The sequence below is a fragment of the Macaca mulatta genome, chromosome 14 (genome assembly GCF_049350105.2).
Source record: "Macaca mulatta isolate MMU2019108-1 chromosome 14, T2T-MMU8v2.0, whole genome shotgun sequence".
In the NCBI taxonomy this organism is placed as follows: Eukaryota; Metazoa; Chordata; class Mammalia; order Primates; family Cercopithecidae; genus Macaca; species Macaca mulatta.
This window is the reverse complement of record NC_133419.1, coordinates 5,742,892-5,958,303: the sequence shown is the minus strand read 5'-3', so window position 1 is coordinate 5,958,303 and position 215,412 is coordinate 5,742,892. Positions and strand designations below refer to the sequence as shown.

At 49.0% G+C, this 215,412-nt stretch overlaps 3 protein-coding genes and 2 long non-coding RNA genes across 29 annotated transcripts; 3 read left to right on the top strand and 2 right to left on the bottom strand.

Annotated features, from left to right (window-relative positions):
* Positions 1 to 14,389: 14,389 nt before the first annotated feature.
* GAL (galanin and GMAP prepropeptide) lies at positions 14,390 to 21,908 on the top strand. Of its 2 annotated transcripts, XM_028833113.2 has the most exons (6): positions 14,390 to 14,726; positions 14,917 to 14,997; positions 15,552 to 15,606; positions 18,023 to 18,109; positions 19,169 to 19,246; positions 21,646 to 21,908. In XM_028833113.2, the coding sequence occupies exons 2-6, from the start codon at positions 14,917 to 14,919 to the stop codon at positions 21,714 to 21,716; spliced, it is 372 nt and encodes a 123-aa protein (XP_028688946.1). In that variant the 5' UTR covers positions 14,390 to 14,726; the 3' UTR covers positions 21,717 to 21,908. The 2 variants fall into 2 exon arrangements, with proteins under 2 accessions (XP_028688946.1, XP_014968968.1); XM_015113482.3 differs by lacking the exon at positions 14,390 to 14,726 and having other exon boundaries at positions 14,763 to 14,997.
* A 15,052-nt stretch (positions 21,909 to 36,960) lies between these two features.
* On the bottom strand, positions 36,961 to 85,664 carry TESMIN (testis expressed metallothionein like protein). 2 transcript variants are annotated; one of them, XM_028833111.2, is made up of 10 exons: positions 85,626 to 85,664; positions 84,091 to 84,600; positions 80,277 to 80,435; positions 78,054 to 78,174; positions 72,459 to 72,535; positions 68,872 to 68,960; positions 45,473 to 45,575; positions 42,902 to 43,039; positions 40,493 to 40,668; positions 36,961 to 38,030 (listed from the first exon to the last, which is right to left on the bottom strand). In XM_028833111.2, the coding sequence occupies exons 2-10, from the start codon at positions 84,559 to 84,561 to the stop codon at positions 37,838 to 37,840; spliced, it is 1,527 nt and encodes a 508-aa protein (XP_028688944.1). In that variant the 5' UTR covers positions 84,562 to 84,600; positions 85,626 to 85,664; the 3' UTR covers positions 36,961 to 37,837. The 2 variants fall into 2 exon arrangements, with proteins under 2 accessions (XP_028688944.1, XP_077817979.1); XM_077961853.1 differs by lacking the exon at positions 40,493 to 40,668.
* A 4,046-nt stretch (positions 85,665 to 89,710) lies between these two features.
* On the bottom strand, positions 89,711 to 175,121 carry CPT1A (carnitine palmitoyltransferase 1A). 23 transcript variants are annotated; one of them, XM_077961844.1, is made up of 20 exons: positions 172,629 to 172,746; positions 170,416 to 171,258; positions 145,749 to 145,902; positions 142,857 to 142,996; positions 137,896 to 138,067; positions 134,146 to 134,247; positions 129,374 to 129,511; positions 127,014 to 127,091; positions 124,952 to 125,059; positions 123,156 to 123,243; positions 120,430 to 120,625; positions 117,337 to 117,525; positions 116,214 to 116,319; positions 113,307 to 113,423; positions 108,424 to 108,588; positions 97,726 to 97,860; positions 96,669 to 96,821; positions 95,335 to 95,448; positions 94,679 to 94,771; positions 89,711 to 89,943 (listed from the first exon to the last, which is right to left on the bottom strand). In XM_077961844.1, the coding sequence occupies exons 3-20, from the start codon at positions 145,887 to 145,889 to the stop codon at positions 89,908 to 89,910; spliced, it is 2,271 nt and encodes a 756-aa protein (XP_077817970.1). In that variant the 5' UTR covers positions 145,890 to 145,902; positions 170,416 to 171,258; positions 172,629 to 172,746; the 3' UTR covers positions 89,711 to 89,907. The 23 variants fall into 23 exon arrangements, 13 of the variants coding, with proteins under 13 accessions (XP_077817970.1, XP_077817969.1, XP_077817966.1 ...); XR_013403453.1 differs by lacking the exons at positions 89,711 to 89,943; positions 170,416 to 171,258 and adding exons at positions 89,979 to 90,631; positions 91,151 to 92,843 and having other exon boundaries at positions 113,307 to 113,452; positions 116,187 to 116,319; XR_013403444.1 differs by lacking the exons at positions 89,711 to 89,943; positions 170,416 to 171,258 and adding exons at positions 89,979 to 90,769; positions 91,010 to 92,843.
* On the top strand, positions 124,545 to 130,757 carry LOC144334069 (uncharacterized). Its single transcript, XR_013403467.1, has 2 exons — positions 124,545 to 124,730; positions 130,692 to 130,757. It is a non-coding gene; the product is annotated as an uncharacterized LOC144334069 (long non-coding RNA).
* LOC144334068 (uncharacterized) lies at positions 163,516 to 165,923 on the top strand. Its single transcript, XR_013403466.1, has 3 exons — positions 163,516 to 163,588; positions 164,312 to 165,506; positions 165,849 to 165,923. It is a non-coding gene; the product is annotated as an uncharacterized LOC144334068 (long non-coding RNA).
* Positions 175,122 to 215,412: the final 40,291 nt, after the last annotated feature.

The window sequence follows — 215,412 nt, the reverse complement described above, 5'->3', positions numbered from 1 at the left end:
TGTTGAATTTTATTGAAGGCCTTTTCTGCATCTATTGAGATAATCATGTGGTTTTTATCTTTGGTTCTGTTTATGTGATGGATTACGTTTATTGATTTGCATATGTTGAACCAGCCTTGCATCCCAGGGATGAAACCAACTTGATCGTGGTGGATATGCTTTTTGATGTGCTGCTGAATTCGGTTTGCCAGTATTTTATTGAGGATTTTCTCGTCGATGTTCATCAGGGATATTGGCCTGAAATTTACTTTTTTTGTTGTGTCTCTGCCAGGTTTTGGTATCAGGATGATGTTGGCCTCATAAAATGAGTTAGGGAGGAGTCCCTCTTTTTCTATTGTTTGGAATAGTTTCAGAAGGAATGGTACCAGCTCCTCTTTGTAACTCTGGTAGAATTCAGCTGTGAATCCGTCTGGTCCTGGGCTTTTTTAGTTGGTAGCCTATTGATTACTACCTCAATTTCAGAACTTGTTATTGGTCTATTCAGGGATTCGACTTCTTCCTGGTTTAGTCTTGGGAGGGGGTATATGTCCAGGAATTTATACATTTCTTCTAGATGTTCTAGTTTATTTGTGTAGATGTGTTTATAATATTCTCTGATGGTGGTTTGTATTTCTGTGGGATCAGTGGTGATATTCCCTTTATCATTTTTTATTGTGTCTATTTGATGGGTTTTTTAATTTTAAAAAAGAGATATTTGACCCATTTATGCCTGAAAATATCCTAGTCTGTTTCTGTTTTCATTATTGAGAAACAAATAATAATAATAAAAAAAACCCAGAGGGTAAAAAAGTGCTTTGAACCCCAAAATATAATTTTGTTTTCTAAGTGCACATAGAATAATAAAATGTGGCTGAGGTTGGGCCTGTGATTTTTTGCTTTTTTTTTTTTTTTTTTTTTTTTTCTGAGGTGGAGCCTTGCTCTGTTGCCCAGGCTGGAGTGCAGTGGCGCGATCTCAGCTCATTGCAACCTCCGTCTCCCGGGTTCAAGCGATTCTTCTGCCTCAGCCTCCCAAGTAGGTGGGATTACAAGCACGTGCCACCAAGCCTGGCTAATGTTTTGTGTTTTTAGTAGAGATGGGGTTTCACTGCGTTAGCCGGGATGGTCTCGATCTCCTGACCATCTCATGATCCCCCCGCCTCGGTCTCCCAAAGTGCTGAGATTATGGGTGTGAGCCACCACGCCTGGCCGGGAGTGTGATTTTTAATTGTCCTGAAAGCTTCGAGTTCTTCTGACCCAATGTCACTGTCCGTGAGCTCAGCCCAGCAGGGAAGCATCCTGCATGTATAACACGCGTCCGGAACAAGGAAGTGCCTCCCTGGGAACAGTCTGGCCCAGGTGTGTGGATCAAGTTTTTGGGGTGGAGAAGCTGGGCAGCTGGAGGGTTGCAAAGATGGGCAAGGGTCAGGCATTGGAGGGCCTTGAGTGCCATGATAAAACATTTGAGCTTGATCCTTAGAGAATAACGAAGCTACCAAGGTCTCCTAGCAAGAGGGAGTTATGGTGAGGGCTGCATTTTGCAAAGCTGGAGCTGGCTGCTCCAGAGTGGGGCCCGGACAAGGAAGGGCAGGCAGCACTGGATGGAGTGTACAGCAGAGAGCCAAAATTCTTTGAGATTTTGCCCACTGAGAGGTGGGGTCTGTTTCTCTACCCGCTTGCATCTGGGCTGAGCTTGTGTATTAGTCCATTTTCCTACTGCTCCTAAAGACATAACTGATACTGGGCAATTTACAAAAGAAACAGGTTTAATGGACTCACAGTTCCATGCGGCTGGGGAGGCCTCACATCACGGTGGGAGGTGAAAGGCATGTCTCATACAGTGGCAGACAAAAGAGCATGTGTGTAGGGAAATTCCCCTTTATAAAACCATCCGGTCTCCTAAGACATATTCACTGTCACGAGAATAGCATAGGAAAGACCCGCCCCCCGGGAAAGACCCGCCCCCATGATTCAATTACCTCCCACTGGGTCCCCCACAACACGTGGGAATTGTGGGAGCTGCAATTCAAGAGGAGATTTGGGTGGGGACACAGCCAAACCATGTCAGCCTCTGACTGCTTCGACCTATAGAACATGAGAGAAGTGATGTGCCAATTCCAGGCTTAGCCTTTAAGAGGCTGCCTTTTGCTTCCTCCTGCTTGGAACCCAGCCACCATAGTGGGAGGAAGCCCAAGGAGCTACACGGAGGAGAATGAAGGGCCCTGGCCACTGTCTCCAGCTGAGGCCTGAGCCTCCAGGCAGCACTCATTCACCAGCCATGAGTCTGCTTCCTTGAAAGTGGATCTTCCAGCCCTGGAGTGGCCACCCCAAGTGATTCTGCATGGAGCAGAAACGAGCTATCCCCACCCATACCACAAAATCATGCTGCTTTAGGCCACTAAGTTTTGGGGCAATTTCTTACATGGCAATAAATCCGTGAAACATTGCGCGTGTGAGGCTGGGAAGGAGAACTTTGCCAGGCTCTGTGGACCCTGGGCTGGGGCCTGGGCAGTGGCTGGGAGAAGCCTGGTGCAGGTTTGACGCTGTTCCCATGTTTTGTTTCCTGCGAAAATCACAGCAACCTCCTTCCCACCCTCGTCCCCACTGCAAACAGTGTTCAGTCTCCCTGGTGATGCAGCCCCGCTCGGTGGCCAGCTGCTGGGCAGGGGGCTGCCATCCAGACAGCTTGCAAGACAGCTGTGCTCCCGGAAACGGAGGGCCCTGGCGATGGTAATTGGCAATGTCCTTCCTTTGGGAAGTCAGCCTGATTCTTCAAATACAATAACAGGGTTTGAGAATTTAATCTTCCCCCCAGGGATACTATTTATTCTGTTGTTCGTGCATCACGGAGAAGAAAGCTCTTACCACTAAGGATCTGTCAACTTGATTTTCTCTTAATTAGTGCTTATGTCCATTTTTCTACCAGATCTATGTCTTCTTTGACAAAAATATGGAGCACAGCCGGCCTTCTCCTCAGAGCAGCGCTAGACCCCAAATACTTTTCGGTGGACATGAGACAGCCCCATGGCCTGTGTTGCTGTTGGATATCTCATCCCTGCACCTCAGTGTCTCAGTCCTGAAGGATACAGGCTCCCCACCTTCCATGGGCCCCGGCACTGAGGGTTGCACAAGAACCCAGGGCGTCAGATAAATTGGAATTTCAGACAAAACAAAGAATGTCTTAGTATGCTACATCCCAAACATCACACGGGACATACTTACACTCGAAAATCATTCACTGTCCATCTGGTATTCACATTTAACTGCGTGTTCTGTGTTTTTATTTACCTCATTGCACCTGAGTCACCTACGGGGAGATTTGGAATAAAAAAGGAGCCAACGACAAAAGCAGGAAGGGCTCAGGGAAAACTGGGGTTCGGGTGGCAGGAAGGTCCTGGGGGACGTGTGATGGAAGGTCAGGGAGGACCCTGCAGGGAGGAGGGGTTGGGCAGAGCCTGGGCAGCTGTACTGGATTTTCTTTCTCTTTTCTTTTCTTTTCTTTTTTCTTTCTCCTTCCTTCCTTCCCTCCTTCCTTTTCTTTCTTTCTCTCTCTCTCTTTCTTTCTTTTCTTCTCTTTCTTTCTTTTTCTTTCTTTCTTTTTTTGGAGTCTTGCTCTGTTGCCCAGGCTGGAGTGCAATGGCATGATCTTGCCTCACTTGCAAACCCTGCCTCCTGGATTCAAGTCATTCTCCTACCTCAGCCTCCCAAGTAGCTGGCACTACAGGCACATGCCACCATGCCTGGCTAATTTTTGTATTTTTTTTAGTAGAGACTAGGTTTTGCCATGTTGGCCACGCTGGTCTTGAACTCCTGACCTCAAGTGATCCACCCGCCTTGGCCTCCCAAAGTGCTGGGATTACAGGCGTGAGCCACCATGCCCTGCCACCAGACTCTCTTTCCTTTCCCTTTTTTTTTTTTTTTTTTTTGAGTCTTGCTGTGTTGCCCAGGCTGGAGTGCAATGGTAAGATCTCAACTCACTGCAACCTCCACCTCCCAGGTTCAAGCAATTCTCCTGCCTTAGCTTCCCCAGTAGCTGGGACTACAGGTGCCTGCCACCATGCCTGGCTAATTTTTTGTGTGTGTTTTGGTAGAGATGGGGTTTCGCCATGTTGGTCAGGCCGATCTTGAACTCCTGACCTCAGGTGATCTGCCCGCCTCGGCCTCCCAAAGTACTGAGATTACAGGCATAAGCCACCGTGCCTGGCCACCAGATTTTCAAAGAAGGCAAGAGAGCAGCCGGTAGAGATTTGATGGGAATTAGTGACCCACTGTCCTGCTTTGCCTGGGACTTTTTGATTTTCACCTGGAAAATTCTGTGTCCTAGGAAACTCCTCAGGGGTTTCTGGCTGGGGGAACGGGGATGGCTGATCACCCTAAACAGGAAGGATGTTCTAGAGAGAGGAATGTTCTACACAGAGGAAACAGCAAGTGCAGAATCGCCCAGGTGTCTTTGCCTCCTAGAAACAGCTTGACTCTGTCCTCTCTTCCCTTGCAGACGGGCGCTGGGGAGTTTGGTTGGGTTGAGTGAGTGAGGCTCTTGCCTTGGGTACAAAACGTGCAGGGTGCCAAAAAAACTCAGTGATCAGGATAAATAATATTTCAGTGCAATATTTGTAAGTCCAAATTAATGTGAAATATCTACGATGAACAAATTATCAAACATTTAAATAATGTTCCTTAAACATAGAACTACTGTATCATCCAGCAACTGACTTCCTAGGTATAGCAATTGAGAACAGATGTCCAAACAGATCCTTGAACACAAATGTTCATAGCAGCAGTCTTCATAAATGCCAAAGGGAGAAGCAACTCAAGTGTTGATCAGCTGATGCATGGAGAAAAAGTGGTCTATCCGGCCCAGCGTGGTGGCTCATGCCTGTAATCCTAGCATTTTAGGAGGCCGAAGTGGGCAGATCACCAGAGGTCGGGTGTTTGAGACCAGCCTGACCAACATGGAGAAACCCCATCTCTACTAAAAACACAAAAATTAGCCGGGCGTGGTGGCGGGTGCCTGTAATCCCAGCTACTCGGGAGGCTGAGGCAGGAGAATCGCTTGAACTCGGAAGGTGGATATTGCAGTGAGCTGAGATTGTGCCATTGCACTCCAGCCTAGGCAAGAAGAGTGAAACTCCATCTCAAAACGAAAAACAAAAAACAAAGTGGTCTATCCATATAACAGAATATTACTTAACTATGAAAAGGAATGAAATATTCAGGCTACAACATGGGTGAACCTCAAAACATGCTGAGTGAAAGAAGCCAGACCTAAAAGGCCATAGATTTCAGGATTGCATTTATACGAAATGTCCAGAACAGGCAAATAGAGCAGATTTCCCCTGATGGCCCTCAGAAGCAACCCACCCTGCTGACACCTTGATCTTGGACTTCCAGCCTCCAGAACTGTGAGATGGTGCATTTCTATTGTTCAAGCTGCCTGGTCTGTGGTACTTTGCTATGGTGGCCCAGGCTGACGACAACAGTCTCGCTCGTCAGACTGGTGAAAATGTTAAAAGTTTGCTAGCATCCAGCTGGGGGTTTGGGGAAAGAAGCACTTAGACTCCAAGAGGCTGTAAATGGGTGCAGGCTTTCCAGAAGGTAATTTGGTAGTTTTTTTTAATTTTCTTTTTTTTTTTTGAGACAGAGTCTTGCTATGTCACCCAGGCTGGAGTGCAGTGGTGCGACCTTAGCTCACTGCAACTTTCGCCTCCCGGGTTCACGCCATTCTCTTGCCTCAGCCTCCTGAGTAGCTGGGATTACAGGTGCCCGCCACCACGCCCGGCTAATTTTTGTATTTTTAGTAGAGATGAGTTTTCTCTATGTTGGCCAGGCTGGTCTCGAACTCTTGACCTCAGGTGATTCGCCCAACTCGGCCTCCCAAAGTACTGGGATTACAAGTGTGACCCACCACACCCCGCCAAATTTGGTAGTTTCTAACAAAGGTTGAAGTGTGCACACCTTGTGTCCTCTGGTCCCAGGCTAAAATGCCAGCACCTGATTCTGGAAGGCTTCTGCCTGAGGACATCTGTTATATCCCAGGACACCGGGAACCACGTGAATGACTATGGCTGGAGGGAGGTAAATTGGGAATATCATCCACAGAGTGAAGTAATGCCTGGCTCGTGGAAAGAAAACAGCAGTCCTCACCTGGAAAGACACCTGAGATGTATAAAATCAGGGGCAAGTTGTAGAAAAATAAGCACAGCAAAATTTCATTTAGCTTTTTTTTTTTTTAATTGCATGTATAACTGCAGTGAAAACTCAGACACATTTGGAAGAATACACATTTGCTGAAGTTTTTTGTTTGTTTGTTTGAGACAGAGTCTTGCTCTGTTGCCCAGGATGGAGTGCAGAGGGTGGCCCCTTTAAAGCCCTGTGCTGGCTGAGCTGTCCCAGCCTCATTTAGTTTCTACAGAGACCCTGTGGGGTACTTGAAGGCGCGGCAGTGGTGCTTAGCGCAGGCTCAAGGCCGCACAGCTGTGAGTGCTGAGGCCAGGGTTGAGCCCGGGCATCTCAGGCCTCTGCGTGATTTCCTCTGCTGGGTCTGAGGATGAGCAAAGGCTGATTCCATCCAACCTGACTCACCTGGGCTGGGGGATGGTGTGGGGAAGAAATGTCTCCAGTCAGCCCACGTCCAAAATCACCACCAGCTGGTGAGCTTCCTGGGGGTGGGGCTACTGGTCAGCACCAGGGAGCCTGGCAGGTGACCCTCCTCAGGGGGCCCCTCCTTCCAGGAGGACATGGTCAGTACCGCACAGCGAGTGGACTGATCTGGAAGAGCCTTAGCTCTTCCCAACACCTCTTCCCTCCCAGTGACGCCGAGCCACAGTGACCTGTGCGTCTGGTGCCTCCTAACTGATGGGATTCAACCACTGTCCACCAAGCCCGATGAGTTGGAGACAAATGGGGGGATGCTGTCACCCTCTGAGAGATAGGGAGCAGCAGCTCAGAATGGCGGCCGACTCCATCCGTGGGGTCAGCTGCTGAAACGCGCCTGGTTCTGGATTTACAGCGACAGGAAGCAACAGAGAGGACGACCCCAGACAAAACGGGGAGAGAAGAAGCAGACACTAACCAGAAACACTGCAAGCCCATCATGAACGTTTAGAAGCAGGCCCAGTGAGTCGCTGCTGCGAGAAGTCTGACGGTGGACGCCCTCGGATGGAGGGGTGAGCAGTGACAGGGATGTGAGGGGCGCACCTGGAGAGCTGGCCAGTCACACCTGGCAGGGGGGCTGGATTGGACTTCACCAAGAGGTTTTTAAATACTCATCACTTTTTAGTCCTTTAAAGCATTTTGGGGCTGGGCACAGTGGCTCACGCCTGTAATCCCAACACTTTGGAAGGCTGAGGTGGGTGGATCACCTGAGGTCAGGAGTTCAAGACCAGCCTGGCCAACACGGTGAAACTCCGTCTCTACTGAAAACACAAAAATTAGCCGGGCGTGGTGGCGGGCGCCTGTAATCCCAGCTACTCAGGAGGCTGAGGCAGGAGAATTGCTTGAACCAGGGAGGCAGAGGTTGCAGTGAGACGAGGTTGTGCCACTGCACTCCAATCTGGGCAATAGAGTGAGACTGTTTCTCAAAAAAAAAAAAAAGTATTCTGGGTCTCTGAGAAGCAGGTCAGAGCATTTCCTGCACAGCTCAGGCCCCCAGGTGGAAGCGCCTCTCTCAATTCCCACTGGCCCTCCTTGTGGCCCCCCAGCCACCTGTCCTCCTGCACACCCACATCCTGGTAGCCAGGCGGGTGTGCATATGGCCCTGGGTGCTGCTGATGAGCCTGACTCAGGGCCAGGAAACAGGGGCAGCTGTCCAGGGCCTGCTGCTGAGTCACCAACTTCCCGTCCGCACCCCTCCCAACTGCAGGTGTCAGCCTCTGGCGAGGCCATTAGCAGCCCCTCTTCCTCCAGGCTGAGCTGCCCAGAAAACCCCCAGCTGGATGAGTCACCCAGGGCACAGGTGGATTCGCATGATCCTGGCTGTGACCCTGCCTCTGACCAGCAAGGAGCTCCCTGAGGAAGCCCGCCTCCCGTGGGATGAGTTCACCAAGGAGCGGGAGGGGAGGCGGCATGGTGGGGGCGGGGCTGGGGGCGGGGCTGGGGGCTGGGAAGGAGAGGCTTCCCTGGCACAGAGCCCAGGGCAGTGAAGGAGTGGGCCGGGGGTGGTCTGTTGGAGAAAGAAGATGCAGGTGGTGGGTTTAGGGAGGTAAGAGTGCCACACTGCAGACAAGGATGGATCCAGCAAAAGAGCCCAGGACTTGTGAGCTGAGCAAAGCAAGACATCAAAAGCAACGTCCCCTCCACTCGCCCTGGAATTGGAGGGGAGTGTTGAGCTTTCGCGGAACTGCGTCTGGGGTGGGAGGTTGCAGGGGCTTCCCGAGAGGCCACGGTGGCTCCCAAGACGCTGGTAGAGGGTGTCCACTAACAGAAAGCTAACTGAACACCTTTCAAAGGTGCAGCTCTCCGAATTCTCCTAGTGACCCCAGGCTTGTTTCAAGCCCATCTCCCTGGGAGATGACAGCTTTCCACGAGGGACTGTGCCACCAGCGCTGCAGGCTGCGTGCCACACAGCACACGTTCCAGTGCTGGGGAGTGGGTGCGTGGGCAGTGGGGCACTCCTAGAACTATTCCCACAGCAGACGGGAAGCAGCACCTCAACCGTCTGTGCAAGTGAGATCAATACACCCTATGTATATATAGGTGGCTATAAATACACCCCCCATGATCCAGAACTAAATGCATCCCCAATCTAACCTCCCCTTAAAGAGCCCAGAAGTGCCTGTGGCCTTTCCAACCCGATGCGGTATGAGGGGAAACTGAGGAAGTGATGTGCCGAGAGACAGGTCTTAACTGGCTGTGGTTATGGCTTACTTTCACATTTTACCAAAATTTACAACCATGAAAACACAGACGTAGGACCCTGCCTGTGGCAGAACCTGTACCGGCCTACACCAACATCCCACGTCCCCCTCCTCCTTTAGCTCCAGAACCCCATTGAGCTCAACACCATCCAGAATAAAGGACCCTGTTTCCAAGCCTCCATTGTGGCCGGGCAGGACTCTGGACAGCAAGATGCATGCAGGAGGAATCTTCTGGAAGGCTGCTTTAAAGGTGGAATTCTGTTACTCAGTGTCCTCAAACCTCCAAAACTTGCTCTTCCTCCTTTTCTCCCTTCTCAGCTTGCACTTGAAACTCCAATTTTTACTACCTTAACCCCTTAGTAAAAGCACCCAATTGTTTCTGTGAATGGAACAAATCTTCATCTGTATGATGAACCCATTTAACAAGGTTCTATCGAATAATTGAATACATATACTAAAAACTCATTCATAGAATAGTATAATTCTATCCATTGATAGAACTTTCACTTTAGCCACATCCTTTGCCAGCTACTAATTTTTTTTAGGAGAGTGACTCTCGGGTCTTTTTTCATGACTGCTGTGTTATTGGAGTGGGGCTGGGTGGCGTGGAAATCAGGGAATGGAGGAGTCGAGGACACAGACATTCGCAGGGTCAAAGAAAAGCCAATTTTAGGTCATCGAGCCATTTCCTTATTTCTTGAGTAGTAATGAGGTCGTCACGGGACTGGTAGGTGGTTTATCGTTCGTCACATTATCGTGCAAACCCCTCCCTTTTATAAGCCCATCTTGCAGCATGAGCTCCTCAGCAGTGGTGGAGGTGGCGTACCCTCTCACGTGTTTTTATTTGTTCATTCATTCATCGAACATTTGTTGACCAGCGTGAAACTGACTGGAACAATTCCAACCGCATGTGATGGAAAACCCCTACAGGCCATTGGCTTAAATAAGAGAGATGCTTCTTGCCCTCTGTTGTGAAACAAACTTGGAATTGTGTAGCCCAGGGACCAGGCTCAGGGCCACTGGGACCCAGGCTCCCTCGGCCTTGCTGTGTCACCTGAAGCCATCAGCTCATGGTCCAAATTGGTTGCCCACCTCCAGCCTTCATGTCCATACTCCAGGCAGCAGGAAGAAGGAAGTTTTGGAAAAGGACCAAAAAGGGGGTGCACCTGGAGGGTGCTGGGCCTCATTCTGTGCCTGGTCAGTCCTGCTCACCAGTCAGGTTCAGCTCCCTTAATCCATGCATCTCCTTCCCATGACAATGGGTGGTTATTTGTACGATAACCATTTGTTGCATACAGTCGGCCCCCCATGTCCACGAGGGTTGGTTCCAGGAAACCCCTGGCCATGCAAATACCAAAATCTGTGGATGCTCAAGTCCTTTATATAAAATGGCATAGTATTTGCACATAACCTATGCACATCTTCCCATATGCTTTATTTTTTATTTTATTTTATTTTTGGGATGGAGTCTCACTCTGTCACCCAGACGCTGGAGTGCAGTGGTACCATCTCGGCTTACTGCAACCTCTGCCTCCCGGGTTCAGGTTTACAAGTGATTCTCCTGCCTCAGCGTCCTGAGTAGCTGGGATTACAGGCGTCTGCCACCACGTCTGGCTACGTTTTTGTATAGGTAGTAGAGACAGAGTTTTGGCATGTTGGCCAGGCTAGTCTCGAACTCCTGACCTCAAGTGATCTGCCCGCCTCGGCCTCCCAAAGTGTGATTACAGTCATGAGCCACTGCGCCCGCCCCTCCCACATGCTTTAAATCATCTCTAGATTACTTATAATACTGAGTATAATGTAAATGCTACATAAATGGTTGTTGTACTATATTGTTTAGGAAATAATGACGAGGAAAAAAGTCTGTAGTGTTCAGTACAGACAAACCCGTCCTGGGCCTACCTGCAAGGACCCAGTCCACAGTGGGTTGAACCCGCAGCCAGGGAACCCACAGATCCAGACGGCCAACTGTATTGGGTCTCTGTGAGGGTCTAACTCCGTGAGCACAGGGACCCTGCTGCTGATTTCGCCGCTGCAGCTCCACTGCCAGGGAATGCACGGTTGAGCTCCCATGCAGTGGGCATGGCCCAGGTGACCCTTGACCCTTGCTTGAGTTCTCAGCTTCAGGGCGGTTTTTCCTGGCGGTGGACAGGGCTTCTAAGGAGGATGGGCTGGCTCGAAGGCAGCGGGGGACATTAGGCTTTCGGCTTGATTTCCATTACTCTAATGGTGACCCACTTTGTCTGCCGCACACTGGGCTATCTTCAAGATGACAGGTTGACAATGACCGCCATTGGGTCGTTACTGAGCAAAGAGCCATTAACACACTGGCTGTGGTTCCAGCACAGCTTGTGCCGGGAGGCAGGTGTCTGTCATTCCAGGTGCACTGGCCTCATTTGTCCAAAGGAATCTGCCGACCTCAGGAAACCCCAGCATGCCTTCAGGCCACCGCCTTGCTTGTCTGTAGCCTTCCCGTGGTCACCGCACTTCCGGGCCAGGGCCCCAGCCAGGGTTTATACAGAGACCCACTCACCTAGACGAAGTGGGAAGCAAGACTGTGGGTGTCATCCCAAGTGGCAAAAGAACTTAGGAACCTGGAGGAAGCAGGCATGGGCATATTTATTTTGAATACATGTGTCTAATTATTCAGTGGAACTTTCTTAAATGAATTCCAAATACATGTGAAGATTTGCTTCCAGTTGCTTAATGTGTTTTTAATAAGGAGGCTCTTACCAGATAACCTACCCTGAAATTTCTTTTTCTTCCTTTCCTTTCTCTTTCCTCACTTTCCTTCCTTCTTCTCTTTTCTCCTCCTCCTCCTCTTCCTCCTCCTCCTCTTCCTCTTCTTCCTCCTCTTCCTCCTCCTCCTCCTCTTCTCCTTCTCCTTCTTCCTCTTCCTCTTCCTCTTCCTCTTCTTCTTCTTCCCTCTCTCTCTCTCCTTCCCTTCCCCTCCCCTCCCCTCCCCTCCTCTCCCCTACCCTCTCCTCCCCTCCCCTCTCCTCCCCTCTCCTCTCCTCTCCTCTCCTTTCCTTTCCTTTCCTTTCCTTCTTTCCAGAGTCTTGCTCTGTTGCCTATGCTGGAGTGCGTGCTTCATTGTGGCTCACTGTAGCCTCAACCTCCTGGGCTCAGGTGATCCTCCGACCTCGCCTCCTGAGCTGAGTAGCTGGGACTACAGGCGCGTGCCACTACGCTCGTCTGATTTTTAAAAAATATTTATTTATTTATTTTTAGTAGAGATGAGGTCTTGCTATGTTGCCCCGGCTGGTCTTGAACTCCTGGGCTCAAGTGATCTATCCACTCACCTCAGCTTCCCAAAGTGCTAGGATTATAGGTGTGAGCCACCGTGCCCAGCCTGAAGTTTCTTAGAAAGCAAAAAAGGAAGCAAAAAGAGTACCCAGGCCCAAATGAAGACAGCTGAAAGTTTAATGTACCTCAAATTTCAGCCCACAACTAAGGGATGAACTTTGAGTCTCTTTTTGAATCCATCTCAAGGGTTTAGGTTTAGAGTTTCTGCTCTTTTAAACAGACTAAGAACCTCTGTGACAAAGTAAATAGAGAAAATAAGTAGCCAAGCTCTGGCAAGATTCGGAAGGGGGCCTAACATGGAAGAAAGGAGAAGGTTGGAATTGATTAAGACCTGCTATGCACTGGGCTGGATTTGTTCTCAGCAGAAAGCAAGAAAGAGGTCTGGGATGGTAGCAGGGCTCCCACTACCACCGGGGGTCAAAGGTTGCAGTATTTCTCAGGTAGCCAAGAGGCACCCATGAGCCCAGCTCCTGCCCACTCCCTGATGTCATCTAGATACAAGGACATGGGGCATGAGAGGACGTCATCATCACTTCTCTGCAGAGTCACAGGAACCTGCCCTCTGCTCCTCCACCTCTCAGCTGTCTTTCTGCCCATGGCTGGAACAGACTGCCATGGCGACTCACTCTCTCCCACGCCCCCACCCTCGGCAGGAAACCACTTCAGGGCTCTGAAATCAGCCTGTGAGTCCTGGTTACGGCCTCCTGCGCCTGACTCTCCTCTCCCCAGGCTGCAAGAAATAGGGATGACCAGAAGTCAAACTGTGCCCTTGGGAACACCCCACCCCTCACCACTGTCATGCCGGAGTCTGTTCCTAAGACCCCTCCCCAAGCCCTGACTCCTCTTCTTCCTCCCACAAACCACAGCAGACACTCAGCCAGCAGGCTGCAGCCCTGCGCCTTCTCAGCAGCCTTCACCAGAGCCATTGAAAGCCCAGTTGTCCTTCCCCAGCCACGTGCCAAGACTAAAGTGTAGAGGACACGTAAGATGACACTGTCATGATCATTTGTCCTGTGCCCTGTGGATCCCAAGGTCCCGCCTGACATCAACCCATCTGATATTGAGCCCAGTGAGTGGGGAGATCCTAACACAGCCGCTGCTTTTGAGGACTTGGGTGGTGCCTGGCTGGTGGTAGGGGGAGGTCAGGCGAGTTTTCAGCAGATGACCCCCGTACTCTTCGGAAGCCCCGAGGTGCCACACTTGTACCTCCCCTGATGCCTGTGAACGGGGTGAAGGAACAGCCTGGGCCTGGGTTCTTTGCTGGGCTGTTTTTGGACTTGGCCCCAGCTCAGGAAGGGTTCATGGAGGAGCCAAGGAGGGCCTTGTTCCTGTGGGATTTCTTTGCCTTGGGCACAGGGACAGCCTCTTGCTGCTGCTCTGCCCACCGCCCAACCCTTGGCGGCCTCTGGAATTCTGGGCTGATCTCCCTCTGGACCCAACCAGTTGCCCAATGGCTGGACCTGCTCAAAGCTCCCTCTTGCAACTGGACCGGGGAGCCAGGGGAGGCGCTGAGGCTGAGCTTCTGAGCTGGTGCCTGTGGATGTAGGACGGTCCCGCAGCTCCCACACTGGGATGGCCAAGCAGCCAATGAGACCCACATTCCCCTTTTAGCAAAACAGGAGGGAGGTCGCTGGGCACAGGGAGCCGGGAACGCCTGTCCTCCCCACCATCGACGGCTCTCGAGGCCGGAGCCTTCGCTCCAGCCCCAGCACAAGCCAGCCAGGGCGCAGGGCCAGGTGCTGCCCGCCATTCCCCGGGTGCCCCTGGACCTCCCAGCTGGGGCTGGCTCGGACTGATGGATCATCCCTGCCGGTTACCCTCTGGGGTCTCTAGTGCCGCGGAGTTCAGCCAGCTCTTGCAGCGGTGGGGGCTGGGAGGAGAAGCTGCAGGGAGCCCCCAGGCACGGGACGTTGTGGGGGGTCGTCAGGCCTGCTCTGGGGCTAGGACCCCGGGGGGAGCAATGGGGGTTGGCGCTCTCCACCACAGCGGTGACCTGGGCCGCGGGTCTCGGGGCCCTCACGCGGGGCGATGGGGCTCTGTCTTTCGGGGTTGGGGTCTCTTCCGCCGGGTTTGGGGTTCTCTCTGCGGATCTGGGGAGTCTCTCCCGCGGGATGAGGGGGGCTGTCCGCCGCTCCCGCCTGTGATGGCCCAGAGGACCCGAGCTCCGGTCACTCCCGCCCCCCTTGGGGCTCGGGGAGGGCGCGGGAGGCAGGCGCTGAGCCGGTGACGCGGCTCCGGGCGGCTCCGGGCGCGCCGCATAAATAGCAGCGGCGGCTGTAGCGGCGGCCACCCCGGGCGGCGGACACGTGGAGGGACCCGGCCCGCGCCTCCCGCCCCTGCCGCCGGCCGCGCCATGCGGTGAGCGCCCCAGGCAGCCAGAGCACACTCGACCCGGCCCGACGCCCGGACCCGCCGCCCCGAGACCCCGACGCCCCGACCCGCCGCCGCCCCGGGACCCCGCCGCCCCGACCCGCCGCCGCCCCGGGACCCCGCCGCCCCGACCCGCCGCCGCCCCGGGACCCCGCCGCCCCGACCCGCCGCCGCCCCGAGACCCCGACGCCCCGGCCCAGGGCGCAGCCGCAGCTCAAGGTACTGGCGCCGGGCCGACCCCGCCCCGCCCGGAGGCCTCCCCTTCCGCTCTCCTCTGCCCCCGGACGATTCCGCCAGGGGCCCCGGCCCGGCCGCCGCCTCTGCTCCTCCCTGCAGCCCCCGGCACCCCATGCCTCGGGGCGCAGCCCACTCCGGGTTCCGACCCTCCTGCCCTGTCCTTCCCTTCCAGATGGCCCGAGGCAGCGCCCTCCTGCTCGCCTCCCTCCTCCTCGCCGCGGCCCTTTCTGCCTCTGCGGGGCTCTGGTCGCCGGTAAGTGCGGGGCGCGTCTCCTCCGGGCGAAGCGGGCATCAGAGCCGGCCGGGCGTGGAGGGCTTCCTGGAGGAGGCGGCCTCCGCCCTGCCCTCGGGGACAGTGGTAGAAAGGCTAGTGCGGGCGCTGTCCTGGCCACGGGCGTCGCGAGAAGGGTCCGGAGCTCCCTGGGATTCCCCCGCGCGCTTCTCCGAGTTCATCAACAGCACCGGGCTATAACCAGGCCGCCGGGAGAGTGCTGCGCTTCGGGAAAGCGAGAAGCTCCCCGTTCCGCAGGGCTTAGTTAGAACAGAGGGCGAGGAGCCACCGGCGTGGCCTCAGAGTCACTTAAAGCGGGTGCAGTGCGCTGAGAATGCGCGAGCTGCGACCCGCAAGTGAAGTATCTCCCATATGTCAAATACGGCTTACTTAGGGGTAAACCTGGAATTTCGCGAGCTATCCAAAAGCACATGCATTGTTCTAAGTCCTCTGCCGTGCCGGAAAGCCTGGGTGCACCCATTCAGCATCGGCTCCAGGCACAGCCCTGGCATCTGACCCCCTTTTCTCCCCTCAAGGCCAAGGAAAAACGAGGCTGGACCCTGAACAGCGCGGGCTACCTGCTGGGCCCACGTAAGTGACTGACAGCATGGCCTCCCCACTCCTGACCCCACCTGCCCCCTCGCTTTGAACCCTGGCTCCTGCCCCTCCGCCTGCGGCTGGGCAGACCTTCCGGCCTCCCTCTTGACCTCATTGCCCGTCTCCATTGGCCTGCACACTTGATCTGTGCACGGTTCTTTCCAGAAGCTTCTCCTACCCCGGCTCTGCCGCCCTGTCCCGGTGTGAGATTCCTACCCTGGGCTTTGCTCAAGCTCTCCTCGGTTTTCCCGCGTTGCAGTCCTTAGAGGCCCTGTTCTGGGCCTCTCCCCAGGCCCCCGGTCTCCCCAAACACTCAACTCGGCTTGTAGAGCACCCTAGGTCAGCGGACCCCAAGTCTTGCCTCCTCCTTCCCTTTCTCCAAGCTCCACACGGGAATTGCCAGATCGCCTGAAGGCAGCTCAGACAGGCTGTCCTCAAAACGAGGTTCAGGTGACCCTGACTGCCCAAGCCTGTGTCCCCTCCCTCTCCCTCTCCCTGTCCTGTTGTTGTCATCCGTGTCAGCGGTGTCCCGTGCTGCCTGAGGTGAGCCCTAGCCCTAGATAGGACTCTGCAGGCTGACACCTCCCCATGTCCGCCCCCACCAGTGCCCCAGGCCTCTACTTTCTCCACATCCTTGGTCTGTGCAGCAATGCCTTCAGACCTTCCTTCAAAGGAGGGGACAAGAGGAGGCCTTGGCTCCCTTCTGTAACTCACCTTCCCCTCCACCCCTCCCATCCACCTTAAAAGTCTCCCTGCATTGTCTTCTGCCAGAGGAAGGATGCAAACAGCCTGCAGGGCCTATCTGAGCCCCGCCAGAGCAGCAAATGAGGAGACCCTTTCCGAGGGCCTTGGAAAGCACAGCGCGGCCTCAGGCTCTTCTCCCCATGCCAAGGAAAGCTGCCTTAGTTCTCAGTCCCGGAGTCGAATACAGCTTCCTCTTCCCGCAGACACTTGTTCATCAGGGTCACTCGGAGGACCCCCAGAGTCAGGTTTTAAGAAACAGACACGGGGATGAGAGAGCTGCCTGAGGCCGCGTGCGGGGTGGACCAGGCTGTTCACCGCAGGGCCTCCTGGTCTCTCTGCACAGCCCTCTCCTCCTCTCCCTGCCGGTGGAGCGGCCTGACCTGCCTGAGGCTGATCTCCTCAACCCTTTGCAACCCTGAGCTCTGCCTCTCAGAGGGCACCTCAACTTTGTGTGCTACGGGCCCAAACAAAGGAGGAACTGGTCAACAAGAACATTTATCTGTGTTGCTTTGGAATATTGAAAATCTATGTGTCAAGAAGAGTTTGAACCCTAATTAGAAAACAAACCCATTTTCGCCATCAATTTTATGGTCCGGTTCAGCTGTAGCTAGATCTGTTGTTTGTCAAAGTACTTAACAGTGTGCCTCTGATTTCTAGGGTCAGCTAGAAAATGCAGTAAAATCAATGTTTTTTCACCAGCTGCTGCTGAACGCAGTGTGGCCGTGGCTGAAGGTTCATCAGTGAGATGGGGCGACCTACGGTTCCTCTATAAATTTAACACCAAGAACGACATCTCTGGAAATAGGAGTTAATTTTCCTTTGTCTGGCCTTGTAGATGGCACGGTCCACCCAGGCCGACCAGCCGGAAATGCGGAGGCGTCCTCATCCTCCTCCCCATCTCTCATTCCCATTTCCTTTCCTGCACAGCCCCAAATGCAGCCCTTCTCCTCACCCCACGCCCCGTGGTTTACAGCTGTCATCGTTTCTTCCCTGGACTTCTGGGATCTCTGCTTGCAATCACAGTTCCCCCATTTTCGCACCACAACACACACACACACGAACACACACAAACGAACGAACGCACACATGCCCCCACACCTCCTTTTCTCCCCCCGCCATCCTCTCTCTCTCCCTCTGTGACCCTCTCGCTCCCTCTGTCTCTCCTTCTGTCTCCCTGGCTCCAGTCCGTCTTGCACACAGCTGCCAGAGTGAAAATAAAAATCGGATTCGGTCACAACTTAAACTCTTCAGTGGCCCCCATGCTTTCAGGGACATGAGGATCCAGCCCCTGTTGTCTGCCAGGGAGGCACCCAGTTTGATGCCAGCTCAGTGCCAGCTGAGATGTCAGCTCCTCTGGACCCGGGCACAACCCCTGCAACAGGGCAGATTCCCGGCCTCTCCCGCCCTTCAGGAGACACACCTCCCTTTCTCCCACCCCTCCTGTGCAAACCCTCACATTCCCTTTGGCCTTGGTGCAAGCAGCCAAGTCTTACCTCGGCTTGGTGGAGAATCGCCCCCTCTTCTCTGGGGTCTGTCCCTGGGCTCTATTTCACAGTCAAGTTGTGTGTGTGTGTTGGCTACAGGCAGCCCTGTGTCCTTCTTTGGGTGTGGGGAGGGGGTGCATGACAGTCACACCCAGAGGCTTTCCTCTCTGATCTGCAAACAGATGCTGTTGGCAACCACAGGTCATTCAGCGACAAGAATGGCCTCACCAGCAAGCGGGAGCTGCAGCCCCAAGACGACGTGAAACCAGGTGAGAGGACTCCTATCCCGGGCTCCCGGGCGCCTCACTTCCAGCAGCTCCCAGGTGCATGCAGTGGGGGACAGCTGTGGGTGTCGGGACACCTGCCACCCATCTGTCCACAGCTGCAGCCCAAGCCTGGCCATGACTTAAGAGGATGTGGCCTCGCCACACCTGTCAGCAGCTGCAAACACAATCTGCAAACCCGAGACAGCAAGGAGTCCTTCTAGACTGGGAGGCTGCCTGGGCACCAGGGCCTCCAGAAGAGTGGGGCCGGGCGCGGTGGCTCACACCCGTAATCCCAGCACTTTGGGAGGCCGAGGCGGGTGATCACCTGAGGTCGGGAGTTCAAGATTGGCCTAGCCAACATGGCAAAACCCTGGCTCTACTAAAAATATAAAAATTAGCCGGGTGTGGTGATGGGTGCCTGTAGTCCCAGCTACTTGGGAGGCTGAGGCACGAGAATCACTTGAACATGGGAGGCGGAGGTTGCCGTGAGCTGAGATCGCAATACTGCATTCCAGCCTAGGCAACAGAGTGAAACTCCATCTCAATTAAAAAAAAAAAAAAAAAGAAGGCCGGGCGCGGTGGCTCACGCTTGTAATCCCAGCATTTTGGGAGGCCGAGGCGGGCGGATCATGAGGTCAGGAGATCAAGACTATCCTGGCTAACACGGTGAAACCCCTTCTTTACTAAAACCACAAAAAATTAGCCAGGCATGGTGGCGGGCGCCTGTAGTCCCAGCTATTCGGGAGGCTGAGGCAGGAGAATGGCATGAACCTGGGAGGCGGAGCTTGCAGTGAGCCGAGATCACGCCACTGCACTCCAGTCTGGGCAATAGAGCCAGACTCCGTCTCAAAAAAAAAAAAAAAAGAAGAGCAAGGCCTTGAACTGGATCTCTCCCCTCTCCCTCACATTGAACAAGGGCATTGGAAAGCACAGCTGGGCCTCAGGCTGCTGGGATCAGATCATTGACCTCACAGCGCCCAGCTCCTCTGTCGGGGGGGATGACCGGAGACAGAGAAGCACCCTCTGCACAAGTCGTGAATGTTGATCTTTTCTCTTTTCTAGGAAGCTTTGACAGGTCCATGCCTGAGAACAATATCATGCGCACAATCATTGAGTTTCTGTCTTTCTTGCATCTCAAAGGTATGTGAAATATCACCAACTTAACATTCATCTCTTAGCACACTGGAAACATAAAAGGCCCATCGAGAAGAGAACCCGTAGAATCCCCCTGGGAAGTAGCCGGTTATTTATCTAAATACAAAGTCCTGTTTGGCTGTGCATCAGGATGACAGAGCATGTGACACTAGAGCTAGCTCCAGAGGGCTGGGATTGTGGCAGGGGCATTCCACTGTCTGTGGACGGCCATCGGGCCAGCGCTGCTCCCAGGAAGAGGGTGGGCCTTAGGATGCAGCTCACTCTACTGGAACCATATCTATTCATACGGTAACAACTGCTGGACCTTTTAGGGCACAGGTATACTATAGGCCAGGTTCTTTGTGAGCCGTCCTAAACCTTCTTTTCTCTTTTCTTTTTTCTTTCTTTCTCTGTCTTTTCTCTTTTCTTTCTTTCTTCTCTTTCTTTTCCTTTTCCCCTTCCTTCCATCCTTCCTTCTCTTTCTTTCTCTCTTTCTCCCTCCCTCCCTCCCTCCCTCCCTCCCTTCCTTCCTTCTTTCGTCTCACTCTGTCGCCCAGGCTCGAGTGCAATGGTGCAATCTCAGCTCACTGCAGCCTCTGCCTCCTGGGCTCAAGTGATTCTCATGCCTCAGCCTCCCAAGTAGCTGGGACAACAGGTGCACACCATTATGCCTAATTTTTTAATTTTTAGTAGAGGTGGAGGTTCATCATGTTGGCCAGGCTGGTCTTGAACTCCTGGCCTCAAGTGATCTGTCTACCTCAGTCTCCCAAAGTGCTGGGATTACAGGCGTGAGCCACTGCGCCGGCCCTAAACCATATTTTCTAAGCAGGGAAATTAATAGGAGCCTATATCTTAGATTGCAGTGTTTTCCTATGCAGCCCTCCTGCCAGGCAGGCTGCCTTGAAATCTAACTGGAAAGGTTCTGATCCTGGCTTCCAGTGTCTTCTGCAAACACTGGGGATGAGGAGACCTCCCACACACTATGCTTGGCATTCATTCCACGATGGGCATCTGGCCTTGATCACACAGGTCCTACTGCAGCAGTGGAGGGAGCCGGAAAGTGGCCCCGGTGCTCTGAGGGTTAACAGGGAGGATGTGGTGGGGAGGAGGGATGGACCGCTTAGCCTCTACAGTGGAGACCTTTACCTGGTGCTCTGAGGGTTAACAGGGAGGCGGAGGTGGGGAGGAGGGATGGACCGCTTAGCCTGTCCAGTGGAGACCTTCACCTGGTGCTCTGAGGGTTAACAGGGAGGCGGAGGTGGGAAGGAGGGATGGACCGCTTAGCCCCTACAGTGGAGACCTTCACCCGGTGCTCTGAGGGTTAACAGGGAGGAGGAGGTGGGGAGGAGGGATGGACCGCTTAGCCTGTCCAGTGGAGACCGTCACCCGGTGCTCTGAGGGTTAACAGGGAGGAGGAGGTGGGGAAGAGGGATGGACCGCTTAGCCTGTCCAGTGGAGACCGTCACCCGGTGCTCTGAGGGTTAACAGGGAGGAGGAGGTGGAGAGGAGGGATGGACCGCTTAGCCTGTCCAGTGGAGACCGTCACCCGGTGCTCTGAGGGTTAACAGGGAGGAGGAGGTGGAGAGGAGGGATGGACCGCTTAGCCTGTCCAGTGGAGACCGTCACCCGGTGCTCTGAGGGTTAACAGGTAGGAGGAGGTGGAGAGGAGGGATGGACCGCTTAGCCTGTCCAGTGGAGACCGTCACCCGGTGCTCTGAGGGTTAACAGGTAGGAGGAGGTGGGGAGGAGGGATGGACCGCTTAGCCTGTCCAGTGGAGACCTTCAGTTGCGCATCACAGTTTTGTCCAGTTTGGAAAATCAAGGCTGGTCCTTGGGTTCATTTGGGATCAGGATGGTTTTCATTTGCAGTATTATGGGGCTCCTCTTTAGGTGGCAACGGGGAGAGGGAAGAGGAGTGAGGGGAGGGGAGCGGGGGAGGGAGACTGCTGGAGAAGGTCTCGGAAAAGACGGGGTTCATTAGAAATCTCAGAACCGAGTCACCAAGTTCCCTCTGTTGGAGCCCAGTGGAGCCTCTGGGAGAGAAGCTGGGGTGACTTTTCCTACAACGGGCAGATGGACTCTGCCAGATTTTTTCTCATTTGTTTTTAATTTTGTAACATGGAAACTCTTTCCTTAGGAGATACCAACTCTCATTACTCAGATAGGAATTATACCTCTTTAAAGCCTAAATTTAAAAGTCTGACAGTTTTAAATGCTTACTAACTGTGGGAGTTAAATCATTACAAAGCGAGAAATACAGTGTTGGCCCTAATTCTGGGTTTAATCTGGTAAGACTCTTTACAGAGGACGACCACACGCCGCTTCCTGTAGTATGTGTCGTGGTCGTAATTCTCTTGTGTGCGTATTAAGAAGTTGCTGCTCAAATGTGGCTCTTCCCTTTGCAGAGGCTGGGGCCTTCGACCGCCTCCCGGATCTCCCCGCCGGAGCCTCCTCAGAAGACATGGAGCGGTCCTGAGAGCCTCCTGGGCGTCTTTGTCTGTGTGTTGCAATCTAAAGTCAAACCTTAAGATGATGGATAATCTTAGGCCAATTTACACAGAGTCGGCTCTTCCTGTTCTCTTTGCCTTGATGTTGTGTTGTCACAATTTAAGAATTTTTTTTTTTTGGTAATTATTTTATTTTGAGTGACAAAATAAAGAATAGCAATTACTTGCAATTGTCTTTTTCTTCCACACCTCTGTCTCATCACCAGTGCCACCCATGGGTTCTAAAAGATAAAGCTTGATCATAATCATGGATTAGACCCGAATTTTTAAACCCACATTCTACCATCAAGAGCATCTGAGACGCCACCTCTTGTTGCATGTCCAGGGGACATAAAGTTATCTCGATATTAAGCTGAGTCAAATGTAATTATGAAGGTAAGTCTGTTTCTGAGATGAACAAAAACACAAAACAGACAAAACCCCTGCCCTCGTGGAGCTGATATTTTAGGGAGATGGGAATGAAAAAGACTACGACAACCTTAAACAGATGGGTGAGGTGCGTGGTGCTCGTGGAGGTGGTCAGGGCTGAGAAGAGAGGTTGGCTGGGTGGGAGGGCCAGGAATGAGGGCCAGGAGCCAGGTAGGAGAGGAGAGACGGGCGGGCAGGTAGAAAGGCAAGGGCAGGAGGTGTGTGCTGAGATAGTGCTGTGTGAAGGAAGGCAGGTGGGAATGCCTCCTAACATGACAGAGACTGAGTCTTTTGAGCAGAGATAAAAAGATCATCCAGAAGTTTCGAAAAGAAGGCAGGCGGCTGGGCACAGTGGCTCATGCCTGTAATCCCAGCACTTTGAGAGGCCGAGGTGGGCAGATCACTTGAGGTCAGGAGTTTGTGACCAGCTTGGCCAACACGGTGAAACCCCATCTCTACTAAAAATACAAAAATCAGCCGGGCATGGTGTGCACGCTTGTAATCCCAGCTACTTGGGAGGCGGAGGTTGGAGAATCTTTTGCTCCTGGGAGGCGGAGGTTGCAGTGAGCCGAGATCACACTCCAGCCTGGGCGACAGAGCGAGACTCCACAGTGTGGGCGGTGGGACACAGGCCTTTCTGGATTCACCGGAGCCGGCTGTGCAGTGGGAGTGGGAGGTGGCTTCCCAGTTTCCCCCCATTGGCAGTTTGCTGCCTAATACCTGTTTCAAGGGGCACAGAGCCCCAGCATCCTTCTCCCTGCTTGGTGACCCCCCTACCCAGTCAGCTGTGCCCCGGCTCAGCTCCCTGGCTCGGCTTCCCAGCTCAGGTCCCCAGCTCCACCCCGGCTCCCTCCAGCTCCTGCAGGCTCAACGCTGACACTCGGTGGCCTTGGGTCTTCAGACCACTCCCAGCCCGGAGGTAGTGATGCCACCCACCTGGTGGGCTAAACACCTGGGCCCACCCTTCACTCCCTGTTCACCATCTGCATTTATCCTCTTCCACATTTTTAAAAATCTCTTTAGTTCAACTTGGGCAGGCATCAGAACTCCTCCAGGCCCTGTCATAAGGCAGTGGCCAGGTCCCTCCCCAGGATGTTGGAGCCAGGAGGGCTGGGTGGGCTGGAGCTGGGCCCCCAGCAAGCTTCCTGCCACTGCTGCTGCTCACTAGAGGCCTGTGCCCATGTCCTCCCAAGAACTAGGGAGCTCCTGGCATGGAGGAGGCGGATGAACGGATGTGTCTGGGGACCACACCTCAGCCACTGGGCTCCAGCCCACAGTGTGCAGCCTGTCCTGTCTGGTCTTCCTGTAGCCTTTGTCCCTAAATGCAGTGGCCATGGACACCATCTCTGCCTCAGCCAGCCCCCTAATCTCCTGCACTCAGTGGTGCAGACCCCACAACTGCGGCCTGGCCTCGCTCACCTAAGGCCTTTGCACACGTCCCTCCCAAGGCTTGGGGAACTCCTAAGCATCCCATGGGATTCCACTCCAGGGTTACCTTGTCCAGAGTGCCCTTCCCGCTCCTCCGCCCCCAGCATGTGTGGTGCCACCCTAATCAGCATGCCTGTCACTCTGTTTGCAGATGTGTCTCTCCTCACTACACTGTGAGAAAGAAGTGCCTGAAGGAATTGAGATTAATGACGCTGTGCTGAGTGCTGGGCTCTCCACACTGCACGTGGCTCACGGGAGCCTTCTGAGAAGTGTTCACGAGGGGCCAAGGAGCCCAGCCTCCGTGCAGGTGTGCAGCCTCCATGCAGGGATGTGGGCCCCAGGGTCGGCAGCACAAAGCTCTCGGACTCTCCCCCTGTGGCATCATCTACCTCCTTCTCTAAACCTTGCCTTCCTTTTAGGTATAAACGGAGCGGCGCAGGTGGCAGCCGGAAGGTGAGGGAAAGGAGGTGAGGGGCCAGGAGTGGCTGTAGTGCCATTTGCTGTGATGGACAAGGCTACAGAAGTGACGTCTTTACTTCCCAGAGAGAACGTGGTTGGAGCTGGCTGCAGCCATCCTGGATCAATCTGTTGCTAACAACAGCAGTCTTTTCAAGGGAAGGTGTTCTCCAGCCACCTTGGGAAGTAAAGAATTTATGGACAGGCCTGAGAAACACCAAGATGCCTAATGGAGAGGTGGAGAGTGTTGAGGTTGTGCACCTTGGAGGAGGTGGCTGTCTCCATCATAAAAGCTGATCAACATGAAAGCCTGTCCACCTTCCACTTGCTCTATCTAACCAGGAGCAGAGCAGATGCCAGGGTGATGCTGCCTGAGGACGTCTGGCGTGGTGGAGGCAGGTGAGTGGTGGGCCAGTGTGAGGAAGAGGCTTACATTCAGGAGGTCCCTGGAGGAAGGAGGAAAGCGCTGTTTAATGGAGGAAAGAGAGGCAGGGCACGGTGGCTCACGCCTGTAATCCCATCACTTTGGGAGAACAGCCTGGGCAACATGGTGAGACCCTGTCTGTAAAAAAGAAGTAATTAAAAAAATTTTAATTATTAAAAAACAGGAGGGAAGAGAGAGTCTTATGGGGATAAGGAAATCCTAACGCCAAAGAATTTACAGCTGATCATTTTCTAACATATGGCCCAGGAAACTTTTATTTCAATGCAAAAAAAGGGATTCTTGTACAGTTTGGAGTCAGGATTGTAAGCCTGCAATAAAATTCTAAGCTCCCTAACCGACTGAATGGATCCCTCTCTTGGCCAAGGGGACCCCAAAGAAGCCTAAGAAAATTAGGTCATGACGGGAAGGGAAGGGCCAGACATGCTCAATATGCCGCTTCCCCATGGAGTTTAGACACAGCTGACCAGGGACCAGCATTCACATTACAACAGAGATCTTGAGACTGACAAATCAGCCTCTTTTCAGCAATAAGATACCAACTTCCAGCCTGATTCTGGTATAGCACCACATGACAGATAACAAGCCCTGAAGGAAATGAAAGTAATTCAGCCCCACATATATTTCTTTGACATATTCCGAAATGGCCCTGCAAAGCTGACTCTTGTGGGGGAAATTTGCATTCTGTAGAGAATCTCCTTCCTGGTCTGACACCTTTCTAAGGTCTGGTAAGAGACATTCACTTGAATGTCTATTCTCTCCGAAGTCTGCTACCTGGAGGTTTCATCTACATAACAAGAACCTTGCCTTCCACAACCACCTGCTCCCACCTCCATCTACCTTCCCTTAATTCAAGTTGACTTCAACTCTTCAGAAGGGCTTAACTCTTTCAACCAATTGCCAATTATGAAACATTTGAATCCACCCATGACCTACAAGCTCCCTACCCTACCCCACTCATTGAGATGCTCCACCTTTCTGGGTCAAACCAATGTATACCTTATATGTATTGATTTGTGTCTTTGCCTGTAACTTGTCTCCATAGAACGTATAAAACCAAGCTGTAACTCAGCCACCTTGGGCATATATTCTTAGGACCTCCTGAGGCTGTGTCACGAGCCATGGTCCTTAACTTGGCAAAATAAACCTCTAACTTGATTGAGATCTGTCTTGATACTTTTTAGTTTATAGGATTTTATCCTGTGTTATCGTGATAAAAACTAAGATGGCTCTAGAAACCAGAAAGCTTGACGGTCTCTGATATAACTTCAAAAAAAATGATCAGTGATGTCTGCTTCCAGGAGATGGAGTAGAAGTAGAATTTTCCTTTGTCCTTTTGCTAAGTACAATTAAAAACCCTGAACATCATATATAAAGCAAACATAAGAGGACTCTGAAAGCCCAAGCAAGAGGCAGACCAGCTAGGAGCTTCAGCCTGTGGTGAGTTCCTTGGGTTTTCTTTTTGCCTCACATATCCTAGACTTGGACTGAAGGAGCCAGCATCTTAGGAATGCCAATGGGCACAGACCACAAAAGCCCCAACAAAAGCTGCCCTCTCTAGATAAAGGACCAGGAAAGGGAAGCCTGGTAAGACAGAGAATTGTAGATAACGACCACTCTACTTCAGACAAACACCCCAGCAAACACTGTGGCTTCATCAGGCCAGCCAAGGTTGGGTGGGGAGCCTGGACTTCCTCTTAAGGCTGTGACAAGGTGGCCCAAACTCCAACCAGGGGAAAGTTGTAGGGTGCCAAGTAAAGAACCAGGACTTCATCCCCCTCAACCACCCCATCCCTGGCAGTAATAAGACCCCCCACTACAGTGTCAGCAGAGACCGCCTGGGAGCCTGGATTCCGTGCCCCTCCTCCCCCACAGTAACAGGCATTCTTCTCTCTGTGCATTGGGGTGGTGTCAGAGGAAGGCTAGTGGAGAATCGGCACTTTTGCCACCTCCCAGTGTGACAAGGCCACCCCCTTTTCCTGTGGTGTCAGCAGAGACCATGTGGAGGGATGCAGTAAGAAGGCGCTCCTACGCCTCCCAGCAAGGGAAGTATTAGTGGGGAGCTGGAACTCCTACTCCTGCCCAGCAACAATGAGGAGCAGCCTACCCATGCCCAGGTGTCAATGGAGACTGAGTGGGAAGCCTGGACTTCTGTCCCCACCAGGCAGGAATGAGGTGGCACCCCCAGCCTTTCCCCTGCCAGGGCGATATCAGAACAAGCCAGTGAAAAGAGAAGGTTCAAATAAGATCCGGAGTTTCATACCATAGCACCCAAAAAGTCCAGGTTTCAATCAAAGATCACTTATCATACCAAGAATCCAGAAGATCTCAAACTGACTGATAAAAGACCATCAATAGATGTCAATAGTGACATAGTGAGTATTAGAGTTATCGGACAAAGATTTCAAAGCAGCCATCATAAAAAAGAAGTGCTTCAACGAACTATTTCAAACATACTTTAAACAAATAAAAATACAAAGTTTCAGCAAAGAAACAAAAACTATAAAGAAGAACCAAATGGAACATTTAGAACTAAAAAATACAATAACCAAAATAGAAATTCCAGTGGACAGACTAAATAGCAGAATGTAGGGGGCAGAGGAAGGAACCTGTGAACTTGGTTTTGTTTGTTTGTTTGTTTTTTGTTTTGAGACAGAGTCTCACTCTGCTGCCTAGGCTGGAGTGCACCAGCACGATCTTGGCTCACAGCAGCCTTCACCACCTGGGTTCAAGTGATTCTCCTGCCTCAGCCTACTAAGTAGCTGGGATTACAGATCGCACCATTGTACTCCAGCCTGGGCGACAGAGCAACACTGTTTCAAAAAACAAACAAACAAACAAATAAAATTTATGTGTAAATACGTAAATATAATAAAACATGTTATTATATACTAAAAACTATACAACACTGATGAAAGAAACCAAAGGAGTTTTAAATAAATGTAGAGATATACCATGTTCATGTTCATGGATTGAAAGACTCAACACAGTAAAGATGTCAGTTTTCTCCAAGTTCACATACAGATTTAACACAACTCCTACCAAATCCCAGCAAGATTTTCTGAAGAAATAGGTAAGCTTATTCTAAAATTTATATGGAAAGGCAAAGAAACTAGAACAGCTAAAGCAACCTTTTGAAAAAGAAAAAGTAAGAAGAGTCTACTTGAGTTAAAAGCTATAATAATCGAGACTGTGTGGGCCGGGTGCAGTGGCTCATGCCTGTAATCCCAGCACTTTGGGAGGCCGAGGCGGGTGGATCATGAGGTCAGGAGATCCAGACCATCCTGGCTAACACGGTGAAACCCCGTCTCTACTAAAAACACAAAAAATTAGCTGGGCGTGGCGGCGGGTGCCTGTAGTCCCGGCGGGTGCCTGTAGTCCCAGCTACTCGGGAGGCTGAGGCAGGAGAATGGCGTGAACCCGGGAGGCAGAGCTTGCAGTGAGCTGAGATCGCACCACTGCACTCCAGCCTGGGTGACAGAGCGAGACTCCGTCTCAAAAAAAAAAAAAAAAAAAAAAAAGACAAGACTGTGTGTATAGATACATAGATCAACAGAACTGAACATAGAATCCAGAAATAAACTCACCCAAATCCATTTATCGGTTTTTGACAACGGCACAAGAGAAATCGATGATGAAAGGAGAGCCTTTTCAACAAACGGTGCTGAAGCAATTGAGTATCCATAGGCACAAAATAAAATCAAAGAAGAATTGTGACCTAAACCTCATGCATTGTTTTTTTAATTTTAGAGATGGGATCTCACTATGTTGCCCAGGCTGGACTCAAACTCCTAGGCTCAAGGAATCCTTCTGCCTCAGCCTCCTGAGTAGCTGGAACTACAGTCATGCAACACTGCACCTGGCTTCACACCTTATTCTTAAAATTAACTCAAAATGAATGATAGATTTAAATGCAAAATGTAAAACTATAAACTTTTAGAAAATCCTTGGATCTATGGCAAGTAAAGAGTTCTCAGACTTGACACCAAAAGCATAATCCATAAAAGTTATACATAAAGATATATTAGACTTCTCCATTAAAAACACAAAAATTAGCCAGGCGTGGTGTTGGGCACCTGTAATCCCAGCTACTCGAGAGGCTGAGAGAGGAGAATTGCTTGAATCCGGGAGGTGGAGGTTGCAGTGAGCCGAGATCGCATCGCATCACTGCACTCCAGCCTGGGCGACAGAGTGAGACTCTGTCTCAAAAAAAAAAAAAACTCTGAAAACTCGACTGTAAAGGAAAAAAAAAAAGAAAAGAAAAAAGTCAAATTAAAAATGGGCAAATGCATAAACAGATATTTCACCGAAGAGGAGATATACATGGAAAATAAGCACATGAAATTATGTTAACATCATTGGTCATCAGGGAAATGCACATTAAATCCACATTGAGGTGTTGCTAACCACTTACGGGAATGACTAAAAGAAAAAACAGTGACAGCATTAAATGCCGGCAAAAATGCAGAGAAAATGTGTTGCTCGTGTGTTGTTTGTGGAAAAGGAAAATGGTACAGTACGTTTGGAAAACATTTTGTCAGTTTCTTTAAAAACTAAATATGCAACTTGGTTAATGCGTACCAAAACTAGAAAGAATGAATAAGACCTACTATTTGATAGCACAATAAGGTGACTATAGATGATAATAACCTAATTGTACATTTAAAAATGACTTAACAAGTGGTATTGGATTGTTTGTAACTCAAAGAATGTTTGCGGGATGGATACCCCATTCCCCAGGACGTGCTGATTTCACACGTCATGCCTGTATCCAAACATCTCATGGACCCCATAAATATATATACCCACTATGTGCCCACACAAATTTCAAGACAATTGAATTTTAAAAATAAAAGTAAATATGCAACTACCATACCACCCACCAATTGCACTCCTGGGTATTTATTACAGAAAATGAAGACTTAGCTTTATACATAAGCCTGTACACAAATGTTCATAGTAACTTTATTCATAAGAGCCTCAAACTGGAAACCACTCATATGTCCTTCAATGGGTAAATGGTTAAACTGTGGTACATCCACACTGTGGACTACTACTCAGCAATAAAAAAGAATAAATTGTGTGGCTTTTTGTTTTGTTGTTGTTGTTGATTTTTTAGAGAGAGGGTCTTACTCTGTTGCCAGGCTCCTGACTTGGCCCCTGGAAGCCCTGGGATTACAGGCGTGAGCGGTCACACCCAGCCAGAAATGAGTTGTTGATACACATAGCAACTTGGATGAGTCTCCAGAGAATTACGCTGAATGGAAAAAAGGGAAAAGAAAAAAACCAAAAAACAGGTTAGGAGTGGTGGTTCATGCCTGTAATCGCAGCACTTTGAGAAGCTGAGGTGGGAGGATTTCTTGAGTTTAGGAGTTCAAGACCAGCCTGGGCAACATAGCAAGACTTTGTCTCTACAAAAAATAAAACATAAAAATAATTAGCCAGGCATGGTGGTGTGTGCCTGTAGTCTTAGCTACTTGGGAGGCTAAGGCGGGGGAGGATCCCTTCAGCCCAGGAGTTCAAGGTTACAGTGAGCTATGATCACACAACTGTACTTCAGCCTGGGCGAGAGGGCAAGACTCTGTCTTTAAAAAAAAGTTCCCAAAAGTTACATACTATATAATTCCATGTATCCAACATCCTTGAAATGACAATATTATAGAAATGGAGAACAGATTAGTGGTTACCAGGGGGTAGGGAGGGGGTGGGGATGGTGGGAAAATGTGTGTGGGTAACTTGAACTTGAGAGACCCTTAAGGTGACAGAAATGTTCTGTCTCTTGACAGTATCAATGTCACTATCTTGGTTGTCATATTGTCCTACAGATTTGTAAGATGTTATTATCATTAGGAAAACTGGATAAAGGGTACATTGCATTTCTCTGTATTATTTCTTTCTTTCTTTTTTTTTTTTTTTGAGGCGGAGTCTCGCTCTGTCGCCCAGGCTGGAGTGCACTGGCGCGATCTCGGCTTACTGCAAGCTCCGCCTCCCGGGTTCACGCCATTCTCCTGCCTCAGCCTCCCGAGTAGCTGGGACTACAGGCGCCGCCACCACGCCCGGCTAATTTTTTTGTATTTTTAGTGGAGACGGGGTTTCATTGTGTTAGCCAGGATGGTCTCGATCTCCTGACCTCGTGATCCGCCCGTCTCGGCCTCCCAAAGTGCTGGGATTACAGGCTTGAGCCACCGTGCCCGGCCCCTCTGTATTATTTCTTAAAACTGCATGTGAATCTATAGTTATTGCAAAATGAAAACTTTAATTTTTAAAGAAGCAAGTTAAAATATTTTTGGAAGCCCTGATGGGTTCACTGTTGAATTCTAGCAAACATTTAGGAAAGAAATTATTTTAAATTCTCTATAATCTCTTCCAGAAGATAGAACCAGAGGGAATGTTTCCTAACTCATTCTATGAGGCCAGCATAACTCTAAAACCCAAACCAGACAAAGACGTTAAAAGAAAACTATAGGCCAATATCTCTCATGAACATACAAGCAAAAATTCTCAACAAAACATTAGCAAATTAAATCCAACAATGTGTAGATAAAATTATACGCCATGACTAAGTGGAATTTATCACAGGTATGCAAAGCTGGTGTAACATTCAAAAATCAATTGATGTAATTCATCAAATCAACAGGCTAAAGAAGAGAGATCCCATAATTACATCAATGCACGCAGAAAAAGCATTTTACAAAATCTAACACCCATTCCTAATAAGAACTAGAAATAGAGGCGAACTTTGTCAACATGTTAAAGAACACCTACCAGAAACCTACACTAATATCATAATTAATAGTGAGAAAAAGAAGCCAAAGATGTCCTCTCTCATCACTTTTTTAAACATTGTACTGGAATGCCTAGTTAATGCAATAAGATAAGAAAAGGATATACAAAGTTTACAGATTGGGAAGGAATAAATAAAACTTTGTTTGCAGACGTCATGATCATCTATGCAGAACTTCTAAAAGTATCATCAACAACAACAAACCTCCTGGAATTAATCAGCAATTATAGCAAAGTTGCAGGATACAAGGTTAATAAACAAAAGTCAATAGCTTTCCTATATACCAGCAATGAACAAGTAAAATTTGAAATTAAAAATGCAATACCGTTTACGTTAGCACTCCCCAAAAATGTAATACTTAGGTATGCATTTACCAAAACCTATATGAGGAAAACTATGTAACTCTGATGAAAGAAATAAATATAGAGCTAAATAAATGGAGAAATATTCCATGCTTGCGGATAAGAAGACTCAATATTGTCAAACATTAGATATTCCCAATCTGATGTATAAATTCAACACAATTCCAATAACAATTGTGGCAAGTTATTTTGTGGATAGCAAAAAACTGATTCCTGGGCCAGGCACAGTGGCTCATGCCTATAATCCCAGCACTTTGTGAGGCCAAGGCAGGAGGATCGCTTGAGCCTAGGAGTTTGAGACCAACCTGGACAACATAGTGAGACCTTGTCTCTACAAATAATAAAAAAAAATTAGCCAGGCATGATGATGTACACCTGTGGTACCAGCTGCTCAAGAGGCTGACAAGAGGATCACTTGAGCCTGGGAGGTCAATGCTGCAGTGAGTCATGATCACACACCACTGCACTCCAGCCTGGGCAACATACTGAGATCTTGTCTCAAACAAACAAACAAACAAAAAACCAAAACACAACCCCTGATTCTAAAGTTTATATGGAGAGGCAAAAGACCCAGAATAACCAAAACAATATTGAAAGAAAAGAACAAAGTTGGAAGGCTGCTATAAAGCTACAGTAATCAAGATGGTGTGGTATTAGTAAAAGAATAGAAAAATAGATCAGTGGAACAGAATAGAGGGCCCAGACTCATACAAACAGAGCCAACTGATCTCTGACAAAGGAACAGAAGCAATACCATGGAGAAAAGACAGCCTTTTTGACAGATGGTGCCAGAACAACTGGACACTCACATGCAAACAAATGACTCTAGATAAAGCCTCTTATCCCTTTCACCAAAATTAACTCAAAATAGATCATAGACCTAAATGTAAACTGTAAACTATAAAATTCCTGAAAGATTGGCCAGGTGCAGTGACTCACACGTGTAATCCTAGCACATTGCGAGGCCAAGGTGGGACGATTGCTTGAGGTCATGAGTTCGAGACCAGCCTGGCCAACATGGTGAAACCCCATCTCTACTAAAAACACAAAACTTAGCCAGGCATGGTAGCAGGCGCCTGTAATCCCAGCCACTCAGGAGGCTGAGGTAGGAGGGTCACTCGAACCCGGGAGGCGGAGGTTGCAGTGAGCCGAGATTGCCCCACTGCACTCTATCCTGGGGGACAGAGAGAGACTCCATCTCAAAAATAAAATAAAATAAAATAAAATAAAATCCCTAGATGATAACATAGGAGAAAATATGGATGGTCTGCATATGGCAATGATTTTTTTAGACACTATGCCAAAGGCATGATCCACGAAAAAAAAAAATTGATGAGCTGGACTTTATTAAAAACTTTCGCTCTGCAAAATACACTGTCAGGAAAGTGAGGAGACACGCCACAGACTGGGAGAAAATATTTGCAAAGGACGTATCTAATAAAAGACTGTTATCGAAAATACACAAAGAATTCGTAAAACCCAACAATAAGAAAGGAAACAACCCAATTAAACAATGAACAAAAGACCTCAACTGACATCTCACCAAAGAAGATGTGCAGATGGAAAGCAGGCATATGGAGATATGCTCAACGTCATATGTCATTGGGGAACTGCAAATTAAAATAGCAGTGAACAAATTAGAATACCAGTACACACCTATTAGAACGGCTAAAATCCCAAACACTGACAACGCTAAGTGCTGGTGAGGAGATGGAGCCACAGGAACCCTCGTTCACTGCTGGTAGGAATACTCAATGATACGGCTACTTTGGAAGACAGCTTGGTGGTTTCATGCAAAACTAAATATATCCTTACTACATGATCCAGAAGTCGTGCGCATTGACATTGACCCAAAGGGATTAAAAACTTGTGTCCGCACAGAAACCTGCACGCAGATATTTACGGCAGCTTTATTCCAAGTTGCCCAAACTTGGAAGCAACTCAGCTGTTCTTCAGGAGGTGAAGGGATGAACAGTGGTACATCCAGGCAACGGAATATTATTCAGTGCTAAGCTTGATGAGCTATCAAGCCATGAAAAGATATGGAGGACATAAATGCATACTCCCAAGTGCAAGAAGCCAGTCTGAAGAGGCTACCTACTGTATGATCCCACTTAAGTGACATTCTGAGAAAGGTAAAACTGTGGAGAGAGTAAAAATATCAGTGACCGCCAGGAGTTGTGGGGAGGGAAGGATGAACAGGCCGAGCACAGGGGTGGCTTAGGGCAGTGAGACTGTTCTGTGGGCTGTAACCCTGGATATGTGCCATTGTACATTTGTCAGAACCCATAGCATGTGGAACACCAAGCGGGAATCCTAACCTCAGCGTGGGCTTTGGGTGTATGGTGTATCACTTTGGATGATGGTGTATCACTGTGGGTTCATCAGTTGTAACAAAGGCACGGCTCTGGTGAGGAATGTTGGTAGTGGGGAGGCTGCCGTTTTGGGGGGCATGGATTATATGGGAAATCTCTGCACTTTCTGCTCAGTTTTGCTGTGAACCCAAAACTACTCTAAAAAAATACTCTGGTAAAAAAAATAGAGACCCAGCGCGGTGGCTCACACCTGTAATCTCAGTGCTTCAGGAGGCCAGGGAGGGAAGATCATTTGAGGTTAGGAGTTTAAGGCCTGGGCAATATAGCAAGACCCTGTCTCTACAAAAAATAAAAATACAAAAACTTAGCTGAGTATGGTGGTGTGAGCCTGTAGTTCCAGCTACCTGGGAGGATAGCTTGAGGCCAGGAGTTTGAGGCTGCAGTGAGCTATGATCGCACCACAGCATTTTTAATCATTTTTAAATATATGAAGAGAACATCCATGCAATCACAGTCTTCAATTCTAGTTTCATCAGTGGCTGGGGCCGGGCAGTGCTCCCTGCTGCTCTCCAGCCTCTGCTGGCGGCCGGGGTCGGTCGCAGGATGGAGGCAGGGCTGGTGGAAGATGCCGCTCGGGGCTTCCTCCCTGCTCTGAGGCTATCGAAGGACTGCTGGAGAGAGAGCGCACAAAGCTCCGCGCGGCTTCACGGGGCCCCAGCTGTGCCCAGGTGCCTTCCTAAAGAGCGCGCCGCCTGCAGAACGGGAGGCCTCCTCCCTGCTTGTCTTCTGCCCGCTCCTGCTCTCTGGATCCTCTGGCTGCTCTCATCGTCTTATCCCGGATGAGGGTTCAACCTTTGAATTCCCTAAGACAGCGTATTAACTGACTCCGCACGGTAACTTCTTATGGTTTTAAGCCGCGCCCCCGCTGAAAAGGGACCCGTGCTGGCAGAACTTCAGGTCCTGGTGAGAGGTTTGTAAGGGGATAAGAGCATCCAAGCCGGATGGAAAATACACCAAGCCCTCTGCGGACCTTCCGCCGCCAACAGCATCTTCTCTCCTAAGGATGCTCCCCGGCTGCCGACTTTCTGTGCAATGCGCAGCCCGTGTTCACTGAGAGGAAAGAGCGATTTCAGTGCGTGTCATTCCAAACAACGATTGCTTCTCCGTGTCTATGAAAAAACAAGGTTTTTTTTTTTTTTTTTTTTTCTTTCGGATAAACAAAACAAAAAACCAAAACCAACAGATAATTTAACCTTAATCACAAAGGTGGTCCGAGTTATTTAATAGGTACGGAGTAGAAAGATACGATTAAGGCTGGGTACCGTGGCTCACGCCTGTAATCCCCGCACTTTGGGAGGCCGAGGTGGGCGGATCACCTGAGGTCAGGAGAGCCAGACCAGCCTGACCAACATGGTGAAACCCCATCTCTACTAAAAATACAAAATTAGCCGGGCGTGGTGGTGCATGCCTGTAATCCCAGCTACTCAGGAGGCTGAGGCAGGAGAATCACTTGAACCCAGGAGGCGGAGGTTGCAGTGAGCTGAGATTACGCCATCACACTTCAGCCTGGGCAACAGAGTGAGACTCCATCTTAAAAAAAAAAAAAGATATGGTTAAATTTGCACAGCTACACTCTCAAATAAGAACATGATACGTTAATTTGTATATTGCTTTAAAATAGCACTGGCTCTCCGCCAGACACATAAAAGATGTGATTTTCCAGCTTTATAGTCATTTTCTGTACAGTCTCTGGTCAGCATAGTGGCTTTATTCACGTCTGTATCTCGGCTTTCACTTCTCAGACGGGATCCCCTGCAAGTGGCACCTACTCAGCAAGTTCTTCTCTGCTGGAAGATCCTGCAGGGCTCATGCCTGCTCAGGTTGGCTCTTCCCTCACCTCCAGGCGTTAGTTCAAGTGCACCTGGCCACAGTCAGTGCATCCTTGGCCAGCGCAGGCTCCTTCTCCATAGGAGCCCGGGATTCAGGGTGAGCTCCCGTGTAATGTGGGGGGACTGTATCCCCAGCCCCCCACTGAGTTCCCTGCTCACACTTCCTCCAGGCTCTGCGGGTGGGCCACACCTGGTTCAGGATCTCCCTAGGCAGCCCTTTGCCTCAGGAGAATGCTGGAGGACACTGTTCCCTTTTCCTCTCTCCACTCGGTGCCTCAGGGCTGTGCTGAGGTGCCTGAACTCTGAAGGTGTGGCTGGTGCCAACTGAGACCTGCTGTGAATACAAGACACCCTGCATTTCAAATATTGGGTACACACAAAGGAATGTGAAATCTCATTTTCATTATGATTACACATTGAAACGATGGGATAAATAAAAGATTATTAAAACCAATTTTATCTGTTCCTTTTCAAATTTTAACATGTAGCTACTAGAAACTTTAACATTACTCATGTGGCTGGCAGATCTTGCTGCTGGCTGTGCTGCCGAGAGGGACAGCAGGATGGACGCAGCCCCCACAGAGGCAGCTCCCAAAGTCCCCATTTCCAGGTCACCTTCCAGCTCCCAGAGGTGAAGGGGGCCAGGTGGCTCCTCCAGCAGGGCACCTCCCTGCTCGCCACAATGCTGACGGGACCGAAAGCACACACAGCAAGTGGGGAGTATGGCTGGCTGAGGGTTCCCTGTGTCACAATGCATGTCTTTACCTCTGGTTTTCTGCCACAGACTCTGTATCCCAAGGGTCCAAAGGGAATTGCAGAGGGGAAGAATTCAGTCTTCCTTTTCTCCTCTGTGGCTTCCGGTGGCTGCATTTGCAACTAGACTGTTCCAGACACAGCTCCACAAAAGACCGCTTCCTCCCTGGTTGCTTGCTCACTTATGTGCCCAGTGCCTGGGCCCGGCAGCCACACTTCTGTCTCCACTGCATTTGCACTTGAGTTTCCTAAACACCCTCTAAGTGGCCAACACTATTAATGAATGCACAAACATGAAAGAATATTCTCTCAATATATTTCAGGGTGGGTACTCATCAGATGAACACATTTTCAGTTACTAAGTTAATGACAACAATTGAAGACATTGGAAATTTTTATTCATCTTTGCTTTACAACAGAACCGAAAGCGTCAACTTAAGAATTCATTTTACCTGCTGGTTTCCGCAAGCTAGTTATGTGAACCATATTTTACAAATAATAATAATATTACAACAATAATTATGGAGAAGTTAATTGGATAATAGAGCTTTTCCACAATTCAATTAGAAACACAGAAGAAACTAGATAATTTTAAGTCCGCTAACTCAAGACATGCTGGTGCGAGCCCGGCCTGTGAGGCCCCATTGCCTGTGTCTCTTGGGGGCCTTAGGAAAGACTACAGTTTGCGTGCCTCTGGGGAAATGTCTACACTACAGAAAATCTTTGGGTGTTCAGTAGTTCTCCAGAGATTTTAAGTGGTATCATAACAGCCTATCTGGAGAACTTATTTCTAAATAATTTGAAAAACAAACAAGAAACCATTAGGGTTTTTATGCAGAGCAGCCTCCAGAGCAACATTCTCCAAGAGGAAGAGTCGACCGGAGTGAGCTCTCCTCAGGGCCTACTCTGCCCTCCCCTGCCCTGCTCTGCTCTCCACAGGGCCTGCTCTTCCCTCCCCTACCCTGCTCTGCCCGCCACTGCCCTGCAGACACTCTCCCAGGACTATGGGAACCCAAGCTCTCTCCTCTGGGCCAGACAAACAGTGCTCAGGCCACGCACCTCCTCAGAAAAGGGGGCACGGGTTGGCATGTCTTCAGAGAGCTCTGAGTAAACTCCCCAGGCCCAGGGACGCAGGGGAGCCTGGTGGTTGCTGCAGAGCCGACTTCACGTTCCCCTAAACAACCTTTCTAAACTAGAGATTTCTAGACTAAGACAAAATCAACACGCATTCACACTTTATACTCTACTGTACTCTACTCCATTTTCAACCCCTTGGATTTAAACTCAGTGTGGAGAATCTGTGATAAGCACCTTCCAAATTCCTCCAGGATCATCTGCTCTGCCAGGCACTTGGAGCAGTGTTCTTTCTCGGCTTCTTCTCCCTGAGCCAGCAGGCAGGCGCATGTGGCCTCCACCACCTCCCAGGAGATGCATGAGGAAGGCCGCCTGTCAGAAACAGAGCAGTTAAAGGCCACTCAACAGCGCATGGTTTCTACCTATAGTACTATTTATATTCAGCAGAATATTGCTTGTCCACACTATTTTAAAGAACATCATCCACTAAAATCTAATGTTGTCTTCCTCATACTGGAAACTATTAGGCCAGGCACAGTGGCCTGTAATCCTAGCACCTTGGGAGGCCAAGGCAGGAGGATGGTCTGAAGCCAGGAGTTTGAAACCAGCCTGGGCAACAAAGTGAGACACTTTTTTGTTTGTTTTTGTTTTTGTTTTTTTTGTTTTTTTTTTAATACTGAGTCTTGTTCTGTCACCAGGCTAGAGTGCAATGGCACAATCTCAGCTCACTGCAACCTCCGACTGCCTGGTTCAAGTGATTCTCCTGCCTCAATCTCCCAAGAAGCTGGGATTATAGGCATGTGCCATGATGCCTGGCTAATTTTTGTATTTTTAGGAGAGATGGGGTTTTGCCATGTTGGCCAGGATGGTCTCAATCTCCTGACCTCTTGATCTGCCCTCCTCAGCCTCCCAAAGTGCTGGGATTATAGGCGTGAGCCACCACGCTCGGCCGACATCTTGTCTCTTAAAAAAAAAAAAAAAAAAAAAAGAAAGAAAAAAAAGAAAGAAAGGATTAACTGCTTTTAGAATAACAACACAGAGGACAAGTAAATCTGTCAGTTTTTGACATCCCTCTCATGGCGGGTTTGAAATTTCCTCAAAATTAGATCCACCGACAAACCCAGAGGATCCCGGGCTACAGAGTCAAGTACGTGGGCCAGGTGGGAAATTGTGGAAGCAGGACTCTTAGCTGAGGCAGGACATGGGGACAAGCCAGGCAGCTTTGCTCTGAGTCCTGTCCATGCTGGGTGTCCACCTTTCCTCCCCACAGGACCATGTGCAGCCAGAGAAGGCCAACTGTTCTGAGGACTCGCCTGTCAAGCCTTGGGGTCCTGCTGTCAGGATGGCCTTCTCCCTCAATGCCGCTTGGAGCTGTGAAAGAGGTTCTGAAGGACAAGTTGCACCGTATTACACAGGACCAGCTATTCTCCTGGCTGAGCTCAGCGGGCAACTGTGGCTCAGCTAGACAGCGACCCAGGTGGTGCTAAGTTGACAATTTTTCAGGAAAACTTTATAAAAGATTAAAAAGCTTGGATTATAAAAATAGAGCAAAATTTTGGATTAAAGTCTGTCTATAAAGACAATACACAATGACTTTGGTTGAAGAAGAAGACAGGGTTGCCCTTGGGAAAAGAAGGGCCGTTAACACTGCAAGACCAGGCTCTAGTGCACAGGCCCCTGCCGGACTCCACGGAACACACACCCTGCTACAGGCGATGACATTTGCACACATCACTTCAGACAATGCAGCCAACTTTTGGTCAATTTTTACTGATAAAGACCTCTGCAGGTCGGCTGGGTGCGGTGGCTTACGCCTGTAATCTCAGCACTTTGGGAGGCAGAGGTGGGTGAATCACCATTCAGGAGTTTGAGACCAATATGGTGAGCTCCCATCTCTACAAAAAATAGAAAAATCAGCCAGATGTGGTGGCTTGTGCCTGTAGTCCCAGCTACTCAGGAGGCTGAGATGGGAGGATCACCTGAACCTGGGGAGGCTGAGGCTGTATGAGCTGTGATCGCACCACTGCACTCCAGCCTGGCAACTGAGTGAAAACGCTGGTCTCAAAAAAAAAAAAAAAACAAAAAGCAAACAAACAAACAAAAAAACACACCCCTGCAGGTCACAGTCATGAGTATTTCTGATACTCTCTAACCAAATAAGCATGAATTTGGCTTTGCAAAATATTAATTAATGACATCTGGTACTTTATCTTGATTGACCATTACACTGAAGTTTAAAAAGAAGTTTTTTTTAAACAAATGAATGGAATCTAACAGATAGTAAAATTATGACTCAACCTTTGAGAACTACTAGGATTACAATGCGGCGTTAAAACTGATAAATGCAAAATTATCCAACTAATCCAGATCCACAGTCGCTTAGTAAGGAAAACAACTTGGACCAAGCACAGCTCTTTGCTGCCACTTCCCACAATAAAGGACAGGGAGGTACGCGCTGTCTTTGCTGCCCCGGGTCGGTGTGGCTCTGTATTAACGCAAAGGCAGTGTCAGAACTCTGCTGGCCCTGCTGGTGATCCTGGCAGCAGGGCTCTTTCATCCGGTACAAAACAGGAGTAACTCAGAGAGTGAGGATGAAAAGGCCGAGCCGAGAAGACAAAGAGGACAAAACAGGTTTCCGCAGCAGGGCCTCTAAGGAAACACAGTCGCCACCCAGGATTAGCCCATGGAGGGAGGAACGGCTTCCCTCTGCCCCCTGAACACACGCCCGCCCCTGCAGGCTCACACATTCTTTCCAGTGTATAAATTGTCCTTAATTCTCCTCTTAAATTAACCTCTGTTCCCTCTATTAGCAGAGGTTAGTTCAAAGTACCTACCTATCCTGACTGAATTTTGGAAGTCCTGAAAATTTCGTTGGTGGCAGATGGCGACTGCCTTCCAAACCTCCAGCCTGCACATAGTTTGGCATGCTCATTAGTGTCTTTCGTTCTGGGCTTTCTTCATAATTTTTGCAACCAATGCATTTGCAAATAGAAGAACACATAATTTTGGCCTGGTAATACAAAATGCTTCAATAAAATTAGGTTGTCCCACAAGTCATCAAAAACTGACAAATTCTATTTGGACCTTAAATAATTCTTTGCGTATATTTGCCCGAGAGAGAGAGAGAGAGAGAGAGAGAGAGAGAGACAGAGAGAGTGTGAATGTGTGGGTGAGAGCGTGTTGAACGTGTATGAGTGTGTGGAGTGTGTGTGTGTTGACTGTGAATGTGTGAGTGTGTTGAGTGTGAATGTGTGGGTGAGAGTGTGTGTTGAGTGTGTGTATGAGTGTGTGAGGTGTGTGTCGAGTATGCGTGTGTGTGCATATGAGTGTATGTGGGGTTTGGGTATGTATGTGTATATGTGTGAGTGAATATGAATGTGTGTGACTGAGTGTGTGCGTTTGAGAATGTGTGTGTGTGTGTGATCTGCAGTTTTCATCACACGCTGCTGTTGAGGAGATGCAGTAGTCTTGCTGCTGACGGAGCGGAGGCCGAGTGTGTGGGTTTGAGTCCCAAGCACAGAGAGGGCATTGCTCTCCCTTCTCCACCAGGGAGCCAATACGCTGCTTCGTTTGACTTGTTTTGAAGAAAGCCTGCCTTAGCTGACTATAAAACTCTAGCTTATGGTTCTCTTTCAGCATGGGAGGCTATTATGCTGTTTCTATGGGTGCAGAGAATGTACAAGAGAGTAGAATTCGAAACCTGCCCAAGAGCAGGTCTGTGGCTGGGAGCTCTCAGGGGAGACCTCTCCTGCTGCCTTGCGGTTGCATTTTGTTTCAAGCTTTTCCTGGCAATGTGATGCTCAGGGGACCGGCGTGTCCCATCTGTACCCAGCAAGCCCCTTCTTGCCCCCTCATGCCAAATCCTTGTTCATGTGGGCCCCAGGGGCTGACCAAGAGCTGGCACTGCCAATCACTATGGTTTTTGGCTTTCTCTTTCCTTCAGGCCCCTGGGGATTTCCCTTTGTTCTTTCCAGCTGAGAGATGCATCTTCAGGGGGATGTGTTCTGTTTCATCTGCACCTCTGGGTGTTTTGAAGCAGGAGGCTTTTCAGAGTTTCTAGTCTACACGAATGCCAGAGACTAAAGGACAGTGCTATTTTCCTATGAGGCTGCACATTCTGTGGGCTGTGCCCAGCATAGGCTTGGCCTTGGGGAAATGGGCTGAGCCGTAGTATCGTGGCAGCCAGTGAGGGCGTTTTGCAGGACACAGGAGCTACTGTGAGTGTGGTTGGAATTGGTTCCTCGGGCGTGATGTCACTCCGTTTCAACTGTGCATCTCTGTCATGTTTTGACTGTGTTTTCCACCTCTTTGCTGGGGACTGTGGGGTCCACCTTTCCAGGTCTTTCAGTGCATGTCTCCAGAATCAGGAGGACTATTCTCAAGCCTGACCCTCTGTGACAGACAGCCTTTGAAAAGTATAATTCACAGGAACCCCCAAAAGACCTCAAGCAAACCAAAACAGAGGTTTGTAAGGAAGGTTTGCTCAGCTGCTCCCCTGATAGGGCCTAAGGGTTCCCTTACTTTCTCTTTCTTCCTTTCCCTCAACACAAAGGAAAAGGAAAAGAGAAAGAGCAAAGAGAGGTGAAACAGCGACAGCACTGAAGGGGAAAGTGGGTCCCTCTGCTGTCATTATATCTTTGGGAAAAGAAAAAGCTTCCGTCCAGGCTGTGATCTGCAGCTTGCTTTGTTAGCCTCCCTCCATTGGCTTCGGCTGACTGTCCATTCTGGTCTCTGATGGGCCTGTGAGCCAGGGAGGAGCTACCCTTGGTCAAAGCACCAGGTGAATGGATGTCTGGGGACAAGCGCCACAGGGACCAGGAACAGACTGAGTCTTTGAGACCAAACTGTCCCCCACGGCCCCACCTAGAGCACTTGGGCTTTGTTCAGGGAGGAAGAGGCACGGCTGCCCTCTGGGAGCCTCCACCCTGCTGGAGGACCAGCGTGGATCAGTGGCCGCAGAAGGACAAAGCCACGCAGAGGGCACCCTCACTGGGTACTCAGGGCTGGGCTCAGGGGAAGCAACATGCTCCAAAACAGCCCTTGGTGGATTGGCCTGGTTCACAAAGCTCAGCTGGTATTTGGGAAATTAATTCAGATTAATGTAAGTGCCCTTCTAGAAACCCTGGAAGAAAAAAATAATTATATTTATCTTTTTAAATTACAGCGAAGTTTTTTAACCACAAAAGTCACTCAAAATATTTACCTGTGTTTTTTGTTAGTGAGTTAGGGAGCTGGGCACTAACCTCATAGCACTCGCAGTAATTCTTCAGGCAGCCCGACCTCCTGCAGTTGCACCCTTTGTTGTGCCGGGGCTTGACATCGCCCAATTGGCCTTTCCCAATTTTTGGCTGGAAAGCTTCTGGATTTCTACCAAGACATGCCTAGGGTAGAATGGGAAGCTCCATCAGAATGGATATTATCATTCAAAACTCAGCTCAATGAAGGGCATCTCATTTGAATCTGGTTGTTGTAAAAGCTGCCACAGTAAGCAGTGACTCTCTTTACATGGTTCAGAAGGTGCAGCCCCTTCTTGTTTGATTTCAATTTGTTTCCATACACAAAAAGGTATATTGTAGCTAAGGTTTCTTCATGCTTTGTTTCCTGAGTTTCCAAGTCTTACATATTTACTGTAAAAAAAAATAATAGATGGTAAAGATGCAAAGAAAATAATTATTTCCGTGTGGACACGTTTCCATCCAGCATTTCTGGGGCCCTTTTTCCTAAAATGGTTGAGACCATGGACCATACTAGCAGCTCACACTGCCTCAACACACCGTGTGCCGGGCGTCTTTCCATGGGATTTGTATATACATGCCCTCTCATGTAATCCTCAGCAACCTCGGGAAGTAAAATCATCTACTGTATGATTGTTCTATACATGGAGAAACCCAGGCACCGAGAGGTAAAAAACTGCAGGTAAGTGGCAAGATCTCGATTCAAAGTCCCCGTGCTGACTTCAGAGCAGGTCTCAACCGTTGGGCCATGCCTTTCTCAAGCAATACACACAAGTTGTTATCCAGGTCTATTTGTTGTCCCTTTTTAATCTATCTATACACACAAATACATACATATCTTTACATACAAAATGATTCAATGCTCTTTGTAAAAATTCAAACAATAGAGAGGTCACAGTGGAAGTCCGTGGCCTCCCTTCCCCCTCCTGGGGTTGACATTTGGAATCGGTGCTATCCAGTAGCACAGCCCCCAGCACAAGGCCATCGCTGCACAATGTGCTGCTAGACAGCCCCAGCCTGCGGTGCGTGGCTTTAGGCATTTTCACGGATCACTGAAGTGTGACAGGCAGTGGAGGCACATATCTGCAGCTGTGGCATGATGATCTTGTGCACGTGCGCATACCTGTGTACCTGCGCACACCTGTGTACCTGCTACCAAGGTCAAGTTAGAGGACAGGCGGCCCCACAGGCTGCCTTGTGACTCCTCCCCAGTGGTGCACCCCCGCGGGGAACGCTATTCAGACGTAGAGGGCTTTAGGTTTGCCTATGCTGGTGCCGCAGGAATCCCACAGCTTGTACTCCTGCGTCAGCTGCCTCCCTCAGATAACAACTGGGAGGTCCGTCCGCACTGCTGCGCTTAGCTGTAGCTCCTGCTTTCCATCAATGTGTGGATTCATCCATTCTACCACAGATGGATGTTTGGGCTGTTTCCAGTGTCTGGTTACTCTGAATGAAGCTGCATGAACATTCCTGTATAAGTCTCCTGGTGGACACTGGTGCTCGTTTCTATTGGCTATATTTTTAGGAAGGAAATGGCTGGATCATAGCATACACACAGGTTTAGTTTTTGTAGCTATTGTCAAACAATTTCCCGAAGTGGTTGTGCCCCTTTATATTCCTATCAGCAATGTATGAGAATACCAACCCTTTTTGGTTTTATAGTTTTAATTGTAGATAGTACTCTTTATCCCTAAACAAAATGTACTCAAGTTTACATGCATGACAATTTTCTTCTGTCCTATGGATCTGGCTATATCAAAATTGGTAAGATATTTCAAGTCCTTTATCCATAATTCAAGAGGAGAATTAAATTATTTTAGAAAACAATGCAGAGAGCAGCCACACCCTTATAATTGTGTCCTATTTGCACAGGACAGTCTCAGGTCTACAGTCGATGGCTCTCAATTTCCCTTCGTGAATGAGTGGGCACTGGAAGTGTCTCCCTGGAGTGGGTTGACAACCCTGAGCCTAACTGTCCCTCCCTTCTCCCTGATTATCTTTTGTGCCTACAGAAAGGGATAAAAGCTGCAAGCTCCTGTGTTTAGCCTTCAGCAGAGTGGTCATCAGGGCCATCGAAGTAACCTTTTGCATCCCTGTGAAAACCTAGATTCTTTTCTTCTGGAAGCTGAGGGGTAAAATTTAAATTGTTAAATTTTACAATTGAAAATGTAGGCTGCCTGAGCACTTTCACCCAGCCTTCTCACGCAGTGGACTGTCTACACGTTTGCGACTACACTGCTCCAGCTCATGCTTATCTGCTATGTGAAATGACCCCAAATGTCTAAACTCCAAGACAAAGTGGACATTCGCATGTTCTTGAATCAGGACCTTCCTAGGCTGCTGCATCTCTGAAGACTTCCCACATAATAAAGGGCAAAAGGCCTTTCTCTGCCTACCACTTTTATAACAGCTGCTTGTCATGGTTCAATACTCCCACCAGCAGGAATCAAGTCGTGTTCAATGTAAATTCTTCAAAACTGTGGATTTTTTCCAATGAGGAATCTCTGGAGATCATTTTATGAACATCTCAAACAGTTTGAAATGCTTTTAAAATCCATGCATTTAATGGACATTTATTACCTTAATGGCTTTAAACCGTTCAATTTCATGATGCAAGTTATTGCAACAATTATTACAATTGCAGTTGTTGCAAAAGTCTCCACTGGCGAAGCAGTCGCAGTACCTGTGAAGGAAAGGACAGAGTGAGTGGCAGGCACAGACAGCACAGTCAGTAGTGAAAAGAAGAGCACACACGTATAAGGAAAGAGCAGGCAATGTGCTGCAGTCAGAACACTGAATGCTTTTACAGATGGCTCAGACTCCTTTTTATATGAGAACTAGATCAACTAGGATGATGCTCACCAGTGACTAACACAGAAGGGCGTAAAACTAGTTAAAACCATTCGTTTCATAATATAGGATTTTGCAAAGCAAAACAATTTCCTGGCAAATCCATTGCCATCCATCAATCCTCCCTGGCCCCTAATTGTCCTCTGCCATTTTCCCAGGAGCACGGTAAGTTTGGTGGGCAGAAACATCAAGTAACAAAGAGCTGTCTTCCCACCAACCACCCCAATCCATCCAACATGACTGAAGGTGTGTTCACTTCTTCACGAGACCTTGACTTTGAGTGAAAACTAATGGGACCCAGAGGTGGAACCTGGCCTAGGCCTTATCTCACTTTCATTCTGTGAGGGGGAAGTGAATGGCAGAGGAAATGAACGGATGAGGCGGCTGCAGTCACACCTCTTGGCTGTAATGCGAGGGTTGTTGGGGAATCCTGAGTCTAGTGAAGCCCTTGGAGCGCACACCACCGTGCCCTGTGACTCCTGGGGCCACACAGGTGGGTGGCAGTGCTGTGGACTGGCTCTGAGGGCTTCCTGGGAGAGCCGGCGGTGCTGGCAGCCGGTCCCCCTCCCACGGTCTTCTAAGACGCCTGCTCCTGCGCTGTAAGCAGAGGTGTTCACAGGCATGCGCTTTACCCTTCCTGGGTTGGGCAGGGACGACGCTTTCCTTAATTCATGTGAAAATGTAGCATCAAGGCAAGGACTCCTACTGTGCTGCCTATGACCCGTGCCCCAGAGAGCCTGTGGGGCGTTTGTCAGCCACCCCATGGCTTCCCCCTCTGACCAGAGAAGACCCCTGTCGCTGTCTTCTGTGAGCATGGTTCATCGAAAAGAGCTTCCAACTCGTTTTCCACACAGGCTCTGCCTCCCTCTCCCCATGCGCCAGTCAGCTTTGCAAGCTGTAGAGTGGGAATCGTGGTGCTCAGCCTCCCAGTCCCAAAGCGCGGCTGAGGGAAACCCTGGGCGTGTCAAGCTTCCCACAGTGCTGCAGGAACATGGTGAGGGCTGTGCGGGGGACCAGAGGTCTGCAGAAACCTCTCTGGGGCAGAATTCCCAAACACAATTCTTTTCATAATTATTATTTTCATATTTTAAAATAATATTTTAATGTCAAGTCAACAGGAGAGTAAAGAAGATCATCAGAGGCCAAAAAGACAAGAAATTGTGAACCCAGAGAGGGAGTTCTGCAGCAGCTGAGTGCTGCCCTGGGGCATCTGCCAGTCCCGAAGGACCCGGAGCTTGGTTTCCAATGTGCTGCTCGTGCAGGAGACAGGAGACAAAGTCTGGGCTGTCAAAGGTGAGCATGAGACCAGAGACCCCTCATCAAGTGTGGATCCCTGAAAGGCGAGCTCCCCAAGGAGTGAATTATTAGACACAACTCCACTCCACAACAGAGGAGAGGAGAGACACATCCCCCGCGGGGGGAAAGGGGAACTATAAAGGTCTCTCCCGAGCCTGCAAGCCATGCAGATGGAGAGAAGGGAAAGGGGACAGTGACAGAAGTTTGGACACCAGACAGCAGAGGGGTAAGAGAACTGGTGTGGCAGACTCAAGAATGCTGAACCCGAAGTCAGCAGGAAAGAGCTGGGAAGGAGCTGTGGAAGGCTCTGGAATGGGCAGCACCAGGTTCTTCCATGGGAGAGAAAAGCCAGGTGAGATAAGTAGAGAACCAGGGGGATTCTCTGCAGGAAGGCACGAGTCCCCAGACTCCTCCTCCTTCCTAAGCAGCTGGGACCCCCTGCCACAGTGGCAGAGACTACAAGTGACTCTCTTGGAGCAAAACCACTGGGTGTGGGATATGATAATGAACAAATCCAAGAAAAGTGAATGTTGAGACCCCTAGGTTTCTTCTACTCAGCTTCTAGCATTCTAGCAGGAGACTAGAAAAGCCTCTTCTGAGGACCCTGACCAACCCAGGAGAAAATATCTAGAATCTGACATTGAGTTTTCCCAATAAAATAGCTGAGTGACCACCCTGTGGTGGAGCTACAGTGAGCAAGCCCTCAGCAGTGCACCTGCAGCCCCAGTCAGCCCACCCCTCACCTACAGCCTCCAGGGAGCCCACCCCTCACCTACAGCCCCCAGGGAGCCCACCCCTCACCTACAGCCCCCAGGGAGCCCACCCCTCACCTACAGCCCCCAGGGAGCCCACCCCTCACCTACAGCCCCCAGGGAGCCCACCCCTCACCTACAGCCCCCAGGCAGCCCATCCCTCAGCTACAGCCCCCAGGCAGCCCACCCCTCAGCTACAGCCCCCAGGCAGCCCACACCTCATTCTTTTTTTTTTTTTGAGACAGAGTTTCACTCTTGTTGCCTAGGCTGGAGTGCAATGGTACGATCTCGGCTCACTGCAAACTCCACCTCCCAGATTCAAGCGATTCTCCTGCCTCAGCCTCCCGAGTAGCTGGGATTACAGGCATGCACCACCACACCCAGCTAAATTTTTGTATCTGTTTAGTAGAGATGGGGTTTCACCATGTTGGCCAGGCAGGTCTTGAACTCCTGACCTCGTGATCCACCCACCTCAGCCTCCCAAAGTGCTGGGATTACAGGCATGAGCCACCACGCCCGGCCCACACCTCATTCTTAAGTGTGAACCAAGTGATGCCCAGGGATCCGCAGACACATTAGGAAATCTTCCAGGGTATGAAAGACAGAGGCCCAGAGAAACGGACCATGCATGGAAAAGAAAACTAGGAGAAAGGTGGTATCAACGGCCTTAGAGAGACTAAGAAAAATTATTGATCTATGAAACAGGAAAACGATTCTTATAAAAAATCTCAGGATACGAAAAAAGATGTTTTAGGAAGCAAAAAAGTAATCACAGTGATGAAAGACCTAGAAAGTATGAAAACTAGAACTAATCAGAGGAGAAAGCAACAGTGGGCCAGACTAGAAAATCCAACATTTATGCAGTAAGAGTTCCAGAAATACTGAATATTAAGAATGAAGGGGATACAATAATTCCAGAACATTTCCCAGAACTCAAGGCCATGAGTTTCTGAAGGGAAAGGACCCACCTTGGGCTCTGCACAGTAGCTAGAAAAGAGACTGGAACCAAGACAGCATGAGCACATTCTGCAGCACCGGGAATAAGAGATGATCCTCTATGTTTCTAGAAAGAATAAAACAGTTTTCATACAGAGGATCAAGAAAAACATGATGTCAAAATTCCACCAGCAACATTGGAAGCTAGAAGAAATGCAGCAAGGCCTTCAAACATCCAAAGAAAAACGATTTCCAACCTCAAGTTCTACTCCCAATCTGAATTATCATCTAACCATGAGGATAGACTAAGATATTTTTCAACACACAAGGTCTGAAAAAATTACATCCCATATACTCTTCCTCATGGAAGCTACTAGAGAAGGCACTGTGCCAAAATGAGGCTGTGAATCTCACGAGGAAGATGCGGGCTCCAGGAGTCAGGAGCCCAAACATGAGAAAGAAGCTGGTGAACCCCTCAGCATGATGGCAGAGTGGAGTCCAAGACAGGAGCTGCACACCGGCCTGGAAACGAGCCCCAGCCAGGCAGCTCGGGAAAAGCCTTCACGACAGGACAGACAGTGCCCCCATGTCTGGGCATGTTGAGAAGACCGTTACACAACCAGAGGAGAGGTGAGGGTTACGTTAGTGTTGTGTGCATAGAAGACTAAGTACTGGGTATGAACAGGAAGGGAAAGGTAAAGAAGTTCAGGAAATGATAATTCATACAGGCTCAGCAGGGACCAGAGTTTTCATTGTCATAAAATGTAAAGACTCAATGCTAATCTAACCAAGGCTATCTCACGTCTGGGTGTGGGAAATGTGTGTGTTGGGAGGGGTTGGTATGTGAGTGGGAGAGGAAATAAAGCTAAATCCACATTTCCCACGGTACAAAAACAATAGATCACACCAAACTGAAAAGCCGAGGAGTAATTCAGACCTGTTATTTATACCTATGGAAGCAAATATTAAAAGATTCAGTTAAAAGAGTTGAAAGTTCCTGGAGGGCAGAAGATAAGGAACAATAGTCAGGGTACTACTATTTTTTGTCACAAGCCTGGTACAATTATCTGGCTCTCTAAACTATGTGTGTGTGTGTGTGTGATTTGGATAAAAATAATAAACTGAGATTAAGAAAGAATAAAAGATAAAGAGATTAGTCTAGATGCAGCACAGAAAGACAGACCGCAAATATACAAGAGAAGTTAAGAGAAACCATCAAGAGTTAGAGGGGCTAATGTGTCTGTCTGATGAGCATTACGGAAGGAGAGAGGAGAGAAAATGGGGGAGAGGCATCTTTGGAGTGAGGATATCCATGAGTTTTCCAGAACTGACGATAGCTGTGGATGCTTAGATTTAGGAAACCTAATGAACTCTAAGAAAGACAAACAAAAAGAAAAACCAAAGGCAAAAAGAAAATCTCAAATGCACCAGAGAACAAAGATACGTTACCTAGACTCACAGCTGACTTCTTGTTAGATATAATGGGAAACCGCAGACTATTTTCAAAGCATTGGCAGAAAAAAACCTGACAACCTAGAATTGTATACCCAGTAAAAGTGTGTTTAGTAACCAAGGTCCAGGCTAGGCACATTTCTTTTTTTCACTGTATACTCTTTTGCTGAGTGATTTTATCAACTCTTGCTTTTGAAGATTTTAATCTTTTGAAGATTTTAAAATCTGTTTTCACCAAACCTGTTCTCTGTCTCATACTCCAGACCCTAAAATCCTTATTGTCTCCTTTCCCAAATGAAAGGGTGGGCTGTCCACATGTGCTCTTATCATTCCTCATCTCCCATTCATCCTTTAACCTATTGCATTCAGATTTCTTCCTCCTGCCCACAGACTCTCAAAGGCAATCAACCAGCTCCTTATTGGAAAACCCAGGGCTCTCTTCACCCTTCTTGAGAGCTTTGGACCCTACTGTGTTCCAGAACCACATCCCAGCTTCCAGTCAGAAATCTCTACCTTCGATTCAGCATGTCCAGCCCTCCACCCACGGTCTTCACCTGCACCCCTTGCACTGTTCCAGCTGCTCTCTCCTCCTGTGCCTGCTCTCCATCCATGGTGTTACCATCTGCCCAGTAACACAGCCCCTGTGTCAGTTCTGACAATTACCTTGCTCTCTTTCCCCATATCCAAGGGTTGCCAAATCTACTGATTCTGGCTCAGAAATATCTTTTATTAATTTTATTTTTGATAAATATAAATCATATTTATTGTGGAATTTTTAAAAATACAAATAAGTAAAAAGAAACAAATTACATCCAATCTGAATCTCATTCCCTAGAGATGATCATTTGGTGAATATATTTCAGACTTTTTCTGTAAAACTATACATACTGAAATAAGTATATGTTGTTTGGTTACAGATTATATGTTAACAAAAATAAGATATTATACAAACTGTTTCAGTGTGCTTTCATTACTTATCAATATAAGTAAGATAGATAACATCTTGCTTTTATTACTCATCAGTATGTTATGAATGTTTCCCGTGTAAATAGATTTATATACCATTTTAATTGCTGTACATACCCCATAATATAGCAGCACCTTGATTTATATAAAAATTCACTTTACACTGAACATGTAGATGTTTTATATATCGTGGAAATATAAACAATACTGTAGCAGTGGTGTTGGTCTTCTTTCTTTTCCTGGAACCATCCACCCTCCCTCTCTTGCCGCAGGGCCTTTGCACCTGTGGTTTCCTCTGCCTACAACACTCTTAGCATCCACTTTCAATCCACCTCCACCCAGTGAATTCCCCCTAATCCAAACACACCTCCTCAGGGAAGCCTTCCCTGACTGCCATGCTTGCTCAACACATCCCACCCCCTCAGCCCATTACTGCTCCTTTGCCACATATTCCACGGTTCCACTCTGACCTTTAATTACGTGATGATTCATACGAGAATAATCACTTTAGACTGTGAGTGCTGGGAGGGAAGGGACCATAACTCTCTTGCTCACTGCCGTCTTTCCTGTTCCTGAGATCATGGGCATTCAAAAATATTTATGGAATGAATGAATAAATGAGTGAAAAAAATGATACAATGCATATGTTGGAAATGTCTCGAATCTGTGTTTTTTTCCTTCATTGTTACCACCCCTGCCTGGGTTCAGGTCTGTGCTCCTACAGCAGCCTCCTAATTAACCTCGCTTTCAACTTCTTCCACTTTGCCATTAGCACTAATTTTCCAAAACATAAATCAGACAAAAGTAAGCAGAGAAAAAGCAGTAATCAGAAAACGCAAAATAAGATGGTATTGTACATTCCTAGCGGGGGTGTAAAATGGTATGGCCACTATGGAAAGATACTGTGGTTCCTCAGAAAGTTACTGTGTGATCCAGCAATTCCACTTCTGGGTATGTACGCAAAAGAAGTGAAAGCAGGGACTCGACCAGATACTTGTCCATTGCAGCATTAGGGTAAACAAAACGTGGTTCATCCGTACAATGGAATATTATGCAGTCGCAAGAAGAGAGGACATTGTGACACATGCTACAACATGGACGGCACTTTAGAAACGCTGTGCTAAGTGAACTAAGCCAGATACAAAGGGACAGAAATTGTATGAGTCCATTTATGTGACGGACTTAGAACAGTCAAAAGAAAGAAAGTAAAATGAGGGTTACCAGAGACTGGGGAAAGGGGATGATGGAGAGTCTGATGGGTACAGAATCTCTGTTTGGGATGATGAAAAAGTTCTGGAAAAATTCAGTGATGGTGGTTGCGTGACACTGTGAATATATCTCATGCCACTGAATTGTATACTTTAAAGGTTTAAAACAGTAAATTTTATGTTATGCATATTTTGCCACAATCTTAAAAGACAAGGCACAGAGCAGAATGTATGGAATGCTGCCATCTGAATGGGGAAAAGGAACCTAAATAAAAGTTAAAATTTCAAAAAACAATAAGTTGCTACAAATAAGTCCCTATGTGTCAATAATCAGACAAAGAATGCAAATAGATTAAAGAAACCTACTGAACATGGGTTATTAGATTTGCTTTTCTAAAGATTCAGCTATATTTAGCTTACAGAAGACACACCGAAAACAAAACTGCCACACAGAAAGTGCAAAACTAAAGGAACATTCTAAAGCCTAACTCACTAGTACTGCACTGGAAAAGAAAACACGATGCAGCAACATTACCGTCAGACAGGAAAGAACTGAAGGCAAAATGCGCCAAGATACAGAGGCATAGTCATTAACAACTGATGGAATAATTCACCAAGAAGATGTAACAATCATGAATTTGTATGACCTTCATGCTGTAGATTTGAAATATATAAACCAAAATAGAATTATAAGGAAAAAGGAGACAAATTCATAATCTTAAGTGAGGGATCTCAACACATCTTTATCAAAAACATAAAAATCACACAAAATTGAATAAGCAATTAGCAGATTTAAACAACAAAATAAACCAATGAATGGATAGATAACTGCCCCCAACAAATAGAGAATATACATGTTTTTCAAATTAATATAGAATATTTTCAAAATTGATTGCATTAGGTCATAAAGGAAGTGTTCATTAATTTCAAAGAATTGGTACGCAGACTACATTGTCTACAGAGTAATTAAATGAAAAAATTAGCAATTAAAATATCATTTAAAAATATATACACATACATACACATACACGTATATATAATACAAATGTGGACACAATGAAATGTACATCTAAATAACTCATGAGGTAAAGAGAACATTACAATAAAAATGAAAAGCTATTTCAAATGGATGATAGTGAAAGTACTGCCTATCAACTCTTGTAAGATGCATTAAAGTAGTCCATAGGGGTAATTTATAGCTTTAAATGAATTTCCTAAAAAAAAAAAAAAAAAAGATTTTAAAGGTTGAAAATAATAAGGTAAGCAGTTAACACAAAAAGCTAGTAAAACAAGAGAAGGAAATAATAAAGACAGCAGTAAAGAGCAGAAATTAATGTACTTCATGAACCACAACCAAGAAAATCAATAAAACCAAAAGGTGGTGCTCTGAGAAGGCTGACAAAATAGACAACCTCTCCTGGAACTGATCGAGAAAGTCTAGAAAAGGTCAAAGACCATAATTATAGATACAGAGTTCAACTTTAAATATAGAATATATGAACAGGAATATATGAATAAATTTGAAAGTTTTGAGAATTCAATACTTTTTAAGAAAAACATAAAATATCAAAATTGACTCAAGAAGAAACAAAAAAGAAAATATTAACTACAAAAGAAAGTGAATGAGTAACCTATCACCTTCACCACTCCAACTCTGATAGACACCAAACCCAGAAAGCTTTTCAGACAAGTTTTTTCAAATGTTCTATGAATAAATAAATCCTACCTTACCCAAACTTTTTTAGAGGCTAGAGAAAAAGAAGCCAGTGGGGTTGGGATGGGGAAGCCTAACTAATGCATTTTATTAGGCAATACAATATTGATACCAAAATGAAAGAATGTATGAGAAAGAAACATTACAGGTGTATCTCACTTGTGAACAAAGATTCAAAAATCCTAAAGAGCTAAATCTTGCTGTGCATACAAAAGATAATATTAGTATCTTTTGATACTAATATTGATATTATTGATATAGATAACATAATGATCAAATTGGGCTTAATCCCTGGAATGCAAAGGCAGATTAACATTGGAAAGTTTGTTGTCATAGATATATTATGAGATTAAAAGAGGAAAACAATCTGATCATTTCAACAAATACATAAAAAGGCACTCAATAAAATTCACCAGTCCTTTATTATAATTCTGATAATTATAATAATAGCAAATTCCTTAGGAAACTAGGAATAGAAGGAAGCATCCTTAACCTTAGAAGGGCACGTAACAGAGAAGGCAGTCAGTCCTGCAACAGCCACTTCCCCTTATCCGACAGTGGCAGCAACTGTAGTGGAGCATGTGGTTGGCTCACCTCAAGAGTGCATTTCCCAGCTTCCTATATAGTTGGCCTGACCACATGACTAGGCTCTGGCCAAAGGGCTATCAGTGGAAGTGATTTTGGCAATTGCTGGTCTTGCCATAAAAGGTTAAGGAATGTGCACTCGCGTTCCTGTTTTCTCTTCCCCAGTGTCTGGAAGATGAATGTAAGGGTAGGGGCTGGTGCAGCCTTCTTAGACCACAAAATACAAGCCCTCCATTGAAGATGTCAGGGCAACTAAGATAGAAATCTGAGACAATAATATTGATTAGCCACCACATTAGTCCTGAAATGGTTGTAGTTTTGAGTCTTGGTTATAGCATCTGAGTATGTATTCTGCCTAATAATGGCATCTCTCAAAAACCTACGGCAACTGTCTTATTTAGGGCAAGGCAAGGCAATTTTAGATGTATTTAGAATTTAGGAGCAATTCAACAGTGCCCCAAACCAGAACTTCCATTCATCACTATGAGGTTCTAGACAGTATAATAAGGCAAGGAAAAAGGAAAAGAGTACAAAGATGGGGAAGGTATCACAGTCCAATATCTGTGACAAGATTATTGTTTAAATAGAAAGTTGAAGGAAATCCACAGACAAATCATTACAAATAAGCAGCAAGATTCACGCCTGGAGTGGGATTGAGAACCCCAGATCAGACCCATATGTAATCAAAACCTGAGAGCTGATGGGGCTGCACTGCAGATATTGTGGACTGTGTCCGTGTTTTGCCATATATGGTGCTAGACAATTAATTGTCCATATGGAAAAAAATAAAATTGAATCCTTACCTAATGCCATTCATGAAAATCAATTCCAAGTGTTTTAAAGCTCAATGACAAAAGCAGAAATGTAAAACTTTTAGTAGAAATTCTAACATTTATCCCACCTTGATCTAGATTACAGTGAGCATCATTCCATTAAAGGAGCTGTCCTGGAGGTGCAGATTGCCTCAGTGCGGGCACACTGGCAACACTGCAACACTTTTTGGGTCATCCTGCCCTGTGGCTTGCTGAGAGGGTAACGATAATGTTCAAGGAAATACTCATGATACCCTCTGTCAAATTCACTTCCCACAGGCATATTGAATCCTGAAATTTTAGAGTCTTGTGGTTGAAAAGACCTAAAATACAGTGTTTTTTTTTTTTGAAATGGGTTCTCACTATGTTGCCCAGGCTGGTCTCGAACTCCTCGGTTCAAATAATCCTCCTGCTTCAGCTTCCCAAAGTGCTGGGACTACAGGTGTAAGCTACCATGCCCAGCTCAATGGCATATATTCTAAACTCATTCTTAATTCACTGTCCATCCTGACATATTGCTTACTATAAAACACTTAATAACATTGAATTAAATATTTAAAACCTTTTAGATGGCTATTTGAACTGGCAAAAAATTAAGGAAACCCAAGAAAGGGCAAAATTCAGAGGGCCAAAACTGAAGCCCAAAGTGACCTCTGAAGCCTCTGCTGATCCCAGCAACCAAAGGCGCTAGTTAACTGCTGCGTGGAGGAGAAAGGGGGAACTACGACAACCCTAACAATGTCAAACGCTTACAAGGACAAGTGCAATCTGCTGGGCTGTGCTCTAGGTGCTTTACGTATATTAACCCCAGTCAAAAGCACACTCGAGGTAGAAGGTCTGCTGTAGGATCTACACATGGACCAGAACTGCAGAGGGCTCCACCCTGGGAACAAATGCCCTGAAAACAAACAGCAAGGAAATGTGTGTGTGATCCTGGCTGGTGGGAGGGGAGGAGGCTCACTTCAAGTTGAAATCTGAATTCATACTGTGCAGCCTAATAAAAAAAAATTAGCCAAAAATTGTAAGTCGTCGAAGTTGGAAGTGCCACCAAGCTCCAAGTGGAAGCAAACAAACCTTCTCTGAAGAGCACATTCTCAAAACAAGCCTTGAAGAACTCCCACAGGGAAAGGCCCAGTGATTATAATTCACAGTTTAAAAAAATCACAAAATATGTGAGGTCCCAACCATAAAGGGAAAAATTCAAGAGATGAAACAAACACAGAATGAGACAGAGACTTTACTTTAGTTAGGAGCTACAGAGAAGATATTTAATATTTTTAAATATGAAATAAGACATCAAAAGTGTGAGTAAGCAACAAGAGACTACCAAAAAAATGACCATCCAGATTTGACCTTCTGCTCCATCAGAATTCTGATGGCAATAATTAATCTAGTTAATCAGAGACAAAAGGCCACATGAAGAAACAGTATCACAGACTGTACAATCTATGCCTGAAATCTTAGGGTTTGGGCTGGGTGCAGTGGCTTACACCTGTAATACCAGCACTTTGGGATGCCGAGGGGGGAGGATTCCTTGAGCTCAGGAATTTGAGATCAGCCTGGGCAACATAATGAGACCCTATTTCTAAAATAAAAAATTTTTAAAAAGCTGGCCTGTGATCTCAGGAGGTTGAGGCGGGAGGATTGCGGGAGCCCAGGAGGTCAAGGCTGCATTGAGCTATGATCATACCACCTCTCCATATCAATTCATCCAGCCTGGGTGACAGAGTGAGATCCTGTCTCAAAAATAATGAAACTGAGTCTGGATTTTCTTAAAGTCAATCAATATATGAAGGGCTAATTAAAGCTGTCCTAAAAGGCCAAGTGCATTGGCTCACGTCTGTAATTCCAGCACTTTAGGAAGGTGGGCGGATGACTTGAGGCCAGGGGTTCAAGATCAGCCTGGCCAACATGGTGAAAACCCATCTCTACTAAAAATACAAAATTAGCTGGGCATGATGGTGCATGCCTGTAATTCCAGCTACTCGGGGGGCTGAGGCATGAGAATTGCTTGAACCTGGAAGGCAAACGCTGCAGTGAGCCAAGATCACACCACTGCAGTCCAGCCTGGGCAACAGAGCCAGACTTTGTGTCAAAAACAAAAACAAAACAAAAAACAAAAAAAAGTCCTAAAAAATATCTACACTCATGGTATAAAACCAATTCTTGCTTTTCTGAGAGGAAGAAAACTCTCTCCATTCTAGTGGACCGTGCTCCTTCTCACTCTATGAAATAATTGTCCAAAAACGTATAATCTAACACTTACAGGCAAACCTCATTTTACTGTACTTTGTTCTATTGGGCTTCACAGGTAATGCTTTTTTTATAAAACAAATTGAAGGTTTGTGTCAACTCTGCATCAAGCAAGTCTATTGGTGCCATTTTCCAAGAGCATGCGCTCACTTCATGTTTCTTTATCACATTCCTGTAATTCTTGTAATGTTTCAAACCTTTTCATTATTGTTATGTCTGTTATAGTGATCTGCAATCTGTGTTCTTTGATGTCACTAATGTAATTGTTTTGGAGTACCACGAGCCACATCCATATAAGAGCACGAACTTAACCGATGAATGCTGAGTGTGTTCTCACTGCTCCACCAACTGGCGGTTCCCTGTATCTCTCCCTCTTCTCAGGCCTCCCTATTCCCTGACACACAACAGTATTGAAATTACTCTAATTAACAACTCTACAATGACCTCTAAGTGTTCAAGAGAAAAGAAGAGTCCCATGTCTCTCACTTTAAATCAAAAGATTAAGCTTAGTGAGGAAGGCATGTTGAAAGCCAAGATAGGCTGTGAATCAAAGGAAAAGCTTTTGGAGGAAATTAAAAGTGTTACTCCAGTGAACACACAAATTATAAGAAAGCAAAACATTGCTGACATGAAGAAAGCCTGAGAGGTCTGGAGAGAAGATGAAACTGGCCAAAGCCTAATCCAGAGCAAGGTACTAAAGCTTGTCAATTCTATTAAGGCTGAGAGAGGTGAGGAAGCTGCACATCAAAAGTTGGAAGCTAGCAGAGGCTGGTTCATGAGGTTTAAGGAAAGAGGCCACCTCCATAACAGAAAAGTACGAGGAGAAGCAGCAAGTGCTGATGGAGAAGCTGCAGCAAGTTCTCCAGAAGATCCAGCTGAGATCATTGATAAAGGTGGCTACACTGAACAACAGGTTTTCAGTGTAGATGAAGCAGCCTTCTATTAGAAGAAGATGCCACCTAGAACTTTTGCAGCTAGAGAAGAGAAGTCAATGTCTGGCTTCAATGCTTCAAAGGACAGGCTGGCCCTCTTACTGGGATATGATGTAGTTGGTGACCTTAAGTTGAAGCTAATGCTCATTTCCCATTCTGAAAATCCTAGGGCTCTTAAGAATGTTGCTAAAACTACTCTGCCTTGTGCTTTACAAATGGAACAACAAAGCTTGAATGACAGCACATCTGTTTACAGCATGATTTACTGAATATTTTCAGCCCACCGTGGAGACCTACTACTCAGAAAAAGATTCCTTTCAAAATATTACTGCTCATTGACCGGGTACCTGGCCCCCCAAGAACTCTGATGGAGCTGTGCAAGGAGATTAATTTTGTTCTCATGCCTTCAAACACAATATCCATCCTGTAGCCCATGGATCAAGGCGTCATTTTGACTTTCAAGTCTTATTATTTAAGAAATACATTTCGGCTGGGCGCGGTGGCTCAAGCCTGTAATCCCAGCACTTTGGGAGGCCGAGATGGGCGGATCACGAGGTCAGGAGATCGAGACCATCCTGGCTAACCCAGTGAAACCCCGTCTCTACTAAAAAAATACAAAAAACTAGCTGGGCGAGGTGGCGGGCGCCTGTAGTCCCAGCTATTCGGGAGGCTGAGGCAGGAGAATGGCGTAAACTGGGGAGGCGGAGCTTGCAGTGAGCTGAGATCCGGCCACTGCACTCTAGCCTGGGCGACAGAGCAAGACTCCGTCTCAAAAAAAAAAAAAAAAAAAAGAAAGAAATACATTTCATAAATCTATAGCTGCTATTGATAGTGATTCCTCTGATGGATCTGGGCAAAGTGAATTGAAAACCTTCTGGAAATTATTCCATTCTATGTGCCATTAAAAATATTCATGATTCATGGGAGGAAATAAAAATATCAACATTGAAAGGAGGCTAGAAGTTGATTCCAACCCTCGTGGATGACTTTGTGGGGTTCAAGACTTCAGTGGAGGAAGTCACTGCAGATGTAGAAATAGCAAGATAATTAGAATTAGAAATGGAACCTGAAGATGTGAATGAATTGTTTCATTACCAGGATAAAACTTCAATGAATGAGGAGTTGCCTCTTACAGATGAGCAAAGAAAGTGGTTTCTCAAGGTGAAGATGCTGTGAACACTGCTGAAATGACAATACAGGATCTAGAATATTCCATAAACTGAGTAGATAAAGCAGTGCAGGGCTTGAGAGGATTAACTCCAATTTTGAAAGTTTTACTGTGGGTAAAATGCTATCAAACAGCATCACGTACTACAGAGAAATCTTTCCTGAAAGGAAGAGTCAGTTGATATGCCAAACCGCATTGTCTTATTTTCAGGAACTGCCACTGCAACCCCAGCCTTCAGCCCCCCACCACCCACATCAGTCAATAGCCATGACATTAAGGCAAGACCCTCCATCAGCTAGAAGCTGACAACTCGCTGAAGACTCAGATGATTGTTAGCATTTTCTAGAAATAGTGTTTTTAAATTAGGGTATGTACTGTTTAGATAGAATGCTATTGCACACTGATTCAACTACAGCATGTTTATAGTTATATGAACATAATTTCTACATGCATTAGGGAACCAAAAACCTTGTGTGACTTGCTTTATTGTGATTTGCTCTGTTGTGGTTGTGGAGCTGAAGCTGCAGTACCTCCAACGCATGCCTGTATGTTGCTGCCTACACCAAAAAAGGCCTGTTATAAACGTTTTAATATTTTATATTTTACATTAAAGTATTAAGTTTTATATTTTACAGTTGCTTTAAAAAACTACATAGCAAATCAATGTTTAACATATACAAAAATGGTTAAGAAACACATTTGTAACAGTACTGGAAAGGTAGATGTTAATTACTTTAAAAATCTGGCCAGGCATGGTGGCTTATGACTGTAATCCCAGCACTTTGGGATGCCATGGCGGGTGGATCACCTGAAGTCAGGAGTTCGAGACCAGCCTGGCCAACATGGTGAAACCTCGCCTCTACTAAAAATATAAAACTTAGCTGGGCGTGGTGGCAGTTGTCTGTAATCTCAGCTACTCCGGAGGCTGAGGCAGTAGAATTGCTGGAACCCGGGAGGCGGAGGTTGTAGTGAGCCGAGATTGCGCCACTGCACTCCAGCCTGGGCCAACAACAGCAAGACTTCATCTCAAGAAAAAAAAAAAAATTTAAAATCCATCAATACGTTTCCAATAAAATAATCAGAAAACATTTAACTACCTCTTCAGTTTACATCAATACCATTTTAATCATGCAGATTAATTATTCGTTTAAAAATAATTCCCAATTTTTTATGGCTAATGAAACAACAACAAAAAGTTGGGATTCATTGTTTCAAGTTTCAGGGGTAAGGCACTAAGAGAGGGACTAAAAAGGGTAGTTCCAGCTCTATTTGGAGGAGGAAGATGAACGAGTAAAACCCTTGTCTACCACAGCAAGAGGCAGGAGACAATCTTTACAGGTGTGGAGGTTCCCCCAGGAAACCTGAAAGCAGAAGTTGCTAACAGTGGAAGCTTCTTGGAGGGAGACAGACTATGGGGAGAAGTGGAGCAGGATATTATCACTTTCCACTGGAGCCTTGCCTGTAGTAATCGATTTTTACCCATGCCATCACTAAAAACAAATACAAAAAATTAGCTGGGCATAAGGGCACATGCCTGTAGTTCCAGCTACTTTGAAGGCTGAGCTGGGAGGATCACCTGAGCCCAGGGGGTTGAGGCTGCAGTAAGCCACGATTGCACCTCTGCACACCAGCCTGGGTGACACAGTGAGACCCTGTCTGAAAAAAATGTTATAAAATAAAATAAGTACTGTCATGTGTTTTTCTCTCTATTGATGGCCAATTATAATAACAATCCCTCGTAGCCTGTATGCAGCAGAGACTCCCATGAGAGTGGGACTAACTCGCACTAAGAAAATTACATTCCATTGCCTTGTGCTCGTGACTTAGTTGTGGGGAGTAAAAAGGTAAAGGAAATGGAAAGTTATTGATGGCGATGATGCCACAAGTGCGAGTGAAGCAAGCAACGGAGGATCCCCTGCTTCTGTTCCTTCACCTGAGCCAAGTGTCTCCACACGAGGACAGGTGGCATGTATGGAGAGACACCAGCACAAGATCAGGGGTCTGCCACCAAGGGACCTCACTGCTTGGGTGAATTTACCTATTCCTTAGCTTTTCCAAAAGCAGAACACACACTTTATTAGTATTTCCAGAGATGACTGGTTTCTCAGTGATGGATTGATTCCAACCAAATCACAATGCATTATCAGAATGTCATGCATCAATTTATGATGGAAATAACATCCTTTTCCAGTGCCCAAAATGTTCACATTCTTTCTCCAAGGCCTCTCATTTCTCAGTATGGAGCTGCTAGGAAGCTAAGTCAATGGTCAGACAGTTGCATGTTGAGCACAGAATTCGAGGTGTGTAGTCATCGAGTAGATTGGGAGGGCTCTAAGTCTCTTGCCCACCGCACACAGCACTTCCCTGGAGAAGCCAGCTCTGTGCCCTCACAGACGGTGCCTCTGTCACCTGCCAGCACTGGACACACTCTGGGCCTCCTTTCCTCTGTTCCAGTGCTGACCGACCGCCCTTATGATGGTCCATTCTTTCTTACGTGCGTCGGTGGCCAATTAAGCTAGGAAGCTGCTTCTAGACAAGAAGCTGTTTCTTTGGCCTTCCATTCTGACGTAATTCAAGTTAAGCCTTTCTTAGAGTCATCTGGTTTCCAAGTCCTTAGGAGTTACCTCACTTTGCCCCCAGTTACAGTCTACACCCTGCTCTAGGCTTCATGGTCATTTGACATGCCTGGTCCCCCACACCCAGCCAGCAGCGAGCAGCCCCCATCCCCAGGAGCCCACCACCCTGCACAGCTCTGTCCTCTGGACACCACCACCTGGTCCTCCTCCGCATCCGACATCTCCATCCGGGCAGGCTGCTCTGGCTTGACAGCGTCACAGGGTCCAGGCTTTCTCCCTCTGTCCTTCCTCCTCCTTACCCAGAGCTGCATCTTTAGTTTCCTCATCAGTCATGTTATGGCATTTCCAACGTTCAGAGAAGTATATGGCCTCATAGACTAAACCAATGATAGCTCAAATATTTTCAGACAGTCAACCCTATACTGTCTGCAATTACTTTTTAAAAATCAATTTGTTTTTCCACTTTGGTTGTGTGAACTAAGTTTCATGGACTTCTGGATTTCTACCCACTGGTGCACCCCCACATCACTGTCCCGTCACTGTGGCTCTCAGTGACTTCAGCAGGAGCTCTGCAATGGAAAAATCACGTGGAGACTGTGGTTAGGGTCATCAGACATTGGGACTAGGAAATGTTTTCCCTTTTCAACATGTAACTTAAGGCTAGGCAGACATAAGAGCAGAAAGCGAGCAGCCCACAGCAAGAGCTAAGGGAGGGCAGACAGCACAGACACCAGATGCCAACTTTCGCAGGGCGGCCGAGGAAACTGATGCACCCAGTGCTGTCAAGCATGGCATTGAGATCCGCCTCCTACTTCAGCCACATCGTCTACTTCCAGTCCCCGACTCCACGTGACAATCGGCCCTGTCACCCTTTGACCACACCTCCTGGCTGGGGGAGAACTTTTCTGAGAAAATTTCAATGTAGAGTAAACCAATTCATAAAACTTTTTAAAAATAGGATGTGGAAATATTACAGTTAACGCTCAACAATGACATGGTTAGCACTTGTCTGAGGGGCTAGAGGATGCGAGCCAAAACCCAAGAAAAATTACGCCCCTTGAAGTGTGAGCCACTAGTATCTTGACTAAATTAGTTCGCCCAGATAATACCAAAAATCCATACCAGGTTCATGCAAAAGTGGCTGCTTCTCGCTGGTCTCGCTGTTCTGGACAACGAGCATCAGGACAAGATTGTTGAGAAGTAACTGTAACACGTGCAGTGCTAGCCATTCTGGTTTCTCTAGACTATGCTCCACTTACTGACTTCTAAGCAACCTTATTTCATATTTAATAATGAAGGATTTGTGATTACTTACAATTTCAGACACTGGGATTTGGTACAGTTACATGGCTTTTTAGACTTTGTGTCCCATGAACTAAGAGTTACTCTATAAAGATTAAAAAAGAAAATGTATTCAGATCGTTACTCCTTATATAGAGAATTAGCTAAGCATCTGGTGTTTTTCAACACATTGTGAGAATCTCAACACCAGATAGTTATAGGTATTATTGATAGATGCCTAATCATGAAGTGGGAGTTTCCAATGTGATGCAACTAGCGCTACCAAACGCAGCCACACATGCCCAGGGAGTCAGTGTGTGTGTGTAGCGGTGTCCTAAGGCTGCTCTCCCTTCCCAAGATGTCTTCCAGGAAGTCAGTGGTGCGTGCGGAGCAGGGTCCTAAGGCTGCTCTCCCTTCCCAAGATGTCTTCCAGGGAGTCAGTGTGTGTGCGGAGCGGGGTCCTAAGGCTCTTCACCCTTCCCAAGATGTCTTCCTGGAGTTCTTCTCCCCCTGACCTGTTTAAACCTCTAATTTTTTTTTTGTGCTCCTCTCCCCACCGAACAGCTCTTTCCCCCCAAAAAATCTGAATGCTAATAGGAAGTACAAATTAAAGAACAATAGATAAAGCGTCGTTCGTCTTCAGATATACCAGTGCTAAAGCAGTCCACGCTGTAATATTACTAACAATATCAAAGCATGTTAGTAATCACTTAAGTGTGCCATGTGATCACTGGGGACTTTCCTCATTTTAGGAAGGGATTATTACAACTCCTTCCTAATTACATTTTGTGATTAGCTCAGAAGTCATATTCAGGGGCATTAGAGAAGAAACAAACTCCTCCTCTAATGTGTCTCTGGGTGTTGCTGAACGTGAGGGCAGCTGCACCTTAAACCATCAGGAGAAGTTCCCAAGCATTGCTCAGAAGAGACACTCAACAAGGAGCTCAGAACATTTGCAATGGAAGTGGTTCAATAGGCTGTGGTGACAAGGAGGGGAACGTGTACAAAACACCATGTGACAAAAACCAAACTAGATGAATTCTAAACGAATACAGCATTTAATTTAGAATTCTGTGACAGGGCTGTCCCTGTACCCAGTGTGGGCATGCATCTGTATCAGTGTGCTCTTTGAAGTCATGTACACAGGTCTCATCTCTGCGACGCACTGGCCACTTCTGAGCAAGGCTGCATCTTAGTCTTGGGTTTCCTACCAGAGCTCGAACAGCACCTGGCACACAGTCCGTGCTTGCTGTCAGCCTCATGCCATCTCATGGAGCATAGGGGTTGGTAACTAATACAAACGCCCTAAAGAGAGGCAAAGTCTTTGCCCTGTCCTCTGTGCTCCGAGCGCCCGCACACTCAGCTCTCGACTGGCTGTCAGAGCTGAGGTCAGCCCCAAATCCCCCTCACTTGGCCTGCCCTCACCTCACTGCTCTGGTGTGCATGACTGACTGGTCTGCTGCCCCTGCGCTCACCACCTGTGCCTCTGTTTAGTGACCCATCCTGCTCCCCATGGGAAACAGCTCATGGCACATGAAACTGGGGCAAGCTGCTAACTTTGACTTCTTCTGGAGAAAGCTACCATTTTAGAGATAAAGACGATGTTGCTGAATTCTGTATTAATTGAGAATTCATCTAGTTTGGTTTTTCCTTTAGAGATAGGAGAGTTACAGCTTTCTGCCCTCATGGGTGCCTAGAGGTGGCAGGTCTAGCCATCCTGCCACCTGGCCTGTTCACCTGTGGGTCAGACCTGGGCCTGTTCAGAGGGGGCTCTGACAGCTACTTCACTGCTCTTGTCCTTGGCCCTCTCAGACCTGCCCTGAGCTGGGGCACAGGGTGGACCGGCCCTCCCTGTCCAGAGGAACAAAAACTGTTCCCTTGAGGAAGTGGCGTGGGGGCTTGTGGAGGCAGTCCAGTGGGGAACCACTGTAACTGTGGAGGGAGGGTGACAGGCCCACGAGTATCTACAGAGGCAGGAGGAGGCCAGCAGGCATTTACTAGAAATCACTGCGTGGCCAGGACCATGGTCTGTGCTTCAGGTGACACCAAGGATAACTATCTATTTAACACATGGTGCCTGTCCTGGAGGAATCCACCAAGTCAGCAGGGATACGAGACATAGGCAATGGAAACATTACAGCACATAAGAGAATAATCCACCAGCACACTGTGAAATACTGACTGTAAACGCCACAGAAACTCAGAATAATCAACCAGCACACTGTGCTATACCGACTGTAAACACTGCAGAAACTCAGAGGCAGCATAGTTCAGCATAGACGGAAGAAGTGAAAACCAAATGCTCTTGAAGGAGGTGGAACTTGACATCAGCTTTTAAGGCGGCAAGGTTTCTTCACTATTGCTCAACAGGACGGCCCAGTTTAAATAACAGCGTCAGCAAAGACACTCATCAGGAATGAGCACGGAGTGCGGGGCAGTGAGGGTCTCTGACTGCAGTGGACACTAAGTGGAAAATCACTTCCATGGCTCCAGATAGACTGCTCTGTCAGTGCCCATCTAAAAATTAAAGTGTTAGAAAAGATCTGGACAACTCTGCCTCAGAAAAGCCTTCTAAAAAAACTACACCACAACATGATAACCTCATCTTTAGCAAAAAAATTGCCGGAGAAGCAGACCCTTGAATATTCTCTATTATGATGTTCATTATGTTACTAAAACCAGTAGCATCAACAATGAGTCAGAATTCACATTTATTACCAGATTGATAATGGGATTATTAAAGCTACAGAGTGTCAGGACACGGATTTGTATTAAAGAGTTTTTATTAATATGATAAGCTAGTTAATAAGTTAGCCAGTTCACCCCCCAACTCTAACAAATGACCATCGGGTCAGCTCGCACGCTCAGCCTGCTGGCCTCCAGCCTGAGCTGAACTGCTTCTATGGCCTCTACTAGGTTAGATACATCTGAACCACACTGGGCTGACAGAGTCTTGGTTGGAAACTCACACAGAATGAAACAACCAGCAAAACGTTCTCTGACTGCTTCCTTACCACTAACAATAAATTGGTAGAGATTCCAGCATATCATCAGCATTGTAGATGTCGAGATAAAAATCATCAGACCCAATTAAGTGGAGAGGCATCAGATCAAGTAATTATGTGCATAAAAAATACAAATACACATCTCATGTTGTTCCTGGCACACCACTTACAATAGAGAAATCTTTTGTAACCTTCAAAATAAAGAAAAACATGTGACTGATTGAAAAAAATCTAGTATAGATAGAGGAGGAGGAAAAGGAGAGAGGAAGAAGAGCAGGGGGAGGAGAACAAAGACGAGGATGAGGGGACAAGAAGAGGAAGGAGGAGGAGGAGAATGGGGAGCAGGGGGAGATGAAAAGGGGGAAAAGGAGAAATAGTTGCCCTGAAAACTCTCTCATGACTGCTCCTCTGTGCAAATGCCCATCGGCTGCACCACATGGAAGCCTCAGAGGGCACTGTAACTGGGAGAGTACACAGTTAAAGTATGAGAAGTATCAAATGTCCTTGAATGTTCTAGACACAATACAGCTCAGAGTGAGTCAATACTATCGACCAGATGCCCCCAGATTACAAGAAAAATGAGTATCTTCAGAACTGTGCCCTTTTAGATCATCCTGTGTAATGTATCAGCAGAATCTGGAAGTTGCTGAAGTCGTTTTTGTTTGGTCCAGAAATGTTAACAGCCGTGATGAGATGACCAATTACAATGGTAGCAACTGCACCCTCACCGATCCATCACACCCAGAGAGTGAAGCAAGCAGCAGGGCCCACGGTCTTATTCCGTCAAACTCAGCAAAAGTTGTCAACAGCCTGGGCACAGAATTACAACAGCTAAAGGAGCCACTGCAGAAGCTGAAGCAGCAGTGCCAGGGAGCAACCAATGCCCTTCAGTGACCATGAGAGCTGATAGTGTTGATCGGTTCCAGTGTGTTTCCGGATTTACAGCCTTTCATTCCAGCCCCAAACCACTCTCCTCACACTTACCAAGGCCATCACGAAGCCATGCCTGATGGCAGAACTCTGCAGGAGCCTAGAAAGCACTAGAGGCCGCGGGCTATATCCTGTAAGGTGTTTGACTGCTGTCTCTCAGGCCCAGGGTATGTGTTTGTCTTAGACTGTGGGCCAAAAGAACTGCTGCAGGCAGGCCAGGCACGCCTGTAATCCCAGCACTTTGGGAGGCTGAGGCAGGCAGATCATCTGAGGTCAGGAGTTCAAGACCAGCCTGGCCAACATGGTGAAATCCAGTCTCTACTAAAAAATACAAAAATTAGCCAGGTGTGGTGGTGGGCGCCTGTGGTCCCAGCTACGCGGGAGGCTGAGGCAGGAGAATTGCTTGAACCCAGGAGGCGGATGTTGCTGTGAGTGGAGATTATGCCACTGAACTCTAGCCTGGGTGACAGAGCAAGAGTCTGTCTCAAAAAAAAAAAAAAAAACAAAAACAAAAACCCACAACCACAACAACAACAAAAAACAAGAGAAAACAAACAAACAAACACATACCTCCTGGAGGTAGGAATATGTTGATCTCCATAATCAACTACAGGGCTCAATGAACGGAGAGGGTTGCCCAAACCACTGTTAATACATAAATGTTAACCTGACAATTTCAACCAGCTGATTAGTTTAATTAGCAACAATTATAAACACAAGACAAGGCAAGAAATGGCAAGATGAGGTCCCAGATAAGCACAGCCTATGTCCACCTGGAGATGTGAAGACAGATCATGCATTAGCACCTGCCATAGAGCTCAAGCCAACTCAGCACAGAAGGCAGCGGGCAGAGGCGGCTGGAGGGCACTCTGCAGCTCCCCGTTCATGCTACGTGGCTGCCACGCCATTATTTACGTGGACGACAGCAAAAAAGAGAGGCCAGCACAGTTTGAATCAACATGGAATGAAGACAGAGCTATAAATGGCAACAAGCCTCAGAAACACTGACATAGGACAGCGGACAGGAGGACAGGGACAGATACAGACTATGGGCCAGACTTTCCAGCAGCGTTTGCAACCCCAACGAAACCAGACACAGACAGCAACACTGTTAGTGGCACTGCTGACAGTAAAAACATTTCTCAGAAGTCATGAAGGTGTGCAGTGAAGCTCATTTTATAGTTTAGAAGAAAATCATAAATGTATCCAAAAGTCTCTTAAATTCTTACATTAGAGTGACAACGTATTGCTTCTAATCCTTACCCAGCCAAAGTTATTTTTGGTGGTCCTGGAAGAGTTGATCCCGAGGGGAAAGCAGACCCATTGACTACCGATGGTAAGGCTCCCTCAAGCTGTTCAAAGTCAAAGGCAAGGATATTTGGAATTAGCAAGGATCTTTAAAGTTCCAGTCAGCCAGCCCCCAGATAAAAATGATTCTTTTTTTCTCTAAAGGTTTACATCACCATCCCTTATAATCATGTCTGGGTCTTATTACCACAAGGAATCCACTTTCACTGGGCAGACTCTAGTGCCGAGGCCTGCCTAGAAGTGTGCAAAAATGTAGGGCTGGCCTCCATGGGCTGGAGGCCGTCCATAGCTGTCACTCAGCTGGCCAGGGGTATTGTCATGGAACTCCTTTTCATTTTTATAGGCTATCAATTGTGAAATACATTTAATGACAAATTTCCGTAAACTAGAAAGTTTCTTACAGAGATCTTGACATTTGAAGTCTTGTTGGCAACCATGATTTTTCATGTATTGAAAAAAAATATTTTGTAACCAGTTTTAACTAATTCAAAAGCAATGTCATAATCTCTGCATCGTCCACATTCTTTGCTTTCCCAGGTCCCATCTTTCTTTATGTTACTCATTAGCATGGCCTGTGGAGGCTGTTCACAGGGAAAGTAACAGGCAGCAAAGCCATCACTGGCCTACTTCTCTTCTACTCAGTAGCTTGAAGAAATTAACAGTACTAGATACAATTAGGTTTTCAGATTTTGTGCATATATCACAGTTAAACCTCATATCCTTGTCCCCTCCTCTCTCCAAAAATGGAAACGTATCTTTAAATAAATTTATTTTTAAAACTTTAAAAAGTATAGTCTTAGAAAACAAAATGCATGTTGTATTTATCCTCTGCACTTCCTCCATTCTGTGCCCGATTTAAACTGTGTGTCATCACCATTCATTAGGGCTGGAAGACACTGAGAAAGCCCCCTGGGTCCCACTGCCTCATTTACAATCAGTCTTGAGTCCCCAGGCTTCTTCCCAGGAAGCCCCTTCCTGCTCTCCTCTTGCTCGTACACAGAAGGGAGTGCTCACAAGGCCCTGAGACGGGTGTCTCTTTTGCCCTCACCTGGACACCTAATTATGAGGCCCCTGTCTTCAAATGTCAGTCTGAAGAGTTTTGCATTCTTTTGGAGAAAGGATGTCATAGTTCTCAGGATTGAGGCAATTATTTGCATAAACCAGGTAAAATTACATTTTTCCCCCTTTGCTTATTTAGCCCCAAAGTAAAGCAGAGAATCTCTTATGTACTCCATAGGTTGTAAATCCAGGGCAACTTTATGCTGGAATCCACAGGTTTCTTCAGCAATGTTTGGTCCTCTTGGAGTGAAGGAAGTCAACTTGGAGGAAGGGCTTCTCAGACTCTGCTGTGTGCACAAGTCATCCAGGGTCCTTATGAAAATGCAGATCTGATCCAGGGGGTCTGAATCTCAGGTCTGGGGTGGAACCTGAGGTTCTGCACTTCTTAACAAGCTCCCAGGTGATCCCAACAGTTCTACTCCATGCACCACACTTTGGGTGGTAACGCTCCAAAGAATATATTGAACTGGGGTCTGGCAAGGAAGCAAAGGATTCTCGGGGAGCAGCAAATGCATTGCTAAAAGAATTGTCCTTGAGGTCCATGCTGGATAAGGGGCCAAAATGGGGACGATAACAAACAGTCAAGGAAAGCTGGGGGAAGGTGAAGAGACAGCAAGTTGTGGCCAAACGGATGTTTCTTATGCAAGGTCTTAGAGGTGAAAGAGCAAGTGCAGTGTGTGCCTTCTGGACTGGTGGCTGAAACAGCAGAGAAAGGAAGGCCAGCAGCTTGGAGGGGGCCAGCAGGTAGGAGGGTTCTATGAGGTTCCAACACAGACTCCACCTTGGTGCTCGCCAGATCCCGGCTTACACTCACCCCCTGCACTGATAATACTCTCTTTTCTCTTGGCCAATATATCACTTGAGAAGTATTTACTCACTAACTCAACAAATACCTAACTCAATTTACACTCACTCCCTTTGAGATCTCATCTATGCACATGGCTTTCAGTACTGTCTATATACTAGGACTCCCAATCTCAGCCCTCCTGCCTAGCCCTTCCTCACTCTAAACTCCTATACGACATCTTCTGAGGCATCCCAAATTTAATATATCCAAATGGAACTCCTGGACACCTTTGAAAAACTTGTACCATCTCATCTCTGTTGGTGGAAACTCCATCTCTCCAATCAACCAGGCTGAAAATCTTGGGGGCATCCTTGACTCCTCTCTTTCTCTCACATACTACATCCAATCCATCAGCAAATCCTGTTGGCTCAACCTTCAAAGTATCCCCAGAAGCTATTTCTTGCCACCTCCACTGCCACCACCTGATCTGAGCCATCGTCTCTCCCCGAGATTATTGCCAAAACAGGCTCACCTTTCTCCTTGACCCCTCCTCCCCGCCAGCCCCTCTTTAGAGTGGAAGCCATAATTCTTCCAATGTCTTGACTTCTTCCCTGCCCTACTTCCCTAGCTCACACTATCCCAGGCCCAGTGGCCTCCTTGCTGCGACCACAGCAGGCATGACCCTATCCAAGGCCCGCCTGGGATGTTCCACAGCTTGCTTCACATGGCTCATTGCCTCATCTCTTTAAAGGCTTTGCTCAAATGTCACCTTCACAACGGAGCCATGATCACCCTTTTTAAACCTGCAGCTAGCCTTTTTCCCCATCAAATCCCCACCCCCCCAACCCCCTTCCTCTGCTCTCCTAACATATGATGTAATTGGCTTCTTTATTAGATTTGCTAATTGTCTATCTCCTGCACTAAAATGTAAGCTGCAGGAGGGTAGAGTTGTGTGTTTTGTTTTCTGGGGTTCAATTAGCTTACAGATCAGTGACCGTCCTTATTGAAGGGTGAGTGGGTGCCCTACATGGGCCAGGCTTTGTGCTGATTCTCAGTTTACAGAGATGAACGAGACACACATGGCCTCTGCCTCCATGGAGCCTGCATTCTCATGGGTGGATGCAGATAAACCAACCAACCACAAAATGCAAGCCAGTGAGAGTGCCGCGCAGAGCAAGAGGCAGCACTGTGACCATGGCTGGAGGTCTATGCTGGGGAGTTAGGAAATGCTCTTCTGGGGAAGTGACACTCCATAGCAAGACTCGAGAAAAAGAGCGTATTTGTCCTCTTATATGTAATATATGCATATCATGGTGTGATGGTAAAAGCAAACTTTAAAAAAGTATTTCCATAACACTGAGGAGGGTGAGGAGTGTTCTGGACCAAGGAGGTGGAATATCCTGCTAGTGGGGCCACAGAGGACAAGTTAGCAAGTGTGGTGGAATGCCGGTCTGGACGCTGCAGGAAAGGGCAAGACGGCTTCATCAAGTTGGTGAAGAATAATCGTGTCCGAGACTGACTCCAGGCTACAGTGTCTGACACAGTGGGGCAGGGACTGAACACTTAGAAAGTATTTCACTGTTCACTTCTAAATGGAAAATAAATTATATTTCCTGAGTAATTCCAACCATAACAATCAAAATTTTAAGAGACAATAATGCACAATTGTATTTTTTAAATTAAAATAATGACTCACTTGTTGTGTAATGAGATTTAATTTTGTTGATGCTGGCAAAAATCTCCCTACTAAAGCAGTCATTGGTTTAGGGACATCTGTAAGGAAGACAATTAAAAATTAATTGTAGCATCTATCATTTCTCTTCCACTTACACATAAAAGAAAGTGCAAAAGTCTATTATGGATGTATCCTGTGCAAAGTTATTTCCACTTTATCTTGATCCTAGTTAACATTTTTTATTCTCTAAAACCTTTCAAGTCAGTATTTTACTTAATGCACCCATTTTTCTTTTCTTTTTTGGGAGAGATGGTCATAAAGCTATTTGATCTGAGCTTCCAGGGATAGTCTACTAGACTAAAACAATATTGTTAGTGCTCTGGTCCCCAAATTGTGTGCCAAGGTGACCTGCGGTGCCACAGCAAACTCACTAGGCAGCACTGAATTAAAACATTTTTTTGAGATAGGGTCTTGCTATGTTGCCCAGGCTGGCTTCATACTCCTGGGCTCAAGCAATCCTCCTGCCTCAGCCTCCCAAGTAGCTGGGCCTATAGATATACCCAGCTTCACTGGATATTTTATCTTTTCTTTTCTTTTTCCTTTTTTTTTTTTTTTTTTTTTTTTGCTTTTTTCAGATAGGGTCTCGCTCTGTTGCCCAGGGTGGAGTGCAGTGGCACTACCATGGTTCACTGCAGCCTTGACACCCCAGGCTCAAGTGATTCTCCTGCCTCAGCCTCCCAAGTAGCTGAGACCACAGGCCTGTGCCACCATGCCTGGCTAATGTTTTCATTTTTTGTAGAGACAGGGTCTCGCCCCATTGACCAGACTGGTTTTGAACTACTGGGCTCAAGCAATCCTCCGGCCTGGTCTCACAAAGTGCTGAGATTACAGGCGTGAGCAAGCATTCCAGGCTGGTATTTTATGTTTTAAAGAAAGCCCAGGGACATCTATTGGATACCACAGGAACTACTTTTTTTTTTTTTTTTTTTTTTGAGACAGGGTCTCACTTTGTCACCCAGGCTAGAGTGCGATCTTGGCTCACTGCAGCCTCAGCCTCAACTTTCTGGGCTCAAGCAATTCTCCCACCTCAGTCCCCCAGTCAGCTGGGACAACAGGTGCACACCACCAAGCCCAGCTCATTTTTTTTGTATTTCTTGTAGAGACAGGGTTTCGCCATGGTACCCAGGCTTGTCTTGAACTCCTGAGCTCAAGTGAGTCACCTGCCTCAGCCTCCCAAAGTGCTGGGATTACAGGTGTGAGCCACCGCAGCTGGCACTACTTTCGATTTATGTGTATTTTTTTCAAGTGGTTACTAAGTGGTTGGATATAAATACTTACTAAGCTATTTAGACTAAACTACTTAGTACTGGAACTGATAGGTATTTATTTGGTTTACAAGTGCCGTGAAAAACATTCTTGAGACACTAAGGGTGTGTAAGCCTCTGTGCTCATGAGTTCAAGCAGAAGGAGAAATGTGTCTTACTCTCCTGAAGCACCTGAACACTTTTCCTTCTCCAGGCCTAGGCATCCTTTGAGTGAGGAAACTCAGACGCAGGCAACAGGATGCACATACTTTATGGTGATGTTTAATATGTGCACAGTGTAACAAAGGAGACGCGAGTGGGGGGGTATGATTATATATATGATAATTGAACTGGAAAACACTATATAAACCCTCTCCTCCTGCAGACCTTAAGGCACTAGAATTTTGTCATGTGCCAGGAGGAAGGGGAGCAGGAAAGACCTTCTCACTGATTGTAGAGATCAGAGATGCAGCATGGACCTATAGGAGATGAGGCCAAAGCCCCAATCTCAGCTTCTTTGCTGTGAAAAACTCAATGTCTTGAGGATATTTCTTCTGTCTCTGGATAGGGAGACAATCAGGATGCAACGGGGAAATAGGGAGTCATGCTTCGTCTTTTTGCCCTGGACTTCAAAGGCCAATGAAACTACATCTGGATTTGCTATTGGTTTCAAGTTATAGGCAAGGTCAGTGAATCATCTGGCAATGAATATTCTCCTTAACTCAAGATCAAGGGTAATGTGATCATATGCAGTCCCCACAGAGAGGCCTAGTTTTTAAGAATTAGCATCTCACTTTTGTTAAACACAATCCTAAAATATGTCATTTATTCTTTCTCTAATCATGCATAAGGCATTTTAGAACAATCAAGTACTTACAGGTCATTTCTTATTATTGTGCCAGGTTAAAGAAAGTTTCTTAGATAAGAATGAATTTCTTAGAATGAATGTCAGACAAATCCTTTATTTCAGAACTCATGGTGATTAAAGCAGAATGACAGTTCTCACTGATTACACTGAAATGTTTACATTAAAATGTAGGTGTTTTATACCACACCTGAAGTCAACCCATCAGGTCAGACTGGGGAAGGCTGATGTTTCAATCTAGGCATATCGAGGCACCTACTTGTGGAATTCATAACAACGCAGTGTTGGTCCGAGTCGTCACCTGTTAGGATCACAAAGCTCTTAGCAGCTAGGTGACATGAAGCACAGCTATCCAAGAATTTGAGAGTCACTACATGGTATAAAAATTAGTCTGTAGATATATATTTTTTTCTATTCTTAGCTTACTAATATGGACTACGAGGTTTGCCAAATTTCCTATTTAATATCCTGGTTGCCAAGGTACAAAGAGGAGCTGGTACCATTCCTTCTGAAACTATTCCAATCAATAAAAAAAGAGGGAATCCTCCCTAACTCATTTTATGAGGCCAGCATCATCCTGATACCAAAGCCTGGCAGAGATACAACAAAAAAAGAGAATTTTAGACCAATATCCCTGATGAACATCGATGCAAAAATCCTCAATAAAATACTGGCAAACCGAATCTAGCAGCACATCTAAAAGCTTATCCACCATGATCAAGTTGGCTTCATCCCTGGGATGCAAGGCTGGCTCAACATATACAAATCAATAAACGCAATCCATCATATAAACAGAACGAAAGACAAAAACCACATGATTATCTCAATAGATGCAGAAAAGGTCTCCGACAAAATTCAACAGCCCTTCCTGCTAAAAACTCTCAATAAATTAGGTATTGATGGGATGTATCTCAAAATAATAAGAGCTATTTATGACACACCCACAGCCAATATCATACTGAATGGGCAAAAACTGGAAGCATTCCCTTTGAAAACTGGCACCAGACAGGGATGCCCTCTCTCACCACTCCTGTTCAATACAGTGTTGGAAGTTCTGGTCAGGGCAATCAGGCAGGAGAAAGAAATAAAGGGTATTTAACTAGGAAAAGAGGAAGTCAAATTGTCTCTTTTTGCCGATGACATGATTGTATATTTAGAAAACCCCATCGTCTCAGCCCAAAATCTCCTTAAGCTGATAAGTAACTTCAGCAAAGTCTCAGGATACAAAATCAATGTGCAAAAATCACAAGCATTTCTATACACCAATAACAGACAAACAGAGAGTCAAATCATGAGTGAACTCCCATTCACAATTGCTTCAAAGAAAATAAAATACCTGGGAATCCAACTTACAAGGGATGTGAAGGACCTCTTTAAGGAGAATTATAAACCACTGCTCAATGAAATAAAAGAGGACCCAAATAAATGTAAGAACATCCCAGGCTCATGGATAGGAAGAATCAATATCGTGAAAATGGCCATACTGCCCAAGGTAATTTATAGATTCAATGCCATCCCCATCAAGCTACCAATGACTTTCTTCACATAATTGAGGCATCACACTACCTGATTTCAAACTACACTACAAGGCTACAGTAACCAAAACAGCATGGTACTGGTACCAAAACAGAGATATAGACCAATGGAACAGAACAGAGGCCTCAGAAAAAATACCACACATCTACAACCATCTGATCTTTGACAAAGCTGACAAAAACAAGAAATGGGGAAAGGATTCCCTATTTAATAAATGGTGCTGGGAAAACTGGCTAGTCATATGTAGAAAGCTGAAACTGGATCCATTCCTTACACCTTATACAAAAATTAATTCAAGATGGATTAAAGACTTAAATGTCAGACCTAAAACCATAAAAACCCTAGAAGAAAACCTAGGCAATACCATTCAGGACATAGGAATTCACTGCTCACTGTCTAAAACACCAAAAGCAATGGCAATAAAAGCCAAAATTGAGAAACGGGATCTAATTAAGTAAAGAGCTTCTGCACAGCAAAAGAAACTACCATCAGAGTAAACAGGCAACCTACAGAATGGGAGAAAATTTTTGCAATCTACCCATCAGACAAAGGGCTAATATCCAGAATCTACAAAGAATTTAAACAAATTTACAAGAAAAAATCAAACCACCCCATCAAAAAGTGGGTGAAGGATATGAACAGACACTTCTCAAAAGAAGACATTTACGTAGCCAACACACACATGAAAAAGTGCTCACCATGGCCAGGCGCAGTGGCTCATGCCTGTAATCCCAGCACTTTAAGAGGCCGAGGTGGGTGGATCACGAGGTCAGGAGATCGAGACTATCCTGGCTAACACAGTGAAACCCCATCTCTACTAAAAATACAAAAAATTAGCTGGGTGTGGTGGCGGGCGCCTGTAGTCCCAGCCATTCGGGAGGCTGAGGCAGGAGAATGGCGTGAACCCGGGAGGCAGAGCTTGCAGTGAGCCGAGATGGCATTCCAGACTGGGAGTTGCATTCCAGACTGGGAGAGAGAGCAAGACTCTGTCTCAAAAAAAAAAAGAAAAAAGAAAAAAAAAGAAAAAGAAAAAGTGTTCATCATCACTGGCCATCAGAGAAATGCAAATCAAAACCACAATGCAATACCATCCCACACCAGTTTGAATGGCGATCATTAAAAAATCAGGAAACAACAGGTGCTGGAGAGGATGTGGAGAAATAGGAACACTTTTACACTGTTGGTGGGACTGTAAACTAGTTCAACCATTGTGGAAGACAGTGTGGCAATTCCTCAAGGATCTAGAACTAGAAATACCATTTGACCCAGCCATCCTATTACTGCGTATATACCCAAAGGATTATAAATCATGCTGCTATAAAGACACATGCATACGTATGTTTATTGTGTCACTATTCACAATAGCAAAGACTTGGAATCAACCCAAATGTCCATCAATGACAGACTGGATTAAGAAAATGTGGCACATATACACCATGGAATACTATGCAGCCATAAAAAAGGATGAGTTCATGTCCTTTGCAGGGACATGGATGAAGCTGGAAACTATCATTCTGAGCAAACTATTGCAAAGACAGAAAACCAAACACCGCATGTTCTTACTCATAGGTGGGAACTGAACAATGAGAACACTTGGACACAGGGTGGGGAACACCACACACTGGGGCCTGTCGTGGGGTGGGGGAGGAGGGAGGAATAGCATTAGGAGATATACCTAATGTAAATGACGAGTTAATGGGTGCAGCACACCAACATGACACATGTATACATATGTAACAAACCTGCATGTTGTGCACATGTACCCTAGAACTTAAAGTATAATAATAAAAAAAAACTATTGATACCCACAGAAAAAATATATCCTGGTTGCCATTTTACTTTATATACAAAGCCAAACATATTCATTTACCAACTTACATATATGACATAGTTTTTTTATTAACTTTGTACCTGACTGTAGATAATTGTTTTGATCTTGATACTGAGGAACCAAATGGAGTGCTTTTAGTTCTCTTGTTCCAGAATTGTCTATACACAGCATTTGTGTGCCCCCTTTCAATTGGCATATCACCTAAAATGAAAAAGAATGATCAAGTTTCATTTTTGAAACATAATTCCAGTAATAATGAACTTAAATAAACTTGAATCTGAAAAAATAGCCTTAATCCAGAAGTTACGTTTTAATGGAAGATAGAAAACTATAGATCTGTTTTTGATTTCTTACTCTACACTAACATGCTCTTTGGAGACACCAAAGGGCAAAAAACCAAAAAAAACAAAACAACAACAGAAAAAACAACCCCAGAAATGTTTCCTGAGATGCGTTCAGTGTGCTAACAGAAAAAAGTTTCTGTGCATATCTTTCTCCACAGGTGTCTGACTGTCAAGATTTAGTTAGGGAATCAGGTAGCCATGCCCCAGAGCTTCCTTTGCCTTGTCCTCACTTCACCACTGACATGAGCAGAAGAGGGTGCTGCTCTGCTGAGCCCCAGCCCATTCAGACCCAGTGGGCACTGAGGCCCTGGTGGCATGTCCCTGAGTCCCTGGGCATGCACTTAAAATCCTCTCTAATTTTACTCCAGCTGTTCTTTCCTCCCACACACACGTCATTATTTAACACATGGGGTTTTAAAAACACATCTATTTTATTTCCTACAAGTACAGCTTAGAAAGGTTAATCCAAGAACTGTAAAGTTCTAAGAAGTCACATCGATCTGCCTGGGCCTGAGGAGCACTGTCAGACCCCTCTTTGGATACTGACCATAAATAAATGGTCACAAGCCAGGTGGGTCTACCCAGCAAGCAAAAGCACTGAGGAAACTCATTGTGTGCCCTGCTCCAGGCCGTGGCATGTGGGGATAGAAAGGCGAGAGATGCTGCGGCTTCTGCCTGCACACAGCTTCCAATTCTGCTGGTAGAACCACAACTATACAGAGCAGCTGTGCTTTTTATACACTTAAGTTGCTTATAATATAGATAGGAGAACCCAAAGAACCATAAAGGACCAATGTTATCAAAGTAATACACATAGGACCTATTGTGGTCACTGGGTCAAAACTCCACATCATCCTGACATTTGATGAGAGGCCAGCATTCACGTTCAATTGGAGTTGTATTTGTATTTGGAGGATAAAGTTACAGCTACACACACGCGCGCACACACACACACACTCACACACACTGACACACAGGAAAGGCTCAGAGTGAACTCTACAGACCTGCCTCTACTGCACACTCCTGGGCCCTACTCACATCTGCCCTGCCCTCTGGGGAATGTGCTAACATCACTCTGCTGTCTAGGGGAGTCGGAGAGTTCTCATCCTGCTGACCTGCTTTTAGGGTCCTGGAAAAACTGCTATCAGAACCCATAGCCCCAAATAGAACCACCGACGGAGAGGCGAATGCTAGCGTGCACCACAGCTAAGAAAAACTCCTGACGGGCTCATTTTCAAGTATTTGCTTGTTAACGTCTATGCCTTAGGGCAAGGGCCTCATTTCTAGGAATAAAGACTTGCTGGGGGAAAGGCAATGATGGGTTATTTGGACTCTGGGCGCTTTGCTAAAGGAATGCTGTGGGCGACTCCCCCCATACCTAGTCCTTGCTACGTGAGATCTGGAGTCCTAGATGCACCACTTAACTATGAAGACCAATGTAAATGATGTAACATCTCTGTTTCTTACCCATAAAGTGGGGATAAAAATAATGTCTATCCTACAGAGTTGTTAGGATTAAATAAAGGTGCAAAAATATGACATAAACCACAGTTGTTACTGATTACATACCCTATACAAGTGTTACCTGTTATCATGAGAGACTGGGGCATGAAGGAAGCAGGGCGCCCCACACCAATATGTCAAACCACGAGGCTCAGCTGCAGTCCCCGACCCCAGCACTGCACTAACTGATGCGAGTTGTGCTCGCTGTTCTTAATGAATACAGCAATGTCCTCATCTTTGTTTGATTTGCTAAGATGGAGTTGAAATGAGAATCTTGGAGGTGAGATGTGAAAGGCTGTAGCTGATGTCCCTGTTTTGCTAATGAGACAATAAAACATGCTGGCACAACACATACATGAAATGAAAAATAACGAGTGAAATGATGTTGACTTAGTAATGATGGGGTCCAGCATTTAGTACAATGTTAGTCCTACACATCTTCTTTCGCATAATTACCATTGGGTTGGAATCTTTCTTAAGAGAACAGCAGGAGGCGTCCTCTAGTTCCTCGGATGATGGGAACTTGCAACAGGATTCCTGAGCAAGAAGATTCTGGAAAGTGGCTTCTTCTGGATTGTTACTTGTAATAGTACCACCTGCTTCCTTGATTTCAACCTAAAAAAAGCAATCATTATTTTAAAGACCACATGGTGGACACTGGCTCTTGCAGTTGCATAATCTAGAAAATTGAAATCTCAGTTATAAGTAAAAGTTACATTTTTTTTTTTTTTTTTTTTTTTTTTTTGAGACGGAGTCTCGCTGTGTCGCCCAGGCTGGAGTGCAGTGGCCGGATCTCAGCTCACTGCAAGCTCCGCCTCCCGGGTTCCCGCCATTCTCCTGCCTCAGCCTCCCAAGTAGCTGAGACTACAGGCGCCCGCCACCACGCCCGGCTAGTTTTTTGTATTTTTAGTAGAGACGGGGTTTCACCATGTTAGCCAGGATAGTCTCGATCTCCTGACCTCGTGATCCACCCGCCTCGGCCTCCCAAAGTGCTGGGATTACAGGCTTGAGCCACCGCGCCCGGCGTAAAAGTTACATTTTAAAGAAAAGAGCACCCTTACTTAGTGCCTCTTCCTCACTGGTGCTTCTGAAACTATGGATTTCTCCCTGGTAGGGGGGTGGGCAACAAGAAGGGGCAACAAATCATCTGACCCACCTCCCTGGGGACTGAGGACTCCAAGGACCAAAACCACCTGCCCATAAGGTGTGGAGATGTGATTTTCATGTGGTACTTTAAAAATACACCTAAGTAACTGAGAAGAGTCCCCCGCTGGTTGTCTGCCTCTCATGCTGCTTCACAGCCCCCGACTCTGAGCTGAAGGCCTGCTCTTCCTTCAAGTCACCTAAAATGCTGCCCTTTCATCACACTTTTTTTTTTTTTTTTTTTTTGAGACGAAGTTTCGCTCTGTCACCAAGGCTGGAATGCAGTGCTGCGATCTCAGCTCACTGCAACCTCCACCTCCTGGGTTCAAGCAATTCTCCTGCCTCAGCCTCCCGAGTAGCTGGGATTACAGGCTCACACCACCATGCCTGGCTAATTCTTGTATTTTCAATAGACATGGGGTTTCACTGCGGTGGCCAGGCTGGTCTTGAACTCCTGACCTCAGGTGATCCACTTGCCTCGGCCTCCCAAAGCGCTGGGATTACAGGTGTGAGCCACTGCGCCCAGCCCCATCACACATTCTTCTAGCATGTTCAGTAGTTTGAATTAGATGTTCTAGTCAATTGTTTTTTTCCTCAAAAAGCCCCAAATCCTTGGTAGCATTTTAGTATGATTTATGATATGTTTATACTAAGATTTGTAATTAGGTAGTAGCCCTTTCCTGCCTTAATAGGACAATAACGAATATGAAACGGTGGAGAGTAGGGGCTGGCTGCCAGCTTTGTTTTCAAGCTATCTTCTGTAACAATTGTCAACCCGATGACAAAATTACCAAAATCGTGGAGAAATACAGGGATCATACTGAAAATCAATAGAATTTTTAAAAGTAAGAATCCTCGTGGTTAAAAAAAATTACAATCAGGATTGTTTCAAAATTGGGATGCTGCTTTTTACAATCTGTAGGAATGTGAGAAGGACTGGGAAACCCACACTTTGCATCCTCCCTCCCCTCCCCTCCTCCTCCACCTGCACTTGCCCCAGTTGCCTGGACCAGAGGACAGTGGGGCTCCCCAAAGGCCAGAAGGCAGGCCATAGAGTTCTTCCAAAAAGATGGTGGCTCTAAGGTAACATACTAAAGACCTCAAATAGAAATCACAGAGCGGGTATCTTCCAAAATGCAGATCTTGACTCAAATTGGAGCTTGTGTAGCCCAGTAAAATCAGAGGCCCAAACAAATCATATTTCCCATGTATGGGCAACTTACTCAGCACAGCAGACTAGCATCTAGGTATAAATCTTAAAAGAGATAAAGTTTAGCTATATTTTAAGTAGCTTTATTTAGATATTGCAAATTTCATAGAAATATAGACAATTTAAAATTTTCTTCTACTTGCTGCTTTGGGAGATGAGCTATGCACATCATCCCAGTTTAGATTTAACTTATCTCCCTGTAATCACCAAATACTACTATAATGAATATATCATTTCCTCAGCCCTATGCAACTAATATCTGAACTACTTATACTAAAATTCCATTTCTGACCTTTCAAAACAAAGGTCAACATGTGGCAATGAATTTCTAGAAAAAGGAAATTAGCAATTGATCCTGAATATTTACTGAAAATAATTCTATTCTGTTTAATGATAAACATGTCAGTGCTGTACCTGGTCCATTTTATTAATGAATCAAAAAGCAGTCAATAAAAATTTAAAAAGCAAAGTCTGTCCTTTAGTTTGTCAAACCAGCAATCTCTTAAAATTGGATTACATTAAAGAAATTTTACTATCTTTAACATCAGAGAATCCTCTTTTGTGTGTTTTGTTTTTTAAGACAGGGTCTCACTCTGTCGCTCAGGCTGAAGTGCAGTGGTGCAATCTCCGCTCACTGCAGCCTCCGCCTCCCGGGTTCAGGCAATTCTCCTGCCTCAGCCTCCCGAGTAGCTGGGAGTACAGATGTGCGCCACCACGCCCGGTTAATTTTTGTACTATCTTCCTTGTTCTGATTAATGCTTTCTGACTCCACTCTGTGAGGAAATGAGGCAAGCTAGGACCTACCGGCAGGAGGCACTGGACAGGAGTCTGGCTGGGCAGCAAAATGCAGTTCCTAACATTTCAAGCCCTCTGAGAAAGGTTGTGAGGAAGACCTCTGTCCTGAGAGAAGGCTGGGGGGACTGGTGAGCCCTATGGCTCCTCTGAGGACAGAGGTCAGTGGAGGCCCCAGCCTCCGCCCATCCTTTTCCTGCACACTAAGCAGTGGCAATTACCATAACAGAAAACCAGAAGAGCAGAAATCCAAGCTCCTGCTGCTCTGGCTTATGATACAGGGTCAGGCTCCAGCCATCTCAACACTGACTCAAGCATTGTGTCCCACAGACGCTTCATCTACAACTTACTAAAATGACCTAACGGATGAGTGGTCTAGTTTTCTGAGTTGGGTCCTTTTTGAGGGGTCAAGAACACATTTTCCTGGGACCCTTTGTTTCCTTTGAAAACTCATTAGTTTTAGCAAGAACAAAGCGGAAAATTATCAGTGGTCATCTACAGCTAGACAGGGCAGTCGACTGAGAGTTGGCAAGCATTTCTTTAGGCTCTGATTTACATCACATATGCTTGAAGAGCTATTACTTCTTAGCAAAGGGAAGATCTCACATCTTGACTTCAAGGCTTGGAAAATCCAAGTATTAACTCTGAGTCCGTGCTATGGATTCCAAGACTGGTAAAGTTAAAGAAAAAAAAAAAAAAAAAAGCAAGATGCAAACACGCCAACCCTCCACCACATTGCGTTTGTTTTCACAGACAACAGTTATCAGCAGAAAGCGAGCCTCTCTCCTTAAGCCAAGGATAGCAACAGGGCCCAAGGGAACACACGTCCTAGCTTTCCCCCTCTTTTTTTGTTGCCCGCTATCTGCATGGTTAGGTCAACTTTGGACGACTGGTGCAGGGCAGAATCCCCTCCAGGGGGAAGGGCTTGGCTGGGTCAATGCATGTTGGATTAGGAAGAGGAAAAAGAGTATACGATCTGCCGAAAATCAGTGATTCCGGTGGGCTGTGTGCGGTGTCACCAGGGAAAATGCTTGGAGAGGGAAATGCTGGGGTAGACCAGCAGCCTCAGATGGGTTGGGGAAGGGATGGAAGGGGAGTTGTGCCCATTCCCCAGGTGGTTCTTACTGGGATCACCCGGACGCCCGGGTGGGCGGCTCCTTCCCGGACCCAGGCGCTCAGGGGCAGCACCGCCGGGCTGCGGTGCGGGGGCAGCAGCGAGGACAGGAAGTGCACGTTGCAGGCGGGCGGCTGCGGGGTCGGCAGGAGCGCAACGTCCTCCAGCGCGCTGAGCTCAGGGATCCCGGGGTACTCCCCGAGGAGGTCCCCGCCGTCGCTGTTGCCCGCTGCGAGCTTCGCCTTGACCTGGGCCTTGCAGTCGGCGCCCAGCGGGGGGTTGAACGCGTGTAGGAGAGGCTCCTTAGGGTCCGCCGGGCCCAGGTACGCATCTTTGAAGACGTGGAACTCGTCCTCCTCGTGCTTCACGGGGGCCTTCAGGCCAATGTTCTCCGAAACGAACGGACTCTCGGGGCTAAAGAGCTCCGTCACCATCGCATCCTCGGGGCTGGGCAGCCCACCCGGCAGAGGGCTCTCCTCCATGGCGCAGGGCGGCGGAGCGGGACGGCGGGGGCCGCGCACCTACAACACGCGGCCAGGTGAGAGGCAGCAAGGGGAGGGGGCGAGGGGAGGGGGCGGCCAAGGGAGGGGCGGCCAGGGGAGGGGACCAGGTGAGGGGCGACTAGGGGAGGGGGCGGCCTGGTGAACGGGGGCCAGGTGAGGGGGTCAGGGGAGGGGCGATTGGGGGGAGCAGATGACGAGCGGCCAGGGGAGGGGTGGCCAGGTGAGGGGTGCAGGTGAGGGGCGACCAGGTGAGGGGGTCAGGTGAGGGGTCAGGTGAGGGCGGCCAGGGAGGGGGTCAGGTGAGGGGGTCAGGTGAGGGGGTCAGGTGAGGGGCGACCAGATGACGAGCGGCCAGGTGAGGGGCGACCAGGTGAGGGGGTCAGGTGAGGGGTGCAGGTGAGGGGCGACCAGGTGAGGGGGTCAGGTGAGGGGGTCAGGTGAGGGGGTCAGGTGAGGGGCGACCAGATGACGAGCGGCCAGGTGAGGGGCGACCAGGTGAGGGGGTCAGGTGAGGGGCGACCAGATGACGAGCGGCCAGGTGAGGGGCGACCAGATGACGAGCGGCCAGGTGAGGGGCGACCAGGTGAGGGGGTCAGGTGAGGGGTCAGGTGAGGGCGGCCAGGGAGGGGGTCAGGTGAGGGTCGACCAGGTGAGGAGCGGCCAGGGGAGTCAGGTAAGGGGTGACCAGGTAAGGGGCGGCCAGGTAAGGGGCGACTAGGTGAGGGGCGGCCAGAGGAGGGGCGACGAGGGGAGGGGCGACGAGGGGAGGGGCAGCCAGGAGAGGGATGGCCGGGGTGGGGGTCAGGTGAGGGGCGGCCAGGTGAGGGCGTCAAGGTGAGGGGTGACCAGGTGAGGGGCGGCCAGGAGAGGCGCGGCCAGGGGACGAAGGGCCAGGGGAGGGAGGGCCAGGTGAGGGGCACCCTCGCCCACCGCCCTCCGCCCACCCGCAGGGGCCCGACCAGGCCCGGCAGCCCCCATCCCCGCCTGCAGAGCCGAGGCCCAGCCCGGGGGCCGCCCCGTCAGGCCTCCTGGGAGGGACGCACCTGGGGCCGCCCGGGCTGCCGCGGCGCGGAGAGAGCGGGATAAGGCGCGGGCCGGGCCTCAGGCGCAGGCGGGGCCTCAGGCGCAGGCGGGGCCTCAGGCGCAGGCGGCCGTTGGCGGTTGGAGAAGGGGGCAGGGTGAGGGGGCAGGAACCCGGGGGGAGGGGAAGAGGCGCCCGGGGAGTGGGCGGGGCCTGGGCGTGGGGCGGAGTCGAGGTGGGGGCGGTAAAGGCGGGGCCAGGGAGGATGGTGGGCGTGGTCTGGGGTGGGCGGAGAAGGAGTCGCGAGGGGCGGGGCCTGGACTGCAGCGGTTGCCGGAGCGGGTCAGGGGAGGCACTCCCAGGGCTCAGCCAATCCAGGCTCAGGTGGGGAAACTGAGGACCCCATCGACTCGGGCAGCGCTAAGTGGGACTGCCTAGCTTGACTTCTGACCTTGGGCTTCAAATATATTTTTCTGGCCAGGCGTGGTTGCTCACGCCTGTAGTCGCAGCACTTTGGGAGGCCGAGGCAGGAGGATTACTTGAGGTCAGGAGTTCAAGACCAGCCTGGGCAACATGGTGAAACCCCGTCTCTACTAAAAATACAAAAATTAGGTGGACGTGGTGGCACGCTCCTATAATCCCAGCTACTTGGAAGACTGAGGCAGAAGAATCACTTGAACCGGGGAGATGGAGGTTGCAGTGAGCCAAGATCCCACCACTGCACTCCAGCCTGTGCCACAGAGCTAGACTCCAACTCAAACAAAACAAAACAAAACAATAAAAACAATAAAATTTAAAAAAATAAAATTTTTACTACCCTCGAGCTCTCAGGACAGATCCCGGCCGGGAACGCTGCGGGTGGACAGAGGGCAGGGGCTTGCACTGCACGTTCGCAGCCTCGCTTTCACTCCCGATCCTTGGTGAGGCAGCTTACAGGTGCAACTGATGGAGTTGGTCACGAAATAGAAGTCACAAATACGGCTGGGCGTGGTGGTTCACGTCTGTAATCCCAGCACTTTGGGAGGCTGAGGCGGGTGGATCACCTGAAGTTAGGAGTTCGAGACCAGCCTGGCCAACATATATAGTCTCTACTAAAAAATACAAAAACTAGCTGGGTGTGGTGGCGCACGCCTGTAGTCCCAGCTACGCAGAAGGCTGAGGCTTGAACCTGGGAGATAGGGGTTGCAGTGAGCTGAGATTGTGCCACTGCACTCCAGTCTGGGCAACAGAGCAAGGTTCCCTCTCAAAAAAAAAAGTCACAAATACAATGAAAGTCTCAAATTTTGGGTGGGGAATGAACTATTTCATCTTTAAGGAGTCAATAGATATCACTGTTTAATCAAGAAAAGAGGTGAAAGTTTAGTTCAAGTGATGGCGGAAACTGCAAAGGGCGTAGGACTGGCAGGAGTGGGTGCTGGGGAGACAGCCTCAGGTACTGTCTACTCAGGCACTGTTTCGGTAAAAATAAAGAATGTAAAACAGCTATCTAATCTCACTTTTAAAAATTAAATACTTTTCTAAGGTTTTAAAGGGTAGTACCCAAGGCACAGCAATACCACGTACTGTTTAGCTGTACATTTAACATTCAAAAATCAAGAAAATTTTGCCCGGGCCTGGGTGTGGTGGCTCATGCCTGTAAACTCAGCACTATGGGAGGCTGAGGCGGGCAGATCACCTGAGGTCAGGAGTTTGAGACCAGCTTGGCCAACTTGGTGAAACCCCATCTCTACTAAAAGTACAAAAATTAGCTGGGCATGATGGCGCATACTTGTAATCCCAGCTACTCAGGAGGCTGAGGCAGGAGAATCGCCTGAACCCGGGAGGTGGAGGCTGAAGTGAGCTGAGATCGCACCACTGTACTCCAGCCTGGGCAACAGAGTGAGACTCTGTCTTAAAAAAAAAAAAAAAGAAAGAAAGAAAACTTTGCCTGGTTGAGAATTCTTAAATTTGGGCCACCAGGTTGAAGACATTCAAAAAGAACTTAGCCAGGACTTCCTAATATGAAAAATTATTTTTGGACATTAAATTCTCACTGTTGGAATATTCCTGCCATGTGAATGACCTAAAATATATTCCAGGCAACATACAAACTTGACAAACACACTTGAATACCACTTTTTGGTCGTGTCACTGCAACGAGGAGTGAGATTCGGCTGCACCACATCCTGTGTGCCCTGGCATTTCATCTGTAGAGCAGGATTCCACAGAAAGCAAGCTCTAGTGGCTTCTTCAGATTAAAGTTCAGATAGGTTTTTCTTAGCAAACTCTCCCACTAAAATCTTCCGATGTTACAGATCAAGCTGCGGTCCCTTTGAGCACCACACCATTCCCATCACACTTGAGTCTTGTGTATCTCTCCACCCCTCTCTCTGGGTATTTACATACAGATGTGTGTGTGTAGGTCTTACTCTCATTTTATCGCAGGAATAATCACATCATCTTGAGTAGGGTTTAAGGGAAGGACTAAGGATCCAACTTAGTCTTTCCAAATTGCAGGGATCTAGAAGGCAGCTGGTATAAATTGAAGAGCCCTGGCCAGGCCTGTAATCCCAGCACTTTGGGAGGCCAATGCAGGCAGATCACTTGAGGTCAGGAGGTCAAGACCAGCCTGACCAACATGGTGAAACCCTGTCTCTACTAAAAATACAAAATTAGCCAGGTGTGGTGGTGCACACCTGTAATCCCAGCTACTTGTGAGGCTGAGGCAGAATTGCTTGAACCCAGGAGGCGGAGGTTGCAATGAGCCAAGATTGCACCATTGTACTCCAGCCTGGGCAAAAAGAGCGAAAGTCCATCTCAAAACAAACAACAACAACGAACACTCACAAAAGCAGAAAAAAAATAATAAAAATAATAAATCGAAGAGCCCAAGAATTGTGCATAGCTTGAGTAGCCCAAGCAAGAGAGCAACCCACAAGGCTGCACCATTCATTCATTTACTAATCAGAATCAAATATCTACTGAATAGCATCATGCCAGGCATACACAGCCACCTGTGGGGGTCGCCCACGGGTTGCAACGAGCCTGGAGGCTCTGCACCTGCTACTCCTAGATGCTTGCTGCCCTGCTGCACTGGCCAGGCTGGCTCCGTCGAGTCTCTCAGGTCTCAGCTCAACCCCACTGTAAGTGGGTCACCCTCCCTGCCAGCTACCACCCCCTCCCGATGACCCTCTTACTTGCCTCAGAACACTTAAGATCCTTCAACCGGTTGGCTTGTTCTCTTTTTCCTCTGTGATATGGTTTGGCTCTGTGTCCCCACCCAAATCTCACCTTGAATTGTAATCCCTCTGTGTCAGGGGAGGGACCTGGTGGGAGGTGATTGGATTATGGAGGCGGTTTCCCCCATGCTGTTCTTGTAATAAGGAGTGAGTTCTCACAAGATCTGATGGTTTAGAAGTGTTCGGCACTTCCCCCTCACTCTCTCTCCTCTGCTGCTAGGTAAGAGGTTTCTTGCTTCCCCTTCGCCTTCTGCCGTGATTGTAAGTTTCCTGAGGCCTCCCCAGCCATGCTGAACTATGAGTCAATTGACTGTCTTTTCTTTATTGACTGTCTTTTCTTTATACTTACCCAGTCTCAAGAAGGTCTTTACAGCAATGTGAAAATGGACTAATGAGACAGCCAGAACCTGGTGGTGTCACTGCTGTCTCCCCAGTGCCTAGAACAGGTGCTGATATGGTTTGGATGTGTGTCCCCACCCAAATCTCACATGCAGTGGTAATCTCTGATGTTGGAGGTGGGGCCTGGTGGGAAGTGACTGGATCATGGCCACGTGTTTCTCATGAACGGCAACATCCCTCTTGCTACTAACCTCACCATAGAGTGTGTGAGTTCCTGTGAGATCTGGTTGTTTGCAAGTGTTGTAAGAGAGCACCTCCTATCTCTGTCTCCTTTTGCCATGTGGAATGCCTGCTCCCCCTTTGCCTTCCACCATGAGTAAAAAGCTGCCTGAGGCCTCCCCAGAAGCAGATGCCTCCATGCTTCCTGTACAGCCTGCAGAACTGAGAGCCAATTAAACCTCTTATAAATTACCCAGTCTCAGCTATTTCTTTATAGCAATGTGAGAACGGCCTAATCCAAGTGCTCAAGAAAAACAGAACAATGGAATTCTCGCATTCCTTTAACGTATTTATTGAGCATCTACTATGTATCAGGCACCGTTCTCAGCACTGAGGCAAAGGAATGGATGAATAAATGCACAGCAAGTGAAAATCAACAGGCTTTTCTTTCCAGCCCAGCACATGAACTTGGTGACGTCTGTCTGTTCCAAGGCCTTGTTTCCATATGCTCAGACTTTCTACTTTGTCTCAAGTATCTGAACTTGGTCCTTGACTTATAATCCCCTTAATTAATATAACAAAAGAGACAGAAGCAAATCTTGTAGTAGACTGGGGTTAATGTTTTAATGATAACCTACATTCACACTGCATTTCTAAGATTTACATCCAAAGAGCATATTGTATTTACATGCACCGGTCAGTCCAAGATAACAAATTCAAACCATGGCTGTGTTAAGACGATGGTTTGTTCCAAATTAAATTAAATAGATAATACTCTTACCAACCCCCTTGGACATGTACAATAACCACCCTCTTCCTCCCCTCAAGGAATATAAAATTGCATTGATAACTGCACTGATGAGCAACAATGACATTTGAAACATTTAAAACCTGAGAGAGAAACCCAAATATGTTTAAGCACTCACATGTCTACACTCAAATTCCCATGTGAACTGTACGGTAACACAGATTGCTCAGTGGTCAACAGTGCATGATCTAGCTGGCTCTGATAGGGACTGACGCCGGCTGCCAGCTTTTGACGGAAGCACTATTCTTGCCGAGGGCAGAGGGAGTTACATCCCCCAGCCTGCTTGACTCATACACCACAGACAATCAGGGACTTTTGTTGTTGTTTTGTTTTTGCTTTTTTTTTTTTTTTTTTGATGGAGTCTCACTCTGCTGCCCAGGCTGGAGTACAGTGGCGTGATCTTGGCTCACTGCAAGCTCCGCCTCCCGGGTTCACGCCATTCTCCTGTCTCAGCCTCCTGAGTAGCTGGGAATATAGGCGCCCGCCACCGCGCCCGGCTAATTTTTTGTATTTTTAGTAGAGATGGGGTTTCACTGTGTTAGCCAGGACGGTCTCGATCTCCTGACCTCGTGATCTGCCCGCCTCGGCCTCCCAAAGTGCTGGGATTACAGGCGTGAGCCACCGTGCCTGGCTGCCTTTTTTTTTTTTTTTGGTCTTTTGTTTTCATTTCTTATTGTTTTTAGGAGAAAAAAAAATCTTTGGCCCACAAAGGTGGTGTTTTTACATCACAAAGTATACATACATGAAATATGCATGTGGGCCAGGCACAGTGGTTCACGCCCGTAATCCCAGCACTTTGGGGGGCTGAGGCGGGCAGATCACCTGATGTCAGGAGTTCAAGACCAGCCTGACCAATATGATGAGACCCCATCTCTACTAAAAATACAAAAATTAGCCAGGCGTGGTGGTGGGGGCCTGTAATCCTGGCTATTCGGGAGGCTGAGACAGGAGAATTGCTTGAACCTGCGAGGTGGAGCCTGCCGTAAGCTGAGATCACACCATTGCACTCCAGCCTGGGCAACAAGAGCGAAACTCCATCTTAAAAAAAAAAAAAGCATGTGCTCTCCGGCAAGCACCTTCCATCGACTCCAACAGTTGAGCCGTCACTGTTGTACTGTCGGGGTGCAGGACTCTGAAGGAGTCAGGCCCAACTAGAACCAAGTGGTCAAATAAATAAATACACAATTTAAAACAATGGACAGCTAAGCTTGTCATGACAGCCAGTGGGAATTTCATTCCATGAGGCTTCATTTTTGCATTAAATACTCAAGATGACTCAGTGCATAATTGCTTTGTGGTCCATGAGACGCTTTCGTGAAGGCACTCCTATCTGAAGGACAGGCTGGGTGAACCTAGCACCGTCACTTGAGACACCCTGGCTGGTCACCAAAGTGGGCTGGCATACTGTCTCCATCACCCTCCTGCGAGTCTTCCCCCTCACTGGGTGGGAGGAGAAGGCCATCCCTTGGGGTCATGGAGCCACTCTCTCCTCACCACGGTGGGCTGCCCTCCCCTTCCTCACTCGCTGGTCCCCGCTCCGTGGCCAATGCCCTGCCTTCCTTGCTGTCACTCTGGGGAAGAGATCCTCCTGAGGCACGCGTCATGTTTTATTCTTGAGTGAATTATCTGACCATCACGGCCCTTGCTCCCCTTTTATGACAAGTGCCTGTTTCTTCCTTTTGTTGCTTATGATGACAACAAGGCAGTCCCGGGAGGGGAGTGTGGCACAGCTGCCCTTGGGAAGGAACTGGTCTTTCTGAGGGGGAGGAGCTGGTGGGGTGTAGCAAATGCTTATGTAGGGTTATCCATACTCGGTCAATTGTGAAGGGAACAGTACACCCACAATTCCGACCAAAGACTCCACAAAATAAATCTTTCACTCCATCTCCCTTACGTTTAGGGCCTTTCATTTTTAAGGCACTGGGTTGTGAAGACACGAAGACATACAAGCTCAGTAAAACTAAAGACGTTGCATGCTGCTTGCTTCACATGTGGAGAGGCAAACACAGGCAACTGGACCGGACGGGAACAGTTACCCACGGCGACAAAAGCAGGTCTCCAAAGCACAGCATTTTGGTTAGTGCATTCCAGATGTGTTAGCTATGACTGTGGACACCACCAGCTTGAAAAACACATTTTTCTTTTAACAAAACGAAAGTTTACCCTGCTTGGATGACGCTAAATGCCCTTAAGCACGAGGCCTTCGGTTGCCACTGAGAAAGCGCACCATTTCCATTCCAATGTGTGTGAAGCCACAACCCTACTAATTCCTTCATTAACTCAACACGATTTGCATCCCTTAATAAACACAAGCCCATCCGGAGACTTCAGGGGAGACTCTGTCAAATGTCCCCCAAGGGAAGGCAAGTCTGGAAGTAGTGGGGTTACGCTTCACAGGGGTAGAGATACTGTTCTAGGAAAACAAAAACACCCAAATTTTCTGGAAGGAAAACTTCTGAGTTTTTTTCAGAGCAATTTTTCATCCCGAACTAAGATCAGGATTAATGCCTATTTTTCATTTGGTTTGCGTCAGAAGAGCTCGTTTTCCTTCCCAGCAGCTCCAGTGGAATTACTTTTTGGAATTAGAACTGAGACCAAACAAAGTGATGATGTCAAACATTGCTTCTTTCAGGTGCTTTCCAAAGCGATGAGAATCCTTTCATGTCAAAACAAAAACCAAAAATATATTAAAATGTGGCCATCCCCATATTTCAAGCTTTTTCATTTGCAATCTGACCCAACGTTTAATTTAAATTCCTTTCTGCCAGTTCTCTAAGATCTGACCAATGTCTTAAAGCTTAACTTAGACATTCCGGAGAAATGCTGAGGGTAAAGAGATGACAGCTGATGTGTTTGTGCGGGTGTGTTGTCGATCCAAGCCTCTGCCTAATGCCAGTGCATTTATCCCACAAAAAACACAATGACCATCCTGAGTGTGGTGGCTCATGCCTGTAATCCCAACACTTTGGAAGGCGGAGGCAGGAGGATCGCTTGAGCCCAGGAGTTCAAGACCAGCCTGGGCAACATGGTGAAACCACATTTCTACAAAAAATACAAAAAAGCGGCCAGGTGTGGTGGCACTCCCCCATAGTCCCAGCTACTCAGGAGGCTGAGGTAGGAGGATCCCCTGAGCCCAACAGGCTGAAGCTGCAGTGAGCCGAGATCACACCACTGCACTCTAGCCTGGGTGGCAGAGTGAGACCCTGTCTAAAACAAACAACAAAAGAAAACCACGATGAACAAGTGAACCCCAACTTCCTCTGATAACAGCGACAGTGGCATGGGTTGCCAGGCTATGTACAACAAGGAAAGCAGAATATAAAGAAGAGCAATGTGCCATGCTAGGGAGGAGGTCCCTGGATCCATTCACAGAGGAAGCCGGGGGTCCCCTGCTCTGTACGCAGATTTCTTAGTGTGTACCCATTATTCTTAGTTCACCTTCCAAGTGCTAGAGAGTCTGAAAGTTACAGCAGCACCCCAACGTTAAGCTTCAAAACCACTGCTGGCAACAGAGGTAAACATGTTAAACCAAATTAGATATATTTCCTTTTTTTTTTTTCTGAGATGGGTCTCACTCCATCGCCCAGGCTGCAGTGCAGTGGCATGATCCTGGCTCACTACAACCTCCACCTCCCAGGTTCAAGTGATTCTCCTGCCTCAGCCTCCTGAGTAGCTGGGATTACAGGCGTGTGCCATCACACTGGCTAAGTTTTGTATTTTTAGTAGAGGCGGGGTTTCACGACATTGGCCAGGATGGTTTCAAACTCCTCACTTCAAGTGATTGGCCCGCCTCCACCTCCCAAAGTGCTGAGATTACAGGTATGAGCCACTGTGCCCGGCCGAGATACATTTCTTTAAAACTAGGTAAAGAGAATTTTGGAATTCACTTATGGCTGGGCACAGTGGCTGAAGCCTATAATCCCAACACTGGGATGCTGAGGTAAGAGGATCGTGTGATCCCAGGAGTTCGAGACTAGCCTGGGAAACATGGGGACACCCTGTCTGTACAAAAAATTTTTTAATTAAAAAAATTTAGGCCAGGAATGGTGGCTCATGCCTGTAACCCCAGCACTTTGGGAGACCAAGGCAGGTGGATCATCTGAGGTCAGGAGTTTGAGACCAGCCTGCCCAACATGGTGAAACCCCGTCTCTACTAAAGATAGAAAAAAATTAGCTGGGCGTGGTGGTGGGCACCTGTAGTCCCACCTACTCGGGAGGCTAAGGCAGGAGAATCACTTGAACCCAGGAGACAGAGGTTGCAGTGAGCCAAGATCTCGCCCCTGCACTCCAGCCTGGGCGACAGAGTAAGACTGTGTCTCCAAACAAAAAAACAACATTTAAAAAAGAAGTCCATTTATGTGAAAATGCCCAAACCAAGTAAAAGCAGGCAGTTGAATTGAATTTTTCTGTCAAATTAAAGATGTGTTCCCTTAAAAAGAATAAAGTAAAAATACCCCATCTTCGGGAGAAGGAACTTCTTTTCATACGTACCGTCTCAGGGCAAGAGAACTTGGAAGAAATGTGGAAATTGATGAGGTTCTCTCCCACAAGGATGTATGACACACCATAGCCATCGTCAGCAACCTGGAGGACAAGGGAATTTGAATTTGTTGCTGGGAAATGAGACAGCATGAAAAAAGGACTTTCTAATGTTCTAAACGCAACACTGGCCAGGCTCGGTAGCTTCTCCTTGTAATCTCAGCACTTTGGGAGGCTGAGGCAGGCAGGTCACTCGAGCCCAGGGGTTCAAGACCAGCCTGGACAACATTGCAAAACCCTGTCTCTACAAAAAAAAAAAAAACAAAAAAAAATTAGCTGGGCATAGTGGCATGCATCTGTAGTCCCAGCTACTTGGGAGGCAGAGTGGGAGGATCACCTGACATGGGGAAGGTTCAGGCTGCCGTGAGCCATGATCATGCTTACTGCATTCCAGCCTGGGTGACAGAGCGAGACCTTGTCTCAAAAAAAAATAAATAAATAAGTGCAAGACTGCCAAGGACATCCACAGCAATGATCAGCAGTAATTCCTTCACAGCGGTAGAACTGCAACGTAACAGGGGCACCCAGCACGGAGATGGGCCCATCACATCCCATTACCCATCCCATCACCGCACCCCACTGCGCCTCGCCCAGCCCGCCGCACTCACCGGTCCAAAGCCCCCTCCGCTGGACACGTACTCTGGGTTATTCTCCAGGTCAAACAGCTCCACTTGCTGCTGAGGGGTCTGGCTTGTTGATAATCTCCAAGGCTCAGATAAAACCTATTGAGTGAAACACAGAAATGTTCCAATGACACTTTTCCTAATCCCCTCCTCTACCGGCCCTCAGGAGTCGCCTTGGGAATACAAGAAAAGTCTGGCTTGGTCTTTTCATTGTTCCAGACACCACAAGTCTCTGTCTCCGAAGGCCTCACTGGCTTGGGCAGTGTATCTGCAGAGAGGAAGTGGGGTGGGCGGGACCCCTGGACTAGGGCAGGGAGTGTGGGGTTGGGGGTGGGGGGCACACCAGCCAATAGCATCTCAGACAGTGAAGGTAACAGATATATGGAGTATGATTCGGAACGGGGACAGAGGTGTCAGACTTGTACCAACTCCCATGAGCCAGCTGCCAAATTTGCAGAGAATTTTCAAGCTGGCTGTTAAATACAGCCACTATTAAAAATTAAATTTGCCAGGCGCAATGGTTCATGTCTGTAATCCCAGCACTTTGGGAGGCCAAGGTGGGTGGATTGCCTGAGCTCAGGAGTTTGAGACCAGCCTGGGCAACACGGTGAAACCCTGTCTCTACTAAAATACAAAAAAAAAAAAAAAAAATTAGCCAGGTGTGGCAACGTGTGCCTGCAATTCCAGCTACTTGGGAGGCTGAGGCAGGAGAATAGCTTGAACCCAGGAGGCAGAGGTTTCAGTGAGCTAAGATGGTGCCACTGCACTCCAGCCTGGGTGACAGAGCGAGACTCCATCTACAAAAAATAAAAAATAAATAAATAAATAAATAAATAGAAATTAAATTAAATTTGAGCTGGGCGCAGTGGTGCACATCAGCTACTCAGAAGACTAAGGAAGAAGAATTGCTTGTGTCTAGGAGTTTGAGACAACACTGGGCAACACTGTGAGACCCTGTCTCAAAAAATAATAATAATACATTTCATAAACTTACAATAAACTAAAGGATTTTAAAAACAAAGGTGGTACGCACTCACAGCTCATCACTCCCCAGTTACTTCCGTGCATCTTCCTGTGACGTAAGCTCTCGAGGTCTTCGGGTCTATTAAGTCAGGGGCTACCTGTGAGTGGTTACTGAGGAAGCGCAGTACTAAACGCGCTGCTCCCATTTTCCATTTTATGACAGCTACGCCCACAGACCCGTTTTTTTTTTTCCAAATGCCCATTCTGACGTTAAAATGAGTTAATGCAAGGCTGCAGTAATTTACTAAGTTTTGGTCTAGCCAACACAACGGATGGAAAAAGTGGAAGAGACTTACTTCCTTAAGGAAAGGGGACTCCACAGCGAGATATTTAGACACCACGTAAAGGCAGAAGAGGTGACGATCGATCCCGGAGCCGGTCATGGCGAGGCGATACATATGCTGATGCTTCTCAGACGCCACCTTGAACAATTTCAGCCTCTGTTCCACCTGAGTGACAAAAGGCGGGAAGGACATATGTTGCATGTCTCAAGTTGAGCGGTTATGAATCTAAGTTAGCCACCACACCCGGCTAATATTTTTTGTATTTTTAGTAGAGATGGGGTTTCAACATGTTGCCCAGGGTGGTTTCGAACTCCTGAGCTCAGGCAATCTGACTGCCTCAGCCTCAGCCTCCCAAAGTACTGGGATGACAGGCATGAGTCAACGTGCCTGGCCTGACAGCCTTTCCAGAATGAAGTTTGTCTCGGAAAAAAGAGCCCTGGCCTGTGTCTCCTCCAGGGGTCAGCAGAAAGCACCTGCACGGTGGGGTCAGGTGGACCCAGTGGCCTGGGTCTGACCTCGGCCATTAATGAGCCGAGTGGCCCAGCAGCTGCTGAATTCATCTAGGCCTCCGTTTCTTTATCTATGGAAATGAACTGAGGACACTTCTCAGGACCACCGCTAAGAATTTAAAGGACAGTGTACGGAAACCCCCAGGCCCCAGCCTGGCACTTGGCGCCCAGTGTGGCAATAGCTCTAATAACCAATGGAAGGTCTCCGTGTGACGGTCACAGCTGGCCTACCCTCACACCAGCTACCTGTCCAGTTCCAAAGCAGCCACCCACTATGCCTTTCCTCATTGTGGTGTCCTGGACGAATTTAAAGACTCTCCGGAAGTAGAATATGATTCGGAGAAGTATCATCTGTAACATGCCTCTCTGTACCTGTCCCTACCTTTACCTTTTAGTACCTTCCGTACGCGTGAAAGGGGCAGAGGAAAGAAGCTGAATTGAGCACCCCTGAAGAAGGCAGTACAGGAATGATGAGATCAGAGAAGCTGGAGTGGCAGCCTCCAGAGGCCTTTTAGGGAAGCATGACAAGCACGCTGTGCCCTCAGCCTATGGCACATTACCGTCTGGGCCGGGTCCACCATGGCCTGCACGAAGTCGCACGACTCAGCGGTGCAGGAGCGCACGGTCTCCGTTCTCCCCTCTCGGAAGAGCCGGGTCATGGAGGCCTCGTATGTGAGGCAAAACTTGCCCATATCCTAGGGAAAGAGAAGTACTTTAGTGCACGGCAGGGCATGCTGACATGTCTAAATCACAAAGAAGGATAGGGTAAGGTCGCCAAGGAGAAGTGAATTTTATCATCAACTCTTTTTTGAGATGGGGTCTTGCTGTTGCCCCGGGCTGGCGCACAGTAGCATGATCACAGCTCACTGCAGCCTCAACCTCCTCCAGCTCAGGTGATCCCCCAACCTCGGCCTCCTGAGTAGGTGGGACTACAGATGCATGCCGCCATGCCTGGCTAATTTTTTTATTTTTATTTTTTGTAGAGACAGGGTTTCACCAGGTTGCCCAGGATGGTCTTGAACTCCTGGCTCAAGCGATCCACCCGCCTTGGCTTCCCAAAGTGCTAGGATTACAGGTGTGAGCCACTGTGCCCAGCCTATTGTCGATTTACGCTTTCAGTCTCTGGCCGCTTTTACATGTGGGTAGTTACATGGCAGCGGACAGAGGTGTCACTGGCTTCAGGAAGGGCCTGGTGGAGGTGGGAGGTCAGTTTCTAGGTTAACCAGGTGTCTGTTTCAAGATGCAACTGATACCATGACACCCTCCCCACCCCCGAGTCCAACACACGTCCGCTGCATTCCCTTCCCGCTGAGGTGCAGCCTGCAGCTGTGTACAGGAGGAATGCTGTGCACAGCGGGGGATCGCATTTGAAATTATTTAAAGACACAACGGATTGCCTGGAGCAATTCCACCATGTCTGGAAGATGGTGAGAATGATCTGGGAGAGGCTGTGCTGGGGTGAGGGCGGGGAGTGGGTGGGGCCGGAGCCTGAAGCACAGCCACTGCCCCTGTTAGACAGGAGCCTCTGGCAGATGCAAAGGGAAGGTCTCTTCCGAAAGCTCCTGCTTTCTGGGTGAAACAGAAGAAAGGGTGCCTGCTGAGGGCTGGGCTGGGGAGGAGGTGCTGGCATTTAGGGGAGGGAGGTGTGACGTGGCATTTAGGGGTGTGGAACACGGTGCCCAGGCCCACTGGGGTCAGCGCTCATTCATGGGGAGGGGAGACAAGCCAGCTGTTGAATGCTTTTTTCCAGCTAGGCCGGCTCCTTGGGAACAGAATCACAGCAGCTGGAGAGCTGGGCTGAACCCGGGAGCCTCTGTAGGCTCCCCAGGTGAGTTCAGGGGGACCAGGGAGCCGAGGGAAGGGATGGTCCCAAAGAACCATGGAACCCATGCCCAGGGAAGAGAAAAGGGAGGGCAGGGAGGGACAAGGGGATAGGGTCAAGGAACGTGGGCATCTGGGCCTACAGTGGACAGCACAGCAGGAGGGGCTGGTGGCCCCTGAGGCTAAGCCTTGGTGGAGATGCCGGGATAGTGCAGCACGGGCGCCTGCTGGGAACAGCAGATGGTGGGTAAGGACACAGACCGAGTCCAAGGGAGCACGCGGCAGTGGGAGGAACAGCATCTGCGCGCTGCCCCAAGAGGGGGCCCAGGGCCACCAGGCCAGCTCAAAGAGGGCCAGGTTCCAAGTGAGGACAAGAGGGTGATAAGTAGCAGTTTATGGACCCGAATGATTCCTGACCAGACACATCCCTGGACATTAGGGTGCACCCTGGCACAGGCCCTGGTGGCCCCAGGGTGGCAGACCTGCCAATCTGCAGAGGACACCATGTGGCAGGCTGACACTGTCAAACGAACCCAGAAGAGGGTGCCAGAGGCAAGGCTGGGCTGAACACAGGGCCTGCTTAGCTTGGGAAGGGGGAGCCAGACAGAGCACAGGACCCACTCAGCCTGGGGAAGAGGGAGCCGGACAGAGCGCAGGACCCCCGGAGCCTGGGAAGGGGGAGCCGGACAGAGCACAGGACCCCCGCAGCCTGGGAAGGGGGAGCCGGACAGAGCACAGGACCCCCACAGCCTGGGAAGGGGGAGCCGGACAGAGCATAGGATCCCCGCAGCCTGGGAAGGGGGAACTGGACAGAGCACAGGACCCCCACAGCCTGGGAAGGGGGAGCCGGACAGAGCATAGGATCCCCGCAGCCTGGGAAGGGGGAACTGGACAGAGCATAGGATCCCCGCAGCCTGGGAAGGGGGAGCCAGACAGAGCACAGGACCCCCGCAGCCTGGGAAGGGGGAGCCGGACAGAACATAGGATCCCCGCAGCCTGGGGAAGGGGGAGCCGGACAGAGCACAGGACCCGCTCAGCCGGGGAAGTGGGAGCCGGACAGAGCACAGGACCCCCGCAGCCTGGGGCTGGGGGAGCTGGACAGAGCACAGGACCCGCTCAGCCGGGGAAGTGGGAGCCGGACAGAGCACAGGACCCCCGCAGCCTGGGGATGGGGAAGCCGGACAGAGCACAGGACCCGCTCAGCCGGGGAAGTGGGAGCCGGACAGAGCGCAGGACCCGCTCAGCCGGGGAAGGGGGAGCCGGACAGAGCACAGGACCCCCGCAGCCTGGGGCTGGGGGAGCTGGACAGAGCGCAGGACCCGCTCAGCCGGGGAAGTGGGAGCCGGACAGAGCACAGGACCCGCTCAGCCGGGGAAGGGGGAGCCGGACAGAGCATAGGATCCCCGCAGCCTGGGGAAGGGGGAGCTGGACAGAGCACGGGACCCGCTCAGCCGGGGAAGGGGGAGCCGGACAGAGCACAGGACCCGCTCAGCCGGGGAAGTGGGAGCCGGACAGAGCACGGGACCCGCTCAGCCGGGGAAGTGGGAGCCGGACAGGGCACGGGACCCGCTCAGCCGGGGAAGGGGGAGCCGGACAGAGCACGGGACCCGCTCAGCCGGGGAAGTGGGAGCCGGACAGAGCACGGGACCCGCTCAGCCGGGGAAGTGGGAGCCGGACAGGGCACGGGACCCGCTCAGCCGGGGAAGGGGGAGCCGGACAGAGCACGGGACCCGCTCAGCCGGGGAAGGGGGAGCCGGACAGAGCACGGGACCCGCTCAGCCGGGGAAGGGGGAGCCGGACAGAGCACAGGACCCGCTCAGCCGGGGAAGGGGGAGCCGGACAGAGCACAGGACCCGCTCAGCCGGGGAAGGGGGAGCCGGACAGGGCACGGGACCCGCTCAGCCGGGGAAGGCCTGGCACCTGCACACAGGCCCAGCTGAAGTCAGGCTCCTCACAGTGCAGCCAAGATCTCTGGAGGAGAGGAGGCCCCGAAAGGCAGAAGGAAGTGTCCAGGACCAGGGCCCTGTGAAATGAGTGCATCAGCAAGAAGGAAAAGGAAATGGAAGGCATCGACAAGAGCAAAGCTTTGCAGAGGGAAACGTCTAGAGACCGTGAGAGCACCTCGGACGCCAGCGCCGAGCAGCACTTCCAGTGAGGACCTGGCTAAGCCCCCAGGACCCCCCCGGCTGCCTTGGGGAGCTCTCTTCCCCAACCCACAGATGCCACCAACCCTGGTGGCATGACACGACACTCAATATTCCCTTGGGGGTCACAGGCCTGGGGCCTGCCATGAGGACACGGGGCCTCCTGCTTCCCAGGTTGATAGCAAACACGCCTTTCAGAGCACTTCCTGCGTCTCCTCACTGCAGGGCACTTCACAGGGGCTCACGATGAAGAAGTGGGGAGTGGGAGAGGGAGAGAAGCAGAAAAAAGGGAAAGCGGAAATGTGGCATTTTAGTTATTTAATAAAGGTAAACTTGAACTATATGATACAATGATTCATTTGAAGTCAACGTTCCAATATCAAACTTTAATTGCGTAAGTTATGAGAACAGTCATGCCTTGTGCCCACAGTTTAAAAGACAGTCATCTAAAAAACTTCTTGGCAAATGCATTGAGTATTAATGTGCAAGCCCCACTTGAGCTCAGACGCCATCAAAGAGCCAAACCACGTTACAACTGCAGCACCCTTGACCCACTGTGACCAGCCGCCATCAGGAGGATGGCCCTTCACTGTCACCAAAACATCTCCAGTTTCTAAGAAGCAGGATTCAAAGACAGTCTATAGATATACTGACATATACGGCATCACACACTAGCACTGCTATTACGGGGCTAATGATTCAGGTTGGTAGGGCCTGGGAATTTTTCACCTCTAGTTTCAAAAAAAAAAAAAAAAGATTCCAAAGCAGGAAGCAAATAACTGCAGACTAGAATTAAAACCACTGTCTAGTGTTAGCATTCAATCCATATTCAATATTCAATACTGATTTACTGATGCTCCCGGCACAGGTAGGCTGATCATGAATTCCTGCCCTCAGGTGATCCACCCGCCTTGGCCTCCCAAACTGCTGGCATTACAGGCGTCAACCACGGTGCCCGGCACTCCAGCCTGGGCAACAGAGTGAGACTCTGTCAAGGAGGAAAAAGAAAAGAAAAGACAAGAAAAAGGAACCTTCACACCACCACCCACTAATATGTTGCATTTATCCTTTCTAGACTTTGCATATAATGAAGCAAGAGTCGAGAAACTTCTGTAAAATGCAGAACAGGCTGTGCGGGCCACGTGTTCTCTGTGGCGACTACTCTGCTTTCCCACTGAAGTGAGACTAGCACAGCAACATGTGAAAGCCAGGCATGGCCGTGCCCAGAATGCTTCACTGATGAACACTGAGACTTCATGTAATTTTCACATGTCACAAAGTATTAGTTGCCTTTTGATTTTTTTTCAACTATTAAATATGTGAAACCATTCTTAGCTTTAAAGCCATAAAAACAAAAACAAAAACATGTAAAGGGCCAGGTTTGGCCTGTGAGCCACAGTCTACAGATCATTGTAAGAAACAACTGACTTTCACATACTGTTTTATGACTAAATATTTTTCCGTATAATATGCCACAGATGGCCGGGTGTGGTGGCTCACACCTGTAATCCCAGCACTTTGGGAGGCCAAGGATTGCTGGAGCTCGAGACCAGCCTGGGAAACAAAGTGAAACCCCATCTTTACAAAACATACAAAAATTAGCCAGGCCTGGTGGTGAATGCCTATAGTCTCAGCTACCCGGGAGACTGAGGTGGGAGGATCGCCTGCACCCAGGGAGGTCGAGGATGCAGTGAGCCATGATTGTGTCATTGCACTGCAGCCTGGGCAAGAGTGAGACCCTGCCTCAAAAAAAAAAAAAAGTGTGTATATATATATATATGCTATAGACATCACTTAATAGCTATAAAATATTCCCCTGTATGAAAATACCATATTTTAATTTAGTATCATGAAAGGAAGATTCGCTCTGCCGAAAGGAAAGGATTACACTGAGAGCTGAGCTGTGCAAGAAGCTGCTTTTCCTTTTGTTCCCAAGCAGAGAGTGACAGATAAAAGGCGAAACATCTCCACCCTGTGTTCGCTGGGTTTTGTGTAACGAATACGTAACTGACAATTCCCCTACTGCCCCTTTTCTCTTGCATCATGGGAATTCCGTAATGTGGCCATGCTCTCCCTCCTTCCCCTCCAGCCTGCTTTTCCCTCTAAATACTGAAGCCCTCAAAACCAAAACCACCTTTGGAGGAAGGCACAGGCCTGTCTCCCAGGCACGCATCACTAACCTTGGCAAAATCAACTTCTAAATGGATTGAGACCTATCTCAGACCCTTTCTGGTTTCCAGCATTAACTTTTGTGTGTGTGTGTGTGTGAGATGGAATCTCCCTCTGTCGCCCAGGCTGGAGTGCAGTGGCATGATCTCGGCTCACTGCAAGCTCTGCCTCCCAGGTTCACGCCATTCTCCTGCCTCAGCCTCCCGAGTAGCTGGGACTACAGGTGCCCGCCACTATGCCCGGCTAATTTTTTGTTTTTTTAGTAGAGAGAGGGTTTCACCGTGTTAGCCAGGATGGTCTCCATCTCCTAACCTCGTGATCTGCCCGCCTCGGCCTCCCAAAGTGCTGGGATTATAGGCATGAGCCACTGCACCCAGCCTACCAGTATTAACTTTTAAGATTTCTTCTTCTTTTTTTTTTTAGATGGAGTTTTGTTCTTATTGCTCAGGTTGGAGTGCAGTGGTGCGGTCTAGGCAGTTCACTGCAACCTCCACCTCCCTGGTTCAAGTGATTCTCCCGCCTCACCCTCTCAAGGAGCTGGGATTACAGGTGTGCGTCACCACATCCAGCTAATCTTGTATTTTTAGCAGAGATGGGATTTTACCATGTTGTTCAGGCTGGTCTCGAACTCCTAACCTCAAGTGATCCACCCACCTAGGCCTCCCAAAGTGTTGGGCTTACAGGCATGAGTCACTGCGCCTGGCCAGATTTCCTCACATTTTTACAGTAAGCTTGCTCACAAGTGTTTTTTTTGTGTACCTGCCCTTTTTCATGGATCATCTGCAGGGTCAAAGTTATTCTTCCCTGATGCATGTTTCCAGCTGTGTGGTCTGTGCTGCTCCTGGGCCTACCATGGGGCCCCTATATTTATTAAAACGATTCCCAGCTGCTGCTATGAACATCCCTGCCTCAGTCCACCCTCACCAACATGAAAAAAAGCCTTTACCAACCCCAACGGCAACCACTTAGCCAGATTTCCTAACTCCATTTACTCACCAGCTCCCCATCCCCCACTGATGTCAAATACTCCCTTCATTACACGTTATTTCCCGGGCCTGCCTTTGAACGAGGACTGCAGCATTTTATTTTTATTAAAAACATTTTTTAAAAGATAGGGCTTCACTATCATCCAGGCTATAGTGCAGTGGCATGATCAGGACTCACTGCAGCCGCCACCTCTGGGGCTCAAGTGATCCTCTCACCTTAGCCTCCTGAGTACCCTGGATCTAAAGGCATGCACCACCATGCTGGGCTAATTTTGTTTCGTATTTTTTGGACAGAGTCTCGCCATATTGCCCAGTCTGGTCTCAAACTCCCAGGCTCAAGTGATCCACCTGCCTCAGCCTCCCATAGTGCTGGGATTATAGGAGTGAGACCACTTTAATCGCTACAATCTTCTAACTCCCACACTTTTGAGTTTTAGGATTTGAAAAAGTACATGTCTACCTCCCCCTGTCCCTGTCCCACCTCTGCCTGACTGATTTTCTTTTCAAAAATGTTATGGGTGACTCTCAAATGTTAGGCTTTTCAAGCTTCAAGATCAACTGGGCAAACTCCTCTCCTGAAGCTCCTGCCTAACCTTTTACTGTGTTCATATTAAACGTGTGAACTGGGCCAGACATGGTGGCTCATGCTTGTAACCCCAGCACTTTTGGAGGCTGAGGCAGGCAGATCACTTGAGGTCAGGAGTTCGAGACCAGCCTGGCCAGCATGGTGAAACTCCGTCTCTACTAAAGATACAAAAATTAGCCAGGTGTGGTGGCAGGCACCTGTAGTTCCAGCTACTCGAGGGGCTGAGGCAGGAGAATCACTTGAACCCAGAAGGCAGAGGCTGCAGTGAGCTGAGATCATGCCGCTGCATTCCAGCCTAGGCAACAGAGTAAGGCTCCGTCTCAAAAAAAAAAAAAAAAAGTATGAACTGGGAACATCCCTCCCTCTATGGTTCTTAAGTTTTTTTAATCCAAAATCATGGCTTTTTCTCCCTCTCCCCGGGGAAGAGTTGGGGGGTGGGTGCTCCTTGGCCTTCCTCCCAGAGTCCAGTCTGCTTTATACACGTATGCCTGGAGGGTGGGGCCCCAGATTCTCCTTTCTATTACATTCTCTTATTGTATTTCCCAGTTGGCCATCATCCTTACGCAAGAAAGCTGGTGGTCTTCGTGCGCCTCTGTGCTGGGCCGGCTCACTGAGTGTACCTCTTAATCATCAGAGCCTTTCTGCTGTTCCATCTCCTGAGCAGACACCAATGTTCCTCCTGCCCGATTACCCTGTCAGCTGCTGGAGGCATCCTCATCTTTCTTGTTTTAATGGGACTGCCTCCCACACTTTTACCTTGACGCAGTAGCTAGCTATTAACACACGATGCCATTTATCCTGTTAAGGAAAGAGCCCTGTTACTAAGCCCCTTGACCAAGAGCTGTTATCAGGAATGGATGTTAAATGTGAAATGTCTTCTTAGGATCTGTGAAACTCACTATCTAGGTTCTTCTCTGACCCACCAGTATGGTTTAGTGTATGACTGGATGTACTGACCCAAAACCAGCCTCTCACTGCTGGTGGACGCCACTGTCGGTGACTCTTCTTTTCCTACGTGCTGGATTCTACTTGCTAAGATTTTATTGAGGGTCTCTGCACTTCCATTCATGAGGGAAGCTGGTCTGTGTTTCCTTTTTCTGTGTTTAGCTGCAGCACAGTGGTGAAAGCCACAGGGTCTGGAACAAACCTGCCTGGTTCTGATCTCAGTCCTGCTGCGTAGGAGCTGCAGCCCTCAGGCAAGAGGCTTCACCTCCGAGTGTGGAAGGCAGAGATGAAGAGATGCCTTCCTCGGGGCTGTCCTGATGTTTCACTCGCTCCTGCAAAGTACTTGGCACAGTGGCTGGTGCTCCTTGCACCTCATTCCCACACCTGGGCCACGTGGGTTCTGGGGAGCAGATGGGGTGGCTTCCTTTCTTTGTGGAGTCTTTGAGCCGCAAGCTCTTTGGAGCCACGAGGTGGCTGCCTGACAACCTCTCACTTTGGTCCATGGACCACAGACCTTTTCAGGCTTTCTACCTTGAGTCAGCATCACTAATTTGTACTGCTTGCAGGAGAGTCATTTCATCAAGTTTTAAAATGTACTAAAATGCAGCGTGGCATTCCCTTACTAAACTCCTCTCTGGGTCCTGCACTTACTTGCAGGGACTTCTTTTAAAAAAGAAAAAAATTTGAAAAGATAAAATACCATCCTTTCAGTATGTGAGGTATCAACTGCTTGCACGCCCTCACACTGCACATGTATGGGCAAAATCCGCTCATCAGTTCTCAAAATCCAGCTCACTGATTCTGAGATGCGATGCCTCTATTCCATGTCACCTTTTCATCACATGATCTTTAGTCAATGATCTGTCACAGACAGGAGCTTGTCACTGCACTCCAGTGCTCTGCCCAGCTGCTTTTGGCTCACACCTAGCGAGCATGTTACTTGGGAAAGCAAAGCTTCATAACTGTGACAGTCGTTGCAGAACTGTATTAGCATACATTGTAAATATGATTGTGGCCCATTCATTCCAGTTCATCCGATATTAACACTGCCTATTACTTCTCTGTAACTGTTGCTTTCTTAACTTTAGGTGGAGAGGGCACAGACTCTGGAGCCGCCAGCCAGCTTTATCCCTGCCTAGTGCTACCCTGGCCAAGCACCTGGCCTCTCCGCACCTGTTTCCTCACCTGTAAAATGGGATAACAAGAGTTTCTGGGGCATAATGGAGACTTGTAAATTTTTAAAAATGGGATAACAAGAGTGCTTCCCAGGTGGAGAGACAGTGAAGCATGATGTACGTGATGCACCAAGCAAAACTCAACAATGGCACAATCATTACCAAGGTTGGGGGGGGGCAGTGCCACACGCTGCATATGTGTACAATACTCAAGTTTTAAAACAAGGCCGGGCACGGTGGCTCATGCCTATAATCCCAGCACTTTGGGAGGCCAAGGCAGACAGATCATCTGAGGCCAGGAGCTCGAGAACAGCTGGCCAACATGGTGAAACCCATCTCTACTAAAAATACAAAAAATTAGCTGGGCATGGTGGCACACACCTGTAATCCCAGCTGCTCGGGAGGCTGAGGCAGGAGAATCGCTTGAACTCAGGAGATGGAGGTTGCAGTGAACCGAGATCACACCATTGCACTCCAGCCTGGGCAACAAGAGTGAGATTCTATCTCAAAAAAAAAAAAAAAGTTGGGAATATCTCAAGCCAATGCCACGATGACTTCTGTTGCTCCCAGAAACCAGGGGCTCCCTCTCTGGGATGGAATGCTCCCTCCAATGGACAAGAAGACCCATTTACATCCCTGCTAGGGGTGCCAGCTGCTCCTCCAACAGGAGTCGCCAGGTGCAAATCAAAATATGGCCAGTGCTCAGAAAAAACAGATGGAAATGCCATGTGTATACGGAGGATCCAGCCCATGGCACGTCCAAGTGGCTGGAGTTTCTCCTTTTATGGAAGGGGATGTCAAAGGCCAGAGATGTTAAGTAATTTGCCCACAGACATCACTTAATAGCTATATCATATTCCACTGTATGAAAATACCATAATTTAATTTAGTATCATGACAGGAAGATTTACTCTGCCAAAAGGAAAGGATTAAGCCGAAAGCTGAGTCATGCAAGAAGCTGCCTTTTATTTTGTTCCCAAGCAGACAGCGACAGATGAAAGGTAGAACACGTCCACTCTGTATCACTTGACCTGTGTAAAGTGCAGATTTACCGAGCGCCAGACGAATACAACTGACTATTCCCCTAACTGCCCACACTATTTCCACTTTAGCAAATGCTAGGATTCAGGGCTTATTTTGGGGCTTAACTCTCCCACTGTAGAGTGATGAGATCTCACTTTATACCTATCCCCCAGACTCTCCTCCTCCCGTGTCAGCTGGGAATCTACGCCTGCTGGAGGGGGATTTGCGAGCTTCGCCTGCATGCGTGGTGAAACACCCCACGCCACCCGGTCCCCAGAGACCGGGGGTGGGGGCTGTGCTTCTCCTATGCCGGGTTTCGGGCCTTCCCTCCCCACTAGGTGAACAGTCTTGGGCAGGTGTAGGAAACCACAAAGTGCTCACGAGAAAACCCTAGGCGTTCGGTTCTTACCTTGTAGTGCGCCAGCTGGAGGGCCAGCTGCACAAAGGCGTCTGGGCTCGTGCGACATTTCTTGATGATTCCTTTACCAAAGGCAACGAATGGGAAGGAATGGAAATCCACGTCGTTTGCCAGAAGATTTGCGGTGTTCAGGGAGGTCTCTATAACCTCTTGACACTAGAGAGAAAGAAGAAAAAGGTTTTACGGAACGAGGGGATAAAAGTACTGACGCACACCCAGAAGGAAATCGGAGGCTGGCTTTCAGTGCAGCTACAAACTTGGTACTGGGAAGTACACAAACGTTTTCCTGACCCAGAAGCACTAGTAAGTTAGGGGTATGGTTCCCTGACCCCGGAGGAGAAGCCGGAATGTTAGAGCAGGTAGCTGGTCTGACATGAGCAGGCCAGGAGAGAGCTTCCTTCCACACACACTGGGAATGTCAGGCGACCATCAGTGATGGTCAGGTGGTTGTGAACTGCCTCTCTAAAATAATAATTGATCACAGCTGGTGCCAGGGAAAGGCAGCCTCCCAGTACATAGAAACGGAGCTGGTGACCAGCAACTTCCGGATAAGATCTCAGGCGCCGGGCAAACAGGCTCAAGCATGCGCACTGAGAGGCAAAATGGCGGCGTCTAACTGGAGTATGATCTTCCTCTAGGAACGCTAGACATGCAAGGAAAGAACACCTCAAGTGAGCATGCGCACAATTCCAGTAAACACACTGCGCATGCTCCCTTCCCAAGCGCTGGCAGCCACAGTGCAAGCAGATAGCCCACCCCAAGGAAGGAATCAGGAGAAGTAATGCAAGACCCTGGAAGCATGCCAATGTGTAAAACCTCAAGTCAAGAGGTCAAACCTCGCACTTGATCTCCCAAGTTGGCCGCTTGGCCCTCTTCCAAATGTACTTTCCTAAGTTTTTTAATAAACTTTCTTTCCCGCTCTTGGTCTCTCCTGCCTTCTGCCCCACAGCCAAATTCCTTCTGAGAAGGCAAGAATTGAGGTTGCTGCAGACCGGTACAGTGAGACTCCACAGAGTGTTTTGAATAGTCACGCGTCATCTTATGAAGCCCACGGTCATCAGACAGAGGCGATCAAGAAACACATTTTTTACTTATTATTTATTTTTTATTTGAGACAGGGTCTCGCTCTGTCACCCAGGCTGGAGTGCAGTGGTGCCATCTCTGCTCACTGCAACCTCTGCCTCCCTGGTTCAAGCCATTCTCCCATCTCAAACTCCCGAGTAGCTGGGACCACCGGCGCCAACCACTATGCCCGGCTAATTTTTGTATTTTTAGTAGACACGGGGTTTCAACCATGATGGCCAGGCTGGTTTTGAACGCCTGACCTCAGGTGATCCACCCACCTCCGCCTCTCAAAGTGCTGGGATTACAGGCATGAGTCACTGTGCCCGACTGATAAAACACATTCTTAAAAATAAATCTTAGAAAATAAATGGACAACCATACAATGAAATATTAAGCACTAGAAATAAATGAACCATAAAAATTTAAACTCCTATTACTAAGTGAAAGAAGCCAATCTGAAAACGCTACACACGGATGATTCCAATTACAGCAGCAGCCTTTAACCATGTGGACCCATTCCAAGACTCCCCACAGATGTCTGACACTTCAGATAGTGCCACAGTGCCAAACATTATACCTACGGTATTTTCTCAAGCTCATAACCAAGACAGCCACTAAGTGGGTAGCACCTACAGCACAGACACACTTGACAAAGGGACAAAAGGATGATTCCATCCTGCATGGGACTGCACAGGACAGGAGCTTTCATCACACTACTGTCTCCGGAATTGGTGGGTTCTTGGTCTCACTGACTTCAAGAACGAATCCGCGGACCCTCGCAGTGTTACAGTTCTTAAAAATGGTGTGTCCGGGGTTTGCACCTTCTTCCCAGTGGCGCTGGCTTCACGAATGAAACTACAGATCTTCATAGTGAGTGTAACACCTCATAAACGCAACGTGGACCCAAAGACCAAGCAGCAACAAGCTTTATCACAAATGGCGAAAGACAACGCTTCCGCAGTCTGGAAAAGAACCCTAGCAACTTGCCACTGCCATCTCCGGCAGCCTGCTTTTATTGCCTTATCTGACCCCACCCACATCCTGCTGATTGGTCCATTTTACAGAGAGCTGATTGGTCTATTTTACAGAGAGCTGATTGGTCCGTTTTGACAGCGCACTGATTGGTGCGTTTACAATCTTTGAGCTAGACACAGAGCTAGACGGAAAAGTTCTCCAAGACCCCATTAGAGTACCAATTCACGTGTATTTACAAACCTTGAGCTAGACACAGAGTACTGATTGGTGTATTTACAAACCCTGAGCTAGACACAGAGTGCTGATTGGTGTATTTACGATCCTCCAGCTAGACATAAAAGTTCTCCAAGTCCCCACCAGATTAGCTAGATACAGAGTGCTGATTTGGTGCATATACAATCCTCTGGCTAGGTATAAAAGTCCTCCAAGTCCGCATCCGGCTCGGGAGGCCAGCTGGCTTCACCTAGTGGATCCTGCACAGGGGCTGCAGGCGGAGCTCCCCGCCAGTCTTGATTCGCACCTGCACTCCTCAGCCCTTGGGCTATTGATGGGACTGGGCACCACGGAGCAGGGGGCGGCGCCGCAGGGGGGCGCGGGGGAGCTCAGACATGGCAGGCTGCAGGTCTGGAGCTCTGCCCAGCGGGGAGGCGGCTTAAGGCCCAGCCAGAATTTGAGCGCAGCGCCGCCGGGCCGGTATGCTGGGGTACCCAGCGCAACCTCCACAGCTGCTGGCCCTGGTGCTAAGCCCTTTACTGCCCTGGGGCCGGCCGTCTCCAAGTGCGGGGTCCACTGAGCCCGCGCCCGCCGGCACTCACACTGGCCCGCGAGCGCCGCACACGGCCCCGGTTCCCGCCCACGCCTCTCGCTCCACACCTCCCCGCAAGCAGAGGGAGGCAGCTCCAGCCTCAGCCAGCCCAGAGAGGGACTCCCACAGTGCCGTGGCGGGCTGAAGGGCTCCTCAAGCGCAGTCAGAGTGAACACCGAAGCTAAGGAGGCTGAGAGCGAGGGCTGCTAGCACGTTGCCACCTCTCACTACTCAGAATAGCATGCAACTTGAAACTGATGAGTTGTTTACTTCTGGAATTTTCTGTTTAATATTTTCGGAACTTGGATTTGAAATCTCAGAAGGTGAAACCTCAGCTAATGGGGGGAGCTACTGTATGTGACATTCTGGAAAAGGTAAAACTATGGGGACAGTGAATATGATGCATGGTTGCCAGGGGCTAGCTAGTAGGAAGGAAGAATACATAGGCGAAGCACCAAAGATGTTTAGGGCAGTGAAACAATTCTGTATGACACTGTAATGGCAGACACAGGGCATTGTCCATGTGTCAAAACCCAGACAACGTACGACACCAACAGTAAATCCACCATGGACCTTGGTTGGTGCAGGTGTGTCAGTTGTAACAAATGCATCACTCTGTTGGGGATGTGGATAGTTGGGGACGCTGTGTAAGTGTGGGGAGAGGGGTGTATGGGAACTCAGTTTTGCTGTGAACCCAAGCTGTTCTAAAAAATAGTCTGTTAAAAGAAATTTTTAAAAACGTGGTGACTTGGTGAGATACCAGGACTCTAAGCCCAAGTGCTCCGCAGAGGTTACAGCTCTCTTTTGAACCCACACCAGCCCTGCAGCCACAGGGCAAGCAGAAGCAATGGGGTAAGACCACAGCACTAGATACAGTACTTCACTATGTGGAAAATTATTTCTAACCCAGGTGCCGTGGCTCAGGCCTGTAATCCCAACACTTTGGGAGGCCAGACGGGTAGCTTGCTTGAGCTCAGGAGTCTGAGACCAGCCTGGGCAACATGGTGAAACCCTGTCTCTACCAAAAATATAAAAATTAGCTGGGCGTTGTGGCATGCACCTGTGGTCCCAGGTACTCGGGAGGTTGAGGTGGGAAGATTGCTGGACCTGGGGAACTTGAGGCTGCAGTGAGCTGTGACCACACCACTGCACTCCAGCCTGAATAACAGACCTTGACTCTGTCTCAAATAAATTAATTAATTAATTTAAAAAGAAAATGGTGGGCTGGGTGCAGTGGCTCACGCCTGTAATCCCAGCACTTTGGGAGGCTGAGGCAGGAGGATCAGGTAAGGAGTTCAAGACCAGCCTGGCCAACATGATGAAACCCCGTCTCCATTAAAAATACAAAAATTAGCTGGGCTTGGTGGCGGGTGCCTGTAATCGTAGCTACTTGGGAGGCTGAGGCAGAAGAATCGTTTGAACCTGGGTGGCGGAGGTTGCAGTGAGCTGAGATTGCGCCACTGCACTCCAGCCTGGGTGACAGTGCGAGACTGTATGTCAAAGAAGAAAAAAAAAAATAGAAAATGATATCTTGGACTCCAGGGAATTTTTCTTTGGAGTAAGTGAACTAGGATTTGGTATTTGCAACCCTAAAATTCCTTCCCAAAAGGGCTCCCGTGAGTGGGCTGCCTCTGATTATGTTTAAGAGGTGCCAAAATGAATTAAACATTGAGAATTATAAATTAGCAATTTAGAGGCTTTCAGCTCTAACCTATATGATTTTGGCTTTTAGTTTTTGATTATGAGCATTCTGTAGATGTCTAGTTAAGTTTGACCTGGAAGTCACACTGACAATCTTAGCCAGAAGCTTCAAACAGAAGAAGAAATATTTACCGAGGCTTCCGAGCAACAGGAGCTGTGACAGCCCGGCAGACCTCACGAAACTCCCTGAGCAAACAACTTTCAGCCTCAGTGGTCTTCAACTGAGCTCATGATCAGGCAGGAACTACAGTTGGAAAATTCATCTGTAAGACTTCAAATGTGTTTCCCATCCCAGGTAAGTAACAATGGTTGGATGATGCAGACTTACTTCCCCGGGGATGTCCCACTGCAGCCTGGTGGGGTACGGAATGTTCGGATTGGTGTCGCCTTTGCAGTGCCCATCCTCTGCATAGCCCAACTGGAGGCTGTCAGTGGACATGACGTACTGTCAAAAATAGAACAAAATTATTAAAACTAACAGTGGTACATAAAACATATTAATCTCTAGCATGAACAGAGATGTTACAAAGTTTGAACCATGGCTGTTAACACTTCCAGTATTCTCAGCACCTAATGAGGTGGATCTGATCTCCATGTCAGATGTGACAAAGAGGACAGATGAGGGCTAATGGCTTGCTTAAGTTTGTGACACTCTCCTTTCACTGGCAAGTAAACTTAAGCCAATTTATTCAACAGTATTTACTGGGCACCTACTCTGGGTTGGAACCACTGTAGCACCAGTGGCATCCAAGCACTGGTGACAGTGCAGACAAGAACTGTGTTTTGTGAACAAAACAGACAGGAATTCTTGTCCTTTCCTAAAAAGTGAAATATACCTGTATGACCCAGCAATTCCACTCCTAGGTATATACTCAGTGAAATGAAATGAAAATAGATGTTCACACAAAAATTTGTACAGAATGTTCATAGCAGCATTATTCATAATAGCCGAAGAGTGGCAAGAACACAAATGCCCATCAACTGATGAAGAGATAAACTAAGTGTGGTCAATCCATACAATGGGATATTATCCAGCCCTAGAAAGGAATGAAGCCCAGGTACGTGTTACAATGTGACGAACCTTGAAAACATTATGCTGGGTGAAAAGAAGCAGGCAGGCGAGGTGCCTCACTTATGTAATCCCAGCACTTTGGGCGGCCAAGGTGGGAGGATTGCTGGAGGCCAGGGGTTCCAGACCAGCTGGGAAACATAGTGAGATCTTATCTCTACAAAAAATTTAAAAAATTAGCCAGGTGTGGTGGCACATGGCTGTAGCCCCAGTTACTGAGGAGGCTGAGGTGGGAAGATCACTTGAGCCCAGGAGGTCATGGTTTCAGTGAACCATGACTGTGCCACTGCACTCCAGCCTGGGTGACAGAGCAAGACCCTGTCTCTAAAAAAGAAAGAAAGCAAAAGAAAAGAAAAAAGAAGCCAGACATAGAAGAGCACATATTGTATGGACATCGATATAAGATGTCCAAAATAGGCACATACATACAGACAGCAGATTAGTAGTTATCGGGGACCTGTGGGAGAAAGGAACGAGGAGTTTCTTTTGGAGGTGATGCAAATATTATAAAATTAGGCTGGGCTCCATGGCTCACGACTGTAATCCCAGCGCTTTGGGAGGCCAACGCAGGCAGATCACTTTAGGTCAGGAGTTCAAGACCAACCTGGCCAAAAAGGGGAAACCCCGCCTCTACCAAAAATACAAAAATTAGGTGGGTATGGTGATGCACGCCTGTAATCCCAGCTACTCAGGAGGCTAAGTAGTGACTGTTGCACAAGCACTTTGTGAATACATTAAAAACCACTGAATTGTACACTTTCAAAGGGTAGATTTTAAGGTATGTGACTCATACCTCAACTAAAAAAATTAGGTTTTTTAAAAAGAGGAATCCCTGTGCTCAGGAAGCTTACATTCTAGTGAGGGAGGTAAAAACACCACCACAAGGTCGGGGTAACTGTCGGCTGGCGAGGGGGCAGGGCGCGTGGAAGGTGCCGCTAAATGTGAGGGTCACAATCCAGGCTGACCTGAGCCAGCGAAGGAACAGACTTGATCAAGTTCCACCTGCTCTGGGTCAGAGCTCCAGGAGAGCCTGACACAGAAACATCAGAAATAAATCAAGAGCAAGACCGGGTGCGGTGGCTCATGTTTGTAATCCCAGCACTTTGGAAGGCCAAGGCAGGCAGATTGTTTGAAGCCAGGAGTTCGAGATCAGCCTGGGCAATGTGGCAAAACTCCGTCTCTACAAAAAATGCAAAAATTAGCTGGGCGTGGTGGCGCACACCTGTGGTCCCAGCTACTCGGAAGGCTGAGTTGGGAAAATCACTTGAACCCAGGAGTTGGAGGTTGCAGTGAGCTGAGATTGCGCCACTGCTCTCCAGCCTGGGCAGCAAAGCAAGACCCTGTCTCAAAAAATAAAAAACAAAAACAGAACAAGAACAGACAGACTCAAGTTTGACTTGAGTCTGTCTTTAAGGGATTGCACTGGGCCTACACACAAGACTAGGTCAGTCCCCATCTGTGTCTGGATCACATGAGCCCCCAGCCAGGGGCCCCTGGAGTCAGGCCATCCTGTCTGCTGGACGCTAACAGCTAAACACCACTACTATGTGGCCACCCTGGTCTAAGACAAAATCCCTTTATCCTCATCTGGAGAACTTTAAAAAACAAGCCTGATCTGTAAATATCCAGTAGATTTCTCTACTTGATAAATGTACCCTGTGTGATCCAGCTGCCTATGGTCCCGACTCCAGCCTGGGTGACAGAGCAAGACTCCATCTCAAAAAAAAAAAAAAAGTCAAGATTCAAAACATTCACAGAATTTTAAAGAAATAAGAAGGTCATACATTATGATGTCTTCACAAGTTTACTACTAATTTTTTTTTTTTTTTTTGAGACGGAGTCTCGCTCTTTCGCCCAGGCTGGAGCGCAGTGGTGCAATCTCGGCTCACTGCAACCTCTGTCTCCCGGGTTCACACCATTCTCCTGCCTCAGCCTCCTGAGTAGCTGGGACTACAGGCGCCCGCCACCACGCCCAGTAATTTTTGTATTTTTAGTAGAGACGGGGTTTCACCGTGTTAGCCAGGATGGTCTCATTCTCCTGACCTCGTGATCCGCCCGCCTCGGCCTCCCAAAGTGCTGGGATTACAGGCGTGAGCCACCGCGCCTGGCCAGGTTTGGATTTTCAAAAGCAACTTCTACATTCAAGTGAAAAGTGCGAAAACTCACCTCCCAAAGGTGGGCCATGATCGGCGCGTCTGCCCAGGAGTGCTCCGCGTTGATGCCTATCTTCCCGTTTTTGAAGACAACAAACGTGAACGACTTGTCAAACCACCTATGTGAAACACACATATGTGGAACTTAAGTGTTCAACGAGGCAAAAATGAGGAGACACTGCACCTCTCTGCTTCATCCTGGATGGACTAATTTACTTTGCATTTGCCCCTCTAACAGGGAGCGGCTCCTCGGTCTCTGGAGTGAGGACGAAAGTACAGATGGGACACTGAATCCCTCATTTCTTCCCTGTCCCAGACACAAAGATGAGCGCTTATATCCTGGGAGCCTGAAGTCAGGACCTGTTATTATCACAAGGCAACCGGGAGAGGTGGGAGGCTCTTCCCGTGGGCACGAGACCCCTTCATTAGCCAATCCTTGGCCCCACCCTGCAGGGGGCTGGTCAACACTTTACAGATAAGGAAAAGAGGACTTGAGATAGCCACGTGCCAACACCCTGGCCTAACCCTGTGCCCAGCCCTGTTTGCCACTATCCCCTGCCTGAGTCCAGGGACCTGGCAGCCCTGCATCTCATGAGCATCTCCAAACAAAGGTAGTCATGCACAGAGGAGGGAATCTCAGATTTGCAGCTTAAGCTGTGTGTGTGTGACAGTTTTGGCGGAGGGAAGAAAACTGAAGGTTGGCCAGGCGCAGTGGCTCATGTCTGTAATCCCAGCACTTTAGAGAGGCTGAGGTGGGTGGATCACTTGAGATCAGGAGTTCATAACCAGCCTGGCCAACATGGTGAAATCCTGTCTCTACTAAAAATACAAAAATTAGCTGGGTGTGGCAGCACACGCCTGTAATCCCAGCTACTTGGGAGGCTGAAGGAGGAGAATCACTTGAACCCGGGAGGTGGAGGTTGCAGTGAGCTGAGATCAAGCCACTGCACTCCAGCCTGGGTGACAGAGCAAGACTCCATTTCAAAAATAAATAAATAAAATAAAACTGAAGGTTATATTTTTATGCCATCTTCTTCCTTAGCATTATAGATACTTAGGGGTGAGTGTCAGGCACATAGAGTATTTCTTCCAAGCTCACGGGCAAACTCCCATCTCTCAGAAAGTAAGGACGGTACCTGTCATAACATTGGCCATGTAGTAGAGACTTGGCGTAGCTGTCCATCGATGTATCTGGGTCTTCCGTTCTGTATCCTTGTTCAGTTTCATCTAACGTCACGAAGAACGCTGCCTTCTCCACAGCATCAAGAGACTGTTTATTTTTCCCCCGTCCAAAATAGGCCTGGCGACACCTGGCCCAGGGAACTCTGCGGTGAAGATGAAATATGATTAAAGGCAGCCGGACCTGCAGCCATGGAGCGATGTCTCCTGGCACATGATGTTTGAAATGACACAATCAAACCTTTGCAGTGTTTCAGAATTTCTCGAAGGAAAACTCCATTTTGACGATGTTCCCCATCTGAGACTGTTTGTTGGAAAGATTCTCACCTTCTCCTGGTCTCCAGACCACAGCACAGGGAGCAGTGGGTAATTTTTGTTCAATAAATGCTGGCTAAATGAACGGCCAGATTGCAGGCTGGCCCTGTGGGCAAAGCCGCCAGGAAGCAGCAGACCCAGATCACCATGCCCCATGCTCCCTGACACGCCCATGCTCCCCGACACGCCCTCCCTCCCCTCCACAGGAACCACCCTAGGTAAGTTCCGGCAGCCCAGGTCACGGTAAATGCGTAAGAGTGTGTCCCTCATGCCAGGCTCTGCTCCAAACCTTTTCTGTGTACCAACTCACTGATCTTCTCAATGCTACTGTACCCATTTTTCAGATGAGAAAACTGAAGCACGGAAAGATTAGGTCACAGCTATTTTGAGGCAGAGTTGGAACCCAGGTCATCAGCCCCCAAGTGCATGCCACAGATGCCCATGTGATCCCTCCACAAGGTCTCTGTGCCCGTCTTATTTGGAATACACAGAACTGATGTGATGCCCACTTCCTTCTTGGAAGACCCCACCAGCTGGGCTTCCTTGAATGCTCCTGGGTCCCTCTCACTCCAGCTCCTCCAGGGCCCTCTGCCACTGCCCACCCTTCCAGATCGGGGCCATCTGGCTCTCTCCCCACCGTCTTCTCTCTACGAGTGCTTGGATACGGCGGCCCACAGGGCCAATAAGCCTAGAAACACGTCAGGCCCCAGTGCACACCCTGCCAGGGGGACAAAGGTGACGGTGATGGTGGCTGGCATGTATGGAGCCCTTCTTGTGAAGGACTCCCATGGGTAAGATGCTGGTCTGGTCCTATCCAGAGGGGGCATCAGGATTGAGGCACCTACAGACCCACAGGGAGCCCAGGCCCCACAGCGCCTGCTCAGGCTCCCCACGTCTCCTCCGCTGGGGATTCCAGGCTCTCGGAGGAGCCCACCGGGCGAGCACATCTTCACCTGAGACGCATCTCCTGCTGCCGCTCCTTCCAGCCTGTCAGCACCACAGTGGACAACGAACAACGCCAGCTTCCCTGCACACATCCTCCCCCATCCCTTTCCTGCACTCGGGCCTGGCCCTCTTTCAGGACCTCACTACTTGGGCCACCGAAAAGTATCCCTGTGTCCGAGGCCCCTCCTCCCTGCCCAACCAGAAGAATCTCCTGCATTAACCTACGTATGCCCCCCGGCCCACCCCACCCTACACCACCTGAAGTGGCCCCTAGTCGCAGAATCAAGCTCCAATATGGTTCGGTGCCTGGGACCCTCCCCAGCCTGGCACCGTGGCCCAGCCATCCAGCCCACTCCACAGCTCCTGCTTGCTCTGCTGCCCCAGGGCGTGCCGCTCCACCCCCTGGACACCCACCGTCCTGGTCTGCTCCCACCCTCTGCGAGACACAGCCCACCTGCGGCCCCTGCATGCAGCACAGAGCCTCTCCTGATCTTTGCAGAAGGGGCCGCAACACCTGCCCCTCCCGCCTTACTCCCAGGGCAGTTGTCACACTGCTGGAATGCGGCAGCTCTCAGCCAGGGACAACAGTGTCCCCCAGATGCTGGGCAATGTCTGCGACACTTCTGGTGGTCACACAGGTTGCTACTGGCAGCCGGTGGGCAGAGGCCGGGGCTGCTGCTCAGCATCTGACGCTGCACAGGGCAGTGCCCCCTACAAAGAGGTACCCGGCCCTGAGTGTGCGCAGCGCTGAGGTGGAAACCCTACTATACCTCACACACCACACCCTCGAGAAAACCAAGCTTGGCTGATTCTCTTTCTGTTTTATTTTTTGAGACAAGGTCTCACTCTGTCACCCAGGCTGGAGTGCAGTGCCTCGATCATGGCTTACTGCAGCCTCGACTTCCTGGGCTCAAGCAATCCTCCTGCCTTAGCCTCCTGACTAGCTGGGACTACAGGCACGCACCACCAAGCCTGGCTAATTTTTTGTGAGATGGGGTCTCACTCCGTTGCCCAGGCTGGTCTCAAACCCCAAGGCTCAAGTGACTCTCCTGCCTTGGTATCCTAAAGCACTGGAATTATAGGCATGAGCCACTGTGCCCAGCCTGATTCTATTTCACTGAGGCAAGGAAATGTAACTAACACAGGGGCGTTGGTTTCAATTTGTCCTGTTTCCTAAATTAATAACTATGCCCACAGCACCGTAAGAAAGGCTAATTCTGGCCAGGCATGTGGCTCATGCCTGTAATCCCAGCACTTTGGGAGGCCAAGGTGGATGGATCACTTGAGATCAGGAGTTTGAGACCAGCCTGGCCAACATGGTGAAACCCTGTCTCTACTAAAAATATAAAAATCAGCCGGCCGTGGTGGTGCACTCCCAGCTACTCAGGGGGGCTGAGGCAGGAGAACCGCTTGAACCTGGGAGGCGGAGGTTGCCGGTTGCTGTAAGCTGAGATAGCACCGCTGCACTCCAGCCTAGGCAACAGAGTGAGATTCCCTCTCAAAAAAAAAAAAAAGAAAACAAGCCTAATTCTAGTCCTCATTTCTCCCCATCCTGGACTCTGGAGTGTTTCCACACACATTTGCCTGACACACACAGGAGTGGTCAGGGACTCCCCACCATGTCCCCACTGCTCTTGAGACCCACCGAGCGGGGAGACCCCAGAGCAAAACAGAGCTGAGGTGGGGAGCCCTGTACCAGTGTTCCCACAGGCCCCGACGGGGATGGGCCCCGGTGAGGAGGAGCGCCTCCACCACCCCTCAAAACAGGACGAGGGACCTGGGCCGCGCACCTGTCTCCTGCGGTGAGGGCTGCCAGCCTGGCCTCCCCAGGCTGAGGCTCCGAGGTGTTGTCCAGGATCCTCTGCATCTGCTGCTCCATCTCCCGGGGCTTCAGCAGCCGCCCGTCGTGGTAGAGCCAGACCTTGAAGTAGCGCCCTCGATGGTACACGACGATGTGCTTGCTGTCTCTCATGTGCTGGATGGTGTCTGAGCCGGCCGCAGGTTGGAGACACAAAACCAAGAGTCCCAAGTTCACCGCGTGCTGAGACGACTGTACCCTGACTCTTTAAAGGCCATGGGAGTCCCTGCTCTGCATCCCTCCAGGCAGCCTCAGGAGCCTATTCCTCAAGACGTTTTAAATGATTAAGGACAGCATGGAGTTAAAGCTCTGGATCGGATAGGCCTGACTTCTGAGCTCAGCTTGGTCACTCATTAGATTATGACCTCAAACAAATTACCTGAGGCCAGGCGCAGTGGGAGGCTGGGAGAGGTGGCTCACGCCTGTAATCCCAGCACTTTGGGTGAGGTGAGAGGATCATATGAGGTCAGGAGTTCGAGACCAGCCTGGTCAACATGGTGAAACCTCGCCTCTACTAAAAATACAAAAATTAGCCAAGTGTGGTGGCATGCGCCTGTAGTCCCAGCTACTTGGGAGGCTGAGGCAGGAGAATCGCTTGAACCCAGGAGGTGGAGGTTGCAGTGAGCCGAGATCACGCCACTGCACTCCAGCCTGGGTAACAGAGTGAGACTCCGTCTCAGGGGGAAAAAAAAGCATGCTTAGCAAAATGGAATATTATCATTAAAAAAAAAGAAATTGCCCAGCCCTCCCTAAGCCTCTCTGTAAAATGGAGATCATATGTTCTCCATGTGCGCTGTGCAAGAATTAAGAGATGATATCCATAAAGCTCATATAAAGTAGGCAGTGGATTAGTGTAGTAACTTTTTATTAATTAATGACAATAGGGCAACTTAGAAACTATTCTGAGAAACATTCTGAGAATTGTTTCTGAGAACCTGAGAAATGTTCTGAGAAAGGAAGTGGAAAATTATGAAACCAAGCCATTCCGTAAAAACTACTAAAACAGAGTAATTTAAGATCCTTAGTAAGCTTCAACATCACAGAAATGTGATGAAGTACATTCACTCCACGAATATGTATCAAGTCCTCTTAAGCACTGCTCAGTGGGGACGCACAGTGACAGCTGATCAAGGCAGATCGTCTAGTGGGTCAGGCTGGTCTTGAACTCCTGACCTCAGGTGATCCACCTACCTCGGCCTCCCAAAGTGCTGGGATTACAGCTGTGAGCCACTGCACCTGGCCAGGATGGGTTTTTAGAGAACCTCTGAAGGCAGGATCAGAGGCAAGGGGAGAATCTGCTTAGGAAAGCCCAGAGACCAGCTTTTGTGCAAGGCTACAGCAAAGGCTCCCCAACGACCACCACAGTGCATAGTACTAACTAGGGCTTGGTCTAGAATGACTGGGCTGCAACAAGACACTCAAAGCTCCGGGTCAGCTCTGGCCCTTTCCAGCCAGCTTCCCAAGCAGCCCTGAGGCCTGCCCATCATACAGGCCTGCCATGGTGGTCTTGGGCTCTAGCTCATCAAGTGTCTCTGGGTAGTTCCCCATTCACAGGCACCTGGGGAAATGGGAGAAATGGAGGCCATGGACGGCACAGCCTGGGCCCGTGCCTAGCCTGGATGGTCCCCATGGTGCCTGTTCTCCCTTTCCTGTCATTCTCAAGGATATCCTGGTTTGGATGGTGGCTTATGTGGCCACTCTGCCCAGGTCAGGCAGCTGATACAGGAGTGTCTGGAACACAAATCGACCTTCTCGAGCACGACCCAGTATGCGTTCCACCACAAACCCTGCCTGTGAGCCAGAGCAAAATGCCCCTGAGGAATTCAGACTCAGGAAAAAACACTCAGCTGGGCATGAGTCCAGGAGTTTGAGACCAGCCTGGGCAACACGGCAAAACCTCATCTCTATAAAAAATGCAAAAATTAGCCGGGCGCGGTGGCTCAAGCCTGTAATCCCAGCACTTTGGGAGGCCGAGGCGGGCGGAGATCGAGAGGTCAGGAGATCGAGACCACAGTGAAACCCCGTCTCTACTAAAAATACAAAAAATTAGCCGGGCGCGGTGGCGGGCGCCTGTAGTCCCAGCTACTTGGGAGGCTGAGGCAGGAGAATGGCGGGAACCCGGGAGGCGGAGCTTGCAGTGAGCCGAGATCGCGCCACTGCACTCCAGCCTGGGCGACAGAGCGAGACTCCGCCTCAAAAAAATTAAAAAAAAAAAAAAAAAAAAAAAAAAAAAAAAGCAAAAATTAGCCAGGCATGATGCATGTGCCTGTGGTCCCAGCTACTGGGGAGGCTAAGATGGAAGGATTCCTTGAGCTCAGGACGTGGAGGCTGAAGTGAGCCGTGATCATGTCACTGCACTCCAGTCTGGGTGGCAGAGACCGACCTCATCTCAAAATCAATCAATCAATCAATCAATCAATCACTCTATAAGACAGTCGGCAGTCTTCAACCAGAGAGAAATTAAAATCTGGAAATCAGTCAACAACAGTGTCCAGGCCTAAGAAAGACAAAGGAAATTCAGCAGAAGGAATGCTCACCAGCCTACAGTCTCAGGAAGGGTCAGCAAAAATCAATTTGGCCCCTTTGACACTTCCTGATTCTGAGCACAGGGATGGAAAGTGCCGATTCCCCAGGGATCCCCGAAGAAGCTTCACTCACCTGTCTCCTCTCCTGGGATCCGGGAAGTGTTAAACATTCGCTCCCACTGAGCGGAGCAGAGTGGAATCGTGGATCCCAAAAGACGAATCTGTAACAAAAATACATTTCAAACCAACAGAAGAATCCCACAGAAGAAAATCCCACAGAAGAAAAACAGCAAGTTGGCCGGGCGCGGTGGCTCACGCCTGTAATCCCAGCACTTTGGGAGGCTGAGGCGGGCGGATCACCTGAGGTTGGGACTTTGAGACCAGCCTGACTAAGGCAGAGATATCCCGTCTTTACTAAAAATACAAAACTTAGCAAGGCACGGTGGCGCACGCCTGTAGTCCCAGCTACTCCTGAGGCTGAGGCAGGAGAATCGCTTGAGCCCGGGAGGAGGAAGTTGCAGTGAACCGAGATCGAGCTACTGCACTCCATCCTGGGGGACAGAGTGAGACTCCATCTCAAAACAAAACAAAAAAAAGCCGGGCGCGATGGCTCACGCCTGTAATCCCAGCACTTTGGGAGGCCGAGACAGGCAGATCACGAGGTCAGGAGATCGAGACCATCCTGGCTAACACGGTGAAACCCTGTCTCTACTAAAAATACAAAAAATTAGCCGGGCCTGGTGGCAGGTGCCTGTAGTCCCAGCTACCCGGGAGGCTGAGGCAGGAGAATGGCGTGAACCTGGGAGGCGGAGTTTGCAGTGAGCCGAGATCACACCACTGTACTCCAGCCTGGGCAACACAGTGAGACTCCATCTCAAAAAAAAAAAAAAAAGAGAGAGAGAGAAAAGCAGCAAGTTAAGACCACGTGGAAATACTAAATGTGTTTTCTGTGTAAATTGCTTGGTTTGACTTCCTCTTTTCCAATGGCTCCCTGGAATGATTCGTTGGGGGACTCATTAAATCATGCCAGGGTGCAACTTCTTGCACAGTAAAATCCTAAATAACACATTCTAATCAATTATTTGTAAGTGACACTTAAAACCAAAGAAATATTTCAGGAAGAAAAGTCTTGTTTCTTACGAGCAACCCACCAGCTAGTATTAGTTCAAAAACAACAAGGGCTTCTTTGAAGGGCAGATTACAGAACTAAAGTACAACAGATGTATATTCATTTAGGAGACACAAGTAGAATTAAATCTCAAAATAATTAGGCTCGGTGAAAGAAACTAGAATTTAGAAAAAAAGAGTGCATACTGTATGATTCCACTTACATAAAGCTTTAAAAATTACAAACTAATCTAGAGTGACAGACAGTAGACCGGGGTCCAGGACCAGGTGGGAGGGAGAGATGACAAAGGGCAGAGGGGTTTTGGGTTGACTGATGTATTCACCATCCTGACTGCAGTGATGATGGTTTCTCAGATGCATCAATATACACACGTCAGAAGTTATCAAACTCTCCACTTTATTTTTTAATTTTTCTTTTTTTTTTTGAGACGGAGTTTCGCTCTTATCACCCAGGCTGGAGTGCAATGGCGTAATCTCAGCTTGCTGCAACCTCTGCTTCCCAGGTTCAAGCGATTCTCCTGCATTGGCCTCCCAAGTAGCTGGAATTACAGGCACGTGCCACCATGCCCAGCTAATTTTTGTATTTTTAGTAGAGATGGGGTTTCACTGTATTGGCCAGGCTGGTCTTCAACTGCTAACCTCAGATGATCTGCCTGCTTTGGCCTCCCAAAGTGCCAGGATTACAGGCGTGAGACACTGTGCCCGGCCACAAACTGTATACTTTAAACATGTGCAATACGTCAATTATACCTCTGTTAAGCTGTTTGAAAAGAATTTTTTTAAAGCAATTTGTGTGCCTACTGGTTTGATTTCCTCCCGGTCCAGTTTGCGCCTGTAAAGCAGGATGGCGTGGACGGTGTTGCCGGCTCTTGCTGCCTGAATGTGAGTTGGAAGGACATACAGCAGATCCTGAAAAGCGAAAAAGGTGACATGGAGAGAATTTGCATACGGAAAGATAAGCAAATTTAAATACATCACAGCACATCCTGCACGCTGTCAAAATATTTCCAGAGATGTATTCAGTTACATCTGCAATGCTACAAAATAAATGGTAGTTTGATTTTCTACATTCTGTCTTTTACTTTGTAAATGTTTTATGAGAACTTAAGTCCTCCAAAACTCTTGGGCTGTTAAAGATAACTATTCGCACCAAATACCCTCATATAACACAGAGAAAGGAAAGCAAAAATTAGTCGGGGAGCAATTAGACAATCAGGAAGTTTTTTGGATGAGACACAATGAAAGGTTGAAATAATTGTTTATATAGAGCTGTGCCTGCAGCTTTCTAAATTTTGAGACCCTGTTCCAAATGTCTACATTTTCCACAATTGGAAGAAAAGGCCAAGGAACACAGGTCTAACCTACATTTTGGAAGAGTCTATGTCCACACCATGTCCCCAGTGATGTAGAAAGTGCCTCTGTTTGTAGGAAATGAACACAGGTCTCCTGGGGGGAAGGGCATCAGATAAACAGCTCACTTCCAAATAGAGCAGGAAAAGAAGTTCTACGGACTACACTGACGGTTTTTCTTTCAGTCTGAGATTATTTCAGATGGGGGAAAAAGTTAAGATAAAAAGAAAGGAAAATTTTGAAATGAAGAAAAACAGAAAGAAAAAGCAAATGATAGGCCGGGTGTGGTGGCTCATGCCTGTATTCCCAGCACTTTGGGAGGCTGAGCCACATGGATCACCTGAGGTCAGGAGTTTGAGATGAGACTGCCCAACATGGCGAAATCCCGTTTCTACTAAAAATACAAAAATTAGCCAGGCGTTGTGGCAGGTGCCTGTAATCCCAGCTACTCGGGAGGCTGAGGCAGGAGAATCGCTGGAACCGGGGAGGGAGAGGCTGCAGTGAGATGAATTGTACCACTGTACTCCCGCCTCGGCGACAGAGCAAGACTCCATCTCAAAAAAAAAAAAAGGGAAAAAAAAAGAAAAAGTAAATGATAAAAAATAAATGAGGGAAAAAAATAAAAGGAAGTGAAGGAATGGAAGGAAAAGGAAAGAGAAGAGTTCTATTTGCCAGTTATTAAAGCAGTGGTCGAGAACCCAAATTGAGGGGCCTTCTAACCATCCATGCTTTGAAAGACAAAGCCCAGGAAACCAGAAACTACCATCGATGCACACCCCTTTGGCGCCTCAGAAAACAGTAGGGTGAAGTGTAGTGCACTGGTGGCAGCATCTTGGCCAACCCACTGTCCCTGAGCTCTAGGGGTTCTGCAGGGATCTTAAGGCTGCTGTGGCACTAACTTCCAGTGCTAAGTCATAAAAACAGCAGGACAGGCTGGGCACGGTGGCTCACACCTGTAATCCCAGCACTTAGGGAGGCTGAAGCTGGCGGATCACGTGAGGTCAGGAGTTCGAGGCCAGCCTGGCTAACATGGTGAAACCCCGTTTCTACTAAAAATACAAAAATTAGCCGGGCATGTTGGTGGGCACCTGTAATCCCAGCTACTTGGGAGGCTGAGGCAGGAGAATCACTTGAACCTGGGAGGCGGAGGCTGCAGTGAGCCAAGATCGTGCCATTGCACTCCAGCCTGGTGGACAAGAGCAAAGCTCCATCTCAAAACAAAACAAAACAAAAAAACAGCAGGACAGGTATAGCACAGTGAGGAATTCCTGTTTGCCAGAAACTTATTTTTGCAGCCCAAATCCCCCTGCAGTAGCAGAGCACCCTGGGCTACTAGGATAATACTGAAGGGTACTCACAGGGTTCTCCAGCCTGGAAGCAGGACAGAGAGGAGCATGAGCCAGTCCCCAGAGCTTTCCCAGGCCGTCCACAGGCCTGTGAAGACGCCACCTCTGTGGACAGACCCGCCGCCCCACCGTCCTCGTCAGACAGCAGCCCGGGCGGGGGCACTCACCATGGCATAGTAGTTGCTGTTCACCATGAGCGGCCCTCGTCCTCGGAGGTAGATGTACTCCTCCCACCAGTCGCTCACCTAGTGGGCGCAAACACCAGACAAACCCGCAGGCTCAGCAGGGGCCAGGCAGGCTCCCTGGCAGCAGCCCAGAGCCACGGGGAAGGGCAGGCAGTGCTTTTGGCAGACATTTTGTCATCTAACGGGGGCCATTCCAGAACAGGGAACGCAGTCCTAACCAGACGGAATGCGACACCGTGGGAAACGAAAAGTGTTCTTTTTAAGTTGAGATGAGCAGAAAGAAGGTACACCACCTTCAATCTGTAGATGGTTCAAAAGGGAATAAAAAAGCCGAAGTGGGAGGATTGCTTGAAACGAGGAGTTCGAGACCAGGCTAGATAACATAGCAAGGCTCTAGCTCTACATTAAAAATAAAAATAATAAATAAAATAAAAATTTTAAAAATGTTTAAAAGACCAGATGGAAAGTAAATCATAAATGTTTGACTGCTAACATGATCTAAAAACCAGTACTGTGGGCTGGGCATGGTGGCTCACACCTGTAATCTCAGCACTTTGGGAGGCCAAGACAGGAGGATCGCTTGATGCCAGGAGTTTGAAGCCAGCCTGGGCAACATTGCAAGGTTCCATCTCTCCAAAAAAAATGTAAGAAATTAGCCAGGTGTGGTGGCTCACGCGTGGAGTCTCAGCTACTTGGGAGGCTAAGGCAGGAGGGTCACTTGACCCCAGGGGTTCGAGGCAACAGTGAGCTATGATTGTGCCACTGTATTCCAGCCTGGGCAACAGAGCAAGACCTTTTCTCAAATAAAAGAAAACAGAAACAAAGGCCAGGCGCAGTGGCTCACGCCTGTAATCCCAGCATTTTGGGAGACTGAGGCGGGCTGATCACTTGAGGTGAGGAGTTCCGAACCTGCCTGGCCAACATGATGAAACTCCATCTCTACTAAAAATACAAAAATTAGCTGGGCATGGTGGCAGGCACCTGTAATCCCAGCTACTCAGGAGGCTGAGGCAGGAGAATCACTTGAACCTGGGAGGCGGAGTTTGCAGTGAGGGGGGATCGCACCACTGCACTCCAGCCTGGGCGACAGGGCGAGGCTCCATCTCAAAAAGAAAAGAAAACAAAACAACAACAACAAAAACCAATGTTATGCAAAATTGCTCCACAGACTGCTTCTCGTCTTCCTGCTTCCCAGGTCTCCCTGAAGAAGCCACCGCCTCAGTCTAGGCCGTGGCACTAACCCGGCGTCCCACAGGTGTGGTCCCTGTTCCCTGGCACATGCATCCTGAAGCTACCCGGGGCAGTGCCCCCCAGCCACCTCACAGCTGCTGTCCCTTCACAGCCTGCTGGACCCAGAGATGGCTTCCTTTTCAGCTTTGTGCTGAAACACACGTAACTACAGAACAGTGGCCATGCAACGGTCTCGTGTGCAGAGAGCTGTGCAGAGAGCTGACGTTTACCAGTCCAGCACACCCGTGCAGCCAGCGAACATGCCCGGCCCCCTGAGGCTCGAGAGACTCCTCCAGGCACTGCCCATCCACCCACGATGTGACTTCTGCACCACCTGCTGGTTCTGTCAGGGTCACTTGGGACACCTCCTCTTCCGTGTTAGTTGTTCCTCAAAGCTACACTCCCTCCCTTGCTTCGTCTGCCAGAGGCCTGCTCTCACCCTCCCAGCACATGGAAGCCCAGCCAGCTCCCCACATACAGGGCGCCAGCTAAGACACTTGGTTGGAGGAGATGCTCCTGGGACCACTGAGCCACACTCAATCCCAGCAAGCATCCCACACCATCCCTGCATCCACCAGCGAGCTCGGGAAGGATGCCTTGGAATAAAAATAAACTAAAGAGGAGGATAGGAGCAGGAGTCCGGGGCAGCACGGCACTGCTGCAGGAGAAACAGCTCACAAGAGGAATCCCCGGGGAAGAGGGAGAGGGAGAGGGCTCCTGTGCGCAAAACACAGCATTGCGATGATGCACCTGCACTCGGGGTAAAACTGTCACTGTAGGCTGGGTGTGGTGGCTCATGCCTGTGATCCCAGCACTTTGGGAGGCCAAGGTGGGAAGATCACTTGAGCCCAGGAGTTTGAGACCAGCCTGGTCAACATAGTGAGACCCTGTCTCTACAAAAAATCCAAAAACCAAGAAACTGTCACTGTAACTACACGTCAGTCCTAATACACACACCCCATGCTGCATGCAGGTAAACCATAGCTGGAACTTCCTAAGGTGTGATTTTGGCTAATCACAGCTGTCGTTTCAGCCCTGTTATCCCTGTCCCTCAGAATTAGCATCTTCATACAGAAAAATTTCATCAAGAAAAACTGTGTATACAGACTTACGTAATTTGTAGCCCACCAGGATTTTAACTTCAAATACCACTGTAGTCTTGGTCCAAGACTGACAGCAAAGTCTTGAGCAAGTGCCGTCATCCGTTTGAAGTCTTCTTCCTTCATAAGAGGCCTCACCGACTCTAGATACTGGGATTATCGGGGAAAAAAAAATCACCCAAGTTAAAACACATTAATCAAAGCCTATGGTTGCCTCACCTGTGCCTTAGGAAAAGTTCTAACACATTGAAGAGGTTTTAGGCTGGGCATGGTGGCTCATGCTTGTAATCCCAGCATTTTGGGAGGTCAAGGCCAGTGGATTGCTTGAGCTCAGGAGTTCAAGACCAGCCTAGGCAATATGGTGAAACCCCATCTCTACAAAAAACAAGACAAAAATTAGCTGGGCATGGTGGTGCATGTCTGTGGTCCCAGATATGTGAGGGGTTGAGGTGGGAGGATCACTTGAGCCCAGAAGGTCGAGGCTGCAGTGAGCCATGATCACGCCACTGCACCTCAGCCTGGGAAACAGGGTGAGACCCTATCTCAAAAAAAAAAAAGTTTAGACTCTTCCCCCAAGTTGGTCTTAGCAGTCCTTAGACAGGTTAACTCCCTTCAATGCTAAATGGTGTCACAGAGTAACAATAATTTAACAATTAAACTTTTTCTTCCTTTATTAGTTTTAAAAGTGTCCCAAATCCTGCATCACCAGAAAGCCACCATTAAATTTTTAGAATTTAAAATAAATTCTAGAATTGACAAGAAAAGTTAACAAGGAAATTTCAAGAATGTCTCTTATGTATTATTTGGCCCTTAATAAAAGAGCTGTTCTGACTTAAGCTTTGATGACCTGTGATGGTGACTACGAGATGGGGCAGAGTCATGCTGAGAGCTAGGTGCTGGGGCTGGGCAGGTGCTCAGGCAGCAGGATGGGAAGGAGGGGCTGGAATAGGTCTCAGAACCAGGCCAAGGCCAGGGCCTCAGGTTCAGGGTTTTCAGCCCCCACCCCACCTCATCCTTTTACATGTGCTACTTTGGTTGAACAAATGCTCAGAGATGGAAACACAGAGAGCAATTGTTTAAAAAGACACTCAAAAGCTTCTGCTACACACCTAAGCAAGCTCTTACAGAAAGTGACACTGGTCAGGTGCGGTAGCTTACACCTGTAATCCCAGCACTTTGAGAAGCTGACATGTGAAGAGTGCTTGAGCCCAAGCAATCTTGACCAGTTCAAGACCAGCCTGGGCAACAGAGTGAGACCCCGTCTCTGCAAAAAAAAAAAAAAAAAATACAAAAATTAGCTGGGCATGGCGGCACATGTCTGTGGTCCCAGCTTCTTGGAAGGCTGAGGTGGGAGGATCACTTGGGCCTAGGAGTTCAAAGCTGCAGTGAGCCATGATCACATCACTGCATTCCAGCCTGGGTGAGACGCTGTCTCCCCCAACAACAGCAACAAAAAGTAAAAACTGTTGCTAACCCCACAATTTGCCATGAAATATTTTAATCCAACAAGTTGTCTGCTGTAAAAACCAAAGTCTTGGTGAAACAGTAATCTCTCTAGGGTCCCTCCCTGTACATTGGAAAGTAAGACCCCACTCCCTTACAAGGGCCAGCTGTGGCCAGGTACGGTGGCTCATGACTGTAACCCCAGCACTTTGGGAGGCTGAATCAGGAGGACTGTTTGAGCCCAGGAGTTCAAGACCAGTCTGGGCAACATGGCAAGACCCCATCTCTACAAAAAAATATTTGCAGGCATAGTGGTGCACACCTGTGGCCCCAACTACTTGGGAGGCTAAGGCAGGAGGATCACTTGGGCCAGGAATTCAAGGCTGCAGTGAGCTAGGACAGTGTCACTGCATTCCAGCCCGGGCAAGAGAGTGAGACTCTGTCTCCCACAGAAAGGGCGTGGAACAGTTGTCAAGCATATTGAGGCTTATTCAAAGTAAAATGCCCGTGAATGAGACAGAAAATCATGCCCTGAATGAGCTGAAGTGGAACCCTGAGCTACGCAACACAGACAGAGGTCACTGAAGGTCAAGCATCTCACCCTCACCCCACCCTGCCAGTGGAACAGGGGCTGTTGTCAGCCCTGATTCGCAAGTGTGGGTACAGAAGAGGAGAGATGGGGTAGGTCAGCCACGGTGGCTTGCACCTGTAATTCCAGTACTCTCGGAGGCCGAGGTGGGCGTATCACTTGAGGTCAGGAGTTTTGAGACCAGCCTGGCCAACATAGTGAAATCCTGTCTCTACTAAAAATACAAAAATAAGCGAGGCGTGGTGGCACACACCTGTAATTCCAGCTACTCGGGTGACTGAGGCAGGAGAATTGTTTGAACCTGGGAGATGGAGGCTGCAGTGAGCTGAGATCACACCACTGCACCCTAACCTGGGTGACAGAGCAAAAACAAAAACAACAACAACAACAAAAAGAGCAGAGATGGGAAGAAACTTACCAAGGCTAACAGGGACTCAATAACCAAGGCTGGATTCAAACCCTCAGGGACTCAGTAACCAATCCTGGATTCAAACCCTTACCCCGAGAAGTTTCTGCTTATTATAGTTTTTAAAATGGGGTCCCAGGATGTGCAAAAACGAAAGCACCCATGCACTGCTGGTTAGAATGCAAAATGGTGGAGCTGCGTGAGGGTCTGGTGGTTCCTCAACGAGTTACCACGGAATTCCCACGACCCAGCAATTCCGCTCCTGGCTATGTCCCCAACGGCGGGTGAACAGGTCAATACACTGTGGTCCTTCCATACAACGGAATATTATTCAGTCACAAAAAGGGATGAAGTTCATCCACGCTACAACACAGGTGAACCTTAATGACGTGCCAGTCACAAAAGGCCACATGATTCCATTTATGTGAAATGTCCAGAACAGGCAAATCCATAGAGACAAACAGGAGATTAGTGGTTCCGAGGGGCTGGGAGAGGGAAGTAGAAGGACAGGGAGTGACTGCTTAGTGGCTATGAGCTTCTGGGTGATGAAAGGTCCTGGAATGAGACAGCAGTGAGGGCTGCGTGACATTATAAATGTACTTAGTGCCCCTGAACTGTACACTTGAAAATGGTTAAAACAGTACAATTCATGTTGTGCACATTTTACCATAATTTTTTCAAAAAGAAAGAAATGGAACTGCTCCCTCCCCTTTTGTTCAATTAAAGAAAAAAAAAAAAAAGACCAAAGCAGGTAGATCACTTGAGCCCAGGAGTTCAACGCCAGCCTGGACAAGATAGTGAAACTCCCTCTCCACAAAAAAAAAAAAAAAAAAAAAAAATAGGGCCAGGCATGGTGGCTCATGCCTGTAATCCCAGCACTTTGGGAGGCCAAGGCAGGGGGATCACAAGGTCAGGAGATCGAGACCATCCTGGCTAACATGGTGAAACCCCGTCTCTACTAAAAATGCAAAAAAATTAGCCCAGTGTGGTGGTGGGCACCTGTAGTCCCAGCTACTCAGGAGGCTGAGGCAGGAGAATGGCGTGAACCCAGGAGGCGGAGCTTGCAGTGAGCCAGGATCACACCACTGCACTCCAGCCTGGGTGACAGAGTAAGACTCTATCTCAAAAAAAAAAAAAAAATTGCCATGTGTGGTGGCATGCACTTGTAGTCCCAGCTACTCAGGAGGCTGAAGCGGGAGGATCATCTGAGCCCAGGAGGTCAAGGCTGCAGTGAGCCAAGATTGCACCACTGCACTCTAGCCTGGGCAACAGAGCAAGACCCTGTCTCAAAAAAAAAGAAAAAGAAATGAGTAGTTTTGAGGATGAAATGACAGGCTTTCTAGGTAGTGCCTTGCCCCTAGGGGCCTGGGGTGTCAAGAAGCAACTGCCTTCAGACCAGCTGGAGGCTGATGATCACCCCACCCTCAGCTGGAGGACCCTCACCAATCAGATCAAAAACATTCACCACCCAGCAACAGATGAATGGATAAATAAAATATGGTCTAGCCGTACAATGGAATACTATTCAGCCGTAAGAAAGAAGGAAATTCTGACACAGGCTGCTATGTGGATGAACCTTGAAGACATTATGCTGAGTGAGAGAAGCTAGTCACAGAAGGACAAATATGATATGATGCCACTTATATGAGGTCCCTCAGATTGGCAAATCCACAGAGACAGAAAGTAGAATAGAAGTTACTAGATGGGGGGAGGGAAGAATGGGGAGTGACTGCAATCATTTCATACAATGTTGTATTTAGCAATTATGTAAAATAGCAAAAACTGGCCGGGCGCAGTGGCTCACGCCTGTAATCCCAGAACTTTGGGAGGCCAAGGCGGGTGGATCACTTGAGGTCAGGAGTTCGAGACCAGCCTGGCCAACATGGCAAAACCCCGTCTCTACTAAAAATACAAAAATTAGCCGGGCATGGTGGCGGGTGCCTGTAATTCTAGCTACTTGGGAGGCTGGGGCAGGAGAATCACTTGAACCCAGGAGGTGGAGGTTGCAGTGAGCTGAGATTACACCATTGCATTCCAGCCTGGATGACAGAGGGAGAGTCCATCGCAAAAAAAATAAAATTAAATAAAAATAAAAATAAAATAAAGCTTTAAAAAATGCACCAAGCAGCTTCTCTATGAAACTTAAAACTTTAAAAAAATCACCTAAGATGCAGCAGTGATGCATTGGAAAAAAAAAAGAAAAAAGACTTCCTATGAGAACCCTACCAGGCACACCACTGAAGGCTACTTGAGTCAAATGACGGTGACCTAGTTCATCATAATTAAGACCTAAGCCTTAATCCACAAATGGCTGACATTTCAGTGTGAAGCCTAAGCCACACCTACCCTGTTCACAGTGTCTTTGACAGCCGGGACCGGCAGGCGAGGCAGCGATGTCTGGAAGCTGTACAACATGGGTTTTCGGCCTGAAAAGATCTTGACCATACCCTGAAGAGAGAGAATTATATTTTCAGTCTACTGCCATACCACCCTGAACGCACCCGTTCTTGTCTGATCTCAGAAGTTAAGCAGGGTCGCGCCTGGTTAGTACTTGGATGTGAGAATTACAATTTCAAAGACAAGGCTGTGTTAAAGATCCAAAGCCACTTTTCCAGTGTGCACAACATGCCAACCATTTACTGATTTTCTGTGTCGATTTATTTTTCATCTGGTCCATCTTTTACCCGCCCCATACTTTCGGGTTCTAGCAAATAAGCATATAACCCCGCCCTCCATGCCAATAAAAACCTGGGCAACATGGCAAAACCCCATCTCTACAAAAAAAAAAACAAAAAATTAGCCAGGCGTGGTGGCATGTGCTTGTTGTCCCAGCTACTTGGGAGGCTGAGGCGAAAGGATTGATTGAGCCTGGGAGGGTGATGCTGCGGTGAACCGTGATCACCCCACTGCACTCCAGCCTGGGCGACACAGTGAGACAAAACAAAAAACAAAAACAAAACAAAAACAAACAAACAAACAAACCACGTGGAATCAAAGCCAAGCCTGACGGAGGCCGTGAGATGTCGCTGCCAGCATCGTGACTAGCCAGGACCCGAACTGTGCTTCTGCACCTAGGGTGAGTCTCACCCCACCTCCTTCTGCAAGGCCCTTAGTTTAGGGATGGGCTCCAGGCTCTAGGAGCAGTGAGGAGGGTCAACGTGCCTGACCCTGAGCCAAGCTGAGGGGAAGCAGCGTCTTTCCTTCAGTCATTGCCAAGCCTCCCAGAGGGCACATTTGTGGCCCTTGGTTTTAGGCTGGATGATCAAGTCTGTATAATAACCAGTCACCTCAATGCCGACCAAAACAAAGGCAGTCCTCGGGCCCAGGTGGGGAGTCCTGGTACCGCAGGGCGTTGGGACTCAGCTGAACCTCAGCTGCGAACCCACCGGAGGGAGTGCCCTTTAGCCTGCTTTGCCAAGTGTGGGAACCACCCGAATCTCTTCTAGGTGTTAAATTCTGCTTCTCTAGAAATCAGAAACTTTATATCCAAATGGCAGAAACTGATTTGAGAGAAAAAATTGGTTTGACTGGGTGCGGTGGCTCACGCCTGTAATCCCAGTACTTTGGGAGGCCGAGGAGGCTGGATCGTTTGAGCCCAGGAACTCGAGATCACCTGGCCAACATGGCGAAACCCCGTCTCTATTAAAAATACAAAAAATTGGCCGGGTGCGGTGGCTCAAGCCTGTAATCCCAGCACTTTGGGAGGCCGAGACGGGCGGATCACGAGGTCAGGAGATCGAGACCATCCTGGCTAACACGGTGAAACCCCATCTCTACTAAAAAAAATACAAAAAACTAGCCGGGCGAGGTGGCGGGTGCCTGTAGTCCCAGCTACTCGGGAGGCTGAGGCCGGAGAATGGCGTAAACCCGGGAGGCGGAGCTTGCAGTGAGCTGAGATCCGGCCACTGCACTCCAGCCTGGGCTACAGAGCGAGACTCCGTCTCAAAAAAAAAAAAAAATACAAAAAATTATCCAGGCGTGGTGGTGTGTGCCTGTGGTCCCAGCTACTGTGGACGCTGAGGTGAGAGAATCGCTTGAGCCCGGGAGGTGGAGGTTGTAATGAGCCGAGATTGCACCACTGCACTCCAGCCTAGGTGACAGAGCAAGCTGCTGTCTCAAAAAAAAAAAAATTTTTTTGTTTGGCAAGAGTGGAGTCCCAGTATGTGGTGGGCACTGCGGTGACTCCCACACTTCTCTTACAAGGCTTCCCCAGAGGTTGGGACAGCAGCCCAGTCCAGGCAGGCACCACTGTGGGGGCTACCCAGAGGCAACCGAGCAGAAGGGCCCCGGGGCCAAGGTCGGGGCAGACAAAAAACCGAAGCAGACCCACGGCTTCATATACACCGGCAGACCCATGGAGCAGCCTCATTCGAGAAAGATTCTGCAGAAAATTTTCTCATGATTACCTGGTCCATTAGAACCATTTAGGCCACTTGGCAAGACAGGGGTGAATAAACCAGATGTTTCTTTACACATGTCCAGCCCCAAAGACCCAGGTTGGGCTTGAGGTGCTGAGCAAAGCCCAAGGCCCAGGGCCATGACTACAATGGGCAGATGGTACATGGGGCACATGCCCGCCTGCAGGGGGTCACAGGGGCCCCAGCCCCCAGACAGAGGCCTTGAAAGTCCAGAGATGATGCCCATCTTGGAGGGTTTATTTTCAGAAAAACTAAGGCCATAATTTTTTTTTTTTTTTTTTTGAGACAGGGTCTGGCTCTGTCACCTAGGCTGGACGCAACCACAGCTCACTGCAGCCTTGACCTCCTGGGCTCAAGCAATCCTCCCACCTTGGCCTCTTGAGTAGCTAGGATTACAGGCATGCACCACCACGCCTGGCTAATTTGCCTGGCTAATTTTTGTATTTTTAGTAGAGATGGGGTTTCGCCATGTTCTCCAGGCTGGTCTCAAACTCCTGAGCTCAGGTGGTTCACCAGGCTTGGCCTCCAAAAGTGCTGGGATTACAGCCATGAGTGACCATGCCCAGCTCCCACAAAAACATTTAAATTGAGCCCGGGTTTGATGGCTCATGCCTGTAATCCCAACACTTTGGGAGGTCGAGGTGGGCAGATCACTTGAGCTCAAGAGTTTGAGACCAGCCTGGCCAACGAAACCCCGTCTCTATTAAAAATACAAAAATTAGCCAGCCATGGTGGTGTGCGCCTATAGTCCCAGCTACTCAGGAGGCTGAGGTGGGAAAATCACTTGAGCCTAGGAAGTCGAGGCTGCAGTGAGCTGTGATTGTGCCACTGCACTCCAGGCTGGGCAATGGAGCAAGACCCTGTCTCAAAAAGAAAAAAAAAAAAAGCTGGGTGTGGTGGTTCACACCTGTAATCCCAGCACTTTGAGAGGCCAAGGCAGGATCACCTGATGTCAGGAGTTAAGACCAGCCTGAGCAACATGGTAAAACCCTGTCTCTACTAAAAATACAAAATTAGCCAGGCGTATTGGTGGTGCATGCCCGTAATCCCAGCACCTTGGGAGGCTGAGGCAGAAGAACTGCTTGAACCTGGGAGGCCGAGTTTGCAGTGAGCTGAAATCGCACCATTGCACTCCAGCCTGGGCAACAAGAGTGAAACTCCATCTCAAAAAAATAAAAATGAAATAAAAATAAAAAAGAAAAACATTTAAATCATGAAATTTGGACAAGTATCCACATATATGGCAAAGCCATGACCTTAAATCAAGGACCCTTGGGCTAAGGGCCAAGGCAAGCTGGGGGAACATTCCAGAAGCTAAGTCCGAGTCACGGGAGCCTGTCCGAGGGGTCAGCTAAGGTAACCATTTAATGCCTGACAACAAGTGAGTCAAGAACGCTACAAAGAACTGGATGGACAGCACTTTTATTTGATGAATGACCTGAACTACAAACCCAGCAGACCTCAATAAAACACGCTGCAGATCTCACTAACGTCACGAAAGAGAAGCACTCTTCGGCCCCCGCTTTTGTGTCATGGTGATTCAAACCTCTCCAGCCATTCAAGGTTGAGGCCCAGGTCACCAACCAAGCATCAAGGGAGAAAAGGTCCCAGAGGTGTCCTTCTTTCCAAAGCCCAAACCATCTACCCCCACTCCACTGCCAGAGGGATGCACAATTACCATCCAGATCTTGGTGGCGCGACTCATCTTGCCGTGCTCAGTGAACATCCACCCGTGGTAGGACAGCAGCACCTTCAGGGAGTAGCGCATGGTGACGATGAGGGCCACCCACAGCCCGGTGCCAAACAGCACGCCGCTGACCACGTTCTTTGTCTGGCTGGACATGCAGTCACTGCGGAGACAGACCCAGACAAGGGAGGCTGTGTGTGAGGTCGCACGGTGCCACCGAACGCCACCGGTGACGCCACAGACACCACGTGCTTCAGTGTCCAGCAGCCTGCCCCATGTAGAGCCGGGAAAGTCAGAGGGAGAGCACTTGCAGGAACCGAGCTCTTAAAACACTCACGGACTCTCTCCTCCTCACCCCAAAACCAATCACGCCGAAAGTAGCCGGCAGACCCGGGTGTCCGGGGCAGGCCTGTCTGCTCTCTTCCCACAGGTCCCTTCAGCCTGATCTGCTCTGGTGGCCTTGAAACTGACCAGGGCCAATTTGTGTCATCTGGAAAAAGACACAGCTTCCTCCAGGACCTCTGGACCAACAGCAGGGGGGATGCTGCGAGGCCGGGACCTGGCCACCGCGAGAGCCATGCCCTGCAGACTTGTGCCTCCCCGGCAGGTGAGCAAGAGATTCTGGGCCACTTTCTTCAGCTCTTTATGAATTTTTTACTCCCAAACTTACTTTTAGATGTAATCGTAATCTCAAATTATTTTGTTACAACTATTACCTCCAGTATTTATATTAAAAGAGCTTGTTTTTGACTTAGGAGTACTTAACACGAATAAAGAAACAGACTGTGTGAAACGGTCATGTAAATATTTAACTTAAATACAGGAAATGTTTTTGTTTGTGAAGGAAGGTAGTACATATTATGGTAAAGATGGGACTTTAAAAATGAGACAAAATGCGGCTTTTTTTTTTTTTTTTTTTTTGAGACAGAGTCTCGCTCTGTTGCCCAGGCTGGAGTGCAGTGGTGATCTTGGCTCACTGCAACCTCCACCTCCCAGGTTCAAGCAATTTTCCCACCTCAGCCTCCCGAATAGCTGGGATTACAGGTGTGTACCACCACATCCAACTAATTTTTGTATTTTTGTATTTTTGTAGAGATGGGGTCTTGCCATGTTGCCCAGGCTGGTCTTGAACTCCTGACCTCAGGTGATCCACCTGCCTCGGCCTCCCAAAGCGCTGGGATTATAGGTGTGTGCCACTGTGCCTGGCCAGAAATGCAGCTATTTTGTGGTTTGTTTTAGTTTTGGTAACTGCAAAATATTTTTTAAGTAAAAACTAAGCATGCTTCAAATGATTAAAACACCAATATATATAACCTAAAGGTATCCCCAATATTTGAAAAGCACTAATTTGGCCAGGTGCAGTGGCTCAAGTCTATAATCCCAGCACTTTGGGAGGCCGAGATGGGTGGATCACTTGAGTCCAGGAGTTCAAGACCAGCCTGGGCAACATGGCAAAACCCCATCAATATAAAAATAAAACGTAAAAAAGAAAATAAAATAATTCAAAATAAGAAATAAAAAAAAAAGAAAACCACTAATTGAACACTGCATAATATTTAAGTGGACAAAAACAAATTATCTTCAAGGTTACATACTCTTGCTCCAAAATGTATATCTTTCTATAACCCGTGAAGTCTAGCACTGGAGTTTAACTGTAGTCTCTTTTTTAAACCTATATGCTCTTTTCTGGTCATCTAACCTATCAGCAAACTTGGGTTTAGGGATTTCAGAAGCCATCTTTTAGATAATCTACATTTTAGATTACTGAAAGAAAAAGACCTATATACTTACTTACTTGATTTGCAAAAATAAAAATATTTTAGCATAAACAAATAAATGACACATTCAAGATTTTTAAAAATATAGACATATAGGCACTTAGATAAAAAACGTTAGCAAAAAGCTTTCTTTGAAAGGACATGCTCCTTGCAAGGCTGTTGGGGACAGACTCAGAGACAAACCCCACATAACACGTATGACTCCACTTTTTTACTCTGTTTTTTTTTTTTTTTTTTTAAGAAATAGGGTCTCACTATGTTGCTCAGGCTGGTCTTGAACTCCTGGGCTCAAGCAATCCTCCTGCCTCGGCCTCCCAAAGTGCTGGGATTACAGGCCACCGCGCCCAGCCTGACTCCAGTTTTGAAGGCAGCGGCCCAGAGAATCTGCAAGTCCCCTCCAGGACAGCAGCTCTGGAATGGCCCATGAGGCTGGAAGACGCTGGCCCTTAACCCGGCCTTTCTAAATTTAGGCCAGGGATGGCCTAGTTTACCAAAATAGGTTTAAGAGGTACAAAGAAACAAATCTTACAAAGACCCAGATTATTAAGAGCTTTAAACAGTCAACACTTCTAAATATAATCCAGTTTTAAGAGAAGGCCTACACTAGAGAGTAAATTAAAGATCTGGCCCGGGCTCAGTGGCTCACGTCTGTAATCCCAGCACTTTGGGAGGACGACGCGGGTGGATCACTTGAGATCAGGAGTTCAAGACCAGCCTGGCCAACACGGCGAAACCCCATCTCTACCAAAAATACAAAATTTGGTTGGGCGTGGTGGCGTGTGCCTGCAGTCCCAGCTACTCAAGAGGCTGAGGCAGGAGAATCACCTAAACCCGGGAGGTGGAGGCTGCAGTGAGCCGAGATCGCACCACTGCACTCCAGCCTGGGGGACAGAGTGGAAATCAATCTCAAAAAGAAAAAGAAAAGATCTTCATTAACCCCACGAGAGAATGAAAAGTATGAAGGAACAGCTCCACACACAAGGCTCAGAGGCGGCTATCCACTGCAGGCCTGCGGGCCCTGGGACCTCAAGGAAGAGAGCAGCCAGGCCTGCCCCGAGTGCCCAGGTCTGCCAACTGCTTTCTGAGTGACAGCAGTGACAGCAGTCCCCAGGCAGACAAGGAACCTGGCAGGCATCCCAGCCAGGCATGCTTCTGTTAAAATGACTGGGAACTTTGATTCTGTCTCTTGCAGACACTTACAGAGGCCTGAGCCAGCGATCCTGAGCTACCTCAAGGTTGCAGGCAACTCAGCTGGACGCTCAGTGGCTCTGGAGGGTCCAGGGCTTCCTGGAGAAGGAACAGGATGTGAAGGGGTCCTCTGCAGACCCTTCGCAAAAAGAGGCAGGAATCAGGGTACCTGCTCAAGCTGTCATCAGGAGATTCAGACCATTAATCTGCTTAATCTTTTCTTTCTAGTCAGCAGAATCAAGGCTGGGCACGGTGGTTCACACCTGTAATCCCAGCACTTCGGGAGGTCGAGGCGGGTGGATCACCTGAGGTCAATAGTTCAGATCAGCCTGGCCAACATGGTGAAACCTCATCTCTACAAAAAATACAAAAATTAGCCAGGCGTGGTCGTGGGCCCCTGTAATCCCAGCTACTCAGGAGGCTGAGGCAGGAGAATTGCTTGAACCCAGGAGGTGGAGGTTGCAGTGAGCCGAGATAGCACCATCACACCCCAGCCTGGGCAACGGAGGAAAAACTCCATCTCAAAAAAAAAAAAAAAAAAAAAATCAAATTCAGCCGTTAACTGTGAGTGAGTTTTCGTTTATGTCCCTTTTTCTGCCAGTTTATTTTCTTATTTCTTGCTGATTAAACAATATTTACATGCAAACAACCCACAAGGCATGACTATGAAGATCCAGAGCTTTGATTTTTAGCTTAGCCTTGACCTGGCATTGTGCCTTCCACCTGCAACTCCTGGCCCCCAAACAAAGCCCAATTATGAGGAGTTGGCGGCTATTATTGACCTCAGGTGATCCACCTGCCTCGGCCTCCCAAAGTCCTGGGATTACAGGTGTGAACCACCGTGCCCCAATGGCAAAAATGCCGTTGGTGTAAACAAGCAGCACAGAAATCGAATCAAACGCCTGGCACGGGCCAGCAGGGACACTTCCAAGGCACCATGGAGCTTTCAGACCAGAAAGGAAAACGTGTGTCCAAGCGCAAGGGTCACAGCTGCACGAGGAAGCCGAGTCGCCCCGCGTTCCACCGTCTCGACGTTCAAATGGCGATAAAGCAGCGGTGTTCACGTGCATTTGTCTCACGGAAGCTTCTGGGGCAGGGGGTGGGGGGACCTCAGTGCTACACTGAAGAAAGCAGATTTCAGAGCTGGCACAGAGCTGGGTTTGAATTCCAGCTTTCCGCTCCCTCTTCCTGTGACTTGGGCAGACGCCTGCGTCTGTCTGAAAACTTCCTTACTGGTAAAAGGGATCCTAATGAGAGGTTACTGCAGTGCAGGGCCTGACCTTCCTAGACAGGAGTCTGGGCCATCTCCAGAACTGGATGGAATAACAGGCATCACAGACGTGCAATAAACACGTGCCATCAACAGGCGGCAGGTGGTTGGAAAAAAAATAAAATGAACATGTGCTGAATGTTACCTGAGGTGTCTCGGGGCCTTATCTCTTGGTAGCGAGAGATAAGCCCCCGGAAAATCCAAAACCCTAGGGGTGGGAGTGACAGGGGGGTCCCCTGGAGATTTCTGAACCACCCTGACAGAAAGCTAAGTGGGGGAGGTCCCTGCAGAGGACCCCAGAGCAGTCAGTTCAAGGGTCACAGAACTCTGGGATGAACGGACTCCAAGTGCAAAGAAATCACTACATGGGGATTCAGCCCCTTGAGCAGAAATTCCGTTTCAGAGCCCTACTGGCTGGGCTACGGGCACTGTCACTATTGGCCAAACCCTCGGGCCCTGACACCTTCCAAGGGGTGCCCCAGGGCCACTACCACTCTTCTCACCCTGGTCTTCGGAGGAAAGGCCGCAGAGGACCGCAAACTCCTAGAGGGACCTTAGCACCACCCAGGAGGCGGGAAGAAAGCCGACGTGAGGACAGAATCAGGAGCTTCACATCGAATCCAGAACAGCGACAATCATCACATTTGAAGAGACATAAAAACAGCAATAAAATTGGTAACTTCCCAGACATTCGGAGATTTCACAGGATTACTTACGTTGTTTCCAGGGTCCGATTGATTTTTGCAATTATTCCTAACGAGGGGTCGATCTTGGCATACATTGTTGTCATCACACCCACCACCACGATAAGCCAACTGGAGGGGCTCGCCGGGTACACGCCAGTGATGATGCCATTCTAAAGACAGACACACGGGCCGTGAGCGGTGTCCTCCCACAACCCACAGGGCAACTTCATGGCCCCCGGCAACAGGACTGCTGGGTCGGCAGGCAGGGAGAAGAGCGTGTCGGCAGCGTGCGTGCACTAAGAAACCATACCCCACTAGCTGGGACTCTCCCCAGAGTTTACAGCCTGAGGCGTTCCAGTTTCCTCCCTTCCACTACTTCTGAGCCAAAACCCACCCTGAAAGCTTCCCCAAGAGTGGACACCCCAGGACATGAGAATCAGCCCAGGCACTAGTTTAGCTGGTGAAGGATGTCACTGAGCCACCATGATGTCCTGTCCCTAGCCTGCTACTGTCTAGAATGCCCTGAGACCCCAGCTCCAAAACTGCCCCTCTTGCCGCCCCTGTGTCAGAAGGCTGCTTAACCTTGAAGATTTCATGGGAGGCCTCACTCCATGTTGAGAATTTGCTGTAAAATACTCCAGCCAAAAAAAAAAAAAAAAGGATTTTATCAAACGAAATTGGCAAAATTGGTGAAAAAGGAAGTGAATGGTGGGGATCTATCTGTAATCAGTCCTCTTCGCTCTTGTGTATGTTTGACAACTCCAATTAAAAAACATTCTTACTAAACCATCCTAATAAGATATTGATTTGACCAAGGTAATGGATTAAAAATGACCAAAGCAGGCCAGGTGAGGTGGCTCATGCCTGTAACCCCAGCACTTTGGGAGGCTGAGGCGGGCAGATCACTTGAGGTGAGGAGTTTGAAACCAGCCTGGCCAACATGGTGAAATACTGTCTCTACTAAAAATACAAAAACTTAGCCAGGTGTGGTGGCGGGCGCCTGTAGTCCCAGCTACTCAGGAGGCTGAAGCAGAAGAATTGCTTGAGCCCGGGAAGCGCAGGTTGTAGTGAGCCAAGGTCGCGCCACTGCACTCCAGCCTGGGCAACAGAGTGAGGCTCTGTCTCAAAAAAAAAAAAAAAAAAAATGGCCGGGCGTGGTGGTGTGCACCTATGATCCCAGCTACTCGGGAGGATGAGACAGGAGGATTGCCTGAGCCCAGTGAGGCTACAGGGAGCCGTGATCACACCACTGCACTCCACTCTGGGCAACAGAGCAAGACCTTGTCTCAAAAAAAGAAAAAAAAGAAGAGGAGAGGGGAGGGGAGGGGGAGAACAACATTCCCACTGGGTTGAATATGATGGCCAAGCCTCTGCATCCGAGCTTCTATTTTCCCAGATTCCAAGGTGAAAAAGAGCAGCCCTCGGTGAGCCGAGCTAGTGCCTCAGTGACATCTCGGATGTCGCCTTGGTGGGTTATTTATCTGGGCCCAAGAATCCACAGGCTGAGCCCCAGGGACACCTGTGCAGCTGTGCTGGCTCCCAGGGGCTCGCCCACCTCCCTGCCGTCCCTGCTGCCACCCACTCTTGAGCTCGGGGCTTTCTCAGTGGCCCACTTCAGTGCCGCCCTCAGAGACGGAGCACTGGGAAGTCCACAAACTGAACTGAGCTCCTGCTGGGGCTGGCGGGGGTCGGCGGGGGCGTCCACTTTCGACTTGATGAACTTTCATCTAGTTTGCGTGTTTTCAAACGTGCACTTATTCCTTCTATGATGTTTAAAATAAATGAAAATACATGGAAAAACAAGATACTTGCTTAAAAAAGAACAGAGTTCCACTTCTTTAGATAAACAGAATTGAGAACATGTCAACTCGACTGTATTTGAACTTATGTGGAGAGTTTCTTTTTTTTTTTTTTTTTTGAGATGGAGTCTCGCTCTGTCACCCAGGCTGGAGTGCAGTGGTGCGAACTCGGTTCACTGCAAGCTCCACCTCCCGGGTTCAGGCCATTCTCCTGCCTCAGCCTCCCAAGTAACTGGGACTACAGGCGTCTGCCACCACGCCCGGCTAATTTTTTGTGGTTTTTAGTAGAGACGGGGTTTCACCGTGTTAGCCAGGATGGTCTCAATCTCCTGACCTTGTGATCCACCCACCTTGGCCTCCCAAAGTGCTGGGATTGCAGGCATGAGCCACCATGCCCGGCCCTTATGTGGAGAGTTTCTAGTATGTGAATGTTTTATCAACGAAGTAATTATTACATCTACTTGCTGAAGTTTGGGAAAAAAAAAATTTTTTTTGAGACAAAGTCTCGCTCTGTTGCCCAGGCTGGAGTGTGGTGGCTCAATCATGGTTCACTGCAGTCTCTGCCTCTCAGGTTCAAGCGATCCTCCCATCTCAGCCTCCTGAGTAGCTGGGACTACAGATGCATGCCAACGCACCTGCCTAATTTTCGTATTTTTTGTAGAGATGGGGTTTTGTCGTGTCACCCAGGCTGGTCTTAAACTCCTGAGCTCAAGCGATCCGCCTACCTCAGCTTCCCAAAGTGCAGGGATTACAGGTGTGAGCCACTGCACCTGGCCCAGAAAAAATCCTTTTTGAACAAGGTGCAAAGGATTCTGACTCAGACAGAAGATGTGAATTCTAGTCTTTACTCTGCCTTCTATTAAGTAGGTCGCTGGCCCTTTGAGCCTCGATTTCCCAGCCTGCTTTAGAGCATGCCAACTCCCTCTACCTGCCTAATGGAGCTGCTCCAAGCATCCAGTGAGCTAAAGTCCGTGTAACGGTGTCCCCAAGCCTTAAGTACCGTGGAGATAGGTAAGTGATATGCAATCGCCAGTCTGAAACACGTAGACCTCAATCGCTGCAAGAGCCCCGTTCTTAGACATTAAAAGGCATACTGTGTAGATTTCAACACATCTCAGCAAACCTTGAATCGGATGAACTTCTTCTTCCAGGAATGAAGTCCAGAGAGATAGATTTGTCTAAGAGCTTCATGGCTCAGCCGCAGGTCGATCCCATCCGGAGTGACCGTGAACTGAAAGGCTACAGCTTGGTGAGCTTCTGCCATCTTCAGGAATTACCTGGAAGGAGAAGGAGAAAATGTAACACACTTTCTGGGACCAGATACTAAAAAACCCCCATACAGAAGTGCCATTCCTTCTGAACTTAAGTTCTTCCTCCCCACTTAACAGCATCCAGGCCCATGGTACCCCAATCCTGGCCCTGGACGTCCCCCAGAACCACGCCTCCAAGCCAGCATCCAGGCCCGTGGTACCCCAACCCCAGCACTGGACGTCCCCCGGAACCACGCCTCCAAGCCAGCATCCAGGCCCGTGGTACCCCAGTCCTGGCCCTGGACATGCCCCGGAACCACGCCTCCAAGCCAGCATCCAGGCTCGTGGTACCCCAGTCCTGGCCCTGGATGTCCCCCGGAACCACGCCTCCAAGCCAGCATCCAGGCCCGTGGTACCCCAACCCCAGCCCTGGATGTCCCCCGGAACCACGCCTCCAAGCCAGCATCCAGGACACACCTGCTGACGCAAAGCCCGTGGCGCTTCAGCAACTCGCACAGCACAGACAAATCTCAATCTTACAGCCAGGCCCTTGGAGGCTGGCATTAGAAGAGGCCCAGAGTGTCCACGAAGGAGTCCACGAGGGGGCCCACGACAGCCCTAGACCCTGAACTTCGAGCACAGATCAATCCCAAATGCCTCTGCCTCTGGTGTCTATGTGGCTGCTCTTCCGAGAAACTGTTCTGGGGTTTCAGAGAGACCCACGGAGACCCCATGAGTCACATGTGCAGACGCCTCAAGAATGGGTGCTCGCGGACCGAGCGGGCCTTCTTCCTCGGAGGCAGCGGCTGAAGCAGCACCTGCCTTGGCGGCCCACGGGCTCAGCAGATCCTGGGGCGCTGTATCCCAGACGCAAGCACAGCCCCTGGGGACAGCGTCCCGTCTGGCTACAGAAAACTGCTTCGGGGTCTGCTACATTCTTCCCATCCCTTCATCCTGGCTCCGGCTGCCTTCCTCCAGGCTCCTCGGCACAGCCGCTCAGCACAGCACAGCCCCCATCCCCTCCTGGGCCCCCATCCCCTCCTGGTCCCCCAGGGCGGCGGCTCCTGCCCTTCTCACTGTGCCTCCCCCATCTCCTCCCAAGCTGCCTGCCACAAAGTACTAAATGGATAAAAGAGAAGCTAAGAGGGCCGGGCGCGGTGGCTCACGCCTGTAGTCCCAGCACTTTGGGAGGCCGAGGCGGGCGGATCACAAGGTCAGGAGATCGAGACCACGGTGAAACCCCGTCTCTACTAAAAATACAAAAAATTAGCCGGGCGCGGTGCGGGTGCCTGTAGTCCCAGCTACTCAGGAGGCTGAGGCAGGAGAATGGCGTAAACCCAGGAGGCGGAGCTTGCAGTGAGCCGAGATCGCGCCACTGCACTCCAGCCTGGGCGACAGAGCGAGACTCCGTCTCAAAAAAAAAAAAAAAAAAAAAAAAACCAAAAAAAAGAGAAGCTAAGAGGAAAAAACTATCAAGGACCATAATAAAAATCCAAAAACTCGTGTGTGTGTATGTAGATGTGTGTGTGGTATGTGTATGTGGTGTGTGTGATGTATATGTGTGTTGTGTTTGTGTGTGTGTTGTCTGTGTGGTATACGTGTATGTGTGTGTATATGTGTATGTGGTATGTGTATGTGGTGTGTGTGGTGTGTTTGTGTGTGTGGTGTCTGTGTGGTATACGTGTATATGTGTGTATGTGTGTGTGTGTGTGCGCGCGTGTGGGCATATGTATGTGTGGTATATGTATGTGTATGTGGTGTGTTTGTGGTATCTGTGTGGTATACGTGTATATGTATGTGTGGTGTGTGTGGGCATATGTGTGTGTGGTATGTGTATGTGTATGTGGGGTGTGTGTGGTGTGTGTGTGCATGTGTGGTGTGTGTGTGGTGTATGTGTGTATATGTGTGTGGTGTGTGTGGGGGTATGTGTGTGGTGTGTGTGGTTGTGTGTGGGGGTGAGTGTGTGGTGTATGTGTGGTGTGTGTGGTGTGTGTGTGGGGTGCATGGGCAGGTGTGTGGTTGTGTGTGGGTGTGTGTGTGTTGCGTGTGTGTGGTGTGTGTGGTTGTGTGTGGGGTGAGTGTGTGTGGTGTATGTGTGGTGTGTGTGGGGGGTGCGTGGGCGTGTGTGTGGTTGTGTGTGGGGGGTGGGTGTGTGGGTGGTGTGTGTGGGTGCGTGGCCTGTGTGTGGTTGTGTGTGGGGGGTGGGTGTGTGTGGGGTGGGTGTGTGTGGGTGCATGTGTGTGTGGTTGTGTGTGTATGGTGTGTGCGTGTGTGGTCGTGTGTATGGTGTGTGTGTGTGGATGGGTGTGCGTGTTCTCATCACAGGATGATTTTCGCCCACTGATGCTCAAAATCAGTGGCTATCACAGTTTCGAAGATCCCGTTACAGAAATCAGCCTGGCTCAGTCCTCCACCAGCCAAAACACGAACCATCCACTGACAGGCCCTGGAAAGGCACCCGACTTCACACATCTGTCCACATTACAGACATCTGTTGACGGCCTCCAATGTGCCTGCCGAGGAGAGGAGCTGACACCAGCAGAAAAGGCCCCTCTGCCCTCCCACGGCGTAGACCACGCTAACAAGCAATGCATGAGCAGCGCTCTGGTGCAGGAAGGGGAGGTGCCAAGGGGACCTCTCAGGAGACAGTGAAGCCAGGAGAAGGAGCGACCATGGGAAGGAAGGGCAGGAGGCTGGGGTCAAGGGCAGGTGGCTGGGGTCAAGGGCAGGTGTCTGGGGTCAAGGACAGGGTGTCTGGGGTCAAGGACAGGGTATCTGGGGTCAGTGGCAGGACAGCTAAGGTCAAGGGCAGGCCAGCTGGGATCAAGGGCAGGGTATTGGGTCAAAAGCAGGTGTCTGGGGTCAAAGGCAGGGTAGCTGGGGTCAAGGGCAGGGTGTCTGGGTTCAAGGGCAGGTGGCCAAGCTTGGAGAGGAAGGCAGAGGCAGCCGGTGGGAGGTGGCAGGGTTTTGTGCTAGTGATGGAGAAGCATCCCAGGGCCCAGAGGAAAGGGAACCTGCCACTATTTCTGTTCTAAAGACCACCCTGGCTGCTGTATGGAGCATGGATGGGGAAGCAGGACCCGTAAGAAGCTGAGGCTGTCTTCCATTAAGGTGCCCGGGCCTGGCCCAGTCTGTCAGTGACAGGGACAGTGACAGTGTGGACAATGACCCACACAAGACAGTCTGCAGAGGCACCCTGAGCTGCACGTGCTGGTGAAACGGGCTGTCAGGCTCCTGACTTGAGCCACCCACTCAGTGAAGCCAGGTACTGACATGGGACAGTCTCAGGGAGGGAAGGAGGCAGGCTGGGGCGGAAGCTGAGAATTCATGCCTGGACCTGCCACATGTGAAATGTCGCCAGGACATCCGGGTGGAGATGCCACACACTGCCGGAGTGAGGGAGGAGCTGGGCCGGACGACACACCCGAGAGGTACCAGCACAGATCCTGCAAGCTCTGCCTCAATGACTCTGAAAGAGTAATTTGGCAAAACTACATTCCACCAGCTATAACCTTAGCTTAGAGCAATTTGCAAAGCAATCGACAATATGTATGGGCCAGGAATGATGGCTCACACCTGTAATCCCAACACTTCGGGAGGCTGAGGTGGGAGGATCGCTTGAGGCCAGGAACTCAACACCAGCCTTGGCAACACGGCGAAACCCCATCTCTCTAACAAATAAAAAATTAGCCAGGTGTGGTGGCGTGGGCCTGTAGTCCCAGCTACTTGGGAAGCTGAGGTGGGAGGATCCCTTGAGCTCAGGAGGTAGAGTCTGCAGTGAGCCATGATCACACCATTGTACTCCAGCCGGGACAACAGAGTGAGACCCTATCTCAACAACAACAACAACAACAAAACAACAGTATTTACATATTATTTAGTAGGCATGCAGCTGACTCCCATGGCCTGGCCAGTTTTAAAGGAATGGATCCCATTTTTGAAACCAGCAAGATCACTAAGCAGATGTTTGCCACAGGCTGAAAAGGGTATCAAAGCAAGCAGCTCTGAACCATTTCTCAAAAAGCCATCTAAGCAGCTGTAAGACTCCCCTGGAGTCTCAAGGTTAACTTTTTTTTTTTTTTTTTTTTTTTTTGAGATGGAGTCTTACTCTGTCGCCCAGGCTGCAGTGCAGTGGCACCATCTCAGCTCACTGCAACTTCTGCCTCCTGGGTTCAAGCGATTCTCATGCTTCGGCCTCCTGAGTAGCTGGGCTTACAAGCGCCTGCCCCCATGCCTGGCTAATTTTTTCTATTTTTAGTGGAGATGGGGTTTCCCCATGTTGGCCAAGCTGGTCCCAAACTGCTGAGCTCAAATGATCCGCCCACCTTGGCCTCCCAAAGTGCTGCGATTACCCCTGTAAGCCACCGCGCCCGGCCTCAAGGTTAACTCTTAGCCCCCTTCCCCATCAAAGCCTTGGCAGTAACCATGAGGCAGTCATCCCAAAAGAGGACTCTGCAAAGCATGCACCGTGTCAGATAAAGTGATGTGACTGGCCCCCTCTGCATGACTGATAAGATCTCCTGGGCTTTATACAGAACACAAAGGCATTATTCATGGCAGCGGATTAAATATAGCGTCTGTAGCCAAGTCTCTCCAAAGGTATGTATCCGATGCTTGCTCAGAAATCTAACCTCTGATAGGAAGAGTCAGACTGGAGGTAATTACAGCGTCCTTTCCAGGAGGGAAACGCCCTTGCAGAGCGATCTGAGTTTAATGAAGGACTTGTTTATTTTGACTCATTCAGGGTAACCCTAAGAGTCCTAACTGCCCCTAAGGTGCACAATTTGTTTTTCTACTTCTGTAAGAGCTGAGATGGGCTGTCCTGACCCAGCCTCTCCCTCTTTGAGTCATGAGCAGAAAAGAGTGAACTCAACAAGGGCCAGAGGAGCTCCCTGTGCAAATCTAAGTGCAAATCCCACGCTGGGTTCTGGCCTGGATCAGTGGCCTTATGTTTAAAAACACTGATATGGCTGCACCTACAGCAGTTCCTGCTCAGCTACAGTTTGCACCTTTGTTTATTTGTTGTTTGTTTGAGACAGGGTCTTGCTGTGTTGCCCAGGCTAGAGTGCAGTGGCATGATCATGGCTCACTGCAGCCTCTACTCCCCGAGCTCAGGTGATCCTCCTACCTCAGCCTCCTGAGGAGCTGGGACTACAGGCATGCACCACCATGCTCAGCTAATTGATGTATTTTTGTGTAGAGACAGGGTTTCACCACCCTGCCCAGACTGGTCTCAAACTCCTGGACTCAAGCGATCCACCCGTCTCAGCCTCCCAAAGTACTGGGATTATAGGCATGAGCCACCCTGCCTGGTGATTGTGCTTTTTGAAGTCTCAGTTATCCATGGTCAACCACCATCTGAAAATATTAGATGGAAAACTCCGAGCGCGGTGGCTCATGCCTGTAATTCCAGCACTTTGGGAGGCCCAGGCAGGTGGATTGCTTGAGGTTAGGGGTTCGAGGCCAGCCTGGCCAACATGGCAAAACCGTCTTTATTAAAAATACAAAAATTAGCTGGGCATGGTGGTGCGTGCCTGTAATCCCAGCTACTCGGGAAGCTGAGGCAAGAGAATTGCCTGAACCCGGGAGGCAGAGGTTGCAGTGAGCTGAGATTGCACCACTGCACAGCAGCCTGGGGGACAGAGTGAGACTCCACCTCAAAAAAGAAAAAAAAATCATAGTTTTAGATTGTGCACCATTCTGAGCAGTACGATGAAAGCTCCCACCATTCCTCTCCCTCCTGCCAGGGATGTGAATCACCCCTTTACCCAGGCTATCCATGCTGCCAACACTCCCTGTCTGTTACTACACAGGAAAAACCTCGTATATACATCTGTCTCCTGGAATCTAAGGGGAACTAGTTGCAGGACCCCCATGGATACCAAAATCTATGAGTGTGCAGTCCCTTATAGAAAATAGTGTAGTAGGCCGGGCGCGGTGGCTCAAGCCTGTAATCCCAGCACTTTGGGAGGCCGAGACGGGCGGATCACGAGGTCAGGAGATCGAGACCATCCTGGCTAACACGGTGAAACCCCGTCTCTACTAAAAAATACAAAAAACTAGCCGGGCGAGGTGGCGGGCGCCTGTAGTCCCAGCTACTCGGGAGGCTGAGGCAGGAGAATGGCGTAAACCCGGGAGGCGGAGCTTGCAGTGAGCTGAGATCGCGCCACTGCACTCCAGCCTGGGTGACAGAGCCAGACTCCGTCTCAAAAAAAAAAAAAAAAAAAAAAAAAAAAGAAAATAGTGTAGTATTTGCACATAACCTACACACATCCTCCTGTGTACTTTTTTTTTTTTTTGAGACACTCTCACTCTGTCCCCCAGGCTGGAGTTCAGTGGTGTGATGTTGGCTCACTGCAACCTCCACCTCCCGGGTTCAAGCGATTCTTCTGCCTTAACCTCTGGAGTAGCAGGGACTACAGGCATGTGCTACCATGCCTGGCTAATTTTTGTATTTTTATTTTATTTTATTATTTTTGAGATGGAGTTTTGCTATTGTTGCCCAGGCTGGAGTGCGATGGCATGGTCTCGGCTCACTGCACCCTCTGCCTCCAGGGTTCAAGTGATTCTCCTGCCTCAGCCTCCCAAGTAGCTGGGATTACAGGCCCCCACCACCATGACCAGCTAATTTTTGTATTTTTAGTAGAGACAGGGTTTCACTACATTGGCCAGGCTGGTCTTGAACTCCTGACCTCAGGTGATCCGCCCGCCTGAGCCTCCCAAAGTGCTGGGATTACAGGTGTGAGTCACCGCGCCCGGCCTTAATTTTTGTATTTTGAGTAGAGACCTGGTTTCACCACATTGGCCAGGCTGGTCTCAAACTCCTGACTTCAGGTGATCCACCCACCTCGGCCTCCCAAAGTGCTGGGATTACAGGTGTGAGCCACCACGCCCAACCCTCCTGTACACTTTAAATCATCTCTAGGTTACTTACAATAATGAATACAATGTAAATGCTATGTAAACAGTTGTTATGCTGTATTTTTACATTTTGTATTATTTTTTGTTATTATCTAGCTTTCTTCTTTTTCCACAAATATTTTCAATCCTTAGTTGGCTAAATCCACAGAAGCAGAACCTGAGGATACAAAGTTGATTGTATAGGTTTGGTACTATCCACAGATTAAGGCATCCATGAGGGGTCTTGGAATGTATCCCCCAAGGATAAGGGGAGGCCACTGTAAGTGTAAGACTGCCTCCTGTGGCCAATAGGGAGTACAGATCTAAACCACAGGAAGACACCACTTCACACTCAGGAGGACAGCTAGTATCACAAAGATGGATGATATCAAGTGTTGGTGAGGATGTGGAGAAACCAGAATTCTCATGGATGGCTGGTCAAATGGTGCAGCCATGTTGGCAAACAGTCTGTCCGTTCCTCAAAAGCTTAAATACAGAGTTACTGGTCTGGCACCGTGGCTCACACGTGCAATCCCAGCTCTTTGGGAGGCCAAAGCAGAAAGAGTGCTTTAGGCCAGGAATTCCAGACCAGCCTGCACCATGTGGCAAGACCCCGTCTCTATATAATAAACAAAAATTTTAAAAATTAAAAATTAGGCCAGGTGCAGTGGCTCACGCCTGTAGTCCCAGCACTTCATGAGGCCAAGACAGGAGGACTGCTTTGGCTCAGGAGTTCCAGACCAGCCTGGGGAACAAGGCAAGACCTCATCTCTATTAAAAATCAAAGAAATTATCCAGGCATGGTGGTACATCCCTGTAACCCTAGCAACTTGGGAAGCTGAGGCAGGAGGATTGCTTGAGCCCAGGAGGTGGAGGCTGCAGTGAGCTGTGATTGCACCACTGCACTCCAGCCTGGGCAACAGAGGAGATCCTGTCTTTAAAAAAAAAAATTGCATAACAATAGACTTACCATATGACCCAGCAATTCCATTCCTACATATATACCCGAGAACTGAAAACATGTCCATACAAAAGCCTGCACACGAACACTCACGTTATTCATGATAGCCAAAAAGTGGCAATACGTTCTGCTGATGAATGGATAAACATAATGTCCAATCATACGGTGGAATAGTATTCAGCAATGAAAAGGAATGGGCCTCTGACACCTGCTGCAACATGGATGGGCCCTGAAGACATGATGCTGAGTGAAAGAAGTCACACAGAAGGTCATATATTGCTCATTCTGTTCATTCTAAATGTCTGGAACAGGCAAATCTACAGACACAGAAAGTACACTAGTGCTTGCCAGGGGCTTGGAGCAGATGGGAAGACAGGGAGGTAATGGGTAAGGAGTGGGGGCATCTTCTTCGGGTGATGAAAACATTCCAAAATTGATTGTGGTGATAGTTGCACAACTCTGTGAATATACTAAAAACCACTGAAAGCCCTGGCATCATGGCGAAACCCTGTCTCTGCAAAAACTACAAAAATTAGCTGGGTGCGGTGACGTGTGCCTATAGTCCCAGCTACTAGGGAGGCTGAGGTGGAAGAATCACTTGAGCCTGGGAGGTCAAAGCTGCAGTGAGCCATGACTGCACCACTGCATTTCAGCCTGAGCAACAGAGTAAAACCCTGTCTAAAAAAAAAAAAAAAAAAAAAAAAACCCAAACAAACTCACCGAAGTGTACACTTTAGATGGGTGAATTTTATGGTATATGAATATCTCAATAAAGCTGCTACCAAAAAATACTGTCTCAAGAAGTATTGTCTATTTAATGTCTATGCACCTAACCATTCTCTCCTCAGATATATAACAGTGGGGGGTGGATATGTAATTCTTTTCTTCCATATCCCATACACCATAGTGCTCTGGTCACATTAAGGACTCATTCAGCAGCCATAAAAAAGAATGAAATTGGCCAGGCATGGTGGCTCATGCCTGTAATCCCAGCACTTTGGGAGGCAGAGGTGGGAGGATCATCTGAGGAAGGGAGTTCGAGACCAGCCTGAGCAACATGGAGAAACCCCATCTCTCCTAAAAAATACAAAATTAGCCAGGTATGGTGGTGCATGCCTGTAATCCCAGCTACTTGGGAGGCTGAGGCAGGAGAATCACTTGAACCCGGGAGGCAGAGGTTGTAGTGAGCCGAGATCACGCCATTGCACTCCAGCCTGGGCAACAAGAGCGAAACTTTGTCTCAAAAAAAAAAAAAAGGAAAGAAAAAAAGAAATCATGTCCCTTGCAGTAATATGGATGCAACTGGAAGCCTTTATCCTAAGTGAACTCACTCAGAAACAGAAAACCAAATACTGCATGTTCTCACCTATAAGTCGGAGTTAAACAATGGGTACCCATGGACATAAAGACGGAAGTAACAGGCCAGCTACGATGACTCACGCCAGTAATCCCAGCACTTTGGGAGGCCGAGGCAGGTGGATCACCTGAGGTCAGGAGTTTGAGACCAGCCTGGCCAAGATGGTAAAACCCCATCTCTACTAAAAATGCCCAAAATTGGCCAGGCGCAGTGGCTCACGCCTGTAATCCCAGTACTTTGGGAGGCCGAGATGCGCGGGTCAGGAGATCGAGGTCAGGAGATCGAGACCATCCTGGCTAACACGGCGAAACCCCGTCTCTACTAAAAATACAAAAAATTGGCCGGGCGTGGTGGCGGGTGCCTGTAGTTCGAGCTACTCGGGAGGCTGAGGCAGGAGAATAGCATGAACCCAGGAGGCAGAGCTTGCAGTGAGCCGAGATCGCTCTACTGCACTCCAGCCTGGGGGACAGAGCAAGACTCCGTCTCAAAAACAAACAAACAAACAATACCAAAAATTAGCCTGGCGTGGTGGCAGGCATCTGTAATCCCAGCTACTTGGGAAGCTGAGGTAGGAGAATCGCTTGAACCTGGGAGGTGGAGGTTGCAGTGAGCTGAGATCGGGCCACTACACTCTAGCCTGGGCGACAGAGCAAGACTCTATTTCAAAAAAAAAAGAAAAACAAAGATGGAAATAACAACATTGGGGATTCCAAAACGGAAGGGAGGAAGCGGGGCAAGGGTTGAAAAATTACCTATCAGGTACAATGTTCACTCTCTTCCCTTTCATCGAGGGCACTCTGGGTACACTGGAAGCCCAACACCCACCAGTATGCAAAATACCATGTAACAAACAGGCATATGTACCCCCGAATCTAAAATTAAATTAAATTTTTAAAAAGACTCATTCAAGGCCGGGCGCGGTGGCTCAAGCCTGTAATCCCAGCACTTTGGGAGGCCGAGACGGGCGGATCACGAGGTCAGGAGATCGAAACCATCCTGGCTAACACGGTGAAACCCCGTCTCTATTAAGAAATACAAAAAACTAGCCGGGCGAGGTGGCGGGCGCCTGTAGTCCCAGCTACTCGGGAGGCTGAGGGCGGAGAATGGCGTGAACCCGGGAGGCGGAGCTTGCAGTGAGCTGAGATCCGGCCACTGCACTCCAGCCTGGGCGACAGAGCGAGACTCCGTCTCAAAAAAAAAAAAAAAAAAAGACTCATTCAAAACAACTGTTACCTCATGGCATTAAGGAATTTCTGTTAATTATCTTTTAGGTATTACAAGATATTGTGGTCATGTTTTTTAAGAGACAGAGTCTCGCTCTGCTGCCCAGGCTAGAGTGCAGTGGCACAGTCACAGCTCACTGCAGCTCTGGGTTCAAGCAATCCTCCTGCCTCAGCCTCCTGAGTAGTCGAGATTGTGGGTGTGAGCCATGGCACTCAGGCAGTGGTTATTTTTAAAAAACTTTCCCATCTTTTATCGATAGGAACTAACATAATGATACATGCAATTTTATCTTTTTTTTTTTTTTTTGAGACTCTTAGGTCTCGCTCTGTCACCCAGGCTGGAATGCAGTAGCACTATCTAGGCTCACTTTAACCTCTGCCTTCCGGGTTCAAGCAATTCTCCTGCCTCAGCCTCCCTAGTAGCTGAGACTACAGACGCCCAACACTGCACCCAGCTGATTTTTGTATTTTTAATAGAGCCCAGGTTTCACCATGTTGCCAGGCTGGTTTTGAACTCCTGACCTCAGGTGATCTGCCCACCTTGGCCTCCCATAGTACTGCGAGCCACTGTGCCCAGCCTAATTTTATCTTTTATCATGTCTGGGACTTGCTTCAAAATCACTTGGGGTGGGATGAATGGAGGGACGGCTATGAAGGAGCCACGCGTGAGAACCGGTGAAGGGCACGGCCGCCCGAGGCCGGCAGGCAAGCCTCTCTTCTGTGCACGTTCGAGATCTCCTGATGTTTTAGAATGTGTTGAATGAAATGAAACACTTGTCCACTGCAATCGGAGCTCAAAAATCTCACATTTGGAGAGCTCCTCACACACTCCAAATGCCCCAGGTGCCCAGCTCCCAGGAAGGGAGGCACACACTTCTCACCCCATAGCCCACCCAATACAAGAGGGCTGGCAGCAGAGAAATGGCATAACCCATCCAGAGCCAGACAAGATGAAATCGGGAGGAGCAAAGGTTTCCGGGGCCAGAGTGTGTGGAAAGGTGGCCATGCCCAAGCCCCCTTACTCCATCCCCACTACCCACAACCTGGAAATAGCTGAACAATCACCACCTGCTTGCCCAACCCAACACGGTTTTTATGACCCTGGAATAAAAAGGATGAAAAAGGAAAAGCAGGGCCTCCCCGCAGTGCCCCCCTCCCCCAGTGCCCACCTCCCCCCCAATGCCTGCGCCCCTGCCTCACCGAGCCAGTCTTTTCCAGGTGCTTCCTCTTCAGGCAGGAGGCCACGCAGCGCCCCATGCAGGGACTTCACCTCTCCCCAGACAGAGGGCACACCTGTTCCCTGGCTTTCACGCAGCTGGGAGTGGAGGCAGAATGGCAGCTTCTCCCACCTCTGAGTCACCGGAAACAAAGCTGGGGGACTGCAGAAGACACAGCCGCCGTGGCTTCACGGAGGCCAACCGACCCTGGTGAGAGCCACCCAGCTCCTGGGCCAGCCTCACTCACTCCAGACGTGGGGCAGAGGCTTCCTAATGTCTCTAAAACTGAGGAACTCTGAAGAATGATAACCAGATAAAGCCATTCACACCGCACCCCCCTTCCCTCCCTGGCCCTGGAGGGTAGAGGGTACCAGACCAGAGTCTGAGAGTGGTCAGCACGTTTCCTGCCTTGACGTACCCCTCCACTGAAAGTCAACCTGAGGCCAGGTGCGGTGGCTTGGGCCTGTAATCCCAGCACTTTGGGAAGCCGAGGCGGGAGGGTCACTGGAGGTCAGGAGTTCAAGACCAGCCTGACCAACATGGTGAAACCCTGTCACTACTAAAAATACAAAAATTAGCCGGATCTGGTGGTGCGTGCCTGTATTCCCAGCCAATTGGGAGGCTGAGGCAGGAGAATCGCTTGAACCCGGGAGGCAGAGGTTGCAGTGAGCCGAGATCAGGCCATGCACTCCTGGTTGAGAGAGTGAGACGCCGTCAAAAAAAAAAAAAAAAAAAAAAGCAAGCCACTCTGGCCCTCAGCACGCCTTTCTATAACATACTTAGCGCAAACGGGATCCCTCAAAGTAAATCGGGTCTGCGGCCTCACCGCACTGGCATAAACAGGACTGGGACCCCAGGTGGCTCACCTCACCTTCCTGGAAACAGAGCAGCCAGCTGAGGCAGGTGAGCAGCTGAGACTGGGATGGGCGGACAACAAGCCCAGGGCCAGGGGCGCAGAGCTCTTCCGAGGGCTTGGTGCTCAGGGAGAAGGAGTGGGGGTGAGGAGGGGGTGAAGAAGGCCAGTCACCAATAAATTCCTGGACCTCAGATAAGCCTCACAAAAACTTTGGAAGGCCAAGGCGGGCAGATCGCTTGAGCCCAGGAGTTTGAGACCAGCCTGAGCAACATGGCAAAACCTCATCTCTACTAAAAATACAAAAATAAACCAGGGGTGGTGGTGAGCACCTGTAGTCCCAGCTACTTGGGAGGCTGAAGGGCGAGGCTCACCTAAGCCTGGAAGGTTGAGGCTACAGTGAGCCATGATCACACCACTGCATTCCAGCCTGGGCGACAGAACGAGATCTTGTCTCAAAACAAACACACACACACGCGCACACACACACACACACACACACACAAGCCCCAGTGAACTTTACTATATTATACAGCAAGACTGTTTTCTGTCTTAAATGCTTTAAATCACAAGATACTGCAAACACGCAGGCAAGCAGAGAATAACACCTGTGTACCCTCCCGGAATGAACAAATTTAACATTTTGCTGTATTGATTTAGACTGTCCTCCCCAACCTACCCCTGACACCAGTTTGTTTATTTCTGTTTTTGTAGAGACAGGATCTCACTATGTTGCCCAGGCTGGTTTGAACTCTTGGACTCAAGCAGTCCTCCCTCCTTGGCCTCCCAAACTGCTGAGATTACAGGCGCCCAGCCCTGCAAAAATTTCTAACATGCAACAGATACAACCTCCTCTCCCTGTCCCCAGAATGCGGGGCTCATCTTTCCCTACATATTTGAGTATCTACAAGTGCATACAGTACCACCACACACGTGTGAGGCACACACAAATGCTGCCTACTCCGTGCACGCTCCTGCAACTTGCTTCTCGTCCACATTGAATTCCAAGCTGCCCCACGCCCACCCATGCAGCACTGGCCCTGCTGTCCTGCACCCCTCTGCTGGCGGGAACCAGTCTGCTCCTGTGTCCCTGCTGGGGTTCAGGGAACTTCTCTGTTCACTTTTTCACTGTTGCAAACAAAGCGGCAGACAGTGGCCTTGTCCATGTTGCAGCATCGTATTTTAACGGGGGTAGAAAAAAAGCATGGTGTTCGTGGGCACCCCTGGCCTCTGGGGCAGCCTTCCTCATGCCTGCCCTGCCCTGCCTGCTCTACCAAAGGTCCAGCTCCTCCTTGACGTGGTCATCCTGTCCTCTTTGCCCTCGCCGAAGTCCCACCTGCTGCTCGACACCCCATCTCCCTGTGTCTCCCAAGTCAGCTTTCCCAGGGCGTCTGAGCGCCCTGCCCACTTCGCCAACGCTGCCACATCGGCCCCAGCCAGGGGCTTCTTGGAGCGGAAGCACACTCCACCACTTTGCAGCCTGTGTTCCTTCCACTTCTGTGCGTCCAGAATGGGCCACCTGTCCGCTACAGCCAGGCCTGGGTCGGGGCCCTCCACCTCCCACCTGCGTGGGGGTCCCTCACCAGGCTCACTGCGTCTTCTCCTCCCCAGCACCTTTCATCGAGGGCAGGAGGCCAGGGCACCCATGTGTTACATCTCCCCTTCCTGGAAGACTTCCCTGGAGTCCTGGGCATGCCCTGCCAGGTTGGGCACTGTGGCTGGGAGCTCTAGCACACTGGGAGGAAGGGCCCTCAGGCCAGCTGGCGGCCGGGCCTGTGTCTGGATCCAGGCCACCGACACTAGGCAGCCTCTCTGCTCACCCCTTCGGCCCTCCTGAGGCTGTAGTGAGGAGGGCAGCAGGGGCACGGCATGGCCTGAGGCGTGGGCAAGTAGGCATCAGCCTCCTCGGGCTGGCGGGGGCTCTGCCACGTCCCACTCCCGGTGTACAACTAAACCGTTAGTCTCTGTGGGCTGGCCCCACTTCCTGCTCCTTCTTCCTCCTGGGGGAGGCCGCCAGGCACACAAGCTGGCCCCGGTCCATCTGCTGCTGCCTTGGGCCCCTCTGGCTTCTGAACTAGTAGGTGGCTCCCCCTGCACCCCGGGAGTCAGCCAGCCCCCCGGGACTTTAGCTTAAACCTGAGCACACTGCACCTGACCTTCCAAGCACATCCTCAACTAGCCAAAACTTCACCAGCTGACAATGAATCTTGCCACCTGCCCACGTGCCCACATCCTCCCCAGGGTTTCTCTCACTGAGAACGCCGGCACCTGCCCTGCCTGGGGAGAAGTAGGGATGGACTAGGGCTGTTCACTCCAGTCCCCAGAACCTGCTGATGTGAAGGTCCCCGGGCTCGCATGTCCCACCAGCAACACGTCTGCTCTACAGCCCAGCCCTCCTTTCTCCAAGCCACCCCCATACAGAGACTTCCCAGAGAGACCTGCCCAGCTGCTCTTTAACCCACATCATCCCAGGGACTGGCCCATCTGCAGCCCCTATCCTCCTGCGATTTTCTTCCATGCCCAGGTCTCGGAGACATATCACAGCCCAGGTGGGGAGAGGTGGTGTCCCGTGGGACGAAGTTTACACAGTGTGACCACTGAGATCCAAGCTGCACGGCAGGGCGTGCACCTGCACCCCAAGTTCAAGGATGGCTAGAGGAGAGAACACTTTTACTGGAAAGAAAGGCAGAAAAGAGAAGGAGGAAGAAAAGTTAAAAGGGAGAAATAAGAAAATGCAGAAAAATACAGATGGATGAAAAGGGAACTTCACCTCTTCCCTGTCACTCACTCGCTCCCTCAAATCATCACGGAGTCCTCGGACGGAAATCCCAAACTAGCCCTGGGAACGGACTCGTGGAGGAGGCAGCTCTGGGTAAGTGAAACAGGCGGACCCTTGGGGGCTGTTCCTGACCTAAGACCCCTCCTTGCTGTGTGCCCCCAGGACTGCTATAGGGTAAATCGGAGGCGGCGGCAACACCCCAGCGGCCTCCACCACGCCAAAGACACCACGTCGTCCGGCACTGTGGTGGGGCCGCGGACGTGTCTATTTTTACTGCAAGGACAGAAATCACTTCTGAGAAGCTGGCACGGTGGCTAGGGCCTGGCCTGTGCCTCTGCCCCAAGTGGATGTGAGCCCTGAAAGGCTGAGTGGGAGGCCAGGCGCAGTGGCTCACGCCTGAAATCCCAGCACTTTGGAAGGGCAAGACGGAGATTGCTTGAGTCCAGGAGTTCAGGACGAGGCTGACCAACATGGCAAAACTCTTTCTCTGCCAAAAATACAAAAAATTAGCTGGGGCCGGGCGCGGTGGCTCAAGCCTGTAATCCCAGCACTTTGGGAGGCCGAGACAGGCGGATCACGAGGTCAGGAGATCGAGACCATCCTGGCTAACATGGTGAAACCCCGTCTCTACTAAAAAAAATACAAAAAACTAGCCGGGCGAGGTGGCGGGCGCCTGTAGTCCCAGCTAGTCGGGAGGCTGAGGCAGGAGAACGGCGTAAACCCGGGAAGGCGGAGCTTGCAGTGAGCCGAGATCGTGCCACTGCACTCCAGTCTGGGTGACAGAGTGAGACTCTGTCTCAAAAAAAAAAAAAAAAAAATTAGCTGGACGTGGTGGCGCATACCGGTGGTCCTAGCCATTCTGGGGGCTGAGATGGGAAGATTTCTTGAGTCTGGGAGGTTGAGGCTGCAGCAAGCCCAGATTGTGCCACTGCACTCCAGCCTGGGCAACAGAGTGAGACCCTGTCTCAAAAAAAAAGAAAGGCTGAGTGTGGCTGGGGAGTGGGGGAGGCTGAGCGGGGGTGGGGGGTGCAGGGTGGAGATCGCCCACCTGGAGCCCACCCGCTGGGAGCTCACACAGATCTCCCTGCCCAGAGCACACTGGGTGCTCAACAACTCCCAGGTGAAGCATGGGAGCCAGGCCACGTGCCATCCTGGAGGCTATGAAGGGACTCGTCACTGAGGTCTGTGCCAGAGCACTTAAGCACCTTATGCTAATCTGCTCTCGGAACCACACAGAGATGCAGAATAAAAGGCCCCAACCAAGGCTGCAAGCCCTTCATCACAGCTGTCACAAATCCACTGTCCCGTCTCCAGCTCACCTATTCCATGGCTGTTCCCACCGCCTTCCAAGCTCAGCTCTCCCTGTCACCTGCCCCTCCGCCAGGCCCACCAGCCTTGACCTGTGCCACTCACTGGCTGGCAGCTGGGAGGCCTTCAGCTCTTTTTCCATTTCTCTTTTCTCCTTTCTTCATACTTAGCTTAAAGCTCCCAGCACTTTAGCGGGCAGCCCATGAATCCAAACTCCCCAAGAAATTCCACAAGAGACATTTATCAATGTCACCTGCACCGGCTGGCAAACGACCTTCACTTATGAGTTCCGTGTCCAGTCTTCCAAATACACTTCTCAAGGACGTGAATCCTTGTGGTGTCATCTGAATCGAATCCTGAAGACTACAGAATGCCTGTTCTCTAACAGTGAATGCTACATGAACAATTAGGGGGGCTGGTGATAACACATCTTCAATTTTGCTTACGATTATCTTCATTTTAACAACTTTGCTCAATATTCCCCAAATCCTTGGCCAAAAAACGGCTCTGCTACTTTGTTTTTTGAAAGTGTTCACTTTGTTCTTTCTCCATAATCAATTCCTTTTAACCAAAACCTTTCACCTCTTTCGAAGTCATTGGCCTATGAATCCTAACACTGGCCACGTAATCAAGAAGCCACCCATGACACAGGTCCTTATGCCCTTTGAGTAAACCTCCCCACCCCTGCACCCCCAATCCTGCAGAGCTGAGACAGGCAGGTGGCCGAGGAAAGCAGGTGAAAGGTCAGTGTGATGCACTGTGCATTGCCAGGTTTCAAAACACGCCCAAGGGAAACGGAGATACTGGAATTGCCTCTGTAATATAAAACAAACAATAAAACTTGGTGAGTGATAACAGACTTCCAAGAAAATGGTCTTTATAGCAACTGAAATATGTAAATAATTTATGAGTGGGGCAGAAGTCTTTCAACATAGCCTTGCAATCAACAGGTATGGAGATACTAATAGGTGGGTGGGAAGGTAGGTAGGGAAGACATAAAGATTCCTTTTTGTGCTCTTAATAATGAAGATAAAGAACATTCTTTTTTTTTTTTTTTTTTTTTGAGATGAAGTGTTGCTCCATCACCCAGGCTGGAGTGCAGTGACATGATCTCAGCTCACAGCAACTTCTGCCTCCTGGGTTCAAGTGATTCTCCTGCCTCAGCCTCCCAGGTGGCTGGGATTACAGGCATGCACCACCACGCCTGGCTAATTTTGTATTTTTAGTAGAGATGGGCTTTTACCATGTTGACCAGGCTGGTCTCGAACTCCTGACCTCAAGCGATCCGTCCAACTCGGCCTCCTAAAGTGCTGGGATTACAGGCCTGAGCCACTGCACCCAACTCAGAACATTCCTTTTACCAAACCCTTTGGCATATGCTAGACAACGTGACTCATATACATTTTTATACTGATGTATTTGACTAGCATTAGATCATTTAATTCTCGCTAGCACCCCAGGAAATGGGTAGTAGGGCTACCTCCATGTACTAATGAGAAAACCAGGGCTTAGATGTCAAGAAACTTGCCTAGTGTCACAGCCAGCAAATCATAGCTCTGGAAATCAAACCCAGGCCCAGGCCCAGGCCAGGCGTGGTGGCTCACGCCTCTAATCCCAGCACTTTGGGAGGCTGAGGCAGATGGATCACCTGAGGTCAGGAGTTCGAGACCAGTCTGACCAATATGGTGAAACCTAGTCTCTACTAAAAATACAAAAAATTAGCTGGGCATGGTGGTGTGCGCCCGTAGTCCCAGATACTAGGGAAGCTGAGACAGGAGAATTTCTTGAACCCGGTAGGTGGAGGTTGCAGTGAGCCGAGATTGCACCACTGCACTCAGCCTGGGCGACAGAGTGAGACTCTGTCTCAAAAAAAAAAAACAACAACAACAACAACAAAAAAAAAACCCAGGTCCAACTCCAAAACGTGTACTCTTAAATCCCAAAGCAAAGTGGTAGGTACTACACAAAAAGTTCTACTTGGGATTCCTAAAGTTACAACACAGATATAAAATTAGGTCACTGTTGTAACCAAAATGATGAGATTGCAGCCAGCAATAAAACTCCAGTAAATACAAACACCATCGGCGCCAACTGTAAAATTATCCACATGCTGCAGTCTTCCCACTGCACAGTGCCCACACACACAGGAGCAGGCTCTGCCTTCTGCTCAAACCTAGCTAACAGCTGCCCGTCTCCTCCAGCGGTAAAACACTGTGTTGGAAATCCTCCGAGAAAAGGTTAGCCATGGGAAGCGACAGCTTAGCTCAGCAGGAATACCAGGCAGGGCCTCTAGGAAAAGAGAAAGTGTGAGGCTGGATGACATGGGCCCCATTCCTGGAAAAACTGGAGGAGGCATCGTAGGCAGAGTCGGAAGCAGTGTCTCTGGCGAAGGGCAGGGCAGTTATCTTATCATCAACAACACATTCTTGGATGCCCGGGTGACCAATGCCTGGGAAGGCTCTGCTTGGCTAGAAAGCTAGTGCGGGCCTCCGGGACTGGCTCCAGTCTGGGGAAACCACCTTCACAACATGCATGATTTCCAAGGTGGCAAAAATCTGGCCTGGCCTCCTCACTGCTGCCCAAAGAACTTCAAGGGAAGTACCAGGAAGGCTCTGGAAGGACATCAGCAGCCCAGGGCATCAGCAGCCCAAAACTAGCACGCACGTGCGGTAAAGTTCGTGGCTCTTCTGAACTGCGGTGCAGGCAAAAATTAGCAATAATGGGAAGGAAGAAAAGCAGCAGCTCCTCTTCACTGGGCAAGCGTGGGTGCATGCTCTCCGCACAGTGTGAGCCACCTCGTTATTCAGTCGCAGATATGCGTATCTGTAATGGTGCCCTGTACTTTTCCAGTAAATGTGTATACACACAAATAGAAGTTATTTCCCAGAGTCGGCTGGGTGTGTTGGCTCATGCCTGTAATCCCAGCACCTTGGGAGGCCGAGGTGGGTGGATCACCTAAGGTCGAGAGATCAAAAGCAGCCAGGCCAACATGGTGAAACCTCATCTCTACTAAAATTACAAAACATTAGCTGGGTGTGGTGGTGGGCGCCTGTAGCAGGAGAATTGCTTGAACCTGGGAGGCGGAGGTTGTAGTAAGCCAAGGTCGCACCACTGCACTCCAGCCTGGGAAACAAGAGCGAAACTCCATCTCAAAAAAGAAAAAAAAAAAAAAAGAAAAGAAATTGTTTCCCAAACCCGATGGAAGCACCTTAGAAGTGAGAATGTGAGACTCACCTTATGTTTTTTGGAGAGTTTCATGTACAAGAAAGGTGAAGGAATTTTCATTATTTATTTATTTATTTTTATAAGACAGAGTCTTGTTCTGAACTCCTAGCTCAAGAGAGCCTCTTGCCTCAGCCTAAGCTGGGACTACAGGTGTGCTCCACCACACCCAGCCTGGAACTTTCATTATGAAAGGTTGCACCTTGAATTCATGACTGATCATTCAATATTCACATTATTTAAATTGGCCACACAGTGAATTTCCTGTACTGAAGTTTATCGTAACGGACTATTCACATTTATGGGGTCAATATAATGGGTTGTCAGGTTATAAAAGGAATTCTGGGCTGGGCACGGTGGCTCACACCTGTAATCCCAGCACTTGGGAAGCTGAGGCAGGTGGATCACCTGAGGTCAGGAGTTCAAGACCAGCCTGGTCAACATGGCGAAACCTCATCTCTACTAAAAATACAAAAATTAGCCGGGTGTGGTGGTGGGTGCCTGTAATCCCAGCTACTCCAGAGGCTGAGGCAGGAGAATCACTTGAACCCGGGAGGTGGAGTTTGTGGTGAGCCGAGATCATGCCACTGCACTCCAGCCTAGGTGACAGAGTGAGACTTCATCTCAAAAAACAAAAATAATAAAATTAAAGGAATTCTGGACTGGGTATGGTGGCTCATGCCTGTAATCCCAACACTTTGGCAGGCAGAGGCAGGAAGTTCGCTTGAGCCCAGGTATTTGAGACCAGTCTGGGCAATGTAGCAAGACCCCATGTCTACAAAACATACATAAATTAGCCAAGTGTGGGTAGTGCATGCCTGTCGTCCCAACTACTCGGGAGTATCGCTCAAGCCCAGGAGTTTGAAGTTACAGTGAGCTATGATCATGCCACTGAACTCTAGCCTGGATGACAGAGCGAGACTCTGTCTTACCAGGTACTGTAAAAATTAAGCCAATTCCGGGTGGATCACTTGAGGTCAGGAGTTTGAGACCAGCCTGGCCAACATGATGAAACTCCGTCTCTACTAAAAAATAAAAACTAGCTAGGCTTGGTGGTGCGTGCCTGTAATCCCAGCTACTCGGGAGGCTGAAGCAGGAGAACTGCTTGAATCCAGGAGGTGGAGGCTGCAGTGAGTCGTGATTGCGCCACTGCACTCCAGCCCGGGCGACAGGGCAAGACTCCATCTCAAAAAAAAAAATTAAGCCAATTCAAATTCACCTTATAGTGCACCACATCAATAAGTAATGGTTAGATAAATACAGACAAATGTGATCTTAGCCACTGTGTATATGTGAAGAAGTATAAAGAAACCAGGAAGCCCGGCATGGTGGCTCATGCCTGGAATCCCAATGCTTTGGGAGGCCAAGGTAAAAGGGTCACTTAAGGCCAGGAGTTCAAGACCAGCCTGGACAGCACAGTGAGGCCTGTCTCTACAAAAAATATAAAAAATTAGCCAGGTGTGGTGGCATGTGCCTGTGGTCCTAGCTATGCAAGAGGCTGAAGAAGGAGGATCCCTTGAGCCCAAATGGGAGATTATGTTGAACCACGATGGCACCACGGCACTGTACTCCAGCTTGGGCAACAAAGCAAGATCCTGTCTCTGAAAAAAAAAGAAGTCCGGGCATGGTGGCTCATGCCTGTAATACCAGCACTTTGGGAGGCCAAGGCAGGCAGATCACCTGAGGTCAGGAGTTCAAGACCAGCTTGGTCAACATGGTGAAACCTCGTCTCTACTAAAAATACAAAAATTAGCTGGGCATGGTAGCACACACCTGTAGTCCCAGCTACTTGGGAGGCTGAGGCAGGAGAATCGCTTGAATCCAGAAGGCGGAGGCTGCAGCGAGCTGAGACCACACCACTGCACTCCAGCCTAGGCAACAGAGTGAGACTTCCTCAAAAGAAAGAAAAGAAAAAAAAAAGGAAAGAAAAGAGAGAAAGAAAGAAAAATGAAACCAAATATCCAAGAAAAGAAAGGGAGGGAAGGAAGGAGGGAAGGGAGGGAGGGAGGGAAGGAGGGAGGAAGGGAGAAAGGAAGAGAGGGAGGAAAGAAAGAAGAAGGAAAGCAAACCTTCATGTATTAAATCTGTTTCAGGGTACGGGAGGAAATGACAGTTGGCAAATCAGGGATAAATGCTTTTATAAATGAAGAATCATTTGATAAAAAGCCAAATTTCAGTGATAGCATATGACAGTTTCTTTCTTTCTTTCTTTCTTTTTTTTTTTGAGACAGAGTCTTGCTCTGTCAACCAGGCTGGAGTGCAGTGGCGTGATTGTGATCTCGGCTCACTGCAACCTCCGCCTCCCAGGTTCAAGCGATTCGCCTGCCTCAGCCTCCCGAGTAGCTGGGACTACAGGCGTGCACCACCATGCCCCGCTAATTTTTTGTATTTTAGTAGAGACGAGGTTTCACTATGTTGGCCAGGCTGGTCTTGATCTCCTGACCTCGTGATCCACCCATTGTGGCCTCCTGAAGTGCTGGGAGAAGTACAACGCGCTCGGCTGACGGTTTCTTCAAGGTTATTTAGTTTACTCCTCACCAGGGTGTCAGAATACAGCGTTAGGAACGCTCTCTGTGGTGACTCAATGTGACTCGATGACCACAGGACCCCCAGAGTGAGCCAGGGCTGGTAGGCAAAGCAGACGTCACTACAGAGAGCTAGCAGCTTGCTGCGGGGAGAGAAGAGGGACGTGGTCTCGGGTCCAGACGTCCTCAGCCACAGTAGCAGCGTGAAGGAAGGAAGGTGCATTGAGGGGGGACCCAAATGCTCCTCCACTCCCTGCCTTCCTCACAGGAACTTCCCGTAACACAAACAGAAGTAACAGTGCCCTTCGTCAGGAGGTTGTGGCAATCCAGAGTGGAAAAAGGTGCCTCGGGCAGGGCGAGGGGGCTTATGCCTCTAATCCCAGTGCTTTGGGAGGCTGAAGTGGGAGGATCGCTTGAGGCCAGGAGTGCACTATGATTGTGCCAAGGCACTCCAGCCTGGACAACAGGGCAAGACCTTGTCACTAAAGAAAGAAAAAAGGAAAAGAAAGGATGTCTCAAATGTTCTGCCATTCCTTCAACACATATCTGAATGTCTGCTCTGGGCCACTGAAATAATGAGGAAGGTGAGTGTAAGGGCGAGTTAGGAAGAAGTAGCAGCACTTAGCCCCAGCCGCATGTGGGGGCTTAGGGAACATGAAGAATGCGGGCTGGCTCTCCCGCTCTTGGGCTGGGTACCACAAACCACCAGCATCAGGAGTATGAAGCCTTCCTTTCTTAACCTAAAGAACTTGATGTCCAATGCCTAAGCTATATCCCTCAGGAAGCAGAGCGGTACCCACCCTACTGCCCAACCCTCCAAGGTGACCGTGATCCTCCTGCCCACCCTGGAGAGGCACGCCTCACTCAGCAGCATCATTTCTTTCATTGTTAACTTGCAAAGATGTTCCTGGACCCAAGAACAATCCTCACCAAAAAAAAGGCAAAGGCAGACAGACACTTCTGAAGCTATCAAGTTACCCAAATAGGCAGCTGGCCTCAGCCCAGGGCCTGCTGGGGATCCAACCTTTACCCGACATTTGAACGAGGTAAAAGTTGAAATTTACACAAGGTAACAAATATTTGAAGCTAGCAAGCAGAAAAAAGTCCTTACTTGTGTTAAGCAATCAATTTGTTTAAAAAACATATCCTGTACATGTCGTCAAAGAAACTGTTAATAGTGGTGGCATCTGGAGAGGGGAACCAAGTGAGAAGGACTCTACTCTGTATCTGTACCTTTAAAAAAAAAAAATAGAGACAGGATCTGGCTCTGTCACCCAGACTGGAGTGCAGTGGTGCAATCATAGTTCACTGCAGTCTCCACCTCCTGGGCTGAAGCCATCCTCCTACCTCAGCCTCCTGAGTAGCTGGGACCACAGATGCACTCCACCAGGCCTTACTAATTGTTTGTGGAGACAGGGGTCTGGCTCTGTTCAGCCCAGGTTGGTCATTCCTGGCCTCAAAGCAATCCTCCCACCTTGGCCTCCCAAAGCACTGAGATTACAGGCGTGAGCCACGAGTCCAGGCCCATTCGTGCCTCTTTAACTTTGCATCGTGTGCTTATATCGCTTATTTGTAAAAACAACAACAACAACAACAAAAGTCTTCACAAGAAAAGCTCAAGACTGGCAGAAGACAATTGAGGCCTCTTTAAAGTGTGTTGGAGAGAATCTCTCCAACACAGACAATCTCGAACAGCCATTTTAATTCTCAAAACACCAATTCTTCCGGAATTCAAGTTCAGGTTTCCACCAGCAACAGAACTCTGGCCTGCCAATAATAACCATGCAGAGTGACTAAACATTTTTTCCAACAAAGGAAAAAATGCAAACGATCAAAGTGCAGAAGCAGCCCTTGGCCAGCGCAGGCGCCGGTTTCCGCCTCCCGCCGCCGCTGCCACCGCCCCTGTGCCTTTAGATTTCGGGCAGCAAGTTTAATTGCTTGCTTGGAACGCGTCCTCGGAAGGGCACCGCCAGTAACTGCGGCTTCGCGCCCCGCCCCTTCCCCCAAGCCCCGGGCGGGCGTCACGTGACGACTGAGAAAAGTAGGGGAAAGGTCAGCAACAGCCCCGCCCCCGGGCTGGCGCGTCCCAGGCGCTCGGATCTTGTTCCACCCGCCGTGCCCACAGAGACCTTCCGGAGCGAGCTGGCGCGCGTCCCTGTGGCCACCCCAGCGACAGCGGGAGAAATGCAACGCACCTCTCCGTGGAAAGGTCGAGCCCTGCGGTGCCCAACTTTGGGGACAGCTCGGTGCTCAGTGCTTCTGATGACAGATGCTGCATCCAACGAGCCAGAAACGCAGGCACCGCGCTCAAGAGCCCAGGGCGCGTCTAAAAGGGGCTCACTGTGAAGCCCCAGTGAAAACTGACAGTGTTTTTATGAATGGGCACGCGGGGCCAGGGTTGGGTAAGGGCAGGTCCTCGTTCCAGGACTCCCCGGAGGCCCAGCTTGACCGCTCGGTGACCACTGGTCCGGGGCTGGGGCCAAACACAGCAGCCGCAGCAGCATCGGAAGGAACCCAGTTTAATTCTCTGCCCCAGGGTAGGCGGCTTGTGTTTAGTACCAACTCGAAACGTTATTTTGGCCTGTGCATGATGCTAATTTCTGCCACTTTGAAACAAAGTGTGTGCACTCCCAAACCTGGCCCTTTTTACTGTTTGATTCCAACTGTTAAGATAGAGTTCAAGTGCAAGGTCGAGGCAGCAATGCTTCACAGGAAGGAAACCAGTAATTTACATGCGAAAAGCAGCCCACAGGTTCTTGGTATTGAGGCAAAATCAACCCAAAGAATCCCCAGACCAAATGACAGCTGGATGCTCGCTGGCCTCAGCGGTGTGCATTCTCAGCGACACTAATGTCCTCAATTTAATTGCTACGTTTACTCGGTTAGAGTCGCCTTAAAGAATTTGGAAAGGCCCGGGGGTGGGGGTGCTTCCTGGCATAAATAAAAGACCGGGGCTCAGCCACTTTTTATTCACTTGGTGTGTGGCTTAGAAGGAAATAAACATGCTTGCATATCTGGAATGACCAGAAACCAGACACCTGTGGAAGAAAATGGTGTAACAAAATACACCGTTGCAAAAGGTAAAACCGATTTTCATTTTATTCGGTAACTTACAAAGTTACCGGCTTCCTACTAAAATCTGTTCTTAAATATTTTATAACACACGGAGCCGAGAGGAACCGAAAGCCTGTGCCGAGTTGGGAATATTAACTCTGTTATGTATTTAACCTGGTAGTTAGTTGGGATTTTAACTCTCTGAGTTGTTTTCTTTTTTTCTTTTTTCTTTTTTCTAAGTAAGATCAGCCCTCATCTTTGAGTCCTGCGGCTTTAAGGAAAGCCAAGGGCGGATTTACATTATGAAGACGCTGACCCACGGCCTTTCCTGACAAAGCGAAAGAAGCCGGCTGGTGGCTGGCCGCGGCGGTGGCTCCAAGAAGGGGCTGCCCCGCGTGGCCCTGACCGCACCGTCAGGCTCGCTGGCCAAGTTCGCCAGGGCCCGGCCACGTGACACCCCCACCCTCCAGCGGCCCCGCAGCTCCCGGCCCGGCACGACCTTGGGCACGCGCTCCGCGCCCACCTGCCCTTGACCCAGCGTTGCACGGGAGAGGCTGCGGGCGCTCCCAAGCAGGCACGGGGCCCGGCACCCTCATCCTGCTCACGGCAGCGCTCGGACCGCGCCTGGAGTCCCTGCGCCAAGGGCGTGTCCCGACGGCAGCACTGCGAGGGCGGGCTTGGGGAGGGGGACCGGGGAGACCGGGGCTGGGATGGGGTCAGCGGCGTTCTGCCGAATCCCGAGGGCCAAGCATCCCTCCCTCAGCCGCACTGCACCTGCTCGCAGGTGACCGATCCACGGGCGGACCCTCAGACCCAATCCTCTCCGGAGCCGGGGTGGGATGGGCAGGGACAGGAGCCGGAGGCCCTACTGGCCCCGGGCGAAGGCATCCTGGAAAGCATCCAGAGCGTCCAGCATCCCTCCCGCGGCCACCCGCAGGCAGACCGACCCCCGGTCAGACCCTCAGACTCAATCCAGTCCGGGGCAGATTAAGGAGTGGGAGACAAGGGAGCCGGTGGCCCTGTTGGCCCCGGGCCGGAGGCCTCCAGCCAAGTCCGGAGGGCCGAGCATCCCTCCCACGGCCGCACGGGACCCGCCTGCTGACGGACCGACCCCCGGCAGGCCCCCAGACCCAATCCCCTGCGGGACATGGGGAGCCCCGGCCCCTCTCCGGGTTAAGGATCTCCACAACCCCGCCGTCCGGGGGGAATACCGGGGTTCCTCTCGGCGTCCCGGTTCCGGCGGGGTCCCCCACCAGGTCCGGTTCCCGGCAGCCCCGCGCGCCGCCCGTGCCCGGCCCCCGCAGCCCGCAGGGCCGCTCCGTCACCCTCCCCACCGCGCGCGGCCGGGCCTCACCGAGTCAGCGACGGAGGTGCGGCGGCGGCAGCGGCAGCGGCAGCGGCGGCGGCAGCGGCGGCAGCGGCGGCTGAGTGAGCGAGCGGCGAGCGGGCTCCGGGGAAGGAGGGCCACGGGTGAGGCCGAGCGCACCCGACGCCGGCGGCAGCGGATTGGCTGAGGCGGGTCCGGCTGCGGCGCCGGCGGGCGGGGGACTCCCGGCGCGCGGAGGGCGGACCCGGGGCCTGGGCGGGGCGGGGCGTCCACGGGGCGAGAAGGGGAGGGAAACTGAGGCTCCCGCGGGTGCTCGCGTCCTCGACCTCTGCCGGAATGGGGTCTAGGACGAAATTCCTCACCCTCCGAGCCTCAGTTTCCTCATGCGTAAAATGAGTCATCTCGTGGAGGCCGTGCGCATAAAATGCTTGGCTATGTGCCTGGCTCATGCTCGCGACTTATCGGCATTGCCCGGTGTAATGCTCCAGGCACCCCCTGATGGTATTCACCCCCGACTCCTTTATGCAGACAAGGGTGGCGGGCCAGGAAATAAGTTGTCCAACGTCACTGAGCTGAGGAGCAACCGATCCACCGGGAGTGGTGGCGCGCGCCTATAATCCCAGGTACTCTGGAGGCTGAGGAGAGAAGATCGCTTGAAGCCAGGAGTTCAAGGCCAGCCTGGGCAACGTAGGGAGACCCCGTCTCTAAAAAAAAAAAGCGGGGGGAATGATAGACCGGACAGTGGGTCCAGATCTGACTCCACAGCCCATGCCCCAAATCAGACCTTATACCACGAGCGATCCGGAGGCAGCGTGGCTCCTCCTCATCTAGCTAGGATATAAATGCCTTCCTTACTGGGCTTTGGTGAGATTTACTAAAATAATTCTTCCAACGTCAAGAACATAATAGGTGCCAGGAGAGGAGTAGCTGGAGTCCAGGGCAGAGTGACCGAGAGACCCTTGTGCTGGAGCTCGGGAGAGGGGCCGGGAGCGGGAACTGAACATCCACCCGTCCCAGGAGTCTAGGGCGAGCGCAGCTGCAGGGGACCCGGGGGGTTGACGGGGAGGGAGAGGGGCCCCAAGCATAACAGGAGGGCCAAGGGGCTCTTCCTGCCCGGGAGCTACCCCTCCCCTATCTTTACCCGCAATGCTTCCAGGCGCGAGCTGGCAGCTCTGCATACAGCAGGTGCTCCATAAGTGCACCGATTTTATGAACAAAGACTCTTTTAAACCATTTTTTATTAACCCGGCTCTTTTTAAGGTCGACTACTTCTAGTTATGAAAAATCCATGTTAGCAACCATCCTTCTTTCTGTATTATTTGGCTGTTACCGCAGAATAATTTAGAAGAGAAAATGAAAGTTCTCCTTTGATCCCGCCCCCCACCGCCGCTGCAGTTAACTCTCCCTGCGGTTCTCAGGCTCACTGTTTTAAAGGAAGGCTAGGATGCAAGCTGTCTGTAAGCTGTTTTGTTTTCGCTTGGCTTCAGTCGTGGACATAGTTCTCTGTGGGGGGACGGAGATGACCGCGGGCCTTCCCAAGGCTGCGTAAGATTTCCTTTTACGATGCTGTGATCCATTTACGCGGCCCCCAGTGGACAGTTAAGCCCTCCTCCCCGCCCCCCACCCCACCATTGCAGGTATAAATAAAAGCTGCGTTGGCCGTCGATGTACCTCTTGGAGCTCCTGGTTCTCCTGTAGGATAGATCCCTGGAGGGGACGCAACCAGGCACATGCAACATTTTGATGCCACAGGCCAAGCTACCATGCCGAAAAGCTTACCAACTTCCACTACCACCTGCGCGTGCAAGCGGGTCCCTGTCTCCGATTAGGGATTATTTTAATCTTTGCCAATCCTAAAAGGAGGGGTGAAGGAGGGAAGAACCTCTCATCTCTCCTTTTAATTTGCGTTTCTTTGAGGTTAGAAGTTGGGGGTTTGTCCCCCTGCTGGCTCTTGTCTGGACCACAAGTGAGCCCGGGCACTCGACCCCCGCAGATTTCACCGCCCCAAAAGGCAGGGGGGCCGGGCCAGGGCACACGTTCCCGACGCACGGCTGCACCCCACGAGCCCTGGCGGTTCTTGCGCGTGGGGCTCTCCTTGCGCGTGGGCCTTCGCGGTTTGCGCTACAGAAGCTGGACTGTCATTCTCACCTCAAATGCCCTTCCCTCCTTTCCCTGGAACCTCAGTCGCCTACAGGTCCCGGCTCCAAGGTCACTTCCTCCCTCGCTCAGCGCCCCGGTGCGCGCCCAGCTGGGATTGGCCCCGCGCCCTGTCTGTTCCCAGGGCTCTTCGGCCTTGACAGTGCGCCCTTCCCTGCGCCCCGCCTCGGTGCCACCTGCAGGCCGGGCGGGGCAGGGACAGGTACCCGGTCTGTGGGGGCGTCGAGGCGCCACGCTCACCTGTGCCATGGAGGCCGTGCTCTCGGCGGCTGCAAGGAGCCTGCGACTGCAGCCACACTGGGGAGGCCTCATTCCCCTCCCGCCGACCACGCGGCAGCTGTCCTCCCCCGGTCGGCGGCTCCCCCGGCTGCGAAGCTGAGTCTATTAATAAAGAACCAGAGAACCAGGCCCCCCGGGGAGCTCCGGGCCTGAGCCTCAGTTCCCTGGGGCCAAAAAACATCTCCATGCCTGCCTCCGAAACTAGAATAATCTTTCTCAAGCCTTGTGGGTTTTTTTGGATTTTTTTTTTTTTTTTTACAAATTCTGCCCCAGTTTGAATACTGTAGCAGTTGCCTACCATAGCTACAAGAAAACTTTTCTTTTTAATGCGGGTAATGTTTTTATTTATCGCTAAGATTTCTCTTTTTACTCTAAAAAAAACTTTTTTATGGAAAAATCCAAACCTTTTTGTTCATTCATTCATTCATTTTTGAAACAGGATCTTTCGCTGTTGCCCAGGCTGGAGGGCAGTAGCAAAATGACAGCTCACTGCAGCGTTGACATCCCAGGCTCAAGCGATCCTCTCGCCCCAGCTTCCTCAGTAGCTGGGGTCACAGGCAAGTCCCGCCATGCCTGGCTAATATTTTGAAAAATCCAAACCTTTGAAAAAAATTAACCAGAACAGTATAATAAAGGCCCGTACAACCAAAACTCAAGTTCAACAGTTACTGAGCTAGGGCCAAGGTATATGCTTGTGTTCCTACCCACTCCTGCCCAGTCCTACTGTTTATTTTAAAGCAAATTCAGAAATCCTACCGTTATGTCCACAAATTCCTTTTTTGTTTGTTTGTTTTTTGTTTTTTGAGATGGAGTATTGCTCTGTCCCCCAAGCTGGAGTGCAGTGGCGCAATCTCACCTCACTGCAACCTCTGCCTCCAGGGCTCAAGCGATTCTCATACCTCAGCCTCCTGAGTAGCTGAGATTACAGATGTGCATCACCATGCCCAGTAATTTTTGTATTTTTAGTAGAGACAGGGTTTCACCATGTTAACCAGGCTGGTCTCCAACTCCTGATCTCAGGTGATCCATCCGCCTCAGCCTCCCAAAGTGCTGGGATTACAGGTGTGAGCCATTGCGCCCGGCCCTCAAATTCTTGAGTACAAACTTCTAAAAGATAAATATTCTTAACTAAAAAATATGACCATACTAGCGTTGTCCCATCTAAAATAGATGAACAATTGTGACAGAAAATGGTAAACCCTGTTGCCTGCCAAGAGCACAGCTGAGTCCCCACTCGATCTCACCAGCCTCATTTCTTGCTGGCAACTCCCAGCAGATTCTGATCCAGAAGTATGTACGATATTTTGGAACTCAGTTCTGGTTTCCCCATAGGAAACGGTGTTGAAATCTCAGCGTGGTGTGCTTCCCTCTCCTCTCCGAAGCCTGTAGTCCCTCTGACCTTGAACCTTGGGCCCCTGTAGGTGTTGAGTAAATATGGTCAGTTCCACTTTGCTGAGCCTGCATCACCAGGGTTTCATGAGGACAGAACCGGGTGATGCAGACGAAAGCACCTGCACGCAGCAAGAGGACGTGCACGGAAAGGACTCAGAGCAACAAGTGCACTGTTTTCTTAACGAACAGGTCTGCTCTGACGCGGGATCAGAACACATTCTTTTGTTGTTGTTTGTTTGAGATGGAGTCTCTCTTCGTCACCCAGGCTGGAGTGCAATGGTGTGATCTCGGCTCACTGCAACCTCTGCCTCCTGGGTTCAAGCGATTCTCCTGCCTCTGCCTCCCAAGTAGCTGGGATTACAGGCACGTGCCACCACAGCTAATTTTTGTACTTTTAGTAGAGACAGGGTTTCACCATGTTGGCCAGGCTGATCTTGAACTCCTGACCTCAAGTGATCTGCCCGCCTCAGCCTTTCAAAGTGGTGGGATTACAGACATGAGCCACCGCACCTGGCCCAGAACACATTCTATCCAGCTGTTCCTAGCTGCTTTGCTGCCCATCTGTGCCTCAGTTTCCTCACTTAAAAGAGGACTGACTGGGTGCGGAGTCTCACGCCTGTAAACCTAGCACTTCGGGGCTGAGGCGGGTGGATCACCTGAGGTCAGGAGTTGGAGACCAGCCTGACCAATGTGGTGAAACCCCATCTCTACTAAAAATACAATAATTAGCTGGACGTGATGGCAGGCTCCTGTAATCCCAGCTACTCAGGAGGCTGAGGCAGGAGAATGGCTTGAACCTAGGAGGCAGATGTTGCAGTTAGCCGAGATCGTGCCATTGCACTCCAGCCTGGGCAACAAGATTGAAACTCAGTCTAAAAACAAACAAACAAACCAAAAAAAGGAAAGAGGACCTTGACCCAGGGCACTAATGAGCAAGCTTTCACCATTCTCCCTCATCCCTTCAGATCCAGGACTCCACTGTTTCTTCTGCACCTCTTAGTCCCCAGCACCCTGGCTGGCCCATTGAGGCACAAGGAAGGTCAGCAGGGGGTTGCCTTCCTGGGGAGGCAGCACAGTGAAGAAGCAGGAATGGAGGTCAGGAGAGGGTACAGCAGGCCACGGGGCACAGAGCTGAGTCTGGCTGGCTGCATGGGTGGCTTACTGCCCGTCTGGCCTCAGTTTCCTCACTTCAAAAAAAGAGGATGGGCCAGGCGTGGTGGCTCACCCCTGTAATCCTAGCACTTTGAGAGGCTGAGGCAGGTGGATCTCTTGAGGTCAGGAGTTCGAGACCAGCCTGGCCAACAAGGTGAAACCCATTCTGTACTAAAAATACAAAAAAAAAAAAAAATTCGCCAGGCATAGTGGTTGGCACCTGTAATCCCAGCTACTTGGGAGGCTGAGGCAGGAGAGTCACTTGAACCCAAAAGGCAGAGGATGCAATGAGCCGAGATTGTGCCACTGCACTCCAGCCTGGGCAACAGAGTGAGACTCCGTCTCAAAAAAAAAAAAAAAAAAAAAAAAAGAGAGAGGACATTAACCCTGGGCACTAATAAGCAACCTTTTCACCACTCTTTTCTTTCTAATCTTATTCTGATTAGTTCATTTATTTGGAGAAGCAGTCATATTCTGGTGTTGGGAGCGTGAACTCCAGAACCACTCAGCCTGGGTTCAAATCCTGTCTCTGCCACTTACTAGCCAAGTGATCTTAAACCTCCCTGCACCTCAGTTTCCTTATCTGTAACATGGGAAAGAAATGGAAGCTGCCTTGGAGAGTTGTAATGAAGATGAGTAACTGACAGGAGTGCTTAGAGCATTCCCTGGTACACAGCAGGTGCCACGTAAGCTTTAGCTGGGATTATTATTCCCCCCACCCCGTCATGAGTCCATGTTTTCAAAACTGTTGCCCTCCCAGATCAGAGAATGTTGGAAAAAAAGGAAAAAATATATAAATGAATAAACAAAAACTGTTGCTTATAAACAGTACATGTAATGGGGGAATAACGAATTTTCTGGTGCATACGGCAGAAATCTGCAGAACTGCCAGCTGGAGACTATGACCAGCAAAAAATTCATTCATTGCTTTAAAAGATGCTTGTTAATAAGCACAGTGGCTGCCAAGACACCGTGTACTGCCAGCCAAGAACCAAAAATCTGGGCATTTTAATCTATACAGGTTAATTTCAGATAGATGAGGGGCCTCTTTAAGGCCATTTGAAATGGTCAGAATAGTTCAAGGGTCACTATTACTCCCTCCTCAGTTTCCCCAGTCATCTCTGAGGCCCCCATCTACCCAGCCTACTTAGAGAGTATGCATTCAGGCCAGGACCTGAGCTTCTTCATGGGATCAGAGCAGCGTGCTGGGCCCAGAGCAGGCAATGCCTTAACGGATGCTATTGAAGTTGGTGTCTCGACTTGCCCATCACCAGGGCCAGGGCAGTCTTGCTCCTGACTGCTATGCCGGCATCCCCGATACTGGGACTTCACGCACAGGGAGGAGGTGACCCTCCTGTAGCTCATTTTAGCAGACACCTGAGTTTTTAAATGAGAGCATTGACAAAAAGTCTTCTGTGTTAAAGACATAAATCCTCCCCTTTGGAGGTAGAGGTAGAAGGAGAACGAGAGAGGTAGGTAATAACTTGAGTCTTTATAGTTTTTATATTTGGAAGGGCTGGGCGCAATGGCTCATGCCTGTAATCCCAGCACTTTGGCAGGCTAAGGTGGGTGGATCATCTGAGTTCAGGAGTTCGAGACTAGCCTGGCCAACATGGTGAAACCCCGTCTCTACTAAAAATACAAAAATGAGCCAGGCATAGTGTCACATGTCCATAGTCCCAGCTACTTGGGAGGCTGAGGCAGGAGAATCACTTGAACCTGGGAGGCGGAGGTTGCAGTGAGCTGAGATTGCACCATTGCACTCCAGCCTGGACAACAAGAACAAAATTCCATCTCAAAAAAAAAAATTGGAACGAGGAGTCACTGACCCTTGGAAAACCCGATGATGGCTACAAATTCTATCCTTGGAAACACACACATGCACACACACGTGCACACACGCACATGCACACACACACACACGAACACACACACAGGCACACACACATAGTAAATCATTCCAGTTATGGCCCTTCGAAGGCCCGTCTCTAGCCTCCTGCGTCACACAGATTAAGAAAAAATATCCCAAACTTGGAAATAAGGCAAAAGCATGTCTGAATGTGATTTCAGTGTCACACTGGATCATTGCCTAACTGTCCCATTCAAGGATTCGCTCATTTTCTAGGGAACAGTATCTTGGACGAGGCCCCAGAGTCTGTGAAGTTACATGTGAGCTGGTAGATTTTTGTCCAATAGAAATTCAAAGGATTTCAGTTGATAGAAACAAGAATTCCCCAAGGTTATGATTTTATTGCCCTGTAGGACATTAACCAGTTTTGTAGCAATCTTATGGCAGTTTTCTTTTCTTTCCCTTTTATTTTTATTTTTGAGTTGGAGTTTCACTCTGTCACCCAGGCTGGAGTGCAGTCGTGTGATCTTGGCTCACTGCAACCTCCACCTTCCCGGTTCAAGCAATTCTCGTGTCTCAGCCTCCTGAGTAGCTGGGACTACCGGTGCCCACCACCGCGCCCGGCTAATTTTTTGTAATTTTTAGTAGAGACGGGGTTTCCCTGTGTTAGCTAGGATGGTCTCAATCTCCTGACCTCGTGATCCGCCTGCCTCGGCCTCCCACAGTGCTGGGATTACAGGCTTGAGCCACTGCACCTGGCTGATGGACTTTCTTATACTTATTTAACAGTTTAGCACACATATTTATGAGACAAATATAAGAAACCGTGTTTACTCATTTCTGTTTGCAGCATCATTTCACAAAGACCCTGATTCTGACTTGCAACTCTCCAGAAGGATGCTTTGAAGACAAAACAGGACAGAGCCCATGGCCCCCATGCCTCTTGCCTGAGTTACTATATTTCTTAAATGATAAGTGACCCTAATCCTTGCCTTTTTCTGCACATAAGATAACGTCAGCTGGGTGAGGTGGCTCACACCTGTAATCCCAGCAGTTTGGGAGGCCGAGGCGAGCCGATCACCTGAGGTTGGGAGTTGGAGACCAGCCTGGCCAACATGGAGAAACCCTGTCTCTACTAAAAATACAAAATTAGCTGGGCATGGTGGCGCACGCCTGTAATCCCAGCTACTCGGGAGGCTGAGGCAGAAGAATGACTTCATCCGGGGAGGCAGAGGTTGCAGTGAGATCACACCATTGCACTCCAAGCCTGGGCAACAAGAGCGAAACTCCGTCTCAAAAAAATAAATAAATAAAAGTAAATAACATCTAACAAGGTTAGTGATTATGCCTCTGTAATCTATAACCAAATACAGCCAAACCCAACTTCTGATGTGATTCTGCTTCAGTGTAACTTCTGAGAAAGTTTGATGTGATTTTGCACAGGCGGAACCTCCACCACAGGTGTGTAAGCTGTGGCCTGAAACACCGTGGCGGGGCAATACGATGGAACTGCTCCTGGGCTATAGGCTTCAGTCAATAGTCCTCAGCAAGATCTCCGAATAAACTAACTTTAAAGCTTCAAAAGCTTGATTTTTTTCTTTAGTTGACATCTTTCAAATTACATATGAAGAGGTTGCCATCATCCTTTTAGCAATTAGGTCCTAGAAAGACTTTTTGTTTGTTTGTTTTTTGAGACAGGGTCTCCCTTTGTCACCCAGGCTGGAGTGCAGTGGTGCAGTGACACAATCTCAGTTCCCTGCAGCCTCGACTTGCTGGGCTCAAGCGATGCTCTTGCCTCAGCCCCCCAGTAGCTGGCACTACAGGCAAATGCCACGCCTGGCTAATTTTTGTATTTTTAGTAGAGACAGGATTTCACCATGTTGCCCAGGCTGGAGGTACTGGAAAGAGGAAACATCTGAATCCGGCCCTGGTCTCACACATACTCATTCATTTGATCATGCATCCATTCATTCTGCAAGTATGTACTGAGCCCCTACACTTATGCCAGCACTATTCTAGACACTGGGATTCTCAGGGAGTGAACAGAGCATTTTAACCAAGCCACATCCTCAGAAGCCCAAATTCTAGTGAGAGAGGCGGTCAAGAAACAGACTCATGTGGAAAGGGCAAAGGAGGCTGGGTGCAGTGGCTCACACCTGTAACCCAGCATTTTGGGAAGCAGAGGTGGGCAGACTACGAGGTCAGGAGTTCGAGACCAGCCTGGTCAACATTGCGAAACCCCCGTCTCTACCAAAAATACAAAAATTAGCCAGGTATGATGGCAGGCACCTGTAATCCCAACTACTCAGGAGCCTGAAGCAGGAGAATCGCTTGAACCTGGGAGGTGGAGATTGCAGTGAGCTGAGATTGTGCCATTGCACTCCAGCCTGGGTGACAAGAGCAAGACTCTGTCTCAAAAAAAAAAAAAAAAAAAAAAAAAAAGGTAAAGGAGAAAAACAAACCAGGGATTGGGGCAGAGTGTGGCTCTGGCTTGGGGTGGGTGGGGACTAGCTTACAGATTCCATAGACCATAAACCCCTAGGGCTGGAAACCCTGGAAACCAGAACTGGATACATAACTTGGGTTTCAGAAATGTTAGCTGAATGACTGAGTGATGGTTGGGATGGACGGGTGGAGGCCTGGGGCTCTGCAGGCTTAGCTGCCCGGTGCCCCTCCATCTGGCCCTTCCCTTCCAGGCCTTCACCCCATTTCCATGTCTCCCACGGGAACCTGTCCCCATGCGTGACCTTCTTCACGGTCATCTTCTGTGCCCCATCGTCTTTGATGCAATCTGTGGCCTCCAGGCAGAACAGGCTTCAAAATTTGTCAAGCAAAGTGAAAGGAAGGCTGAGTCCTTTGATCAAAAACTATGAAGAATTTCAAGCTGAGGTGGGAAGATCGCTTGAAACCAAGAGTTTGAGATCAGCCTGGGCAACAAAGCCAGACTTTGTCTCTACCAAAAAAAAAAAAAAAAAAATTACCTGGTGGTGTGCCTGTAGTCCCAGCTACTTGAGAGGCTGAGGTAAGAGGATGGCTTGAGCTTCAGCCCGGGAGTTCAAGGCTGCAGTGAGCTATGATCGCACCACTGCACTCCAGCCTGGGTTACAGAGCTCTTGAGACCCTGTCTGCAAAACAAATAAACAAATAAATACATAAAATTAAAAAAAAAATTTTAAAACAAGAAAGGAATTTCAAGCCAGTGACCGCAGAGCATGAAACTAACCACGAAGCCCTATTAAGTTCTCCCTCTGTGTGACTGTGCGAGTTGCATTTCTCGGAAGCTGGCCCTTCCTCTAGGGCAGGCTGGAAAGACCTTCTAGAGATCTGCACCCACACAACCTTTCCACCCTGGGCTCGCAAACTTCACTGGACTCTGTGCTCCCTCCACTCAAGACCTCACCCCACTTCCTGCCTCTGAGCATCCGTTCTCGCTGTTCCCTCTGCCCAGCGTGCCTTTCCACTCACCTCTTCTTGTCTTTGTGCACAGCCATGGATCAGGTGCGGGGAGAGGAGATGGAGGCAAAGCAGGCCCAGTCAGCTCTCCAGAGAAGACACTCTCAGAGGGCGGCAGAGTGCTGGCCCGGCTGCAGCCTTGCCCCACCGCAAGGCCCAAGCAGAAGCTTCCTCTGCTGCAAAATGGGGCAGCCATGAGAACCACGGTGCAGGACCTGAGGTGCAGCTCTGCAGCGCGCTCTCTCTCTCTCTCTCTTTTTTTAAGATGAAATCTTGATCTCTTGCTCTGTCGCTCAGGCTGGAGTGCAGTGGCAAAATCTTGGCTCACTGCAACTCTGCCTCTTGCGTTCAAGCGATTTTCCTGCCTCAGCCTCCCACGTAGCTGGATTACAGCTGGGCGCCACCACGTCTGGCTAATTTTTGTTGTTGTTTTGTTTTGTTTTGTTTTTTGAGACGGAGATTTTGCTCTTGTTGCCCAGGCTGGAGTGCAATGGTGCAATCTTGGCTCACTGCCACCTCTGCCTCCTGGGTTCAAGCGATTCTTCTGCCTCAGTCTCCTGAGTAACTGGGATAACAGGTATGCATCACCATGGCCAGCTAATTTTGTATTTGTAGTAGAGACGGGGTTTCTCCATGTTGGTCAGTCTAATCTCGAACTCCCGACCTCAGGTGATCCACCTGCCTCGGCCTCCCAAAGTGCTGGGATTACAGGCGTGAGCCACCGTGTCCGGCCATTTTTGTATTTTTACTGGAGATGGGGTTTTGCCATTTTAGCTAAGCTGGTCTCAAACCCCTGACCTCAGGTGATCCGCCCGCCTTGGCCTCCCAAAGTGCTGAGATTGCAGATGTGAGCCACTGCGCCTGGCCCTGCTAAGCTCTCTTTTTTTAAAATCTACTGAGATTTGACTCACATACCATAACGTTCACTGTTTTCAAGTGTATACAATTCAATCGATTTTGGTATATATACAGGGTTGTGCAACCACCACCACAATCTAATTTCCTAAACATTCTCCCCTAAACAAAACACTCAACCCATTAGCAGCCATTCTCCCTACGCTCCCCACCCGGGGCGGCCACCAGTCCACTTTCTGCCAGATTTACATATGGATTTGCCTATTTTGCACATTTCATAGGAATGGGATCCTACAATATGTGGTCCTTGGTGACTGCCTTTTTTCAGAGCATCATGTCTTCAGGGTTCACTGACGTTGTAGCCTGGGTCGGTGGTTAACCCTTTTGTACAGCTGAATGGTACTCTGTTTGACCGGATAGACCACGTTGGATGCGTCCATTCACGGTATGACAGATGGGCATAGCACTTTGAGGAACCAGCTCCCAGTCTGCCCGTTGGGGGTGGGGGTGGGTGCCCGGACCTCCCATGCTGACCTTGACCTGAGATATAACCCAATGGCTGTCTCCTTTCCCTTCTGGAAAATTCCCACTCAGCCTTCAAGGTCCACTGGGAGGTCACTTGCATCCCCGCATTACCCCAAAGAGACTGATAATCCCTTCCTCCGCTGTGCTCCCAGTGAGGTCTCTTCCCCCTCGCCGCTCCAGGTTGAAACTGCGGTTGTCCTGTTTCTGGGGTCCTGGGTGTCTCCAAACCCCCAAAACGTTTGTGCACTGGAAAAATGGGGAATTGGCTGCATGATAATTGGCTGCCGGAGAAGCTAATTGTTTCCTTGAAGTCACAGATTTCGGACGGAGGAAAGAAGAGCTGGGGTATTTTGGCGGTAGGGACCCGTGGGTAGGAGGAAGTGACCCTCCTGTAAGGCCCGGGGTCCGGGGAGGTGGGGTGGGAGCGGCGCACCGGCAGTGAGAAACGCCAAATGGCCCTGCTCTCTTTGTTTTTCATGCACCATAATTCGATGGCCAGTCCAGGCGCTGCAGCTCCCTTCCCTGCCGGGGCGCCCACGCAGGACCGCGGAGGGGCTGGGGGTCCAGGGCGCAGTCCAGGTCCCGGGCGCCCGCGCAGCCGCGGGTCCTTCCCTCTGGGAAGGAGCTGGTGGAGGCTGGGGAGGGGGCGTGCGCGTGTCCCCCGGGTTCCTCAGCCCCTCTCGGCTCCCATGGAGAGCCCCAGTTCCGTCCCAGGCTCTCCCTCGGCTCCTCTTTTATTTATTTATTTACTATTTTTTTAAGATAGAGTCGCTCTGTCGCCCAGACTGCAGTGCAATGGCAAGATCTCGGCTCACTGCAACCTCCGCCTCTCCGTGTTCAAGCGATTCTCCTGCCTCAGCCTCCTGAGTAGCTGGGATTACAGGCGCGCGCCACCACATCCGGCTAATTTTCGTATTTTTAGTAGAGACGGGGTTTCACCGTGTTGTCCCGGCTGGTCTCGAACTCCTGACCTCATGATTCGCCCGCCTCGGCCTCCCAAAGTGCTGGTATCCTCGGCTCCTCTTTTGCAGACGAGGAGGTGCAGGGGCGAGTGGGGAGGGCGTCCTCGGTGAGCGCGCGAATCCCCTCCAGAGTCAGCTGGGTCGGAGGGGCTGGCAGGAGAGGCCCCCCTCCCCGGGGCGATGGCTGAAGGTGGAGGTTGGCCCAGGCTGCGCCCGGAGGTAAGAAGTTAGACTGCAGGAGGGACCGGCGGGCGGAGGCGTGAACCCCTCAGTCGCCCCTCCGGAGTGTGAAATCACCCCTTTGCCCAACGCTGGGCTGGGACTGAGGGTGGGAAGAGACGGAGCGCAGATGGCCGCCCGCTGCCCAGTGCGCTTCCCGGAGCTGGCGCAGAGCCCCGAGACCCGGAGGGAGGACCGAGCGCGCTGCGCGAGCACCCCCTGGTCGCCTGCGTGCGCTCAGCACCAAGCACCTTTTCCTGCTCCTCGGTCCACCCTGCAGCCCAGCCCCCGGCCCGGCCCGGCCCAGCGCCCCCAGGGACTCCCGGCCCGCCCTGTCCGGGCTGGAGCGAGAGTTCACTCCCCGGGCTGACTGCTCCGAGCCCCCTTTATTAGAAGCATTCATTGTGGAAAAACAGGAAACACTGACCTGTAAAACAAAACACTTATTAAAATCGCCTGAGATCTTGTTACCTGATCAGCATACTGCTCTGCTTCCTGTTTTTGGTCTGTGCTACTTTCCATATAGTTTTTTCAACTCTTTTTGTGCGCGCTAACAAAATGGAAGTCATTTGGTATATAAGCGTTTCTGCTCATTATTTATTAACGTTTATATTTATAAATGTTGTTTTCCTCGAGTAATAAATGCAATCTCTTGGGAAAACACCGAAACTGAACAGTGAAGCCCCCTGGCCCCTCTCCCTCCCTACACCCTTCCACTCCCCCTCTGGAAGTCAGCATGGTTGTGAGTCAGCTGTGTATTCTCCCAGTCTTTTTCGCATTTTATGTACCGTATATATATGTCTAGAAATACATAGTTTTATTTAGGGGTCACTTTAGGCTTTCCCCCTACTTAACAGTGAGTTCGGAAATTGCTTGGCCTAGACCTGCTTCCCTTTTTTTTTTTTTTTTTGAGACGGAGTCTCGCTCTGTCGCCCAGGCTGGAATGCAGTGGCCGGATCTCAGCTCACTGCAAGCTCCGCCTCCCGGGTTTACGCCATTCTCCTGCCTCAGCCTCCCGAGTAGCTGGGATTACAGGCGCCCGCCACCTCGCCCGGCTAGTTTTTTGTATTTTTTAGTAGAGACGGGGTTTCACCGGGTTAGCCAGGATGGTCTCGATCTCCTGACCTCGTGATCCGCCCGTCTCGGCCTCCCAAAGTGCTGGGATTACAGGCTTGAGCCACCGCGCCCGGCCCCCCCTTTTTTTTTTGAGACGGAGTCTCACTCTTGTTGCCCAGGCTGGAGTACAGTGGCGCCATCTCAGCTCACTGCAACCTCCGCCTCCCAGGTTCAAGCGACTCTCCTGCCTCAGCCTCCCAAGTAGCTGGGATTACAGGCATGCGCTACCACACCCGGCTAATTTTGTATTTTTAGTAGAGATGGGGGTTTCACCATGTTGGTCAGGCTGGTCTTGAACTCCCGACTTCGGGTGATGCGCCCATCTTGGCCTCCCAAAGTGTTGGGATTACAGGTGAAAGCCACCGCGCCCCCGGAATGGACCTGCTTCCTTCTTAACTGGGTAAGAGATATGCCACTCACAGTTGGAATGCACCTTCGTTTATTTCAAGGATTCTCTGTTGTTTTTAGTTTGTTTCCAGCTTTTCTCTATCCAACCCTTCAGCCCCCGTGTGCACCTGCTAAACTCCGGGCCCCTTCTAGGTGCAGGGAGTGCGTGCAGAGAGGGACAAGCGGACACATTCCACCATCACCGGCTTGGGCCTGCAAGGGCAATGAACCGGGACACTGGAGGTGAGTGAGGAGGGGATATTTTATTTTCTGAGAAGAGGATATATTTGGATCATTACTATGGTTCAAATATCAGATGAAAATTAAAAAGTATCTAGAGGCCACGTGCGGTGGCTCACGCCTGTAATCCCAGCACTTTGGGATGCCGAGGTGGGCAGATCGCTTGAGCCCAGGAGTTCAACACCAGCCTGGGCAACATGGCAAAACTCCATCTCTACAAAAAAATACAAAAATTAGTTGGGCGTGGTGGCTCTCGCCTGTAGTTCTGTAGTCCTGTAGTTCCAACTACTCAGGAGAATGAGGTGGGAGGATAGCTTGAACTCAGGCAGCAGAGGTTGCAGTAAGGCAAGGTGGCACTATTGTACTCCAGCCTGGGTGACAGAGCAAAGCTGTCTCAAAAAGAAAAAAAAATACAGTATCTAGAGAAAAGTCTTACTACCATCCATGTCTTATCTGACACATGGTCTCTCGTGTATCCGTCAGAATTTACTCATGAAAATATAAGCAAAAACGAGTACGTGTATGTGTTTGCTTCCTTTCTCATGGTGAAGGGAGCACGCTCTCACCCGTGCTCTGTGCTTGCATTTTAGAATCTACTTCTGCGTCTTGGTGTTCATTTCCATTAAGTAAATAGAGAGCTTCCGGGTTCGTTAACTTTATTTATATATGTTGCCTAAAGGGACACAGTGCTCCATCATACGGATTTATTTTACCACAATTATTTGTTCCCTGTGACACAAGAGTCTTCCCAGTATTTTGCTCCTATAAACATTGTTGCAATGAATAACTCTGTACAAAGGTCAGGTGTTCACCTGTAGGCTCATCCCTTGGGTGGATTCCCAGAGTTGTGATTGCTGAGTCAAAGCCATGTGTGCAGCCAGTGTTGACGTCTTTCACCCAGTTGCCCTCTGTATTAGCGAAGACCTCCAGAGAAACAGATCCAGTAGGATATATGTGTACATATGCATGCACACAAACACACACATACGCACACACACAGAGAGAGAGAGAGAGAGAGAGAGAGAGAGAGAGATGGGAGGGTGGGGAGAGAAAGACTGAGATTTATGGTAAGGAATTGAGAAATGACTCCCCAAACTATGCAGGCTGACAGTCCCAAGATCCGCAGTGGGCTGCTGGAAACCCAGGAGAGCAGATGCAGGAAAAGAGTGATGTCCCCTTTCCAAGGCAGTCAGGCAGCAGGAATTCCCTCTTGCTTGGGGGAAGGTCATCCTTTGTGTTCCATTTAGACCCTCAACTGACTGGATGGAGCCCATCCAAGGTAGCAGGGTCCTCTGCTCTCCTCAGTCTGTGGATTTCAATGTTCATCTCATCCAGAAACAGCCTCACAGGCACACCCAGGATCATGTTTGACCAAATATCTCGGCACTCTGTCGCCCCATCAGGCCGACACATCAGAGTTACCATCATGTCTCCCCATGGGGATTGTCCTGTTCCATGGTCCCCTTGCCTAGGTGTGAGGGTTTGCACAGGCCTCACCAAAGTGCCTGCCGAAATGTGGACATTCCTCTGTCTGAGAAGTGAAAAATGGTGTCTTGGGGGCAGTTTGCATGTGCATTATTTTCATTGTAAGTAAACCTGAGGCCGGGCGCGGTGGCTCTTGCCTGTAACCCCAGCACTTTGGGTGGGTGAGGCAGGAGGTCCTCTTGAGCCCAGGAGTTTGAGACCAGCCTGGGCAACATAGCAAGACCCCATCTCTACGAAAATTAGCTGGGTGTGGTGGTGTGCACTTGTAGTCTCAGCTACCTGGGAGGCTGAGGTAGGAGAATCAACTGAGCCCTGGAGGTTGAGGCTGCAGTGAGCCATGACTGTGCCACTACACTCCAGCCTGGGCACCATAGCAAGATCCCATCTCTAAAAAAATTAGGTGGGTGTGGTGGTGTGCTCTTATAGTCTCAGCTACCTGGGAGGCTGAGGTAGGAGAATCACCTGAGCCCTGGAGGTTGAGGCTGCAGTGAGCCATGATTGTACCACTACACTCCAGCCTGAGCAACAGAGCAAGACCTTGTCTTAAAAAAAAAAAAAAAAGGAAGCTGAGCATCTTTTTTTTGTTTTTTTAAGATGGACTCTTGCTCTATTGCCCAGTCTGGAGTGCAGTGGCTCGATCACTGAGCATATTTTTATAAACTTGGGGCCATTTGTATTTCTTTTTCAGTATACTGCTCATATGCTTTTCCCAGTTTTGTTAGGCTGTTGCTTTTTTTATAGATTGAGCTGAAAAAAATTTATTACCAGTGTATCCTAAAAACAACAGTATTGAGATATAGTTCACCCTCTAAAGTATATTTCAGTGATTTTTAGTATATTCGAATAATTGTGCAACATGATCACAATCAATTTTAGAAAATTTTCCTTACCCAAAAAGAAACCCAGTACCATTAGTAATCACTTCTCATTTCCCCTAACTCTCCCAGCCCCTGGCAACCACTAATGTACTTTCAGTCTCTATCGATTTGCCTATTCTGGACATTTCATACAAATGGAATCGTACAGTATGGGATCTTTTGTGTCTGGTTTCTCTGCGTAATGCTTCCGTCCAGGTTGTGGTATGTGTCGGAACTTCATTCCTTTTCGTGGCTGAATAATATTCCACTGTGTGGAGAGACCACATTTCGGGTCTCCTATCAGCTATGGATGGATGTTTGGGTTGTTTCCACTGTGGTTTTATGAGTAATGATGCTGTACACGTCTGTGCACAAGTTTTTTTGTGGGACATATGTTTCCAGTTCTCCTGGAATGGAATTGCTGGAACCTGTTTCAGGAATTGCCAGAGTGTTTTCCAAAGGGGCTGTACTATTTTACATTCCAGCCAGCAGAAGCAGGGCCACTATGAGGGCCCCACTTCCTCCACATCCTCACCAGCACTTCTCACCTGGAGCTTTGATTATAGCCACACTCGTGGCTGTGAAGGGGGTTTCATTATGCTTTCAAGTTGCATTTCCCCAATAACTAACCAGTTTGTCTTTTTATTTGCTTTATTATTATTATTATTATTTGAGATGGAGTCTCACTCTTGTCACCTAGGCTGGAGTGCAGCGGTATAATCTCAGCTCACTGCAGCCTCCGCTTCCCAGGTTCAAGCGATTCTCCCGCCTCAGCTCCCGAGTGGCTGGAACTACTAGCATGCACCACCCCACCTGGCTAATTTTTGTATTTTTAGTAGAGACAGGGTTTCGCCATGTTGGCCAGACTGATCTCAAACTCCTGATCTCAAGTGATCCATCCACCTCAGCCTCCCAAAATGCTGAGATTGTGAGCCACTGTTTTTTTTTTTCTTTTTTTTTTTTTTTTTTGAGACGGAGTCTCGCTCTGTCGCCCAGGCTGGAGTGCGGTGGCGCCATCTCGGCTCACTGCAAGCTCCGCCTCCCGGGTTCATGCCATTCTCCTGCCTCAGCCTCCCGAGTAGCTGGGACTACAGGCACCCGCCACTACGCCCGGCTAATTTTTGTATTTTTAGTAGAGACGGGGTTTCACTGTGTTAGCCAGGGTGGTCTCGATCTCCTGACCTCGTGATCCACCCGCCTTGGCCTCCCAAAGTGCAGGGATTACAGGTGTGAGCCACTGTGCCCGGCCCATTTGCTTTCTTCAATGTAGACTTTTCCTGTAATCAAACACTTTATTCTTTTATGGCATCTGAGTTTTGAGTCATAGATAACATTGTCCCTGCTCTAAGATTCAAAAGAAACTTCCCCATATTCTCTTCTAGGACTGTTATGCTTTCAGGCTTTCCATTGAAAACTTGGATCCGGCCGGGTGCAGTGGCTCATGTCTGTAATCCCAACACTTTGGGAGGCCGAGGTGGGCAGATCAACTGAGGTCGGGAGTTCAAGACCAGCCTGACCAACATGGAGAAACCCTGTCTCTTAAAAATACAAAATTAGCCGGGCATGGTAGAACATGCCTGTAATCCCAGCTACGCAGGAGGCTGAGGCAGGAGAATCGCTTGAACCCGGTAGTCGGAGGTTGTGGTGAGCGAAGGTCACGCCATTGCACTCCAGCCTGGGCAACAAGAGTGAAACGCTGTCTCAAAAAAAAAAAAAAAAAAAAAAAAAGAAAACTTGGATCCACGTGGATTTTATTCTGGTGTCTGACGTGAACATGCATCAACTTTCTTCGATTTTCCCGAGGTTGTGCCGTGTGTGTCCCTGGCAACCTGGAGGAAAGGGTTTGGTCGGGCAGTTAGCCCAGTGTGGGGAGGTGACATTTGCGAAGACTGAGGACAGGAGTCACACTCTCCTCCATGCACAGAGACCACAGACGGAGAGGGATGCATGCGCAAAGGTCTCAAGGTGGGAGGAAGCTCGGCTGATTCCCAGAACAGCAAGGCCATTGTGGCTGTAGGTGCTGGGGAAGCAATGAGGACAGGGATGGGTTCCTAGAGAAGCCAGGCCACGTAGGGCCTGGTAGGTAACTGTGGAGTCTGGCTTGAATTTGGGCTCTAATGATACCGAGGAACTGCAGATAAGATCTTTAGAACTGTTCACTTGATAAGATAATACCCAGATGGGAAACTGGGGGGTCTAAGGGTATGGACAGTTCAAATTTGCTGCAAATTGGCTGGGCATGGTGGCTCACGCCTATAATCCCAGCACTTTGGGAGGCCAAAGCTTGTGGATCACTTGAGGTCAGGAGTTCGAGACCAGCCTGACCAACATGATGAAACCCCATTTCTACTAAAAATACAAAAATTAGCCAGGCATGGTGGTGGGTGTCTGTAATCCCAGTTACTTGGGAGGCTGAGACCGGAGAATCACTTGAACCAGGGTGGTGGAGGTTGCAGTGAGCCAATATCATGGGACTGTATACTCCAGCCTGGTGACAGAGCGAAACTCCATCTCAAAAAAAAAAAAAAATTATTGTAAATTGACGAATTGTCCTCCAAAAAACCTATATTATTTTCCCTCACCTTTCACTGTATGTTATTTCTGTATCATTTGCTACTTTATTAAATATTTCTGAAGCATGGTTTTTAATAACTGCATGGTTTCTTAAAAAACATATTTATTGAGATATAGTTGATATACAGTAAACTATACATAGAGTGTACAGTTTGATAAGTTTTGACATCTGTATATACCTGGGAAACCATGACCACAATCAACATAGTGAACACATCCATCACCCCTAAAAGTTCCTCATACCCCATTGGGGTAGCTCCCTCCTGGCACCCCCTCCGCAGGCAGTAGCCCATCTGCTTTTTGGTAATGCTTGCCTGGTGCTTCTCATCATATGACTACCTTGTAATTATTTGAGCATTATTCTACTGTTAGATGTCCATGTTTATCCCATTTTTGCTATTTCAGCTAGGAAGAGACTTCTCATACATACAGATATCTTCATATACTTGATTATTTCCTTACGACAAATTCTATAACTGGTATCTCCAGACCAAAGGTTATGAATGTTAAGAATTTGGAAGCAATCTGCCCAGTCTTGTTCACAAGGCTTGCTAGGTATGACATGCACTTTCCATTTGATTTTCTTTCTGAAAAGTTGAATCATTGTAATGCCAAAAAAAAAAAAAAAATACTAACCCTACAGGTGTGGCTTAGATGTTTCTGCTTGGACCTAAGGGGTGGCTATTTTTGGAAAGGTCCTTTTGTGCTGTGAAGGAAGCAAACATTCCCTCTTCCTTTGGATCCTAAAGTACTCTGTACCTTGGTGGAGTTTGCTGTGGGAGCGCCCAATAGCCTGCCCTCAGCCGTGTCCCTTCCTACAGAATTCAGGAGACTTCTGTGACAAGGATAGTTCAACCCCCTTCAACTCCACAGGCTTCTCTGGTGGAGGCAGGGACCTCCAGAGTGACTGACAGCAGTTCCAAGGCAGGGGGAGTGGGAGAACTGGCCTTCCAGTAACCTTACCTGCCAGGGGCCCTCCACTTCCCAGGTGTGGAAACTGAGGCTTAGAGAAGGGTGAGGACTGGCCGAAAATCCCATAGCAGATGAGCAACAGAACTGGAACCAAACCCAGATCTGCTCCACTCTGACGGCCACAATGGCCCAGCAGGTGGTCTGAGTGGTGCTGGGGACACTGGATGTGGCTCAGGTGAGATGTGAACACATAGGTTTTATATCCACAGCCAGGTATTTATTTAATGTGTATCAATAAGTAGCTGTGACATTGAGGTTAAGATTTCATAGCTGTGGTGATGTATGACAAGGTTAAAGGTTAAGCTAAAAAGTGAAAGAAATGAGGCTGGGTTCATGCCTGTAATCCCAGCACTTTGGGAGGCCAAGGTGGGTGGATCACCTGAGGTCAGGAGTTAGAGACCAGCCTGGCCAACATGGTGCAACCCTGTCTCTACTAAAAAAATACAAAGGCCAGGTGCAGTGGCTCATGCCTGTAATCCTAGCACTTTGGGAGGCCAAGGCAGGAGGATCATGAGGTCAGGAAATTGAGACCATCCTGGCCAACATGGTGAAACTAAAATACAAAAAAATTAGCCAGGCATGGTGGTGCATGCCTATAGTCCCAGCTACTTGGGAGGCTGAGGCAGGGGAATCAATTGAACCTGGGAGGTGGAGGTTGCAGCGAGCCGAGATTGCACCACTGCACAGAGCACCTGGCGACAGAGCAAGACTCCGTCTAAAAAGAAAAAAATAAAAAAATTAGCTGGACATGCAGTAATCCTAGCTACTCAGAAGGCGGAGGCAGAAGAATTGCTTGAACCCAGGTGGCGAAGGTTGCAGTGAGCTGAGATCGCACCACTGCACTCCACCCTGAGGCACAGAGTGAGACTCCATCTTGGGAAAAAAAAATAGTGAAAGAAATGAAAGAAGTGTGAAATGATCACACCTGTGGTCATAGGCTACTGCAAAAGAGTCTGGAAACAGTGAAAAATAGGCAAGGGCCTCACTGCTCCACCTTGACTTGGGCAAGCCCTTCCCCGCTGCAAAGATACCACGTAAGATGGGTGGCTGCAGGTGGCAGTCCTGGGCTCAGGTGCCCCATCCTCACACATGCGCATAGGCACGCAGGGGCACACACTGCAGAGGCCGCAGGACAGGCCTCCTCTCCAGCTCTACAGCCGACCTGAGCTTCTCCCCACACTCCAGGGAAAGGCAATGACCACTGGTCCCATGTGCCAAGTGCACGTGGCCACGTGGAAGGCTGGGGACGTGACAAGAAGGAGGCTGGGCTGGGAAGGAGTCTCTGGGGGTGGCAGGGCATTTAGAGGCCCTTAGGTGTTCTGTCCCCCACATCCAGTTGGGTCAACCCTGGTGGGCTTTGTGTTGACAGGATGCCAGGATGAGGGACAGGACTCCGGGCCCACGCCTTGTCACAGAAACACCAGCAGGCCCTCCTTGGCCCCAGCCTTCTGACCACCCTGGCCTGTGGGAGCTCTGGGCCTTCCCGAAAACCTCCCACTGCTACCTGCACTGGGCATTGCCAACAGCCCACCAGGCTGCTTTACCTGTAAACGGCTCCGGAGGATTACCAGGACTCTAGTTTCCTTTCGCCTGTTCCATACCGTACACCCTGTATCACCATCCCCATGCCTTTTGCTTCTTTCTTTCCCTCCTTTCCTATCTTCTCTCCTTTCCTACCTTCCCTCCCTCCCTCCCCTTACCCTCCCTCCTTCTCTCCCTCCTTCTCTCCCTCCCTCCCTTCTTTCCTTCCTTCCTCCCTCCCTCCCTCCCTCCCTCCCTCCCTCCCTTCCTTCCTTCCTTCCTTCCTTCCTTCCTTCCTTCCTTCCTTCCTTCCTTCCTTCCTTCCTTCCTTCCTTCCTGTCTGCATTTGGTCAGTTACTGTCTACCTTTTTGTTGCTGTTCTCACGGCATTGGGCCCTATTTTCGTTTCGATTTCTTACTCTTTAAAAGAAAAAAAGTAGCCAGGCGCAGTGGCTCACGCCTGTAATCCCAGCACTTTGGGAGGCCGAGGCAGGAGGATCACCTAAGGTCTGGAGTTCGAGACCAGCCTGACCAACATGGATAAATCCCATCTCTACTAAAAATACAAAATTAGCCGGGCGTGGTGGCGCGTGCCTGTAACCCCAGCTACTCTGGAGGCTGAGGCAGGAGAATGGCTTGAACCCGGGAGGCAGAGGTTGCTGTGAGCTGAGATCACGCCATTACATTCCAGCCTGGACAACAAGAGTGAAACTCCGTCTTAAAAAAAAAAATAAACGAAAAAAAGTACCTGGGTTCCATTCATATACATACATATATACATAAATATAAGCAAATTAGAAAAAACTTTTCCACTTCTTAAAATGCTTGTAGTTGTTATTTTTAAAGTGCAACAAGGTGTTTTTAATATAAGTAAAATGTTTTTTAACACTTCCTATATCATCACACAGAGATCAAAACGGTTCACTCTTTGACATATATATATACATTTGGCACTTGCGCACGAGTGTGTGTGTGTGTGTGTGTGGATATGCATGCGTTCTTTTCATTCTTTTTTTTTTTTTTTTTTGCAACTTGGTCTCACTGGAGTGAGACGCCCAGGCTGGAGTGCAGTGGCACAATCACAGCTCACGGCAGCCTCGCCCTCGTGGGCTCAGGTGATCCTCCTGCATAACTGGGACCACAGGCCCATGCCACCATGCCTGGCTAATTTATTTTTATTTTTTGTAGAGACAAGGTTGAGCCATATTGCCCAGGCTGCCCTTGAACTCCTGAACTCAAGCAATCTTCCCACCTCAGTGCTCCCAAAGTGCGGGGATTGCAGGTGGGAGCCACTGTGGCCATCTGCCTTCACTCTTAACCCCAATTTTGCCAGATGGGGTGAAAGCACAACCCGCCCTATGGGGTCCTTCAGACATAAAGGTTTAAAAATACAGTCATCAGGGCTGTCTCACGCCTGTAATCCCAGCACTTTGGGAGGCCGAGGCAGGCGGATCACCTGAGGTCAGGAGTCTGAGACCAGCCTGATCAACATGGAGAAACCCCATCTCTACTAAAAATACAAAATTAGCCGGGCGTGATGGCGCATGCCTGTCATCCCAGTTACTGGGGAGGCTGGGGCAGGAGAATCACGTGAACCTGGGAGGCAGAGGTTGCGGTGAGCCAAGATTGTGCCATTGCACTTCAGCCTGGGTAACAAGAGCAAAATTTTGTCTCAAAAAAAAAAAGTATATATATATATAGAGAGGGAGGGGGGGAGAGAGAGAGAGAGAGAGAGTGTGTCATCATTCCAGCATCTGCCCCTGCCTTCTCCTCCCCAGATTCCACTAGAGGAACGTGTACTGGGGACTCTCCTCTAGCCCCATTCATGTTGAGTGAATGTGAGCACACGCATACACACACATGCACACATATGCACACACACGCACAGGCACACACACACCCACGAAGGCATGTAGGCCAGCCCTTTATGCCTTTATCTCCCCGTGTGTGTGTGTGTGTTTTTTTTTTTTTTTTGAGATGGAGTCTCGCTCTGTCGCCCAGGCTGGAGTGCAGTGGCGCCATCTCGGCTCACTGCAAGCTCCACCTCCTGGGTTCACGCCATTCTCCTGCCTCAGCCTCCCGAGTAGCTGGAACCACAGGTGCCCGCCACCACGCCAGGCTAATTTGTTTTTTGTATTTTTAGTAGAGACAGGGTTTCACTGCATTAGCCAGGATGGTCTCAATCTCCTGACCTTGTGATCTGCCCGCCTTGGCCTCCCAAAGTGCTGGGATTACAGGTGTGGGCCACCGTGGCCGGCCGAGTTTGAGATCTTACACTTACTTGTTATGTGATCCAGAGTTCATCTCAAAGGGGAGGATCAGAGCCTCGAGAGGCCAAGGAAAGAGGTCAAGATAGTCAAGCGGGCCGTCTCAGATCTGGCCGTGCTCAAGCTATGCAAATGCCTCTCAGGGAGATGCAAGGACCTATCTATTAGGATGACCAGGATCCCAACTGGGACCCGGAGGATGCAACTCAGCTTCAGCATTTGCAGAGGTACTGAGACGCACTTCTGCAGGGCCTACTAGTTGATAGAAGGAAAGCAATTAATATGAAGAAGATTTCAGAAGTGCTTCAAGGAGCTGACAAAAGCCTAAGTCAGTTTTATGAGAGACTCTGTAAAGCATTCTGGCTTTACACCCCGTTTAACTCTGAGGCTGCTGAACATCAGCATATGGTGAATACTTCATTTGTAGGGCAAGCCCAGGGTGACATCAAGCGGAAGCTGCATGCGTGAATACCACCCAGTCTATAAAAGGTGCACGTTAACTGTGACCAGGGAACAAAACGGGAAGGAGCAAAAGCAACAAGCACAGCAGCTAGGCACGCCAAGGACTAAGTCCCTGTCCCCAGACCGGCTCTATCTGGAAAAAGAAGGGGCCAGGGACCGGAGCCGGAAGAAGAGCAAAGGAAAAGGAAAGGAGAAAGTAAGAGTAAGTGTGAGAAGCAAAAGAAGAAAGTAAAAAGGAAATCAGAAAAAAAACAGGAGCGACAGATGGCAGTGCACGGGGGCAGAGCCCATGCCGTCGCCCAGCCCCACCAGCTGGCCGCAAGAGGAGGAGAACTCAGGAAAGAAAAAGGAAAGTAAATTGAAGGCTTAAGAAAAAGGCCAATCTATTGGCAACAGCTCTTACAGAAAGAGAGATTAGCAACGTGAGAGGACGTGGACGTGGACGTGGAAAAAAGTCAAGTTAGGCAGGGATTCAAGAGCCAGACAAGGCTAGAAAGAGATTAATGTGTGAGTTGCAAAAAGAAAGGACACTGGAAGGATGAATGTTCAGAAGGCAATGAGGGAAATGGCCAAGACCGCGAGACAAAGAGGCCATTGGCCAAGGGCTGCCGCACCTTGGAGGAACCAAATCTGACCTGATCAGGCTGGCAGAAGCTGAAGGACGTGAGGAATAGGACAGACCCGGCACCTTCTCATTAGGCTTCCAGGAGCCCACGGTCACATTAGAAGTTAAAGGTGGCAGGATTCGGCCGTATCTGGATTCCAGTTTCTCACCGATGGCTAAGCCACTAGATGGAGTTACAAAAGGGGCAGAAAATGAACCCCTCCTCTGGGAAACGGAACAGGAGAAGGAGCCCTGCCTTGTGAAAACTTGCTTGTAGACTTTACAGAACTGCCCCGTGCCGGAGGCTGTCGGTACATGCTAGTGCTTGTTTGCACCTTTTCAGGATAAGTTAAAGCTTTCCCCACCAGGACACAAAAAGTACAAGAAGTGACTAAAGCACTGTTAAAAGACATTATCCCCAGGTGTAGACTGCCTCTAACTTTAAAGTCAGACAATAGGCCGGCATCTGTAGCTAAAATAGTGCAAGATTTAACAGGACTGTCAAAAATCAAATGGAAGAGACACACAGCCTATTGGCTGCAAAGTTCAGGAGAAGGTGGAATGCGTGAAGCAGACACTTGAGCAGCTACTGAAGAAATATTGCCGGGAAATTCATTTAAGATAGAATCAGGTTTCTGCCTATGGTCCTCCTCCGAGTCAGGTGCACCCCCACCAAACAAACTGGGTATTTGCCCTATAAGATTTTGTTCAGTCGGCCACCCCCACATCATAGGTCAAATTAAAGGTGACCTCCAGGAACCAGGGGAATTAACCTTAAGAAACAAATGGAGGTTTTAGAAATAGCCATACAAAGTGTTCATAACTAGGTACATGAAAATGCCTATAAGCCTGACACCTCTTTATTTTTTTTATTTTTATTATTTTTTTTGAGACGGAGTCTCGCTCTGTTGCCCAGGCTGGAGTGCGGTGGCTGGATCTCAGCTCACTGCAAGCTCCGCCTCCCGGGTTTACGCCATTCTCCTGCCTCAGCCTCCCGAGTAGCTGGGACTACAGGCACCTGCCACCTCGCCTGGCTAGTTTTTTTGTATTTTTTAGTAGAGACGGGGTTTCACCATGTTAGCCAGGATGGTCTCGATCTCCTGACCTCGTGATCCGCCTGTCTCGGCCTCCCAAAGTGCTGGGATTACAGGCTTGAGCCACCGCGCCCGGCCAGGGAGGAAGTTTTGTAAGTCAAACCCAAGCCTCTCTTCCCGGGGTGGGGGTGGGGTGCTATAGCCATATATGTTGATACTTGTCAGTTAACATTCATGAACCCACCCTATCACAGTCTCTGGTGCTACAGGGTACTGTACAAACTGCCAGTACAAAATGGTATGTGCACGCCCTGTTTGCCCCTCCAAGGCCCTAGCGATAGCTTGCTGGAACTGCACAGCGCAGTTCACTGACCGTTCGTCACTGCGGCTAAAACCAGTCCTGCTCATCGAAGGGCCAGCAAAACCGGATTGTAAGACAAGCACTTGCAATCCTGTAAATCTGACTATCTTAGAGCCAGATCTACCTATATAGACTGCAGGTTACTCCAAGGCATTACAAAGCTACGGTCAAAAAGCTGAAATAACTTTGTATGTTCTAAAGAGGACTCAAACCAAGCGGTCAGCCCAGCAGCAATCCGAGTCTTTAAGTCATTCTTTGAGCACATAAACCAAAAGTTACCAGAGCCTCCTCCTTTAGTCAAAAACTTATTTGCTCAGCTGGCCAAAAACATTGCCTGCAGCCTAGGCATTTCCTCATGTTATGTTTGTGGAAGGACTAACAAGGGAGACCAAAGCCTTGGGAAGCAAAATAGTTAATGCCTCAAGATGACTTGACTCTGACTGCCTCTTTCCCCAAACAGACACCCATAGGTTCAAGTGTCTAGCTCTTAAAAACTTCTATTATTAGGAGATACTGTGTTGCTCGCTAGGGAAAACTTTTTACAGACCCAGTAAGAGAACTAACCTGCTCACGACAGCAATATTATAATGAAACATTAAGGAAAACTTTGTGGCAGGGCAGAGATGACTACAAAGCACCTCATCCAAATCTGTTTCTCTTCTCTACACCACACTTGGTATCAACTTGAAGCTCCAAATACTTAGCAAGCGCCCCCAGTCTTTATTGTAGGCTACAGGCATATTGACTGTTGCCAGTTAAATGGACAGAGGCCTGTGTGCTTGGAACAATTAGACCATCTTTCTTCCTACTCCCACTACAACAGGGAAAAACTTCAAGGTATCCTGTCTATGATGAAGTTAGAAGAAGACGCAAAAGAGATACAGATACAAAGAAGTATAAAAATAAGAAATTGAAAAGACACAGATTAGCTCCCTGAAAAAATAATTCAATACTATAGGCCAGCTACCTGGGTACAAGATAGGTCATAGGGCTACCACACTCCTATTTACACACTTAATCGCACCATCAGATTGCAGGCAGTACTTGAAATCATCACTAATGAAACAACAAATGCATTAGATTTCCTGGCCCAGCAAACCACACAAATGAGAAACGCTACCTATCAGAACAGATTAGCTTTCGACTACCTCCTAGCCCAGGGAGGAGGAGGATGTAGAAAATTCAATCTAATTGTTGACTGGAAATTGATGACAATGGCAAAGCAATTATAGAAATAACTGCAAGAATGAGAAAATTAGCCCACGGTCCAGTTCAAACTTAAAAAAGGTGATCCCCAGATTCTCTTTTTGGAGACTGGTTTTCATTTTTCGGAGAGTTCAAGACTTTAATAGGAGTAGTGCTGGCCATACTAGGAAGTTGCATAATACTCCGTTGTCTCTTACCTTTCCTTGTTAGAAGTATTCAATCAACTGTAGAGGCAATAGTAGCCAGGCAAACTACTACTCAGCTAATAGCTCCGTATAAATATCAATCTTTGCCTAAAGAAGAAAACGCCTGTCTTCAGGCAGAACTGAGTAGTAGTGATGCCTTGTATTAAACTTCTTTCATAAAAGGCATCAAAGGGGAGACACTGAGGCAGAAATTTAAATAATAATAATAATAAATACTGCATTTATTCACTCCAAGAAAAGTAAAAGCTAAGGCCCAGAATATGGCAAGGCAAAGGCTAAAAAGAAAAGAACAAGCTTTCCTCTTGCCTAGCAGCTCGCTTCAATGACAGAAGATAATGCTGTTCGAATAGCCAAGGCCAAAGGAATGGGCTCCAGACACTCACCTCCCTTCCGGAGCAAAGTTGAAAGATAAAAGAGAAAGACAAGTTCTTTTACTGTTACTCTTTTCCCAGGCTTCTTAAGCATGATTAGCATGATTATGTTTTACAAATGTCTGTATTTAGCCAGTTCTTGTTTTTCTTCTAATGCAGGTACAAGGCCACTGGAGAGGTCACAAACTATGTGATGCTATAGATTACGTGACCTGTTACTGTATGATGAACTGCTTTTATTTTGCTTCTGTAAGGCTGCTTCTAGAAACCCTGCTCTGTCTTTGTTCAGGGCTCAGCTTTCGGATGTGAATCCTCTGAGCCGGTACGTACCCAAAATAAACAAATCCTCCTGTCCTCCGTATTGGTCTCTCCGTTCCTCAGTTTACCACAACAATTATACACTGATTGAAGCTACCCCATGACTGAAGGACGTAAAATCATCTTGAAACCTGAAATACCTACAAATATCTTGGGTGCCATCAGAGAAACCCTCTAGTGGGGATGGCAGTGCCAAGAAGAGTTCCCTAACAACATGGAAATAGTTTATACAGGATGGTGTCCCCCGGGGAAGACAACCTACTCATCAGCAGGGTTCAGTTCAGCCTGTCCCTGCGTGGCGGCAGTTCCCCCCACACCCACTCATTTCGTGGTCCCAAGTGGTGGCCGTGTTAAGCCAGTACACACGAGTTCTTCTGATGGGCATCAATGTGTCCTACTTGAAGGAACCCACACATTTCCACAGGGCTGCACCCCACGTGACCACCCCTTCAATAAGCCAGGTTTCCACCACCCTCCTGCCTGACCATGTGGCCGCTGCCCAGGAGCCAGTAAAAACCCAGACACAGCGGCTCCCACCACTGTTCAATTATTATTTCATTGTATTTCATTTTATTTTTGAGATGCAGTCTTGCTCTATCACCCAGGCTGGGGTGCAGTGACGAAATCTCGGTTCACTGCAACCTCTGCCTCCTGGGTTCAAGCCATTCTCCTGCCTCAGCCTCCTGAGTAGCTGGGATTTCAGGCGCCTGCCACCAAGGCTGCCTAATTTTTGTATATTTTAGTAGAGATGGGGTTTTACAGCGTTGCCCAGGCTGCTGCCAAACTCCTGACCTTCAGTGATCTATCCACTTTGGCCTCCCAAAGTGCTGGAATTACAGGTGTGAGCCACTGTGCCCGGCCCACCTTTCAATTCTTCCACCACTGCCAGGAAAACACGGTGCAGTTCAGCCCACCAGGCTGATTTGTTTCCACCTTCTTTGATCATGGTGGCGTCCCTCCAGACCACATGTTTCCTATTCACCACTAACCAGGCAGCTCCTTCTTGGCCCGCTGACAGCTGTTGGGGGCGGGGGGCACTCCTAGGCGATGATAAAATCCAGCAGCTCAAATGAGAATTTATGAACACAAAGAAGCAAACAATGGACACTTGAGGGTGGAGGGTGGGAGGAGGGAGAGGAGCAGAAAAGATAACTATCGGGTTGATGCAGTTTGGCTGTGTCCCCACCCAAATCTCATTGTGAATTGTAGTTCCCATAATCGCCACATGTTGTGGGAGGGACCCAGTGAGAGGTAATTGAATCATGGGGCAGGCTACCCCCATGCAGCTGTTCTCATCAGAGTGAGTGAGTTCTCACAAGACCTGATGGTTTTATAAAAGGCTTTTCCCCCTTTTGCTTGGCACTTCTCCTATCTGCTGCCATGTGAAGAAGCACATGCTTGCTTCCCCTTCCACCATGATTGTGAGTTCCCTGAGGCTTCCCCAGCCATGCTGAACTGTGAGTCAATTAAACCTCTTTTTAAAATAAACTACCCAGTCTCCTGGGGTGCTGTGGCTCAAGCCTGTAATCACAGCACTTTGGGAGGCTAAGGCAGGGGGATTACTTGAGGTCAGGAGTTCAAGACCAACCTGACCAACATGGTGAAATCTCATCTCTACTAAAAATACAAAAAGTAGCCAGGTGTGGTGGCACATGCCCATAATCCCAGCTACTCGGGAGGTTGAGGCATGAGACTTACTTGAAACCAGGAGGCAGAGGTTGCAGTGAGCTGAGATCATGTCACTGCACTCCAGCCTGGGTGACAGAGGGAGACTTTGTCTCAAAGTAAATAAATAAATAAATAAATAAATAAATAAATAAATAAATAAATAACCCAGTCTCGGGTATGTCTTTATTAACAGCATGAGATACATGGGTACTGGGCTTAATACTTGGGCGATAAAATAATCTGTACAAAAGGCCAGATGTGGTGGCTCAAGCCCGTAATCCCAGCACTTTGAGAGGCTGAGGTGGGACGATCACCTGAGGTCAGGAGTTCGAGACCAGTCTGGCCAACATGGCAAAACCCTATCTCTACTAAAAATACAAAAATTAGCTGGGCGTTGTGACAGGCGCGTGTAATTCCAGCTACTTGGGAGGCTGAGGCAGGAGAATCACTTGAATCCAAGAGGCAGAGATTGCAGCAAACCAAGATCATGCCACTGAACTCTAGCCTGGGGGATAGAACTTTGTCTCAAAAAAATAAAAACAATCTGTACAACAAACCCCTGAAACATGAGTTTATCTATGTAACAAACCTTCACATGTATCCCTGAACCTAAAATAAAAGTTTAAAAAAAAAAATCCAGCAGCTCCTCACACAGTTCCAGAGTCAGTCCTAGGGGATTCTCCCTGCTTGGGAGTCTCCTCCTTGCCTTCCCCAGGTGGCACCATCCTATATAAACCATTTTCATGTTGTTATGGAACTTTTCTTGGTGCTGTCATCTTCATTAGAGAGTTTCTGCGATGTCACCCAAGGTGTTGTGGGTATTTCAGGTTTCAAGATTATTTTATGTCCTTCAGTCATGAGGTAGCTTCAATTAATGTATAACAGCAAGTTAGTAAATGCCCCTCCAATGGAAGTCCTCTAGTCCAAAGTCCCAGGTGGACTGGGTATGATGGCTCATGCCTGTAATCCCAGCACTTTGGGAGGCCATAGTGAGAGGATCACTTGATTCTAGAAGTTTGAGACCAGCCTGGGCAATATGATGAAACCCTGTTTCTACTAAAAATACAAAAATTAGCTGGGCGTGATAGTGTGCGCCTGTAGTCGCAGCTACTCAGGAGGCTGAGGTGGGAGGATCACTTGAGCCCAGGAGGTCGAGGCTGCAGTGAGCTGAGATCACACCACTGCACTCCAGCTTGGATGACAGAGTGAGACCCTGACTGGAAAAAAAAAAAAAAGTCCCAGGTGTCATTGGTGGGAAGTGCTCTCAGGATGTGGCCCCAATCCCCAGGCTATGCCCCACCTGGAGATATTACACAGAGAATTTGTCACCAGCAGCACTCCAGCTTCTCTTCCACACTGTGTGGCTTGAGCAATCTCACTTGTGCCTGTTTAGCATGTCCAAGTAAAATTGCTTGAAGGGCGGATTTATGTGTCTTCTGTTTTACAATGCTAGGTAGGTGCTATGGTTTACATGTGTCCTCCAAAGCTTATGTGTTGTAAACACAATCCCCAATGCAACAGTGTTGGCAGGGGAGGCGTAATAAGATGTTATTACATCATGAGAGTTCTGCTCCCAGGCATGGATTAATATCATTATCCTGGGAGTGGTTTGTTATCAAAACAAGTCCTCTCTGTCTCTGTCTGCCTTTCTCCTGTTTGCTATCCACCATGGGATGACTCAGCAAGAAGGCCCTTACCAGATGTCAGCACCTTGATCTTGGACTTCTCAGCCTCCAGAACCGTGAGCCAAATAAATTTCTATTTATTATATGTTACCCATCTGTGGTGTTCTCTTACAGCAGCATAAAATGGACTAAGAAAGTAAGGGAAACATTCCCCAGTCAGAGCCAGTGTCCATCCCTGTAATATAATCAGGTAAAACAGAAGCAGCCACTTCACATAAATCCTGCTTAAACACACTGTTCTTCCTACAAACTTTTACCTGAATTCCATCAACCCTTACTTTCCTAACTGTAGTCTCCTTTAGGACTTTAATAACAGGTTTTGATTTTACAATACTAGGTATGTAAGTGTTCCCAGCCAGACATAATATCCATTCCCATGAAACATTCAGATAAGGCTGGGCGAAGTGTTCCCAGCCAGACATAATATCCATTCCCATGAAACATTCAGATAAGGCTGGGTGCGGTGGCTCACTCCTATAAATCCCAGCACTTTGGGAGCCCGAGGCAGGTGGAACACCTGAGGTCAGGAGTTCAAGACCAGCCTGACCAACATGGTGAAACCCTGCCTCTACTGAAAACACAAAATTAGCCAGGCATGGTGGCACATGCCTATCATCTCAGCTACCTGGGAGGCCAAGGCAGGAGAATTGCTTGAACCCAGGAGGCGGAGATTGCAGTGAGCCGAGATTGCACTGCTGTACTTCAGCCTGGGCAACAAGAGCAAAACTCCATCTCAACAACAACAAAAAAATTTAGATAAAGGAGACACAACTTCTTTACATAAAGGTTGTGTAAGCATTCTGACTTTCAGCAGCAGCAGCACTTACATTTTTGTATTGTCTCAGCCTAATTGCAGCTCGAGTCAGGGACTCACCAATGGCTTTGGTACCATGGTGCATAGGGTTCCTCTATCAAGGTGTCTTGCAAACTTCTCTTCACCCCCTGACTATTTTACCTTCTCTTGTACAAAAGGCTTTGGGTTCCCAGTAGGGGGTTGACCCAAGGGACCCTGGTTCTTTCATCAATTTTTATCTTTATTAATCTGCCTATCATACCGGGCAATTTCAGATCATATTTCTCATTGTAATCTTTGCCCTCTGACTTAAAATTTCTCCAAACTGAGATAAATACTGCAAACAAGTTTGGAGGCCTTTCATGTTGAGGCAGCAGCGAAGGCTGTCTTTAGCCCACCCAACCTTCCGTAGTGTTCTATTAAGACCTTTGTTGTAACCCACCAATGTTCACATCATTCATCTAATTTCCTAATAATCATCTAAAGATGTCCACCCTGTCTCCTCTTTCTTTTCCTCTAGTTTATATACCCTTATATATGTTTCCTTTATTCATTTGATTATTTATTTATTTATTTATTTATTATTATTTTTTTTTAGATGGAGTCTCACTCTGTTGCCCAGGAGGGAGCGCAGTGGTGAAATCTCGGCTCACTGCAATCTCCACCTCCAGTTCAAGCAATTCTCCTGCTTCAGCCTCCTGAGTAGCTGGGATTACAGGCACCTGCCACGTCCAGCTAATTTTTTACCCAAGCTGGAGTGCAGTGGTGGTGCAATCATGGCTCACGGCACAGCCTTGGCCTCCTGGGCTTAAGCAATTATGTTGCCTCAGTCTCCTGAGTAGCTGAGACCACAGGTGCACTCTTGCCACCACGCCTGGCTAATTTTTTTAAAATTTATATATTTTTTTATAGAGATGGGGGTCTTCCTATGTTGCCCAGGCTGGTCTTGAACTCCTGGGCTCAAGCCATCCTCCTGCCTCAGCCTTCCAAAGTGCTGGAATTAGAGGCTTGAGCCATGGCACCTGGCTACTTTATTTCTTAATAAACTTTGTCCTTTGAGTCTTTTGACTCTCCTCCCCTCTGCCTTTCCCCATTTTCTTATTAATTGTTTTTATTAGTATCTGTAACACCCATGAGGTGAAGCTGAGAGCAAATTCAATAAGGTTTCTTGGACTGTTGCTGGATTTACAGCACTGAGATCACATGAGGTGCCCATGCAGAAACGGTCCCCTTATGGCCAGGCGCGGTGGCTCACGCCTGTAATCCCAGCTCTTTGGGAGGCCGAGGCGGGTGGATCACGAGGTCAAGAGATTGAGACCATCCTGGCCAACATGGTGAAACCTTGTCTCTACTACAAATACAAAAATTAGCTTGGTGTGGTGGCACACGCCTGTAGTCCCAGCTACTTGGGAGGCTGAGGCAGGAGAATCGCTAGAACCCAGGAGGCAGAGGTTGCAGTGAGCCAAGATCAGTCACTCCACTCTAGGCTGGGTGACAGAGAGAGACTCTGTCTCAAAAAAAAAAAAACAAAAACAACAACAACAAAAAAAACAAAACCAAAAAACAACGCAAACAAGCAAAAAACCCCCTTACACACAGCATTTTCCATGACCTGGGTAATGGGCTTGTATGGTAGAAACACATTCTGTTCATCACAAAGCCAGCATCAAATGGCTTGTGTTCAAATCTGATCAGTTGCTCTGTCTGAGACATTCTACTTGGCACTTAGAGGGGGAAAGGAACAGGGACGCTTCTCAGGGTGCACAGACCCCACAGTGACTTTTACCCAGTACAGCAGTCCAGCTGTCCCCTCGGGAGTCACCTCCTGCGTGTCTGAATCAGGGACAGCTCCCCGTGATCGTCCCATGGTGAGCCGCAGGTGCTGTGTCAACCCAAACACACTCTTCCACCCTGCAGCATTTAAAACCGAAGACACTGCTCCTAAATCAGTTCCTGCCAGAATCCATTTTCCTAGAGGCTCCCCAGGAACCAGAAAACACAGAGCTCCACAATGAAAGCCTTCCTTCGCACGCCACAGCCTGGTTCCAGCAGTTGCTTGGTTTTGTCCTCCCGCTGCGGACCACCTTGTTGGTGACCAGAGTTCTCAGAGGCACTTTCCTTTTTTCCTGTGACATTTTGCCCTTGGGAGTCAGCTTTGAGGCTAGCGGCCTGTCGTCCAAAAGGCCACCAGGATGGCCAGATCGTAGAAAGGAGAGCAGGACTGGTGATTTCAGCTTGCAGATCAGGGAGAGGCTGTCTCTGGCATGGACTGAAGGTTTGCTGTCTTCCAAGAGGAAAAAGGGCAGGTGGCATTCATGCCTCACAGGGCCCGTATCACACAGCAGAGTCACACGTCTTCAGCAGGTTTGGAGGAAAAGATACATCTGTTCCTAATGGGGGTTGAGTGCACGTGCGATGGGTAAACCCGCTTTGGGATGGGGCTCTGGCCTTAAAATGAGGTGAAATGTGGCTCTTTTCATCAAAATGTGAGCTATAAGGCTGGGTGTGGTGGCTCACACCTGTAATTCCGACACGTTGGGAGGCTGAGGTGGGAGGATTGCTTGAGGCCAGGAGTTCAAGACCGACCTGGGCAACAAAACAAACCCCCATCTCTACAAAAAAAATTAAAAAATTAAAAAGAAAAAGGGCATGGCTGGGCACGGTGGCTCACGTCTGTAATCCCAACACTTTGGGAGGCCAAGGTGGGCAGATCATTTGAGGTTGGGAGTTTGAGACCAGCCTGGCCAACATGGTGAAGCTCCATTTCTACTAAAAATACAAAAATTAGCCGGGTGTGGTGGTGGGCACCTGTAGTCCCAGCTACTCCAGAGGCTGAGGCAGGAGAATCACTTGAACCCGGGAGGCGGAGCTTGCAGTGAGCCGAGATCACGCCACTGCACTCCAGCCTGGCCCACAGAGCCACCGTCTCAAAAACAAAACAAAACAAAACAAAACAAAAAAAGATGGAGGGCATAGTCACATTCTTTTGAGGTTTTGGTTAGCACTTACGGAATCCACAGGTTGTATGTGAAAAGGAGGTAGAGGAACGGTCCATTATGTATTCTTCTAGAGCTCAATAAAACTACACTTTACATAAGATAAATATGGAGAGGAGAAAGAAGTCAAATATGCATTGAGGTGGGTGGTGATGGCAGGTACCATTTCCTTCTTTCCTTCTTTCCTTGTTCCCTTCCTCCCTCCCTCTCTCCCTCCCTCCTTTCTTTCTTTCGGACAGAGTTTCACTCTTGTTGCCCAGGCTGGAGTACAATGGCACAATCTCGGCTCACCGCAACCTCCGCCTCCCGGGTTCAAGCGATTCTCCTGCCTCAGTCTCCCGAGTAGCTGGGACTACAGGCCAGCGCCACCATGCCTGGCTAATTTTGTATTTTTGGTAGAGATAGGGTTTCTCCATGTTAGTCAGTCTGGTTTCGAACTCCCAACCTCAGGTGATCCGCCTGCCTCAGCCTCCCAAAGTGCTGGGATTATAGGCATGAGCCACTGCAACCGGCCAGGGGGACCCATTTCTAGTCTCCTCTTGCTCCACGCCTGTGAAGATAAGCTGTTAATTGACATCGTCAGGATGGCATCTCTCCACGAGTAGCCTCTTACTGTGTTGCTCTGTGTTTAGGAACAAAAGGAAAGTCAGGTTTTGTGTCACTTGCCTTCCCAGCTTAGCCCTTCCCTTTGGCATAGCAGGTTTGGGGTCTCCAGGTTTTATTTTCCTGTCACAATTCTGACACCAATTCGGGGAAAACACACTGTGTTTTTCTACTTCTGACACCAGATGTGGGTGTTTTTTTCCGCACCAAGCAGTTCTCCAAATACCAGCTGGGCAGTCCTACAGTTTAATCCAATGCTGCCCCTGTCGACCTGGCATTGGCACAGACCCCACAGGTTAAGCATCCGGTCCCACAGACTGCCCCCAGTTCGGATGCCAATCCCAGGTCCAAGCTCAGGCCTCCGGCACTTCAAACCCATTGCCTGTCAATTGGGGGTTCTCATGATACTCTCCTAATGGTCCGTTATTTGCTAGAGCAGCTCACAGAACTTGGCAACACTTCACCGATTTACTATAAAGGACACAAACTCAGTAACAGGCACATGGAAGAGATGCACAGGGCAGGGTGTACTGGGGCGGGGCTGGGACGGAGCTTCCATCCCCTCTCTGGGCTTGCCACCTGCCCAGCATCTCCACCTGTTCAGCATCCTGGAAGCTCATAAAGATCTAGTTGTTCAAGATTTTTTGTAGTGTTGAGGGCAGGGGCTCACGCCTGCAATCCCAGCACTTTGGAAGGCCAAGGCGGGAAGATCCCTTGAGTTCAGGAGTTCCAAACCAGCCTGGGCAACATAGGGAGATTTCTTCTCTACAAAAAAATTTTAAAATTAGCTAGGTGAGGTGGTGGGCCTGGATGATAAAAATTTTAAAAAAATAAAAAAATGAGACAAGGTCTCACTCTGTTGCCCAGGCTGGAGTGCAATGACGTGGTCTTTGCTCATTGCAACCTCTGCCACCCGGGTTTAAGCGATTCTCCTGCCTCAGCCTCCCGAGTAGCTGGGATTATAGGCACCCGCCACCACGCCCAGCTAATTTTTTTTGTATTATTAGTAGAGATGGGGTTTCACCATGTTGTCCAGGCTGACCTCAGGTGACCCACCTACCTCGGCCTCCCAAAGTGCTGGGGTTACAGGCTTGAGCCACGTCCTCAGCCAAAAAAAAGTTTTTATAGAGCTTAATCTCTAGTCACCACCTCCCTCCTTCCTGGAGGCTAGCAGGAGGCGCTGAAAGTTCCAGCCCTGGAGTCCTTTGGTCTTTCTGGTGACTGCAGACCCTCCCCAGTCTGAGGCTATTGGGGGGCCCTACCCTAATTTATCTCATTAGCATAAACTCAGCTGTGATCAAAAGGTCACAGTATGAATCACAAAAGACAATCCTATGACTCTGGAAATTCCAAGAGTTTTAGGTGCTCCATGCCAGGAACAGGGGACAGAGACCCAGTACATTTCACATTATTCCACGGTTGTCTAATGTGAGCCAGTTTTATTTTTGTGAGCAAATGATAAAATCTTACAGAGTAAAGCCCCCAAGGGCTAGGGCTTATTCGTTATGGTTGCAGAATGTACCCTGTCCTGAACAAACACACCAAGGGATTCTAAAGCGTCGTCAGGAGCCTGGTGCGGTGGCCCATGCCTGTGATCCCAGCACTTTAGGTGGTCCAGGAGGGAGGACTGCTTGTGGCTAGGAGTTTGAGACAAGCCTGGACAACACAGTAAGGCCCCATCTCTAAAAAAAAAAAAAATACAAAAATTAGCTGGGCCTGGTGGTACACACCTGTGGTCCCAGCTACTCGGGAGGCTGAAGCGAGAGGATCGCTTGAGCCCGGGAGTTGGAGGTTAATGGTGAGCTATGATTGTGCCACTGCACTCCAGCCTGGGTGACAGAGCAAGACACCATCTCTAAAATAAAATAAATAAAAATAAAGTGCAGCCAGGGGTGAGACTCACCAGAACCTCTGTGCCGTTCAGTTTCTTCACGTGTAAGATGTGAAAAGTCCCAGAGCCTCTGTCACAAGGCCCTTCCTAGGAAGGGAGTTAGGGGAATTGCCCAGGCTGTGCCTGGTCCAGCGCTCTGCACAAAGAAATGCTCAACAAACATCACCGTGAGCTCCTTCGGTGGTCAGGGACCTTCCTTCTCCACTGGACCCAGAAGCACTGGGCACCACACTCTCTGTTCCTTTTTTAGTTTTAGTTTTCCTTTCTTTTTTCTTTTTCTTTTCTTCCTTTTTTTTTTTTTTTTTTTTTTGAGATAGAGTCTCGCTCTGTCACCCAGGCTGGAGTGCAGTGGTGCAGTCTTGGTTCACTGCAACCTCCATCCCTCAGGCTCAAAGGATCCTCCCTCCTCAGCCTCCCAAGTAGCTAGAACTACAGGTGTGCACCACCACACCTGGCCAGTTAAAAACAGTGTTCAAGCCGCCCTGCCCTCCCCTCCCTTCCCTTTTCTTTTTTCTCTTCTCTTCTCGTCTCCTTCCTTCCTTCCTTTTTCTCTTTCCTTCTTTCCCTCCCTCCCTCCTTTCTTTCCCTCCCTCCCTCCCTTTCCTCCTCCTCCTTCCTTCCTTCCTTTCTTTCTCTTTCCCTTTTTTCCCTTCCTTTCCTTTCCTTTCCTTTCCTCCCTCCCTCCCTTCCTTCTCTCTCTTTTCCCCCTCCCCTCCCCTCCCCTCCCCTCTCCTTTCCTTTTCTTTCCTTTCTTCTTTTTGAGACAGAGTCTCGCTCTGTCACCCAGGCTAGAGCGCAGTGGCGTGATCTCGGCTCATTGCAACCTCTGCCTCCCAGGTTCATGAGATTCTCCTGCGTCAGCCTCCCAAGTAGCTGGGACCACAGACGCGTGCTACGACGCCTGGCTGATTTTTGTCTTTTTAGTACAGACAGGGTTTCACCATGCTGGCCAAGCTAGTCTCGAACTCCTAACCTCAGGTTATCTGCCTGCCTCAGCCTCCCAAAGTGCTGAGATTACAGACATGAGCCACCGTGCCTGGCCTCAAACCGTGCCTTTCTTATAGAAAGTCACAAAGAAACAAGAAGCCCCTGCAGTAATAACTATTCACTGCAACCACGCTCAGCCACCTCCAAAACTGTAGCCTGTAGCCCTTGCCAGTGACCCTGAGGTCAAGCACTCTCTCACAGTACAAAATAATCCTGGGTATCTCAAAAGCCAGAGATCTGGTAGCTCAACGCAGAAGACAACAGTGCTTTAGACCCGAGGGTCTTGGGAGCTCATGACTCTTGGGGCTCCACAAGGAAAACAGAAGACCCCAAATAGGGGACGTACATGGCACCTTTTTCTATGTTCTTCAAGGGGTCTCAGGGCTGCTAGAAGTCTCCTCTAGATTTCTTCATGTGGTATCAAAGATGGCAAAAGGAAGGAGTCTTAGAAGAGCAAATTTGGGGAAATTTTAAGTTTTCTAAAAGGTAAATGAAATTCTACATTTTTCTTAGCAAAAATCATGTCAAAATGCAGGGGCTCAAGCCTGTAATCCCAGCACTTTGGGAGGCTGAGGAGGGTGGATCACATGAGGTCAGGAGTTCAAGAACATCCTGGCCAACATGGTGAAATCCCGTCTCTACTAAAAATACAAAAAAATTAGTCTGGCATGGTGGCACGCACCTACAGTCCCAGCTACTTGGGAGGCTGAGGCAGGAGAATCGCTTGAACCCGGGAGGTGGAGGTTGCAGTGAGCTAAGATTGCGCCATTACACTCCAGCCTGAAAGACAGAGCAAGACTCCATTTCAAACAAAAACAACAACAACTACAACAACAAAAAATGAAAAAAAAGGAAGCAAATGGTTGTAGTTCAGGGCTTTCCCCTTAGAACTTTTGTTTTTTTAGATGGAGGTTTGCTCTTGTTGCCCAGGCTGGAGTGCAATGGCGTGATCTCGGCTCACCACCTCTGCCTCCTGGGTTCAAGTGATTCTCCTGCTTCAGCCTCCTGAGTAGCTGGGATTACAGGTGTGCGCTACCACGTCTGGCTAATTTTGTGTTTTTAGTAGAGATGGGGTTTCTCCATGTTGGTCAGGCTGGTCTCGAACTGACCTCAGGTAATCCGCCCACTTTGGCCTACCAAAATGCTGGGATTACAGCCGTGAGTCACAGCGCCTGACCTGCTCTGTCTCCATTAAACACTCACTTCCTACTCCTCCCTCCTCCAGCCCCTGGCACCCACCATCCTACCACTTTCTGTTGCTAGGAATTTGACTACCCTAGGGACCTCATATAAGCGGAAACATACAAATGCTTGTCTTTTTGTGTCTGGCTTCTCTCACTGAGCACACTGTCTTCAAGGTTCATCCGTGTTGTGACATGTGTCAGAATTTGCTTCCTTTTCATGGCTGAATGATATTCCATTTGTGGAATGATGACCACATTTTGTTGATCCTTCCATCCATGGACGGACCCTCGCGTTGTTTCCACCGTTTGGCCATTGTGAACAGTGCTGCTGTGAACATGGGTGTACAAATGTCTCTTCAAGACCTTGCTGTTGGCTGAGTGTGGTGGTTCATGCCTGTGATCCCAGCATTTTGGGAGGCTGAGGCGGTGGATCACCTGAGGTCAGGAGTTCAAGACCAGTCTGGCCAACATGGTGAAAACCCGTCTCTACTAAAAACACAAAAAATTAGCTGGGCATGGTGATGCGTGCCTGCAATCCCAGCTACTTAGGAGGCTGAGGCACGAGAATCACTTGAACCCAGGAGGCGGAGGTTTCGGTGGGTAGAGATCACACCACTGCACTCCAGCCTGGGCAACAAGAGCGAAATTCCATCTCAAAAAAAAAAAAAAAAAAAAAAAGATCCTGCTATCAGTTCCTTTGGATATAGCCCCAGAAGTGGACCTGCTGGATCACATGACAATTTGAGGAAACTTGTCCAGTCTTTAAAACGAGTTAACTTTCACCAGTTTGATATTGATAATATTTTATGTATGTATGCATGTATGTATTTATTTTTGAGACACAGTCTCACTCTGTCGCCCAGGCTGGAGTACAGTGGTGCAATCTCTGCTCACTGCAGCCTCTACCTCTGGGGTTGAAGTGATTCTCCTGCCTCAGCCTCCCCAGTAGCTGGGATTTCAGGTGCGTGCCACCATACCTGGCTAATTTTTGTATTTTTAGTAGAGACAGGGTCTCACCATGTTGGCCAGGCTGGTCTCCAACTCCTGACTTCAAGTGATCTGCCCGCCTCAGCCTCCCAAAGTGTTGGGATTACAGGCATGAGCCACCACGCCCGGCCAATATTGGTAATATTTTATAGGCATGTCACCAAACAGTTCCCCAGACGGCAGTGGCTGTAGGTAATACAAATAGTGAACACTGACTGAGCCCTTGCTGTGGGTGGCTTGCTAACTGCTGGCTTCCTCACAGCAACGCAGCAGGGTTGGTGCTAGTGTGACTCCCATTTGACAGATGAGACAGGGGCTGGTAATTTGCTCGATTACACCCAGCTCACGGGGGTGGGTCTGGGATTCACACTCAGCTCTCTAGCTGCAGAACCCATATATACACCCCACCCCACCACCCAGCTGAACTGCCTGACTGCAGCAGGTGTCTCCAGAACCTGTTCTTTATTTCAAGCATAGTAAGAAACGGAGATGTGTTTATGTCAAAGAATATGGAATGGGCCAGTGATTCCTGTCTTAAACATCCTGTATCCTGCACATAGAACAGCGACCACAGGAGACGCTGCTGGACTGGCGGGGAGAGAACCCAGAGAGGGGGCGGGTAAGGGGAAAGGATGCGAGGCCCCATGATTCCAGAGACATCACTTTCAGATGGAGCTAGCACAAGCTACCGCATTTAGAAAGTTATTACTTCCAGATGTGGCTGCATTACAGATACAAGCACACCACAGCCCCAGGTCCCTCCCACCACCCCCAGCTTCGCTGCAACCAATGTAGAGCCCTGGAGGCCTGACTCTCTGGGTTCTCACGCCTCCAAATTCAGGCTGCCGGGGATGGGCGGGGCCGGGAGCTCTCAGCCTGCTGGGCTGGCAGGCCTGGCGCCCCCTGCTGTACGTGGAGGACACGACGGGGGAGCTGGGCCAGCACCCACCAGGGCACTGGGCACCTGAGGGTTCTTATCTCCAGATCTCAGTGACGCCCCGTGGGACTCCTGGGGAAAATACTTAGCACGTTTGGATGACAGGTTTATATCTGTCACTTGGAGCCCTAACTCTTTTTTGGGGGGATGGCCCCGTCTCTGTGAATGAACCAAACCACGGGCCTGGCGTCATCTGAGAGCCCCTCATCCCCACGCCCAGGCCCTTCCCTTTGCTGGTTCCTTCACCACTCTGGCT

Bases quoted from the DNA above. Each gene is read 5' to 3' on its own strand.
- TESMIN (XM_028833111.2), bottom strand. From the start codon at position 84,561: ATGGAGGAGAGCCCTCTGCCGGGTGGGCTGCCCAGCCCCGAGGATGCG. The intron at 68,961-72,458 runs GTGAGTCATTAT...GACTTTGAACAG, and splicing joins TAAATCTCATTACACAACAA to CTTGAGGGAGCCTTACCATC. The intron at 38,031-40,492 runs GTAGGTACTTTG...TGTTTCTGACAG, and splicing joins CCAAAATTCAGTCAGGATAG to GCGGCCTTCCTCATGCATCT.
- CPT1A (XM_077961841.1), bottom strand. From the start codon at position 145,889: ATGGCAGAAGCTCACCAAGCTGTAGCCTTTCAGTTCACGGTCACTCCG. The intron at 117,526-120,429 runs GTGCGCGGCCCA...TCTTCACCGCAG, and splicing joins GCCCTCACCGCAGGAGACAG to AGTTCCCTGGGCCAGGTGTC. The intron at 94,772-95,334 runs GTGAGTGCGGCG...CTTGTCCTCCAG, and splicing joins GCGGAGGGGGCTTTGGACCG to GTTGCTGACGATGGCTATGG.
- GAL (XM_015113482.3), top strand. From the start codon at position 14,857: ATGCCTCGGGGCGCAGCCCACTCCGGGTTCCGACCCTCCTGCCCTGTC. The intron at 14,998-15,551 runs GTAAGTGCGGGG...TCTCCCCTCAAG, and splicing joins CTGCGGGGCTCTGGTCGCCG to GCCAAGGAAAAACGAGGCTG. The intron at 18,110-19,168 runs GTGAGAGGACTC...TCTCTTTTCTAG, and splicing joins CCAAGACGACGTGAAACCAG to GAAGCTTTGACAGGTCCATG.